The sequence below is a fragment of the Ranitomeya variabilis genome, chromosome 5 (genome assembly GCF_051348905.1).
Source record: "Ranitomeya variabilis isolate aRanVar5 chromosome 5, aRanVar5.hap1, whole genome shotgun sequence".
Taxonomy (NCBI): Eukaryota; Metazoa; Chordata; class Amphibia; order Anura; family Dendrobatidae; genus Ranitomeya; species Ranitomeya variabilis.
In genome coordinates this window covers 528,978,376-529,194,518 of record NC_135236.1, presented here as the reverse complement: position 1 = coordinate 529,194,518, position 216,143 = coordinate 528,978,376, and the positions used below count along the sequence as shown (strand labels likewise).

General features: G+C 44.3%; 1 protein-coding gene across 2 annotated transcripts; it reads right to left on the bottom strand.

Annotated features, from left to right (window-relative positions):
* Window positions 1–1,262: 1,262 nt before the first annotated feature.
* Window positions 1,263–184,675, bottom strand: DPYSL3 (dihydropyrimidinase like 3). 2 transcript variants are annotated; one of them, XM_077265818.1, is made up of 14 exons: window positions 184,255–184,675; window positions 39,037–39,125; window positions 28,414–28,598; window positions 25,469–25,633; window positions 24,696–24,757; window positions 24,326–24,406; window positions 19,121–19,189; window positions 16,083–16,203; window positions 13,951–14,107; window positions 8,980–9,121; window positions 4,580–4,750; window positions 3,870–4,049; window positions 3,010–3,172; window positions 1,263–1,782 (listed from the first exon to the last, which is right to left on the bottom strand). In XM_077265818.1, the coding sequence occupies exons 1-14, from the start codon at window positions 184,573–184,575 to the stop codon at window positions 1,691–1,693; spliced, it is 1,998 nt and encodes a 665-aa protein (XP_077121933.1). In that variant the 5' UTR covers window positions 184,576–184,675; the 3' UTR covers window positions 1,263–1,690. The 2 variants fall into 2 exon arrangements, with proteins under 2 accessions (XP_077121933.1, XP_077121934.1); XM_077265819.1 differs by lacking the exon at window positions 184,255–184,675 and adding an exon at window positions 74,864–75,255.
* Window positions 184,676–216,143: the final 31,468 nt, after the last annotated feature.

The following is a 216,143-nucleotide window of genomic DNA, read 5'->3' as shown; positions in this document are numbered from 1 at the left end:
TGTAAAATTTTGGAGCTGTAGGTGTGAAAGGATTAATTCACGGAAAAAACTGGCGTGGGCTCCTGCGCAATTTTCTCTGCCAGAGAGGGAAAGCCAGTGACTGAGGGAAGATATTAATAGCCCAGAGAGGGACCATGGTTATTGGCACTATTCCGGCACTTAGCCTCTCTCTTCCCATTGCCCTGTAGTGGTGGCATATGGGGTAATAAGGGGTTAATGTCACCTTGCTATTGTAAGGCGACATTAAGCCTGATTAATAATGGAGAGGTGTCAATACGACTATATATAATGTTTTCACGAATATTTGAGCCCATGAATCCATTATATGTCCATTTTGCAAGCCGGCGAGAAAATCTCACCATACGGATGTCACACGGATGCTTAGATGTGAGAAAATCGCATCTTTGCACTGCACATGGATGACATACGGATCAGTGTTCAGGGAACATTTCTGCGATTCTCGTCCGTGTAAAACGGACCGATTCTTTATATGTTGTGTGTGACGCCGGCCTTATAGATAGCAGTTTGGAGGACACAGACTAACAACCATTTCTGCGGGTGTGTAGGGTCTCAGCCCCTATAAAAGTTGTACTTGTAGTATCGATTTTAGCGGTTTAGTTGGTATAAAAACATGATCCTTCATTTGCCTACAAAATGAATCCTCAGTGCACCGTCACACCGCATTAAATTCCATACTAAGCATTGTCGTATCTTGCGGCCACACTCACATAGCGTCATTGATGGATCCTGCTAGCAATGCTGTACTCAGCAGTGGCCGCAAAAAGGAACCAGCAATGACTTTGCATGAGAGCGGCTGCAGTGTCCGTGTGGAGGTGCAGGGCTGCTGACTGACCGTGCTAAACTCCTGTCAGACACTTAAGCTGCGCTCACATAGTGTCATGGCCGGCCTCTGTCTGTGGCCGCCTCACAATACTGTACCACAGACAGGAGGCGGCACTGACGCTACACAAGTGCGCTCTCAATCAAGGTATGGCAGTGCTTAGCAGGCAAATTGAAGAGGAGTAACGGTGGCACGCAAAGAGCACACATAAAATAAATTGTGTTTTGATGCCAACTAAACCACTAAATCTACGTCTACACTACTCTGACTTTTATAGGGGCTGAGACACTGTATAAGTGGTTTAGTTAGTGGTTTAAGGGTGACAAACTCCCTTTAACATCTACTAGACCCCTATTAACCCAATACAGGATTCTTGTAAGAATGAAATGTACAATATGTGATAAAAATAAGACACGCATGATCAGGTGGGACCTCCATTTTATTGCAATTCTTGTATAAAAACAGAAAAGCTTGTTGACAGACAGAAGATCCAGAATTTTCCACAACTAATGAATTTACCCAACATATGTCTGTGTTCAATGCCTCATTAAAAAAAAAAACATCATAAAATAACCACAGAGAATGGAAACTTTCCAGACGCTCTCCGGACACTGCACCTCACTGGACTGCATGCACTGGTTGAAAATTAAGGCTATGCAATTATGGAGAAATAAAACAGCAACACTTTTAAAGCTAGGTAGCAAAAAGCAATTGTAAAACATAAGGCCTGAAGGTTATCAATTCTTCAGCTTGAACTTCGTTTCAATTTTAATTTATCTGTGAACTTCTCTCTTAAATACCAATTGTACCACTGGGTTGTTTCCCACTCTCTTAATGGCTCTTGGTCGTTTAACTGAGAGACGTTATATTGGAGCGTCCACCAGGGGGAGCTACAATTCTCCTGCTGGCAGAGCGGACGCCGCTCTCATCTGACGGGTTTCCTGAGGAGAAATACATGGAATTATTATGTGTTTCATCAGCGTGGGAAGTCCTGTCCTCCGCTTTGTTATGGAGAGCACTGCCCACAGGAACAAATCAAATACAAACGCTTTTACCATGAGTTTTAGCAAATCAGCAGCCATAATAATATTTAATAACATTGTAAACAGCATGTGACGGAGAGAAACCGGCAAGGAAAATAGCCTATAATGAAGGGGTACTTGTATGGCCACAGCGGTATCTGGGCACAGGGGCAGCTCATTTAGGCTATGTGCACACGTTCAAGATTTTCTGCACAATTTTCCTGAACAAAACCGGACTTTTTCTGCTTTTTTGTGCGTTTTTGACGAGTTTTTGTGCTTTTTTTCCCGAAGCTTGCCAATGCATTAAATAGCAGGAAAAACGCGAAAAATCCGCAAAATTAATGAACATGCTGCGATTTCTACCGCAATCCGTTTTTTTCCACGAAAAAGCGCATCATGTGCACAAATATTGCAGAATGCATTAAAAATGATGGGATGCTTAATGTATGCGTTTTTTAAGTGTTTTTCCCGCGGAAAACGGATGAAAAAACGCGAAAAATCCTGAACGTGTGCACATAGCCTTAAAGGGATGTAGCGGCACTATTCTTACAGACACCACATAGCGCCATTTTTGTGGCTTTCACCATCTCTGCTGCTGTCAGTAATAGAAACTCATAGTCAAGCAATGTTTTACCATCATCTTTACCCAAATATAGAACAGAACATTCTTTACATAAAAGAAATTCTTGGCCCTCCTTCAGACGCCTGGGTACAGTCCAGTGTTTCCACAGAGAGGACACATATCCACTATAATCTAAGGATCTGTTCACATGTCACAGATACAGATCCGTTTTTCTGCATCACGGATCAAAAATAGCCAAACGAGTTTCTGGATTTGTGCAAATCCCAGACAGCACATGAATGGCATCGGTGTACAGTGTGTGCGGCCATGATGAACTCAATCCTTTATCGTTTATTCATTGGAAAGTATAGGAGACGCTTTAAATTTATTTGTCCATATGTGAAAAACACCAATGGTAAAAACTGACATACTGACGAATAATCTGATGAAAAACACTCGGACCGCTTTTTGCAAAAGTAAAAGTTCACTGAGGTCTGAATGAGGCCGTAGAAGAGCCCTCGTGTTAAAAAATGCACTGCTTCTATATTAGATAATCTTATTGACAGAGATTTTGTCATACATACCTCCTAGGCTAAATCCAGAGTGGTGCAAGTTTCGGACTGGTGCAGTCTGCCTGGTCGGGGACCCCTTAGCAGAGCCTGCGGGAGTACCAGCTTTAGGGGTTGATGATAAATCAAAGACTGGTCCGTCATACATACCCCGGGGCACAGCATGTAAATCTGCAATCTGTGGAGCAAACAATGAATATATTTGGAATATAATCGATAAGTAAGGCAGCATAGATGTAACATTAAAGGCATTGCCCTTTCTACTCAGGTAGGTGCCAACATTATCATCAGTGCTACATCTGTAAACTAGTTACACGTACGGACATAGGTTTCTCCACCTAATCTGAGAACAGTGCAATTTATGGGCAGAGACCCGCTTCCAGTGATTCATCACTTACTGGGCTGTTTGTAGGAGGTTTAATGAACTCACCGTTTTAGCTGCAGGAAACCCCGCCCCCACTGCTGACTATGCACAGTGCATATAGAAAGCTGCCAATCAGAGATGAGGGCGGGGTTACATAGAGCTCAGCATTCAGAGCACTGCTAAATCTGCAGCAGAGAAAAACAGTGATTTCATGAAAATGACAGCAAGCTGCCCAGTAAGTGACATATAGCTGGAATCAGGGTCTCTTTCTCTACATCATGCTGCTTTCAGATGGGGTAGGAAATCCAGGTGACAGATTCTCTTTACGTCTTTTAAATAAAGGAAAATGTTTTTCGTTTTAAATATGCACCAAGTATTGGTTATGAAACATAATAGAGCTCCTTTTCTACGTTGTATAGTTTTTTACCTGCATTTAGTTGTAGAAGATCATCAGAATGAACCAAGTGTAGAAGAAATAAGTGACACACAGCATTTAGTGTATTAATCTCACCTTAGTCCTGGCTTTGATTCGCTTGTATACAAAATCAGAGTATGGACTGCAGGGGATGAAGTGGCCTGTTCCCTGGGTGACGTGTAAGGTCCCATCCTCCATCATGATCTTGCCTTGGCAGATGACCACCAGTGGTGCTCCTCGTAGCTCCATGCCTTCAAAGATATTGTATTCTGCAGCCTAGAACACAAAGAAAGCGGAAGCTTCATTATTAGCCATCCTGTCCTCTCCTGGGAGACCTGTTAGTGTCCAGTACAGTCATCACAATGCCATTTCACTGTGCCTAGATGCAGATGTGAACTGAGTCAGATATTTTCCTATACTGATCATCTTATGTATTTAGTGGTCTTCAAGAACAGATCAGAAGACGCGTAAAAGTAGTTCTAGAATAGTCTATATGAACCGCAGGTGGAATTTATTATTGTAACCCATGCACAGGCTAACAGAACAGTTTTGTTATTGACGAAGCCCTGTAATTCTTTTCTGGATAATGAGAAGCTGGCTTCTTCCTTTTTATTGTCTGGCTTAGTCATAGTTGGCCTACCATCCCCGCTGCTGCACTGCTCCGAGACACGTCACCATACAATTACATCATTATACTAAATACCTAATATTTTAATGACGGAGTAAATCTCGGCTCATTAACCACTCTGTATTTTAGTAGATGACAATGCTGGAGTTTTACGGTCTCTGGGCTCCATGATACTTACTGAGTGATGACTTTTGGCAGACACAATCTTCACTGCGTCTGGATCCCAGATGACCAAGTCACTGTCTGAGCCCACAGCTATTCTCCCTTTTCTGGGATACATGTTGAAGATCTTGGCAGCGTTGGTACTGGTTACAGCAACAAACTGGTTTTCATCCATTTTCCCTGTAGCCTAAAAACAGGAGGTAATGTTATATAGATTAGTTCACTGTTGGCTCATTCATGTTTATTCAGAAGGAATCTGTCACCAGCACAGACCTTTTCAGAAAGGGATCATGATGCAGCCTTTAAATCTGCTCAATCAGGCAATTAAAGGTATAGTTTTACTAATAAAGGGGTATTCCCATCGCCAAGAATCTATCCCAATATGTTGCATAGTTACATAGTTAGTAAGGTTGAAGGAAGACTGTAAGTCCATCTAGTCCAACCCATAGCCTAACCTAACATGCCCTAACATGTTGATCCAGAGGAAGGCAAAAAAAACCATGTGGCAATGAGTAAGCTCCACATTGGGGAAAAAAATTCCTTCCCGACTCCACATACGGCAGTCAGACTAGTTCACTGGATCAACGCCCTATCAAGGAATCTAGTATATACACCCTGTAACATTATACTTTTCAAGAAAGGCATCCAGTCCCCTCTTAAATTGAAGCAATGAGTCACTCATTACAACATCATACGGCAGAGAGTTCCATAGTCTCGATGCTCTTACAGTAAAGAATCCGCGTCTGTTATTATGCTTAAACCTTCTTTCCTCCAGACATAGAGGATGCCCCCTTGTCCCTGTCACCGGTCTATGATTAAAAAGATCATCAGAAAGGTCTTTGTACTGTCCCCTCATATATTTATACATTAAAATAAGATCACCCCTTAGCCTTCGATTTTCCAAACTAAACAGCCCCAAGTGTAATAACCTATCTTGGTATTGCAGACCCGCCAGTCCTCTAATAACCTTGGTCGCTCTTCTCTGCACCCGCTCTAGTTCAGCTATGTCTTTCTTATATACCGGAGACCAGAACTGTGCACAGTATTCTAAGTGTGGTCGAACTAGTGACTTGTATAGAGGTAAAATTATGTTCTCCTCATGAGCATCTATACCTCTTTTAATGCATCCCATTATTTTATTTGCCTTTGTAGCAGCTGCCTGACACTGGCCACTGAATATGAGTTTGTCATCCACCCATATACCCAGGTCTTTTTCATTGACGGTTTTGCCCAGAGTTTTAGAATTAAGCACATAGTTATACATCTTATTACTTCTACCCAAGTGCTTGACCTTACATTTATCCCCATTAAAGCTCATTTGCCATTTATCAGCCCAAGCTTCTAGTTTACATAAATCATCCTGTAATATAAAATTGTCCTCCTCTGTATTGATTACCCTGCAGAGTTTAGTGTCATCTGCAAATATTGAAATTCTACTCTGAATGCCCCCTACAAGGTCATTAATAAATATGTTAAAAAGAAGAGGGCCCAATACTGACCCCTGAGCCAGCTCTCAACCCACTTACACATATTTTCCCCTATCCCCATTATTCTCATTTTATGTATCAACCTTTTTGTTATGTAGTAGATGGAATAATAATAATATTAGCAAATACCTCCAATTAGAAATGTAGTATAGTTTTTCTAATTCGCTATGCCTTTTTCCTCATTTGCAGGACCTTAGGTATCCATGATTACGACCACTGGCAACTGTCACTATATAAGTGGTCGTAACCATGGATACCTAAGGTCCTGCAATGCTTGCACATAAGGAAAGAGACATAGCAAATCAGAACTACTGTATACTACTTTTCAAATGGAAGGCATTTGCTAATCTTTATGATTATTACACTGACTACATATTGGGATGGGATCCCTTTAAGCATAACCATTACTGGTGGCAAAGAGTTGGTACACCTGTTAAGATGTTTTAGTAGGAGCATATTTTACATATTCTTGGTTACAGAGGTCTGTATTGGTAAGTGCTCTCCTTAAAGGGAAAATGTTGCATCAAGAAATGCTAAGTAACTTCAGATAGGGCTAGTCTACAGGTGCAATAAAATCATGCTTACTAGAGCAGCGGCTACAGGGAGAACAATAAGTTCTATCCTCCCAGCAGCCAACTGCTTCCAGTTATTGGGGCGTTGAAGGGAGCGGTTACGCAGACACTGCTCATTATACTGTGAGTGCGCTGTAATTACTCCACGGCACTCGGACAGCTCGCTGTACACACAAACGATACAGAGCAGGTTGTTCAGAAAAGAGATTTACCTGAATATATAGGGGGAAATCTGCAGATAAATAGCATTGAATCCTCACACAGCTTACTGAGAAGCAGTAGCTACAGGAAGAAAAATACGTTTTATTTTTTCCGCAGCTGCTTGTGATGGCTGTGCAAGTTCTGGGGAGTGATTACAGCCACATTCACTGTGTACTTAACAGTCATTTTAACCGTTCACTGCACAGCCCTGATGACTGGAAGCAGGAGGCTGCAGGGGGATTATAACTTACATTCTTGCTCTGTGGCACTTCTCCAGTAAGCTGGGAACACAAGGTTTAAAGGCTTCTTACCTGTAGATTAACCCATTGTAAGATGGCACATAGCATTTCCGCATGAAACAGGTTCCCTTTAACTACTTGTGATATGTCCAACATCTTAAAACATTGGACCTGTTCGCCAATATGATTGTATAATGTCGTTTTAGAATTTACTTTTCAGCTTCAGCAGTTGCGACAAGATCGTGCAGCTGCAGGAGTAGGGAGCCAGCTGTCAGTGTTCACCAAACTCCCCCTAAAGAAGACAGAGATGGTTTATTGGCGGGCCTCCTGATCACTGTATACACAGCGCAGAACAAGCCCTGTGTATACAGCTAAGGAGCAGTTCCTCCTGCAATCCTGGCGATCATGTGGTCACCAAGTAGGTCAGGAGCCGTTGTGTCTTCAGGCAGCCAAATCAGCTCTGCAGGGTAGGCAGGAGACCTAAATTCCCCCGCTAACGTGCTAGCTGCAGTTAAATGGGAAATAATAATAAAAATGTATTTAAACGTTGAAATGTTCCCCCAAAGGTATTTTATAACCTCATGGGAGCACAATGTGTGAAATAAAAGAGACTAAGGAATAAAAATCAAGCATTTTTTTAAAACGAGAACCACAGATAAACCATAATATGTCCAATATATGAAACTAATTGTAACACATAAATGGAAACACATTTTACAATGTATTTTTGTCAATCTCTTGTGGTTGCAAAAAAAAAAAATCTTTCCGTGGTAAAAAAATATCAATATAAAAATAGCCTAAAAATTAGGTACCACATATCACCAGAAAAATTGGCAAAAATCATTTGAATAACTGAACAAAAAAAACTATAATTCTTAAAATCGCATATAAAAAAAAAAATGTGCCTGGTCTAGGACAGGGAAAACGGTTCAGTCTTAATGCATGATGGGTGAAATATATACCCGTATTTTCCGGCATATAAGACGACTGGGCATATAAGACGACCCCCCAACTTTTCCAGTTAAAATATAAAATCTTCTTAAAAGTCAGGGGTCTTCTTATACGCCGTATGTCGTCTTATAGGGCCGGTGACTAATGTGCTTTTGGGGGGGAGTGGTCCTGATGACGAAGAGGGGGCATCTCACAGGAAAGTGTGAGTGGACTATCCCCCATTACCTCATTGTAGCTGCAGTGTGGGGTGCTGGGGAGCGGCGGCTGCTCCTCTTTGTGCCGCGTGGGTGCTGTGCTGTGGGGTGGTGGCACCTCTTCGTGCAGCGTCGGGGCTTTGTGCTGTGGGGCGGCGTATCTTCGTGCAGAGTCAGTCGGGGCTCCTCCGGCATTTCCTCAAAGCCCAGAGGCCCCGGCAGCTCCATTGCTGCGATGCGGTGGCCTCCGGGAAAATGGCTGCTGGGGGCGGCGCAAGCTCAGATTCAGATCTTGTCTCCCGAGATCTCTGACTCTGACTGACTCTGCACGAAGATACGCCGCCGCTGCCCCACAGCACAGAGCCCCGACGCTGCACAAAGAGGAGCCACCACCCCACAGCACAGCACCCATGCAACACAAAGAGGAGCAGCAGCTGCCGCCGCTCCCCAGCACAGAGACCCCATGCTGCAGCTACAATGAGGTAATGGGGGATACTCCACTCACACTTTCCTGTGAGACGCCCCCTCTTCGTCATCGGGACCATTCCCCCCCACCCACCATATACACATTGGTGTCTGCACTCTGCGTACAAGACGACACCCGGCGTATAAGACGACCCCCGACTTTTAAGAAGATTTTCAGGGGTTAAAAAGTGGTCTTATATGCCAGAAAATACAGTAATTATTAGGTTTTACATAACAGAGATGTCTATAAGCTTATTCAGCATATTAAGATGCGCCTGCCAGACCAGACACTGGCATGGTGTCTTACCACTGCCTTGTCCCAGATGATAGACATTCTTTCTTCAATGCCATTTGTTCCCTCGGGAATAAGAGTAAAGTTGTCCTTCCCAATTGCCTTCTGTGCTGTGCCGAATGTAGTATGGGCACTGCCAGTCACCTGCAGATCACCGCTGAAGAAAGCACAGTTATGTAAGACCACATAAGACAGCCACATAAGACCACTAGGTGGCAGTAATGAGACACGAATAAGACGATTGGATGAGCACAAGCCTAAGAAATGATAAACCATACTCAAAGTCTGCAAGAAAAAAATACACCATAGGGTGTTCTCAGAGGAGTGGCTCGAATTAACTTTTTTTTTTCACAGCAAAATGCATTCAGTCAAAATATCTTTTATTTTACTGCACACTGCTATATAATTGTAAATAAACACTTGTCATGATATATGACAATGGTTACATACGATCTGTAATTACACACATACGCATATAGTGGGTAGGGAAAGTATTCAGACCCCTTTACATTTTTCACACTTTGCTACATTGCAGCCATTTGGTAATTTCTAAAAAGTTTTTATTTTTTACTTTTTATTCTCATTAATGTACACTCTGCATCCCATCTTGGCTGAAAAAAACAGAATTGTAGAAATTTTTTCAAATTTAATAAAAAAGAAAAACTGAACTATCACATGGTCATAAGTATTCAGACTCTTTTGCTCAGACACTCATATCTAAGTCACATGTGGTCCATTTCCTTGTGATCCTCCTTGAGATGATTCTACTCCTTCATTGGAGTCCAGCTGTATTTAATTAAACTAATAGGACTTGATTTGGAAAGGCACACACCTGTCTATATAAGACCTCACAGCTCACAGTGCATGTCAGACCAAATGAGAATCATGAAGCCAAAGGAACTGGCCAAGGAGCTCAGAGACAGAATTGTGGCAAGGCACAGATATGGCCAAGGTTACAACAGAATTTCTGCAGTACTCAAGGTTCCTAAGAGCACAGTGGCCTCCATAATCATTAAATGGAAGAAGTTTGGGGCCACCAGAAGTCTTCCTAGACCTAGCTGTCCAGCCAAACTGAGCAATCATGTGAGAAGAGCCTTGGTGAGAGAGGTAAAGAAGAACCCCAAGATCACTGTGGTTGAGCTCCAGAGATGCAGTAGGGAGATGGGAGAAAGTTCCACAAAGTCAACTATCACTGCAGCCCTCCAATAGTCGGCCTTTATTGCAGAGTGGCACGGCGGAAGCCTCTCCTCAGCGCAAGACATATGCAAGACCACATGGAGTTTGCTAAAAAACACATGAAGGCCTTCCAGCAATGAGAAATAAGATTCTCTGGTCTGATGAGACAAAGATAGACGTTTTTGGTGATAATTCTAAGCGTTGTGTGTGGAGAAAACCAGACACTGCTCATTACCTGCCCAATACAATCCCAACAATGAAACATGGTGGTGGCAGCATCATGCTATGGGGATGTTTTTCAGCTGCAGGGGCAGGACGACTGGCTGTCATTGAAGTAAACTTGAATGCGGCCAAGTACAGAGTATCCTGGATGAAAACCTCTTCCATAGTGCTCTGGACCTCAGACTTGGCCGAAGGTTCACCTTCCAACAAGACAATGACCCTAAGCACACAGCTAAAATAACAAAGGAGTGGCTTCAGAACTGGCCCAGCCAGAGCCCTGACCTAAACCCAATTGAGCATCTCTGGAGAGACATGAAAATGGCTGTCCACCAACATTCACCATCCAACCGGACAGAACTGGAGAGGATCTGCAAGGAAGAATGGCAGAGGATCCCCAAATCCAGGTGTGAAAAAACGTGTTGCATCATTCCCAAGAAGACTCATGGCTGTACTAGCTCAAAAGGGTGCTTCTACTCAATGCTGAGCAAAGGGTCTGAATACTTATGACCATGTGATATTTAAGTTTTTCTTTTTTATTACATTTGCAAAAATTACTACATTTGGTTTTTTGGGGTCAAGATAGGGTGCAGAGTGTACATTAATGAGAAAAAAAAAAAGAACTTTGTTTCATTGCAGCCATTTGGTAAATTCAAAAAACAGTGAAAAATTTAAAGGGGTCTGAATACTTTCCGTACCCACTGTATATACATATACACAGAGGGATTCTCTCTCTCAGGTAGGCATTAGATAGGGTTTACTCAGCTTGCATTTTGCCTGGTCACTCACCAGCAGCACACTGTACTCTGCTCAACATCCAGCAGAATGACATATACAGTGAACACAGGCCCTGGTTCTCGTAAAAAAAAAAAAATATATATATATATATATATATATATATATATATATATATATATATATATATATAGGCAGGTGCATCTAATCAAGTCCTGCAGAGCAAAGATTTAATATATATGGATGCTGCGAATCAATATGTGGGCCCAGGTTTTTTTAGGAATTAATAGTTGAGATGGGCGGAGCTAGTCATTCCCACCCTCCAATCCAGGAGATGCAGCTGGTTTAAAAGGGCAGCCGAGTTGTTCATTCCATGTCTGGGAGTGGGGGTGTTAACACTTCTGGTATTTGGTCTGTGGATGACCTGTGTATTTTGCTTAGGCTCTGCAAGAGGATGATTATTGAACTTTGAATATTAAGCAGCTGAACCGCTCTGTTCTCTCAGACTGCAGTATGAACACTTCGTTTTACTTTCAGCTAGAAGTTTATGGAGATAGTAAACCTTGCTGTTTGAGAGAGATATATATATATATATATATATATATATATATATATATTATATATATATATATATATAATTCACACACACATATACTGTATATATGAGAAATGACACAGGGAAAAAGTATTGAACACATGAAGAAAGAATCATGAAAAGTCATGACACAAGCTGAAATCTATCTGTAATTAGAAAGCAAAGTTGTCTCATGTCCATGCAAACATAATCATGGCATTAACAGAAGAATTTCTAAACTTCTAGAGGTTCCAGTGAGCACTGTTGGGGCGATATTCCAGAAGTAGAAAGAACATAATTTCACCATAAACCGCCCATGACCAAGTGCTCCCCGCAAGATTTCAGACAGAGGAGTGAAAAGAATTATCTGAAGAGCTGTCTACGAGCCAAGGATCACCTGCGGAGAGCTACAGAAAGACCTGGAATCAGCAGGTACAATTCTTTCAAAGAAAACAATAATGCACTCAACCTCCATGGCCTATATGCATGATTACCATGCAAGGCTCCATTACTGAGCAAAAAGCATGTTGAAGCGCATTTAAAGTTTGCTCAACAATATTTAGACAAGCCTGTGAAATACTCGGAGAATAGAGTCAGATGAAGCTGTTATCTCCAACAAAGGCTTTGTGTGAAGTAAAAAATAAATTCCAGTACGCGTGTTCAATACTTTTTCCCTGTGTCATTGCCCATTATTACACATAAATTAAATGTATGGACTCTATGGTTTGATTTCTTTGCCTGTGTGGATTGATTGGGGTTGTTACTAACATCTGGTGAGAATTTCCTGCCAATAGCACCTTTAGAAATAGATTTACTTAGAAAATTGGTGAAGTGTTCAATACTTATGTCACCGGCAGTCAGCAATCATCTACCTATTACTGACCAAACTCAACAACACTGGTTGTAGTATGGGTCATACCGTAGGGCTGAGTGACAGTAAACATGGCACTGGCATAGGACATACTTATGGCATGTGTCAGCTCGTCATGTGCTGATATTTCTTTATCTGAGCCATTTAACTGTAAATGCTATTATTCTCAAGTGAAAGCATTCAGGAGTAGCAATAGCTCAGCCATGAGGAGGTAGACCATATAAACACACTAAAGTACGCCACAACGTGTTAAGATCACCTATTCTCTGATGCATCACTAACTACAGAGTACCGAAAGGACTGTGAAGGTGACACAGGCACAAGGACTATGCGCCGGGAGCTTCATGAGATGGGATGTCATGTTTCAGCCTAAGACCACCATGCACAATGCCAAGGCCAACTTCAGTGCTGTAAAACATGCTAGGCATGTAGGCTCTTTATGATGCTGCGGGAGCCATCCTAACAATTTGTGCCTCCTAGTCCAATCATACTCCCAGCACAGAAAGCTGTGTCCTCTGGCCGTACCTCCTGCTGCTGTCGGATTACGTAACAAAACCCTGCTGACATATTCCCTTTAAGCAGAGGAATTAGGGCCACTGCTGGGGTCATTGAAGGCTTAAAGTGCACTGGCATGTCAGTGTTAGGATCCTGGATTCCTGTTTGTCAGGATCACAGGATCTATGGATCTCAGAATATACTTGCCTAATATTTCACCTGACTCTTATTGTGATTCTTATAGGCATGAGGTTTTTACTAAAGCTGAGGCCATTAAACACCAAAATAATGTGTATTTTATTTTATTTGGATCCAATAGTTACGGCAGCTTGGGCAATGTGCTAATGAATGTGGGTCCATCCCAAATCGATGAATCATGTTTCACTATCTGGTAGTCTGATGGATGAGTTTTGGTGGCTAACCAGAGAACGCTGCCTACTGGAGTGCAAAATGGTTGTTGTAAAATTTGATGGAGGAGGGATAATTGTTGCTTTCTACTATGTGACAGATGGGACAGTTTGGGAAAGGCCATTACCTCTTCCTGCACGAGTGCCAGTGTACACAAAGCGAGGGTCATAAAGACATTGTATAACACCTGTGGAATGAACTAGATTACTGACAGCCAGCCAGGTCATCTAAGATCTGCACCTGACCCCACAGAGGCTTCAGTTTTTGGCTGAACAGGCACAAATTTCCATGTTTCAGTATCTTATGGAAAGTCTTCTCAGATGGGTGGAGGCTGCTATAACTGCAAAAAGATAAGCTAAAAAGCTAGCATAAGTGTGATGGTCAGGTGTCCACATAGGGCACCTTTGGCTATACGGTGCATCTGATTGCATTCTTCTCAATCATGGCATCATTTATAGATATAAGGAAGGGACAACTTATAAACATGCTTCACAAGCTCTTTACTTACCTGGCCAAAAGAGAGTTGATGTAGTCAGGGGTGGTGGGGTCGGGACTCAAAGGTGGTGATGTCACAAAAGCTGCGGCTTTAGCCCAGTTCTTGCTCCAGTAGTGTGTACCATCAATACCCAGACTAGCTGTGATTGGTTCCCCAAAAACAACGTTACCTGGAAAATGACAAATGGACATATTAACGGTGCAGTAAAATTTGCAAGGATCAATACCTTTATCTGGGAGGTCTAAAAAAAAAAAAAAAGTTATAAATCTATCTGTATATATTCTGTGTGTAGAGATTTGCAACACATAGTAAACCATACAGAGCATGTCCATGAGCAATTCTCTTCTGTCCCAGCAGCCCACTCGTCCCCTGGCACTAGTTCCTTGTTATGAGGTCAGCGGACTGACAAGATTGTCCACATTGGTCTTATGGGCATCAGGTCGCTGTGCTGAAATTGCAACAGCGGACTAAAAAGCAGATGACAAAGCTACATAGAAACAGAACAAAGCAAAATCCTGCACAAAGTCACAATGAAACACAAAAGCCTTTACCATTTTCATTGCATAATTTAATTATGGCAGTATTATCAGAGTGCACCAAAGGGAAAAAAATAATGGGATTTCTGTAGCCAAGTCAATATCAGGGCATGGGCTGTGGGGAACCCTTCCATCACCCGTCACTGCTGAACCAGACTAGTCTACAGCTTACAAAGATAAGAGGGACCAGAGACAGTCCAAGCACAGCCTCATCCTGCAATATGTCTGTAAACCCTTACTGACACACTGTTGTCTGGACAGTTTGTGTAGTGGACATAATTGTATGAGTAAAGTTAATCTATGTTGATGATAAAAGGAATCTGTCAGTAGGATCAACCCTCCAAAGTCTAAATGGGTATGTAGGTCATAGGAAGCTGAATAAAGTGGTACATGCAATCCGATGTCTTATTCCAGAGAAATCCATGTTTTTTTATATGTAAATGAACTGTTAAGACTTTACCTGAAAGGGGGCATTACCAGTGTGAGACATGTAATAACTGACAGTCTATTCTCCCGATTCCCATGTCTCACACTGGTAAAGCCCCCTTTAGTTTAAAATAGCACGTATATAGTAGATTTTCATAAAGATCTATGGGCAGAACACAGATCTGAACAGCTCATTTACATATAAGAAAAATGTGGATCTCTCTGGAGTAAGTCATTGGATCATCAATATCAAGGTGTCATTTAATTTGACTTCCTATGACCTACATGTCCATATAGATGGCTTAGGAGGGTTGATCCTACTGACCGATGCTCTTTAATGCTATGCTAACACTATATTTTGCTATTTTTTTTTTAGGTTATATATGCGCCAGTGGGGGAAGTCTGCAATCTTATAGTGTTTAGAATCATTTATGAGTATAATTTGGGTCTCCAAGTTGAGAACACTTGACGGTCTTAAAGTTACAAGAAGGGCAGAGCTTTAGCTAGGTTCCTTGGTGCCACTTAGCAATGGGGAAACATGCTCCAGTAGTCCCTTCCCAACTATGCCATCTGAACAGAGGTTAGACATATGTGACATCAAATTTGAAAATTATTTCACTATGGCAGCTAGTCATTACCCCAAACCCTTCTATTTTCTAGACCTTTTCAAGGAGGTCTAAGGACAATTCCACTGCAGACTGCTTCCTGATCTAAGACATCGACCATATATGTGTTAGGGTTTCCATGAACATTAGATGAAGGTTATCAGACCCTGACAATTTCAGCAAGATCAGATGACCATTTAAGGCGTAAGGTGGTCTCTCGACTCTCCCCCAACAGTCATTGCTGGGGGAGATAAAGATCTGGCAGTTGGAACTCAATACACCGATGCCACACTCCCTAAAGAGAACACGTGAAGGCTTCTGAGTGTTCATGTGAATTTGGGAGTTGGGAAAGATACCAGATAGCAGTTACCCAAGCTGTATGGCCAGCTGTAGTTAAATGTTATCCATAAAGTACACGCTATGTATCTGGTATTGCAGAATTACTGATCATAATACTTGACTCATCAGGTTTCCAGCATTTAAACAGATACTAGATATCTCAAAGAGATTTTACATTATTGACCATCCCTTTGTAGGCACTAGACTTAGTGGGATGTTCACAGCTCTCGTTATTCACCTTTTTTCCTGGCTTGGGAGATGAGGTCTACTGAGCTTTTGCTCATCACTTTGGTCACATATAGTGGACAGTTTGTTTGGCTTGCAATGGTTATGGCACGAAAAACAGCTTCTGCTTCCAGCTGAAAGAACAAAGAGACACGGGACGCTGAACACGAGAAGAGATATCCACATCCACAAACAGCACGGGTACACAGATGCCACGTGATAACCTGCTAAATTCTGGTCACATAGCTGATAGCACCTAACATAGAAGAAATGGAACCGTTCACCTGAAGTCACAATTTATCAAGTAGGTAGACAATTATAGTTGAACGCATGTTTTAATATTTCCTATTATAGATCTTTACAGATCTGTTTCCTAGATACTGTAAGTCATAATAGTTTGATTGGTGGTGGCCCAAACAGTGGGACCTAAACCATGCTAAGACTCGCATGCCCAGTCTCACAGAAAATACTGCAAAGTACTGCTGCGATATCAATAGATGATACAGAAGTAGGAATCTGAACATGCTGTGACCCAGTCAGAACTTACGATAACATCGAGTATAAAAACCATAAAAATTAATTATGGTAAAATAAAATCTCTGAGATGAAGGTCACCCCTTTACCTACTCTTACTCTTAAAACAATAACTCAATATCCCAATTCCAGTATAAGGAACCCTAGGCAATGAGTAAGAGTACTACCTAAGAAATAACTAGGCTTTCTTTAACCTCCTCATAACCAGGCAATTTTTCGTTTTTGCACTTTCAGTGCCTTCATAGACCTTAGCTCTCTTATTCCTTGCCGACTTAGCCACTTGATTACAAGTCTTTTGCAGGTTGAGTTGAAGTTTAAATAACACCATTCATGTTAAAATATAATGTACTGAAATATAAGAAAAAAAAAAATAGTGAAATGGTGAAAGAAATGTAAATCCGACGAAGTTTTTTGGGGGCTTTGCTTTTCTGGAGTTCAGTGTGAAATAAAAATGGACCTGACAACTTGATTTTCCAGGTCAGTACGAATACAGTGATACCAAGCTTGCATTATTTTTACTTTAGTGGCAAAAAAACATCACTTTGTAATAAAAAAAAAGGTTTTGTCACCATTTATATTTATTCATGCACCTTTAGAATTTTTTTTATTTGAAGGAGCTGTGTGATAGCTTTGTTTTTTGGGAAATGGTGAGCTGACTTTTTATAATCGATTTATTTTTTATTTCTCATTGCACCAACAATCGAATTACCTAAATGTAGAAGTCAGTGCTTGACAGTGGCATCTAAATGGTTAAACAAGAGCGATCGGAGCTAGCTCTGGTTGCTGCTGTTACAGGCAGATGCCAGCTCCTGCCATGTAAGGGGTGGGCTTAGTCCTGAGGTATTCACCATACTACCGCACCGACCTAAGATGTGCGATCATGTCCTTCTTCAGGATAATGTTCAAGCCAATAAATCATGTATTTTCCCCATGTCTAGTCTGTACCAATATCAATGTGAATGAATGGGTGCACTCAGTTCCAGCTCCTGAACTTTTATCTCATAAGACCAGTATTACAAATTGCACCCGGTGGGTAAGGGTCCTGAGTGGGCTTTGCACTGGGATCCGGATCTTTCACAAGTTACTCTTTTGGTTTACAAAATGCTTTGGCTTGTTCTACGTATGTTTGGAAGTCATTTTTTGGAATCTGATCCCCATAAATATATAAAATGACAATACATTAGAAGGTTTATTAGAATATTAGGGTAACAGGCTAATTCCACCATATATGATAGGGGATAACAGGAGTTTAGAAGGTCCCTTCACTAAGGCCGACCATGGGCTGTCACTACTGAATTTTCCCCATTAAGTGCAGGCGCTCTAAGTAGGATCATTGATGGACCTGTTTCCAATCAGCGCCGTGTACGTCCTCCATGTTAGCTCTGCCGGACTGTGAGCTTTTATGGCTGAAGCCTGCCGACAGAGCGCATCTCTTATCCATGACATCACAGCTGGGCTTTGAGAATCCCTGGCGAATGCTCTAGTCTAATGGTCCAGTAAGAGCTGGGCCCACTTCCTGCGCTCGCAATACCCAGGGCTATGTGTGCACATCTTTTCCTCATTACATAGGACTTCCTCTCCCACTACTAAAATAATCATTACGCTGTAGAATTGGCTCAGGCTCAAACATTGTCACAGGCGAGAAACATTCCCGAGTCTATCAGTCAAGAGCTGCTTTTTATCTTGTTTGCTTGCATGCTTGCTTTTGCTTACCTTATGCCACTTGTATATATTATTTACCCTTTGTATATATTTCTTCTGCTTATTTACTCTGTCGTGGCGGTTAATGTGCAGTAAGGTTTAGGTTACGCAGCTTACGATGCTCTTGGAAATGTAATCAGCCCAAGGAAATGGTTCATCAGCACCAGATACAAACAGGATGAAGACGCACAGAAATAGAACGTGTTTAGGCTTCACGACTATTAAACGCTGCCCAAAGTGACCACTTAGAGCCATTAATTCCATTACTGTTTGTAGGAGAAATATAGAAAGTCTACTATATAGGTAAACAGCCTATAACTTCCTAGTCCTGGGAGGTAACCGGCAGTGACGTGCAGGAAAAAACAGGGGCCATTTAGCAAAATTAGGAATTACCTGAAGCACCGCAGATCCCACCATTCATTTTTCACAGATCATTTTGAAAATTAAAGCCAACCAGTCCGCATTTGCTTTGCGCCAGTTTTGATAACTCTCGGTCTCTGATCTCTTTAGATAGAGATGTATTCTGGTACCAGTCTCACTTAAGGTTAGACGCAGGGGGTCATCTTGGGAGTATGGTGTACAAACCTTAGACAAAAACTGGCCACTTTAGACCTGGTTTTCTTTAATGCACCCATTGCATTCATGAAGGGAGCCATCTCCCTGCCTCCCAATAGTAACTGACCAACAACAGCCACCCTTCCATCACTGCTCTGACTGGCGTGAGGAGTGCGTGCCACTTAAAAAACAATATTTTTGTGGACCTGTCCTTTGTCACCCTTACATAGGTCAGCATAGTGGTTTAGCAGGGTCACTTACCTCTTCTGGCCGACTCAAAACATGACCCTCCGGTCCAGTAATCCCCATTTCTAACATTCTCTGTTGTTCCTATAAAGGAAACAAGAGTTATTAATATTCTATAGTTTTTTCATTTACTAGTCAGAATGTTATACAGTGGCAGGAAAATGAAACATAACGCCACATGGTGACGTACAAACAGCACTGCAACACTTCTCTCTTTATGGCAATCCTTCACATTCAGACACAGACATGGATCAGTAGAAATAATATATATATATATATATATATATATATATATATATATATATATATATTTATTATATCTATATATAAATAATCGTCTAAGGGGCACTTCCGTCTGTTTGCCTGTCACGGCAGGCCGCGACCAATAAGCGACGGGCAGTCCGGCCGCGAATTCACCCCTTCCTACTCTCTGTCAGTGCCCCCTCCAGTCAGCGCTCACACAGGGTTAATGGCTGCGTTACACCGCGTTATGCCACAGTGTAACGCAGTCCATTAACGCTGCTATTAACCCTGTGTGACCAACTTTTTACTATTGATGCTGCCTATACAGCATCTATAGTAAAAAGATCTAATGTTAAAAATAATAAACAAAATAAAAAAATCATTATATTCTCACCTTCGGTCACCTTTCCCGCTGCTCCTCGCGACGCTCCGGTCCATGCATTGCGGTCTCGCGAGATGATGACGTAGCGGTCTCGCGAGCCCGCTACGTCATCATCTCGCGAGACCGCAATTCACTCTTGGGACCGGAGCGTCGCGAGGAGCATCGGTAAATGCCTGGGCTGGATCCGGGGGCCGACGGAAGGTGAGTATATAACTATTTTTTATTTTAATTCTCTTTTTAACAAGGATATGGTGCCCACATTGCTATATACTACGTGGGCTGTGTTATATACTACGTGGGCTGTGTTATATACTACGTCTCTGTGCTATATACTACGTGGCTGTGGTATATATTATGTGGCTGGGCAATATACTACATCTCTGTGCTCTATACTACGTGGCCTGTGTTATATACTTCATGGGCTGTGTTATATACTACGTCTCTATGCTATATACTACGTGGCTGTGCTATATACTACGTGCCTGTGCAATGTATTACGTGGCTGTGCAATATACTATGTGTGTGTGCTATATACTACAGGGGCTGTGCTATATACTACGGGGCCTGTGTTATATACTACGTGGGCTGTGTTATATACTACGTGGGCTGTATGCTACTTGGCTGTGCTATATTTCTCTGCTGTATCTGTGCATCACGAATCTTGGTATGTGTTAAAAGAGGGGGGCCCACTGAGACTCTTTCGCCCGGGGCCCTCAAAAACCTGGAGCCGGCCCTGGCTACACTGGTTGGTCACGCCCGGCTGTGAACAATCAGCGACAGGCGCAGTCCGGCCGCGAATTGGAGCAGAATTTGAATCACGCTTCGCTAATTGGTTGCGCCCGGCCGGCCGAATCCTGTGTATAAATTGCATTATTCTGAAAACTTCATAAATAAACCACATACATATTCTAGAATACCCGATGCGTTAGAATCGGCCACTATCTAGTATAATATTATATATATATACTTTATATATATTATATACTATTATATTATATATATATATATATATATATATATATATATATATATATAGACTTTTCCCTACAACAGATAACACCACTCTAATACATAGGCACCGTGCCGTAATAGGTACGCAGCCCCATCCATCTTCATAGGTCTACAGTACGTAGCCCAGAAAGTACAGGCTCCTCTTCTGCTCACTATTCCCACTACGCTGGAGTCTAACGCTCAGTTTCTAATCTCTGGAAATGTTCTTTCCTTTCTTCAGGGAGCAGATTTTTAGCCCAATGACTTCATCCTCTCCATTTTGCATTCCTGACCTCTTGCTAACATTTTGTATCAATTAAAAAGGGATATGTGAATGAGAGCCAACAATTGCAGCTCAGAGTTTGGAAGGGATTCTGGTAAAGATTCTATTGACACAGCGGCCAAAACTGACTCCTTTCATCATAGCAATCCCATGTTCTGAAAGCGAGAGTTATGAAATGGTCACCATCCCTAAATATATAGTCTGTTTATGGAAAATGGAGCTCGGTAAACTTATTTCACTGATGGAAGGCAGCAGGATTAGCATGCTTTCCTTATTTAGGAGAGGAATTTCACATATTTTACTTCATTTGTAGATTGAAATCCCCAAATATATGTTGAGTTTATGGTTTTCTTTGATCTAGTTTTGCTGAACATATATTTGTTTCCGTTGCTCCAAACGATCAGTTGCCCTGATGGCACAGCTACCCCAGCTCATTAGTGGTATAGCCTCAGTGCCAGGCCACCGTTACCGCAGCTTTATCTGTGCCAATGTCGGATGACTGCTATAAGGTTAATATTTGATTTTTCAATACTAGTCTGTCAGCAGCACAAAGAGTGAAGATTCTCTGATGTAACAGGGTGGACAAGGAGTCCTGTCCCCCTGAAAAAGACGTTGAGACACGTGTGCTGAAGGTTATTTTTGTGTGTGGTTATAATTCTGCTGTATTTATCCCTATGGCCGTTGTCTATGTCAGGTTCCTGCAGTGTTAACTGCAAGGCTGGCCCCTGGAGGGGAAAAGGCGGCTCAATAGGGGAAACAGTGGAGAGGGTAGTGAGTAGTTAGTGTTGAGTGGTCAAAATGTTTGAGAGGGGGTGAATGGGTGAAGGTAGCGTTGTAGTTCCTCCACTGATAAACCTCAGTATGGAAAGGAACTAGTTAAAGAGGAGGCAGGACATCACAGGCAAGAGGGGACCCCTGCAAGATGAAAGCTTATAAGTCCAAGAAATGTACTGTCCAGCGAGAAGGGGACCTTGGGACAAGGTAGGAGCCCTTCTGTGGATACTGAAATAGGATGAAACGTCTCTGTGAGCAGCCCCAGGGACTGATATAAGGAAGTACCGGGGGTATCAGGGTTATAGCGACACACCAGGACCCGCGTGACCCTACCCCTAGGAAAGTGCAGGCAAATCCAACTTCTCCCCATTCCCCTGCAGTTCCTGCTTCCAAAAACAACATGCAAACTGCAACTCTGGGAATGGAGTGGTGTATTGTATGGAAGATGATGAAGAATGTGATACCTGTTATCCCCTGGTCACCAGTTTGGCTGTACATAAAATGGACATTGTTTGTAAGAACTGGTCTGGCCTCGTGATTGAACGAGACGAAAAGCGGAGTCCACAGCTCTATGGGATGCAGACGTTTTCCAGCACGGAACACCGGTCATGTGGATATTACTGTGTTTTATTACAGATTTACTTGCTTTGTTTTATTAATGATTAGCTTACTCATCAGTTCAGCCTCAGAAATCAATGTTTCCATTCAGTGACAGAAAGCAGAGGAAGACGTGCTGGATGGATCTAATGTATAGATATGGCCAAACAGGAGATTGCTAAAGGTAAAGTAATCGTTCGATTAATCTCATCAGTATCTTAGGGTCTTTAGCGATTGTGCTCCCAGCCTCTAGGCCCACTGTGTGGATGGGAATAGTAGACCCAGGGGAGCTGTCACCTCAGGGGGTCTCACATGCAATCCCAGCTGATAGGATGCTGGAATAATTCTTCATTCTTTGCACTTAAAGCAAATGTTTAAAAAGGGGGGTGTACACTTCTGTCCATTCAGGGGGTTGAGCCCAGAGAGGGGGAAGAAGCCACATGTTTAGACAGGCAGTTGGGAGAGTGCCTTCGAAGGGAGAGAATCGAGGGCGATGTCCTGGAGAACATGGATGAATGGCCTATGGAGTTTGGACATCGGTTGTTGGCTGGAGGAGTATCCATGAACTACGGTCGTGATATACATTGCCTGGAGGAACATAGCCTGTGACTGCACACTATACCGTCTGGAAGATAATGAAAGCTGTGGGCCAACCAAAAGTTGTTAGACAGTGGGTATCGTCTAGTAAGAGGGCAGTGGAACTTCTTATCCCAGGTTGGGAAATTGTGGACTGAGGACATTGCATTTTGGCCATCTACCTGGATTTGTTGTACAACCATGGATGTAAGGAATAAAAGATTGTTGCATCGCTAACCTACCTAGTTGATTATTACAACCCACAACCTCAGATCTTCACACTGCTAATCAGTGCTGAGAGTGTGGTTGGACTAGGTGGCATGAGGTCAGTAGTCCTGTAGTGATAATGTACTGCTGATAAAACACGAATTGTATTGAAAACAGCAAAACACAGTAAATGACACATCCATGAAATCAAGGTATATGCACCTAGATAAAGGTGCTCTCAGCTTGCAGCTTGATGCTGACAGATTCCCTTTAAAAAATCAGATTGGTGGGCGTTGACACCTGACTCCCCCTTCATCAGCTGATATTAGCTCTGAAAGAGACTATGTATCCATTGAGCAGAGCGAAACAGCATAGCTCTACTCCATGTGTAGCGGCTGCTGCTCAGTACAGCAAAGCCACGCTTATTAAACGGAGTAGAAGCTGATCTGCAGTTCTGGCTAATGGCCACTAAGGCTTCTTTCACACTTCAGTTTTTTGGCGTCAGTCACTTCCGACATAATGACGGATCGACGGATCCATCACAATAGTTGAAAAAACGGATGTAACGCATCCGTTTTTTTGACAGATCCGTTACTCGGGGGTTGTATATAGTTTTTGGAGCATGCGCAATTGAAAAAAATTGAAAAAACGGATTGGGGCGACGGATCTGCCGAAATGACGGATCCGTCGCGATCCGCCATTTCAACGCAGACAAAAAACGTTGCAATGACCGTCAATGTCTAGATGACGTCCGCCAAATTTTGACGGATCCGTCGCATGACGGATGGAACGGACGACCATCCGTCACAATCCGTCGCTAATGCAAGTCTATGGGGAAAAAAACGGATCCGTCGAAAAAAAAACGGATCCGTTTTTTGAGGAAAATGGCGGATTTAGACTGACGCCAAACAACTGAAGTGTGAAAGAGGCCTAAGTAGTGTAAGGAGCTGTGATGTTCTGCTCCATACACTGCCTACATCTGGGAGCTACTGATGACAGCAGATCATCAGGAGTGATGATTATCAGAACCCCACTAATCTGATATGAATGACAAATCCTAAGGATAAGTCTTTATTGTCCTATGTAACAAACTGCTATACCTATAAATTCATCTAATATCGCACACATTTTCTCCACTACTGTTAGCACATCGGGTCTTGTCACTTACCTGGGCAATGATGTCTCCATTTTCAGCATGAACCTGAGCAATTGCCCCCATTCCTCCAAGGAAAGTAAAGATCTCATAAAGCTGGAATAAACAAAACCAGAAAGTTAGATTTGAAAACAGAAAAAAAAAAGTTCCATGTTTATCACAAAAGCAGAACTTTTGGCGATTATTTGACAGCTGTGACGCCATTTCATGAATAAACAATATATAGGAGAAACAAGACAGGTCCCTTCATATTGGGTCAAACTTGTACACACATAGTAATTCTCCAGATCACAGCCTCGTTTCCAACAGACACAAACGAAGATAAGATGAACGCTCATATATTTGGATTACAGCCCAGAGAAGAAGGAAATCCAGTAGAATTTACCTCGGTGTTGGACATCTGATACATATCTTTATAGGCCATGTAAACCATGAAAGAGTTAACACCTGGGAATAAAAGAAAGCAAAGATGGAAAGTCAGTGTCAGATTTTTCCTGTGTTATAGCTAGGGACATGTGATAATTACTACACTCCTGTGGAATGGAAGGATCTGGCTGCAGAACCTCAACATGTAAGGAAAACTCTTGTTTGGCATCGCTACCAAGTATCTAGGTAGGAGAGAGATCCCAGACGGAAGGGCCCTGCGCTAGGACGCTAATAAAGCAAAAGTGCAACCTGAAAGTGTGCCTAAAATAACACCTTCATGGCAGAACATATAAGTCATGAGCGCCTCCTCAGATACAGGAAGCCTGGGCATGGCGACAAGGGAAAACACCGCTTCTTCCACCTGCGGCAGCCTGATACTGCAAGTGAGAGTTTTATTCTGAAGGATTGGCACCTGCTTCCATGACAGACCCAACAACAGGGAATAAGTGTCATAATATCAGTGGACTGATGTCTAGACCTCTAATCCAGAGCCAATAGTCCCAGAACATAAATAGAATTCACACACGAAAAAACACATCGAAAGCTTCAGGAATCTCATTCCCTTTGCTGGCCTTACGAAATGATTCTCTTTTGGTGGCAAAACGGCACAGAAAAGATGTGACAAAGAATACTTATGGGTTACACTGATCTCCACCGTGTCACTAACATTAATAACAAAAGACAATGCCTTATCTACAACTAATCACTGGAAGGTAAATGATGTGTCATCACCTTTCTGCTTCACGAGTGATTCCACTTCTTGTCTCACGCTGTCGTTCCAGTGGGTGATGTCTACATGTAGAGAATAGTCGCAGCAGGCCTTGGCATCAGCCCACTCTCTCCACTTCTCAAAGGCTTCAATGACACTGGATTCTGGTTCTGGGATGACATGATCCACTGAAAAAGAAAAAGAAACGCATTAATGGCCGGCATACATTGTTCTTTGGCACCAATTCTTAAAGCCATCCATAAAAGACATAGCTGTCAGCCAAGGGCTTGGCCATTCCCTATTTCACCCAACTCCACCATTATCAAGCACATTCTCTTTGGCAGAGCATACATGCTTATTTCTCTGATGAGAGAGGAATTAGCCATGGTGTCAGCAGCTTCTTTAAGATAACAATTCCTTTTTCTTCCAACAGGAGTATGATCCAGCCCAAATCACCCATAGTGTGGACAGCTGAAAGGGAATTTGTCTGCAAGTTCTTTCTTCCCTAACCATAGGGCATAACACAATGACAGGTCCCCTAATTATACTAAGCTTTAGGTCTCCAATAGGGATGAGCGAACGTGCCAGAAAAATATGTTTGAGTCCCTGCGGCTGCATGTTTCGCGGTGGTTAGACAGCCGCAGCACATGCATAGATAGCCTAACAAACAGGCAACCCCTGCATGGGTTGACGCTGTCGAAGAGCCGCGAGACATGCTGGCGCAGGACTCAAACATATTTTTTGATTACGCCAAAGTCCCTCGGTTAGCACCCAAGCATGCTCTGATAACACCTTATACCAGGACTTTCACTCATCAATAGTCCCTAACTTACTGAAATACAGTGGGGGGAATAAGTATTTGATCCCTAGCTGATTTTGTAACAGTCTATAATTTTAATGGTAGGTTAATTTTAACATTGAGAGATAGAATATCAAAAATAAAGTGCAGAAAATCACATAAATTTAAATAGTTTATACTATTTGCATTTTGCAGTGAGAAATAAGTATTTGATCCGCTACCAATCATTAAGAGTTCTGGCTCCTACAGACCAGTTAGACGTTCCTAATCAACTCGTTACCTGCTGGAATGGGCTACAAAACCATAACAAAGATGCTGGGTGAGAAAGCGACAACTGTTGGTGCAATAGTAAGAAAATGGAAGAAATACAAAATGACTGTCAATCAAAATCGATCTAGGGCACCATGCAAAATCTCACTTCTTCGGGTATTCTTGATCATGAGGAAGGTAAGAGATCAGCCTAAAATTACACAGGGGGAACTTGTTAAGGATCTCAAGGCAGCACTCAAGGACCACTGTCACCAAGAAAACCATTGGTAACACATTACACGGTAAAGGTTTAAAATCCTGCAGTGCCTGCAAGGTCCCCCTGCTCAAGGCGGCACATGTGCAGGCCCGTCTGAAGTTTGCTAATGAACGCCTGGATGATTCTTTGAGTGATTGGGAGAAGGTGCTGTGGTCAGATGAAAGAAAGTTGAGGTCTTTGGCATTAACTTAATTCGCCGTGTTTGGAGGAAGAGAAATGCTGCCGATGACCCAAAGAACACCGTCCCCACTGTCAAGCATGGAGGTGGAAACATTATGTTTTGGGAGTGTTTCTCTGCTAAGGGCACAGGACTACTTCACCACATCAATGGAACAATGGATGGAGCCATGTAATGTAAAATCCTGACTGACAACCTCCTTCCCTCTGCCAGGACATTAAAAATGGGTTGTGGCTGGATCTTCCAGCAAGACAATGACCCAAAAATATACAGCCAAGGCAACAAAGGAGTGACTCAAAAAGAAGCACATTAAGGTCATTGAATGGCCAAGCTGGTCTCCAGATTGTAATCCCATAGAAAACTTATGGAAGGAGTTGAAGCTCCGAGTTGCCAAGTGACAACCTCAAAATCTTAATGATTTAGAGATGATCTGCAAAGAGGAGTGGACCAAAATTCCTCCTGACATGTGCCCAAAACTCATCATTAACTACAAAAAAACCTCTGACTGCTGTGCTTGCCAACAAGGGTTTTGCCACCGAGTCTTGTTTGCCAGAGGGATCAAATACTTATTCCTCACTGCAAAATGCAAATACATTTATAGAATTTTTACAATGTGATTTTCTGGATTTTATTTTTGATAGTCTATATCTCAAAGTTAAAATTACCTACCCTTAAAATTATAAACTGTTCATGTCTTTGTCACTGGGCAAAATTACAAAATCTGCACAGGATCAACTACTTGTTTCCCCCACTGTAGGTACAAACCTGTAAACATGGTGGGTGGGGAGGTGCTAAGTGGACACATCTCCCTGAACTTGCCATTTTCTACAAACATGTTTTCGGCAAATTACTACAGTGCTTTAATGTATAACATAGTTTACTGTAACCAGGTACGGACTGGGGCTGAAATTCAGCCCTGACATTTGAAATCACACAGGCCCATGCTGTCCTCGTCACCAAGCACCAGATGGGATATATTACTAATATTACCCTGGATAGAGGGAAAACAAGATTTACTACAAGACCAATATGTCTCATGATACCCGTTGCCTGCTGGGTAAGTAAAGGAGTCAGCGACTTTGTGCTCCGTCACAACTCTTAACAGTATGGGTGTCCTGATAACACAGATTTTGTTAACAATGCAGCAGCAAGGCAGCCCACAACAAGACAGGCCCTTCTGGCATTTGCCAGAATTGCCAAATGGCCAGTCCGGCCCTGACTGTAACCAAGGAACCTGCTACATCATGCCGCCTGAAGTTGGAGCAGTATGAACATGCTAACAATTTTGCTTTCATGGTGGCAGTAGATAAAGTACGGTAAGTGTCCAGTGCAATTCCAATGGTGGATCTCCTGTAAGTATCTAGACTAAGGGTAAACTTAATAATTAACAGATATTTCAAAAATATATAAAACAAAAAATATATATATTTTTAGTAATAGAAATAAAAACAAAAAAAACACTTACATATCATGGTGGTTCCTCCTGCAATAGCTGCTTTGGTCCCTTGGAAAAAATCATCTACTGTCGTCATCCCTCTGTAGGGCATCTGTAAGTGGGTATGGACATCAATTCCACCAGGAATCACCATCTTCCCATTTGCTTCAATGATTTTTACACCTCCTGGAACAATCAGGTTGTCTCCAATCTGCCTATGAATTAGAAAAGTTAAAAAAGTGAATATAACATTTTTAGATACCAACACTACGGGAAAGATTAGAGACTTGCTCCTACATACACGAGATGCAGGAGCTAATGTCTGAAGACCAAATGATAGTTGACCAATTCCCGAGAGTATGGAGTACGGATTCTGTTTATAGCGGTCTGTATATTTACCTAGCTGACTTACTAACCTCCAACTACAACTTCAGATTCTCACGGCTTATAATGGTCCCAATCATTTCCCCTACCCAATACTTTTTCCCTCTCTTCGTACCACCCTTTACTTTTGTCAACTCTAAAAACAAGGGAAAGCCTTCTAAAAGGTTACTGTGAATGGTTCCAAGGTGTGCAGATTTCCCCTCCAGATGTCCATGCCCTGAGAGTGGCCGGGGACACACTAGTGAGTGTGCAGTAGCGGTACGTGGAGGGGAGTATAGGATTATTTTTTATTAACACATTCTGGGCCCATTAACAATAATGATTAAAGTCAGGAAAACCCCTTTAAAATGTTTAATGTCTTTTTTCTTATTGGTAGAGTTATGCTTTACACTGAAAGATGTAATGTGTTTATCATGTTCATTCAATGACATATTCACATTCTGTCAGTTTCTGACCTTTTGCCATTGAACCTTAATGAACTGCATTCTTTTTAGATGTCGTTGATAAAATCCAACAATGCGGGCTGAAGCCAAGTTTACAATTAAAAAAGTGTTAGCAGCCCACAAACGTGCTTTTTTATTAAAAAAAAAATGTTTTTTTTATTAAATGTAATAAAATTAAGAACAGTGAAAACATTGCACTGTTTTGATATGTCAGGAATACACGACAAAGCTACATTGGTAAAGTCTGCTTTTAGACAACCACTCTACATCCAGAATGAATAAGCTATATAGAAGTTTAAAGAGGGCCTGTCATTAGCTTACAAATAAATTAAATAAGGTAAATACCCTGCAAGAAGTCCCTCTGATTCATCTCCTCTTTTCCATTTTGTGCTGCGCCAGTCGATTGCAGAGATATTCACATTTATTGCCTTGGGTGGCCAATATGTGAAATCTCCGACTGCAGTCCAAATGGCTAAGTTTTGTCTGGTGGCATGTGCTTTCATCCCTCCTTACCAGACGCTGCCAATCACAACTGGAGACTGTTAGATCAGCTGCTGATCTGTGAATGGCTGCATCTGGGAGGGAAAGGTTAAAGCGCATGCCACCATAGAACACTCTGAAGGGACACCCAGTTGGACTGCAAAGCAGAGATTTCACATAGTGCCCTCCAACAGCAACAAATGTAAATACCTCTGTAATGGAGTGACAGAGCACAAAACGGAATAGAGCGGCAGAATCAGGTGAGCTCAGGGATTTTTACAAGGTATTTACCTCAATTTGCTTTTAGGAAGTGACAGATCCTCTTTAAACCCTTCCTGACAAGGTATTTCCATTAGTGTGGATTGAGATTCCGGTCATGCACTTTAATCAATAAAGCAACATTCAGCCAACAAAGGCTAGAAGAATGCTGTGCTTCCGGCAAGCGAGAATGTCGCTATACCACTTTTTGCTGGATAGAATAGCATGTTTGCATCCAGTAAATAGATGGATAATGTATAATTGAAGAAAAAGACAACATTCTAAGAAACGTGCCATTGATCTAGAAGAAGTCCGTTGGCTTAGAAGAATGGGACTCAAACACAATGACGAGAACTGCTCCTGACACTTGCCTAGACTGAATACATTGGGCAAACACAGCTGTGATATATTATATTTGTACTGGGTATTTTTTATCTCAGAATCGGCACCATGTAATATTATATATTCCTTGCGGTGGCAGCTGCAGGAGAAGTCTAAGGCTGACTGCAGCTTTCCTAAGCGGTTTTTAGGGCTGTACATCTGATTGTCAGGATTGTTATAGCGAGTATTTCTTGAATTAGCTTTGTAGTAGAATGAGGAAATATATTTTGCGGTTGTGGGTTAAATTCCATGACTCAATTACTTGTGGAAGAGACCAGAAGAGTCTAGGATGGCATAAACTGCCCCAAACAATAACAAAGGCCAATATTCTATACAGGGGCGGACATTCCCCCCGCCGATTCAGCTACACTGGGGCCCGGAGGTGGAAGGGGGCGCATGCAGGCAGGCAGGTCCGGTGTCACCACCCGGCAAATGTCGGGGTCCACTCACGGTCAGGGACACCGGCTGGCTATGGGGGTGCCGGCGTCAGTGCTGTTTGAAATACTTACCCCCGCAGGTCCTCTCTCTTCCACGTCTTCTGACTTCTGATGTCTCAGGGCAGAGGGCACGATGACGTCACTACTGTGCGTCCTCTGTCCTGGGCACAGCTGAGGAGACCGGCCCAACGGCAGGAGGGAGAGGTATTTGATTTTTTTTAATTTTATTTATGGATCATTATATGGGACCCATTATTATGGATGGAGCAATCTATGGGGCCTATTATTCTGTACTAGATGGTGGCCCGATTCTAACGCATCGGGTATTCTAGAATATGTATGCATAGTGTATAGCACAGCCCACGCAGTTCATTGCGCAGCCCACGCAGTACATTGCGCAGCCCACGCAGTACATTGCGCAGCTCACGCAGTACATTGCGCAGCCCACGCAGTACATTGCGCAGCCCACGCTGTACATTGCGCAGCCCACGCTGTACATTGCGCAGCCCACGCTGTACATTGCGCAGCCCACGTTGTACATTGTGCAGCCCACGTTGTACATTGCGCAGCCCACGTAATATATTGCGCAGCCCACGTTGTACATTGCGCAGCCCACGTTGTACATTGCGCAGCCCACGTTGTACATTGCGCAGCCCACGTTGTACATTGCGCAGCCCACGTTGTATATTGCGCAGCCCACGTATATAGCAATGTGGGCATGATATCCCTGTTAAAAAAAAAAGAATTAAAAAAAAAAATAGTTATATACTCACCTTCCGTTGGCGCCTGGATCCAGGAAGCGGTTACCGATGCTTGGGATCCACCGAAGCTCCGCCGAGCCACTCGCGCCGGCCGCCATCTTCCGTTCCCGGCGATGCATTGCGAAATTACCCAGAAGACTTAGCGGTCTCGCAAGACCGCTAAGTCTTCTGGCTAATTTCGCAATGCATCGCCGGGAACGGAAGATGGCGGCCGGCGCGAGCGGCTCGGCGGACTACAGAGTGTGAGTATAGCAGGTTTTTTGTTTTTTTATTATTTTTAACATTAGATTTTTTTACTATTGATGCCGCATAGACAGCATCAATAGTAAAAAATTGGGGACACACAGGGTTAATAGCAGCGGTTACGGAGTGTGTTTCCCACGGCATAACGCGGTCCGTTACCACCGGCATTAACCCTGTGTGAGCGGTGACCGGAGGGGAGTATGCGGGCGCCGGGCACTGAGTGCGGGGAGTAAGGAGCGGCCATTTTCTTCCAGACTGTGCGCGTCGCTGATTGGTCGTTGGCGTTTTGCCACGACCAATCAGCGACTTGGATTTCCATGACAGACAGAGGCCGCGACCAATGAATATCCGTGACAGACAGACAGAAAGACAGACAAAGACAGAAGTGACCCTTAGACAATTATATAGTAGATGGAGCAATATATGGTGTTCACCATTCTGTATGGAGCATTATACGGGGTCCATTATTCCGTATACCGCAATATATGGGGTCCATTATTGAGTATGGCGCATTATATGGGGCTCATTCTGTATGGAGCACTATATGGCGCTAATAATACTGTATGGAGCATTATATGAGGTCCATTATTCGATATGGTGAAATATATGGGGCTCATTATTATGTATGCAGCTTTATATGGGGTCCATTATTCTGTATGGAGCATTATATGGGGTCCATTATTCTGTATGGAGCATTATATGTGGTCCATTATTATGTATGGAGCATTATATGGAATATTATATGGGGTCCATTATTCTGTATAGAGCATTATATGGGGCCCATTATTCTGTATGGAGAATTATATAAAGGTCCATTCTGTTTGGAGCACTATATGGGGCCCACTGTATTTGGAGCACTATATGGGGCCCAATCTGTATGGAGCACTAAATGGGGACCATTCTGTATGAAGAATTATATGAGGAATTTGGGGCCACTTTTTTCTGTATGGAACATTATATGGGCCCATTATTCTATATGGAACATTATATGAGGCTCTTTATACTGTTTGGAGCAATATATGGGGTCCATTAAACTGATCAGAGGACTATCTGGTACCTGTAATACTGTATGAAGGACTATATAGTGCCCATAATAGTGTATGGAACACTATGTGGTGCCCATAATACTGAATGGAGGACTATACAAGAGGAATTTGACTTTTGTAAAGGGTACACTGCTGAGGACAGTTTCTACTGGTAGGATACAGTTATCAATATCACTTTACCTCTAATACTACAGCTACTGAATCCCTGAAACCTGTGGACCCTCATTCACCTGAATTCCCTCTGCTGTATGGTATTTTAGAATTTACAATAGATATCACTCATGTAATGCAAGAAGTGAGTGAAATCTTTGGCATTGTACTATAACTATTTCTTATCTGTGCATCATGAATCGTGGTATATGTTAAAGGGGCCCACTGAGACTCTTTTGCCCGGGGCCGACAAACACCTGGAGCCAGCCTTGTGTGTCAGTCTGTGCATGTGTGAGTATGTTTCTACATGTGTGTGTATGTATGTATATCTGTGTGTGTACCTATGTATACATGAGCGTGCGTGTGTATGTGTATGTATGTATATATATATATATATATATATATATATATATATGTGAATATATTTATAAAATCAAACAGGCTCATAACTTCATTATTTAGTGAATAAAATAACCCTTCTACTTCCGATCCATAGGATCCAACCACTCCCCCCCCCCCCCCCCCCCAGAGATTCTGAGAACTGGGGTCTGCAGTCTCGTCCTGGATGGAGCAGAGTTGTACATGCCCGGCCTCTGCTCTCTCCATTATCTATAGAGCTGCTGAGCTCCCCAGAGATTCTGAGAACAGGGGTCTGCAGTCTCGTCCTGGATGGAGCAGAGTTGTACATGCCCGGCCTCTGCTCTCTCCATTATCTATAGAGCTGCTGAGCTCCCCAGAGATTCTGAGAACAGGGGTCTGCAGTCTCGTCCTGGATGGAGCAGAGTTGTACATGCCCGGCCTCTGCTCTCTCCATTATCTATAGAGCTGCTGAGCTCCCCAGAGATTCTGAGAACAGGGGTCTGCAGTCTCGTCCTGGATGGAGCAGAGTTGTACATGCCCGGCCTCTGCTCTCTCCATTATCTATAGAGCTGCTGAGTGCTGTGCACGGCTATTTCCATCAGTTCCATAGACAATGAATAGACAGAAGTCAAGCATGCGCCCCTCCATGGCAGCACAAGCCCAATTCATAAATAAATAAAGACATAACACCTTTTGATGGAAGAAAATTGGTCGTGATGTTTATTTTGGGTAACTTAAAACCAAACAGCATAATACCAATAAAATAAAATCAGATAAATTTCCAAATATTCCAATTACCAATAAACCAATCCACCCATGGACGGGGCGATTTTCCCACAAGTAAAAACATCACGACAAGGAAAATAATAAAGGGAGGGAGGGATCTTCTTTTCTTCACAGGTATCTCAGAATGGTTCAAATAAGCCAGAACACGGCTTTAAATACTTAAACAAAAGCCCAGCAACACGCTGTCCACCAACGAAAAACCGTTAAAAGAGCGCCAATTAAACTGGAGAAAACCAGTTTTAACTGCTCACAGAATAAAAAAAGGCATTAACTTGACCCCAATTTCCAACAATTAGATGACCAGCCATGAGGGTTATTCATAGTCTGTGTGGCCATGCGACCCCCCCTTTATTTCTTTAATTAATTGTAAGGGGGGGGCTACCAATCCATTCATGGCTGAGCTGTAGAGTCCTGTGGTCAGTCCCCCAAAAGTCAGGATCACATGATTTCTTTGGGACCAGACATACAATTTAATATAATACATACATGGTTGGGCACAGCGGGACTGAATCCGAAAGGAGATAAATATCTCCATCTCAGTAAAAAAAAATATATATATATGGGGGTCCCATGGCCAGATTGTCGTCATCATAAGTGGCATGCCAGAAGGGAGGGGACCCACACATATTTCTTGCTCCGGGGCCCCAAGCTGTCAGTGTCCGGCCCTGATTCTATACATATCTATCTTGTGCTTCACAGGTTCTAATATCTACTAAACACATATTGTATGTGTGGCTTGGCTTGGATTTGGCATTGTGGTTGAAGAACCTTGATGGGCTTAGGGAAATTGACTTCTATTATACAGTTAGTATACAGATAATTTCTTCTTAATTGTTCTGGATGCATTTGAAAAGAAAAAAAAAAGAAGGCGAAACCGGAGACATTTCAGAAACAAAACAAAGCCCTGGGGCTTCTCTGCAGCGGATGTGAATTTCAGCTCCAGCTTCGGAAAGTAGAGAGATGTGCAGCTGTTGATCTGCTCTTGGCTGTCAGGACCTTGTGATCCTACTCCCATCCTACAGGTCTCGTTACAAATACAAGCTTTTTGTAATAGGGATTTGAAAGAGAAGCATTCCCCAAATTTTACTACAGACAGAACAACGGATGTTCAGTCATGAAGAAGCGATATAACATCAGATTATTTATTCCGGTGTAATCATCTTACTATAAAGCCAGTACGCCCTTCCATGGGCAACCCTCCAACTTCCACTGGCATCGTGATCAGTTCCCCATCCCGTGCCCCTTCCAACAAAAAAAAAAAAAAAGAAGAGTAGTCCATATGTTTTGGTGGATACCAGTCTGGTGAAGCTTAATGCAGATGAAGCATCTACAGTACAAAATGCATACATCCAGATGGTGTACTTAACTTACAAATTCATGTAATAATACCTGTATACTCTGGTGAAAGTTCCCCTTGAGGACTCACTAAAGTTAGCATTTTAGGAGTTCAGTTTAATTTACGGACTATACAGGTATTCTTAAATAGATTTTCAAAGTAAGTACACCAGCTCCCAAGGCTTAAGAGTTACAATTAATAAGGTATTCAGTTTTCAATGTGAAATCTGGCAAGTGAGCCCCTTTAATGACAACTTATAAATATCTTAACCTTTTTGTGGATGAGCACGTTAGCACAGGATTCACTAATAGAACTAGACTGAATTGTTATTGTACTGTAATGTCCAAACAGGGGAACCTGCCAGGCCTTGTGTTTCTATGACCTAAATGGCCATATAGCTACAAGGTCATTCATACCTGTATTCACACTAATGTGAAAACGTGGAATGTAGTACTGTAGAAAAAGCTGCTCCAACACCTCAATATGATAAAATTCCTTCCTTGCTGAGATGGAATAAAACACAGTACACTGATCCTTGCTGGCTTTCTTACGCATTTTAAGCATATACTGCTCTTAGTCATAGAATGTCAATGAATAATCTTCAATTAAGAGTAGTGCATGCTCAAAACACGTAAGAAAGCCGGCAAGGACCAGTGTACTATGTTTTATTCCATCTCAGCAAGGAAGGAATTTTACCATATTGAGGTGCTGGAGCAGCTTTTACTACAAAACTACATTTACAAGCTCGAATTCACCAAGTGTTCCTCTCAACACTCACTCACAAGCTCGAATTCAGCAAGTGTTCCTCTCAACACTCACTCACAAGCTCGAATTCAGCAAGTGTTCCTCTCAACACTCACTCACAAGCTCGAATTCAGCAAGTGTTCCTCTCAACACTCACTCACAAGCTCGAATTCAGCAAGTGTTCCTCTCAACACTCACTCACAAGCTCGAATTCAGCAAGTGTTCCTCTCAACACTCACTCACAAGCTCGAATTCAGCAAGTGTTCCTCTCAACACTCACTCACAAGCTCGAATTCAGCAAGTGTTCCTCTCAACTCTCACTCACAAGCTCGAATTCAGCAAGTGTTCCTCTCAACACTCACTCACAAGCTCGAATTCAGCAAGTGTTCCTCTCAACTCTCACTCACAAGCTAGAATTCAGCAAGTGTTCCTCTCAACTCTCACTCACAAGCTCGAACTCAGCAAGTGTTCCTCTCAACACTCACTCACAAGCTAGAATTCAGCAAGTGTTCCTCTCAACATTCACTCACAAGCTCGAATTCAGCAAGTGTTCCTCTCAACTCTCACTCACAAGCTCGAATTCAGCAAGTGTTCCTCTCAACACTCACTCACAAGCTCTAATTCAGCAAGTGTTCCTCTCAACACTCACTCACAAGCTAGAATTCAGCAAGTGTTCCTCTCAACTCTCACTCACAAGCTAGAATTCAGCAAGTGTTCCTCTCAACTCTCACTCACAAGCTCGAACTCAGCAAGTGTTCCTCTCAACACTCACTCACAAGCTAGAATTCAGCAAGTGTTCCTCTCAACATTCACTCACAAGCTCGAATTCAGCAAGTGTTCCTCTCAACTCTCACTCACAAGCTCGAATTCAGCAAGTGTTCCTCTCAACACTCACTCACAAGCTCTAATTCAGCAAGTGTTCCTCTCAACACTCACTCACAAGCTCGAATTCAGCAAGTGTTCCTCTCAACTCTCACTCACAAGCTCTAATTCAGCAAGTGTTCCTCTCAACATTCACTCACAAGCTCGAATTCAGCAAGTGTTCCTCTCAACTCTCACTCACAAGCTCGAATTCAGCAAGTGTTCCTCTCAGCACTCACTCACAAGCTCGAATTCAGCAAGTGTTCCTCTCAACACTCACTCACAAGCTCGAATTCAGCAAGTGTTCCTCTCAACACTCACTCACAAGCTCTAATTCAGCAAGTGTTCCTCTCAACACTCACTCACAAGCTAGAATTCAGCAAGTGTTCCTCTCAACATTCACTCACAAGCTCGAATTCAGCAAGTGTTCCTCTCAACTCTCACTCACAAGCTCAAATTCAGCAAGTGTTCCTCTCAACACTCACTCACAAGCTCGAATTCAGCAAGTGTTCCTCTCAACACTCACTCACAAGCTCGAATTCAGCAAGTGTTCCTCTCAACTCTCACTCACAAGCTCAAACTCAGCAAGTGTTCCTCTCAACACTCACTCACAAGCTCTAATTCAGCAAGTGTTCCTCTCAACACTCACTCACAAGCTCGAATTCAGCAAGTGTTCCTCTCAACTCTCACTCACAAGCTCAAACTCAGCAAGTGTTCCTCTCAACTCTCACTCACAAGCTCAAACTCAGCAAGTGTTCCTCTCAATACTCTACATCTATACTATCTCAAAGAAATCCAAAAAAGTATTGCCATTACAAAAAAAAGCCAAACAAATCATGACTGCTAACAGCTTATAATAAATAGAAGACACACAGGCATTACCAATGAGAATGGTAAAATCAGAACGTTATTAGTGAACCAACCTCAAAGCAGGACGTGGAAGAGGAACCCCTCTAAATTTACCCTTTCCCATTTTTTCTTATAAACTTTTTAATGTATGTTATTAATATTTTTCAATAAAAACTCTAGTTTTATTTATTGCTCTGTGGTCCATATTTTCTTTTTGGTTGAGCCAATAAACAATGACTGGGAGCTGTGACGGAGAGCTCACACTGGGCCAAGGGTTGGTACAGGAAGCGCTATTTGTTACCACAAACAAGAGCAAGCTAGAGAGTTTTTCTTTCTTTAAAAAAAATAAAAACTGAAACCCCGTTAAAAGACATTGGTCACCAGGATTTTGCCAGACAGTAGCATAACAGAGACAAATTCCATGATTCTAGTGATGTGTCACTTACTAGGCTGCTTGATGCAATTTTGATTAAAAAAACACTTTCATCAGCTGGAGATAATCATTATCATCACTACTTGACTGCATTGTCATCCTTAATATTCATGAGCTCTTTATAACCCCACCCCCAATGCTGATTAGCAGTACACTGCCTACGCACAGTGTACACAGAAGGCTGTCAATCAGTGGTGTGGGCGGGGTTACACAGAGCTCAGCATTCAGAGAACTGCTAGATCTGCAGCACACCAAATAGTGATTGTATCAAAACTGCAGCACGAAGCCCAATAAGTTATACATAGCTGGAATCAGGGACTCAGTCCCTACATCATACTGCTCTCAGAAGAAGGAGAAAAAACCTGGTAACAGATTGCTTTTAAACATTCCGATAGGAATGGTGTTACATTAGGTATTCTGCTGGGAAACAGCTGGAGTCCTCTCAAAGTACTGAATTCATTTTTTACTTTTAGCAGTGTATTTTCCAGGACACAGTCCAGGCATATAACGGTACAGCATACCGTCTATTTTACCATTATAAGAGCGGAATTAGTCTGCCTGGAACTGGTACGGAGCAGCAATAACTTATACATGGTAAAATACATTGTAGGAAATACAAGCAGAGGCCTTCACATCTCCAAAGAGTCCCCGTATACTGCGACGGGGGAGATACACCCAGAGCATGGTTCCTGAAGACTTACTTGATGAGGCCATCTTCCATGTAGATGTCTGCGTAGAAAGACTGGTCATCGTTCACTATCCGGCCTCCTTTGATCAGAAGACGATCACTCTGAAAAATAAAATATTTGGTTTTAGTTAGATCATGAACAGGATATATGGCATTCACTTTGATAAAACATTAGCCGTCAGACTGCACCTTGATGTCCACCTAGAGTAAGACGAATGAGAACAACATACTGGGACAATGCGTAGCCTACAGTTCTGAAACTTACAAAAGATGGGGGGCTCCAACAGTAAAGCTGCCCAAACTGTCAGCAGCTAGCTCCCCACACCTCAGCATGTCCATTTCAATGGGTAGGACAAGTCAATGGCAGAAGAGTCAGGCCAGACAACCAGTGTCGGACTGGGGTGCCAACTGCCCACCAGTAACCAACTCCAGAGCCCCATTTGTCACCGACCTTATCTTCAATCACAAATTTATATAACAAGGAACTGGGTAGATGGTTAAATGAATAAGATGCTGCCTTTCTCCGTACATAGGGATTCAAGTATATTGTGCCAAGTACTGTTTATATAAGAAGGTGGTGGCCCACCAGAGGATTCTCCTGCTCTCCTGTGGGCCAGTCCAAGCCTGCACACAACAAAGGGGCAGCCATTCTGAAGCATAAAAGCAATCCTTAGTCCCCTGGGATCTGCGTATAGGATGGCAGAGCTGTAAGGCACCGATAAACTTTATCTTATCCTACAATCATACTGAAACCCTCAACTAAAATCAAAATGTCATCAGCAACAGAAGCAAAGATCCATGACATTCAGATCCACGTCTCGTTTTAGTAAGCATTTTCTAGCAGGAACTTAAAGAAGAATCCTTTACAAAATATTATAGCTGCTAACCCTTTATGGTGCCAGTGAACAGTAATAGATCTGTAAGGCCCAAGACCATTCAGTGCAATTCAATGAACATTCGAGGAGAATAATGCACTTGTGTTCGAAGACAACGAGCTCCGCATCCAGATTCAGTTCTCGTAAAAGGACTTATTCATCGGAGAGTGAGGAACATCAGTGCAGCTCTACTGCATGTATCTGGCCTATGCTAAGTAACGGGAGGCATGAGACCTATAAAGGATCTCATGGGACATGAAGCAATCAGTGCCCGGGAATCACTGATCAGTGCTTGATGATGTATTAAAAGGGAATCTGTCACCAGGTTATTACCACCTAATCCAACAGCAGTATAATGTAGAGGCAGAGATGCTGATACTAGTGATGGGTCACTTATTGAGTTGGTTGCTGTAGTTTGTATAAAATCACAGTTTTATCAGCAGGAGATTATCACTAGAGGACTCGAAAACCTGCTGCATATGGGCTCTGTATAACCGTGTGTTCCAGACTAAGTGCCCTATTTCCATCCGAGCAACCACAAAGACAAATTCTATTTATGTAGAACATATTGCTAGATTAACAGTAGAAACAGGAGTAGGACGCTACAAATTATTATTATTATTATTATTATTTATTATTATAGCGCCATTTATTCCATGGCACTTTACATGTGAGGAGGGGTATACATAATAAAAATAAGTACAATAATCTTAAACAATACAAGTCATAACTTGTACAGGAGGAGAGCGGACCCTGCCCGCGAGGGCTCACAATCTACAAGACATGGTTATCTAAATTCAAATCATTAAAGGGGTTTTATGCTTGATTTTCAAACTTAAAGGGACATGGTCTTGTGAAAAAATGCCCTTAACCTGCAGATATGGGGTTAATCTGCAATCAAAAATCCTGGTTTTGGCAAACAAACACTGATGTAAAAATACTGAGGTGTGAATAAGCCCTCACTGACATATTTAGCAAGGTTTAGAGAAAAAATGTTCTCTGGAGTGCTCACAAGGTGTTGGTTTTTTTTGTTTTTTTTTATTAAACTGCAGTTTTCTTACTTTAAAAAAAAACTGAGGTAGAAATTTAAATCACAGCACCAAAAAAAACCGCAACTCAGCTGCAACATGTGAACACAGCTTTAGGGAAGTCTATGAGCCTTAGGGAAGTCTATGAGCCTTAGGGAAGTCTATGAGCCTTAGGGAAGTCTATGAGCCATGCCTTTTCACACACTCCATTGTTTGGTGGCTGCCGACATTTTCCTGTGTAGAGGCCTCCCACAGTGACATCTCTGGGCGCTGCTCTCCTGAGATCTTCCTTGAGGACAGTGTTACATGTTGGATTTCTGGGCTGTATACTGACACACTCAATGTGTGACTACAAACCATCCTGCCTGTTACATCACCATTTATACAATGCACATCTGGTACACATTGGGTGCTTCTCAATTACTGCTGTGTTTCCTGAGCAGTATAGAGGGAGAACGACTCCGCAGTAAGGACCCATCTGCCTCATGACTCACAGCTTAGAGGAAATAATCTGCATGTAGCCAGAAGATCACATCATTCCCTGAGCAAAGGGAGATCTGTGTTACACAAGCTGGTGAGTGTGTGTGTGTGTGTGTGTGTGTGTGTGTGTGTGTGTGTGTGTGTGTGTGTGTGTGTGTGTGTGTGTGTATGTATGTATATATATATATACACACACACACACATGTGCATGTATATGTGTATGTATGTGTATATATATATATGTGTGTGTATATATGTATGTGTGTATGTGTATTAGCGTGTGTATGTGTATTAGTAGTGAGTGCTATATATATATATATATATATATATATATATATATATATATATATATATATATATATATATATATATATATATATATATATATATATATATATATATATATACACACACACACACACACACAGTACAAAAACCAAAAGTTTGGACACACCTTCTCATTTAAAGATTCTTCTGTATTTTCATGACTATGAAAATTGTAAATTCACACTGAAGGCATCAAAACTATGAATTAACACATGTGGAATTATATACTTTACAAAAAAAGGTGTGAAACAACTGAAAATATGTTTTATATTCTAGGTTCTTCAAAGTAGCCACCTTTTGCTTTGATGACTGCTTTGCACACTCTTGGCATTCTCTTGATGAGCTTCAAGAGGTAGTCACCGGGAATGGTTTTCACTTCACAGGTGTGCCCTGTCAGGTTAAATAAGTGGGATTTATTGCCTTATAAATGGGGTTGGGACCATCAGTTGTGTTGAGCAGAAGACTGGTGGATACACAGCTGATAGTCCTACTGAATAGACTGTTAGAATTTGTATTATGGCAAGAAAAAAGCAGCCAAGTAAAGAAAAACGAGTGGCCATCATTACTTTAAGAAATGAAGGTCAGTCAGTCTGAAAAATTGGGATAACTTTGAAAGTGTCCCAAAGTGCAGTGGCAAAAACCATCAAGCGCTACAAAGAAACCGGCTCACATGAGGACCTCCCCAGGAAAGGAAGACCAAGAGTCACCTCTGCTTCTGAGGATATGTTTATCCGAGTCAGCAGCCTCAGAAATGGCAGGTTAGCAGCAGCTCAGATTAGAGACCAGGTCAATGTCACACAGAGTTCTAGCAGCAGACACATCTCTACAACAACTGTTAAGAGGAGACTTTGTGCAGCAGGCCTTCATGGTGAAATAGCTGCTAGGAAACCACTGCTAAGGACAGGCACCAAGCAGAAGAGACTTGTTTGGGCTAAAGAACACAAGGAAAAGACATTAGACCAGTGGAAATCTGTGCTTTGGTCGGATGAGTCCAAATTTGAGATCTTTGGTTCCAACCACCGTGTTTTTGTGCGACGCAGAAGGGATTAGCTCTACATGCCTGGTTCCCACCGTGAAGCATGGAGGAGGAGGTGTGATGGTGTGGGGGTGCTTTGCTGGTGACACTGTTGGGGATTTATTCAAAATTGAAGGCATACTGAACCAGCATGATTACCACAGCATCTTGCAGCGGCATGCTATTCCATCCGGTTTGCGTTTAATTGGACCATCATTTATTTTTCAACAGGACAATGACCCCAAACACTCCTCCAGGCTGTGTAAGGGCTATTTGACCAAGAAGAAGAGTGATGGGGTGCTACGCCAGATGACCTGGCCTCCACAGTCACTAGACCTGAACCCAATCAAGATGGTTTGGGGTGAGCTGGACCGCAGAGTGAAGGCAAAAGGGTCAACAAGTGCTAAGCATCTCTGGGAACTCCTTCAAGATTGTTGGAAGACCGTTCCCGGTGACTACTTCTTGAAGCTCATCAAGAGAATGCCAAGAGTGTGCAAAGCAGTCATCAAAGCAAAAGGTGGCTACTTTGAAGAACCTAGAATATAAGACATAATTTCAGTTGTTTCACACTTTTTTGTTAAGTATATAATTCCACAAGTGTTAATTCATAGTTTTGATTCCCTCAGTGTAAATGTACAATTTTCATAGTCATGAAAATACAGAAAAATCTTTAAATGAGGTGTGACCAAACTTTTGGTCAGTACTGTATGTATATGTGTATATTAGTGTGTATGTACGTACATACATATATATATATATATATATATATATATATATATATATATATATATATATATATATATATATATATATATATATATATATATATATATATAGACACACACACACACACACATATACTTTATGTGCAAAATTCGAGCAATTGGAGTCAGAACAACTGTCTTTAGAATAAAAAGATAGTATTTATTAAGTAACAATATCACATATTATGATCACCATTTACAACAGTACAGTAAGACCATATAATCATCTCAGAGTAACTACACAAATTAAGGTCAGGATACAAATCCAAAAATCCACACTAATAAAGAAATCTGACATGAGGCATCAAGTTCTTAAGGTATATAAGCCATATAGTAACAATCAGTATACAGTTATATGAAAAAGGTTGGGCACCCCTATTAATCTTAAGCTTAATGTTTTATAAAAATTGTTTTTTTTGCAACAGCTATTTCAGTTTCATGTATCTAATAACTGTTGGACACAGTAATGTTTCTGCCTTGAAATGAGGTTTATTGTACTAACAGAAAATGTGCAATCTGCATTCAAACAAGATTTGACAGGTGCATAAGTATGGGCACCTCACCAGAAAAGTGACATTAATATTTAGTAGATCCTCCTTTTGCAAAAATAGCCTCTAGCCGCTTCCTGTAGCTTTTAATGAGTTCCTGGATCCTGGATGAAGGTATTTTTGACCATTCCTCTTTACAAAACAATTCCAGTTCAGTAAAGTTTGATGGTCGCCGAGCATGGACAGCCCTCTTCAAATGATCCCACAGATGTTCAATGATATTCAGGTCTGGGGACTGGGATGGCCATTCCAGAACAGTGTAATTGTTCCTCTGCATGAATGCCTGAGTAGATTTGGAGCAGTGTTTTGGATCATTGTCTTGCTGAAAGATCCATCCCCTGCGTTACTTCAACTTTGTCACTGATTCATGAACATTATTGTCAAGAATCTGCTGATACTGAGAGGAATCCATGCGTCCCTCAACTTTAACAAGATTCCTGGTGCCGGCATTGGCCACACAGCCCCAAAGCATGATGGAACCTCCACCAAATTTTACTGTGGGTAGCAAGTGTTTTTCTTGGAATGCTGTGTTTTTTTGCCGCCATGCATAACGCCTTTTTGTATGACCAAACAACTCAAACTTGGTTTCATCAGTCCAGAGGACCTTCTTCCACAAAGATATTGGCTTCTCCAAATGTGCTTTTGCATACCTCAGCCGACTCTGTTTGTGGCGTGCTTGCAGAAACGGCTTCTTTCGCATCACTCTCCCATACAGCTTCTCCTTGTGCAAAGTGCGTTGTATAGTTGACCGATGCACAGTGACACCATCTGCAGCAAGTTGATGCTGCAGCTCTGTGGAGGTGGTCTGAGGATTGTCCTTGACTGATCTCACCATTCTTCTTCTCTGCCTTTCTGATGTTTTTCTTGGCCTGCCACTTCTGGCCTTAACAAGAACTGTACCTGTGTTCTTCCATTTCCTTACTATGTTCCTCACAGTGGAAATTGACAGGCTAAATCTGTTAGACAGCTTTTTGTATCCTTCCCCTGAACAACTATGTTGAATAATCTTTGTTTTCAGATCATTTGACAGTTGTTTTGAGGAGCCCATGATGCCACTCTTCAGAGGAGATTCAAACAGGAGAACAACTTGCAAGTGGCCACTTTAAGTAGCTTTTCTCATGATTGCATACACCTGGCTATGAAGTTCAAAGCTCAATGAGGTTACAAAACCAAAAAAAGTGCTTTAGTAAGTCAGTAGAAAGTAGGTAGGAGTATTTAAAACAAGAAAATGATAAATGTTTGAATGCAGATTGCACATTTTCTGTTAGTACAATAAACCTCATTTCAAGGCAGAAACATTACTGTGTCCAACAGTTATTAGATATATGAAACTGAAATAGCTGTTGCAAAAAAACTATTTTTAAAAAACATTAAGCTTAAGATTAATAGGGGTGCCCAAACATTTTCATATAACTGTATGTCCCAAAAGACACCTAATCACATTAATAAATACAAGATTGATCCTCACCCATTGTGGTCGTAGTGTGGAAATGGACTGCCAGCCCCTACGCGCGTTTCACATAGGCTTCTTCGGGGGGCCTGTACTGTTGTAAATGGTGATCATAATATGTGATTTTGTTACTTAATAAATACTATCTTTTTATTCTAAAGACGGTTGTTCTGACTCCAATTGTCTGAATTTTGCATGTATTTGGGAGTTTCTGTCATGGCTTGCAGACTTTTCTAAATGATTATGTTGCTCTGATCTATACAATTATACATATATACTTTATATACACTGTTGGGTGCCTTTATGGTGGAAAGACATGGAATGGGAGAATGGGGGACATTATATAATTATATAGGACAGACCAAAGCAAATTTGGTTGGATGAAAACAGAACTTTGGCTGAAGGATGTGCATCAAAAAGTCTCCTAACCTTAAATGCACCCATCGATTATATTTTAAATTCATATATGAATAGTAAAAGTAAGCAGCTTTGTAATATATTAGAGAAATCCACTTCTTTAGTCTCCTGGACTGAAAATGTATTCTGATAGTTCTCAATTCACAGGTTTTCACCGATAATAGATTTTCCCATTACTAAGAAAGAAGATGGCAGTTGGTGCTCATAAAACTCTATGGAGAACAGTACCTGTCATTTCAAATCTTTATCTTCCTCCACCTTCCTTCTCCATAGAATTTTCAAAGCACCAACTATTCTTTCCTATCTCAGCAGTGTGAAAATCTGTTTTCACTAAATACCGACTTTTCCCATGAATTGAAATGAAAAAAAAAAAAAAAAAAAAACCAGGGCAGAAGGAGAATGAAGCAGATTTCTCTGATAAGATACAATACAAAATTGCAAATTTTCATGTACTGGTGACTTACGAAATAAAAATTAAAACAAAAGTTATTCTTTAAAGAGAATCTGTCAGTAGGATCAGCCCTCCTAAGCCGTCTATATGGGCATGCAGGTCATTTTAATATGTAAATGAGCTGTTAGGGACACAGATCTCCCCGAAAATCTGCCTCCAGAGCTTATTTTATATGAAAGGGGGTGTTCCCAGGGCGAGACATGTAATGACTGACAGTCTGCTCTACTGAGCAACATGTCTCACACTGGTAACGCCTCCTTTCAAGGCGCAGATCACAGATATCATGGTCTCATTTTATTCAGCCTCCTATGACCTACATGTCCACAAATATCGCTTAGGAGAGGAGATCCTACTGACACATGCTCTTTAAATTAGAAACGTAAAGCAAAGACAAATGACTGTCTTGTTGAAACGTTAGGCAAAATTTGAATGTAACTTTTGGGATTAGCTGACGTGCTTTCCATGTCAGCATGACAGTATGAATATATTATTTTACAACACTAAGTGTTCATAGCATACATGAGAATACACTTAGAAAAGAAGTAAATGGAATTAAGAGTGTAGCATCAAGTACATATGGGAAAAATGTGCAGCGGAGGCCGAGCCCATGTCAGAGATATGATGACATAGTCTGCAGTGGTATGTGCGACATGGAGACATTGCCCGTTATATAATTTACATTTTTCTTCTTGATGACTTCCATTCCAAGCTATAGCATAAGAACAAGAATTTGAGAGATAGATACCCAAGTACAGACTACTCCACCTATTCCAGGGAGAGGGCACAGAGACCTAAACCAACACTCATCCAGCTGCATTCCTTTCTTTTGGTCACACAGTCCAACAGCCGTTCGTAGACTTGTAGGTTCTTTGATCACCTCATATCTGTAGCTTTACACCCACACCATGGCATGGAAAGGTCTAGTTCAGAGCATGTGTGCTTTGACATCAGTCTGTGGGGATGGAGGCGAGAGATGGGTCTCTGATAAGTGTGTTAATGACACGCATGCCGTGTCCTTTAGCTCCATAAACAAGGATGTCTTTGATTTCCCTCACATGTCCTGACACCATACAAAGCTGGTCATGCTACAAAAAAAACTTGGAAAACATAGCTTGTTCCAAGCAACAGACCAATCCTTTGTGCTCCAAATCGACTGAATTTCTTATTTCAAGTGGGCAGAGAGAAGCAAGGGATTAGAGGAGATTAGAGGCAACAAAATATATGACTTTCAGAAGATTAGTAATCCATATGAAAGACAGTTCTTTAAAGATTAGGTGTTTGACTTGGCTGACTTCTTACTAAGCGAAGAGACTCCTCCAGAACATCTCTGCATGTAGAGTATTGGACCTGATCCATCATCAGGGACACTTCGAATGATAATATAATGCATTTTGCTATAAATAAGTATCTTAGAGGGACAGCTCTACCACATCGGGAGCACTTTACAAAGAAAAATGATTGGACCACACAAAATGTGTAATGTGCCAATGGAATCAAATACCCCACTGGTTTTCACGTATGATACTTACTGTATACAACAAGGATATACTTACCTTATAGCTTTGGGGCAGGGCACATTTTTTGGCAAGTGCAGGTTGATGTCCATGCTTGGCTGACCACGGTACATGCATATACGAAGATATATGAACACAATACCCATTGTATTATATATCATGAAGCCAACCATGAAAACACCACACTCTTGGACTGATACTCGATCTACCTTGTGACCCTTTCTTCCGATGGCAGGATACAGATCTTACAGCAATAGGGTCTACAAATATAAATTTGATTTAATTGCTCTACTCTGTTTATTTCACTTTGCATTTTGTTAATTAATAAAAATAAATTATTAACACTTACGCTTTTGAAAGCACTCTTACATTCCAGCATTTTGCTACAACTGCCTTAAACTTTTACACTGTACTCTACATAACCTGCACTAGCGGTCCATACACAATATATATGCCACAAATGAATCCCAGGTCTGTCCCCTGAGGTCCATAAATACATACACAAGATATATATTTATTATACATATACACACATATATATTATACTAGATGGTGGCCCGATTCTAACGCATCGGGTATTCTAGAATCTCCATGTCCACGTAGTATATTGCCCAGTCACGTAGTATTTTGCCCAGTCACGTAGTATAATGCTCCATACAGTTATGGCCCCATAGATGCTCCATATAATGCTCCATGCAGTTCATTATGGCCCCATAGATGCCCCATATAATGCTCCATGCAGTTATGTCCCCATAGATGCCCCATATAATGCTCCATGCAGTTATGGCCCCATAGATGCTCCATATAATGCTCCATGCAGTTATGGCCCCATAGATGCTCCATATAATGCTCCATGCAGTTCATTATGGCCCCATAGATGCCCCATATAATGCTCCATGCAGTTATGTCCCCATAGATGCCCCATATAATGCTCCATGCAGTTATGGCCCCATAGATGCTCCATATAATGCTCCATGCAGTTATGGCCCCATAGATGCCCCATATAATGCTCCATGCAGTTATGGCCCCATAGATGCTCCATATAATGCTCCATGCAGTTATGGCCCCATAGATGCCCCATATAATGCTCCATGCAGTTATGGCCCCATATATGCTCCATATAATGCTCCATGCAGTTATGTCCCCATAGATGCCCCATATAATGCTCCATGCAGTTATGGCCCCATAGAAATCCCATATAATGCTCCATGCAGTTCATTATGTCCCCATAGATGCCCCATATAATGCTCCATGCAGTTCTTTATGGCCCAATAGACGCTCCATACAGCATTGTGCCACATGTAATGCTGCTGCTGCAATAAAAAAAAAAAATCACATACTCACCTCTCGTCGCTGCTCCTCAGCGTCCCGTCTCTCCGCACAGACTGTTCAGGCAGAGGGCGGCGCGCACACTAATACGTCATCGCGCCCTCTGACCTGCACAGTCACTGCAAGAGGACGGGAAGACGGAGCGGCGCCCGGCGGATGGAACGCGAACAGGTGACTATGAAATACTCACCTGCTCCTGACGCTGTCCCTGCCTGTCCCATGGTACCGCAGCTTCTTCGCGTCTGCGCGAGAAGGACCTGCCATGAAGTAACGGTCACATGACCGTGACGTCATGCCAGGTCCATCTCGCGCAGGCGCGCAGGGCCTGTGATGAAGTCGTGGTCACATGACCGTGACGTCATGGAAGGTCCTTCTCGCTCAGGCGCGCAGGGCCTGTGATGACGTCGCGGTCATATGACCGTGACGTCATGGCAGGTCCTTCACGCATACCATCCTTGCCACCGGAAGGTGAGTATATAATGATTTTTAATTTTTTTTATTATTTTTAACATTAGATTTTTTTTACTATTGACGCTGCATAGGCTGCATCAATAGTAAAAAACTTGGTCACACAGGGTTAATAGCGGCGGTTACGGAGTGCGTTACCCACGGCATAACGCGGTCCGTTACCGCCGGCATTAACCCTGTGTGAGCGGTGACCGGAGGGGAGCATGCGGGTGCCGGGCACTGAGTGCGGGGAGTAAGGAGCGGCCATTTTCTTCCGGACTGTGCGTGTCGCTGATTGGTCGTGGCAATGGTCGTGGGCGTTTTGCCACGACCAATGAGCGACTTGGATTCCATGACAGACAGAGGCCGCGACCAATGAATATCCGTGACAGAAAGAAAGACAGAAGGACAGACAGATGGAAGTGACCCTTAGACAATTATATACTGTATATATATATATATATATATATATATATATATATATATATATATATATATATACACACACACACTGTGTATATGAACACATGGTAAATGAATCCCAGGTGACCTGCACTAGTAGTCCATACACACAGGGCTCGGCTCGTCTCTGGCAGTTATGCAAGGAGTCTCTTAGGAGGCGGCATTTTGTAACCCTCCAGGTGTAGGATTGGGCCTATTCGCCGAATTGATTGTGAAAGCGACAACTGGCTCAGGTGACAGGTATATCATTGTCTCCTGGCTTTCTTCATTTCTTTCTGACATGAATACAATTGAAGAAATGATGGTGGTGCCGGTAGTTCCAGGGTCGAGACGACATGCAGCAATGTCGTGAGGCTACCTGATCATGTTGGTGACATCACTGGTGTGATGGAAAGTGTTCAGCAGCGGAGCTGAAGAAACAAAGAATTGTCATTGTAGTTGGGGGAGGAGGGGGTGGTTGTGTGAGGGAAAAGTATGGTGGGCATATTATAGGGGGGTGGGGGAGAAGAATAGAGAGGGGCAGGTGGTATGGAGGCGGTGGCTTGAAAATGGAGCAAAGTATGAAAAGAGGGAGATAATGGGGGGGGGGGTACAGTGTGATGTGACAGTGTGAAAATCGGGCACAGAAGAGGTGGCAACATGGGAGAGACAGGAACAATAAAGAACCGGCGCTATATAGAGGAGACATTATAGATAGATTATAGATGGATATAGTGTCAGCCAAGAGTACAACTTAGGCAGATATTCTTATATAGGGGGTATTATCATGACGCTGCTATATTTAAGAGCACCATGGCGAGATGTGCTACAGAAAGATAGAGAAGTGAGTAGTCTGCAAAAGCGAGCTGTGGGTGTGAAAATTCATCATGGTGTCTGGACCAAATGAAGGAAAAAAGAGATGAGAGCGAGAACAATCAGAAGATGTCACCTTTGAGGTACCTCAAAGGTAACTGGCTGCATCAAATCACTACCATGGTTTGTGTATGTTATACAATCTGATGATGGCTGAACAATTGCCAGCATTTTCTTACCATTTACTGTCACTGATCACTGTACTAAGCTCGATGCTGTATTCATGTACTGACGATGATTCTGGTGCTCTATTCATGTGCGAATGATGGAACTGGTTCTGTATTCATATAGTGATGGTAGTTCTGCTGATGTATTCACGTACTGCTGAAAAGTTATAATAATCTATCCATCCATTGTAATACATACAGTAGATAAGGTGCTTAGCTGGAGAACAGTGACAGGGTCACTGGCACGATATGTGAGGGGAGATATGTGTCACGAAGGTTGCTTTCCTCCGTGATCTAGAAACCCATAAGTTTCTTTCCAGAATGATATGTGCTAAAGGAGTTATGGGCGGGTTTTTAGGCAAGTAGGTAAGAGATGGTCGGGAAGCCTACTCACCATATCTCCACCTCAAGTGTAGCTGGGGAAATAAATGTCCAGCCATTTCTTTTTCTTTGGTCTGTGTTGTGTAGAAGCAAGCAAGCCTCTAGGCTGAAGCTCCTGTGAGAGCTGCTATATGTGATGGCCCAGAAGTGCTGGGCAGGACTGCTTATGAACTTTTTATTTCCTTTTGAGCCAGAAAGGCTGTTTTTCTGTTACCATTTTGGGGTTTATGATACAATAGACCACCCAGAAACATTAACCCATGTGTGCCTGTGTCTACCTCGAGGAGCAGCTAAGCGAGCAGACCTTCCACAACAGTACAGACTAATGAACAAATTAAAAGCAAATGTATCTTATATCTACTGTAAGATCCTGGTGTAGGCAGCTTCTTTCCAGAAGCAATTATGGTATGTTTAGTTCCAGAGGTCCCATAATGTCCCCTTCTTAGATTAGCTGCAGCCAAAGGTCACGGAAAGCAAAGCTCCTGGGAGAATTGCCTGTGTCAGCTGGAATCAAGTCCCTTTTGATTTCACTCTCGCTTATGTAATTCTTCATTTTCCTAGATTAAGCCACTGTGCTGCAGATCTCCCTATGACAGATGAAAGCTTAAGGGGTCTTCCAGCACAGGAGAAAACTGCCAGCTGAGAAGGACAATTATTTTTACAAACAAAATCATCAAATTGACTAATGGCTTCCACTTTGCTGGTCATAGGTCACAAAATAGAAGGTTTTGTTTAAGTTACCTGCCTACCCTACAGAAATTAAGAACTTCTAAAGAGGATTTCCAAGTTAATTACAAAGCTGCGGACAGAGCAATAAAGGTAAAATGAATAATTAATTTCTACTAATTTCATTCTCTCTCTTCCAGCACCACACCATTGATTCTCCCTCTGGTCATTTACCTTGAAAGCAACAATCACACTGCAGCCAATCACTGGCTTCAGTGTTGTATGGCACAAAAGGCCACTTAGGTCAGTGATTGTTTGCAGAGGTCAAGACTGGAGGAGAGGATCAGAAACGTGTCCCCCGGGGATGAATGGGGGAGCATTGCAGGGCCAGCAGTGGGACCAGGACTGATCAGTAAGTTAGCATCTAGCCCATGGATAGGTGATAATCAGACATCCCCTTTAAATCTATGTGAATGCAGTGGATTGGGAACGCTTTACCAGAAAAAATCAACTCTGACTGCTATAAAGAAATATCAAGAAATTATTTTGTAATTTGGCACTTTTTTCAAAATATTTCCTAAACATTCCTTCCTATATTATGTAGTAGCACAGCATTTTTTCTCTTTTTTTTTCTCGGTGTAGTATTTTGACAGTTCCAAGCTATTGATATTGCTTTTACCTGTGGAACTGGTTTTAGGTTCCCACATAATATTAGATTACAGTAGGTTAGGTCACTTGCTCTATATAAAAATTGTCAGCAGTAATTCTCATTTTATCTTTTACCACAATTCCCTTACAAAAGATAGAGGAATTTAGGGCCCATTGTTTGTCTTTGCTCACAAGTATTGTTGTCTTCTTTTATCTCTTCCTGACAGCTTGAGGAAGGGGATTTTGGTGACTGAAATGCTGTCCTCTAGGACTATATGGAAACATAACTCTTATGTATTGAGTTCACCTATTGATAGGATTCCTGTCATTCAGCACAATTATATGAAATCAGATCAAAAGTGGACAGTTTTTTTGCTCTTATTTTATTCCCGATGTTACCCGGAATATTCCACTGTTTTTCTTTTTTATATAACCCCATAAGGTTCCAGATATATGGGCAAAATCAGGTTTCCCCATCAGATAATTATGATTTGACAACTTTTCTTTGGTTGATACAGTAAATGTTACCTGGTTGGTTTACAGGGGGACATGCATGAGTCGGGTATCAGCAGGGTGCAAATGGATGTCATTTACAAACGTCTTCACACGTGCAAGAGGAACAAGGGAACTATAAGCACCAATAGTGCACAATTATATCAGCTGCCATTTTTTCCTAGTAAAATCCAAAGTGGCAGCAAATTGATTCTTATGGACAAGATCTGTTAACTTTTGTTTTTATTATACTCAGAGCAAGAAGATAAGGAATGACTGAACAAATAACGTGGATACAAGGCAAATAGAAAGGACATTCTTGGCCTGTTTGACTTATGAAGTAGCTCACAATTATGACGCTTAAAATCCGCTTAGAACATTGCTTCATGTCTAGGCAAAAATGGAATACTGTACATAACTGAAAGGGTATTCTGATCATAGACATTTACAGTCACCCCACCTTTCAGGACAACTGTGTCAGATCACATGTACAATATGTATATGACATTAACGCCTATTGTTAAATTACCTTTTTAATTGTTAAAAAGGCAAGACAGAAAGTTCAATGAGGAGGGTGCAGCTGTGCAGGGGGAAAGAATGGGTAATAAGTTGGAGGATAGTGTAGATAGTGACCTGGGATGGGAGAAGGGAAATTACTGTGCAAGAGGGGAAGATAGTTTAGATAGTGAACTGGGGGAGGGCAATAACTGTGCAAGAGGGGATGATAGTGTAGATAGTGACCTGGGGAGGACAATAACTGTACAAGAGTGGACGATAGTGTAGATAGTGACCTGTGGAGGACAATAACTGTACAAGAGGGGACGATAGTGTAGATAGTGACCTGTGGAGGGCAATAACTGTGCAAGAGGGGATGATAGTGTAGATAGTGACCTGGGGAGGACAATAACTGTACAAGAGTGGACGATAGTGTAGATAGTGACCTGTGGAGGACAATAACTGTACAAGAGGGGACGATAGTGTAGATAGTGACCTGTGGAGGGCAATAACTGTGCAAGAGGGGACAATAGTGTAGATAGTGACCTGGGGAGGACAATATCTCTACAAGAGGGGAAGCTAGTGTAGATAGTGACCTGTGGAGGACAATAACTGTACAAGAGGGGAAGATAGTGTAGATAGTGACCTGGGGAGGGCAATAACTGTACAAGAGGGGACGATAGTGTATATAGTGACCTGTGGAGGACAATAACTGTACAAGAGGGGAAGATAGTGTAGATAGTGACCTGGGGAGGGCAATAACTGTGCAAGAGGGGACAATAGTGTAGATAGTGACCTGGGGAGGACAATAACTGTACAAGAGGGGAAGATAGTGTAGATAGTGACCTGGGGAGGGCAATAACTGTGCAAGAGGGGACGATAGTGAACTGGGGAGGACAATAACTGTACAAGAGGGGAAGATAGTTTAGATAGTGACCTGGGGAGGGCAATAACTGTACAAGAAGGGAAGATAGTGTAGAGAGTGACCCGGGGAGGGCAATAACTGTACAAGAGGAGAAGATAGTGTAGATAGTGACCTGTGGAGGACAATAACTGTACAATAGGAGAAGATAGTGTAGATAGTGACCTGGGGAGGGCAATAACTGTGCAAGAGGGGACGATAGTGTAGATAGTGACCTGGGGAGGACAATAACTGTACAAGAGGGGATGATAGTGTAGATAGTGACCTGTGGAGGACAGTAACTGTACAAGAGGGGAAGATAGTGTAGATAGTGACCTGGGGAGGGCAATAACTGTGCAAGAGGGGAAGATAGTGTAGATAGTGACCTGGGGGAGGGTGATTACTGTAGAGGGGGAGAAGATAGTGACTTCGGAGAGGTTGATTATTACTGTACAGGAGGAAAAGATAGTGCAGACAGTGACCTGGAGAGGGCAAGCACAGGAGAGGAAAATAGTGTTTATTGTGATCTGGGTTTGGAGTAGGGAAATTACTTATCAGGAGGGGAAGATAGTGTAGATAGTGACCTGGGGGAAGGCAATTATTATACAAGAGGGGAAGATAGTGTGGATAGTGAGTGACCTGGCTCCGGCGTCAGTGAAGCTGGCAACTACTCACAGCTTAAGTGCACACGCGTGGGGAGCCGCTCATCACGGGGAATGTGAGGCTTGCCGATCGACAATACGCAAGCGTGGCTCCCCCATACACACTGCACAAACGCAGGATTTCAAGTGATGCCAGAGCAAACCCATGATCATAATTCAAATTGTGTGGTCGGCGACAACCCTGACTGAAAGAAATGAAGCACACCTCTATGACTAAACGAGCAGCTAAGATATAAATATCGTATATAAAGTATTTTTTGTTAAGGATTACAGCGGCGGTTTTAATAAAAAAAAACCATGTTAGTGATGCACATTGCACACTGGGGAGACTTAAGATGCTACAAATGATGTGACAGGTTCCCTTTAAGCTTCAGAAAGGTGAATTTCCAATGACCAACAGATCATCTCACTGACACATTGGGAAACTTTTATAACCATTCTGAATAAGATCTGTGCCCAATATATAAACTAATAGAGCATACGAGCATGAAATAGGAGGAACCATTTTGGCTAAATACAGCTGAAAGAGGAACAATAAATGACAAACTGATAGCAATTAGAGAATTAAAGCAAGAGGTTAGTTACGAAGCATTAAATAATTATAGAAAAAAAATTATATAAAAAGCAAATCAAGAAAGCAAAGATTAGAGGGAGGGTTTACGGTCCATTGGAGACATAGTTGACATACAGACAAGGACCGTAATTTCATTTGCTCAGGCATGCACTTTGTTTGATTATATACGCGCACACCCTTTCCACTACATGCAGCTGCAAAGCTACGCACATAGTGTCATACACACTTTCAATGACGATGACTGGCAGGACAAATTACTGAACAAGTTGAATACATGCACTCAGAATAGGGGCCTGGTCTCGGAGTACTATACATTCCTTCGTCCTTTGCTACAATATGATACCGTAGGGGTGGGAATTACAAAATGGCAGGTGGATGATGTCTCCTTTACGCCATCTCTTCTCTTGCGGGCATTACAGAAAGCACTTAAATATATACCTTCTGTCTCTTATTGGGAAATGGCATTACAGATCCTACACAAGACCTATGTTTCACCAAAACGTAGTTATCTGATGGGGAATCTGGCGAGCCCGGCCTGTTCTAGATGTGGGGAACCTGAAGCGGACCACTATCATTGCTTCTGGGCTTGTCCACAAATTCAATTGTTCTGGCAGCGTATACATACCTTTGTGTTGACGCACACTTTATATAACATCACACTTACTCCAGCCTGGGCTCTCTTTGGTCATATTACAGATAATGATGTCCATGTACCATACCATGGTAAAAAATTCCTTTTTATTATCTCAGCTGCAGCTCGTAAAACAATTCTACAAAACTGGTTGGCGCCTAAAGTGCCCACATTGCGACTTTTCCTAGAGAAACTTGCTTTTCTGTTTAGAATGGACTGGATAGACGCTTCCCTTCAGAAAGAGAGACGGACTCAGACATTCTTTGACACATGGGAACCATTTATAGCGATTCTTCCGGCTCACACTAAGCAAGGAATCAGAGATTGTTTTGAGATGACTACTTGGTTCTTGGAACAGACAATAGCAGGTCGTCCGCCTTTGTGAGGATGATTCGCGGATTGGGGCATGCAAACCTGAGGATGTAGAGGTGGAAGCCGTGTGCTCTCCCCCCTTCCCCCTCCACCCCTCCCCCCACTCCCTTTTTCCCCAGATGTTCTCCTCCCCCCCCTCCCCTCCCCCCCAAGAACAGACCTTTCAAAATTAGTCATTTTGCTTATTTGTTATGTTTATGCAAATTATTTTATTTACTCACACCGTATTGCTCGAGATGTGACGTAGCATTGACTGATATGAGAATGTGCAAGTTATATCTTGTTTCAGTTTTTCCTTGACCCCCCCCCCCCCCTTTTTTGTCTACTTTTATATTTGTATTGTTAAAAAAGTTTAATAAAAACATTATTGAAAAAAAAAAAAAAGAAAGCAAAGATTAAAAAAAAGAGAAGCGAATTGCCAAAGAAAGTACAAAAGAATCCAAAAATATTTTTCAACTACATAGACAGTAAGAAACTCAAAAATGATAGGATAGTGTTGGCCCCCTCAAAAATATTCTGACAGAAATGATGGAGGAGGATGAGGGAACGGTCAATCTACTAAACATCTTCTCTACAGTATTTATCCCATGGCAGATGACATGATCAGGAATGCCATAATTCCCTATTAAATATCACCTGCTTTACCCAGCAAGAAGTATGGCGTCACTATAAAATCACTAATAGACAAGTCATCGGGCCGGGAACGCATACACCCCCAGTACTCCAGGATTTAAGTACCATGATAAACACAGCATTACTCCTAATATTCAAGGATTCCATAATAACATGTCTGTAACACTGGACTGGCGCATAGCAAACTTGGACCCAATATTCAAAAATAAGTCAAATTCTGCATCTGAAAACTATAAACTTGTAAATTTAAACTCTAAAAGGGTGGGCAAAATCTTTGAGGGTTTTCTGAAAGATAATATCCTTGAGTTTCGCAATAAAAATAACCTCACAACCAAGAATCAACAAGGGTTTATTATTATTATTATTATTATTTAATTACAATGCATTGTGTATATAGCACTATCATATTCTGTAGCGCTTTACATACATAATCATCGCTGTCACCAATGGGACCCACACAATCTAAATTCCCCTTCGGTATGCCTTTGGAATGTGGGAGGAAACCGGAGAACCCGGAGGAAAGCCACGCAAAAACGTGGAGAACATACAAACTCCTTGGTGGGATTTGAACCCAGGATCCCAGTGTTGCAAAGCAAAAGTGCCAACTACTAAGCCAACGTGCTGTGCTTAATGAGGGATCAGCTTCTATGAGGCGGTGAGTTCAAGACTGGACCAAGTCAAGATGTTGGATGTGGCAAATGTAGACTTCTCAAATGCATTTAATACAGTGCCACAAAAAAAATCGGTACATAGAATTAGAACAATTGAACTAGAGGAAAATATGTGTAATTGGCTTGACAACTGGCTCAGAGATAGGAAACAAAGGGTGGGTTATTAATGGAACACACTTGGAGTGGGTCACAATTAACAGTGGGGTACCATAAGGGTCAGTAATGGGACCTCTTCTCTTTAACATTTATTTATGACCTTGTAAAGGGCATACAGAGTAGAGTTTCAATATTTGCAAATAATACTACATTCTGTAAGGTAATCATAACAGAGAAGGATAATTTGATATTACACAGGGATTTATGTAAGCAGGAGGCTTGGGCTGAGAAATCTCAATTGTGACAAATGCCAGGCAGCGGCTGCCAAGGCAAATTAAATAATGGTATACATTAAAAGAGGTGTAAATGCTCATGATGAAATTTTCCTCTCTCCTTTTCTGCTTTCATTGTCAGAGCCCTGCAAACATGTGCCAATGAAAGCAGAGAAAGATGAAAATTGTCTACAGCGCGCGCTCGAGTCTGGGCTGTGATGTTCAGTGAAACACCACCCACAACCCAGTCCATCAGGGGAAGTGGCCACAGTCACGACTCAGTGATGCAACCTCAACCTCCTGAGTCCAGAAGTTAACAGTGGCGGCTGAAGCCGGGCGGTCACGTGATTGTCACTGAGCGAGAAGAGATAGCGCCGCTCACAGGCAAATATGAAAAAAGAATGTGTTTGAAAAATACCTATTTCAGCGGCTTAAATCGATGTGCACAATAAAGATTGTAGTTCTCCTCCTCTTTAACAAAAAAAGTGCAAATTAAAAGAAGAATTTGGTGCAATTCAAAAACATTACAAAGTAGACAAAAATCCAATAATGATTTGGGCCCTATATGTATATACAACGAGGATATAATAGAAAAACAACTTTTCATAGCAAAATAAAGACCATTACAAAACCAAAAAAATGTCCGACCGTGTCCTATTTGACAACATGGCACTGTTGTACAACCTAAACACATCTGTGACAATGTAAGGGCCCTGAGTAACTCGCTAACAGGAAAGAAACAAGAAAACTCTAATGTGAAGTAATATAAAAAATCCCATTTTCTCCAGATAAACCATGCTAAATGTTATAAGCATCTCGGTGTCATCTGAAAGGAAATCTGTCAGCAGGTTTTGGCTACCCCATCTGAGTGCAGCATGATGTAGGACAAGGAACCCTGATTCCAGCCATGTATCACTTAGATTACTGGGTGCCACGGATGTGAGACAATCAGAGTTCTTAGATGCATCATGAAGCAGAGCTGAGAAAGCTGACCCAGCTCACACCAGGCTTCCTATGTACATAGTCTATTGACTGTGAGCTGCTTATCACAGGAGGGGACAGCTTCGGACATCTTGACAGAATGCACATAGTCCGAGCAATAATGTCTTAGTGAGAAAACCTTTACTGTAAGTAAACAGCACACAGCCTGATAAGTGACACATCCCTGAAAACTGCATTTTAGCCTCTACATCATGCTGTCCTTAGATTACATAGCAAAAACATGCCAACAGATTCCCTTTAAAAACTCCTATATATTTGTGTAAATATTTTTTTTAGGTTTTCAATAAAGTTAAAATATTGCTAGTATTCCAAAACTGGACCTGTTTTTAATGCCATTATCTTACAAATACAATTGTCTGAAAACAAGTATAGTAATAGAATATCAGCCTAAAAATAAATCATAATAAATCAGTACCAGCATTAGTTACAAATAAAACATGAGGTACAAACTGGTAATCTGGAAATTTCACAATCCAGCCTTGAAAAGGAGCTAGAAAAAGGCTGGTTCTTTGGAGAATGTTAGCCCCCCCGCGTAAACCCGAAAGAAATATAGCGGGGGTCTCATGGCCTCATGGACCCTGTCATTTAATATGGCTTTCTGTCAGAAGAAAGGTCAAGTAAAGGTCAAGTCAGTCATCTCTGAAAGTGTGACACTGGTTTTATCCAGTTTTTTCTGGTATGTTTGGCAGCTATTGAAACGGTTTTCTATTGGCTGTAAGCAGCTTTGCCGCTCTTTTTTTGAATATATAAACACCTGTTTTGTGGTATCTGGTCATTCTGTCAGCGGAAGAAGATAAAGAAGACACATACCCCAGGATGGAGAATCTCCTGCAACAGCTCCTGACTAGAGCCGGCGGCGAGGATGGAGCGGACTGGCTGAGGCAGTGCCTGGCTATGAAACCTATCTTAGCGCCTGCTGATGCTGTCCCTCATCCTCCAGAAGATACCCTTCGGTCGCCGTGTCAAGCCTCTCCGGTCCTGCCGACACCCACCGCTTCAGGGAGGCGCAGGAGGCAAAGGACCCCATACTCTCCTTCGGCGTCGCCACCTGCTTCCAGCCGCAGTGTCCAAGAAGGAAGAAGGAAGTCGTGGCGCCGCCCTCCTCAGAATTCTCGCAGCCCAGCGCGAGACTTCCACCACGAGCGTCATGACAGAGCGCCGACCGCCTCATCTGAAGCGGCCGGGATGTCTTCAACACACAGCAGCCGTAAAAGCGCTGCGGTGTCATTGGATTCTACAACAGCGGTGGCTTCTGCTGCTGAGGTCCAGACCACCGGTTCGGGAGGATCCCCTGTCATCACACTCAGAAGAGGATGAAGAAACGCCGCTTACAGCAGCTTCCCATATGAGCTTGCCCAACATGGAGGGCTCGAGCTCCAGCTGCTGTATGGAGCAGAGAAATGACCAGCATTCATCGAGGGGTGAGACTTTCAATGTTTCTTTGTCTGTCCCACACTCACATTAAAAAGACATCATAAAGAAAGTGTTAGCTGAAACTTTAAAAGAAGCTATTCCCCCCCCTAGCTGTCACATCAGCTGTACACATCAGCTGTACACAGTGCTGCAATCTCTGACAATTCATCAGCTAACACCGCCCCTGTTAACTCTTTTAAGCTCTGACATGCGAGCTGTCTCCCTTAGGATTCCATTTAAGCCCTTCTGTTAAAGAGCTTATTTGGAATAATCATTTTATCCATCTTTAAATCTTTCAATAACTGGGTGCAAGCTTTTTCTGTTTTTGCTGCAGTTTTGGGTGAAAAATCTCCCCATTTCTGCAGCAAGATATTTCAGCACTTGGACATAATCCTGGAAGCTGGAATTATGATGAAGCTTTCAGGCACAAATTATCCGTTCACCCCTTCTAGTTCAAGTAAATGCGGTGTTTGTTTCGCTTTCAACGATTCCTTTTGTAAGTGGAACAACAACTGTAGATTCCGCCATGAATGCTCGTTCTGTGGTAACTCACACCCTATGTCTAAATGTTTTAAGTAACAAGCAGCTCAACAGTCCTCACGTAAGGAGCCTAATTCAAAAAGCACAGATGCCAGTGATTCTGGCAAACATGTCAGTATGGCTAAGCAAATATCCCAACCAGGAGACCAGTGAGCTGCTTTTTAATGGTTTTTCTGAATGATTATTTATCCCACAATTTAAAGGGGCGGGTTGTTTTGTTGTTCCTAATTTACCCTCTTTAAAGGCTCACCCTGAGGTAGCTAGGGATAAAATTATTAATGAAATTCAATTAAGCAGAGTTTCAGGCCCTTTTTTAACCCCGCTGTTTGTTAATTTCCATATATCACCATTGGGTATTATGCCAAAAAAAAAAAAAAAAAAATAGATGAGGGCTCTTTCCGGCTAATTCACCACTTATCCTCAAGAAATTTGGTTTTAATGCTTTAATGTCCAAGTCAGATATTAAGTCTGCTTTTAGACTCCTTCCTGTTCACCCGTGCGGATTTAATTCTTTAGATTTTTATTTTGATGACTGCTTCTTTTTTTTTTTTTTTTTTTTTAAGTGCCTGCCAATGGGCTTTTCTTTGTCATGTTCGTATTTTGAAAGTTTTTCTTCCTTTCTTCATTGGGTTTTACAAACTAATAGTAAGGATGCAGGTATCCTCCATTATTTAGACGATTTTTTGTTTATCGGTCCTTATGGTTCCTCAATATGCGAAGATCCCCTCAATAAATTTATCCAAATGTGTGAGCACTTTGGTGTTCCTATTGCTCACAAAAAAAAAAAAAAAAAAAAACAGTCAGTCTGCCTAGATCCCTCGAGTTTCTGGGAATCACTCTTGATTATCAAAAAATGGAATCTGACTTCCTGATAAGAAAATTTTTAAACTGCGCATTGCGTTATCAAATTTTTTAGCCAAGAGCAAGGTCACTCTTAAGGAAATTCAATCATTGTTAGGTCTATTGAATTTTGCGGTTCGCGTCATTCCTATAGGTCGGGCTTTTGGCAGAAGTTTATAGGATGCCACTAAAGGTGTATCTTCACCTCATTCGCATGTTAGTATCCATTCTGACCTAAAGGAAGATGCTAGAATTTGGCTCTCCTTTTTGTCAGAGCATAATGGCAGATTTTTTGTCTCTGGCGATTCTTTTCCCTTTCTTTTCACAGCGGATAGCCAGTGTGGCTTCAGTATTTTATTTGACTCTCATTGGATGTCCATCCAGTGGCCAATAAGTTGGGTGTCTAAGAAACTATCTTCAAACGTAATGTGTTGGAACTTTTATTTTCTATTTTTGCAGGAATATTTATTTGGGGATCACTAATGCAGAATTCCAGGATTTTACTCCTTTCCACTAACCAGGCAGTAGTTTTATTTTTTTTATTTTATTTTTTTATTTTTTTTTTTTATTTTTTTCTATCAACACGTTATCTTCTAAAAATACTTTTGCTGACAGAATTTTGAGACAATTGGTCTTACAATGCCTGAAAGCAAAGTTGGGAAAGAGCAAATTTCTTTTCATAGCTGACTCTTTACAAAATCGTCAGTGGTCGAATTTTTTCCTGCAGGTTCCCAACGTGGATTCGGAAGGACCCTCTTACCCCTTTCAATTTGGGACATGGTTGCACTCTGATACAGTATTTTATCAAAAAATCGTTATCTAATAGATCATAGGCTGACTATTCGGCTGCATGGCTGAAATGGAACAATTTTTGCAACCTACATTATTTTGACCCAACAGTTTCTAATCCGGTAGCAGCACTAAAGTTTGCTGAATCTATAGTAGAAAACGGTTTGTCTTACTCTGCAATAGCGAAATGCCTAGCAGGAGTTTCATTTTTCCTTTAAACTTTCTGGCAGTATTGCTTTAACTAATCTTTTCCCAGTAAGCAGTTTTTAAAAGGCTTTAGGAAAACCAATTTTATACCTGACTCGAGACCACCTATTTCCCTGTCTTTATTGAAAGAATTGTGCTCCTGTCTCATCCACGTTTATGTAAATTTTGAGGAAGCCTTATTATTTAGCTCTATTTTTTCTCTGTCCTTTTTTGGAGCACTTCGCGTTGGTGAGGTGGTTTCTGTTAAGAAATCGGAGCCTTCGGGACTCATGATTTTGGATGTCCAGATTCATGAGTCGTTTTTTAATTTTATTTATAATAAAATTAAAGACAGATCAATTAGGCAGGGGATCTAGGTTGAACATTAAAGCAATCCATGTCTCAATCATTTGCCCTGTTGATAACATGGCAAATTGGATTAAGGTCAGACCTATGGGACAGGGCCCATTATTCATTCATAGTGATTTTTCTCCGGTTACAGTCTTTCAATTTAATTTTGTCCTAAAGAAATGTTTAAGCTTTTTGGGTAAAAAACACCTTAAAATCACATCTCATTCGTTTAGAATCGGAGCAGCTGCGGAGGCCTCTAGGGCCGGGCTTTCCGATTCAGGGATAAAGGAATTGGGAAGATGGAACTCCAAAAGGTTCAAATTATATGTACGACATGATCTGTATGACTATTAATTATTGTTTTTCTTTCAGGTCCGCTAGTCATTTGGATAGTCGGACATTCTTTTATCTTCTGGGCCAGGAAGAGGGCCAGCCAACGATCTCATACTAAATATTTATCCTTTAATCCTTCTGATATTCAGGTCTGGTGGCATGGAGTTCGCGGCTTGAAATGGCATTGCCTGGTTGCTGAAGTGAAGAAATGGCTAATTAAATTTCCTTCCCCTGATTTAATTATATTTCATGTAGCTGGGAATGATCTTGGAAAAATCAGGACTCTTGACTTATTATCGGCCATGCGATCCGATTTTATTTATCTTAAACAAATTCTGCCTGATTCAAACTTTGTTTTTTCAAGATTATTCCCAGACTTTTGTGGCACAACAATTAATTTTCTTTTTTAGATAAAATCCGGAGAAGGGTCAATAAATCCATGGAAAAATTTTTTCTTTTAATTTCAGGGTTTTCATTCCGGCATTTGGATTTGGAGGGTTTTTTACTGGGCCTTTATAGGCCTGATTTGGTTCATTTATCTGATATTGGCCTTGATATTTTTAATTTGGACCTACAAACTATCATTGAAAAATGGCTGTGTGGTTTGGGGGGGGGCCATGTCTCGCTGAGTCATGGCCTTGTGGGAAAATCACCCATGTCTGGGTGGATTGGTTTATTGGAAAAGTTTGGTACTTTGGTTTTATAATTTAAGGAGTTTATTTATTGGTGATTAATTAATTTATGTAACCCTAAATAAACTACACGGCCATTTTTATCCACAATTAAAGCGTTTTGTGTTTTTATTGTATGAATGGGTTCTATGGGGCCATGTTAGCCCCCCCGCGTAAACCCGAAAGAAATATAGCGGGGGTCTCATGGCCTCATGGACCCTGTCATTTAATATGGCTTTCTGTCAGAAGAAAGGTCAAGTAAAGGTCAAGTCAGTCATCTCTGAAAGTGTGACACTGGTTTTATCCAGTTTTTTCTGGTATGTTTGGCAGCTATTGAAACGGTTTTCTATTGGCTGTTAGCAGCTTTGCCGCTCTTTTTTTGAATATATAAACACCTGTTTTGTGGTATCTGGTCATTCTGTCAGCGGAAGAAGATAAAGAAGACCCCACCCTCCCTCCCCTGAATTCTTGTAAATTTACTGTCGTGTAGTTTAATTGTGGGAAAATCACCCATGTCTGGGTGGATTGGTTTATTGGAAAAGTTTGGTACTTTGGTTTTATAATTTAAGGAGTTTATTTATTGGTGATTAATTAATTTATGTAACCCTAAATAAACTACACGGCCATTTTTATCCACAATTAAAGCGTTTTGTGTTTTTATTGTATGAATGGGTTCTATGGGGCCATGGTAGATTTCACCAGTAACTGGTGAGCAGAATAGAGAACACATACATTGGAGCATCTTTATCAAGTTAAAAAAAAAATTATATATATACATATATATCAGTGAATGAGCTCTGCTGAATAGAGCCCACACGCACTGCATGAAGGTCACATGACTGCAACATCAGATTCCAGAGTCAGGAAGTCAGTGAACGTGTGACGTGACATCACAGGAAGTCAGACAACATGTGACATGACATCACAGGAAGTCAGACAACATGTGACATGACATCACAGGAAGTCAGACAATTCTCAGCCAGAGATGATTTCACCAGCAGCGCAAAAGGATTATGGAAAGCAAGGTATGTACAAAAGAGCTAATTTATAACGGTTAATTCATATGAAAGGGACTTCTAAAAGTAGTGACCAATCCCTTTAATTCAGACATCGGAGTGTGATTGGGATTATCAGAGCTGCTGGGGGTCTCCCGACGCAAACTCAGCAGCCTCCTATATGCCTATGAAGATGTCTAAATTCAGAGTAAAGTGGAGCCAAAGCAATCTTGGGATTTGGGGCAAACAATACCCACTTTCAAACATTATAGTGCTGTTTTTACACATTTGAGAAAATAAAGAGGACCACCCCGTTGTTCAGTTCAGTAACTGTCCAGTTGCCTTATATCCAGTACAGATCCACCAAATATTATTTTAATAGATTATACTTTCAGCTCCTTTTAAGACTTATAAAATTCCCATTTATAAGAAGTGAGTCACAAAAACTTAATTACTAACTTATGAAAGCAAAGCAGCGTGCTGAGCCCCACCCTACAGTGTGCTCTCAACGACGTCTTTGTGCCACAAGACATGGACTGTTGTCTTGAGATCAATGGTCTTGGTGACATGACACAACCATGTCATCAACTAGGGTACAACTGGCCATTACATTGCCCCATGTGGTTAATTATATTTAGAAATTATCCCCCCACAAGATGAATATTCATGAATTATTATACAAAAGACTCAAGTTTGTGGTCTTTTATTACCATAGACTTAATACGTGTAATGCACAAAAGGGGACTTAAGAACTCTGTGGGGGATAAAAGACCTGTCTCGTCAGACTACATGATAATGCTACACCACCCAACCCCCTATTGTAATGAGCCAAGGGCAAGCTGATCAGCAGCCCTGCCCCCATCTTATAGACCGTTCCCTTCCATTCTCACACAGGTCTATTCTTAAAGACAATACACCTGCCTAGTAACAACTGCCACCGCTGAAGTTACAGACAGGACTGGAAAAACAAGGGGGCAAAAGAAAAGCAAATAATGGAAACTATCTGCTAAATATATGGAACATTTTCAGGACTAGGAGATGTCCATGTTGGTAATATTAAGGAATCAGAATGGGAGATTAGGACTGTGTTCACACATGGCAGTCTAATTGTGCTTCTCCGGCAGGTTCTTCAAAATCACACCAAGAAATTAACCTTTCAAAACAATGCTACAAAACCATGATGTGTGAACACTGTGATGACCACCTTGTCACATCACTGGAGATACACCCTTGCAGCAAGTCATTTGTTTCATGACTCTGGTTGTGTTCAATCTCTATAGATCTGGTGTCGGGCATTCTACCAACGTCAAGAACAAATTAATCCAGTCTAAGATTGCGTATGCAAACAACTACCAACTAGGGTAGTAGTAGGGTTCTGGTACCTGAACAGTACCCGAGCTTCCACCAGAACCCGAAACCCCATTGAAAATTATGGATACCCGAACTGTTAAGAAACGGAAAAAAAAAATTCTCCTCCGCGCCACCACGAACTTATCCCGAACACTGATCCGGACTTCAGCAGAAAGTCAATATTTGGCGTTCAGGCCTGAAGAGGGACTGTCCAGTATGAACTCCAAACATTTCTGTTCTTTACACAGGTCAACTGCGGTTATTCTTGGCAGCACATGACCTGATTACACAGGATGAGGTGCTGCAGAGAACAATGATCATTTGTGCAAACCAAAACATAACTCCACCCGTTAAAATAGCCTTTTGCTCATACGTTGAGTGATCAGCAGCCACATTATCACTAAACAAGTGTTCCTAGGGACACAAGTTCACAGTAATGGGGCAGAGGGGCCGGGCTAATATTAGACCTCAGCTCCACGATGACAATGTTGGCCATATGCTACATGTGGTAAGCAGGGACAATCAATTAGTTTCGCACTATTTCTCTCCCCCAGAAAAAGAAAAGAAGCTCTTTTTTGTTGTTTGTCGTGGATACTCGATGTCACTTGTACATATATGACCCAAGAAAACATATCTGTAATGCATGTCACACGTGATAATCATGGATAAGCCCGCCTCGGCACATTGACTGGCAGCTGTCTCTGCTATTAACCTGCAGACTGAGCCCATATCGATCGGTTAATAGCATTGGGGGACATGACAAGTTCCCGTTAAGCTTCTCCTTTCACTGACTGGACAGCACACGGATGACATGTGAGCGCTGTACAATTTTTTTTTTTTCACGTCAATTTTTTTTTTTGCATACGAGACAAACTGATGAAAATCTGGTCTAACACACTGATGAAAATTTTTCAGGAGTTCAGAAAAGTCTGAATGAGGCTAACCGGGTGTCTTCGGCATGTCCGAATAATATGTTCGAGTCCCCGCGGCTGCATGTCTAGTGGCTGTTAGACAGCTGCAGCACATGCAGGGATTCACTAACAGACAGGCAATCCCGCGTGTGTTGTGGCTGTCTAACAGCCGCGAGACATGCAGCCGCGGGGACTCAAACATATTTTTCGATAACGCCTTATCTGAGCATGCTTGCTCATCACTACTTAGGACCACTCAGCAAATAATAGTAACCTTTTGAACTATTTTTTAGATGTAAGGGGCAAGGACAGTATAAATACATGAAGATCTTTTCATGCCGACTGTAAAATCTCACAAATGATCACAATGTACGATAACCCTACTACAAAGGTACAAAGGGGGAAACTTACTAGAAAATACAGTGGGGAAAATAAGTATTTGATACACTGCCGATTTTGCAAGTTTTCCCACCTACAAAGAATTGAGAGGTTTGTAATTTTTAATTGTAGGTACACTTCAATTATGGGAGACAAAAGCTGAAAAGAAAATCCAGAAAGTCACATTGCATGATTTTTACATAATTAATTAGCATTTTATTGCATGAAATAATTATTTGATTCAATAGAAAAAAAGCTGTTTAATATTTGGTACAAAAACCTTTGTTTGCAATTACAGAGGTCAGACGTTTCCTGTAGTTCTTGAACAAGTTTGCACACACTGCAGCAGGGATTTTGGCCCACTCCTCCATACAGATCATCTTCAGATTTTTCAGGTTTTGGGGCTGTCGCTAGGCAACATTCAGTTTCAGTTCCCTCCAAAGATTTTCTATTGCGTTCAGGTCTGGAGACTGGGTAGGCTACTCCAGGACCTTGAAATGCTTCTTATGGAGCCACTCCTTAAGTGCCCTGGCTGTGTGTTTTGGGTCATTGTCATGCTGGAAGACCTAGCCACGACCCATCTTCAATGCTCTTAGTGAGGGAAGCAAGTTGTTGGCCAAAATCTCACGATACATGACCCCAACCTTCCTACCTTCAATACGGTGCAGTCGTCCTGTCCCCTTTGGAGAAAAACACCCTCAAAGTATGATGTTTCCCCCACCATACTTCATGGTTGGAAGTGTTCTTGGGGTTGTACTCATACTTCTTCTTCCAAACATGGCAAGTGGGGTTTATACCAAAAAGTTCTATTTTATTCTCATCTGATCACATGACCTTCTCCCATGCCTCCTCTGGATCATCCAGATGGCCAATGGCAAGCTTCAAACGGGCCTGGACATGTGCTGGCGTGAGCAGTGGGACCTTGTTTGCCCTGCAGGATTTTAATCCATGACAGAGTAGTGTGTTACTAATGGTAATGTTTGAGACTGTGGTCCCAGCTTTCTTCAGGTCATTGACCAGGTCCTCCCATTTAGTCATTCCTGACCTTTCTCAGAATCATTGAGACCACAAGGTGAGATCTTGCATGGAGCCCCAGACTGAGGAAGATTTACAGTCATCTTGTGTTTCCTCCATTTTCTAATAATTTTGACAACAATTGTTGCCTTCTCACCAAGCTGCTTGTCTATTGTCCTATAGCCCATCCCAGCCTTGTGCAGGTCTACAATTTTGTCCCGGTGGCCTTAGACAGCTCTTTGGTCTTGACCATGGTGGAGAGGTTACAGTGTGATTGAGTGTGTGTACAGGTGTCTTTTATACAGGTAACGAGTTCAAGCAGGTGCAATTAATATAGATAAGGAGTGCAGAGTAGGAGGGCTTCTTAATGAAAAACTAACAGGTCTGTGAGAGCCAGAATTCTGGCTGATTGGTAGGTGATCAAATACTTATTTCATGCAATAAAATTCAATGTAATTATTTAAAAATCATAAAATGTGATATTCTGGAATCTGGAATTTTTTTTTAGATTCTGTCTCTCACAGTTGAAGTGTACCTACGATAAAAATTACATCCCTCTCCATTCTTTGGGAAATGGTAAAGGGATAAGGGTAAAACCGACAAGCTCCAGTGTTCCCTACAGAAAACGAGTGAGATTAATAAATCTCCCCAGAACGTTTCACCATAAGATCTGCAGAGCAGTTTTCCGTCGTGCCGTGCATATGGTGTACGATATGTAATATTTCCTGGAGATACATTAGATAAACACTGATAGAGAAGAAATCCGCCTAAGAGGCACAGACAAGTAACAGGTGGCCGAGTGCTGTCTCGCCGTGCATCTTCTAGGGTGTGGTCCTTATTACCAGCCGGATTCCCTCAGCAGCGAGGCTTTTTTAGTGAAATTAACGGAATAGTCAGCTCTCCCTGGAGTCCAGCCTAAGGGACGGGGCGTGGTATTGTTCTATGCCAACAAGTAATGCGTTTTACATAGGGAAATGTGAATGAAGAACCTGAATGTGTCCATAGATGCAACAAAGACCAGCAGGAGGCTGGATTCACACACAGCGATAGTACAAAATAACCCATTTTTCAGGGCGTTACATCCAGCCAACACTATTATATAGAGATGTCAATGAAATTGCACAGTGAAGTATAAAAGACGCTACACACTAACAGGGAATGCTCTAATAGGGAAGGTTTATACGGCTGTGAAAGACGGCTGGCGCAGATTCCAGCTACTGGGTACCCAAGTTTACAGCCGTACAGTATGGTAAATGTATCACGGTGGGATAAATCAGCACTCCTTCTCCCAGGTATCACCCACCCAACGTCGTGTTCATGAATCGGCCCCAGCGGCTTCAGACGGAGTTCCTATCTGTTACAATGGATTGAAGACTTAAATGCTGCTATCAATCAGTAGCTGGGAATGCAGGTCCATGGACTCTAATGCCCCTCTATTGGCTCCCCTAAAAATGGCGCTTTTAGGAAATACTTTGCTTGCTTTTTCTGCATAACAATTTTGAATATTTTTTTAATGACTTTTCTTTGTGCCATTCCTCTTAGACATTTATGAATAAATTGACAGCAGGGTGTCACCTGCTGGGCTGTGGCCCACTCCACACACTGTGTCACTGACCGTTCAGTGCTGCCAGTACCAGACTGAGCAGTGACAAGGAGTGATGCCACAGAGTAATGGGAAAAGATGCTCCGGGACTGCTACCTCAAAGGGACTGATTATTGTCAGAAGTGGTGATAGGTTAATACTAAAAGGGGTTGTCCAGTACTCGGAGAAACGCCTCTTAATCCTTATGTTTACCCCCAGTAAAATAATAAGTTATACTGATCTCCGGTGTCGGCAATGGCTCTTCTGGGGCTATCATTACATTGTTATGCTTAGGTATCTATGGTTACGACCACTAACAGCTAACTGTCACTATATGAATGGTCGTAACCATGGAAATCTAAGCTATCGCAATGCCCTGCACATGGGGTAAGCAATATAGCGAATCAGGAGATCTACATTACATTTATAATTGGAGGTATTTGCTAATATTATTATTATTACACCTACTACGTATTGGGAAAGGATCTTGGAGATGGGAATACCCCTTAAGGCTACATTTAGACTTAGAACATATCTTTGCGATATTGCTGTTCATAGGAATGCACTGAGTAGCTTTGAAATCTCTTCAAAATTGGAATTCAGTGATACATTTTTAAAATGCTAGCTGCCTTTTTCCTCTATAAAAGCTCACTTGGAAACTGCGTAAAAAATAAAAATCACTCATTAGAGGGTACCTGCACCATTTTAATATATATGACTAATATGGAAAAACCTGCAGATCAAAGGTGGACCCCTACAGATCACTGAAAACACTTGTTGGGTGTGCTGTGTGGGAAGCAGCAGAGTTTTGCAGGCTTTATATTAAAGGGAATCTGTCACCTCATATTTCGTATATAAACTGCGGCCACCGCCATCAGGGGCTTATCTACAGTATTCTGTAATACATTCTGTAATGCTGTAGATAAGCCCCCGATGTACCCTGAAAGATGAGAAAAACAGGTTAGATTATACTCACCCATCGGCGGTCCGGCGCCTCCCATCTTCATACGATGACGTCCTCTTCTTTCCTTCCTGCCGCGGCTCCTGCGCAGGCGTACTATATCTGCCCTGTTGAGGGCAGAGCAAAGTACTGCAGGCGCCAGGAAAGGTCAGAGGCCTGGCACCTGCGCACTGCAGTACTTGGCCCTCAACAGGGCAGATAAAGTACGCCTGCGCAGGACCCGCGGCAGGAAGGAAAGAAGAGGACGTCATCGTATGAAGATGGGAGGCGCTGGACCAGGACCACGACGCCCATCGGACCGGTGAGTATAATCTAATCTTATCTTTCAGGTTACATCGGGGGGCTTATCTACAGCATTACAGAATGCTGTAGATAAGCCCCTGATGGCGGTGGCCACAGTTTATATACAAAATATGAGGTGACAGATTCCCTTTAAATAACACTATAACATTCTGGCTCTGTATTCTATGTACTGTACTTCTGGTGGGTGCAGAACCTGCTAACAGCTGATTGGTGTGGGTGCCTGGCGTCACACCTCCTCCAAACAGGTCAATAAACTCTTACCAAATGGTCATTAATACACACTATATTTACGAAGCCCCCTGATCAACTTCATTTTTCTACACGACCTGCAGCAGCATACTTGCAATTGCTGCATGTGGGGGAGAGATACAGTGGCAGTATTCATCCCCCCCATGTTTTACAATTGGGGTACATTTCATTATAAAATTAGTGTTTTGGATCCCAATTTCATCAGTGTTTGGTGCGTATGTCCATTTTTACCGTCAGTGTTTCATTAGTGATTATCTCGTATGAAAAAAATAAATGACAAACTTCTCCTATTCTTACAAAGTCAACCAGGTGATGAGATCGGTGCTGTCAGTGACTTGTGGACTTGAATGGGTCATTTTTATCTGTGATTCGGATCATATCTCCGGGTTTTTTGCAGACACACAGAGAACGCGGACATGTGAACAGCTCCTTAGATAATAATGGGTACGTGTTTGTGAGAAACATGGACAGAACACGTATGTGAAAAAGGGATATCTGAATGAGGCCTGAATACTGCGTTCTTTTTCCATTGGGGTTTTCTTTGTGCCAAAAACCTGTTGAGTTTTACTGTCCAAACAAAGTGGATGTGATTTCATGAAAACGATGCTTTGAAAACGCGCATTTGTTGGTGTTTTTTTTCTCCATAGACTTCCATTTCTTGAAATCCCATCCACTATGCTGCAACATTGGACGCTGCGGGTTGCACAAGTACGCAGCGTCCATCCCTCAGGGTTTACTGACCGTGGACACATACCCTTACTCTGTGTGAACACTGCCGAGGACAATCTGGATTCCCTGTATATGTACTCTATTACAAATATTAAAAACCAGACACGTGCTCCATGGTTGCCGCGCCTCCTAATTCCCCTCCCAGCAAATGGAGGGTAAAGGCTCCATACTCCAAATCTGGCTCATCCAGACACTACATAGCTGTTGCCTAGCAACACTGACATTTGCAGGGATGACACGTTCATACATTAAACCCCTCTAAATAAGCAGACATTGTTTCTCCCCACATCTGACTCTAGGTTGTGCCAGGAATGCCACCTGTGTGCCAAGCATCTCTGGAATGATGCAAAATCTGCAAGGTATTCCCAAAGCTGCAGGGTATGAATGCCACCCTACTTTTCTAAGGGTGATGTTGTACACAAAGACCCTATGCTTATTGCCGTGCGCCCCCACCCCTCATACTGCTATTGTTGTAGGAGGGTGCGTCCATTTCTAGGACAAGATGGATGCTGCTGAGGTTCTCCTGAGCACCCCCACCCCCCCATTGTACTGATTCTGCACTCTACAAAAATGCAATGGCTTGTCAAATGACTGCAGAGACCGAGATGTCTTCTGGATGACTGCACCTGCCTGCTCTGTGGACCTACACATGCCCAGCGAGCCAGCCAGGCGGAGTGCCAGCAGTCACATCTCTTCAGTAGGGCATTCCATAGAAATCCTTTGTCGTTACTGCACCTTCAGCGTCAGATCACTGATTCATCTTCTGCATGGCCACCAGAGGGTTAATACAAACATTGCATCCTTGTCACAAAACATAATCAAGAATGTCACCCAGACACAGCGATAATCAGTGCCAGCCCATCGCCCTTTTGTCTGGCTGGTAAAGATGGAGTAGCTGCTACCTATCCCACTCCCAGTGCATCCCCCACCCATCACCCCACCAAAGGTCTAATTAAATTCAGCACAGACAAAGCCCAGCTGCACATCGCCCATCTGACAATGAAGGGCAGGCCTGCCGCTGATCAGGAGGAGGCCAATGACTGGCTGCAGAGCATCGCACCTGCGACAAATGGCCAAAGAAACCTGGACACCTAGGTCACCCATATACGCCCAACCCTAGGTCACCCACATACGCCGTGGACATGGACGCCCAACCCTAGGTCACCCATATATGATCCCATTCTTTGCAGGGTTCTTTTTCTCATCCTGCTTAAATGGAAAGATATTATAGGATGGGAATCAGGAATAAATCAGGTTACAGCTGTATATGGGAGCTGCTGATCACACCATAGATAAGGGCATGAAGTCCATTCCCATGTACATATGGGTGGTGCAGCAAGGACCACCCCTCTCCAGGACCCCTCTCCAGGATGTCATCTACTGCTCAGAAACCCCTACTATACTATGGATTGTCTCCAACCTGCACCCTGATAGAGATGGAACCACCTGCAAGGGTGCCAGATTAGAGGCTGATCCTAATACCCTGAGGTCACCTTCTTAGGCTAATCCTGGGCAGGACACGGGGGCCATCCCTGCCACCAGACCCCCAACCCTTGGTGTATGGGGAGCAGCCCTCCACAGTGCCATGACAGCTAAGCAGAGACAAGGGATGCGTGCACTCACTGTTATCCTAGGAATGTTCTTCTTGCCTTGGTAGGACATGATGCTCTCCTCTGCAGCCTGCTCCCTTTGTGTCTGTCTTACAGCAGATCAGGTGAGGGGAGCTTGTCTTATTTTTCCTTAGCTGCCTTAGACAATAGTAAATCCCTTTTTGCAGTGCCAGCTGGGACTCTGAGAAGAGAGAGCGAGCAGATCCGGGCTCCTCCCTCGCTAGTACTTGCTAGGCACTGGCCTCACCCACTTCTGGGCTCTGCATCTGCACTGCGCCTGGACGAGCAGCAGGGGGCGCTGGATGCACTGCAGATCTCCGCACCGAATCACAAAACTAGAACCGATCCCTGCCTGCAGCCGTAATGTCAGTGTGCGGGGATCACAAGAGATCATCAGATGACTGTGCACACATCTCCTGACCCCAGCCATCTCCCTGTGACATGTCATCAGACTACATCCTGCCCAGCTGTCATCAGCAGGCACACACTGCTAGTATAGGGCATGTGCACACGTGGCGTTCACTGGGAGAGGTGACAATCACTGCAGAAACGCTGGCAGGGCTCAAAAGGCAAGTCGTGCCATTATTCCTGCCTGTGTGATCTGTCTACAGTCCATGTTTAGCATGTTCTTCCCATGTCTGCGGGGGTCTCCTACCACAGTTCTGATAGGGAATAGAGATTATGCCCCCAAACTGTGAGTGCATGAGGTGTAAGGAAAAACACAGCACGTGTTTGGCAAGAAGAAATGTGAACATGGCATTAAAATGGGTGAAAACTAGGGTTGAGCGAAACGGATCTTTCATTTTCATAAGTCGCCGACTTTTGGCAAAGTCGGCGTCTCATGAAACCGAGCCGATCCCTGTGTGGGGTCTGCCATGCGGTACGCGACTTTTCGCGCCAAAGTCGCGTTTCAATGACGCTAAAAGCGCCATTTCTCAGCCAATGAAGGTGGACGCAGAGTGTGGGCAGCGTGATGACATAGATCACAGTCCCCACCATCTTAGAGAAGGGCATTGCAGTGATTGGCTTGCTGTCTGCGGCGTCACAGGGGCTATAAAGGGGCGTTCCCGCCGACCGCCATCTTACTGCTGCTGATCTGAGCGTAGGGAGAGGTGCCGCTTCTTCAGAAGCAGGGATAGTGATAGGCAGGGTACATAAAGCCACAAACCGCTTGTGCTGTAGCGATTTCCACTGTCCAATACCACCTTTTGTTTGCAGGACAGTGGAAGCTACATTTTTTTTCCTCAGCGCTGTAGCTCATTGGGCTGCCCTAGAAGGCTCCCTGATAGCTGCGTTGCTTTGTGTGTACGCCGCTGTGCAAACCAACTGCTTTTTTCAAAGCACAAATCCTATATTTCCTTCCTTTCTGCACAGCTATCTTGTGTGTTTGTCCACACTTTTGTGTGCAGCAGTCCTTTTCAGCTGCCTGCCATACTTTTCTGAGATAACTGCAGGGAGATAAATATTGGCAAGTCTGCCTCCGTGCCATTGCTGTGTGTGGCATCTCACTCTCATTGTGTGGCACCGAAAAAACCACTGTGTGATACTTGGCCATTTTTTTTTTTTTTTTGGCTAAATTCTCCCTTTTCAAAAAAAAATAGTTAGTGGGAGATAAATATTGGCAAGTCTGCCTCCGTGCCATTGCTGTGGGTGGCATCTCACTCATTGTGTGGCACCGAAAAAACCACTGTGTGATACTTGGCCATTTTTTTTTTTTTTTTGGCTAAATTCTCCCTTTTCAAAAAAAAAATAGTTAGTGGGAGATAAATATTGGCAAGTCTGCCTCCGTGCCATTGCTGTGGGTGGCATCTCACTCTCATTGTGTGGCACCGAAAAAACCACTGTGTGATACTTGGCCATTTTTTTTTTTTTGGCTAAATTCTCCCTTTTCAAAAAAAAAAAATAGTTAGTGGGAGATAAATCTTGGCAAGTCTGCCTCCGTGCCATTGCTGTGTGTGGCATCTGTCTCTCATTGTGTCCCACCGAAAAGCAGTGTGTAATACTGGGCCTTTTTTTTGGGGGGGGTAAATTCTCCCTTTTCAAAAAAAAATAGTTAGTGGGAGATAAATCTTGGCAAGTCTGCCTCCGTGCCATTGCTGTGGGTGGCATCTCACTCTCATTGTGTGGCAACGAAAAAAACACTGTGTGATACTTGGCCTTTTTTTTTTTTTTTGGCTACATTCTCCCTTTTAAAAAAAAAAATTAGTGGGAGATAAATATTGGCAAGTCTGCTTGAGTGCTGCTCCTGTGTGTGCCATCTGTCTCAAATTATTGGGGCACAAAAAACCGAGTGTGTAACATTGGGCCTGATTTTCCTTTCAGTGTCAGGCACCTATAAAGGTATATATAAATTCTACAGAAGTTTGAGTTCACCTTATAAGTTGTTTTACAGTAACAAATAGCGTTACTTTGGTTACGTTTTGCAAACAATGAGGAAGTCTAGTGGAAGAGGTCGTGGCCGTGGGCGGTCATTGTCAGTTGGTAATGATGGTAGTGGTGGTGGAGCATCAGTTGGTCGTGGTAAAAGCAGTACAGCACCTAAGTCTCGAGTTGTTGAGCCAAAAACGTCGTCTGCCTACACAAGGCCTCGAACGCTCTCTTTTCTGGGAGTAGGAAAACCACTTTTGAAGCCGGAGCAGGAGGAACAAGTATTGGCTTTCATTGCTCACTCTGCCTCTAGCTCTTTCGCCTCCTCCTCGGAAAGTGCCAAATGTCAGAGCAGTGCATCATCAGTGGATGCTCCCGGTCAGGAACAAGTCGCTTCCTTGTGTCCTTCACCCAGAACAACAGTGAAGGATGCGTCAGTCGACACAACAGGTTACTCCATGGAGCTCTTTACACATACCGTTCCCGGGTTAGACAGTGAAACAGTTAACAGGCCATGCCCATTAGAAGTTGAATCGGACATGGAGTGCACAGATGCACAGCCACAGCCAGATTACTATGCTGTTCCTTTGACTCAGACAAGAACATTGCCCTCGCAGTGTACTAAGGCAGAATCAAACCCAGCGGAGACTATGGTGCCCCATCACGAACGCTATACCACCGGCTTACACGATGACACAGACGAAGTTGAACACAACATAGAAGAGGAGGTCATAGATGACCCAGTTGTTGACCCCGATTGGCAGCCATTGGGGGAACAGGGTGCAGGCGGCAGTAGTTCAGAAGCGGAGGAGGAGGAGCCGCAGCAGGCATCAACATCACAACAGGTTCCATCTACCGGGCCCGTATCTGGCCAAAAACGCGTGGCAAAACCAAAACCTGTTGGAGGACAGCGTGGCCATCCGGTTAAAGAAGCTCAGTCTGCAATGCCTGAAAAGTTATCCGATAGTAGAAAGAGTGCAGTCTGGCATTTTTTTAAACAACATCCAAATGATCAGCGCAAAGTCATCTGTCAAAAATGTTCAACTACCTTAAGCAGAGGTCAGAATCTTAAAAGTCTAAATACAAGTTGCATGCATAGACATTTATCCACCATGCATTTGCAAGCCTGGAATAACTACCAAATGTCCCTAAAGGTTGCAGCACCCTCGGCCAATGAAGCTAGTCAGCAACGCTACATCCCTTCCCTCACTGTAAACCCACCATTTCCCGCACCACCGGCAGTATCTGTGCAGCTTTCGTCGCCAGGCCAAAGCAGTCAGGGAATCACCAGGTTTGCTGTAGGAAACACTGCATGTAGGGCACCGGCAAGAATACCATCTCCAACCCTCTCTGTCTGCCATGTCCACCGGCACCACCGCTAGTTCCACGATCTCCAGCTCTCCAGTCCAGCTCACCCTACATGAGACTCTTGTTAGGAAAAGGAAGTACTCATCCTCGCATCCGTGTACCCTGGGTTTGAACGCCCATATTGCTAGACTAATCTCATTAGAGATGATGCCCTACCGGTTAGTTGAAAGCGAAGCTTTCAAAGCGCTGATGGACTATGCTGTACCACGCTACGACCTACCCAGTCGGCACTTCTTTTCTAGAGAAGCCATCCCAGCCCTCCAACAGCATGTTAAAGACCGCATCGTCCATGCACTCAGGCAGTCTGTGACTACAAAGGTGCACCTGACAACAGATGCATGGACCAGTAGGCATGGCCAGGGACGTTACGTGTCCATCACGGCACACTGGGTGAATGTGGTGGATGCAGGGTCCACAGGGGACAGCAATATTGGGACAGTTTTGCCTAGTCCACGGTCAAGGAAAGAGTTGGCTGTAGGCGTTAGCCCCCCCTCCTCCTCTTCCTCCTCCTCATGCAGAAGCGAGAGCTCGTCCACACACCGCAGTCGCACATCCACTCCATCCGCAGCTGCCACTGTTGCACACCAGGTGTGCCATTATGGGACAGCTAGTGGCAAGCGTCAGCAGGCTGTATTGGCAATGAAGTGTTTGGGCGACAACAGACACACCGCGGAAGTTCTGTCCGAGTTCTTGCTGAATGAAACTCAGTCATGGTTGGGCACTGTACATCTTGAGGCAGGCAAGGTTGTGAGTGATAACGGAAGGAATTTCATGGCTGCCATAGCCCTTTCCCAACTGAAACACATTCCTTGCCTGGCTCACACCTTAAACCTGGTGGTGCAGTGCTTCCTGAAAAGTTATCCGGGGTTACCAGACCTGCTCCTCAAAGTGCGCAGACTTTGCTCGCATATCCGCCGTTCGCCCGTACACTCCAGCCGTATGCAGAACTATCAGCGGTCTTTGAACCTTCCCCAGCATCGCCTAATCATCGACATTTCAACAAGGTGGAACTCCACACTGCACATGCTTCAGAGACTGTGCGAACAGAGGCGTGCTGTTATGTTTTTGTGGGAGGATACACATACACGGGCAGGCAGTTGGATGGCAGACATGGAGTTGTCAGGTGTGCAGTGGTCTAAGCTACAAGACCTGTGTCAAGTCCTTCAGTGTTTTGAGGAATGCACACGGCTGGTTAGTGCAGACAGCGCCATAATAAGCATGAGCATCCCCCTAATGCGTCTGCTGATGCAAAGTTTGACGCACATAAAGGAGCAGGCGTCTGCAGCCGAGGAAGAGGAAAGCCTTGATGACAGTCAGCCATTGTCTGGTCAGGGCCGTGTAGAGGACGCGGTAGTGGGCGAAGAGGAGGAGGAGGACGAGGAAGATGATGGGGATGAGTACTTTTTGAATGAGGAAGCTTCTCCTGGGCCAACAGAAATTAGTGGCGTTGCAAGGCCGGGTTCTGTTTTTTTAAGGGAGACAAGTGACGTAGATTTGCCTGTAACAGCCCCTCCAACCAGCACAACCGCAGATTTGACAACTGGAACTTTGGCACACATGGCGGATTATGCCTTACGTACCCTCAAAAGGGACACACGCATTATTAAAATGATGAGCGATGACGATTACTGGTTGGCCTGCATCCTTGACCCTCGCTATAAAGGCAAATTGCAAAATATTATGCCACATGAGAACCTCGAACAAATATTAGCAACCAAACAAGCTACTCTTGTAGACCGTTTGATTCAGGCATTCCCAGCACACAGCGCCAGTGATGGTTCTCAGTCTCACACAAGCTGCAGGGGGCTACATGGCAGAGGTGTTAGAGGTGCACAGATCAGAAGTGGCGTTGGACAGAGGGGTTTTCTGACCAGGTTGTGGAGTAATTTCGCAATGACCGCAGACAGGACAGGTACTGCAGCATCTATTCAAAGTGACAGGAGACAACATTTGTCCAGTATGGTTACTAACTATTTTTCTTCCCTTATCGATGTTCTCCCTCAACCGTCATTCCCATTTGATTACTGGGCATCAAAATTAGACACCTGGCCTGAATTGGCAGAATATGCATTGCAGGAGCTTGCTTGCCCAGCAGCTAGTGTGCTATCAGAAAGAGTATTCAGTGCTGCTGGTTCAATATTAACCGAAAAAAGGACTCGTCTGGCTACCCAAAATGTGGATGATCTCACCTTCATTAAAATGAACCACTCCTGGATTTCAAATTATTTTGCCCCACCTTTCCCGGCTGACACCTAGCTTTCCTATAAAAAGGTCTTGCTTGTGGACTGGTCTTACTGAGTGTTCCTATCTCTTAATTTGCAGCAGCTGTTTGTCCAGCATACGACATGTTTACACCTCCCCCAATGGGAAAAATCCCCCCACGGGGCCGTTTTATCGCCACTTGGCGCAAGCACCCGTTACAGTGCTGTTTGTCTGAAGAGGTGGGTGTGCCCGCTTTTGGTCGACGGCACTGCCACTGGGTCCCTCATAGTACAATGTAGTGTCTCTGGCGGTGGTGGTGCGCACCCAACGTCAGACACACCGTTGTAACATGAGGGGCCCTGGGGCGGTACCACCGGCCACAAGAGAGTCCCCCCCCCCCCAGCTCAAACTGTGCTCTACCACGTGCAAAATTATCTCGCACAGCTCCACCAATGTTTAGTCTATGCACTGACATCATTCAATGCCTGGCACTGACAAACAATACCAATTTGTTTGCATCTATGATGCTAGTTAAAGTAGTCTGGGGCAGTGTCCTATATTGACACCAGTAAATACTAATTTACTGCCAAATTACTTTGTCATAAACTCTGCAGATGAGCCCACCCCTGTACCTAAGCATGCCACCCTTTTTTTACTTATCGTTGTTTTGCGAGACATTATTATTATTTTTTTTTTGGAGTACTAACTGTGTCAGACACTCCTTGCAATCCTCCTCCACTGAACACAATGCTGCCTGCCTGTGTATCCATGTAACCGATGTAAAACTGCCATGCCTGCCTATTGTTTGTTATTTTAGGCCTTTGATAGCCTGTCTGCGGCCCCTACTTGCATTACTCCTCCACTGACCACAATGCTGCCTGGCCTGCCTGTGTATCCATGTAACCGATTTAAAACTGTCATGCCTGACTATTGTTTGTTATTTAAGGCCTTTGCTAGCCTGTCTGCGGCCCCTACTTGCAATACTCCTCCACTGATCACAATGCTGCCTGCCTGTGTATCCATGTAACCGATTTAAAACTGCCATGCCTGCCTATTGTTTGTTATTTTAGGCCTTTGATAGCCTGTCTGCGGCCCCTACTTGCATTACTCCTCCACTGACCACAATGCTGTCTGGCCTGCCTGTGTATCCATGTAACCGATGTAAAACTGCCATGCCTGCCTATTGTTTGTTATTTTAGGCCTTTGATAGCCTGTTTGCGGCCCCTACTTGCATTACTCCTCCACTGACCACAATGCTGTCTGGCCTGCCTGTGTATCCATGTAACCGATTTAAAACTGCCATGCCTGCCTATTGTTTGTTATTTTAGGCCTTTGATAGCCTGTCTGCGGCCGCTACTTGCAATACTCCTCCACTGACCACACCAATGCTGCCCGTGTACCCCTGGAACCTATTTAAGAGTTCATAGAGCCTAGTTATATATTTTATTTACTATTAATAAGGCCATGATGGACTACGCTGTACCACGCTACAAGCTAACCAGTTGACACTTCTTTTGCGAGAAAAGCCATCCCAACCCTCGACCAGCATGTAAAAGACCGCATTGTCCATGCACTCTGGCAATCTGTCAGTCCAAAGGTACACCTGACAACAGACACATGGACCTGTAGGCATGGCCACGGAAGGTTATGTGTCCTTTGTGGCGCAATGGGTTAATGTATTGGATGCATGGTCCACACAGGGGACAGCCTGGTAAGTCTGTCTGCAGTCCCTAATTCAAGTTGTCCTCAAATGAATAAATCTGAGCTTCAACCTTCTGGCTCTCATTAAGTGCTGTTTTTTTGAAAATTGGTGGTTAGGGCCTACTAACGGTGTCTGCCCCTCCCTGGTGTTTGCCCTCAACTGAATACAGCTGAGCTTCAACCTTCTGGCTTTCGGCCTATAAAATTAGATATTAAACTGCATTTGGCCTTCAACTTTGGTTACGGCCTACTAACGGTGTCTGCCCCTCCCTGGTGTTGTCCTCAACTGAATAAAGCTGAGCTTCAACCTTCTGGCTCTCATTAAGTGCATTTAAAAAAAAAATAAAATAGGTGTTTAGGGCCTACTAACGGTGTCTGCCCCTGCCTGGTGTTGTCCTCAACTGAATACAGCTGAGCTTCAACCTTCTGGCTCTCATTAAGTGCATTTAAAAAAAAATAAAAAATAGGTGTTTAGGGCCTACTAACGGTGTCTGCCCCTCCCTGGTGTTTGCCCTCAACTGAATACAGCTGAGCTTCAACCTTCCGGCTTTCGGCCTATAAAATTAGATATTAAACTGCATTTGGCCTTCAACTTTGGTTACGGCCTACTAACGGTGTCTGCCCCTCCCTGGTGTTTGCCCTCAACTGAATAAAGCTGAGCTTCAACCTTCTGGCTTTGGGCCTATGGTAGCAGATATTAAACTGCATTTGGCCTACTAGTGTGGTTGGGCCCTTAAAACAGTGTCTGCTGCTCTTGGGTTTGCTACTCCACTGAACAAAGCAATGCTGCCTGTTTAGTCCTGTTACCAATTTTGAACTGCATTTAGCCTAATTTATTCTTTGGCCCTATATCTGTTTCCTCCTCCCCCTGCCCATTGCCCAGCCACTGCTAGATGAGTCTGCTGGTACATTGACCTAGACCACTACATTCCCCTTGCACTCTACACAGCCAGAATCTGACCCTGCTGAAAGTAAGGTTCCCCTTCCTGCATGCTATACCACCTTACACAGGGACAAAGAGGAAGGTGCAGATGAAAGTGCAGGTTCCTTCATCAGGTGGGGGGGCATACTCGTTGGCGACGTCACTGGAACAGGGCCCCTCAGAGTACGCAAAAGTGTCACTGCTGGTGGGAGGCGCCCCCGCCATGCAAACACACCGCTGTACTTTGAGGGGCCCTGTGCCAGTGCCAATGCGAACGAGTGGGCCACCCCTGCTTGCTCAGGATCACAGCACTTGCAAAGTTGAAATACTTACCTCTCCCTGCTCCACCGCCGTGACGTAGTCCACGATTCCTGGGCCCACTAAAACCTTGAACCAGCCCTACCCCCCACAACTTTTGCCAAATGACCCCCAAGTTCAAATGAACAACTATTATTATAAAGTTAATTAAGATTGACAAGCTTCAGAAACAAGAATGGATGTTTCTGCCATTAAAATGGGCACTGTAGGTGTTTTCCTGGCCTCCACTCACTGCCGACTATGCTTCCCCATTGACTTGCATTGGGTTTCGTGTTTCGGTCGATCCCCGACTTTTAGCGATAGTCGGCCGACTGCACTCGACTCGACTCTGGACAAAGTCGGGTTTCACAAAACCCGACTCGACCTTAAAAAAATGAAAGTCGCTCAACCCTAGTGAAAACTAGGGATGAGCGACCACGAAAATGCTCATTGCTGGAAAGAGCAATTCCTAATACTTGCATGCTCCTTTCTAGTAACGAGTATAATGGGAGTCAATGGGAAAGCCGAGTTTTTTTTCCGGCAGACCCTACAAAGAGGTGGGGGGGGGGGGGAAATGTTCAAATGGATGGAAAAATCCTGAATGGAAGGAGTATAGAATGGGTAAGACCCAAGTACTTGCTGAACTTTAGGGTATGTGCACACGTTGCGGATTTGGCTCTGTGGATCTGCAACAGTTTTCCATGCGTTGTACAGTACCATGTAAACCTATGGAAAACCAACTCTGCCGTGCCCATGCTGCAGGAAAATTCAGCGCAGAAACGCTGTGGTTTATTTTCTGCAGCATGTCAATTTTTTGTGCGGAGCAGTTTACACCTGCTCCATAATAGGAATCCGCAGGTGTAAAAACGCAGGTGATCCGCACAAAACTCACAGTGAATCCGCAGGTAAAACGCAGGTGAAATCCGCACAGGATCCGCAGAAAACCCCCAGTGAATCTGCAGGTAAAACGCAAGTGAAATCCACACAAAATCCGCAGGTAAAACGCAGGTCATTTTACCTGCGGATTCTGCGGAAAAATCCGCAATGGAATCCACATCATGTGCACATACCCCAAAGGGTATGTGCACACATTGCGGATTTGGCTGCGGATTCGCAGCAGTTTTCCATGCGGTGTACAGTACCATGTAAACCTATGGAAAACCAAATCCGCAGTGCACATGCTGCGGAAAATTCCGCGCAGAAACGCAGCGGTTTATTTTCCGCAGCATGTCAATTCTTTGTGCGGATTCCACAACGTTTTACACCTATTCCAAAATAGGAATCCGCAGGTTTAAAACCGCAGGCGAAATCCGCACAAAAACTGCAAAAAATCCGAGCGGAAAAATCCGCAATGGAATCTGCAATGTGTGCACATATCCGAATAGGTCCTATATCTGTCCCACTCCCCAACCCAGGGAAGTGGGGAGTAATAGTGTATGTATACACAAACCAGACTAATAAGGAAGGCGTACAGGGATAAATGAAAATCCCAAACATAAAAATCTGCACTCACAGACAACAGAGAGGAACACAGGGGAGAAAAGAAAGGAAAACCAAATAGGAGAGGATGAGGATTTTGCACACAGCCAAAACACCAAAAATCACAGATCTATACACTACAAACGCCTCTACCAACAACCGACACCTCCACTCCACACCAGGCAGTTTAAGACTAAGGGTATGTGCACACGCTGCGGATTTTGCTGAGGATCCGCAGTGTTTTCGCAGCTGTGGATCCGCAGCAGTTTCCCATGCGTTTACAGTACAATGTAAACCTATGGGAAACTAAATCCACAGTGCACGGAAACGCAGCGGTTTACATTCCGCAGCAGGTCAATTCTTTCTGCGGATTCCGCTGCGGGTTTACACCTGCTCCAATAGAAAACTGCAGGTGTAAACCCGCAGCGGAATCCGCAATAGAAACCGCGATAAATCCGCAGGAAAAACCGCAGCGGTTTTGCCCTGCAATTTTCCCAAATCTGCTGCAGAAAAATCCGCAGTCCTCCACAATACGTGTGCACATACCCTTACACTGGCAATCCAGATTGCCAGTGGCGAGTATATATAGGTGGGGAGTACCCAACACTGAGCAGCTGAGACCATCCAAGCAGGAAAGCTTCAGAGACTCAAATATGAACGGTTTTGTGACGTCTTTAAAGCGAGAAGGAGTGGACCCTCTGGACCGCGACAATGTTCTCCAAGGGCTCCCAGGACCTCTCCTCGGGACCAAACCCCTTCTAATCAACCAGAAACAAAGTTTTACCTCTCAGTCTTTTCACGGCAAGAATGTCTTTTACCTCAAAGACGTGTAAAACTTTGTTTCTGGTTGATTGGAAGGGGTTTGGTCCCGAGGAGAGGTCCTGGGAGCCCTTGGAGAACATTCAGGCTCCTCGAATTCTGGCTAGATTTTGGTCCAACCTTAAAAAGAGGGGGCATAAAGACGGGGGTACTGTCACGCCGCTGCCGCCGCTCGCCGCCTCTTCCCATACTTACTTGTCCTCGGCGGCGCGGCGCGGCTGTTCCTCTGCAGCGTCCTCCTCTCAGCGTCCACTCTCCCCCTCTGCTGGTCGGCTAGTGCGCATGCGCGCCAGGTTCAATTCTGCGCGTGTGCACTTCTAGCTTCTCTCCTGCGCCTCCTGCTCTGTCCTCTCTATCACCTTGGAGGACTTTCACCCGGAGGTAATGCGCAGCACACATATATATATATCCGCCTCTTCCTCTCTCCTGTGCCTTTGGTCATTTGTGCTTCATATTGCCCTAGGCTCTCCCTTCGTTCCTGTGCTCAGTGCTTGTCTCTTGATCTTTTGTTTCTCTCCTTCCGTCCAGTGCCCTGTTCGTTCCTGTGTTCCAGTCCGTTTCCTGCCTGTCTGCCAGCCCTTCCGTCCGTCCAGTGCCCTGTTCGTTCCTGTGTTCCAGTCCAGTTCCTGCCTGTCTGCACGTCCGCAGTACCCTGTTCGTCCTGTTTGTTCCTGCTTCGTACCCGCCAGCCCTTCCGCCCGTCCAGTGCCCTGTTCGTTCCAGTGTTTCCAGTCCAGTCCTTGCCAGTCTCCACGCCCTCAGTATCCTTCTGTATCCTGTATTCCTGTGGTATCCCTGTCCGTCTCTGTGTCCTAGCCTCCCCTGGGTTATCTTTCCTTGCCCCTGCTCCTTCCCTAGCCGCTGTCACTTCCGTCAGCTAGGAATATCTTCCTTTTATCTTGGTCCCCCAGCCCCCGTGGCAATACTACCTCACGGGCCTGTCCCTAACTCTCCCTGTATAGGGGGAGGTCCATCAGGTCAACTCGTCCGTGAGGGGTTCGTTGTCGCGGTCCAGAGGGTCCACTCCTTCTCGCTTTAAAGACGTCACAGTAGGAAGCCGCGGCATGACTTTGGATCTCCACTATACCGAGGAGGCCTGGCAAGGCGGGGTGAAGGCTGAGGGGCAGATGCCAAAATAGGAGCAGAGGTGGCACCCTGGAGAGACAGGAGACGAGCATCCACAGAGGCCATGAAACTCAAAATATGGGACTGAGTGTCCCGTTGTTGGCAGAGCTCCTGCTGAAGAGCAGCCAACTGAGAGGCATTGCCAGGATCTGAGGACTGTAAAGCTGCTAGGCGAGACTCCATATTCTTTAGAAAAGACATGATCCTGGTCTGATTCTCCCGCAAAAAAAGTAACTCTTTCTGAGTGGCCGAGACACCAGCGGGGTCCATGGCCTTTGGTACTGTGACGTCATGCCGCGGCTTCCTACTGTGACGTCTTTAAAGCGAGAAGGAGTGGACCCTCTGGACCGCGACAACGAACCCCTCACGGACGAGTTGACCTGATGGACCTCCCCCTATACAGGGAGAGTTAGGGACAGGCCCGTGAGGGAGTATTGCCACGGGGGCTGGGGGGCCAAGATAAAAGGAAGATATTCCTAGCTGACGGAAGTGACAGCGGCTAGGGAAGGAGCAGGGGCAAGGAAAGATAACCCAGGAAAGGCTAGGACACAGAGACGGACAGGGATACCACAGGAATACAGGATACAGAAGGATACTGAGGGCGTGGAGACTGGCAAGGACTGGACTGGAAACACTGGAACGAACAGGGCACTGGACGGGCGGAAGGGCTGGCGGGTACGAAGCAGGAACACAGGAACAAACAGGACGAACAGGGTACTGCAGACGTGAAGACAGGCAGGAACTGGACTGGAACACAGGAACGAACAGGGCACTGGACGGAAGGAGAGAAACAAAAGAGGTTTAACCCCTGCATTGCTAATAGAAACCTGCACCATTTAAGATGAAGGAGAAGTGCTTCTAACCAGTGCATCAGACACTGCCGTAAACCCGTGACAACGCCAACATTGTGATGGGTTCGGCCGACAATCTAATGTGTATGGGCGTGTCGGCCGACTGATGGTTGGAAAAGATGTTCAGCACATGTGTCCGATTTTGGACTACCCATCGCATTATTTTACCGGAGATACGCTGCCGGTTGACACCACTTTTCTCCTAAAGAACACAAGAACGCACATGCGAACAAGCGCTCTGGTGTATGGGGGAGTCAGATAAGATGGCTGTCAAGTCAAATGGACGATCCTGTGCAAGAACAAGTCAGCTAAGATGGCTGTTGACCTGAATGGGCACTGTGTATAGGAGAGTTTGCTAAGATGGTTGTATGCCGAACTATCGGCCAAAGCTGTATAATGTGGCCAACTTAAGATTCACCTGATTTATTAAGAGGGATGTAATAAATCAGATGTATGGCATAGTTTACTCCACTTTCTGGCATATATTGCTGTCAATATGCCAGGCTGCCTCCTTCACAAAGCTCTGCTTCACTTTTTGAGAAATTTAAAGGCAGGTGCCACCAGTTTTCTTGTAGTTTGTGTTTTTGTGAAATCAAGCTTAAAATAGTAATTAAAATGTATTAATGCAATGTTTGCACTGTTTGCAAACATTTCTGTATGAAAAATATTATATATTTTCTTACAAATATATATAATTTCCACTAGGGGGAGCATTTTCCATTTTAGACCTCAAGCAGCTATAGTAAAACTTACCAGCTTTACTGTTAGCAGCAAAATTGGGGCAGTAACTGCCGACATCACCATTTCCCTCCCCTTTTGGGTGGTCTAGTATTCCTGGGGCAGAATGAAGAGTAGCATCACAGGGCAGCGCCATTTTGTGAGAGACTGCCCTGTGATCTGCTATCACCAGCAGTTACTGTCTCTCTCTCTCTCTCTCCCCCATTAGTCTCTCTCACCCAGATTACATGATTCTCTCACCCCCCTCCACAAAGCCTGGCCATTCACTGCAGACCTGCAGCTCCTTAGCTTATCTTAGGAAGGGATTAATCACAGCTCCTGCCCAGCAGCTGACAGCTCCTGCTCCAATAATGCTAATGGTACACTGCTCCTTTTTAATGTCTCTGCTATTCTGCCTGTGCTTTTTTCCTGCATTTTACTCCCGTCAGCCGTCAATCTAGGATCTGTTCTGCTGGAAGCAGTACTGCTTATGTTAGCAGATCCGAGGGCTCCATGAATATGGCAGCAGAACACTCCCACTACTGTGAATTAATATAAAAAATACAAAGAAAAGCTCACGTGGTAGTACGAGTGAAGTAAAAGGAAGCGACTTAAAAGTGTTTATTACCCGCGAGAAAGGACCAATAATAAAATGCCGTGGACAGTCGGAAAAAAAGTCAACCAAAAACCTAAAAAGAGCACCACAAGCTGACCATATAGTCCACTATAAAATAACTTTATTATATCAATATATAATTACAATAAATAGCACAGTAACGGGAAAACGTACAGGATCATATAAAAAAGCCAAATATCAAATAAAATCCAAAAGGACGTGTATCCAGGAGAATATTAAGTATAAATTTATACTAAAAAACACAATATAAATCACAGCGGATAATATATGCAAAAATCACTATTTTTGGTGCCACTGAGATAAAGCAGAATCCACAAGTATTACCGAGAATAATCAATATGTGATAACAATACTAAACAATCCAAAACACAAAATGTATATGTGCTAAAGTGAAAAGATGCAACTTCACAAAAAAATCATTATCAAGCAAGTGCTAGAAAAAAAAAATATAGTAATACCGTGAGGTATGAATGAAGAACGAGTGAGGATTCACTGTGAAAATTAAGAAAAGTAGTAAGCAGTGCACAATCCTTAATGTATAAAAAAATGGTGAAGCCGTGAAGGGAAAGTAAAGGGCAATCAGGGAATCACTGTAAACTTTGTTGGGAGAATTATCTACAGTGCATAATCACTTACTGTGAGATAGTGAGGCCCTGGCTCCTGAATGGCGTCCTCCCCAACGCACGTTTCGGCGCTTTGCCTTCGTCAGGGGGTGGCGTCATAAGGATCAAATGGGGTATTTAAATAGGAAAAGACCAATTGCGCCGAAACTCGGTATACATGTGGTATACAAGTGGCAGATGCCATCATTTGCTACCTTTTTTTTTTATTTCATTTTTTTAAATAAATGCATTAATAAATATTCCCCTGAGTTTTCAGCAATTTTATTATTTTTTAAGTCACCTCTTGTTGCAATATATGATGTGTTGTTTTTTTTTCTGACATTTTTCAAATGCTATTGAGAAGTATATTGGAGCAAAGCCAGGAAAACCACCATAGCCCTGCATATTTCTGTGGAGCTGTGGTAAACTCCACAGCTTATGTGTGGCATCGGACTAAAGTATTCAAGTAAAATGTGGCATACAATTAGGCTTAGACCTTATGTGGATATGGATTTTATCACAGCTGTACAATGATCATCGATCATCACGGTGGCTCAGTAGCAGTGTTTCTGCAGCGTTGGGGTCCTGGGCTCGAATCCCACCAAGAACATCATCTGTAAGGAGTTTGTATGTTCTCCCCGTATTTGTGTGGGTTTACTCCGGGTTCCACCCATACTCCAGAGACATACTGATGAGGAATTTAGACTGTGACCTCCCCAAAAAATGGGTTTGATGTCAGTCTCACACGTCCAGATAATTCCGGTACCGGAAAAATCGGTACCGAAGTTATCCGTGTCCGTGTGCTCACGTGGCACATCAGTGTGGCACACGTGCGGCAGCCGTGTGCCGCCCGTGTGCCGACTGGGTACCACACAGACCGTGCAGGAGACAGCGCTACAGTAAGCGCTGTCCCCTGCTTTGGGTGCTGAAGCCGCCATTCATTTCTTCTCTCCAGCAGCGTTCGCTGGAGAGAAGGAATGAAAAATCATTGTTTTTTAATTTTTTTTGCGGTTGAAATAAAGTTCCCGGTAACCAACCCCCTCCCACCCCCTCCCAACCCCTGTGCGCCCGCCCGCCCGCTGGCATTAAAATACTCACCCAGCTCCCTCGATGCTTCCTCTCAGCGTCGCAGCTTGTCCTGTATGAGCGGTCACGTGGTGCCGCTCATTACAGTGATGAATATGCGGCTCCACCTCCCATAGGGAGGGCGGGCGCACAGGGGTTGGGAGGGAGTGGGAGGGGGTTGGTTACCGGGAACTTTATTTCAACTGCAAAAAAAATTAAAAAAACAATGATTTTTCATTCCTTCTCTCCAGCGCACGCTGCTGGAGAGAAGAAATGAATGGCGGCTTCAGCACCACGCTGGGGGGACAGCGCTTACTGTAGCGCTGTCTCCTGCACGGCACACGGATGGCACACGGACAGCATCCATGTGCGGTACGTGTTTTACACGGACCCATTGACTTTAATAGGTCCGTGTGATCCGTGCGCTCTCACGAACACTGACATGTCTCCGTGTTTTTCACACGGACACACGGTCCATGAAAACACGCTGACATGTGCAGAGACACATTGATTTTAATGTGTCTACGTGAGTCAGTGTCTCCGGTACGTGAGGAAACTGTCACCACACGTACCGGAGCCACTGACGTGTGAAACCGGCCTGACTCTGATGCCATGCATGTGTCTCTTATCCGAGGGTCAGTTAGTAGGTGAAGCTTTTGAAAAACCTTGATCATTTTTTTTATATATAAGGTATATACAGAAAAGGTGGATGACGCATTGTAAAAGCTGACACACTATCAAAAAAATGGACACTGCACACTGGAAAAAATGAGATAAAAAATAGCACGTCTAAATGAGGCCTTATTATCTTTTATCACTTCTATAGGCTGCATTCAGACATTTTCCTAATTTTTCTGTTCATCAGTGTTTGGTCAGTTACTGTTTTTACCATCAGAAGTTTTTCACATGAAAATAAAATATGACTAAGGCTATGTGCATACGTTGCGGATTTTGCTGCGGATCCGCAGCGGATCTGCAGCTGCGGGTCCGCAGCAGCTTTCCATGCGTTTACAGTACAATGTAAACCTATGGAAAACGCAATCCGCAGTGCCCATGCTGCGGAAAAAAAAGGGCAGAAATGCTGCATATACATTCCGCAGCATGTCAATTCTTTGTGCGGATTCCACAGCGGTTTACACCTGCTCCTCTATAGGAATCCGCAGGTGGAATCCGCACAAAATCCGCGGTAAATCCGCAGGTAAAATGCAGTGCCTTTTACCTGTGGATTTCTCAAATCCGCTGGGAAAAATCCGCAGAGCTCAAAACTACGTGTGCACATACCCTAAGGATTGCACAGATATCATCCATGTGCTGTCTGTTCATTTTTGTGAACCTTTGACTTGTATGGGTAATTTTGATCCATGAGTCAGATCTAGAAGGGACATGTGTATGTGATTTTTTTTTTTGCAGACACACGACAGACAAAAACTGATATGTGAATAGCTCTGTATACTTTGTACGTCTTCTACCCTTAAAAATCCCGAATAGAACAAGTAATTGATTCACAGACGTCTAAATGAGGTCTAACGCAAACCTGCTAATTCACATATCTGTATTTGTTCTCTATTCTAGACCACGAGAGCACGATATTGTCTATTGTCCATACCCTCACCCTATAATGGAGCATGATATTGTCTATTGTCCATACCCTCACCCTATAATGGAGCACAATATTGTCTATTGTTCATACCCTCACCCTATAATGGAGCACAATATTGTCTATTATTCATACCCTCACCCTATAATTGTCAACTGTTCAGTTCACATGAACGCTTTAATAAACCTAAAAAAAATGGAAAAAAACAAAACGCAATAAGGTCTTATCTGGGAAGAAAAAGAGGATAACACTGCATGATTATGCTCACCTGGTAGGGTTCTGTGCACACAACAAACACTAATTAGGCTTAGGCTGCTGCAGACCCACAAGGAGAAATCAGCTTAATACACAAACCTACTCTTAGTAAAAATGCGATAAAATGTAAAACTAGCATCCAATATAAGATGTCGATTTCTGACTCAAAATAATTACACCCGTGAAGAAAATCATTTTGTTTGGATCCACTTGAGATCTGTATTATGGATATGAGGAAACCATAAATGTGCCCCTGCTGTATACTGTGTAATGGCTGTGTCTGACTATACAGGGATGTGGTATCCCAGTACCCGTTCTACTGCTGCTGAAAGAGGCAGTTGTCGTGTGGCAGTAGATTTTGGCACTGTGAGTTAAGAGATGTAATACATTGCATTGTATACCAACGATTCATAAAAGTGCTTTGCTGCCATCTACTGGCCAATGTGTGTATATGAAGGTTAAGTGATTATTCTTCTCACAACAAGCTGCCATAGAAACAGCTGGGAGGAGCCTCCCAGCTTAGGGCTTTCACACTTCCTGAGGTAACAGCCAGCTCAGGGTTCACAAACTTCCTGACGTAACTTCCAGTTTTGGGTTGTTCAAGCTACCTGAGGAAGCAAACACTGCTCCCAGCATAGTTTCCATGCCAGTCCACACTGGGGGGACATTTTTCTCCTTATAATCTCCACTAAGGAGTGAAGTCTTCCAGTCAGGAGAGATAACACAGTACATGTGCTCTCCTGCATGCTGGTTATCCTGTTTGCTTTTAGCCAGGACCAGACCCATGTGGCTGCCACACCAACGACTTTGCTTAACCTACCCCCTGCGATAGGGAACGGTAGGCTAAAAAACAGGAGTACTTCCACACTTTAGTCTGTTTCCACAGAGAGCCAATCTGTGAAGGTCCCTCCATCAGTGTAATATTTCTTGGACTGCGCATAGCACTTCCTCTAATAGCAAGTGAAGAGAACTCTGCTCCAGCCACCCTGAGAGGCCATAACCTCGCTTGTCTCATGAGGAGAGAACCATTACTTTCATATGCACAATATTCTGTGAACTTTGCCTTTAAGGCCATGTTCACACTTTGCGGTTTTTACCGCGGAACCGCCGCGATTTTGATGCTGCGGGTCCGCAGCAGTTTCCATTGCGTTTACATTTACATGTAAACCCTATGGAAACCGCAAACCGCTGTGCACATGCTGCGGGAAAAACCGCGCAGAAACGCAGCGGTTTACAACCCGCAGCATGTCACTTCTTTGTGCAGAATCGCTGCGATTCTGCACCCATAGGAATGCATTGATCCGCTAACTTCCCGCATGGGGCTGTGCCCACGTTGCGGGAAGTAAGCGGATAATGTGCGGGTGGTACCCGGGGTGGAGGAGAGGAGACTCTCCTCCAGGCCCTGGGAACCATATTTGTGTGTAAAAAAAAGAATTAAAATAAAAAATCATGTTATATTCACCTCTCAGCGCTGCACGCGGCCGGCCGGTCAGAGTTGCTGTGCGAACAGGACCTGCGTTGACGTCGCGGTCACATGACCATGACGTCGCGGTCACATGACCGTGACGTCATGAAGGGTCCTTCTCGAACATCATCTTTGGAACCGGACCGCCGGGTGCAGCGCCGAGGAGATCGGGACGTCAGAGGGTGAGTATATAAACTTTTTTTTTTATTTTAACATTACTATTGATGCTGCATATTGCTGCATATGCAGCATCAATAGTATAGGCGGAAACCGCGGAACAAACCGCGATAAATCTGCAGGGATAACTGCAGCGGTTTGCCCTGCAGATTTATCAAATCCGCTGCGGGAGAACCCGCAGAGGTCACCCGCAAAGTGTGAACATGGCCTAAGAGGGAGACTGTACCCCGTTACCTTTTTCAGTAAAATTATGTTTACAAGTTCAACTGCACGTCTGGCTGCTTGAGATTGCACAAACAACACAGGCGCTCCAAAACCTGCACGCAGACAACACCACTACAGGAGTGCCCCAGGGGGTCCTATATCATTCACAAGTGCCACCTCCCGCTATTGACAAGTGGACACGAGGGAAGTGTTGAGGGGTCCAGTGACCCACTTCAGCCACCGTGACATCTGCTGCCAGTGGGTCTACATGCCTCAGCTGGCCCTTCTGCAACATCTGGCACCTCTCCAGTGGCCAACCACAATTTCTGCCATCTACTGTGTAATGATTGTGCCTTACCCTGCAGGGACATGGTTTGATCATACCATAGCTCCTGGGCAGCGGAGGAAATGAAAGACAGTATACAGACAGGCCAGCATGGGATCATAGCTGCTGCATTTTTGTGAGGTAAAACATTTCCCTGTCTGTTTAAACCACATTTTATTTCACAGAAAGAATCAGCTGAATTCCCGGGCTCCCCTATCTGTATACTCTTTTCCTTCCTTCCCTGCCCAGGAGATGCAGACCTCCCAACCGTCCCGGATCCAGCGAGGAAGCTCCAATTTTGAGAGTCTGCCCCACAGTCACGGCCGGGATCTTACTTTTCCCGCACTGCATTTACTGTGATGCATTCACCGACTGGTTGCTAAGAGACGTCGGGAAACTTCCTCTGCATTTTTTCATTGTATAACATCCCAATGGCTGCTCTGTGTGCACAGAACCTGTGATGAGGTTACATGAGGGGAGGAGTCAGGGGTCACATGATCGGGACATCTGTGCATTCAGGACTCTACTGTGTTGCCATGGTGCTGGATGAGGGTAAGTTTATGTGTGGGGTCAGGAGGGGTTTACAGAGTGGATGTAGCAGATCTGTGTGTGTACGAGGTGTACGGAGCGGAGCCCTGTGTGTGCGAGGTGTACAGAGCGGAGCCGTGTATGATGTGTACAGAGCGGAGCCCTGTGTGTACGAGGTGTACGGAGCGGATGTGTGTGTGTATGGAGCAGAGCTGTGTGTACGAAGCGGAGCCGCGTGTGTATGAGGTGTACGGAGTGGAGCCGTGTGTGTACGGAGCGGAGCCCTGTGTGTATGAGGTTACGGAGGGGAGCTGTGTGTGTGTACGAAGTGTGCAGAGAGGAGCCGCGTGTGTACGAGATGTATGGAGCGGAGCCGCGTGTGTACGAGGTATACAGAGCGGAGCCGCATGTGTACCAGGTGTACGGAGCAGAGCCGGGTGTGTACGAGGTGGACGGAGCGGAGCCGCATGTGTTCGAGGTGTACGGAGCGGAGCCGCATGTGTACGAGGTGTACGGAGTGGAGTCGCGTGTGCATAACTCCCAACCGTCCCGGATCCAGTGGGACAGTCCCAATTTTGAGACTCTGTCCCGGCTGGGATCCTCCTTTTCCTGCATGGCCTCAGACCAAATGTTCCCCCGCCTTAAACTGCTTGTGTGATCGCTAGCTGTGTCGGATCAGAGCAGATATTGCTCCTCGCTCTGACACTGACTGGCACAAGAGACACGGAGAGGTCTTTATCAGTGGTGTTCCGGAGCTGCAGCAACGTGAGCAGTCAGCGGCGCGGCACAGCTGGATGATATCATTCAGCACCGAGGGAGCGCGGTGAGGTGTGTGTAGGTGTGTGCATTTTGTGGGGTCATTATGCTGTACGCAGCATGTGTGGCCATTATACAGTATGGAGGACTGTGTGGCCATTATACAGTATTGAGCATCATGTGTGGCCATTATACAGTATGGAGCACTATGCGGGGCCATTATACAGGATGGAGCACTGTGTGGCCATTATACAGTATGGAGCATCATGTGTGGCCATTATAAGTATGGAGCACTGTGTGGCCATTATACAGTATTGATGATCATGTGTGGCCATTGTACAGTATGGAGCACTGTGTGGCCATTATACAGTATTGATGATCATGTGTGGCCACTGTACAGTATGGAGCATCATGTGTGGCCATTATACAGTATGGAGCACTGTGTGGCCATTATACAGTATTGAGCATCATGTGTGGCCATTATACAGTATGGAGCACTATGTGGGGCCATTATACAGTATTGAGCATCATGTGAGGCCATTATACAGTATGGAGCACTATGTGAAGCCATTATACAGTATGGAGCACTGTGTGGCCATTATACACTATGGAGCATCATGTGTGGCCATTATACACTATGGAGCACTGTGTGGCCATTATACAGTATTCAGTATCATGTGTGGCCATTATACAGTATGGAGCATCATGTGTGGCCATTATACAGTATGGAGCATCATGTGTGGCCATTATACAGTATGGAGCACTGTGTGGCCATATTTTTTTGTTTATAATTATTGTTTATGAAACAGTGTGATTAGCAGTGCTATATGGGTGTGGTTGGGGCATGGATATGGCTGTGACTAGTTGTGAAATGGGTGTGGTCAGAGGTGTGGCCTAAAATTTGTCCCTCTTTACCTTCTTCAAAAGTTGTGAGGTATGGAGATGTGCTATGATCAGACCATGTTCCTGCACAGTCAGACACGGCCATTACACAGCAGGGGCACATTTATAAGATTATTTCAGCACAGGAATATTATATTTAACGCATCCAATTGTGGAATCGATTATTATTCCAAGATCAATTAAATAAAATGTAATTTGTTCGTGAGACAAGTATTTTAAGGTTTGCTCACATATAGGTGTACAGGGGTGACACAAAGCACTACCACCATTGTATTGACACCATTTCAGCTGCACAATGCACCCAAGGTGTGAAAGAAATAAACAGTCATAGACACTTTGGCAGCTTTCAGACACAAAGGTTGTAAGAAATGATGGTGCGCACCACATTTGTGAATTCATATGCACATTTCAACTGATTTGTGCTTACCTCACTATTTATTAACAGTGCAAGAAAACCGGTGGGATTATGCCAGGGGGCTCCTTCAGACTAACAGAATTTTATTTGCAGCAGACATTTGTGTAAATTGCAATGAGATCCAATCACGTGTCAAAGGCGGGTAGCTTTTGCTCTGCTCACCTGAGTATAGCTTGTTTTATTTATTTACATTATTTTCACTGGAATCAGGGTCTCTGCCCATATATTATGCTGCTCCCAGATTAGGTAGCAAAAAACTGGTGACCAATTCCCTTTTAACAATTTTTGGAGTTTACATCCACCTACAATGACTTCTACAACATTCAATCTTTCCAAGTAAGGAGATCCGACCTGTTGATCTTACTAGATGAGATCCGTACTGTTTATTTGTATATATGGTTCTTATTCTACTTTAATGAGACATTTTCCATCTTTTTCCCACAGTTTTTACTTTATGCCTTATACTTTACATGCCTTATGGTTCCAATTATTACTTTTTAAAAAATAAAATAAGCAAATACGGATAAATGTTTCCGAATGTGGTTCTAGACAGAAAACAAGCCATGTTTTTGGCTCATTAAGGCAACTGTTCTGCCAACTGGCCTTTTGAATGGGAACTTTATATCTTGGGGTAATGAAGTCTCAAGCATTTTAGTGTACACAAGAGCATAAAATTAATTATTCTTGCTATGTCTGAGTAAGGTACAGGAAGATGGATAGAAGGGTGCCACAAATATGTGAATGTTTACAATGACCTCCTGCAAGCATAACAATGCCCACAAGCTCTTCAGATGCCACACACGTAAGCCAAGCTTGAAGACTACCAGCTTGACTTTCAGCTTTTTCATCTATGTGGAACTAGCACAATAAATGGTGCTGATCTTTCATCACAATGTTTAGATAAATTAGGGCTAATCCTGGTGGCTATCACAAGCATCTGTTGCAGAGTAGCTACCTTGGCGCTCATCCAACATCAACCTTTTTTTTTGTTAATTGTTCCTTCAAATATGTTAAACCTCCAAGATCTGCCCCCTATATGTGGTTCCCCATGTCTAGACATTGTCAGACTAGCCACTGGAACCACAGATAACATCTGCCAAAGGAAGAACAAGATGTGCTACTCTCCAAGCCATTGAATGTTTCAACATTGAATTGTCATGAAGTTTCCCATATCTCCCATCCATCTACATATAATTCCAGCACATGCTGGAATGTTTTAACAGGGATGTGCAATCTTTTCTAGTCCGAGCTATATTGTCAGACCAAACCAAAATCACAGGCCAAAAAAAAGCATAAAGGGATATTGCCATCTGACAAATGTATGGGATATCAAAAGTAGAAGCCATAAATGTCTGATTGATGTCGGTCACACTTCAAGGACTCCAACCTACAGTGAGAACTACACAGAGAGCCGGGTCTTGGCCAAGCACACACAATTAATCAATCATAGTTATGACAGAAATGTACATCAGCCTTTGGATGGAGCACAGCAGTGGAAAGATGGGACAAATTCATCAAGACGTACACTCCTCCTAATGAAATAGGTCCATCTTTTGCCAGTCAATAAGATGGGCATACAAAACAACAATCTTTATGAATCGGGTCCTGACTGTTTTTTTCTGCCATTTTTTTTTAACTAAGATTCTCTATATACTGCAAGAAAATGCCATAAGGATGCACATTCCACAACTACAGTTGTGTTATCTGAGCATAAAACCCTCTGGGGCTGCAGTCTAGCCTAGATAGGGTTAACTGTAGCGGCTTGCCCAATTTAGGAAGGAAGTGTCAAGTTCAGTTACAGAAAGTATGGTGAAGTGACAGCAGTGGTCATAGGCAATAGGCTGATAGGGACAATGCGAGCCTGTTACTTGGGGCAGTGGATTGCCACAGAACCCAGCAAATCAGTCTGTTGGCCAGGGAACCTCAAGATGGACTTTGGGGTCCTTGGTACACTAACCCTGCAGAGGAATATGGACTCAAACTTTCAGAGGTGGATGGTGATGAAATCGGGGTGCACTGCTAGTGGTGGAGAGGAATTCCAAGTGCTAGAGAAATTAGCAAGAGGGATGCTCTACTTATACCGAGAATCAGGGCTAATGTTATGTCCTGTACCTGTGGAAAATACTGCAATCTGTTGGGCCGTATACTATATGCTTGATTGTCAAGACTGCAAGTTGTCAAGTAAGAGTTTGATTGTTTGTATGAATTCCGTGTCCCCTGGATTGTTAGCTGCAGAGGCTCTGGAAGCTGAAAGCCTGGAGCCAGTGGAGCCCTATGGGCCACAAGTAAGTGTGATGCACACCACACACAGCAGCATACCGGGATTGGGACACGTTTTGTCTGTCTGGTGCCAGAGCGTGCAGAAGCAGCAGCTCGCCCACGACTACCTCACTCAGGCACCTTACATGGATAACCCCTTCAATGTTATTTTTTACACAGAAAAAAATAATGAAAAGAATGTAAATGAAGATTAGAACACTTGTGACCCCCAAAAAGGGTAAAAATAAAGTCTTAAAAAACTGAATATACTTCAAAACTTAAGGGAGAGTTTTTAGTATTTGAAATCATGCACACCGTTTGCAAAGCCAAAAAGGCAATTTCTTTTTTTTTTTTTTTTTTATAAACCAAATTTTTCTATTTTACCTTAAAGGGAATTATGTAGGGGGGCAATGTCTAGCTACTACCTTCTAATCTTTAGAAGAATTCTCCAGATGAAATATGGGCTGTAACATACCAGTAACATCAACGAGTTAGTTAGGCCCATTTGTGTTGCCCACAACAAAAAAATTTGAGAAAGATTGATTGTATTTTTATCATAAAAACATAGCCTTCGTACCTCAGTGCACACAGCATATCTCATTTTCAGCTATATGATTTGTTTGATAAAGTAGGCATCAACTAAAAATGTCTTAATCTGAATGACAACCAATTCTAGGGTTCAGCTACTCTCACATGTGGTGTAACCATAAGCGTTACATTTGCAACTGGGCCGCAGAAAACAGGACCCACAGGCCTTCTTCCACATCAGGTCCATCAGGGTCTAGCTCAACAGATTGTGTGGTGGAGTCCTGAAGATGAGGGAACCCAAGAAAGGTAACTGCCTGATTTAGGAATCTGGCCTGAGGTCTGATCTGATTTAGGGGGTTTATTCTAGAGGGAGAAATTTAGGCATGAGGCTCTCTTTAGTTTTGTCCTTAGGCTTCTTTCACACTTCAGTTGTTTGGCGTCAGTCAGCTCCGACATCGTGACGGATCGACAGATCCGTCAAAATTGTTGAGAAAACGGTTCTAACGGATCCGTTTTTTTGATGGATCCGTTACTTGGGGGTTGTCTGGGAAAAGTATCTACTTTTTGGAACATGCGCAATTGAAAAAGCGGATTTGGGCGACGCATCCGCCGAAATGACGGTCGCGACGGATCCGTCGCCCATAGGCGGCCATTCTATGGAATGGCGGACACAACGGATCCGTCACGAACCGCCATTTCGGCGCAGACAAAAAACGTTATAATGTCCGTCTATGTGTAGATGACTTCCGCCCAATTTCGACGGATCCGTCGCATGGCGGATGGAACGGACGACCATCCGCCACAATCCGTCACTAATGCATGTCTATGGGAAAATAGCGGATCCGCCCAAAAAAAATGGCGGATCCGCTATTTGACGAAAATGGCGGTTTCAAACTGACGCCAAACAACTGAAGTGTGAAAGAAGCCTTACTTGTCAGTACCAGGTGTGGTCATGAAAATAATATTTTCATTGGATGTTAACATGTTCATCTTTCTAAATTATGTCTGCGCAGCCAAATCATCTGGACTCTTGTGAGTAGATACGGGATACTTCAGAAACTTGGGCAATTTGTTATGTTATTTAAGGCTTGATGCTACAGCAGTTCCATTCATCACAAATTTATGCAGCAAGGAAAATCCCACCCAAACTCCAGACAATTGCTTGGATTATAACGACAGCTTTCGTTTCTGTAAACTGTCTACATTAATTACCCAGAGGCAACATATAAATTAAAATATGGGATCTAGGTAGAAAGTATGAACACACGCAGTAAATTTGACTACTGAAGAGAAGTTTCTATACCATATATATATATATGTAGTGTCCCAGTACCTCTTATCTGTTGCAAAATATAGTTATTGGGTGGTTGCCAAAAACCTAGGTCCTGTTATGCGGTTTATTCGATAAATTGTCCTTTACTGTCATCTACTATACAAAGTGTAAAAGTGCAAGAGTTTTGGTCCCATGACACGCAGCCTTGCTTCCTGCCGAAGCTTATAGAAGCTGCTGAGGGAGAAGTCGGTGAGAGGTTCCTCTCCTTCCTGTGAGGAGCGATGGAGAAAAAAACAGCCTTAGGGACGTGAGGAGAGGTTGACTTCCTAGGCTGCTCTGCCTTCAGCCTAGGTCATGCTTCCCTCAATCTTCAATCGGCCAGGAAACTGCCACAGCCTATGCCAGGAGGGCATCTTAAATTTCAATCTTCATAGAGACAGAAGCGATAGAGCTGTACAAGGGCTCTTCTGCTACACTCCACGCCTTTAATGGTTCTGCCAGCATGAGTGCCTCACGTTCTACTGCATCCTCTACTGTACGCCCTGCTACAGGGAACCGTATCAGGACTTAATTGTGAGTAAGCTGTGAACATTATTTCCACAGTGAACCAAACTGTGTAGGCCCATCCTTGGTAGTAAAATAACTGAAGGACTGTGTGAATTAAGATAGGAAAGCTACTTTCACACATCAGGTTTTCGCCGTCAGGCACAATCCGTCGAATATTTAAAAAAAACGGATCCATCACAGATTGTGAAAAACTGATGTGACGGAGCGGTTTTTTCGATGGATCCGACTAGCTGATCCAGCTAATTGGATCCCAATAAAATTGGAGCATGCTCAGTTAAAAAAAACCGGAATCCGTCGCCGGATTCCATCATTTGACGGATCTGGCGCCATAGGGTTCCATTGTAGCAAACAACGGATGGCGATGGATCCGTCGCTGTCCATTTTTTCGACGGACACAAAAAACGTTACTATGTCCGTTTTTTTCTGGCCGCCGGAAAACTAATTTTCAACGGATCGGCAAAAAACGGAAGAAACGTGAGACAATCTGTCGCAATCTGTCCCTAATACAAGTCTATGAGAAAACAAATTTTGCTGGATCTGTTTTTTTTTCAAAATTCGCAGGATTGAGCCTGACGGCAAAAAACTGATGTGTGAAAGTAGCCTAACTCGGTATATAACCGGCAGTCAGCCAATCACTTTATTTAAGCTATTCACTGGGAAGATTCCATCTTAAACGTCACAGTGACCATCTCTCTTGCTACCTAAATATCTCCAGCTTGTATGAAGGACTGTGATACCATCACTATGGACTATGTATTTTGAAGTGAATACAGTAAAGACTCCCTTTTGATTATGTTAATACCCTTGTTAGCATTCATCCTTGAAATTGCGCACACACACACACACACACACACACACTAAGAGGCTGTAAGGGCTCAGTGTGAGGGACATAGGGCTAGCATGCCACAACACCGCCTGTGACATTCCTAATTTCTTTATTATTAGCCGACCCTGGCACCTATACCATCCAGTTCCCCCCCTGGGCACTGCATACAGTTAAGTCCATATATATTTGGACAGAGGCAACATTTTTCTAATTTTGGTTATAGACATTATCACAATGAATTTTAAACAAAACAATTCAAATACAGTTGAAGTTCAGACTTTTAGCTTTCATTTGAGGGTATCCACATTAAAACTGGATGAAGGGTTTAGGAGTTTCAGCTCCTTCACATGTGCCACCCTGTTTTTAAAGGGACCAAAAGTAATTGGACAATTGACTCCAAGGCTATTTCATGGACAGGTGTGGGCAATCCCATTGTTATGTCATTCTCAATTAAGCAGATAAAAGGCCTGGAGTTGATTTGAGGTGTGGTGCTTGCATTTGGAGGGTTTTGCTGTGAAGTAAACATGCGGTCAAAGGAGCTCTCCATGCAGGTGAAACAAGCCATCCTTAGGCTGTGTGCACACATTCAGGATTTTTCACGTGTTTTTTCGCTATAAAAACGCGGAAAAAACGCATGCGGATTTCCTGCAGAAAAATTCCGGTTTTGTTCAGGAAAATTCTGCAGAAAATCCTGACGTGTGCACATAGCCTTAAGCTGCGAAAACAGAAAAAACTCATCCGAGAAATTGCTACAATATTAGGAGTCCTATACAACAACAGTCGCACACAAGGAAAGGATTTTCAGATTTTTGCTTAAGCTGAAAAGCGTGGTTTTCTTTATTACAAACACCAAAATGAAGATATCACCGCAGTGTTTCAAGGTAGGTAACGTTTCGACCCTCAGGGTCTTTCTCAAACCTTACTTAAAGTAGTAGAAACAGGGTGAAGGGCACAAATCCCTGGAGGGGTGTGGGAGTCCCGTTAGGGGCTATAGCAAAGGAAATGCTGGTGTCTGCGGCCACAGCTGTGCTGTGTCAGACAGGGAGCACAGGATGGATCCCTGCAACTCCGCTCCACTGCCATTTTCTCAATCTGGCCAGGGGCTCCCCCGAGCCTTGGGACTGGATAAACAGGCCAGATTGCTTTCAGTGTCAGCTGCCCTGCAGGGGCCCCCCTCCTCCTCCGGGCCCCGATGAAGCCGCACTGGCTGCACATTCGGTATGTCCACCCCTGCACCAAATTCATTAAGAGGTGTGCGCCGCTTAAATGAATTTTGTGCATCTTTTACATACAGTGCGCCAGACTAGGAAATGTACTCCTGTCTGTGACTGTCATAGTTTACAACACTCTTGTGGAGTAAATTTTGATGAATTTCTCAGACTATGCTTAAACACCTTGCCTACTGCTAAGCTTTGCCCACTTTCCAAAAAGTTGGAGGTGCTCATGTAAAAATGTCAAAAGTTGCATAAGTTTTGCTCAAGTTTGAAGTGCACAAAAATCTTGCAATACTTTGGCAAATCAACTCCTACAACGTTTGTCTTTATTCAACCTTATGAGATCTGCTTATTTCTAAGGTTACCTACGCCTGCCCTAGAGTAAACCGAGACCTCACAATTGACCAGTGTGAAAGGCAAAGAGATTGGATGGTGAATCTCATTAGTGGCATGGACTTGTGTATAATGACAATGTCTGTACAGCACTGATGTATATATTTGGTCAAATTTTAATTCTTTGTTTTTGCTACACAGCATTATAGCCCAACCTGCTGGTGCAAAAAAAATTATACTTCAATTGTGTGTTGCCTTCTTGCAATTGGAATGTATCTGGGGTTTCGATGCATAGTATGACTCCACATACTGTGGTTCATATGTCTTCTTCCCTCCTGATGGATACATTGTAATAATATAAGGCTGATAACATTATGGTCATCCTCGGACGCTGATGTACAGACACACATGGGGGAACTGCCAGAAACACTGACTGCCCTTAAAAGCTTTGCATACTTTTCCTCTGAAATGCACTCCAGGGTTTTGCTTGTGAACACAATAGGAAGGGGTGACAGATGTAGCGCCTGGAGCCAAGAAAACACTTGCATTATTTCCATGGGCTGCTTAAAATTCAACCTACAGATCTGCTGCCTATCACAGAAAACACATTAACAGATACGCTTTCTAATCGGCTACTGACGATGAGACAACAGTGTCCGGGTGATTACATTACATATACATGATGCTGTTTAAATATTAATCCCATAACTACTGCTCTGAAACCATATCCAGTGAAAGCCTATTTGCTACTGAATGTGGAAATTCTTTATATCCCTAGAAAGGGAGAACAAGGGATATTTCTACAGTAGCAGGATCTGCAGTACACCGATCTCTATGGATGTAGCACCTCTCACACTACATCATAACCAAAAATCAGGTTACTCCTAAATCAAGGTCCTGCCTAATAAGCAAGAGTTTTAGAATGTGCTGTCAGCTTAAAGCGAACCTGTCAGCAGGATTGTGCTCAGTAACCTACAATGTCAGGTCCGATCCATTATACTGATTACAATAATACCTTGGTTGATGAAATCCGTCTTGTGGTTGTTGTTTAATCTTTATTTTCAGTTTTGAGTTAATGATATGCTCGTGCTCCAGGGCGGCCTGTGGTGGGGTCTTCATGTGGTGCTCTGCTTTGGTATTCATGTGTATGGCTTCTGACAGATCAGTGATCCCTTAGTGATCTGCCCCCTATTTTACAAACTGAATATAATATGGTTTGAAAAAAAAGAAAAATTCCCATTCAGCAGGCAGGCGGCGGCGCCTGCGCTGTAGCATGATACGGGGGATTTTATGTATATTTTTGTTTTATTTACACATCTAGTTTTGTTTAAGACATTTTTTTTCAAACAAAATGGCGCCACCGGCCGCACCAGCACAGTAGCTACTGTGCACACGCCGCTGTCGGTGCCATTTTGACAGAGAAAAAGAAATTAGGATTCGTCAAGATTGTGCCGGCGGCACCTGCACAGTTGCATCTATTGGAACGCGATAACTGCTACTGCGCAAGTGGCGCCGCCAGCGTCATTTTGGAAAAAAAAATTAGCTTCATCAAGATGGCGCCGGCAGTGCCAGTGCAGTAGCATCTATCGGAACACGTTTCAGAAAAGAAATTAAAATATTTTTTTAAAACAAAACTACAATGGGTATGGAAAGTATTCAGACCCCTTTACATTTTTCACTCTTTGTTTCATTGCAGCTATTTGGTAAATTCAAAAAAACTCAGTTTTTTGTTCTCATTAATGTACACTCTGCACCCCATCTTGACTGAAAAAAAACACAAATGTAAAAATGTTTGCAAATTTATTATAAAAGAAAAGCTGAAATATTCCATGGTCATAAGTATTCAGACCTTTTGCTCAGACACTCATATTTAAGTCACATGCTGTCCATTTCCTTGTGATGCTCCTTGAGATGGTTCTACTCCTTCATTGGAGTCCAGCTGTATTTAATTAAACTGATAGGACTTGATTTGGAAAGTCACACACCTGTCTATATTAGACCTCACAGCTCACAGTGCATGTCAGACTAAATGAGAATCATGAGGTCAAAGGAACTGGCCAAGGAGCTCAGAGACAGAATTGAGGCAAAGCACAGATCTGGCCAAGGTTACAAAAGAATTTCTGCAGTACTCAAGGTCCCTAAGAGCACAGTGGCCTCCATAATCCTTAAATGGAGAAAGTTTAGGACCACCAGAAGTCTTCCTAGGCCTGGCTGTCCAGCCAAACTGAGCAATGGCAATCGTGGGAGAAGAGCCTTGGTGAGAGAGGTAAAGAAGAACCCCAGGATCATTGTGGCTGAGCTCCACAGATGCAGTAGGGAGATGAGAGAAAGTTCCGCAAAGTCAACTATCACTGCAGCCCTCCACCAATCGGGCCTTTATGGCAGAGTGGCCCAACGGAAGCCTCTGCTCAGTGCAAGACATATGAAAGCCCACATAGAGTTTGCTAAAAAAAAAAACACATGAAGGACTCCCAGACTATGAGAAATAAGATTCTTTGATTTGATGAGATGAAGATAGAACTTTTTGGTGATAATACTAAGCAGTATGTGTGGAGAAAACCAGGCACTGCTCATCACCTGCCCAATACAATCCCAACAGTGCAACATGGTGGTGGCAGCATCATACTATGGGGATGTTTTTCAGTTGCAGGGACAGGACGACTGGATACAATTGAAGGAAACATGAATGCGACCAAGTACAGAGATAACCTCTTCCAGAGTGCTCTGGACCTCAGGCATGGCGGAAAGTTCACCTTCCAACAAGTCAATGACCCTAAGCACACAGTTAAAATAACAAAGGAGTGGCTTCAGAACAACTCTGTGGCCATTCTTGACTGGCCCAGCCAGAGCCCTGACCTAAACCCAATGGAACATCTCTGGAGAGACCTGAAAATGGCTCTCCACCAACGATCACCATCTAATCTGACGGAACTGGAGAGGATCTGCAAGGAAGAATGGCAGAGGATCCCCAAATCCAGGTGTGAAAAACTTGTTGCATCATTCCCAAGAAGACTCATGGCTGTACTAGCTCAAAAGGGTGCTTCTACTCAATACTGAGCAAAGGGTCTGCATACTTATGACCATGTGATATTTCAGTTTTTCTTTTTTAATAAATTTGCAAAAAATGTCTACATTTCTTTTTTTTTCAGTCAAGATGGGGTGCAGAGTGTACATTAATGAGAAGAAAATGAACTTTTTTGAATTTACCAAATGGCTGCAATGAATCAAAGAGTGAAAAATTTAAAGGGGTCTGAATACTTTCCGTACCCACTGTATATGTGTAAATAAAACAAAAATATGTGTAGTATCCTCAGTATCATGCTACAACGCATGATATGTAATATAATAATAATAGTTCTTCTGATTCGCCAAGTCACTTTCCCCATGTGCAGGGCATTGCAGTAGCTTGCAAACACGATACGTGTCCATTATTAAGCAACTCCGATGTTGATGGGTCTGTAGCCCTAATTGGGGTAGACCGTGACATGCTGATTTAGGTGATAAATTATACTATATGTAAGAAGGGAATGTTTCCCAAACATTAATCTTACTTTCAGAGTTTATTCCTGTAAATGTTCTTGGCAGGTATATAAAATCTCCAAATGGGGAGCCAAACAACACACACGAACATAGAAACATAGAAAATAGAAAGGCCAGCTCACCCATTAAATGTCCAAGTCCGGAGCACGGAAAGACTGCAGTGCAGCAGGAATAGCAATTGATCAAGGAAAAGGTATATCCAGCTCCACTTGTATCGTAAAATTAGTAGTTTATTGAAAATACTTTAAAATAGTAGACAGCATGTATGCCTCCAGTCCCCAAGAGGGGGTTAAATTGTAGGGGCAGACGCGTTTCGAACCTTAGGGTTCTTAGTCTTTGCATTACCATATGTATCTCAAGTTAACCTTATATACAACATCCTGTTGGGGTCAGGTGCTCTAAAGCAATTAAAGGGAACCTGTCACCTCGTTTTTTCGGTATGAGATAAAAATACTGTTAAATAGGGCCTGAGCTGTGCATTACAATAGTGTAGTTTGTGGACCCCGATTCCCCACCTATGCTGCCGAAATACGTTACCAAAGTAGTCGTTTTCGCCTGTCAATCAGGCTGGTCAGGTCGGATGGGCGTGGTGTCTTCCCCCAGATCTTGCGTAGTTTTCCGTTGGTGGCGTAGTGGTGTGCGCATGTCCAAGGTCCCGAATCCTGCACAGGGGTGTGAAAATAGCAGCGATGTCCGTTATTCCATTGGTGGTCGGTGGGCGCGGCCATCTTGCTTTGGCCGCGCGTGCGCAGAAGCGGCGCTCTGCTGGCCGCGGCTTCAGGAAAATGGCCGCGGGATGCCGCGCGTGCGCAGATGGCTATCGCGGCGGCCATTTTCGTGAAGCCGAGATGCGAACTCTGCTTCACGAAAATGGCCGCCGCGATAGCCATCTGCGCACGCGCGGATGCCCGCGGCCATTTTCCTGAAGCCGCGGCCAGCAGAGCGCCGCTTCTGCGCACGCGCGGCCAAAGCAAGATGGCCGCGCCCACCGACCACCAATGGAATAACGGACATCGCTGCTATTTTCACACCCCTGTGCAGGATTCGGGACCTTGGACATGCGCACACCACTACGCCACCAACGGAAAACTACGCAAGATCTGGGGGAAGACACCACGCCCATCCGACCTGACCAGCCTGATTGACAGGCGAAAACGACTACTTTGGTAACGTATTTCGGCAGCATAGGTGGGGAATCGGGGTCCACAAACTACACTATTGTAATGCACAGCTCAGGCCCTATTTAACAGTATTTTTATCTCATACCGAAAAAACGGGGTGACAGGTTCCCTTTAAGCAAATAAATCATTCATCAACTGACATGTAAAATACAAACAAAATATCACATAAATGTAAAAATAAAGCACATTATGGACTCAATATATATAGGAAATAGGGAAAAATAGGGGAGAAATAGTTAGTTACAGACATTTCTATATATAGTGATATGTAAGATCCTGTTTTATATTCATTCCCAGAGGGGCTCTAGTTCTAAAGTTGTAAATCCACCAAGATTCTCTATTTAATCATTTTCTGTGGTGGTCCCCACACAACCATAGAGTGGCGTTACATACTGTATGCTCCTCAACTATGGGGCAAGGTTGATATTGATATATTGATGCAATAGTGTTATAAGGAAGATATGCAGCGCCCCAGAGTCCTGGTCGTTGCAGCAATGTAGTTCTTCTACCAGGGGAGTGATATTACGTCTGAAGGCAATAAAGGAGATCTCTTTACCAGGTATCACAAACCACACAACACACTTCACACTCCAGGCCGCCAGGGGGAGCTATGCTCCTATCTATTAGGGCACTCCTCACAGTTGGGTAAAACTGGTGGTTTGGATAGGAAGTTAGTCAGAGTCAGGAGTCAGAAGTAGAGAGAAGCTGGCTGGAGTGAGCTCCAGTCAGATCCAGACTGGTCTGAGGAGGACGAGGGTCCACGGAGCTGCACCTGCCCCACGTGCATCCAAAGAAAGAGACATTGAAGGGATTTGCGTTGCATTGAGAAACGAAGTCATAGCAAAGAGGAGAGGAAACCAGGAGTTCTGCCCTGTGCCCTCCTTCTAAGGCGCAGTAATCCGGTAGCCAGAACACCGAGGGAGTAAGGATCTCTACGCTTTACTTCAGAGACTGGCAGGACAGTTAATTCCACGTTAGCTGCCCGACCTTATACCAGGAGGCACGGTGGCAACTTGTGGGGGCCGGGGCGTGGTAGAGTCCCTGTAAAAAGCCTCAGGCCACCAGTCATAAGGGTTTGTCCTATCCTATCCATCAGGGAGACAGAGAGAAAGAGACTTAACATCCAGAATAGTTGTGAGGACCTTACTGAGAAGCTCAGCAGGGAGGTACTACAACACCCAGGCACTAGAGGAAGGCTATTGAATTCCACCTGGATAAGCAGACTCTGGATTTGCCTTCAGACCGGCCGGACTCTGCCTGCCCTGTGGTCTGTACCCTGGACTGTGGACACTGAAGCCTCCAGTAAAGGTAAAGAGACTGCAACCTGGCATCCTCGTTATTCACTGCGCCTCACACCATCCACCATCTACACACTGGGAAGCCCTGGGGATACACTTCACCTGTGGGAAGCTATACCATCTGGCTGCCATAACATCACCCCAGCGGACCCCTAAGCAGCGTCGGTCACACTGACCGAATACCACAGGTGGCGTCACGAACATTATCCCTTTAAAGACCTTTCCCCCAATTATCAACTGATGGCCCTAGGGCCACGGACCGGGTCAGCCACTGTGACATCCACGCCGAGAACCGAAGGACCCGGTACCGAGTACCCCACTGCCCTACTGGGGGCGATCCAGATACATATACAGATTTCCCTAGGACCGCAGTAACATCACTGTATGCTGTGTCCGGTCTATGGTTGTTGCAATAAGTAACACCATACCCATTTTTTCATTAACATTATGGGTGGACACCAGTTATCTACGTTATGAGGCAGGAGGTTATGAGAGTTACCATAACTGGGAATAGGTGCAATATATATGGTGTAATGAATTTTCATCTGTATACCTTTTTCCTTTTCTCCCTTCTTTCGGGTTTTCCCAGTTAAAGCCATATTTTTATCAACTTTCATGACTGTGACAACTTTACATCTTCCCACTCTCTTTTATTCTAGATACTACTTAACTCTGCTGTGTTGAGTATATATTAATTGTCCTTTCCCTTATCCCAGGGCCTAATAGGGCGTATTAGGGAGAGTCGAAAGTGAGCGGGGGTGCCATCAGCGCAGGTTAAAGGGTGCCAACCTCCGCAATAAGGTAGGGAAATAATAGTAATATATCAGGGCTATTACACATATCCTACCGTATACCAGACAGCAGTTATTCCTTGGCCTTTTGTTTGTTTGTTTCACTTTTTTGACTATTATATACAATTAAAAGTGAAGCTTTACTTTGTACCTATTTCTAAATAGTGCTTTGGTCGGTGAACTATTTTTTCTGGCAAATACATGTTCACCAAATGCTAAAACTGTCTAAGTGCTGAAAAAAAAATCAACAGTTTCTAAAAAAATAAGTCGCCATTTTTCGAGACCCGTAGTATCTCCATTTTTCAGGATCTGGGGCTGGGTGGAGGCTTAATTTTTTGTGAGCTGAGATGATGTTTTTATAGATACCATGTTGGTGCAGATATGATCTTTTGATCGCCTGTTATTGCATTTTATTGCATTGTTGCGGAGACCAAAAAAACGTAATTCTGACGTTTTGATTTTTTCTTGTTAGGCCGTTTACCGATCGGATTAATTATTTTTATATTTTGATAGGGAGATTCTGAACACAGCAATACCAAATGTGTATTTATTATTATTATTATTATTATTATTATTGTTTCATTTTGAACAAGGCTAAAGGGGGGTGATTTGATCTTTTATATTTTTTTATATATATTTTTTAAAACTTTTTTTTAACTTTTCACTTGCCTCAATAGTCACTTGAAGCTGTGATCTTCTGATCACTTGTGCTACAGATAACAGGGCATAAAGGGGTTAAAAATAAATAAAAATGTGTACATTTAAATAAAATATATATCTATATATCACCCTGAATAAATAAACCCTCATACAGTATTGTTGACGTAAAACATAAATAAAGATATAGTTGTCAGAAAATGACGCCATAAGAACAAAAGGCTTCATTTACAAAAACAAATTTTCTACTCCAAAAGTAGTAAAACACAAACAAGTATACAAGTTTGGCATTGCCATATGTATGCTTCAATGTGAATGCTGCAATTTATAATGCAACGTGTAATGCCAGAATTGCTGTTTTTTGCCCATTTTTCCCTAGAAAGTTAGAAACATTTGTGTATAATTTTAGATATACGGTACTTCCTAAAGTGCCTAAAAAGTATGGCTATTGGAATGGGGCGAAGAGAAAGACAAAAATTAAAAATCAGAAAAAAATTAAATGCATGAACATACTCGCTGGGTCGCAATAACTATTGCTTTCAGTGCCGCATGCTCAGTCCTAAGCGTTACAAATATTTCATGAACAGAAACCCTCCTTAATGGTTTAGGTTTTCAGATATGGTAAGTGGTATGTGAAAACCACAGACTGCAGACACAGCTTGGGCTCTCCCGTGATCACTATTCGCATTCAGTCATCCCTGGAATACGAGTCCGGATATGAAGTCCTTGCCTCATCAGCTTGGAACAGGATTTCACATTGCATTTTGGATGTTTTCTGTCTCCAGGAAAGCAGCTTGTGATGTGTTTCTTTTCGCTGATTGTTTTTTGCTATGCACCCATAGTGACAGCTACAGAACATACCGGTACTTTTTCATGGCTATGGGCTACCTCACCTCTGATAAAGACAATGATATATCTGGTCATCATGTGGCGTGAATGTCAAACTAGTGCTAGTCTGTCCTGACAAGTCATCAACTTCTTTCTGTTTCGTTCAAAACCCATTCTTTATGCAATGTGACACACCATTTTTAGCCAAAGCAGAATGGGTCCATAAAAGAGGATAGGTATAAGCCCTTTAACTAAAAGTCCCATACTGTAGGGCGTAATTGCTGCAGACAAAGACTAAGCCAAGTAGAAATTGTGAACTGAGTCATCTAGTCTTGGTATACGAAATTCTGACGGGATATGCTGTCTTTGTGAACCTTTGATTTGTGCAGAGAACGGTTCCATGACAGCTTCCAGGCAACTTTCCCTTCAGATCTTGTAAACATACGACCTAATGTAGGGACTGGGAGGACTAGCCAGCATTATGGAGGAAAAAATTACCTGGGGTGTTTCTTTAATGGATATTGGAGTTAGTGGTTTCAGTAAGTCAGTGATTTCCTAACATAAACTGAAAGGCAACATAACGACAGGGGCAATAGAAACATAACAGGAAACTTTCGAACAAAAGTTTGCTGAGAAATCCTGCGCAAATGCAAAGCAGATGAAAATGAACAGTGAAACACTCTCCATGTATAAACACTGCACTGACAGGTATAATGCTATAAATGTACAGATGACTTGCTTTTTAGATGGATCTATAAACAACATTTACAGTATGCAGGAGTGTCCTGGTTTTGTTTTTTCTTTATTTTTTGCATCCTTTTCTTAACATACCATCTTGGCCGGGCCGGGCCAGCGACAGCACCCACTCGCCTAATTTTTTTTTGTTTTAATAGTTGGAGCAATATATGGGGCCCATCAAATACTGAAGCATCATATGGGGCCCATTATATACTGGAGCATTATATGGGGTCCAGCATATACTTGAGCATTATATGGAACCCAACATATTCTGTATGGAACATTATATGGGGCCCATTCTGTATGGAGAATTGTATGGGGCCCAGCATATATGGGAGCATTTTATGGGGCCCAGCATATACTGGAGCATTATAGTATATACTGCATGAAATATTATATGTGGCCCATTCTGTTTGGAGCATTATATGGGTCCTATTATGTATGGAGCAATATATGGGGCTCATTACACTGTATGGAGCATTATATGGGGCTCATTATTCTATATGGAGCAATATAAGGGGTTCATTATACTGTGTGGAACATTATATGGGGTCCATTATTCTCTATGGATAAATATATATACTGAATGAACCAATATATGGGGATCATTATATTGTATGGAGCAATATATGTGTCTCATTATACTGTATGGAGCATTATATGGGGCTCATTATTCTCTATGGAGCACTATATGGTGTCCATAATACTGTATGGAGCAATATATGGGGCTCATTATTCTGTATGGAGCAATATGTGGTGCCCATAATACTGTATGAAGCAATTTATGGGGCTCATTATTCTGTTTGGAGCACTATGTGGTGCTCATAATACTGTATCGAGGACTATACTGTTCGGTTTCTGAGCTATTGTAGACTTTACAATAGATATCACTCATGTAATATAAGAAGTAAGTGAAATCTTTGGCATTGTACTATACCTATATCTCTCTGCCATATCTGTGCATCATGAATTGTGGTATGTGTTAAAGGGGCCCACTCAGACAGACTCTTTCGCCCGAGGCCCACAATAACCTGGAGCAAGCCCTGCGTATTGTAAACCAACAATTTATCAGATCATCAAGAATTTCAAAGGGACAGATTAAATTGCAGTGAAGTAGGCCTCAGTGTGCCAAAGAAACTCCAGCAAGTGCCAGGTCCGTTTCCTAAAGAGAATTCAGCTACCGGATCGATTCAACATCAGTGCAGAGCTTGCTCAGGCAAGGGAGCAAGCAGGTGTCAATGCATTGTGGGGGTTCCTGCTCTCAGGTAGCCACATGAATACGCACAGGCACAGGGTATTTGTATCAAAACAGAATAACGTTCATTGTCCTTCATGAACTTTACAGCTCCAAAACGGAAACATCTTTCTTCAGCACATATGTATAAATAAAACCAGTCCTTTCTTCAGCATATATGAATTAACAAAAACAGTCCTTTTCTCTGGGTAGGGCACAATGAAACAAAACAGTCTCATCAACTTGGTGTAACAGAAACATCTCAGGCTATAAGCATTCACCAGCTCCATCCTTCCCCAGCCTCAGCACACTACGCTGCTAAACTAATTCAGCTATCCATTATTATGTCTCTAAGACCCGGAACTGGAGTATGGGAGTGACCTTTCTCACTCAGGCTCTTTTGGTTGCTCCTAAATCACGGACCCAAAATCCAGTGAAATAAAGACCCTCTCAGTAACCAAAAACCAGTGAAATAAAAACCCTCTCAGTAACCTAAAACTACTGGTATAGACTTCCTGGGACTTATGTTACCAAGGCCATCCACCTCAGTGACACGTACCTGGCATTCAGTACCTTACCTCCGGTTTTCTTACATAACCCCTTTCCCCCTGCCCAAAGCTGGGGGCTGAGCACCATCTGCCAATAACCAGTGTACCCTTGACAGAGGATTCACATTTTCATGTAGCTTACTGGGTGTGTAATCTACTACTGAGTAATTTTCTCACATGAGGAAAATTTTCTACTCATATAGACTATCGAGTGTTCTTCCCCATCAATATTCTGGGATATGATAGCTTCTAGTCCGACATCTGACGCGTCTGTCTCGACTATGAACACTTTGGAGAAATTCGGACTTACCAACACTGGTTGACTACACAGGGTAAGTTTAAACTCCTGAAATTTCCTCTTAGCCTCTGGAGACCACTTAATCAGAAATCATTTAGGGCCCTTTAGGATATTTGTTAGAGGTGCTGCTAATATAGCAAAATTAGGGACAAACCTCCTGTAATACCATTCCCAGGAATGCCCTAACCTGTTTTTTTTGTGAGGTGGCATCGCCAACTCTGTATCACCTCCTATCAGACTACCACCCAGTTCAGGAATCATATAGGGCTTTAAATTGACCTGAGGGTAAGGCTTACTGAGCAACTCATGTGTGATGACACAAGTGAGACCTGGTAACTCCGAGAACATGTCCCTAAACTGCTGTACCAAATCCCAGCTGTGCTTTTTTGGGAAGGCAACAAATTTTCTTCCTCTTTGATACCCGCAATGTTGCCTTCTGACATCAAGCAAGGGGTTTCAAGTGGTTCCCTATCCTTCCAGAGTTATAGTAGTTTGCCAATATATATTGGGAAAGGCTTCCTTTTCCCTGGTCGGCGTATTTTATAGTTGACCACTCCCACCTTTTCCACCACCTCATAGGGTCCCTGCCATTTGGCAAGGAAACTGGTTTCCACTGTGGGCACTAACACAAGTACCATATCCCCAGACTTAAATTGTCTCAGTCGAGCCAACTAATTAAATCTCTTGGATTGTGACTCTGGTGCCTTGAGGAGGTCTTGTTTTTCCTGGCCACTGACTTTGGTACCGCTATACAACAGATCATTATTCAGAGCAAAATACGGAAGACGATTATCTGCTCCTGGCTCCTAGGGAACCTCATTCAACACTGTTACATTTTCCAGAGCACCTTTCAATGTTAAGTCCCTGAGCTGGGCAGTTCCAAAATTGTCCTGGGATTCCTCCAAGTCAGGGACATAGGCTTCAGGGGTTGTTTCCTCATCCTTCTCTATAGTCAGAATAGTGAAAAGAAATGCTGTGACCTTGTTACCATAGCCAACTACTGGCGGCATAACGGACTACATGATCTCTAGCCTGTAAGTACCAGAACAAAGGAAAATATAGTCCGATAACAATAGAATGCATTACGTTCTCAACAATTCTGTCTTTGTGGGACATGAAACCACAGTCTATGCATCTATCCAACTGGGCCATGGGCTAGTTCTTGGTGTCTGTATGGATACACCTCACCAGCACGCTCTGAGGGCAGTCTCACACGTCCAGATAATTCCGGTACCGGAAACAATCGGTACCGGAATTATCCGTGTCCGTGTGCCCCTACGTTTCTGGTGTACATCAGTGTGGCACACTTGTGGCACACGTGTGCCGCCCGTGTGCCCACTGGGTACCACACGCACCGTGCTGGGTACCACACGTACCAGCATCTGGTGCTGAATCCGCGATTCATATCTTCCCTGCAGCAGCGTTTGCTGCATAGAAGATATGAATAATAGTGTTTAAAAGAAAGATCTATCTGTCCGCCGCCCTCCCACCCCCTGTGCGCCCCCCCCGCTGTTCTGAAAATACTCACCCGCTTCCCTCGTTGGCTGTCGCTGCTTCCTGTCCTGGCCGCACCTTCTACTGTATGCGGTCACATGGGGCCACTCATTTACAGTCATGAATAGGCGGCTCCACCCCTATGGGAGGTGGAGCCACATATTCATGACTCTAATCGGCGGCCCCACGTGACTGCATACAGTAGAAGGTGCGGCCAGGACAGAAAGCAGCGACAGCCAACGAGGGAGGCGGGTGAGTATTTTCAGAACAGCGGGGGGCGCACAGGGGGTGGGAGGGCGGCGGACAGATAGATCTTTCTTTTAAACACTATTATTCATATTTTCTATGCAGCAAATGCTGCTGCAGGGAAGATATGAATGGCGGCTTCAGCACCATGTGGGGGGGACAGCGCTTACTGTAGCGCTGTCTCCTGCACGCCACAGGGACTGCACACGGAGACCGTCCGTGTGCGGTACGTGTTTTACACGGTCCCATTGACTTTAATGGGTCCGTGTAATACGTGCGCTCCCACGAACACTGACATGTCTCTGTGTTTGGCACACGGAGACACGGTCCGCAAAAAATCAAAGACATCTGCACAGATGCATTGATTTTAATGGGTCTACGTGTGTCAGTGTCTCCGGTACGTGAGGAAACTGTCACCTCACGTACCGGAGCCACTGACGTGTGAAACCGGCCTTACTAGAGAAGATCACATACAGAAGTGTGGCAGTTACTAGGGTCACCAAACTCCCTTAGTCCAGCAGTTTAGTCTCAGTAACGAAACTCACCGCCACCTGGAAAAGCTGAGGTCCCTCACCAGGATGAGATATGGCACTGAACACAGGGTGTGCACAAAATGAGAAGTGTTTGTCTACAGAGCAGTTCATTGATGACAATGGCCTGCTAAATGACCCTGGGCATGACACCTCCATCTGGGACCTGGGAGGCTTGTCTCTTTGGTAGTGCCAGAGGTGCACATGTTGCGTCCTGACTGCAAGAATCTCCTCCTTCAGCTTGCTGTACCCCTTGGCATCCTGCAGAGCAGGTTTGTAGTATGCTTTCTGCAGTTCCCCAGTAAAGTATAGGGCTAGAACCTCTACTCATTGTTCTGGGCTCAGTTTTTCCCTGTCTGTCACCCTACCAAAAAAAATCTGGAAAGACTTGATGTTTTCTTTCAAAGTAATTTTCGGCAAGCCCTCGTGTACTGTTCGCATTCGGCCGCAAGAGCTCCATTGTGCGGAACCCGTGCCCCTGAGCTCCCGAGACGATCGCATCCAGAGTCAGGGGTCCACAGCTGCCAGCACTTACTTTCAACTGAATGTGCATCCGAGAAAGCACATTAAAATAAATTGTATAGCCGCGCAGAGACCAACTTACTGTACCTACGATACTAGATATAGGCCAATCGGAGGCAGCAGCTGACATAGTTGTGCCCGTCATGCGAATGATGTCACTGTCATGCGCCGCCCAGGCTGGGGAGGAGGAAAAGCACAATTCGCCGAGGGAGTGAGGTCAGATGAGAAGATTTAAAAAAAAAAAAGTGTATGTGAAAAACTGCATGTTGGGGGACATTATTGGGTGAATAGGACCAGGAGGGGGGAAGTTGCTACAAAAAGTAGGATGGGGACATTACTACAAAATGGGGACCAGGATGGGGACATTACTACAAGATGGAGACATTACTACAAAATGGGGACCAAGATGGGGACATTTCTACAAGATGGGACAAGGATGGATACGTTACTAAAAGAAGAGGAACAGTATGGGGGACATTACTACAAGAAGGGACAAAGATGGAGACATTACTACAAGAAGGGGAGAAGGATTGGAACATTACTACAAGATGGGGACCAGGTGTGTACATTAATACAAGATGGGAAAATTGCTACAAGTTGGTACAAGAAGGGACCAGGATGGGGGCATTACTACAAGGGGAGAAGGATGGGGACATTACAACAAGATGGGGACGAGGGTGGGGATGTGAGGGGGTGGTTGAAAATTCTCACTCTACACCCCTTCTAAATCAGTTTTAGTAGATATCATTACCCGTGTGAACATAAAAGATGCTATTGGTGTTTTAGCCACTAGATGGCAACGGTTTGCGGATTCATAGGACTGTCACCTGTATGTCAGTTGGCACACAGGGGGAAAACCAGTTTGAGCTGCCCCCAGCGACAGTTGGAAAAACTGAAGGATGACAGAGAGTTGCTGGCGACCATCTTGGCGTGCAGTTAGTAAGAGATAGATGTCACAAGAGCACAGAAGCAAAGAATCACGTTGGCGAGATGACTACAGTGGGATACAGAGTTAAATTCCACCCAAAGCATCGGCTGTGACGTGAATGGCCTTCTGCTAGCCTGTTAGCCAAAAACTGCGCTCCAGGTGACAAGCCCAGGCTCCACTCCACGGTCTCCCAGCTAAATGGCCGTTTGGATGATTAGACTGCCACTTCTGTGTTTACATTACTACAATATGGGATAAGGATGGAGACAATACTACAAGAAGGGGGTGAAGATAGGGACATTACTACAATAAGGGGAGAAGGATGGGAACATTACTACATGATGGGACCAGGATGGGAACATTATTATAAGAAGGGGAGAAGGATGGGGACATTAATACAAGATTGAGACCCGGGCGGAGGAAATTACTACAAGATAAGACAAGGGTGGGAACATTACCACAAGATGGGGACCAGGATATTGACATTACAAAAAGAGGACTAGGATGGGGGACATTATTAGAAGATGTGACTTGGATGGGGGAATTACTACAAGAGGGGGGGCGTTATTACAAGATGTGACAAGGATGGGGACAGTACTACAACAATAAGACTAAGATGGGACATTACTAATAGAAGGAGACTGGGATTTGGACATTACAAGATGGAGATCAGGATGGGGATACTACAACAAAATTGGTACCGGAATGAGGAACTTTACTACAAGATGGGGACCAGTATGGGAGCATTACTACAAGATGGGGGCCATTATTATAATAGGATGGAAAACATTATTACAGGATGGGAAACATTATTACAGAACGGGGGGACATTATTACAGGACTGGTTCCAGAATTACTATGTTTGGCTAATTGTTAAACAATATTACTATATGCCGCTGATGGGGGGACCAAAAAGGAAGACATTTCTTATGAAGGAAAAAGAAATTCAAAATAAAAATATTTTGCCACAAAAAATGTTTTATGTAAAAAAGAAAACTCGTAACAGATCCGATAAAAACTATTAAATAAACAAGCCCTAAATGGTGCAAAATGATCAAAGAGTCATATAGAACAAAAATGGTTACACTGAAATCATCTTGCCTGCAAAGAACGTTGCCCGTCACATTTTAACACTGTGTGGCTCATTTACCCAGCTGTGTTTGAGACCTCTCGTCTAGATTATACAGCCATACAGTTGCATACGACTTCCATGTAAATAATGTATATGCATGGTATATGTACAGTATCTTCTTATGGAGTTCCCTAGTATTGGAAAGTATGATTAAGTTTTTACAATACAGAAAATCAAGTTACCTGATGTATCATATGCAATCTTACAACAAAACGACACTTCTGTGTGTTCTTTTTAGGCCGGAGTCACAGTACCGTACAATCGCATAGCACTCGGACCAATGTTAATCTATGGGGCAGCTCCTATCATCAGTTTATTTCTCGGCCGTATTATACGTGCAAAAGAAATCGCAGCATGCTGCAATTTGCACCGTATATCGGCCGAGAATCGCCAATGAAAATCTATGGGTGCGAGAAAAACTCGCACACCATACGGACCATCAGTGACTTGCGAGAAATATGCACTAGTGTCCTTTAGAATTTAGAAACACCGGCAATTCAGTGCAGAGTACAGTAAAATCACACTGACAGGTTAAAATAGAATAGATAAAATAAATGTCTACACATAGTATAGGTACTGTATATACAGTATATACACTGCTCAAAAAAATAAAGGGAACGGTTAAACAACAGAATATAAGTCCAAGTAAATCAAACTTCTGTGAAATCAAACTGTCCACTTAGGAGGCCACACTGTTGTGCAAATGGAATAGACAACAGATGGAAATTATTGGGAATTATCAAGACACACTCAATAAAGGAGTGGTTCTGCAGGTGGGGACCACAGACCACATCTCAGTACCAATGCTTTCTGGCTGATGTTTTGGTCACTTTTGAATGTTGGTTGTGCTTTCACACTCATGGTAGCATGAGACGGACTCTACAACCCACAGAAGTGGCTCAGGTAGTGCAGCTCATCCAGGATGGCACATCAATGCGAGCTGTGGCAAGAAGGTTTGCTGTGTCTGTCAGCGTAGTGTCCAGAGGCTTGAGGCACTACCAGGAGACAGGCCAGTACATCAGGAGACGTGGAGGGGGCCGTAGGAGGGCAACAACCCAGAAGCAGGACCGCTACCTCAGACTTTATGCAAGGGGGAACAGGAGGAGCACTGCCAGAGCCCTGCAAAATGACCTCCATCAGGCCACAAATGTGCATGTGTCTGCACAAATGGTTAGAAACCAACTCCATGAGGATGGTCTGAGTGCCCGACGTCCACAGATGGGGGTTTGCTCACAGCCCAACACCATGCAGGATGATTGGCATTTGCCACAGAATACACCAGGATTGGCAAATTCACCACTGGCTCTCTGTGCTCTTCACAGATGAAAGCAGGATCGCACTGAGCACATGTGACAGAGTCTGGAGACTCCGTGGAGAGTGATCTGCTGGCTGCATCATCCTTCAGGATAACCGGTTTGGCAGTGGGTCAGTAATGGAGGGTCGCACAGCCCTAGATATATGCTCGCCAGAGGTAGCCTGACTGCCATTAGTTACCGAGATGAGATCCTCAGACCCCTTGTGAGATCATATGCTGGTGCGGTTGGCTCTGGGTTCCTCCTAATGCAGGACAAAGCCAGACCTCATGTGGTTGGAGTGTGTCAGCACTGGCGGCATGAATTCAAATGAACTCTTCAGCCTGGGAAAATGCCAGCTGATTTTCCCACGCTCAAGAGTTCATATGAGTTCATGCCGCCAGGGGCACCGCTTTGGTGACGGCACCGCTAGTCACCAAAGCTCCGTTCCCTGCCTTTCATTCATTCCCCAGTCATTTACAGCCGGGAGCGGCCGGATTAGCAGTGCTCGCGGTTGTAAAATGTAAATGCCCCCAGATATGGATTACTGCATGGGACTTGACTGTACGGCGGACAGGTACGGGATATTGTTGCTTTTTTATTTTGGAATTTTTTACAGGTGAACGAGTGCTTCGCTTGGATTGAGAGTACAATAATGATGTTAAAACCAGCGTGTTTCATTATTTCATTAAAATACTTTATTCTTAAATAATGTGTATGTATTTTTAGCCCTTTCAGACTATTGGATTAATAATGGATAGGTGTCTTATTGACACCTCTCCATTACTAACCAGGCTTAATGTCACCTTACAATAACAAGGTGACATTAACCCCTTATTACCCTATATGCCAATGCTACAGGGCAGTGGGAAGAGAGAAGATAAGTACCAGGATTACAGAGGCGCCTTTTCTGGGGTAGCTGGGGGCAGATGTTTTTAGCCAGGGGGGGGGGGAATAACCATGGTCCCTCTCTAGGCTATTAATATCTGCCCTCAGTCACTGGCTTTCCCTCTCTGGCGGAAAAAATTGTGTGGGAGCCCACGCCAGTTTTTTTCTTGAATTAATTGTTTAACACCTACAGCTCCCAAATTTTACACACACACACACACACACACACACACACACACACACACACACACACACACACACACACACACACACACACTACTAACATTATTAGGGATGGCTATATAAAAATATAACAGATATGCAATGGTTTACTGTATGTAAACCATGTCTCATATCCTGTTGGGGTTTGGTAATTATTTAGCAAAAGCCACCAATTGAATTACCGGCTATTCTGCTTTGTATGAAATACAAAGATATATATATATATATATATATATATATATATATATATATATATATATATATATACTGTATATATATAATGTTTTCACGAATATTTGAGCCCATGAATCCATTATATGTCCATTTTGCCAGCCGGCGAGAAAATCTCGCCATACGGATGCCATACGGATGTCACACGGATGCTTAGATGCGAGAAAATCGCATCCTCGCACTGCACATGGATGTCATACGGATCACTGTTCAGGGAACATTTCTGCGACTCCAGCCTTACCTTGAGAATTTACATGGCGTATATATCGGACAAGCAATCCAAATATGATGAGAAAGTGTAATACATACGGTAGTTTATGATCGAGGAGGATTGCATTGTTATACAAGGTAGAAGGGAAATATCCCTTATCATTTTCTTAGGAAATGTTTCTCTTTTGCAGGTTTCACGGTTTGTCTTGATTAAAAATGTAAGAAGTGAAATGGAAGAAAACCCTCTGAACATGGACACTGACTGACCCCCTTACAAAAGCCAAAGGCCTGATGTGTTATCTAATTGGAGAAAAATTATGTTGCCATTGGTCCTTTAAGAAAAAAAGCAACTTGAATGAAACATGTATCCTCTTTTATTACACACTAGATGGTGGCCCGATTCTAACGCATCGGGTATTCTAGAATATGTATGTCCACGTAGTATATTGCCCAGCCACGTAGTATATTGGCTAGCCACGTAGTATATTGCCCAGTCACGTAGTATATTGCCCAGTCACGCAATATATTGCCCGCGACGTAGTATATTGCCCAACCACGTAGTATATTGCCCAGTCACGTAGTATATTGCCCAGTCACGTAGTATATTGCCCAGTCACGTAGTATATTGCCCAGCGACATAGTATATTGCCCAGCGACATAGTATATTGCCCAGCCACGTAGTATATTGCCCAGCTACGTAGTATATTGCCCAGTCACGTAGTATATTGCCCAGTCACGTAGTATATTTCCCAGCGACGTAGTATATTGCCCAGCGACGTAGTATATTGCCTAGCCACGTAGTATATTGCCCAGCCACGTAGTATATTGCCCAGCCACGTAGTATATTGGCCAGCCACGTAGTATATTGCCCAGTCACGTAGTATATTGCCCAGTCACGTAGTATATTGCCCAGTCATGTAGCATATTGCTCAGTGACGTAGTATATTGCCCACCGATGTAGTATATTGCCCAGCCACGTAGTATATTGCCCAGCCACGTAGTATATTGCCCAGCCACGTAGTATATTGCCCAGTGACGTAGTATATTGCCCAGTGACGTAGTGTATTGGCCAGCCTCGTAGTATATTGCCCAGTCACGTAGTATATTGCCCAGTCACATAGTATATTGCCCAGTCATGTAGCATATTGCCCAGTGACGTAGTATATTGCCCACCGATGTAGTATATTGCCCAGCCACGTAGTATATTGCCCTATCACATAGTATAATGATTTTTTATTTTTTTAATTATTTTTAACATTAGATCTTTTTTACTATTGATGCTGCATAGGCAGACAGAGGCCGCGACCAATGAATATCCGTGACAGACAGAAGGACAGACAGAAGGACAGACAGAAAGACGGACGTGACCCTTAGACAATTATATGGTAGATAATTGGAAGTGATACACTCATTGTGCTTTAATGTAATGTGTGCGGTGGGTACGAGGACACCACACTAGCTCCATTTGTGGGTAAGTCTGGAGTATAAAAGTAGGCCATGCCTAGAGGTCAGGTATATAATGATTTAATGTGTGCTACAGATCCGTGCTGTGAAACACAGCGTACCTATCAATGCTAGTTAGAGCAGCGAGAGGTTCTCCTGAGGCCAAAGTCGGGCCTGTAAAAGAAGTGGAGCACCCGAGATACCCAGGGGTGGATATGGACAATGGTAGATGATCAGACCGAGTTTAAGAACGCAGCAGTCGTTCGACGCATCTAGTTTCGCCACCTTGCACCCCTTATCCCTAATCATGCCTATGCCTAGCCATATTTTAGTGTTGCCATATCTATTTTAATCATGAAATAAAGGATTTGATTTTATGGATTGAAGCTTGACTCACTTCCTTCACAAGTGGATGCCCTGACACCTGATCCGCAAGCGCGGAGAGCCACTCGACACTGAGCTAGCTCGAGATTTTAGAGCAGATTCCCATGACGTTTGTGCACCCTGGAACACCAGTCAAAGTGCCCGGGAATTGACAATATAATGATAGTCCCCCCCCGCAAGTCAAAAAAGAGTACAGGGGGGGTCTCATGGCTGCACAGATCTTTGGAGATATGGCCTATGGCCCCTTTTGGTTCTAAGGGTTAATTTTACGGTCATATCAGTTGGCCTGGGTGAGCTATTTTTGGAAGAACCAGTTCCAGCTGGTGTCTTTGGCGCCTTTTTAACGGCTTTTCATTGGAGTATTTGGTTGTTGGGCAGATTATTTAAACTATATAAAGACCCTCTTTTCATGGACAGCTGTCAGTCCGCCGTTGCGGTGAAGAAGAGAAGATCCTCTGGGATGGAAGCCTTGGTGCAGCAGCTGATCGCCAGAGCCAGCTCAGAGGGCGGGGTAGATTGGCTGAAGAGCTGCCTGGCTATAGAACCTGAACCGGTAGCTTCTGATGCCGTCTCCCCCCCTCCTTTACCGGCGTCTGATGAAGAGTCTTCGTTTCAAGCCGCTCCTGCTCCACCGTCCTTCAGCGGAGTTCCAGGTCCTGCAGTGCCGCCGTCTCCAGCGTCACGGTCCTCAGTCCAGCCACGCCGGCGTGCTCAAGCTCCGGCCAGGAGATCTTCCCGCGCTAGGAAGACGAGATCGCGCAGTCCAGCGCGAGATCTACAGCCGCGTCAGAGACCAGCGACAGCTACGTCACCTAGGAGCGTCGGCATATCGGGGGTGAGGTGCAGCCGTAAAAGCGCTGCTGGAACCCCTCTGTCAGGCGCTCCGCCAGGGATGGCTTCACCTTCTAGCAAGATTCCTGCTCCTGCGTCTGATCTTCTAGCAACACAAGCTGACGTCTGCTGCCAGCCTTCTCCAGCTGGAATGCAGCGGCGCTCGCCCAGCATGGAGGGCTGGAGCGCTGGCTGCCAACCTGATCCCAGCATTCAAGACAACGGTAGCGGTGAGAACATTTGTGTGCCCCTGTCTGTCTCACACCTTCAGATTAAGGACATGATCAGGGATGTGATGTCGGAAACGCTGGGTGAGGTTTTTAAGTCCTCTTCTCATTCAGCTATCAATCTTAGCAATTCACATGTCACGTTTCCCTCTTCATGTCCTCAAAATTATTTTAAAGAAGCTCTCACTTGTGAGCTTTCTCCTTTAGGGTTTCATTTAACCCCTGCAGTTAAAGAAATTATTTGGAGCAATCAATATATTGATTTATTCTCGCTCCTTCCTCGCAGAGAACAGCCTAGTAAACTTGAAAGGCGTGATGATAAATCTGATGTTGATGACCCTAAACGTGGTCATATTAAATCTTTTAATAATTGGTTACAAGCCTTTTCCATCTACTCGGCTGTTCTCGGCGAGAAATCTCCAGGGTTATGTAGTAAATTGTTTCAACATATCGACATAGTTTTAGAGGCATACCGCAACTTTGGCGGTTTTGCCTGGTTAAACTATGATGAATCCTTTAGACAAAAGTTAGCGGTTCATCCTGGCCTCTCTTGGGGTATAAAGGATGTCGGATTATGGATCAATTTGATGCTGCCTCAGAGACAGGCATCTTTGAAACAAGCTTCATCAGTCGTCCCTAAGAAAGGTGTCTGCTTTGCTTTCAACGACTCCGGCTGTAAGTGGAGCAATAATTGTCGTTTTCGGCATGAGTGTTCGTTTTGTGGAAACGCACACTCTATGTCAAGATGTTTTAAAAAACAATCCGCGCAGCAGGCACTTTCAAGGGACTCTATTTCAAAGGGCTCAGACACCAGTGAAGCTGGAAAGTCTGGTTTATTGGCTAAACAAATACCCAGACTTTCAGAGCAGTAGATTGATTTTTGACGGTTTTTTGAACGGTTTTTTTGTCCCGCCTTTTCAAGGGATCGGATGCAATATTGTAAGAAACCTTCCTTCCCTGGCGGTTAATCCGGATGTAGCCAGGGATAAAATTTTTAGCGAATTAAAACTGGGTAGGGTTGCAGGTCCGTTTACCTCCCCTCCTTTTACAAATTTCCGAATTTCCCCATTAGGTTTAGTTCCCAAAAAAGATTCAGGGTCCTTCCGTTTAATTCATCACTTATCTTACCCTCCTGGCTCATCTTTAAATGATGAATTGGATAAAGGTGTTTGCTCTGTTAGCTATTCGTCATTTGATTCTGCCATTGAAATGCTTAGGTCTGTCGGCGTTAACGCACTCATGTCTAAATCAGACATTAAGTCAGCGTTTCGTCTACTTCCTATAGATCCCAGGGGTTTCAATTCTTTAGGGTTTTGTTTTGAAAATCTTTTCTTTTTTGACAAGTGCCTTCCCATGGGTTTTTCTTTATCTTGTTTTTATTTTGAGACTTTTTCGTCATTTTTGCATTGGGTTCTGGAATCCAATTCCCCCAATGTCAAAATTTTGCATTATTTGGATGATTTCCTTTTTGTAGGTCCCCCTGATTCCACTCTTGCCTTGGACACGCTTAATAGATTTTTGAGAATGTGTGATTATTTTGGGGTCCCTATTGCCCACGAAAAGACTGTTTTTCCTTGTACTTCCATTGAATTTCTTGGAATAACTTTAGACTCCGTCAAGATGGAATCCAGACTCCCGATCGATAAAATTGCCAAACTAACTGACGCTCTTAATAATTGTCTGTGCAAGAAAAGCTGACTTTAAAAGAACTCCAGTCTTTACTGGGTTTACTTAATTTTGCACTCCGCATAATTCCTTTTGGGAGAGTTTTTTCTAGGCGGTTATATGATGCGACTGCAGGTGTAACATCTCCTTCTTTTCATATTAGAATTTCTTCGGAGATTAAGGAGGATGTTAAAGTTTGGCTTAAATTCCTTTCTGAATTCAACGGACATTCTTCTTGGCAATCCGCTTTTGTCTCGGCTGATTCCATCCCCTTTTCTTTTGCAGCTGACCCCACCTTTGGCGGTGGTGTTTTCTTGTCATCCCACTGGTGCACCGTTCGGTGGCCACTCCAGTGGACGGAAGGTCATATTACAAACATTGAGATGGTTTTTGAACTTTTTGTAATTTTTTTAGGGCTTTATCTATGGGGCCCTTTAATTAAGAATTCTAGGATTGTCATTTTGTCCTTAAACCAAGGAGTCATTTTCTCTATTAATACCCTGTCTTCAAAAAATAAATGGGCTTCGGCTATCCTTAGGCAGTTAGTTTTTATTTGCTTGAAATGCAATATTTGGATTAAGGCTAACCGGGGTTTAAGCAAATGGTCAGTTCCTGCGGGTTTCCTGGCTAGGCATGAGCAGTCACTTTTTCGTTCACAGGTACCCGTCGCAGACTTGGAACCAACTCCCTACCCTCAGTCGATTTGGGATTTAATCTTGGTTTGATTCCTCAATGTATTAAGAACTCGCTTTCTGACAGATCATGGGCTGATTACTCGGCCGCATGGCATAGATGGGTGAATTTTTGTATACTGAACAACCTAGATTATAACACATCTAGCGCTTTTTCGGGCCTCAGGTTTGCTGAATCTCTGGCCAAGCTAGGCCTTTCTCATGCAGCGATAGCCAAGTCCCTTGCGGGGGTGTCGTTTTTTCTCAAATTAAGGGGTGGCCCCCCTTTAACCAGTTTTTTCCCTTTAAAACAATTTCTGAAAGGTCTGAAGAGATCTAATTTTAGGGCAGACTCTAGACGCCCGATCTCTTTTTCGTTTTTACAGGATTTATGTTTAGTTCTTTCAAAGGTGTGTATTTCTGTTGAGGAGAGCCTGCTGTTTCATACAATTTTCACCCTGACATTTTTTGGAGCATTAAGGGTTGGTGAAGTGGTGTCAGCTAGGAAAGCAGAGCCTTCTGGCTTGCTATTTGCTGACGTCAGTATTCATGGTTCTTATTTGGTATTATTTATTAGAAAATCAAAAACTGACCAATTGGGCAGGGGGTCTAGGCTGAGAGTCAACTCTTTTTCTGTGCCAGCAATCTGCCCAGTTTCTAGTTTAAAGCGCTGGCTCCTGATAAGGCCTAAGAGCGAAGGCTCTTTATTTATTCATATGGACAGATCTCCAGTCACAATATTTCAATTTAATGCCGTTTTGAAAAAATGCTTATGTTTTTTGAATTGTCAACATTTACGGATTACTTCCCACTCATTTCGTATAGGTGCTGCTACTGAGGCATCCCGAGCGGGTTTGGATGATGCTTTGATTCAGAAATTGGGTAGATGGGATTCTAGAAGATTCAAATTGTATGTTCGCCACGAGCTATATGACTACTAATTCTTCATTTACCTTTCAGGTCCTATCATAGTCTGGATTGTGGGACACTCGTTCATATTTTGGGCAGAGAAGAGAGCCAGGCAGAGAGTGTATTCTGAGAATCTTTCTTTTAATTCTACTGACGTTCAAATTTATTGGCATAGTGTTCGGGGCATGATTTGGTCCAATTTTTGTTTTCAGTTTAAGAAATGTATTAGAATTTTCCCTTTCCCTGACCTGGTCATTTTTCATCTTGCTGGTAATGACCTTGGTAAAATAAGAACTCTTGATTTATTAGCCCTCATGAGATCGGACATTTGCAACCTTAGACAGTCATTCCCATCTGTTGGTTTCATTTTTTCTGAGATAGTACCTAGATCTTTGTGGTCTGACAGTAAGCTAGCATTTTTGGATAAAATTCGCAAAAGAGTGAATAGGAATATGAGTAAATTTTTGCCTTTAATTGGTGGTTTTTCCTTCAGACACGAGGAGCTGGAGGGTTTTTTACCTGAATTATTTAGGAATGATTTGATCCATTTATCGGACATCGGGTTAGACATTTTTAATTTGAATTTGCAGACGATGGTAGAAAAGTGGCTGTGTGGTTTGGGGGGGGCCTCGCCTCTCTGAGGCTTGGCTTTTGGGAAAATCGCCCATTTGTTTGGGCGGATTGGATTTGGTGTATTGGAAACTGGATATTTATATGAGTTTATTTAATTAAAGTTATGTGTTTTATTGGTTAACCCTAAATAAACATCACGGCCATTTTTCTTCCACTAATTCTATGTGTCATGTTTTTATTCATTTATAAGTAATAGATCTTGTGTTGCCATGATAGTCCCCCCCCGCAAGTCAAAAAAGAGTACAGGGGGGGTCTCATGGCTGCACAGATCTTTGGAGATATGGCCTATGGCCCCTTTTGGTTCTAAGGGTTAATTTTACGGTCATATCAGTTGGCCTGGGTGAGCTATTTTTGGAAGAACCAGTTCCAGCTGGTGTCTTTGGCGCCTTTTTAACGGCTTTTCATTGGAGTATTTGGTTGTTGGGCAGATTATTTAAACTATATAAAGACCCTCTTTTCATGGACAGCTGTCAGTCCGCCGTTGCGGTGAAGAAGAGAAGATCCCACCCACCCTCCCTCTTTTATGTCCTTGTCGTGGTGTTTTATTGGCGGGAAAATCGCCCATTTGTTTGGGCGGATTGGATTTGGTGTATTGGAAACTGGATATTTATATGAGTTTATTTAATTAAAGTTATGTGTTTTATTGGTTAACCCTAAATAAACATCACGGCCATTTTTCTTCCACTAATTCTATGTGTCATGTTTTTATTCATTTATAAGTAATAGATCTTGTGTTGCCATGAGCCTGTGACTGAAAGAAAATGAAGCGCCACTATGACTGAAAGAGAATTTACTATATAACTATACAAAGTGCATTTAAGATGATTATGGCGCCATTTTTCTTGAAAACAACGTGATAGTGATTCACTTTTTATCACTAGCAATACACTGGGGACAGTTTAGTTGCTAAAAATGATGTGACAGGTTCCCTTTAACTCCTTAAGGACCAGGGGTATTTCCGTTTTTGCGTCTGTTTTGTGCTCCCCTTCATCGCAGCGCATAACTTTTTTATTTTCCTGTCAATATGGCCATGTGAGGGCTTGTTTTTTATGGGATGAGTTGTACTTTTGAACGACATCATTGGTTTTACCAAATAGTGTACTGGAAAATGGGAAAAAAAAATTCAAAGTGTGGTGAAATTGCAAAAAGGGTGTAATTCTACAAATGTTTTTTTTTATTTTTTTTTTACCATGTTCACTAAATGCTAAAACTGACCGGCCATTATGATTCTCCAAGTCATACAAGTTTGTAGATGTCAAACATGAATGGATTATTTTTTATTTACCGTATTTTCCGCTTTGTAAGATGCACTTTTTTTCCCCAAAATTTTGGGGGAAAATGGAGGGTGCGTCTTACAATGTGGACATACCTTATCGGTGCTGCCGCTGCGGGTGTCCGATGCTTGCCGCCACACTATCCCCGATGCTGCCGTGTGCTGCTGCTGCCGCCCCCGCGCTGTGTCCCCTGTGCTGCTGCCGCGCTGTGTCCCCTGTGCTGCTGCCGCCGCGCTGTGTCCCCTGTGCTGCTGCCGTTGTGCTGTGTCCTCTGTGCTGCTGCCGCCGCGCTGTGTCCCCTGTGCTGCTGCTGCCACGCTGTGTCCCCTGTGCTGCTGCCGCCGCGCTGTGTCACAGGTGCTTGCTGCCGCTTTCAGTCCCGTGCTGCGTGGGGGGGCTCTGCAGTTCCATCCATGCCTTCCTGTGCAGTGGATTCTTTCGAGTGCTGAAATCTCATCTCCCGATATCTTGTTGCCGAGATCTTCATCCGCGCATGCGCCACCTCCCGGCGGCCATTTTCCCGGAAGGAATCCACCGCACAGGAAAGCATGGATGGAACTGCAGAGCTCCCCCATGCAGCACGGGACAGATAGCAGCGGCAGCATTGGACAGACCATGGCGTTAAGCATCGGGGACACAGCACAGCAGCATCACCCGGTAAAAGAGCGCGGCAGCAAGCATCAGGGATACAGTGCGGCAGCAGCACCCAGTAAAACAGTGTGGCAGCAAGCATCAGGGACACAGCATGGTGGCAGCACCCAGCAGCAAGGGACAGAGTGCGATGGCAAGCTTCGGGGACACAGCATGGCGGCAGCACACGGCAGCATGGGACAGAGTGCAACGGCAACACCCACCTCCTGCAGCAGCAACGCTGAGACCCCGCTTCACCACAGCCACCACCCCGGTAAGCAATAAGATGCATGGATTATAAAAAGCACCACCATTATATTAAAAATGTTTTTTTCCGAATTTTTCTCCTCAAAATTTGGGGTGCGTCTTATAATCCAGAGCCTCTTATAAAGCGAAAAATACGGTAAGTGGTGAAAAATATCAAAAATTTGTTCAAAAAAAAGGTTGCCATTTTCCGAAACCTGTGGCGTCTTCATTTTTCCTGATCTGGGGCTGGGTGAGAGCTTATTTTTTGCATGCCGAGCTGACATTTTTTTTTATTACCATTTTGGTATAGATACAATTTTTTGATCGCCCGTTATTGCATTTTAATGCAATGTTGTGGTGACCAAAAACTTAATTCTGGCATTTAGATTTTTTTTGTGTTACGCTGTTTACTGATCAGTTTAATTCATTTTTTATATTGATCGGGCGATTCTGAATGCGGCGATACCAAATAAGCCATAATCATCAACATTAACAGAAATAAACACTTGAAATAGGTCACTATGTTTATAATGACTCTATATAATATATGAGTTTCACTTTTTGTATCGAAGAACTGAAATAAATTAACTATTTGATGATATTATAATTTTGTGAGAAGCACCTGTATATACAGGGTGGTCCAAAAGCAGGTGGATAGAAAATAATATTTATTATTATCATTATTTATTTTGAATTTTTATTCTATTAAACCAGAGAGTTATGTGACACAAAATAGTTAATAAATAACATTTCCCACATGTCTACTTTACACCAGCACAATTTTGGAAACAAAATTTTTATAAGGGTTAAAAGTTGACCAGCGATTTCTCATTTTTACAATAAAATTTACAAAACCATTTTTTTAGGGACCATCTCACATTTAAAGTCAGCTTGAGGGGTCTATATGGCTGAAAATACCCAAAAGTGACACCATTCTAAAAACTGCACCCCTCAAGGTGCTCAAAACCACATTCAAGAAGTTTATTAACCCTTCAGGTGTTTCACAGCAGCAGAAGTAACATGGAAGAAAAAAAATGAACATTTAACTTTTTAGTCAAAAAAATGATCTTTTAGCAACAATTTTTTTATTTTCCCAAGGGTAAAAGGAGAAAGTGGACCCCAAAAGATGTCCAATTTGTCCTGAGTACGCTGATACCCCATATTTGGGGGGGAACCACTGTTTGGGCACACGTCGGAGCTCGGAAGGGAAGTAGTGATGTTTTGGAATGCGGTCTGCGGGCGTCATGTTGCATTTGCAAAGATCCTGATGTACCTAAACAGTAGAAACCCCTCACAAGTGACCCCATTTTGTAAACTAGACCCCCCCCAAGAAACTTATCTAGATGTGTGATGAGAACTTTGAACCCCAAAAACCATGTTTGATAAATCTCCCCTTCATAACCAAATTACACATACTGTCCACCTACTTTTGGACCACCCTGTATATATATTCAGTGGGTATGGAAAGTATTCAGACCCCTTTAAATTTTTCACTCTTTGTTTCATTGCAGGCATTTGGTAAATTCAAAAAAGTTAATTTTTTTCTCATTAATGTACATTCTGGACCCCATCTTGACTGAAAAAATAACAGAAATTTTTGCATTTTAATAAAAAAGAAAAACTGAAATATTACATGGTCATAAGTATTCAGACCCTTTGCTCATACACTCATATTTAAGTCACATGCTGTCCATTTCCTTGTGATGCTCCTTGAGATGGTTCTACTCTTTCATTGGAGCCCAGCTGTGTTTAATTAAACTGATAGGACTTGATTTGGAAAGGCACACACCTGTCTATATAAGACCACACAGCTCACAGTGCATGTCAGACCAAATGAGAATCATGAGGTCAAAGGAACTGGCAAAGGAGCTCAGGGACAGAATTGTGGCAAGGCAAAGATCTGACCAAGGTTACAAAAGAATTTCTGCAGTACTCAAGGTTCCTAAGAGCACAGTGGCCTCCATAATCCTTAAATGGAAGAAGTTTGGGACCACCAGAAGTCTTCCTAGACCTGGCCGTCCAGCCAAACTGAGCAATCGTGGGAGAAGAGCCTTGGTGAGAGAGGTAAAGAAGAACCCCTGTAGAAGATCACTGTGGCAGAGCTCCAGAGATGCAGTAGGGAGAAGGAAGAAAGTTCCACAAAGTCAACTATCACTGCAGCTCTCCACCAGTCAGGCCTTTATGGCAGAGTGGCCCGACGGAAGCCTCTCCTCAGTGCAAGACATATGAAAGGCCGCATAGAGTTTGCTAAAAAAAAACATGAAGGGCTCCCAGACTATGAGAAATAAAATTCTCTGGTCTGATGAGACAAAGAAAGACCTTTTTGGTGATAATTATAAGCGGTATATGTGGAGAAAACCAGGCACTGCTCATCACCTGCCCAATTCAATCCCAACAGTGAAACATGTTGTTGGCAGCATAATGCTATGGTGATGTTTTTCAGCTGCAGGGACAGGACAACTGGTTGTCATTGAAGGAAACATCAATGCGGACAAGTGCAGAGATACCCTATATGAAAACCTCTTCCAGAGTGCTCTGGACCTCAGACTTGGCGGAAAGTTCACCTACCAACAAGTCAATGACCCTAAGCACACAGTTAAAATAACAAAGGAGTGGCTTCACTCTCTGACCATTCTTGACTGACCCAGCCAGAGCCCTGACCTAAACCCATTTGGGCATCTCTTGAGAGACCTGAAAATGGCTGTCCACCAACGTTCACCATCCAACCTGACGGAACTGGAGAGGATCTGCAAGGAAGAATGGCAGAGGATCCTCAAATCCAGGTGTGAAAAACTTGTTGAATCAGTCCCAAGAAGACTCATGGCTGTACTAGCTCAGAAGGGTACTTCTACTCTGTACTGAAGAAAGGGTCTGAATACGTATGACCATGTGATATTTCAGTTTTTCTTTTTTAATAAATTTGCAAAAATGTCTACATTTCTGTTTTTTTTTCAGTCACGATGGGGTGCAGAGTATACATTAATGAGAAAAAAATGAACTTTTTTGAATTTACCAAATGGCTTCAATGAAACAAAGAGTGAAAAATTTATAGGGGTCTGAATACTTTCGGCACCCACGGAAAGTGGGGACGGGGTAGATGAATTGACAGTTCTCTGGACAACATGTACCTTGTGATATCCAAATGCTTAAAGGGAACCTATCACCCCGTTTTTTAAAGATTAGATAAAAATAGTGTGAAATAGGGGCAGAGCTGGGCTTTACATTAGTTCCTTTTTGGTGCCTTTACACCCCCGTTAGGCTGCCGAAATACCTTTGTGAAGTGGCCGTTTTGTCCTGTCACTCAAGTTGGTCAGGTCGGATGGGCGTGGTCACAGCGCTGTTTCTCCCCCAGATCAGGCTCATCATTACGTTGGTGGCGTAGTGGTGTGCGCATGTCCAAGGTCCCGAATCCTGCACAGGGGTGTGAAAATAGCAGCGATGTCCGTTATTCCATTGGTGGTCGGTGGGCGCGGCCATCTTGCTTTGGCCGCGCGTGCGCAGAAGCGGCGCTCTGCTGGCCGCGGCTTCAGGAAAATGGCCGCGGGCATCCGCGCGTGCGCAGATGGCTATCGCGGCGGCCATTTTCGTGAAGCCGAGATGCGAACTCTGCTTCACGAAAATGGTCGCCGCGATAGCCATCTGCGCACGCGCGGATGCCCGCGGCCATTTTCCTGAAGCCGCGGCCAGCAGAGCGCCGCTTCTGCGCACGCGTGGCCAAAGCAAGATGGCCGCGCCCACCGACCACCAATGAAATAACGGACATCGCTGCTATTTTCACACCCCTGTGCAGGATTCGGGACCTTGGACATGCGCACACCACTACGCCACCAACGTAATGATGAGCCTGATCTGGGGGAGAAACAGCGCTGTGACCACGCCTATCCGACCTGACCAACTTGAGTGACAGGACAAAACGGCCACTTCACAAAGGTATTTCGGCAGCCTAATGGGGGTGTAAAGGCACCAAAAAGGAACTAATGTAAAGCCCAGCTCTGCCCCTATTTCACACTATTTTTATCTAATCTTTAAAAAACGGGGTGATAGGTTCCCTTTAAACTCATTCCTCAGTTGGTACAGCAGTGAAGTGGAATGACAAATTAACGGGAGGGCCATTTTAGGCAGACAATATATTAGGAGCTAGCACTGTTATCTATTAGTGATGTCCAGGAGAACTTCTTATTGATGCCGTGCTGGGAATCTTGTCCATTTGATTTCTGAGCAAGTGTCTAATTATGAAGACATGAACTCGCATTAATGCCCATAAATCTCCATGGTAGCAGCTGGAGTTAGAAGATTTTTCCTTAAATGTTGAGACTGTAACTCAAGTTTTCCATGAAAAGTGTTTCTTCCAGAGTTAGAGAAAATACCATGGATGTCAACAAACACATATGTTATTTAAGAGAATTAGCAGATTAAAAGATTAATACTTAGGAAGAGCAGCTTGCCCAGGAAGAAGTGCCCAATTTTGGAAAAGCAGGACCTATTTTCACTTGCTAGCGCCAGACAACATTTTGTATCCTTAAGCAAGTGATGTTATCTCCTTATGATGACAACAAGAAGGGCATTGTAAGCTCTGATGGACCAGAGAAGATGAATTATTTACAGCACAATACAACAGCTCTCCTACACTTGGGTCTCATCTTCAGTTTTTGCCTCAATGACTGTATTCTTAATTTATACATGCAGCCATGGGCATTCCCTTTGGAGAAACCTGCTGGAAAGCAGTCACTTAAGAATATTTACATAGAACACAAAAGCATTAAACCGATCCCCTACAGAGCGGACAGATGTCATTTTCATTAATCTTCTGCAAACAGTGACACATGGGATGTGAGGGGACAGTTCTCAAGCCTTCTTTCCAGGGCCTGTGATGGTTATCTGGATATTATTAAATGTATTGACTTAGGCTGGGAAATCCTAGCCTGCTGTACACTACAACCATCTACCACTTTTAACATCTGAAATTGTCCTTTTAAAGGGAATTTGATGATTCATGCTGCCTAAACCACAGGCATCATGAATCAGATACTAGCTGTGCCTCTCGAAAGATTATTCCGAAGCAGTTTCCTGGTGGCTTCTTCCTATTCCGCTCTCCTAGACTGCCAGGTCTGTCCCCTATGTATGTATATAGGTAGAGAGCTGTCAGTCGCGGGAACCGGGGAGAGGAGGAGTTGCTGATGACCGACCTTTGCACTATCTTTGCAAGGCACTTACACCCTCAGTTCATCAAAATGTTTTTGTCAGAAATCTGGCATAAAACACTTTGACAAGTGGACAGCTCAAGGTTGTACAAAAATGTTGCGACTTTTTGGGCTGGAACAGGGGTGGAAAGGGGGCATCACACCACAGCTCGCCTAATTCCTGAAGGGCTTTGCCGTACTTTACGCTACCAATCTTACTCCAGTTCTTGAGTAAGATTTGTGGCGAGGTGTATGGAGGCACATGACAATTTTCAGACACGCCTGATTCATTAGTAGGCTTGCGGCTCTTAATGAATCTGACGTGACTCACGCTCACTCATCAAGACCACCCTGAACAATGGCAGACTTGATGAACTGGGGGTGTAGCATGTTTTCTCCGAAACATTGCAGCATTTCAAAATAAAAAATACATGGCTGAGAGAATACAGCCAGTGTCTGAATCAGTTAAGTTCCCTTTAAGATTAAGATTTTTGATAGGAGGTAATTTTCAGTGCTGCTTGTTTTTACATGCACTTTGCATTTATATCTATTTAAGAACTTGAGACACCCACTTTAAGCATTTGCCTTTGTAGTATTAAAGGGAATCTGTCAATAAGTTTTTGCTATCCCATCTGAGAGCAGCATTGCATGATGTTGGGGCAGAGACCCTGATTTCAGTGATGTGTCAGTTACTGATCAGTTTGCTGCAGTTTCGATTACCAAGTTGCTATACAGGTATTCATTGACAAATGTCTGCAAGAATTTAAATGATTTTTCCATACTAAAAAATTCAATGAGTCTTGGAAAACATATTGATGTGCTATATGCCATATGCTGTTCATGTATTCTTATAGCCGATAACTAAACTGCAATAATTTTAGAATTCAGTCAGTATGGCCAACACTACGGGGCACTCACTGTAAAACAATATAGTGTATATCGAATCAAAAATTAAAGGAGCTTTCCAGTGATGAACCAAAATTTGCCTAAAGGCCACGTCTCTGCGCTGACTCCAGCAGGAGAAAAAGGGAGAGAGGCTGGAGAGCGTTAAGTCCAGGCCGAGCCCCTGCACTCCAGAGCTCATTTGCATGGATTACGTGACAGCGGAGAAAGCGACTTATAATGTAAAGGTATGGAAGTAATCATAATGACAACTAAAATTTTGCAAAATTTGTACAGAAAATTCAATCGTACAAAAAATCACTGTGGAGGGACAGGAGTACATTTACACCACTTTTTAAAAAGTCGCAATTAGTGAATCGGCCGCAAGTATCTGGAAAATAAATATCACACACACAATAATAAATCTGAAAAAAATAAAATAAAAATAAAAAAATAAACACATATAATATAGACATTAAAAAAAAAGATATTTAAAAGAAAATATGGAGCAAATTAACAACAGGGTAAAAACTTCAAAAACTAGACAAAGAATAGGTGCAAATGCAATAAAAATAATCAAGCTCCAAAATTCTACTGTTCTGTTCCCCTTAATTGGTGCAAAGATTTCTTTAGACAGCAAGAGAATGGTGCCACATAGTGGCCAATAAATGAAAAAATGCTGTAACATGGAACATAATTTTAAGAGCGCAGCCACATAGCAGAACTAGCAGGGTAATGTAGCTTTTGAGCCTTGATGTACTGCGATATCCAGCATCCGACTCCATCGTATCATTTTACATGACATGTGGTGGTGGTTATGAATATGATGCATAATCATAAAATGAAGCATTGTGTCAAGGAGACCTCAGTGACCTTTCAATATGGAAACATAGTTTAGGAGTGAGATCTTTAGCCAACACATGAATGTGAAGTTCGGTTCTAGGGTGCATGTATCTTTCACAATGTAGTATATGTTGCAGAATTGTCAGCTACATTGGGTACCCGAAGTTTGGCACTACTCTATATGCAGTACAGTATATGTGCGAAAGTTGGAAGGGGAGCAATCAATTCCTATCACAATGCTAAGCAGCACAAAGTGTAGCTAACATTAGACTATCATCTGGGTAAGCCCACCCTACCACAAGGAATCTTCTTTGCCCCGGGGAAGAACTTCTGTCCCTTTATAAATAGTATGTAGGACTCAGGCACTGAAACTTTTCCAAGACTCAGATAGTTGCATCCAGTATACTTTCATAAATTCCAGAGGAGATTGAACAAATAATATTCGTTCAACTTTTCAACCATTTCAAGGTTCTTTGAGGAACGTCGACATCTGGTGCTTGGATGCGGAACTAGTCACACTATTCGGGACTTGAGTGTGACTACTTCCAAACACAAGCATCAGATGCCGACTTTCCCCAAATAGAGAGTCTTGACCAAGTAAGAGCGTTGGATGAATATTATCCCTTAAAAATATACTGGAAACATCTATCAGAGTCTTACAATTGTTTCAGATCCTTAGTTCTACCTACTAACATTAGACTAAAGCACTGGGAGGAATTCCCAACGCCCTTCTCCGTGGTTCTTAGTGTGAATGAATCAGTAGAGCAGCTGTGTTGTTTTGTTTTCCATACACGACGGAGTGTCTTACGAATAGCTAGTAATTCCCATCTAAGATCGGTATACATATCCCACGAAGGACGAAGAATTAGCAATGACAAACCACACTACTGTCTGATCGGGTGTGATTCACCAAAAGCCTGACCTAGATGCCAGCTAACCAGATCATTCGTTCTTATACATATTGCATGATTCATTCCCCTTATGCAGATTTTTGCAGCCACATTTCTAGAATGCGGATGCAATCCCAAAGTCTTTGTAAAATTCAGTGGTTATCATTACATAATTAGCTGGCGATTATTTTTCAATGAACTAAAAATGACTGAATAAATGATTCAAGTTGAATCCACATAAGGGCAAGTTTCCATAGTTTGTCCGTTATATATTTGTCATGTCTTCCTGTATTTGCTTTCCGTTGCCAATGACTTTGACCATTCTTGCTCTTTTCTAACAGAGCCTCACATGGCAGGTGTGTTTTCTATTGTACAGTTGTGCTCAAAAGTTTGCATACCCCGGTAGAATTTTTGCTTTCTTGGCCTTTTTTCAGAGAATATGAATGATAACACCAAAACTTTTTCTCAACTCATGGTTAGTTGTTGGGTGAAGTCATTTATTGTTAAACTACTGTGTTTTCTCTTTTTAAATCATAATGACAACCCAAAACATCCAAATGACCCTGATCAAAAGTTCACAAACCTCATTTCTCAATACCGTGTATTGCCCCCTCTAACATCAATGACAGCTTGAAGTTCTTTATTTTCTCAGACGGTAAAGATGCCCACTTTTCTTGGCAAATAGCCTCTAGTTCCTGTAAATTTCTGGGCTGTCTAGCATGAACTGCGCGCTTGAGATCTTCCCAGAGTGACTCAATGATATCGAGGTCAGGAGACTGAGATGGCCACTCCAGAACTCCAAGAAAGCAAAATTTCTGCCAAAGTAGGTAAAATTTTTAGCACAACTGTAAGCTGATGCAGTGTTTTGAACCAATGTTTGCATGAGAAGTATAATTTTATCCTGTCAACTTTTCCTTTTTTGTGTTTGGCTGATTCACAAGCTATTGCTATAGGTAGCATGCATTCATATTCAGATTTTTTTTCATATAAAAAATTTCCAGTCCATGTAAATGAGTTTGCAGAAACCCAATTCACATACATAGGATGCACCACAATCTGCGTAAAAGAATCTATCAATGTACACTAAATCGTCATATTTATTCATTGCAGTATATATTTGTTGCTGTGCTGCTGAGCTCACATATTGATGACAATGACACCATTTTTGACAATGGCACTTCTTTTAGAAGAAAGGATTCTTTCAGAATCTTAGATTAATAACTTACAGAGTAACTACACCTTTGGTATTATTTCATTATCATCAAGGCTTTGCAAAAGTTATGAATTTTTGTAATATATTTCATTAATTTCTGTTGCTTGCTTCTCTACAAATGACTACGCAGAAATGCAGTTTCAATGCCCTGTTCATGCTTCTTTAGAAACACCTTTCAACTGCTGCTCAGCAAGATTTATTCAAATACTCAAAGTATATAAATTCTTCTGCCTGAGAAAAAAGTGGAAAGTAGAGCAACTCAGATAAGGAAAATCCATATATTGTCTATGTATCGTGTAGGGATCTTCGCTGAGCAGTAGTTGAAAGCAGCTTCTAAAGGAACATGAACTGTGAATTGAAACAGCACAGCAGCAAAGTGTTTGAGAGAGGATGAAGCAAAATATGATAATAAAGTGTAATCTTTTAAGTGCCTGGAGGATAATTACATAAAATAATTGTTGCATTTCTGGAAGTCTGAAAAATCATCTTCACTGGTTTTATTCTTTTACGGTTTTTGCTCAATCTAGAGCTGTTATCGATTTGCACTCCTTTTAGAACTATTAGAGACTACATATAACATTGTATACACTTGACAGTAAGTGCAACAAGAAATCTCTCTATATTGCTTTATATTTTTCTACCTACGCAAAGGTTACAATCCTAAACTATTTGGCTTGGAAAATCTCTAAGATCTAAAACTTTTGCAATTAAACACTCCATGTTTGAAAATAATGTTAATTAACGGGAAAAATAATACAGATAATAGGTCTGCGTCGGTAGTTAGTATATCACTCATTGAAAAGACACATCTGGAAGAGGAACAATGTACAATCTGTTCACTATTCAGGGGATCTTCAAATGTCCTCCTAAATATCACAACGATTGACCAATGTATCATATAAGAAGTCAAAGATGAATAAAGGAAACAAAATGACTACGGGTCATGAGAATTTGCCCAGATAAAGCCCCACTTTCTATACGATTCTCCTCTGCAAAGCTCATGATTCAGATGATTTGCTTCCCAATGCACAATGAATGGAAATAATTTAGGGCTATCCCCTGACCAGTAATTTTTTTTCTACTGTTTTCTACCCCAAGGGGACTCCGTGTGGTCCAGATCTGTCAAATAGCCAATGGATATGCTAATCTCCATCTACATGTCGGGGAGGATTATTTGCATTTGAATGGTGTGGACTTGTGATACAAGTTCTGGAGCAATTCCTTCTTATATACTTTTATAGATTGATGTAATCCAGACATGGAAACCTGCTTTGTTATTATATACTACAATTTTTCTTTCATGTCTAAATGATGACAACTGACTCAAATGGAGGAATGGAATTAATAATACATGAAATGTAAAACAGATGAGAAGGAAACTTTAAGAAAGTGTGAGAAGCGACCTGACATATTCCATACATTCCACTATGCTGCCAAATAATGGCTGAAATCTGATTCTCCAGATCTTACTACTACACCTCAGTTCTCCTTTATTTTCACTTTCTTTGATGCAGTGGCATCATGTACACAGCATCTGGCCTGATCGTACCTTCTCTAGCTATGCCCACAGATAGGCACAAGCATGAGACAGACTGGCACAATTACTCCCAGGGCCGGACTGGCCATAGGGCACTTCTGGCAAATGCCAGAAGGGCCGGTGCCAGTGGTGGGCCGCTCAATCCGCCGCCCCCGCCGTCGCATTCAACTATACCGGCGTATAGACGCCGGTACAGTTGAATGCAATGATGGAGGAGAGAGCGTCTACAGACGCTCCTCTACTCCCATCATTCCCCGCTCTGCCTCTGACACTGCGGGTGCGCGATGATGTCATATCATCGCGCACCTGCTGTGTCCCAGGCAGACTGCAGCTGCTGATACAGGAGCAGGAACCAGGAAGCAACGCTGGGCACGAGGAGAGGTGAGGAGAGTTTTTTTTTTTTTCTGGACTGTGGGGCCATTCTCGGAGGAGGGGAGGGGAGGAAGAGAAGAGATGTGGGCTGTATATAGTTCTCTGTGGGCTGTGCTCTGTGCTGTATACTGCTGTGGGCTGTATATAGCTCTCTGTGGGCTGTGCTCTGTGCTGTATACTACTGTGGGCTGTATATAGCTCTCTGTGGGCTGTGCTCTGTGCTGTATACTGTGGGCTGTATATAGCTCTCTGTGGGCTGTGCTCTGTGCTGTATACTACTGTGGGCTGTATATAGCTCTCTGTGGGCTGTGCTCTGTGCTGTATACTGTGGGCTGTATATAGCTCTCTGTGGGCTGTGCTCTGTGCTGTATACTACTGTGGGCTGTATATAGCTCTCTGTGGGCTGTGCTCTGTGCTGTATACTGTGGGCTGTATATAGCTCTCTGTGGGCTGTGCTCTGTGCTGTATACTACTGTGGGCTGTATATAGCTCTCTGTGGGCTGTGCTCTGTGCTGTATACTGTGGGCTGTATATAGCTCTCTGTGGGCTGTGCTCTGTGCTGTATACTACTGTGGGCTGTATATAGCTCTCTGTGGGCTGTGCTCTGTGCTGTATACTACTGTGTGCTCTGTGCTATATATAGTACTCTGTGGGCTGTGCTCTGTGCTGTATACTACTGTGTGCTATATATAGTTCTCTGGGCTGTGCTCTGTGCTGTATACTACTGTGGGCTGTATATAGTACTCTGTGGGCTGTGCTGTATACTACTGTGGGCTGTATATAGTACTCTGTGGGCTGTGCTCTGTGCTGTATACTACTGTGGGCTGTATATAGTTATCTGTGGGCTGTGCTCTGTGCTGTATGCTACTGTGGGCTGTATATAGTTATCTGTGGGCTGTGCTCTGTGCTGTATGCTACTGTGGGCTGTATATAGTTCTCTGTGGGCTGTGCTCTGTGCTGTATATAGTTCTCTGTGGGCTGTGCTCTGTGCTGTATACTACTGTGGGCTGTATATAGTTATCTGTGGGCTGTGCTCTGTGCTGTATGCTACTGTGGGCTGTATATAGTTATCTGTGGGCTGTGCTCTGTGCTGTATGCTACTGTGGGCTGTATATAGTTCTCTGTGGGCTGTGCTCTGTGCTGTATATAGTTCTCTGTGGGCTGTGCTCTGTGCTGTATACTGCTGTGGGCTGTATATAGTTCTCTGTGGGCTGTGCTCTGTGCTGTATACTACTGTGGGCTGTATATAGTTCTCTGTGGGCTGTGCTCTGTGCTGTATACTACTGTGTGCTGTATATAGTTCTCTGTGGGCTGTGCTGTATATAGTACTCTGTGGGCTGTGCTGTATATAGTACTCTGTGGGCTGTGCTGTATATAGTACTCTCTGGGCTGTGCTGTATATAGTACTCTCTGGGCTGTGCTGTATATAGTACTCTCTGGGCTGTGCTGTATATAGTACTCTGGGCTGTGCTTTATATAGTTCTCTGTGGGCTGTGCTTTATATAGTTCTCTGTGGGCTGTGCTGTATATAGTTCTCTGTGGGCTGTGCTGTATATAGTTCTCTGTGGGCTGTGCTGTATATATTACTTTGTGGGCTGTGCTGTATATATTACTTTGTGGGCTGTGCTGTATATATTACTCTGTGGGCTGTGCTGTATACTACTGTGTGGACTGTGCTGTATACTTCTACGTGGGCTGTGCTGTATACTACTGTGTGGTCTGTGCTGTATACTACTGTGTGGTCTGTGCTGAATACTGCTGTGTGGGCTGTGTTATCTACTACGCGAGCTGTGCTATAGTATGCAGGCTGTGCTGTATACTATGCGGTTTGTGCTATATAATATGCGGGCTTTGCTATATACTATGGGGAGTATATTATATTCTATGGGGGAGGCCATGTTATGTACTATGTGGCTGTGTTATATACTATTGTGGGGGTATATTATATTCTATGGGGGAGGCTGCGTTATATACTATGGGGGGCTGCATTATATTCTATGGGGGGCTACATTATATATTATGGGGAGGTGGGCTGTATTATATTCTATGGGGGTTACATACTCTGGGGTGGCTGCATTATACTCTGTGGGGTGGCTGCATTATACTCTGGGGTGGCTGCATTATACTCTGGGGTGGCTGCATTATACTCTGGGGTGGCTGCATTATACTATATGTGGGCTGCATTATACTGTATCGAGGACTATGGGGAATACGTTATACTATATGAAGAACTATGGGGTGCATTATACTATGGGAAGTGAATTGTACTACATGGATGACTGTGGCGGTGCATTATACTATATGGAGCACTATGAGGATTGTATTATGCTATATGGAGGACTATGAGGATTGTATTATGCTATATGCAGGACTATGAGGAGTGTATTATACTATGTGGAGGACTGAGCAGTGTATTTTAATATATGGAGGACTATAGGGAGTGTATTATACTATATGGAGGACTATGGAGCACATTATAATATATGGAGGACTATGGGGTGTATTTTACTAAACAAGTAAAATGCTGCATATTCGGATTGTTTTTGCTGGAACAAAAAGCCTTGTTGTCAGCAGCACATTGCCAGTGTAAACTGTAGATGTGCTGCTGAAAACATGATGCTGTATGGTGATCTGTTAGTGATCTATTAGTGATCGTTCTGTCTCATCATTATTCCTCAGCTGGTGGAAAGAGGCCGGGAAACAAGCGTTGAACAACTTCAGTATTGTCGATCAAACTCGTTTAGCGGCCTGAACTCAGCGCACGTAAATACAACAGAAAGGCTTCTGTGTGATGTGCAATATGTTAGCATTTGGGGACCCATTTTAAACTTTGCCTAGGGCCCCACTTTGCCTAAAACCGGCCCTGCCTACAAGTGTACAAAGATATTATACAGTCACCATGTGACAAGTGGGCCTGTGTAACTTCAAATGCCAGGGCTGAATTTTAGTCCCAGTCCGGCCCTGATTACTCCTGTGTTTCTGACTGATCTGCCAGCTGAACTGAGAATATAGTTTTCTAGCTGAAGAGCCCAGCGTTGCCCGGGCACAGTAACTAACTGTGGCTAGTTATAGCACCTCACTTCTCTCATTTTCCCATCACGCCTTTCATTTTCCCCCTCACATCTCTCATTGTCCCCCTCACATCTCTCATTTTCCCCATCACATCTCTCATTTTCCCCCTCACTCCTCTCATTTTCCCCCCTAACACCTGTCATTTTGACCTCACACCTGTCATTTTCCCCAGTATGTACCTGTATGTCATCTCCCCTGTATATAGTATATACCTGTATGTTATCTCCTGTATATAGTATGTACCTGTATGTTATCTCCTCTGTATATAGTTCCCATCCCAGTCCTGGTATGATTGATTGGCCCCATCCCGTTCCTGGTATGACTGATTGACCCCATCCCGCTCCTGGTATGATCGATTGGCCCCACCAGTTCCTGATATGACTGAGTGGCCCCATCCCGTTCCTAGTATGATTGACTGGCCCCATCCCGTTCCTGGTATGATTCAGAGGAAAAGTTTATTAGAAACATGTCACCACTTCTGTTTTTTTCTCCCACTCGTTGTTTTGACTTATAAATACTGAGGTAAATTATGTCCTCTCCCTTGTATATAGAATGTACCTGTATGTCATCTCCTCCTGTATATAGTATATACCTGTATATCATCTCCTCCTGTATATAGTATATATCTGTGTGTCATCTCCTCCTGTATATAGTATATGTAGCTCCCCCACCGCCGCAGGGCCGAGGGGTACCCGGTACCGGGCCTCTGGGTCTCTGCTCTGGGGTTGTCACGGTGGCTAGGCCCCGGTCCGTGACCCTGCCGTGGGGCGCACAGTAAATAGGTATGGATAGATGTGAATGGTGCAGTTGTGGGGTGCAGGTCGCGGTAAATAACGAGGACACCAGGTTGCCGTCTCTTTACCTCTTTACTGAAGATCTCTGGGTCCTCAGTCCAGAATACGGTTCACCAGGCTGCGCAAGTCCGGCCGGTCCAATGGCACCTCCAGAGTTCTCTTCACAGGTGGAAATCTGTGCCTTCCTGCTTGCGCTATGTGTTGTGGTCCTTCCCTGCTGTGCTTACAGAAAGTCCCCACAACTGTTGTGTCTGTTTCTTAAGTTCCCTCACAACTCGATTAGATGATGTTCTGCTAATCCTCCGTCCCTCCCTGATGTTCTGGTTGGAACGGCACCCGTTTGACGGGTAGGCTCGGAGCTCTTCCGGGACCCTAGAGTCGCCCCTCTCCACAAGTTGCCCCCCAAGACTGCATAGGTGATTTGTGTGAGACAGCCCGCCTTAGACTGACTGTCCTGCCGCTGTTTAGAGTATTGCTTGAAGCTGTATGTTATAATACTCTCTCGGCGTTCCGGCCACCGGTTGTGCGCCTCAGTAGGATGTTGCCTCGGTCTTACAGCACGACTCCTACTGGTATTCTCCTATTGCTTTGATCTCGTTTCTCACTCAGCACAATCTATCTCGCTTCTGATCCTTCCCTGGGCACCGCCGCTATGCTGAGCAGGCACGGTCCCGTTACGTTCTTTCAAGTTGCCAAGCCTCTGTCAGGATCCCACCCCTGACAGAGACCCTACTGTATCTTCCCCTACAACACCCTCTGCCACAAGGTGTTGCCTGGTTCCAACCCAGTCAGCTTTCTGATCTAACTTCCTGCCTGACCCCCAGTTTACCCACAATGGTGGGGAGTGGCCTAGTGAATAGCACCCTTAGCTCCCCCTGGAGGCCCGACTGTGAAATGTATTGGTGTCTGTGATACCTGGTCAGATGAACTCCTTCAGTGCCATCAGACGTACCATAGCTCCCCTTAGTGGCGGAGCCACAGTACTGCAACGACCAGGACTCTGGGGCGCTGCACTCCCCCCTGGTTAAACACAGTACTCCGGGACTGGGAAGAAAACAACAATACAGGTTAGCAAAAAGACATACAATTTTGTTGAGTGCAATAATAGTAAGCATATTTAAACAGAGCTTCCCTTTATGGGAGGTGAGGACGCTTGAACGTTACAAACATGGTTAACATTATAAATTACAGGCTATAAATAACTCCTGTTACCCAACCGGGTATTTTACTAAGTGCAAAATTTGTTGAACAATAATTTAACATTGCCCTTAAGGATGTACACTCGAAATCCTTTAAAGACCTTCTTATAATCACATTATAAGGCAATTTAACTTTTACATTCTCCTTCTTTAAATCTGCAGGACCGCCTGTCCTAACGGCACCAGACCTACTGCCTCTCCTTTCTTACAGGACCGCTCCTTTCAGCCCGAGCCTTCTGTCTTTTCAACTACTATACACAGTATAGAACATAACATTACCTTCAATTTAAGAGCGCTGAGCCATCTCTATATGGCTCCTATGAGGACTCAGGGTTTACCTTCTATCCTCATCTTCTATCAACATTATCAAACATTTTCTACAGAACATCAAACCTTCTCATTATTTTCTCACTGCCATGTATGCTGGGCACTACGGCTACCCCCACGGGCCCACTGCATCCTTCTCCTAGCCTTCACTTTCTTTTCGGGAAACATCATCAGCATTTCTTTACAATTAACTAGTTAGATACATATAACTTTCTCTCACAAACATTATCATCACTTTTCCTCTATCAAAACATTATTGCTATCTTTCGGTCTTAAAGCAATACGATTCTCCCAAGTGCAACACATGAACATCCCCTTTAAGAGGGGACCAAGTCTCTATGAGGTAGCATATCTTCTCAAGCTACCAGTCCTTACTCAGCAAAGGTTCCAGTGTGGTATCTTCACAAAGAGTCCTTTTTGAAGTAAAACCAGTAGGAAGCACCTTTAATAAGGTGCAAACTATGTACAAAAAGTTTGTATCATGCACTGTTCATGATTGCGGCAGTTCTTTTCAACAGGAAACAAAAATGGAAAAACAACCAAAAAGAACAATAGGGACCCTGGGTCAACAAGGGGATCCCTTTAAAAGTTAACCCTGGACGGGTTTTAGCAGCAAAAAATAATCAGGAAACAAACAAACAGTTAAGAACTATGTACACTGTCATGATCTCTGCAGGCAGAGATCATAGCAAGCCTATAGAGGGACAAGCTCTCGGAAGATGGAACTATACTGACCATGAACTAAGCCTGCCGCGCAACTAGAAATAGCCAGGTAGCATTTCCTATTTATCGCTAGATGCCCAGCTCTGGCCTAAGACCTAAATAGCTAGCAGAGGGAAATATAAGACCTGGCTCACCTCTAGAGAAATATTCCCAAGAAGACAGTAGCCCCCCACATATAATGACGGTGAGTTCAGATGAAACAACAAACGCAGCAGGAAAATAGTCTTAGCAAATTTGAGGTCCGCTTACTAGATAGCAGAAGACAGATAGTATACTTTCATGGTCAGCAGAAAAACACTAACAAAACACCATCCAGAGATTACCTTAAACTCTGGCATTAACTCATAACGCCAGAGTAGCAATCCCTGATCCACGAGAGCTTTCCAGACACAGTAACAAAACTTCAGCTGTGAACTGGAACAAATAGGCAAAACAAAACATGGACAAAAGTCCAACTTATCTAGTAGTTGTCAGAAGCAGGAACAAGCACTGAGAGGCATCAGATAACATTGTTGACCGGCAAGAAACCACCAGAGAAATGAGCTTAAATAGCGACACCCACTACTGATGGAATCAGGTGAAACAGGAAAGAGGATGACAAGTCCAATTCCACAAGCGGCCACCGGGGGAGCCCAGAATCCAAATTCACAACAGTACCCCCCCCTCAAGGAGGGGGCACCGAACCCTCACCAGATCCACCAGGGCGACCAGGATGAGCCCTATGGAAGGCACGAACAAGATCAGAAGCATGAACATCAGATGCATTGACCCAAGAATTATCCTCCTGGCCGTAACCCTTCCAGTTGACCAGATACTGGAGTTTCCGTCTGGAAACACGAGAGTCCAAAATTTTCTCCACAACGTACTCCAACTCACCCTCAACCAACACCGGAGCAGGAGGCTCAACTGAAGGTACAACAGGTACCTCATACCTGCGCAATAACGACCGATGAAAAACGTTATGAATGGAAAAGGACGCAGGGAGGTCCAAACGGAAAGAAACAGGATTAAGGATCTCCAATATTCTATAAGGGCCGATGAACCGAGGTTTAAACTTAGGAGAAGAGACCCTCATAGGGACAAAACGAGAAGACAACCACACCAAATCTCCAACACAAAGCCGAGAACCAACACGACGATGACGGTTGGCAAAACGCTGAGTCTTCTCCTGGGACAACTTCAAATTGTCCATAACCTGCCCCCAGATGTGATGCAATCTCTCCACCACCGCATCCACTCCAGGACAATCCGAGGATTCCACCTGACCGGAGGAAAATCGAGGATGAAACCCCGAATTACAGAAAAACGGGGACACCAAGGTGGAAGAACTGGCCCGATTATTGAGGGCGAACTCTGCCAATGGCAAAAAAGCAACCCAATCATCCTGGTCAGCAGAGACAAAACACCTCAGATATGTCTCAAGGGTCTGATTAGTCCGCTCGGTCTGGCCATTAGTCTGAGGGTGAAAAGCAGATGAAAAAGACAAATCTATGCCCATCCTAGCACAGAATGCCCGCCAAAATCTAGACACAAATTGGGTACCTCTGTCAGAAACAATATTCTCAGGAATACCGTGCAATCGGACAACATTCTGAAAAAACAGAGGAACCAACTCAGAAGAAGAAGGCAACTTGGGCAGAGGAACCAAATGGACCATTTTAGAGAAACGGTCACAGACCACCCAGATGACAGACATCTTCTGGGAAACAGGCAGATCTGAAATAAAATCCATCGAGATGTGTGTCCAAGGCCTCTTAGGAATAGGCAAGGGCAACAGCAGTCCGCTAGCCCGAGAACTACAAGACTTGGCCCGAGCACAAACGTCACATGACTGCACAAAGACTCGCACATCTCGTGACAGAGAAGGCCACCAGAAGGATCTTGCCACCAAATCCCTGGTACCAAAAATTCCGGGATGACCTGCCAATGCAGAAGAATGTACCTCAGAGATGACTCTGCTGGTCCAATCATCCGGAACAAACAGTCTATCAGGCGGACAACGATCCGGTCTATCCGCCTGAAACTCTTGCAAGGACCGCCGCAGATCAGGAGAAACGGCCGACAAAATTACTCCCTCCCTAAGGATACCTGTGGGTTCAGAATTACCAGGAGAGTCCGGGTCAAAACTCCTAGAAAGGGCATCTGCCTTAACATTCTTAGAACCCGGTAGGTATGACACCACAAAATTAAAGCGAGAAAAAAATAAAGACCAGCGCGCCTGTCTAGGATTCAGGCGTCTGGCAGTCTCAAGATAAATCAAATTTTTGTGGTCAGTCAATACCACCACCTGATGCCTAGCCCCCTCGAGCCAATGGCGCCACTCCTCAAACGCCCACTTCATGGCCAAAAGCTCCCGATTCCCAACATCATAATTCCGCTCTGCGGGCGAAAATTTGCGAGAAAAGAAAGCACAAGGCCTAATGACGGAGCAGTCGGAACCTTTCTGCGACAACACTGCCCCAGCTCCGATCTCCGAAGCGTCAACCTCAACCTGAAAAGGCAGATTCACATCAGGCTGACGCAACACAGGGGCAGAGGCAAAACGGCGCTTAAGCTCCTGAAAGGCCTCTACAGCATGAGGGGACCAATTAGCAACATCAGCGCCTTGTCTGGTCAAATCAGTCAGTGGTTTAACGACATCCGAAAAACCAGCAATAAATCGGCGGTAAAAGTTGGCAAAGCCCAAAAATCTCTGAAGACCCTTAAGAGAGGAGGGCTGAGTCCAGTCACAAATAGCTTGCACCTTGACGGGATCCATCTCAATGGAAGAGGGAGAAAAAATATACCCCAAAAAGGAAATTTTCTGGACTCCAAAAACGCACTTAGACCCCTTCACACATAAAGAATTAGACCGCAGAACCTGAAAAACTCTCCTGACCTGCTGGACATGAGAGTCCCAGTCATCAGAAAAAATCAGAATATCATCCAGATATATTATCATAAATTTATCCAGAAAATCGCGGAAAATATCATGCATAAAAGACTGGAAAACTGAAGGGGCATTAGAAAGACCAAAAGGCATGACCAAATACTCAAAGTGGCCCTCGGGCGTATTAAATGCGGTCTTCCACTCATCCCCCTGCCTGATCCGCACCAAATTATACGCCCCACGAAGATCAATTTTAGAGAACCACTTAGCACCCTCTATACGAGCAAACAAATCAGTAAGCAATGGCAATGGGTATTGATACTTAACAGTGATCTTATTCAGAAGCCGATAATCAATACATGGTCTCAAAGAGCCGTCTTTTTTTGAGACAAAGAAAAACCCAGCTCCCAAGGGAGAAGAAGATGGACGAATATGTCCCTTTTCCAAAGACTCCTTTATATATTCCCGCATAGCAGCATGTTCCGGCACAGACAAATTAAACAAACGACCCTTTGGATATTTACAACCCGGTATCAAATCTATGGCACAATCGCACTCACGGTGCGGAGGTAACGACCCAAGCTTGGGTTCGTCAAAGACGTCTTGATAATCAGAAAGGAACTCAGGGACTTCAGAGGGAATGGACGACGAAATAGAAACCAAAGGTACGTCCCCATGAATACCCTTACATCCCCAGCTCAACACAGACATTGCTCTCCAGTCCAAGACTGGGTTGTGAGACTGCAACCATGGCAATCCCAGTACCACATCGTCATGTAAATTATACAGTACCAGGAAACGAATAATCTCCTGGTGATCCGGATTGATACGCATGGTTACTTGTGTCCAGTATTGTGGTTTATTATTAGCCAATGGGGTGGAGTCAATCCCCTTCAGAGGAATAAGAGTCTCCAAAGGCTCTAAATCAAAACCACAACGATTGGCAAAGGACCAATCCATAAGACTCAGAGCGGCGCCAGAGTCAACATAGGCGTCCGTGGCAATGGATGACAAAGAGCAAATCAGGGTTACAGACAAAATAAACTTAGACTGAATGGTGCCAATGGAAACAGACTTATCAAGCTTCTTTGTACGCCTAGAACATGCCGATATAACATGAGTAGAATCCCCACAATAGAAACACAATCCATTCTTCCGTCTAAAATTCTGTCGCTCGCTCCTGGACAGAATTCTATCACACTGCATACTTTCTGGCGTCCTTTCCATAGACACCGCCAGATGGTGCACCGGTTTGCGCTCCCGCAGACGCCTATCAATCTGAATAGCCATTGTCATGGACTCATTCAGACCTGCAGGCAAAGGGAACCCCACCATAACATCCTTAACGGCATCAGAGAGACCTTCTCTGAAAGTTGCCGCCAAGGCGCACTCATTCCACTGAGTAAGCACAGACCATTTACGGAATTTTTGGCAGAAAACTTCAGCTTCGTCTTGCCCCTGAGATAGTGCCATCAAAGTTTTTTCTGCCTGAAGTTCCAAATGAGGTTCCTCATAAAGCAAGCCCAAGGCCAGAAAAAACGCATCCACATCGCGTAACGCAGGATCCCCTGCTGGCAATGAGAAGGCCCAATCTTGAGGGTCACCCCTGAGCAAGGAAATCACAATCCTAACCTGCTGAGCAGGGTCTCCAGCTAAACGAGACTTCAGGGACAAATAAAGCTTACAATTATTTCGGAAATTCTGGAAGCTAGCTCTATTCCCTGTGAAGAACTCCGGCAAAGGAATTCTCGGCTCAGATACCGGAGCATGTACCACAAAATCTTGTAAATTTTGTACTTTCGTGATGAGATTATTCAAACCCGCAGTTACACTCTGGAGATCCATTATTGTCAGGTGCACACAGAGCATACAGAGATTAGGAGGAGGGAGAGAAAAAAGACTGCAGCAAGGCAGACTGGAGGAAAAAAAAAAAAAAAAAAAATTCCAGCAGACTTCTTATCACTCTCCTTTCTCAACCTGGGTCTTTAACACTTTATTGGCCGGTCAAACTGTCATGATCTCTGCAGGCAGAGATCATAGCAAGCCTATAGAGGGACAAGCTCTCGGAAGATGGAACTATACTGACCATGAACTAAGCCTGCCGCGCAACTAGAAATAGCCAGGTAGCATTTCCTATTTATCGCTAGATGCCCAGCTCTGGCCTAAGACCTAAATAGCTAGCAGAGGGAAATATAAGACCTGGCTCACCTCTAGAGAAATATTCCCAAGAAGACAGTAGCCCCCCACATATAATGACGGTGAGTTCAGATGAAACAACAAACGCAGCAGGAAAATAGTCTTAGCAAATTTGAGGTCCGCTTACTAGATAGCAGAAGACAGATAGTATACTTTCATGGTCAGCAGAAAAACACTAACAAAACACCATCCAGAGATTACCTTAAACTCTGGCATTAACTCATAACGCCAGAGTAGCAATCCCTGATCCACGAGAGCTTTCCAGACACAGTAACAAAACTTCAGCTGTGAACTGGAACAAATAGGCAAAACAAAACATGGACAAAAGTCCAACTTATCTAGTAGTTGTCAGAAGCAGGAACAAGCACTGAGAGGCATCAGATAACATTGTTGACCGGCAAGAAACCACCAGAGAAATGAGCTTAAATAGCGACACCCACTACTGATGGAATCAGGTGAAACAGGAAAGAGGATGACAAGTCCAATTCCACAAGCGGCCACCGGGGGAGCCCAGAATCCAAATTCACAACAGTACACATTTTAAGAGTAGTATTATCTTACTCGTTTGGTGCAGAAGGTGGTTTCCTCCCGGGCCTCACCAGACCAACGGGTCGTGTTGCTGGTTCAAGGAGCGGGTCCCGCCCAAACAACGACAGGATCCCTCGCCGGGATGTTCTTTTCACCGATGAACCAGCACGCCCCCAAGGTACATGGTGGGTCCGGGCTCCCTGCCGTTCCGCAGGGACAGGTTCCTTGGCTTCTGCAGCAGGAGGTTCATCCTCTGATGCTCCGGCAGCGGCCTGGAGTGCGACGCACCGCTGGACGCCCCTGGCTATCCAGCCGGCCTCACCGGTTTCCCTCCTCCACCTGGTGTAAGTTACAGCGTCACCCGGCTCCAGGTCGCGAGCGAACCTTCCTCCGCAGGGCTCCACCTCCTCCCGGTCTACGCGGACTTGTAGCGGCTCCCCAATCTCCTGTATAATCCCTCTTCTATGTCGGGGGTTGAAGGAGACCACTACACCCCAATGGGACGATGGGACCTCTGCGACTTTGGCCAGCTCGACCTGGATTGCCGGTTGTGGTCGGTCTCGCCATGCAGCCACCAAGCGGCGTGCTATCTGGCGGGCCTCGGCTGCCGCTACACACTCCTCAGACGGTGGCAAGAGGGGTCGGCCCATCGGTAGCTCCGTAAGGGTCAGTCCCCGCAACGTTGGCGCATCTGGGGCTGTGTCAGGTGGCGCAGCCTCATGCTGGATCGGGTCAGTCCCACGCGGTGTTCCCGGTGTCGCCATCTTTTCTCCTTCTCCAGTGTCCTCTTCCCGCGGTCTCTTTCGTGGGCGGCCCCGTCTCCATGGTCTCCACCCTCCAAACAGGATCAGGAGGCGGACCTCGGCTGTTGACGGACACGTCCTCAGGACACAGAAATATTTAGACTGGGCGGGCATGATTTTTCCGCGCTCTTCGGCTGGTCTACGCCTACTCCACGCCCCTCTTCTCTTCCTGCGCTCTCCTCAGCGCTGTAATGGCGGCGGATTTTGGCGGCAAATGGCGCAGCACAGTCCTTGCAATAAAGTACAGTCCAAGCACAGTAAATCACAGTTCCAAGGCACACATGACCTGATTCTTCAGGCTTAAGTACATCCTGTTCGTGACGCCAAGTTTGTAGCGCCCCCACCGCCGCAGGGCCGAGGGGTACCCGGTACCGGGCCTCTGGGTCTCTGCTCTGGGGTTGTCACGGTGGCTAGGCCCCGGTCCGTGACCCTGCCGTGGGGCGCACAGTAAATAGGTATGGATAGATGTGAATGGTGCAGTTGTGGGGTGCAGGTCGCGGTAAATAACGAGGACACCAGGTTGCCGTCTCTTTACCTCTTTACTGAAGATCTCTGGGTCCTCAGTCCATAATACGGTTCACCAGGCTGCGCAAGTCCGGCCGGTCCAATGGCACCTCCAGAGTTCTCTTCACAGGTGGAAATCTGTGCCTTCCTGCTTGCGCTATGTGTTGTGGTCCTTCCCTGCTGTGCTTACAGAAAGTCCCCACAACTGTTGTGTCTGTTTCTTAAGTTCCCTCACAACTCGATTAGATGATGTTCTGCTAATCCTCCGTCCCTCCCTGATGTTCTGGTTGGAACGGCACCCGTTTGACGGGTAGGCTCGGAGCTCTTCCGGGACCCTAGAGTCGCCCCTCTCCACAAGTTGCCCCCCAAGACTGCATAGGTGATTTGTGTGAGACAGCCCGCCTTAGACTGACTGTCCTGCCGCTGTTTAGAGTATTGCTTGAAGCTGTATGTTATAATACTCTCTCGGCGTTCCGGCCACCGGTTGTGCTCCTCAGTAGGATGTTGCCTCGGTCTTACAGCACGACTCCTACTGGTATTCTCCTATTGCTTTGATCTCGTTTCTCACTCAGCACAATCTATCTCGCTTCTGATCCTTCCCTGGGCACCGCCGCTATGCTGAGCAGGCACGGTCCCGTTACGTTCTTTCAAGTTGCCAAGCCTCTGTCAGGATCCCACCCCTGACAGAGACCCTACTGTATCTTCCCCTACAACACCCTCTGCCACAAGGTGTTGCCTGGTTCCAACCCAGTCAGCTTTCTGACCTAACTTCCTGCCTGACCCCCAGTTTACCCACAATGGTGGGGAGTGGCCTAGTGAATAGCACCCTTAGCTCCCCCTGGAGGCCCGACTGTGAAATGTATTGGTGTCTGTGATACCTGGTCAGATGAACTCCTTCAGTGCCATCAGACGTACCATAGCTCCCCTTAGTGGCGGAGCCACAGTACTGCAACGAACAGGACTCTGGGGCGCTGCATATATACCTATATATCATCTGCTCCTGTATATAGTATATACCTGTGTGTCATCTCCTCCTGTATTAGACCTCATTCACACATTATTTGGTCAGTATTTTTACCTCAGTATTTGTAAGCTAAAACTTGGAGGAAAAGAATCAGAGGAAAAGTATATTAGAAACACATCACCACTTCTGTATTTTTCTCCCACTCGTGGTTTTAGCTTACAAATACTGACGTAAAATACTGACCAAATACTGGATGTGTGAATGTGGCCTTTTACACAGCCTCCACCTCCAGCGCTTCACTCTCCTCTATACACAGCCTCATACTGCAGCAGCACCTCACTTCTCTCATTTTCCCCCTGACATCTCTCATATTGCCCCTCACATCTCTATCCATGAAGCTCCTCTATTTCCATTGGTCATGCCTCACAGAAGCAACTCCATTCTAGACACGACGGAGCTAGATGTGGCCTGTGCCTGCTATGTGGAGTGGGCGTGGCTCGATACATACACACATACACACACACACATACATCCCAACTTTATACAGTGTGTCCGTTAAGTTATGGTGCACTTTTGACCAGTCTCAGGATCTATTTATAGTTTACACTTTGGCGCCCTTTCTCTGGTCCAATCATATCAGTCCTGTTCATGAGGAGGAATAACAAGAACCAAACAACACAAACTCATTTAAGCTGTTGCTGAGCCCCCAGTCAGATTAACCCCTGATAAACTGAACTCTGATTAAGGCTGCCATCATACTAGCAGTATTTGGTCAGTATTTTACATCAGTATTTGTAAGCCAAAACCAGGATTGGTGATAAATGCAGAAGTGGTGCATATATTTCTATTATACTTTTCCTCTATTTGTTCCACTCACTCCTGGTTTTGGCTTACAAATACTGATGTAAAATACTGACCAAATACTGCTAGTGTGACGGCAGCCTAATACACTGCCAGGTCTGTGACATCATGCAACCACAAGCTTATGCCAGCTGTGTGGTTTTCCATGCCAGTCGAGATGTGGACGGTACAGAGAAAAGTTCAGTGTGTTCTGTGGCTCGCTAAATTCGAATCCGTGACCAAAGTGCTACGTGAATATATAATGAAGCGCCACCACATAGACATAACATTACTCGGTGAGATAAGCAGTTGAAGGGACCGGCAGTTTGGCGTAGAAACCCCGTTCTGGTAGGCCATCAGTCAGTGACGAGTCCGTAGAGGCTATACGGGATAGCTACCTAAGGAGCCCTAAAAAATCTGTGCGTGTGTGCTCAACAATTACACCTAAGTAAAACTACAGTTCATAAGGTGTTAAAGAAACGTCTCTGTTTTATGGGATACAAATTGCGGCATGCTATTACACCGGCGGATAGACTCAAACGATGTGCGTTTGCTACAAATATGTATCATGAGATTGACAATGATGCAAGATTTTTGTAGAAGACTGTTTTTAGGCTAGCTTCACACTAGTGTTCGGCAGGGCTGCGGACGAAAGTCTTCTTCTTCTGTGAAGCCCCGCCCACTGCCGCACCTCTTCCTTCAGCTCCGCCTACGTCTGCATGCGTCCTGCGTACCCTATCTTTAGCATTGGGTACGCAAGCCATGCGGATGTATGCGGATGCCTCCGCATGCGTCGTTTTGAAGCTGAGCCGACAACAACAAAATGCAACATGTTGCGTTTGATGAAGGTCAGCGCAGCGTCAAGATGACGCATGCGGAGGCATCCGCATACATCCGTATGGCCTGTGTACCCAATGTTAAAGATAGGGTACCCAGGACGCATGCAGACGTAGGCAGAGCTGAAGAAAGAGGTGCGGCAGTGGGCGGGGCTTCACAGAGGAAGAAGGCTTTCATCCGCAGCCCTGCCGAATGCTAGTGTGAAACTATCCTTAGTGATGAGGCGACCTTCCATATCTGCGGACATGTTCATCGCCATAATGTCCAAATATGGGCTGTTGAACATCCTCATGCCTACGTTGAGTACGAACGTAACAGCCCTATAGTGAAAGTGTGGTGCGGCCTGATGCATGATAAGGTGATAGGTACATTTTTTTTTCGCGGAGCGGTCTGTGATAGCAAACACGTATCTTGACATGTTGGAATTGTATGCAGTGCCACAATTTCCAGAAGGTGTCGTCTTTCAACAGGGTGGCGCTGATCCACACTACACCACAATTGTTCAGGAGTTTCTGGATAGAACATTCCCCCGGCGATGGATAGGCAGGGGTTCTGTCAAGCCATGACCACCACGATCCCTGGATCTGACACCCTTAGACTTTTACTTTCGGGGTTATGTGAAGCAACATGAGCACATTGAACGGATCAACGACATTAATCACTTAAAACAGAAAATCACTGACGTTATTCACTGTTACACCAGACGTCCTTAACCATGTGTGGCAAGAACTTTACTATTGTTTGGACGTGTGTAGGGCAGCAAAAGGAGCCCACATCGAACTGCACTGAATAGGTATGAAACTGGGAGAGTTTTTCTTTTATTTGGAGCAGATTTCACATTTCTATCGTTTTTTGTTGCTTTCCAGTGACTGGTCAAAAGTACACCATGACTTTACGAACACACTGTATATTAGATTGGGGTTGTCCATCTCTGGGGACAACTTAAATGGGAGCTGTTGTTAGATAAGCCCTTCCACTATGTTTGTTTTTATTTATTAAATGAGTGTATATGTGTATGTAGTGTAGAGTGAGTGTATTAAGATACTCACCTCCTGCTGCTCTCTCCGGTGTCCAGCGCCGTTCTGCTCTACTTCACAGTGACATCACCGCAATTGTTACTAGCTGGATGACTCTATGTGTGAGCCAGAAGTCTCTCTTACAATGGAAGCCCATAGAGCCTCTTTCTGACACTACATAGGCTTACATTGTAAAAGCCACTTCCGGGTCACGCAGAGCGAAGTGTGACCCGGAGAGTCCATTCAAAGTGGTGACATCACTCACAAGAGAAGAAGAACGGCGCTGGACATCGGAGAAACTGGTGGTATTGTTATTATTTGTTTTTAGAGTACCAATGATTCCATGGTGCAATACATAAGAAGGAGCTACATTCAGTATACAAATATAAAATAGTATGAACAAAATAACAATGATAGACTGTTACAGAAAGGATAAGGCACTGCTCTTGTGGGTTTACAGCAGGGGTGGGGAATCTTTTTTCTGCAAAGGGCCATTTGGATATTTATACCATCCTTCAGGGGCCGTACAAACTCCACCCACAAAGTACATTCTGACTCTGGCACTGGTTTCAGGACGTAATCTTTCATTGCATGCCCTTCAATGTTTAGTAGTGAACATTGCATGTGTGTGCTATCAGAGCAAGAAGAAATTAATGAGCTGGTGGCAATCAAAATACAGCTCCTTGCCCAAGAATGCGGTCCCTTAGAATCTGCCTGATAAAAGGTTATTGAGGGCCATAAATCGCCCCTCTCTTACAGTCTACAGGATAATGGAGAAGGAGACACTAGGTTAAGGGATTGCGGCAGCTCCGATGGTGGTGAGGTGGCAGTGAGGTTATTGCTGGCTGTAAGCTTTCATGAACAGATGGGTTTTCAAGTTCCGTCTGAAAGTTCTGAGGGTGGTGCATAATCAGATGTGTTGAGGCACAAAATTCCAGAGGATGGTGGATATTCGGGAGAAGTCTTGGAGACGATCATAAGGAACGCATCAGTGTGACGAAGAGAAGAAGGTCTTAAGAGGACCAAGGGTTGCGTGTTGAAAGTTATCGGGAGATTGGTTCGAAGGAGACAGATTATGTCTGGCTTTGTAGGTCAGCGTTACTAGTTTGTACTGGATACGTTGGGAAATTGTGAGCGTTTGTGAGAGTTAATGATGGACTGGAGAGGGAACACACTTTCCTTGATGAAGCTGCACTTGCAGCGATACGCATGGGGTCTATCCTCACACCCCTGGCACTGGGGGCAACTATTGAACATGGTATACTCTTTGCTATGTTCACGGGAGATCTTTTATACCATTATTAGTCTGAGACTCCATCACAACTAGTGACTTTGCACATGTCTTTATATTAACCCCTTTCAGATATCGGACGGAATAGTACGTCCAATGGCAGAACCCCCGTCACGTGATCGGGGTTCAGCGGTGTGTCGGCATAACAACCAGAGGTCTCCTGCAGACCTCTATGGTTATTGATGCCAGATAGTTGTGAGAGCCACCCTGTGGTCGGCGCTCATAGTAATGCTGTAATTCAGCTACATAGGGGCGATCTGAGCATCGACACTATGTAGCAGAGCCGCTCAGGCTATGCCAGCTTCTAGCATCCTATGGAGGCTATTGAAGCATGGCAAAAGTAGAAAAAAAAACGTTTTTAAAAATATTAAAACATATATAAAAGTTCAAATCACCCCTCTTTCGTCCCATTCAAAATAAAAAATAAAAAAAAATCAATAAAAGATGGCTGACCAATATCACCCAAAATTTGAAACCGATTATGGGTAGCTGTAGAAGTGGAGGGAAAAGTGTCCTGGGGTTGTTGAGCTTCCTGAATGTTCGTTGGAAGACTAGGAGGACTCATGTTGTTATATGCTGTATTGGAAGCTACTGTTCCAGGAGACGGAGATGGAGTTGAATGTATGGTAAGATTTTCCAAAATAGAGCTAGAACCGAGGATACTGCCCTCTACTTGATCAATTGTTTCAAATATTGATTCATTGATGGGTCATCCACTCTCCCAACACTTTATAGAATGTCATAAAGGATCGGTACATTAGATGAAAGTGTCAGGCATAGTGACAGTGCAACGTCATTGGAGAGGGGGTGATTATATCAAAGCTATGTCTAGAGCTGAGACAAAATGGATCTTAATCTTGGACACTATAGTACCCAGAGGTCTAAATATCGGTACAGAACTTTTTGGATTTCAATGAGCGGCCTATATTAAGAGAGACTATATAAGGACCATCAATACGGAGCAGGGGTCATCCCTGAGGAAGGAGACAGTTGTCTCCGAAACGCGTTGGCTGATTGACCCTCACTGTATTCCGTATTCACACTCGGGTTTCGGCAATGGTCACGTGACTAGTGACGTCACACAGGTCCTGCGCACGATCCGGACTTACCGCTCTCACTTCACGAGGCGTCTGGTATCACAGGATCCCATTCCCACCCGGAGGTGAGTGTCGGGTGGCTGCTACCGGCCGGAGCAGCCACCAGTTTGGACTTTTATTGCTTTTATTGCTTTTATTTGGACCCCTTTGGATCGTCGGTGACAACTCTGCTTCGTTTACATTCATCAAATACCCGTCTTCAGAGGTAGGAAAATTTGTGAGCTTTTTATTCTGATCTACCAGTGGTATTAAGAAGGGAGGCAAGGGTGAAAATCCCGAGAGACTAAAAAAGGATTTATCTCTCACTTGTTACTCCATTCTATCCACAATACCTGATTTGCTATTATCAAGTGCGTACCTGTATGTACTTAGGTGCATACTATTATTGTGTTTTAAAAAAAAATCAAACCTACACATATTTGGTATCACCGTGTTCAAAATCACCCAATCTATAAAAAAAAAGAATTAACCTGATCGGCGCAGCAAGAAAAGAATGCCAAAATTATGTTTTTTGGTCGTGGTGACATTGCATTAAAATGTAATAACGGGCAGTCAAAAGAACGTATCTGCACCGAAATAGTATCATTAAAAACGTCAGCTTGGCCCGCAAAAAATAAGTCCTCACCCAACCGGAGATCACAAAAATTGGAGACGCTACGGGTATCGGAAAATTGCGCAATTTGGGGTTTTTTTTAGCTAAGTTTGGAAACTTTTATTTAAAAAAAAAGAACCTAGACATGTTTGGTGCCTATGAACTTGTAATGACCTGGAGAATCATAATGGCAGGTCAGTTTTCGCATTTAGTGAACCTAGCAAAAAAAGTCAAACAAAAAATAAGTGTGGAATTGCACTTTTTTGGGAATTTCACCACACTTGGAATTTTTTTCCTGTTTTCTAGTACAAGACATGGTAAAACGAATGGTGTCGTTCAAAAGTACAACTCGTCCCGCAAAGAAAAAAAAAAAGGCCTCACATGGCCATATTGATGGAGAAATAAAAAAGTTATGGCTTTGGGAAGGAGGGGAGCGAAAAACGAAAACGCAAAACCGAAAAAAGCTCTGGGGGTTAAGCTCTGTGGCTTGAGATTTATCCTGTTTACACCACTCTTTTGCCCAGACATCATGTGTTGCTCTTTTTTCTTACTCTTTCCTACAGAGATGCATGCATAAACTGGAGCTTTTATATTTTCACCATTCTCATGCACTTGCCTGGCCAGGTCATCTGACACCTTGATTATATGTATAAATATTATGGGAACGCCTAAATACTATATTTGTAAATCAAGCATTGATAACTATAGATTGATCTGACAGATTACTTTTGCTACCCTCTGGCTGTGTCCATTATTTGTATACATGCTGCTCTCATAACAGTGAGCGTCTTGGTCATATTATTATATCAGTGTCTATTATCTGTATTTATGCTGCTCTCATTGTATTACGGTATATATTCTGCTCCCAGCTTATTATGGGTCCTAGGGTGTTGTTATTTGGCATAATTTCATGTGGTTTTTAAATCTTTTTAATGTTGTTTGTTAATTGGTGTTAATAAAACCGTGCTTTATTTTCGTTAAATTTGACGCTAGGTGTGCGCATATTATATGCATTGATCTTTTTTTTCCACCTGTCTTGTCCTGGAGAGGTGCGAGAGTGTTAGCAGCAAGGCCACAGAGGAGAGTATCGCAGCAGTTGAGGCGGTAGGTGAGTATATCAATACACTCACACTACATTTCATGTACATATATACACATTTAATTTAAAAAAATATAGATGGGAGGGCTTCTTTATCCTGCAGATATAATGCAGGTTAATAGCATTATGATGGTGCCCGACTACTGTACTAAAAGTGTGGAGCTTTTCTTCCTTAAGGAGAAGCCAGCTTTCAGTCATTCACAGCACAAAGAGCAGCGGCTGTAGGCATGCCCCGCCACTGACTGACTGTCATCCCTGCAGTACATCAGTGCATGGCTGCAAGACTGAAAGCCAGCAATCGGGCTCTTTCCTAACACTACTAACCTGTAGATTAACCCTACATTTATTTCAAAGAGAATTTGTCACCTGGTTTTTGCAACTTAATCTGAGAACAACACAATGTAGTACAAGACCCTAACTCCAGTAATGTGTCATTTATTAGGCTAAATGCTGTAGTTTTGATAGAAACACTTTTTATCATCAGAAGATTGCCACGTAGTCCTCCATAATCATGAGCTCTGTATAACCCTGTCCACACCCCTGATTGGCAGCTTTCTGTCTATGCACAGCGTACACAGAGAGCTGCCCAATCAGTGGTGTTCATGAGGTTATACAGAAATAAGCATTCAAACCACTGGTAGATCCGCAGCAGATACAACAGTGTTTTTAGCAAGCAGCTTAATAAGTGGTACAGTAAAAGAAAAAAGGAAGGCACTCACCGTTACCAAAAGTGGAAGTCTTTATTTCATGGATAAAAAAGCATAGGCTCGGGAGTAATGCAGAGAGTGCGGACAACAGCCGTTTCGCGCTCCTGCGCTTCAACGGGTCCTAATGATTTGATTAGGACCCGTTGAAGTGCAGGAGCATGAAATGGCCGTTGTCCGCATTCTCTGCTTTACTCCCGGGCATGTTAGGTTAGGTTATGGGTTGAACTAGATAGATGGACTTAAAGTCTTCCTTCAACCTTAATAACTAATAGAAAAATAATTGAAGCAAAAAATGTGGACATGACGCACTGTTATGGGGGTCTGCTACTGACACTGTTATAGGGGTAATGTCCCCCAATTCTGTGCGAAAATAGAAGTGGAATGGCACTAGGCGTCTTCTCCATACACCAAATACAAGTTCAAAATATGCCAAAGTCTCAGATTTCCAGATTGTTGGAATATGGACACATGTGATTCAATTTAGAACCTCTATGGCAAGCTAAAGATAATAGCGTTGGGGTGGTGCACAACATTAATAGCAATAGGCATCCAAAACATGAGAAACAGAAGTGGCACTCACCCAAAATGCTGTACAAAAGAATGTCCTTTATTCAGAGCATATACTCGCAGACATAAAATGGAGAGGCAGCTGGTGAGGAGAGGAGTGCAAGAGGAGGCAAGAGGACGACGGCCGTTTCGCGCCTGCGCGCTTCCACGGGTCCAGGTGCGTGAGTTAAGAACGTCATGTCCTATATAGGAAACTAAACGTCTTCATGTGAACAGGTGAGATCATTAAAAACACATTTGGACGTACACACCAAATTATGCCGATAAGCAAAATAAACATATTGGGAACATACATCCCTTACCAGAAGAGACCGAATTGCCTATATAGAAGAAATATCAAGATAATCCCATTCGTATCGGCCACATTTGTCACACAGTCCGTCAATTGATAACTTGTAAATCACGATATGTGGTTTATTTAATTTCATGCCCATGTTATTTCTTCTATATAGGCAAAACTATCCGCCCATTGTTTCATAGATTCAGAGAACATTACAATTCGGTCTCTTCTGGTAAGGGCTGTCCTCGCTTCATAAAACACATGCGTGATGCACATAACGCAAATCCAAACGTACTACGATTTGCGGGTTTGGAAATTGTAAAAAATCCACAAAATGGAGGTGATCGCGGAAAAATATTATTGCAATGTGAAGCGAGGTGGATAATTGAATCGAATGCACAGGGCGCTATCGGATTAAATGACAAATTGGATATGTCTGTTTTTCTCTAAAAGCCGCAGATTTTGTACTTTTTATATGTAAATATATATGTATGTTCCCAATATGTTTATTTTGCTTATCGGCATAATTTGGTGTGTACGTCCAAATGTGTTTTTAATGATCTCACCTGTTCACATCAAGACGTTTAGTTTCCTATATAGGACATGACGTTCTTAACTCACGCACCTGGACCCGTGGAAGCGCGCAGGCGCGAAACGGCCGTCGTCCTCTTGCCTCCTCTTGCACCCCTCTCCTCACCAGCCGCCTCTCCATTTTATGTCTGCGAGTATATGCTCTGAATAAAGGACATTCTTTTGTACAGCATTTTGGGTGAGTGCCACTTCTGTTTCTCATGTTTTGGATCCCCCAATTCTGTACTAACATTCACCATCCTGGTATATGTCACCATTCTAGTATATATGTCCTCCCATCCTGATATATATGTCCCCATTCAGGTATATATGATCACCATCCTGGTATACATGGCCCCCATTGCCATCCTGGTATACATGGACCTCTCATCCCCATCCTGGTGCACATGGCCTCCTCATCCCCATCCTGGTATACATGGACCCCTCATCCCCATCCTTGTACACATGGCCTTCTCATCCCCATCCTGGTATACATTGACCCCTCATCCCCATCCTTGTACACATGGCCTTCTCATCCCCATCCTGGTATACATGGCCCCCTCATCCCCATCCTTGTACACATGGCCTTCTCATCCCCATCCTGGTATACATGGACCCCTCATCCCCATCCTGGTGCACATGGCCTCCTCATCCCCATCCTGGTATACATGGACCCCTCATCCCCATCCTTGTACACATGGCCTTCTCATCCTCATCCTGGTATACATGGCCCCCTCATCCCCATCCTGGAACACATGACCCCCTCATCCCCATACTGGCATACATAGTCCCCCCATCCCCATCCTGTTATACATGCCCCCCTCATCCCCATCCTGTTATACATGGTCCCCACATGCCCATCCTGGTATACATGGTCCACTCATCCCTATCCTGGTATAAATGGCCCCTTCATCCATTCAATATGGAATACATGGCCCTCATGCCCATACTAGTATACCAGGCCAGCATCCCCATCCTGGTATTCATGACCCCCAATCATGATATATATGGCCACCATCATACTGCACACATTAAAAAAAACAATTCTACTTACCTTCCCTCTGCTCCCTTGAAGTGGCATCCTGTGCTGATATCAGCAGCGCTGATTCCTGCGTGTAAACAGATCATGACGTCATTATCATGCACCCCACAAGCTGATGTCAGCTGCCAAAATAGTCACTGCTCCTCACGTCCTGGACTAGGAGTAGAGAGCAGTGAATATTCATGCTCCTTAATAACGAACTATAGGAGTAGAGAGCAGTGAATATTCATCTTCCTTAATAACGGACTATAGGAGTAGAGAGCAGTGAATATTCATCTTCTTTAATAATGGGCACACTGTTAGCTGCAGCCGCCAGCGTCCTGCAGCTGCTGGGCAATTACGTGTGCCCGCTATGAAAGAGAACGAATATTCACTGCTCTCTGCACCTATAGTCCCAGGCGTGGGGAGCAGTGACTATTCATTCTCTTTTATAGCGGACACACGTGATAGTCCAGCAGCCGAAGGGGCCGACGGCTGCGGCTAACAGTGTGTCCATTACTAACGGAGATGAATATTCACTGTTCTCTACTCCTTTAGTCCCTTCCACCTTTCAGGGCTGGCATCGGTGCATAGACATGGCAGGGACTATGGGCGTGGGGAGCGTGAATATTAATTTTCTTTAACAGTGGGCACACTTTGGCTGCAGTTTGCTCCTGCCTCCTGTGACCCACTCCTCCACCGCTCTCACCCCTCATCCACAGAAACAGCCAGACTAAGGTACATTCGGACTATAATCATCCTCTACTTTCCTCCAACATTTTGGAGGAAAAAATGTGTATTATAGTCCAAAAAATAAGGTTATTATTATTATTCATTTTTATAGCACCTTTTATTCCATGGTGCTTTACATGTGAAAAGTAATTGTAAAGTTTGATGCTATCATCTGTATTTCAAGATTAGGCTGCCTTCACACGTCCGTATAAATCACGTATGTAAAAAAAACTGTACTGTGGTTATGTGTCGTGTGCACTGTGATTGCCTGTTTGGTGTAATGGGTGTGCTTTGCGTCTGTCTGACGTGAGCTGTGCTTGTGTAACATGGGATCTGTGCTTCTGATGTGTGTGATGTGGTTGTCTGATTTGTGTGACATGCGCGTTGTGCTTGTAGGATTTGAGCACTGTACTTGTGTGACATGTGTGCTTTACTTCCCTGATGTGTCTGATGTGTGTCTCTGTGCTTGCACAATGTGTGTGCTTTGCTTTTCTGACATGTGTGCTGTACTTTTGTCTAAGATGTGTGTTGTGCTTGTGTAACGTGTTCTCTGTGTTTGGTGTGCGTTTTGTGCTTGTATGATATGGACTGGACATGTGTGCTGGGCCTATTTAATGAGCCTGACATGTGCTGTACTTGTGTATTGTCCTGTGTGTTTGTGTGATGTGTGCGCTTTGCTTGTGTATTGTGCTCTGTGTTTGTGTGCGCTGTGCTTGTGTATTGTGCTCTGTGTTTGTGTGATGTGTGCGCCGTGCTTGTGTATTGTGCTCTGTGTTTGTGTGATGTGTGCGCTGTGCTTGTGTATTGTGCTCTGTGTTTGTGTGATGTGTGTGCCGTGTTTGTGTATTGTGCTCTGTGTTTGTGTGATGTGTGCGCTTGCTTGTGTATTGTGCTCTGTGTTTTCGTGATGTGTGCGCCGTGCTTGTGTATTGTGCTCTGTGTTTGTGTGATGTGTGTGCTGTGCTTGTGTACTATCCTGTGTGTGTGATGTGTGTGTTGTGCTTGTCTATTGTGAGGTGTGTTTGTGTGATGTGTGCGCTGTGCTTGTGCATTGTGCTGTGTGTTTGTGTGATGTGTGCGCTGTGCTTGTGTATTGTGCTGTGTGTTTGTGTGATGTGCGCTGTGCTTGTGTACTGTGCTCTGTGTTTGTGTGATGTGTGGTGTGCTTGTGTATTATGCTTTGTGTTTGTGTGATGTGTGCGCTGTACTTGTGTATTTTGTGCTGTGTTTGTGTGATGTGTGTGGTGTGCTTGTGTATTGTGCTTTGTGTTTTGTCTGATGTGTGCGCTCTACTTGTGTATTTTGTTCTGTGTTTGTGTGATGTGTGCGCTGTGCTTGTGTATTGTGCTCTGTGTTTGTGTGATGTGTGCGCTGTGCTTGTGTATTTTGCTGTGTGTTTGTGTGATGCTTGTGCTGTGCTTGTGTATCGTGCTGGGTGTTTGTGTGATGTGCGCGTTGTGCTTGTGTATTGTTCTGTGTTTTTGTGATGTGTGTGCTGTGCTTGTGTATTGTGATGTATGTGCTGTGCTTGTGTATTGTGCTGTGTTTGTGTGATGTGTGTGCTGTGCTTGTGCATTGTGCTGTGTGTTTGTGTGATGTGTGTGCTGTGCTTGTGTATTGTGCTGTGTGTTTGTGTAATGTGTGCGCTGTGCTTGTGTATTGTGTTGTGTGTTTGTGTGATGTGTGCACTGTGCTTGTGTATTGTGCTGTGTGCTTGTGGGATGTGTGTGCTGTGCTTGTGTATTGTGCTTTGTGTTTGTGTGATGTGTGCGCTGTGCTTGTGCATTGTGCTCTGTGTTTGTGAGATGTGTGTTCTGTGCTTGTGTATTGTGAGGTGTGTTTCTGTGATGTGTGCGCTGTGGTTGTGTATTGTGCTCTGTTTGTGTGATGTGAGCGCTGTGCTTGTGTATTGTGCTCTGTGTTTGGGTGATGTGTGCGCTGTGCTTGTGTATTTTGCTGTGTGTTTGTGAGATGCGTGCGCTGTGCTTGCATATTGTGCTGTGTGTTTCTGTGATGTGTGCGCTGTGCTTGTGCATTGTGCTCTGTGTTTGTGTGATGTGGGTGCTGTGCTTGTGTATTGTGCTTTGTGTTTGTGTGATGTGTGTGCTGTGCTTGTGTATTGTGCTTTGTGTTTGTGTGATGTGTGCGCTGTTCTTGTGCATTGTGCTCTGTTTGTGAGATCTGTGTTCTGTGCTTGTGTATTGTGATTTGTGTTTGTGTGATGTGTGCACTGTGCTTGTGCATTGTGCTTTGTGTTTCTGTGATGTGTGCGCTGTGCTTGTCTATTGTGAGGTGTGTTTCTGTGATGTGTGCGCTGTGCTTGTGTATTGTGCTGTGTGTTTGTGTGATGTGTGCGCTGTGCTTGTGTATTGTGCTGTGTGTTTGTGTGATGTGTGTGCTGTGCTTGTGTATTGTGCTTTGTGTTTGTGTGATGTGTGCGCTGTGCTTGTGCATTGTGCTCTGTGTTTGTGAGATGTGTGTTCTGTGCTTGTGTATTGTGAGGTGTGTTTCTGTGATGTGTGCGCTGTGGTTGTGTATTGTGCTCTGTTTGTGTGATGTGAGCGCTGTGCTTGTGTATTGTGCTCTGTGTTTGGGTGATGTGTGCGCTGTGCTTGTGTATTTTGCTGTGTGTTTGTGAGATCTGTGTTCTGTGCTTGTGTATTGTGATTTGTGTTTGTGTGATGTGTGCGCTGTGCTTGTGCATTGTGCTCTGTGTTTGTGTGATGTGGGTGCTGTGCTTGTGTATTGTGCTTTGTGTTTGTGTGATGTGTGTGCTGTGCTTGTGTATTGTGCTTTGTGTTTGTGTGATGTGTGCGCTGTTCTTGTGCATTGTGCTCTGTGTTTGTGAGATCTGTGTTCTGTGCTTGTGTATTGTGATTTGTGTTTGTGTGATGTGTGCACTGTGCTTGTGCATTGTGCTTTGTGTTTCTGTGATGTGTGCGCTGTGCTTGTCTATTGTGAGGTGTGTTTCTGTGATGTGTGCGCTGTGCTTGTGTATTGTGCTGTGTGTTTGTGTGATGTGTGCGCTGTGCTTGTGTATTGTGCTGTGTGTTTGTGTGATGTGTGTGCTGTGCTTGTGTATTGTGCTTTGTGTTTGTGTGATGTGTGCGCTGTGCTTGTGCATTGTGCTCTGTGTTTGTGAGATGTGTGTTCTGTGCTTGTGTATTGTGAGGTGTGTTTCTGTGATGTGTGCGCTGTGGTTGTGTATTGTGCTCTGTTTGTGTGATGTGAGCGCTGTGCTTGTGTATTGTGCTCTGTGTTTGGGTGATGTGTGCGCTGTGCTTGTGTATTTTGCTGTGTGTTTGTGAGATGCGTGCGCTGTGCTTGCATATTGTGCTGTGTGTTTCTGTGATGTGTGCGCTGTGCTTGTGCATTGTGCTCTGTGTTTGTGTGATGTGTGTGCTGTGCTTGTGTATTGTGCTTTGTGTTTGTGTGATGTGTGTGCTGTGCTTGTGCATTGTGCTGTGTTTGTGTGATGTGTGTGCTGTGCTTGTGTATTGTGCTTTGTGTTTGTGTGATGTGTGCACTGTGCTTGTGCATTGTGCTCTGTGTTTGTGAGATCTGTGTTCTGTGCTTGTGTATTGTGATTTGTGTTTGTGTGATGTGTGCACTGTGCTTGTGCATTGTGCTTTGTGTTTCTGTGATGTGTGTGCTGTGCTTGTCTATTGTGAGGTGTGTTTCTGTGATGTGTGCGCTGTGGTTGTGTATTGTGCTCTGTTTGTGTGATGTGTGCGATGTGCTTGTGTATTGTGCTCTGTTTGTGAGATGCGTGCGCTGTGCTTGCATATTGTGCTGTGTGTTTCTGTGATGTGTGCGCTGTGCTTGTGCATTGTGCTCTGTTTGTGTGATGTGTGTGCTGTGCTTATGTATTGTGCTTTGTGTTTGTGTGATGTGTGTGCTGTGCTTGTGCATTGTGTTGTGTTTGTGTGATGTGTGTGCTCTGCTTGTGTATTGTGCTTTGTGTTTGTGTGATGTGTGCGCTGTTCTTGTGCATTGTGCTCTGTGTTTGTGAGATCTGTGTTCTGTGCTTGTGTATTGTGATTTGTGTTTGTGTGATGTGTGCACTGTGCTTGTGCATTGTGCTTTGTGTTTCTGTGATGTGTGCGCTGTGCTTGTCTATTGTGAGGTGTGTTTCTGTGATGTGTGCGCTGTGCTTGTGTATTGTGCTGTGTGTTTGTGTGATGTGTGCGCTGTGCTTGTGTATTGTGCTGTGTGTTTGTGTGATGTGTGTGCTGTGCTTGTGTATTGTGCTTTGTGTTTGTGTGATGTGTGCGCTGTGCTTGTGCATTGTGCTCTGTGTTTGTGAGATGTGTGTTCTGTGCTTGTGTATTGTGAGGTGTGTTTCTGTGATGTGTGCGCTGTGGTTGTGTATTGTGCTCTGTTTGTGTGATGTGAGCGCTGTGCTTGTGTATTGTGCTCTGTGTTTGGGTGATGTGTGCGCTGTGCTTGTGTATTTTGCTGTGTGTTTGTGAGATGCGTGCGCTGTGCTTGCATATTGTGCTGTGTGTTTCTGTGATGTGTGCGCTGTGCTTGTGCATTGTGCTCTGTGTTTGTGTGATGTGTGTGCTGTGCTTGTGTATTGTGCTTTGTGTTTGTGTGATGTGTGTGCTGTGCTTGTGCATTGTGCTGTGTTTGTGTGATGTGTGTGCTGTGCTTGTGTATTGTGCTTTGTGTTTGTGTGATGTGTGCGCTGTGCTTGTGCATTGTGCTCTGTGTTTGTGAGATCTGTGTTCTGTGCTTGTGTATTGTAATTTGTGTTTGTGTGATGTGTGCACTGTGCTTGTGCATTGTGCTTTGTGTTTCTGTGATGTGTGCGCTGTGCTTGTCTATTGTGAGGTGTGTTTCTGTGATGTGTGCGCTGTGGTTGTGTATTGTGCTCTGTTTGTGTGATGTGTGCGATGTGCTTGTGTATTGTGCTCTGTTTGTGTGATGTGTGCGCTGTGCTTGTGTACTGTGCTCTGTGTTTGTGTGATGTGTGTGCTGTGCTTGTGCATTGTGCTGTGTTTTTGTGATGTGTGCGCTGTGCTTGTGTATTGTGCTCTGTGTTTGTGTGATGTGTGCGCTGTGCTTGTGTACTGTGCTCTGTGTTTGTGTGATGTGTGTGCTGTGCTTGTGCATTGTTCTCTGTGTTTGTGTGATGTGTGCACTGTGCTTGTGTATTGTGCTCTGTGTTTGTGTGATGTGTGCCCTGTGCTTGTGTATTGTGCTGTGTTTGTGTGATGTGTCTGCTGTGCTTGTGTATTGTGATGTGTGCTTGTGTATTGTGCTTCTGTGCTTGTGTAATGTGCTTTGTTTGTGTGATGTGTGTGCTGTGCTTGTGTATTGTTCTGGGTGTTTGTGTGATATGTGCGCTATGCTTGTGTATTGTGCTGTCTGTGTCATACATGATGATTCTCTGACCAAGAGATGGGGTTCTGAGCACAGGACGCCTTATATTAAGAATGATCTATCCCTGCATTAGCAGAGCTCCTGGGTGTAAAATGATTTAACCCCTTCAGATGGATTTACATCGTGGGACGTGACCTGAACAACGGAAGGTATGGGATATTGTTGTTTTTTTATTTTTCCTTTTTTTACAGAACAAGGGTCTTCAGGTGGATTAAGACTCTAATAAAATATTACAACACCCTGTGTCTTTATTTCATTAAAGTACTTTGTAATAATGTGTGTGTGTTTTATTAACCATTTCGTACTATTGGATTAATAATGGATAGGTGTCATAATTGACGCCTCTCCATTATTAACCTGGCTTAATGTCACCTTACAATAGCAAGGTGACATTAACCCTTCATTACCCCATATCCCACTGCTACACGGGAGTGGGAAGAGAGTGGTTGTGCACATGTAATCCCTATAAAACTTAGCTTTTATTAATCTATTAAATATAAATATAAAACCCTGACCCAAAGCAAACCTCAGTTTGTTAAAATATACAATAAATACCACATATAGGATCACCTATTAAGATACTGTACTGCAACCTACTGTTCTCGCCTGCCTTGCTGTGGAGGTTGGCACCCTAAGAAGCGATTTTCTGGCGCCCCCACTCAACGCAGGCTGTCCCTCTCTCCCCTACAATGTCCCTCTTGATATAGGTGGGAAAACAATATAGTGGAGAACAGTGGTGAAATAATAGGATTAATCAAATACAAAATGCAGACAGTAAATGGGCCAAACAGGTGCCTCCAAATGCTATATAGATGATACAACACACAGCTAAACGCTAATCAAGTAGTGACATTCAGTCCATCAATAACTATATCTGTCCCATGTCGGTAATGGACATACCAATGTCACATATATAATACCACAGGGACCAGCCCAAAAGGATCCGAATATGTTGATACACAATATAAAATATAGAATGACTTAGCGTGTGTTGGTATTGCCCCGACGCGTTTCCCCGTTAGCACGGTTCATCAGGAGGGGATAATGTGGTCATCAGTGCCACCGGATGCCATATAGATGCTATCTATATGGCATCCGGTGGCACTGATGACCACATTATCCCCTCCTGATGAACCGTGCTAACGGGGAAACGCGTCGGGGCAATACCAACACACGCTAAGTCATTCTATATTTTATATTGTGTATCAACATATTCGGATCCTTTTGGGCTGGTCCCTGTGGTATTATATATGTGACATTGGTATGTCCATTACCGACATGGGACAGATATAGTTATTGATGGACTGAATGTCACTACTTGATTAGCGTTTAGCTGTGTGTTGTATCATCTATATAGCATTTGGAGGCACCTGTTTGGCCCATTTACTGTCTGCATTTTGTATTTGATTAATCCTATTATTTCACCACTGTTCTCCACTATATTGTTTTCCCACCTATATCAAGAGGGACATTGTAGGGGAGAGAGGGACAGCCTGCGTTGAGTGGGGGCGCCAGAAAATCGCTTCTTAGGGTGCCAACCTCCACAGCAAGGCAGGCGAGAACAGTAGGTTGCAGTACAGTATCTTAATAGGTGATCCTATATGTGGTATTTATTGTATATTTTAACAAACTGAGGTTTGCTTTGGGTCAGGGTTTTATATTTATATTTAATAGATTAATAAAAGCTAAGTTTTATAGGGATTACATGTGCACAACTGATTTTGATTAGTCCTTATTCATTTCCTAATTTTCTCGATATGGGAAGAGAGTGGCCAAGTGCCAGAATAGGCGCATCTTCAAGATGTGCCTTTTCTGGGGTGGCTGGGGGCAGATGTTTGTAGCCAGGGGGGCCAATAACCATGGACCCTCTCTAGGCTATTAATATCTGCCCTCAGTCACTGGCTTTACCACTCTGGCAGAGAAAATTGCGCGGGAGCCCACGCCAATTTTTCCCGCGATTTAACCCTTTAATTTAATAGCTAGAGGGCGCATATTTTGCACATACACACTACTAACATTAGTAGTGTGGAATATGCAAAAAAAGCGATATGAGATGGTTTACTGTATGTACACCATGTCTTATATCATGTCGGGTTTGGGAAGGAGATAGCAAAAGCCGGCAATTGAATTACCGGCTTTTAAGCTATCTCGCGCTGAATTAAATATAAATACAGTATATATATATATATATATATATATATATGTCTCAATTACATATATATATATATACTGTATATATGTTTTAATGAACATTTGAGCCCATAAATCCATTAGATGTCGGTTTTGCAAGCCCGCGAGAAAATCTCGCAGTACGGATGCCATACGGATTACATACGGAGGATGCCATGCGCAAAATACGCTGCCACACCCTGCTTACGGATGACATACGGACCACTATTTTGGGAACATTTCTGCGTATTACGGCCGTAAAATATGGACCGTATTTTCATACGCTGAGTGTGACGCCGGCCTAAGGCTGCCATCACACTAGCAGTGTTTGGTCAGTATTTTACATCAGTATTTGTAAGCCAAAACCAGAAGTGGAACAATCAGAGGAAAAGTATAATAGAAACATATGCACCACTTCTGCATTTATCACCCACTCCTGGTCTTGGCTTACAAATACTGATGTAAAATACTGACCAAATACTGCTAGTGTGACGGCAGCCTTAGGAGTTAAGGACTACTCTACTTACATTTTACAGATATGATTATTTTTTAGCTTGTTAGTAAACCCACCAGGAACACCCAAAGAATGAAGTCTGCAGGGTGCGCTCCTACTGCTATTATATCACTGCTACAAGGCTTTAACCTTAACCCCTTCAAACCCGGGTGATTTTCCTTTTTTTTTCATTTGTATTTTTTGCTCCCCTTCTGGCAAGTGCCATAACTTTTTTTATTGTTCCGTTCACATAACTGTATGAGGGATTTTTTTTGCGGGATGAGTTGTACTTTTGAATGACATCATTCATTTTACCATATAGTGCACTGGAAAACAAGAAAAAAATTCTAAGTGTGTCGAAATTGCAAAAAAAAGTGAAATTCCACAATGTTAACTTTAGTTTTTTATTTACCATGCTCACTGGTAAAACTGTCTTGGCAATGTGATTCTTCAGCACGAGAACACAGGTACCAAACGTACGGTTTTTCTAAAAAACCTTTTTTGCTTTTGTTGCCAATCTTCTGAGACCCAAAATGTTTTCATTTTTTTGGAATATGGGCTGTACGAGGGCTTACTTTTTGTTCCCCGGGCTAACATTTTCACTGATACCATTTTGGGGCAGATATGATGTTTGGATCACATCTTATTGAATTTCATTGAAATGTTGCGGCACTAAAAAAAACATAATTCTGGCATTTTGATGTTTTACTCCATTTACCGATCTGAATAATTGACTTCATATTTTTATAGATCGGACTTTTACAAATCCAATAATACCAAATATGTGTATTTTTTTTATATTTTTTAATTGTTTTAATTCTATTATCAGCGTAGCTCCTGCTGTAGATGCTGGGGACACTGGGCAAATGCCCAATTTTCATTATCGCCTGCCCTGCCTCCCACTTTCTACTTGCCCAGCCCTCCTGCAATCTAGAATCTACCCGTCGTTCAGGCTCTTAGGAGGGGCAAGGACCCTGAATTCTTGGCTGTAGGGATCGGAGAATTTGCTGCTGTCTGCCATGCGCTGCGCACGACTATGCATCCCTAATGCCATGATTGGAAAACCATGAGAGGAGATGTCTATTCTAACAGATAAATGGATTTTATGACAGTTTGATGTCCCCAAAAAGTTTTTTTAAGTACCAGATACTGATTTTTCCTAGACACAGGGAATATAAATGCCAGTTGCTGTGATTGTTCTACAAATGTTGACTGTTCTAATTTATAATCTAATGATTATATGATTTCTAACTGATTTATAGTAACACTGCACACTGGCAATGAAAATTGACTACAATTCTAGATGGCTGCTATAGTGGCATGAAGAGTGCAGTCCCGATGCCTCCTCGCTGCCCATTCCATTGCAGTGGCCATTTTAGAAGTAGGAGGAAAGGAACGCCAATCTGAAGGAGAACTTAGTGAGAGGCAATTAGGGGCACCAGGTAAGGTGACTAAACATGAGAAATTTCAGTCCTAAGGTGGAGTGTCACTTTAAAGGGGTAACAACCCTTTAAAGCAAATCTGTCAGCAGGATTTTGCTAAGTAAACTACAGGCATTGTCTTTTTGCAAGTGTTAAACTGATAAAAATGATACCTGGGGTGAAGAAATCCGTCTTGTGGTTCTTGTGTAATCAGTGTTAGAAATTTGCAGGTAATGAGATGCCCGTTATCCGGGGTGGAACGGTAGGCAGAGTCTTATCTTCCTGCTCTAAGCCAGAGAAACCAAGAAGAGACCTACCCACAGGCCAACCCGAAGCACAAATAGTCTGTCTCTCTCTTCCTATGATGAGGAACATGTTTGTTCTTCTTTCCTTTGTTTCTCTGGCTTAGAGCAGGAAGATAAGACTCTGCCTACAGTCCTGCCCTGAAGCATGGGCATCTCATTAACTGAAAACTTCTAAGGGTACTGTCACACATTGAAATTTCGATCGCTACGACGGCACGATTCGTGACGTCGCAGCGTCGTACTATTATCGCTCCAGCGTCGTAGACTGCTGTCACACGTTGCAATCACGGCGCTGGAGCGATGCCGAAGTCCCCGGGTAACCAGGGTAAACATCGGGTTGCTAAGCGCAGGGCCGCGCTTAGTAACCCGATGTTTACCCTGGTTACCAGCGTAAACGTAAAAAAAACAAACAGTACATACTCACATGCCGGTGTCTGTCCCTCGGCGCTCTGCTTCTCTGCACTGTGTAAGCACCATAGCCGGAAAGCACAGCAGTGACGTCACCGCTGTGCTCGCTTTCCGGCTCTGGTGCTTACACAGTGCAGAGAAGCTTTCGCCGAGGGACAGACACCGGAATGTGAGTATGTACTGTTTGTTTTTTTTACGTTTACGCTGGTAACCACAGTAAACATCGGGTTACTAAGCGCGGCCCTGCGCTTAGTTACCCGATGTTTACCCTGGTTACCAGCGAACACATCGCTGGATCGCTGTCACACACAACGATCCAGCGATGACAGCGGGTGATCAAGCGACGAAAGAAAGTTCCAAACGATCTGCTACGACGTACGATTCTCAGCAGGGTGTCTGATCGCAGTAGCGTGTCAGACACAGCGATATCGTAACGATATCGCTAGAACGTCACGAATCGTACCGTCGTAGCGATCGAAATTTCAATGTGTGACAGTACCCTTACACTGATTACACAAGAACCACAAGATGGATTTCTTCACCCAAAGGAATCATTTTAATCAGTATAACGGCGCCAACCTGACAGCGTCTGTAGTTTACTTAGCAAAATCCTGCTGTCAGGTTTGCATTAAATAATCTCCTATGTCATGTCATACTAGTTATGGAAACAATGCTTAGAACAATGCTCATAGCAGAGAACTAAATTTACTGATGCCATTCTTCAGTTTTACATTGGAAAAAAGGAAAATGCAAAGGCCCTAATAAGGAAATACTTGACACGACTTCTAATTTTATTGTTCCACTGGCCAAATGCCATTGGATTCTCATTCTATTAGAAACTCTTCATTGCATTTAATGTGGAAACAGAGAATAGAACAAATGAGATATGATGAAAAGCTGGAACTGGGGGCATGGAAAACACACTGGTGTCTACAGCAAGACCACTGAGAATCATGGCTCTGGTCCTTTACATATGATCTGTTGTGCAAACCTGCTTCTGTATCCTAAGCCACTGAATTAGGTAATATGATTTGAAGAACTCCCAGCCAAAACTGTATTCCCTAACTCCTTATCTATACATATAGTGTAGTAAGGATGGGTTTAAATACCTACCAATCATCTCTTCAATCAAGGGACTACTATTCTCACTTGCCAGCTCATACTGCGTCTTCTATGTGGACCAGAAACCTCTTTATCAATGTAAGCCTATGAGATCCTTGTAAGTCTGTAAGGCTTATATTAGGAAAGTGCACACATAAAAGGCCGTGAGAGCCATCACAGCTGAATAGTGGTCACGTGGTTCAGAAGAGGATAGGACGTCAATGGGAACTGGAGAAGATGGTAAGTATCTAAGCACATCCACACTAAACTAAATACATATTGATAAGAGATTAGGGAACAAAATTTCAGCTCCATACACTTTTTACTTCCACAGCCAAGGGATTTGCTATCTGTGTCTGACCCCTGTAGAATTGATATTGTAGATGTATCTCAAGGTTAGGTCATCATTGTCGAAGTCCTACAACACCCATTAAATGTTTTTTTGAGGTGATAGCAATGAGCCCCCAATATCCACATTTTTTGCCCAATCAAGAGACACTTCCCATGCTTCTCCATTCTCTTCCTAAGCACATGTGACTAAGCTTTAGAGCAAATAGGACATAAAACATGACCCTCATTATAAAGACCCAATTTACGGTCTACAAAGGTCATTGACAAGAAAGTGAAGAAGCATTTGGTCATATCCTTCAAATCTGTAAGTGCTCCCTAGGTCTCTACCCACCTTCCACCACCCCGAGGGGAGTGCTTCCCTCATTTAAACAGTTTTATCCGGCATGGCAGCCCATGAGGTGACTGCGCTGCAGAGTTTGCATTATCTTATATAAGAGTTCCATCTTCAGAATGATTTGCCTCTATAATTTAGGTTTGTGGCTAGAGAAGCCATGTCCTGAGGAATTCTGTTCTCCAACCACAGAATAATATAACTATGAATATAGACAGCATTTTATGGCTGAAGTCCAGACCTGTTATCAGAGTAAATTCAACTTTGATAGGAATTTGCTGAATTTAAAAGGGCTGTCTGGGATTTAACAATATGAGATCGGTGGGGGTCTCTCACCGATCTCCTGAAATCTGCTCCATCTGGATGTAAACAACGTGTGGGGCTGAACACAGTGGCCCCCTACATTGCTTAGTGTCTGCTACTGAGTACATAAAGTCCACCAGACCCCGAGCTGCTCTCAGTTCCAGTACTTAGAGGGGAGACCTGAACTGGGGACTCTCCCCATTGCATCCATAGGGGCATAGAGCATATATACAGGTACAGTTAGTCCTCGGGTTACAACGGTCTCGAGTTACATCGTTTCGTGGTTACAACGCTTTATACAAAGCCTCGTTCCGACTTACACGGTTTGCGTCGTAAGTCGAACTACATGCAATAGAGTCCAGTACTGTACACTGTACCCGGTTACACGAGGAAAACGAGTCTCCTGCACGCCATAACACCCTAATTATGTAGGGTACTGTGTTAGGATAGGTGTTTGGATAGGCTAAGTGTTTGCAGTACTGTACTGTTATTATGGTACAGTACTGTATGAATGTATGGTCCGACTTACATCGAAATTCGGTTTACGACGCCGTGTAAGAACGGATCAACGACGTAAGTCGAGGACTACCTGTACTGTCTTCACGAGACAACACCTTTAAGTGCACAGGAAGAATATCAGAATTTAGGAAACTTACTCCAAAATACTATACAACAGAGTGCACCATAATTAGCTATAATAATTCAGACCTACAGATTTTATATGGAATAAATGATTGTTCCAGTAACGAGGTGACATTTCTACTCATAATAATTATATCACAGCATGCTGGGGGTTGTAATTCTTCTACGACTAGGGAGCCAAAGGTTGAAGAACACTGGATTACGGAACTGATGTTGGAGAAAACATATGATCATCTGCTGTTAGATACTATTACTTATTCATGAGCTCATCAGGCCAATAATGACCCGTTCGTCAAACTGAGAAAGGGTAATAAGAAAGGGTAAAGAACAGTCTGAAAATATTAGCGTTATATATGGACGATTAGCCATTGTCGATGGATCTTATGGTGTCCAACAAGTCACATGGGCAAACAGTTTCTCTGCTGCTTCTCATGGCTGCACATGGAGGTGACACCACACCATACCAGAAAGCCGCCTGGTCTACATGTTCTCCTTTGGACATCAGGTATACACGGGGATGATACAGCAGTGCATGGATGCATATGACTAGGCGTTGGTTAATAGGCCATATATCAGCAGATGTGCTCCCATAGAAACATGCCACAATTTATTTTATTAAATATATGAGAATGGAGTCCTGAGATATGAGGCCTCAAATTCTAGGACCACCTTTCCATCTAAGCTTTAAAGATTAATTGTAAATTCATAAACCATTTGACATGTCATAGTGCTGTTAGATGTTGTGATCCATGGGGGTCTGGGTGATGAGACCCCATCAGTCACTGAAGCAGGAGGCAGAACTAATCAGGGTGCTATACCTGTTCAGAGCTCAGAGATACAGAATTACAGTTGTAGGAACCCATAGACTTCTATAATTTGATACAATACTAACTTGTCTGAGATGAGCAGATATCAACACAGTTAAGGGGCACATAACCTCACTGCGTGAATCTGTCCCATTGTTTACAGAGAATCAGTTATAAAAAAGCAAACCTATTCCCCTACAGCCATACTGTTAATCTGTAGGTAAATACTATAGTCTAATTGGAATAGTGGCTGCAGGGAGAAAATGAAAATTACATTCTACCTTCAGCTGCTCGCTTACAGTCATCAGGGTGGTGCCGGTCTATGAACAGTCAGCGCACATTACACAGTGACTGCGCTGTATTCTCTTGCTGGCAGTCACCAAGTGCTGACTGCTCACCGCACGGTGCCGCCCCGATGACTGGAAGCAAGCATGTTATATTGTATGTTTAAAGGGACGCTGTCCGCATAAAATGACTGTCCAAACCAAGTACAGGCGCTGGGGGCATAATAGTGGGGCCAATCTTTTCTATACACCTTCCAAACTACTTGGTTTCCATCTATCTCCACCATTTTCTGGCCCTATGAAGCCAGAGATGTCAATCAAAGAAGAGGGGGGGTGGAAAAAGAGGGAAAACAAGCAGGTGGGGAGGTGTATGGAAATGACTGGCCCCGCCGGGAAGCTGTGGGGCTTATTCTGAACACTCGTTCTGTGTTGACAGAGTCCCTTTAACACTGGCATAAAAAATGCTAGTATTGATGAATCGTCCTCATTCTCTTTAAGGTTCATCTATGTTTCCTTAATTTTTTGACACGTCACACAGGTTGTCATTGGTGGAGTTTGGGCTATGAGAATGATAATGTAGAGGGTGGGGGTTGGGAATCTATTGAGCAAGGCTTCTTTCCATCAGCGTCTCTGGTTTTCATTTCAGAGGTCACAAGGGGCCATAAACCAGCACTACAGTCAATGAATGAAGCTGATGAGAATAACGGGATAAGGGCTGAGTGACATGTCAGAAGATGCAGTAAATGATAGTGGCACTGCAGCCATACACTAGCAGATGGCTTTCATTCATACATTGGTAGGACACGTGACACCACACTATCCCCGTCATGGGCTCTTTAAAAGGGTCAAATGAAAACATAAGAACATGTGGCCAGGGACCATTGGGATCAAAGTGACCGCTGCACCTGGTTAATGGCAGCACCTCTTTGTAACTCATGATTGGCATGCATTGGAGGAACAGAACTGGAAGCCTTAATCTGGGCATCCCCAGCAAATGGGCACATAGTAATAATGGTATGTGGCATGATGTCGGTTTCAATGGGGTCCTCAGCTAGTGGCATACGATAATAGAGGTATACTCACAATGGTATGTGGCAGGATATGGGCATCAATGGGGTCGACAGCTAATAGGCATACAATAATAGTGATATAATAGTAGTATGTGGCATGTTCTGGGCATCAAATGTGTCCCCAGCAAATGTGCATACAGAAATTTAGGTATGAAAGTGGTATGTGTCATGATCTGGGCAGGAATGGGGTCTCAGTGGGCACAGTAATAACGGACTATGGCTTGATGTGGGCATGAATGGGGTCTCCAGCCAGTGGGCACAGTAATAGCGGACTATGGCATGATCTGGGCATGAGTGGGGTCTCCAGCCAGTGGGCACAGTAATAGCGGACTATGGCATGATCTGGGCATGAGTGGGGTCCCCAGCTAGCCCAGTGGGCACAGTAATAGCAGACTATGGCATGATCTGGGCATGAGTGGGGTCCCCAGCTAGCCCAGTGGGCACAGTAATAGCAGACTATGGCATGATCTGGGCATGAGTGGGGTCCCCAGCTAGCCCAGTGGGCACCGTAATAGCGGACTATGGCATGATCTGGGCATGAATGGGGTCTCCAGCCAGTGGGCACAGTAATAGCGGACTATGGCATGATCTGGGCATGAGTGGGGTCCCCAGCCAGTGGGCACAGTAATAGCAGACTATGGCATGATCTGGGCATGAGTGGGGTCCCCAGCTAGCCCAGTGGGCACAGTAATAGCGGACTATGGCATGATCTGGGCATGAATGGGGTCTCCAGCCAGTGGGCACAGTAATAGCGGACTATGGCATGATCTGGGCATGAGTGGGGTCCCCAGCTAGCCCAGTGGGCACAGTAATAGCGGACTATGGCATGATCTGGGCATGAATGGGGTCTCCAGCCAGTGGGCACAGTAATAGCGGACTATGGCATGATCTGGGCATGAGTGGGGTCCCCAGCTAGCCCAGTGGGCACAGTAATAGCAGACTATGGCATGATTTGGGCATGAATGGGGTCTCCAGCCAGCGGGCACAGTAATAGCGGACTATGGCATGATTTGGGCATGAGTGGGGTCTCCAGCCAGTGGGCACAGTAATAGCGGACTATGGCATGGCATTAGAAGCCCTAGCCAGGTATGCAGGGCAGCAGACACAGTAACTGCAGCACAGAGGAATACTCAGACCTAGAAAGTTTCTCTCCATCCCCGGACATGGGACCCTGCGCTGACGGCTCATACACACCGGGCTGGCACGGACCCTGAGGCTGGCACGGACCCTGTGCCCGGGATAGCAGATCTCCCGGCAGACACTGCCTGACACAGCGAGTCTGCACCTACCTTGTTCTCGGGGAGGTTCTGCAGCAGCTCCTTCCCTGCACAAGTCTTAATCTGCACTCCGTGGTTCTCCACCTCCTTGTTGCCGGGGGTCTTCTCCGGAGTCGGGCTGTTTGCCCCTTGGGGGGTAGAGTTGCTCTTTCTACCCCCTCTCTGCCCGACAGTGAGAGAGTCAAAGTCTATGGTCTTACTCTCATAGGCACCCTCCACATTCCAGAACAAGCCGCTGTACTTCACCCGGGGGACCTGGTCTGCCGTGCCCGGGCGGGCGAGGTACACCGGCAGGTCGTCTTCCTTGTCCCATCCCCGGTTGCCTGATGCCATGGCTGAGAGAGCGGAGCTGCAGGCGAGCACAGTCCTGGGCGCAGGGGCGGCAGGAGGACGGCGCGGCCAGAGGGGGCGCTAATGAGCCTGCCGTGCGCCCACTGACACGAATACATACAGAGTCGGCTGCGAGGTCACAGCCACTGGCAACAATGAATCGCGAGTGGCCGTGACAGGAATAGCCGGTGCCTCCTCTAGATAGAAACACTCATATACGGTTCCACTCGTGATTGCAAAACTGCATTAACCCCTTATGGACGCAGACAATTTTCATGTTTGCACTTTTTTATTTTCATCCCCTCCTTTCCAGAGCAATAACCTTGTCGTTTGCATAAGGGGCGCGGAGTTCTAGACCAACCATAAAATGTACTAAAAGTGAAAAATGGTGAGGGAATTAAAGCAATTCTGCCATTGTTTGGGGGGGTTTAGTTTTTACCCAGTTCACCGTGTGGTAAAAATGACCCAAGAACATGATTTTTCTGGTCAGTCTGATTTCGGCAAGAGACAAATCTTTTGTAATTTTCTGCTATTTTAGGGACTTAGAAAAATTCTGGACTTGGAAAATAAAATTGTGTCATCTTTCAAGACTTTTTTATTTTTTGATTTTTTAGTATTTTCAGCTGTAGCTTTTCATGCTACCATTTTGGGTTACACATGAAGTTTTGATAGCTTTATAGTACATTTTGGGGGACCGTTATAAAAAATGGCATTTTTTATATTTCTTTTTTTAAGGAGCTTACCATAGGGGTTAAATGATTCAATATTTTCATAAATCGGACGTTGGCAGATGAGGCGACATCAAATATACTAATTTTTTTACTTTTCTAAATTAATTCTAAATAGGGAAAAGCTGAGTGATTCTAATTTTTGTTTTATTTCTTTTTTATCTATATTTTTACACTAGTGTTTTAGTCCCTGTAGGATACATGAACCTGCTGTTATTTGACTGCTTGTACTATAATGCAATACTTCAAGCACCACTACGGCATTTTTTTAATTTCACCGCTAGAGTGGTGTCACTAGTTCATGCTCCCCGGACCCTAGTATTGCACTTTCTAGCCGCCGTCTTCAGCTCTTTCCAGTCCCCCACCACCATCTTGTGACAACGTTTTCTAAATAACCAAAAGTCTGAGGTAACAGTCGCAAGCTCTCAGTGTAAGTCTATGAGGGCCTCTTTCTGGCCCCATTCTGGCTCTCATAGTCTTACATTGAGGTGTGTCCTCCAGCTCGCCCAACAAACACTGGAGCGATTCGGCAGGCCACAACCTGTAGAAGATGACCAGAGTAGTTCCAATAACAGATGAAGATGGCGAGTAGTAAGTATAGTACTAGGGGCAGGGAACTTACATTATTGACACCACTCCAGTGGTAAAATAAAAAAAATAAAAAAACCCTGGAGTGGTGCTTTCAGCTTTATATTCTTTCACAGTATATATAGTGAAAATCACAGCATCCTATGAAGCCCAAATGGCTGAGCTTCATAGAAGTACCAAGCTGGCAGCAATGGGGGCCTTCGGCAGGCTCCCAGCTGCCATGGCAAACCATCAGCAACCCAACATCCCGTCATAAGGAAGGTGAAAGGGGGTGATGGCCACCCAAATGGGCATGCCACCTGGATGGCACAACTTAAATGATCGCAACTACCATAGAAATAGGTGTTGCAGCTGTAAAAGGAACTAATTAGTCAGTGGTAAACCTTTAGGGGGCACTGTAAAATGTGGGGGTATTTCTGTTAGAAGACGCACAGGAACATTTTTTTAACACATCAAATGTGGAACTTATTATTATTTCAAGACATTACTTTAAATGTACTTTGGTGGGACAACCCCTTTAAATTCCTGTTGGGGTATGTGTTTTAGGCCACATTAACAAATTTGTGTGTCATGGTGCATCTTTCATAGACTCAGGTTTCCTGACTCAAATTTAACAGCTCCATCATATGCCCAAAAGTCTCTCAAAGAACTCCAGAGGCATAGTGGTGTACACCAACCTGGTATCGACTAGGCAGCGGACCTGCTGGCCTTCTAATTCGGCTTCAATAATGGGGCTACTTGCATAAAGGCCATGTTCATTGCACATGGGATTTGACGTTTGGTGAGCTGACGCAGGATACCCGACTACTGCGGTGGGAGAGCGTTTAATGCCAACTCGGATCTCCTCTGTACAGGACACTCTCTGGTGATATGGCCATATCATCGGCAGCGCCAGCATTGAGGCCCCTGGAAGGTCGCGGTTTTGATGTGTCATGACTCAGAAGATCCTGCATCCTGTCTCGCCCTGCAGTAGGATCCCAGGGTTGAGGTGCTACTATCGGTGTGTATGGAGTGACTGAGTCCTGACCTGAGCTATTTCTAGACGGAGCTCCTGCATTTGCTCCCACAGCGCTGTCATCAAGGTCTGGACTACTTCTCTCAGGGCTGCTGCCTCTTTCAATCCTGTCTGAGCTTCTGTGATTTGCACACTGTTCCCTGACTTCTTGATCACTGGATTTGACTCCTCTTCCCATTTTAGAACGTCCAGGTAGCTGTCATCGAACATGAAAGCCGAACTACCCAAAGTCATGAAAATACAGAAAAATCTTTAAATGAGAAGGTGTGTCCAAACTTTTAGTCTGTACTGTATGTTGGGGATAACCACTGTTTGGATGCACAGCAGGGCTCGAAAGGGAAGGAGCGCCATTTCACTTTTTGAATGTAAGCTTTGCTGGAATTATTAGCGGACGCCCTGTCGGGTTTGGAAACCCCTGATGTGCCTAAAAAGTGGAAACCGCCAACAAGTGACACCATTTTGGAAACTAGACCCCACAGGGAACTTATTTAGATGTGTGGTGAGCATCTTGAACCCCCAAGTGCTTCACAGAAGTTTATAATATTGAGCTCTGAAAATAAAAAAAATACAATTTTCCCCAAAAAAAGATTTAGCCCCTAATTTTGCATTTTCACAAGGGTAGCAGGAGAAATTGCAATGTACAATTTGTTGTGCAATTTCTCCTGAGTATGCCGATATCCAGTATGTGGAGAAAAACTACTGTTTAGATGCACAGCAGGGCTTGGAATGGGAGGAGTGCCATTTCAATTTTTAAATACAAAATATGCTGGAATAATTAGCAGATCCTATGTCATGTTTGGAGTGCTCTTCAAGTGCCTAAACAGTAAAACCCACAAGTGACACCATTTTGCAAACTAGACAACTCAGGGAACTTATCAAAATGTGTGTTGAGCACCTTAAACCCCCAGATGCTTCACAGAAGTTTATAATGTAGAGCTGTGAAACGAAAAGAAATCTAATTTTTCCCACGAAAATGTTGTTTTAGTCCCAAATGTTTTATTTTCACAAGATAACAGGAGAAAATGGACCCCAAAATTTGTTGTTGGAATTTCTCCTGAGTATGCAGATACCTCATATGTGGGGGAAAAACTACTGTTTGGGAGCACGGCAAGGCTCAGAAAGGAAGGAGTGATGTTTGGGAATGCAGACTCTGATGGAATGGTCTGTGAGTGTCATGTCACATTTGAAGAGCCCATGATGTGCCTAAACAGTGTAACCCCCCCCACAAGCGACCTCATTTTGGAAACTAGACCCCTCAAGAAATATATCTAGATGTGTGGTGAGCACTTTGAAACCCCAGGTGCTTCACAGAAGTATATACCGTAGAGCCGTGAAAATGCAAAAATCACATTTTTCCTACAAAAATGTTATTTTAGCCCCCAAATTTTTTATTTTTATAAGGGCAACAAGAGAAAATGGAACCCCAAATATGTTGTGAGTACGCCCAAAATGTGGTTGAGAATTACTTTTGAGGCACAGTGCAAAGCTCAGAAGGGAAGAAGTGCCATATTAGGTTCAGATTTTGCTGGACTGGCTTGAGGGCGCCATGACATATTGGCAGAGCTCCTAAGGTTCCTGAACAGCAAAACACCCAATAAGAGACACTATTTTACAAACTACACCTCTAAATGAATTCACCTAGGGGTGCATTGATCATATTGACACCACAGAATTTTATACCATTGGTTACAATTACATTTTTACCACCAAAATTTTTTTTTAGCCCCAGATTTTACACTTTTACACTGGGAAGTGGGTAAAAATGACACCCAAATTTGTCACACAATTTCTTCTAAATGTAAAAATACCTTATATATGGCTGTACACTACTGCTTATCCATACAGCGAGACTCGGGAGGAACGGAGAGCTATTTGCCTCCTGGAGCGCAGATTTGCCTAGAATAGTTTGCTGACTCCATATATAGAGCTCTTAAGTGCAAGAAGAGCAGAATTCCTCTTCAAGAAACCCCATTTTGGAAATGATATCCCTTTGGGAATATATCTACAGATGTAGTGACGATTTTGACTCCATGGGTGTTTTCCAGAAACAAGCAGCAGTGGATGTTGCTGAGTGAAAATTGCGAAGTGCCGCTGTTGTGACCAGTACTTTGCAGTGACAGTACGTTGTAGTCACCAGTACCTTATTCTCAGCTCATGCGTCTGGAGACACGCACCCGTACAGAAATCACAAAGATGTGTACTAACTTATACTCCAGTTCATTTTTTTCAGTTTTTTTTTCATTATTAAACAATAACATTTATATTATAAAATGAGCAATGTCTTGTCTTTTTTTCTTTTTTCATTTTGTGGTCACAACTGGTAAACGATTTAGAGTGCCAGTCAGCATTAGACTATGACAGACTACCAGAATAAATCATTGCTGAATATAGATTATGTGTAGCCATCAGCACAACTGCAGCGTGATCCCTTGTTCTGGATACAGCGCCCACTTTACACCTGCTTTACCACTGTGCCCAAACCATAAGAGCCCACTTAAGTTAAATATAATGTCAGGAAAACGAAAGGAATGGCCAATCACAAAAATAAATATGCAAAAATATTTCACAGACATGATGAACTGCAGACATAAACATATATCTTGGATCATAATTATTCCTTTATTCTTGGCAACAGAAGAAAACAATGTGTTTGGCCAAAATGCTGATAGAGTCTTGAGCAGATTGAGGCTGTCTGTATGGCAGGCATGATGTGGATAATGAATGTAAAGCAGCATAACAAATCATATGCACATTCTCCATTTTCAATTATCATATGCTTATGAGTCTTTACTTTTGTAAAAATAAGAAAAACAAGGATGAAGACAGAGGCATTATATCATATCTATTAGCTTCATAGCAGAAAATTGCTGATTACCTCTGAATCTCTATATGTGCCATGCGAAACCTTAAGGGGGATATGCGAGACTATACAAAAAAATACAAAAAAAGGCATGTAGTTGCTAAGAGAGGCTACTACCTGCCTTTTTGACCGCTCCTGCCAGAGATTCAGCTACTACCCATCAACAGAGCTACAGTTTCTCTTCCTGTTGACAGGACGCTACTACATTGACAGCCGGCTTCCTGACTGTCAATCAGCATGACACCAGTAGTCCCGCTCTGACAACAGGAAGAATAACTGATGCTCTGTTGAGGGTGAGTAACTGAATCTCTGGCAGGAGCGGTCAATGGCGGGCACAGTGAACAACAGACAGAAAGTTGCCTTTTCTTTTAAAGTCCCAGATATGCCTTTTAGATGGAACCTGTTATGTAAAAAAACGCTATTTACCTGCCGATATGGGATAAATATACAGATTAATAGTGTTCTAAAGCCATGTGTCCACTATACTGAAATGCCTGTTACCAGAGAAATGAACTTTATTCCCCTTGGCAGCCTCAGGCTCCCAGCTATCGAGGCACATCTGGTGTGAATTCAGTCAATGCTCAGTACATAGTAATATATGACCGTAACCATGCCCCAACACTGACTATTAGCCAGCGCAACAGTGCACCAGCACAGAGCAGGCTGTCAGCCATAGTATGATGCATGGTTACAGCTACTGCTTCAAGACAGCTTCAAGACACCTCCTGTATGGAGAAACTAGTTGCATGCATTGCTTAGGTATGATTTTGAGCCATTCTTTTACACAAACACTCTTCAAATCCTGAAGGTTCCATGGGCTCCTTCAGTGAACTCAGAGCTTTAGTTCCTTACATACATTTTCTATTGGATTGAAGTCAGGTGATTGGCTTGGCCATTCTGGCAGCTTTATTTTCTTTTTTTGAAAAAAAAAAAAAAAAAAAAGAGGGTTTCCTTGGCTGTGTGTTTGGAATAATTGTCTTGCTGAAATATCCACCCTTGTTTCCATAATTGTTTTTTGAATTTTTTATTTATCATGCTCACTATATGCTAAAACTGACCTTCCAATATGATTCTCCAGGTCAGTACGAGTACTCAGAAACCAAACATGTATAGGTTCTTTTTTATTGAAGTGGTGAAAAAAAATCAGAAATTTGTCAGAAAAAATAATGTTTCCATGTCACATAGCGTCTCCATTTTTTTGGATATGAGGCTGGGTAGGGGCTTATTTTTTGTGCACCGAGCTGACATTTTCATTGATACTATTTTTGGGTAGCTGCGATGTTTTACCTTTTATTGCAATGTTGCATCGACCAAAAAAACATAATTATGGTGTTTTGATTTTTTTTCTCTATACGCTGTTTACCTATCCGATTAATTTACTTTATATTTTGATAGATTGGACATTTCTAAACACAGCAATAGCAAATACCATATACAGTATACTCGTGTATAAGCCAAGATTTTCAGGACTATTTTTTGTGCTGAAAACGCCCCCCTTGGCTTATACACGAGTCAATTGTCCAGAGCTGGGGAGGGGGAGCAGCAGAGCAGTGGCAGGAGCCGGTGGCTGTGGCACAGTGACAGCTGCAGCCGCCGGCTAACAGGAGACATTATACTCCCCCTCTGTCACTGCATCACCGTCCCTGCATCTCCGTTGTCACGGTGCCGGCGGCTCTCCTCTCCTGTGCTGAGCGGTCATTAAAGTAATGAATATGGACGCGTCTCCACTCCCATAGGCGTGGAGTGCATATTTATTACCTTAATGAGAGGTACCATGTGACCGCTGAGCAGAGGAGAGCCTGTGTGACAATGGAGATGCAGGGACGGAGATGCAGGCGCGAGGAGGGTGAGTATGACAGGAGGCGGGGAAGCAATGTGAGCCAAGCAAACAACCAGGGGAAGGGGGGAACTGAGCCATGGGGATGGGGAAGTTGAGCCATGTGGACCGAGGGACTGAGCAATGTAGACCGGGGGAGCTGAGCAATACCAGGACAGGACAGGGGGAGCCACATACCAGGATGGGGGAGCCACACATAGCAGGACAGGGATGAGAGGGACAATGCATACCCGGCTTATACTCGAGTCAATAAGCTTACCCAGTTTTCCGTGGCAAAAGTAGGATCATCGGCATATACTTGAGTACATACAGTATGTATATTTTTTAAATTGTTTTATTCTCAATGGAGATCAACCCCTTAACGACCGCCGATACGCCTTTTAACGGCGGCAGTTAAGGGTACTTAAACCACAGCGCCGTTAATTAACGGCACTGTGGAAAAAGTGAATAGTGCCCCCCAGAGTCAGATTTTCTCTGGGGTCTCGGTTACCGGGGGTAGCCGAGACCCCAGAGAACATGATTCGGGCTTTTTTTTACCAACCCCCGGGTTGCGATCGCCGGTAATTAACCGTTTACCGGCGGTCGCAAAAAAAAACCCAAAACGCGATTTCCCATTTAATTTCTCTGTCCTCCGATGTGATCGCAGAGGACAGAGAAATGGAGTCCCCGATCGCCCCCCGATACTCACCTGTCTCCCCCGGTGCTCCTCGTGGCTCCCGATGGGCGCCGCCATATTGTTCCGGCCAAAAAATGGTGGGCGCATGTGCAGTGCGCCCGCCGGCCGTCACCCGGAAAGATCTTTGGGGTCTCGGCTGCCAGGGGTAGCCGAGACCCCAAAGAACATGATCGGGGTCGGTTTTTACCGACCCCTGTTTTGCGATCGCCGGTAATTAACTGTTTACCGGCAACCGCAAAAAAAAAAAAAAAAAAGCGATGTGTAATTCTCTGTCCTCTGATGTGATCACACATCAGAGGACAGAGAAATAGGGGGATTCGGGGACCCTGTTATACTTACTGGTATCCCTGGGTCCTCCTGTGTCCTCTCCTGGCCGCTGGCCTCTTCCTCCGGAAAGAAAATGGCGGGCGCATGCGCAGTGCGCCCGCCATGATCTGCCGGCCGGCAGCTAGAGGAGTTGGGGCTAAAATTAGGGTTAGGGTTAGGGTTGGGGCTAAAGTTAGGGTTAGGGTTGGGGCTAAATTTAGGGTTAGGGTTGGGGCTAAAGTTAGGGTTAGGCTTAGGGTTGGGGCTAAATTTAGGGTTAGGGTTAGGGTTGGGTAAATTTAGGGTTAGGGTTAGGGTTGGGGCTAAATTTAGGGTTAGGGTTGGGGTAAATTTAGGGTTAGGGTTGGGGCTAAATTTAGGGTTAGGGTTGGGGCTAAAGTTAGGGCTAGGGTTAGGGTTGGGGCTAAAGTTAGGGCTAGGGTTAGGATTGGGGCTAAATTTAGGGTTAGGGTTAGGGTTGGGGTTAAAGTTAGGGTTAGGGTTGGGGCTAAAGTTAGGGCTAGGGTTGGGGCTAAAATTAGGACTAGGGTTCCGGCTAAAGTTACGGTTAGAGTTGGGATTAGGGTTAGGGTTTGGATTAGGATTGGCATTAGGGTTACATTTGGGATTAGGGTTAGGTTTGGGATTAGGGTTAAGATTAGGGTTGGGATTAGGGTTAGGGGTGTATTGGGATTAGGGTTAGGTTTGAGGTTAGGGTTGAGATTAGGATTAGGGGTGTGTTGGATTTAGGGTTCTGATTAGGGTTATGGTTGTTTTGGGGTTAGGGTTGTGATTATCGTTAGGGTTGTGATTAGGATTATGGATCGGGTTGGAATTAGGGTTAGGGGTGTGTTGGGGTTAGGGATGTAGTTAGAATTGGGGGGTTTCCACTGTTTAGGTACATCAGGGGGTCTCTAAACGCCACAGCCAATTTTGCGCTCAAAAAGTCAAATGGTGCTCTGTTGTGAATTTGGTTTCTGGGCTCCCCCGGTGGTCACTGGTGGTACTGAACTTGTGTGCTTCATCGCCTCTGTTCACCTGTTTCCATCAGGATGTGGGAGTTGTCTATTTAGCCTTGCTCCTCAGTCATTTCTATGCCGGCCAACAATGTTACCAGAAGCCTTTCTGTTGCATGTTCCTGCTCCTAGACTACTATCAGCTAAGTTGGACTTGTAGTCCTAAGTTTGTTTTGCATTTTTGTTCCAGTTCTCTGTGTTTGAATATTTCTGAGGCTGGAAGCTCTTGTGAGCTGAAATTGCCACTCTGGTGTCATGAGTTGATATTAGAGTCTTAAAGTAATTTCAGGATGGTGTTTTGAAAGGGTTTTCAGCTGACTGTGTAGTTCCCTTTTCTGTCTTCCTACTATCTAGTAAGCGGACCTCAATTTGCTAAACCTATCTTCATACTTCGTATGTCAATTTCCTCTAAAATCACCGACATTATATGTGGGGGCTACTGTCTGCCTTTTGGGGAAAATTTCTCTAGAGGTAAGCCAGGTCTGTATTTTCCTCTGCTAGGGTCAGTCAGTTCTCCGGCTGGCGCTGGGCGTCTAGGGATAAAACGTAGGCACGCTACCCGGCCACTGTTAGTTGTGCGGTAGGTTTAGCTCACAGTCAGCTCGAGTTCCCATCTTCCAAGAGCTAGTCCTTTTGTATGCTTTACTACGGTCTCTTGCCATTGAGAACCATGACAGTGCTCCCTCCCTTCTGAGCTCTGCCGTGCGCCCAAACAGTGGTTTACCCCCACATATGGGGCATCAGCGTACTTGGGATAAATTGGAAAACAACTTTTGGGGTCCAATTTCTCCTGTTACCCTTGTGAAAATAAAAACTTGGGGGCTAAAAAATCTTTTTTGTGGATAAAATTTTTATTTTTATTTTCACGACTCTGCATTCTAAACTTCTGTGAAGCATTTGGGCATTCAAAGTTCTCACCACACATCTAGATAAGTTCCTTGGGGGGTCTAGTTTCCAAAATGGGGTCACTTGTGGGGGGTTTCTACTGTTTAGGTACATCAGGGGCTCTGCAAACGCAACATAACGCCCGCAGACCATTCTATCAAAGTCTGCATTTCAAAACGGCGCTCCTTCCCTTCCGAGCTCTGCCATGCGCCCAAACAGTGGTTTACCCCCACATATGGGGTATCAGCCTACTCAGCATAAATTTCACAATAAATTTTGGGGTCCAATTTCTCCTGTTACCCTTGTGAAAGTAAAAATTTGGGGGTGAATAGATAATTTTTGTGGAAAATTTATGATTTTTTTTATTTTCATGGCTCTACATTATAAACTTCTGTGAAGCAGTTGGGGGTTCATAGTGCTCACCACACATCTCGATAAGCTCTTTGGGGGGTCTAGTATGTAGTAAAATGGGGTCACTTTTGGAGGGTTTCTACTGTTTAGGTACATCAGGAGCTCTGCAAATGCAACATGACGCCTGCAGACCATCCCATCAAAGTCTGCATTCCAAGCGGCGCTCCTTCCCTTCCGAGCCCCGATGGGTGCCCAAACAGGGCCCCCCCCTCATATGGGGTATCAGCGTACTCAGGACAAACTGGTCAACAGATTTTGGGGTCCAATGTCTCCTGTTACCCTTGAGAAAATAAAAAATTGCAGGCTAAAAAAATCATTTTTGAGGAAAAAAAAAAGGATTTTTTATTTTCCCGGCTCTACGTTATAAATTTCTGTGAAGCACTTGGGGGTTTAAAGTGCTCACCACACATCTAGTTAAGTTCCTTAAGGGGTCTAGTTTCTAGCTTCTAAAATGGGGTCACTTTTGGGGGGTTTCTACTGTTTAGGCAGATCAGGGGCTCTCCAAACGCGACATGGTGTCCGATCTCAATTCCAGCCAATTCTACACTGAAAAAGTAAAACGGCACTCCTTCACTTCCAAGCTCTGCGGTGCGCCCAAACAGTGGTTTACCCCCACATATGGGTTATCGACGTACTCAGAAGAAATTGCACAACAACTTTTGTGGTCTAATTTCTCCTGTTACCCTCGTGAAAATAAAAATTTGGGGGCAAAAAGATTATTTTTGTAGAAAAAATGTGATTTTTTTTTTCACGGCTCTACGTTATAAACTTCTGTGAAGCACCTGGGGGTTTAAAGTGCTCACCACACATCTAGTTAAGTTCCTTAAGGGGTCTAGTTTCCAAAATGGAGTCACTTGTGGGGGGTTTCCACTGTTTAGGCACATCAGGGGCTCTCCAAACAGGACATGGCGTCTGATCTCAATTCCAGCCAATTCTACATTGAAAAAGTAAAACGGCACTCCTTCTCTTCCAAGCTCTGCGGTGCGCCCAAATAGTGGTTTACCCCCACATATGGGGTATCGATGTACTCAGGAGAAATTGCGCAACAACTTTTGTTGTCTAATTTCTCCTGTTACCCTTGTGAAAATAAGAATTTGTGGGCGAAAAGATCATTTTTGTGTAAACAAATGCGATTTTTTATTTTCACGGCTCTACTTTATAAACTTCTGTGAAGCACTTGGGGGCTCAAAGTGCTCATCACACATCTAGTTAAGTGCCTTAAGGGGTCTAGTTTCCAAAATGGTGTCACTTGTCGGGGGTTTCCACTGTTTAGGCACATTAGGGGCTCTCCAATGCGAACTCTGCTTCAGGAAAATGGCCACCGCGATCTCCATCTGCGCCCGTGCGGCATCCCGCGGCCATTTTCCTGAAGCCCCGGGCAGCAGAGCGCTCGATCTGCGCACGCGCGGCCACAGGAAGATGGCCGCCCCCACCGATCACCAGGGGAATAGCGCAGATCGCGCTCTTTCCCCTCCCCTGTGCAGTGGATTCTGGACTTGGGCATGCGCACGCCACTACGCCACCAACGGAAAACTAAGCAAGATCTGGGGGAAGACACCACGCCCATCTGACCAGACCAGCCTGATTGACAGGCGAAAACGTCTACTTTGGTAACGTATTTCGGCAGCATAGGTGGGGAATCGGGGTCCACAAAATACACTATTGAAATGCACAACTCAGGCCCTATTTAACAGTATTTTTATCTCATACGGAAAAAACGGGGTGACAGGTTCCCTTTAAGTACCAAATTGGCTCTGTCACTAAGGGGTTAAGGTGTGATTTGAACTTTTGTGTTTTTATTTATTTACATTTTTACAAAAATGTATTTTACTTTTTACTGGCTTCAATAGTCCCTTAGGAGACTAGAAGCTGCGATCATCCGATTGACTGTGCTACACAAAGCAGAGCTTCAGCACTATGTGGAGCAGAAATCATAGGAGATTTACACTGACAGGCAGATCTGCAGAAGATCCCCGGCTGTCATGCCAATCCATCAGTGATCATGTAACAGGAGCACCAATGGATGCCTCGCTTCCGGCAAGCAAGTGTTAAATGCAGCTGTCAAAGATTGACAACTGCATTTAACTTGTTAACAGCCGCGAGTGGATCTGAGATCCACCCGTGGCTGTTATATGCACATGGCAGGTGATCAGATCAACTGTAATGTGCAGGCTCAATTCCACAGCCCAGATCAAAGGCAGGGACACAACCTTGGACGTACCTATACAGGTCGTGAAGGGGTTAAGTTTGTTTTCATATGAAAAAGTTAATTGTTATATTTGCTAATAATGAAAAGCTTCCTCAATTGTAGACATTTTTTTCAAAAATATAAGGTTAGTCCGTGATTTTGTCCAAGCTTTTAAATTTGTCACTATGTGTGTATTTGCAATAAAACAAGCAAAATCAAAATTAAAAATACATAACTGCAGAAATACTTTTCTATTTTGTATATTTTGATTGTATCCACTAGATATTCTATATTATAGTAGATGTAGATCACTCTAATGGAGGAAACATGTTTCTGTAGAAAGGTACAGTAACATGCGCTGCTGTCAGTTGAGAGGTAGTCAGAATTCCTATACAGTTGGAAGGGCAATTTAACCTACCTTTCCACTAACAGCATTGCTCAATGGGACCCTGTTCTAAGATAGATAGGGGTCTCATCTATCTACTATACAATTATGGCATATCCTGTAAGGTGGCAATAACCCTTAAAAATTAAATGATTTAAGATTATTTTAGAAAAAAGATGTTTCAAGACTTAAAATACTGAAATAAGTGATTGTCAAAACCAAAATTTAGAGCCTGTATTGGGCATATAGCTGAAATAGTATTGCGAGGAGCTCCCTGCCTGTCAGATACTCTCTTGCCTGTAAATGAACACACTGCATCGATATTGATTTGGACTTAGAGCTGAAGCTAAACCTATAACTACCGTTAATCTAAGAGATTATATTGTTTTCACCCTAAAACACCCCTTTTGATGGTATGAATTTTGCCAATGGAATCCTCTGGTCACTACTACCCCAATTAGTACCCATTGTCTGCTAACACCATGCAGACTAATATCAGCAGAGCTAGAAGATTGGAAGGCAGAATGGTACTTATACAAATCCACATATAGGACTGGCAGAGTTTATGCAATATTTGATTGATATTATGTTTGCATCTTGCTGGATATGAGCAGGGCCGGCTCCAGGTTTTTGTGGGCCCCGGGCAAAGAGTCTCAGTGGGCCACATACCTCGATTCATGATGCACAGATACGGCAGAGAAATATAGGTATCATAAAATGCCAAAGATTTCACTTATTTCTTACATTACATGAGTGATATCTATTGTAAATTTAAAAATAGCTCAGAACCTGGCAAATCCTTGCCACACACAGTGCATGAGGTAGAGGAATCAAAAGTCTGCAGTCACACAGAGTGACTGAAAACTTTTCATTTTAGATCGGACAGTACAGTCCTCCATACAGTATTATGGACACCACATAGTACTCCATATAGTCTTATGGGCACTATATATTGCTTCATACAGTATAATGGGCACCACTTAGTCTTTAATACAGTATTATGGGCACCACATAGTCCTCCATACAATATTATGGGCAACACATAGTTCTCCTTACTGTATTATGGGCACTACATACTCTTCTATACAGTATTATGGGCCTCATATACTGCTCCATACAGTATAATAGGTACCACATAGTGCTGCATACAGTATAATGGGCCCCATATATTGCTCCACACAATATTATGGGTCCCATATATTGCCGAATACAGTATTATGCGCCCCATATATTGGTCCACACAGTATAACGGGTCTCATATACTGTATTGCTTAATACAGTTTAGTGGGCCTATGTATTGCTTCAAACAGTATAATGGGCCAAATATAATGCTGAATAATGGGCCCCATATATTACTCCATACAGAATAATGGGCCCCACATATTGATCTTTACAGTACTATGGGCCCCATATAATGCTTCATACAGTATAATGGTCCGTACAGTATATTGGCATCATATAATGCGCCATACAGATTAATGAGCCCCATATATTGCACTATACAGAATAATGGGCCCCATATAATGTTCCATACAGTATAATGGGCTCATATATTGCTCCATACAGACTAATGGGCCCCATATATTGCTCCATACAGTATAATGGGTCCCATATAATGCTCCATACAGTATAATGGACACCGTATAATGCTCCATACGGTATAATGACCCCATATAATGCTCAATAATGTATATAATGGCCCCATATATTTCTCCAACAGTATAATGGACCCCATATATTGCTCCATACAGTATAATGGCCCCATATATCGCTCCATACAGTATGTAATGGCCCAATATAATGTTCCATACAGTATAATGGCCCCATATATTGCTCCATACAGTATTTAATAGCCACATATATTGTTCCATACAGTATAATGTCCCCATCTATTGCTCCAAACAGTCTAATGGCCCCATATATTGCTTTATAAGCTATATAATGGCCCCATATAATGTTCCATACAGTATAATGGCCCCATATAATTTTTCATATAGTATAATAGCCCCATATATTGCTCCATACAGTATATAATAGCCACATATATTGCTCCATACAGTGTATAATGGCCATACAGTATATACTGCTCCATACAGTATAATGGGCCCAACATAGTGCTTCATGTAGTATATATTGGCCCCATATAATGTTACATACAGCATAATGGCCCCATATAGTGCTGCATACAGTATAATGGGCCCCATATAGTGCTGCATACAGTATAATGGGCCCCATATATTGCTCCATACAATATTATAGGTCCCATAATTTGCCGAATACAGTATTATGGGCCCCATATATTGGTCCACACAGTATAACGGGTCTCATATATTGCTTAATACAGTTTAGTGGGCCCATGTATTGCTTCAAACAGTATAATGGGCCAAATATAATGCTCAATACAGAATAAGATTAATGGGCCCCATATATTACTCCATACAGAATAATGGGCCCCACATATTGATCTTTACAGTACTATGGGCCCCATATAATGCTTCATACAGTATAATGGTCCGTACAGTATATTGGCATCATATAATGCTCCATACAGATTAATGAGCCCCATATATTGCACTATAGAGAATAATGGGCCCCATATAATGTTCCATACAGTATAATGGGCTCATACAGTATATTGCTCCATACAGACTAATGGGCCCCATATATTGCTCCATACAGTATAATGGGTCCCATATAATGCTCCATACAGTATAATGGACACCGTATAATGCTCCATACGAAATAATGACCCCATATAATACTCAATAATGTATATAATGGCCCCATATATTTCTCCAGACAGTATAATGGACCCCATATATTGCTCCATACAGTATAATGGCCCCATATATCGCTCCATACAGTATGTAATGCCCCAGTATAATGTTCCATACAGTATAATGGCCCCATATATTGCTCCATACAGTATATAATGGCCCAATATAATGTTCCATAAAGTATAGTGACCCCATATATTGCTCTATACAGTATTTAATAGCCACATATATTGTTCCATACAGTATAATGTCCCCATCTATTGCTCCAAACAGTCTAATGGCCTCATATATTGCTTTATACACTATATAATGGCCCCATATAATGTTCCATACAGTATAATGGCCCCATATAATGTTTCATATAGTATAATAGCCCCATATATTGCTCCATACAGTATATAATAGCCACATATATTGCTCCATACAGTGTATAATGGCCATACAGTATATACTGCTCCATACAGTATAATGGGCCCAACATAGTGCTTCATGTAGTATATAATGGCCCCATATAATGTTACATACAGCACAATGGCCCCATATAGTGCTCCATACAGTATAATAGGCCCCATATAATGTTCCATACAGTATAATAGCTTCATACATAAAAAAAATAAATAAAGAATCAAATACTCAGTATTTTTGATAATCAGCCAAGATAAATCTGACAGCTAAGGGCTGCAGCCCCTACTTGGCATGGCTGTGATGCAGCCAGAAGTGCCCACACTGGAAAAGCTTGATGATTGGCTGTGCTGCATCCTTTTAACAAGATTTGTTTCGGGCTGCAAATTCGAACAATAACATGGACTTCCGTGAGAAGTCGTTGTTCAGGGGCCATGCACGCACACAAGGTGTCCGGTACAGATCCCAAACTTTACTGTTAGAGTTTGTCCATCACTAATGCTGACCAATCATAAGCAGCCAGTGACAATCACAAGGAAAGAAGAAAATACCCCCAAGTTTCTCACTGTGTGAGATGTGATGATACAGCTCTGATCTCCTTGGTCTAACCACCTGCATGAGCCAGTGTGGGGGGAAGCACAGTGCAGCTGAGTTTAGTTATGTCACATTACAAACCCTTCTAACAGCTCTCCCGATTACGAAGTTTGTCATTAATAATAATTTGTCTGTTGTGGTGAGGCAATTGATTTGTCCCCTTCTGTTTTGCACAAGAGAGGCAACTGAGTCAATAGCTGATGTGAGTGTAGCATTGTAGAAAATGGTGGCTTTTTCTGTGTTGTGCAGTGTAGATATGGTGGACATTGATAGACAAAAGTCATAGAGGGTGAATATCTAGGCTTGAATGATTCAGCAGGGTATGCTAACTGCTGAATTTGGGGGGGAGGCGGATGAAGAGGACAGGGATGAGAATGTAATTAGATGGTAGTCAGAAAGGGGAACAGGTAAGGTCATACAATGGTCAGTGATTGTGATCCCATAGGGTCTAAGATCATCTGGACAAACTAACGCTATAATATTTACATATGGATGCTGGGTAAGTTGTTACTGTGAAGGTGTGAATACAAAAGTAACTTAAAAAGTAACTTATAAAGAAAGACCATATAATATAGCATTTGCAGAATACTGTTAATGTGTTACAGTATGTCCATTATACCTTCACTCCAATGTTATTTATGTATTTCTGAAAAAATGCTATGTGAAGGTTGAAACTGATACATATATGCCAAACAATGCACCTTGAGAATGTAACAGTAGAGATGCTGAGCTGGCAGGCAAAGAACAACAAACAACCATCCTCAGCGTCTAAATAACTCTATAATTAAGTTGTAGAAATCTGAAAACCAGCAGAAGCGAACATGCAATGTCTATATATTAGGTAGGTATCAAATGAGTTGGGTTTCCCATAAAACTACCTTCTGACAACACAGAATTCCAACTCTGAAAGTGCATCGTAGCCAAAAACTGCAGCAGCACTGAATCGCTGATGTCTTTTAGGCTGCGTTCAAAAGAGGTTTTGTAAGGCTCCCCTGAAGAGTCACTTAATTTTTCAGGGAGACACGTTTCACCTGCAGGACAGTGCACTGTAACAGCTCCTTGGTTTTGGGTTTAACACAGTTATAAGACCACCATGGTTCAGCATTTACTAGTACAGTGCCCACTGTTAACTTAATTGACATTTCTCCCCGCTCTAAAAAGGCAGTTGCAGAAAGTTGCTCTCCATATTTGTAGAAGCCCATAACCTGGAAACACGCATCCAGGTTGCAGAAGCACACTTATACATTGAGAGCACTGAGTAAGGAGCGATTTTCCTTGTATATTGACTATGAATTTTCTACACTATTGCTAGCCCCCAGACATACGGTATATTGTTTCTGATTTTAACACAAGGCATTTATGTAACACTGGGTCTATACATTTGAGACTGATACTGTATATGTGCACTCCTATTTACGTTATGCCATGTATATGTTTGAACATTACATGTCTAGTCTGTATCTGATATTATACCTTTGGCTACTGATTTTAAGATTTTTGTATTGTAATGTGTAACTTTTTGATACTTAAAGAGAATTTGTCAGCAAGTTTTTTCCGTGTAATCTGAGGACAGGATGAGGTAGAGCTTAAAATGCAGAATTCAATGATGTGTCACATGTCTGGCTGTGTGGTGTTGTTTACATAGATAGACTGAAGGGTTAATCACTTATCATTGCTGTGACTAGCTGGTGTGCACTTCCAAGTCCAACTCTGCCCCTTCCTGTGATAAGCAGCTCACTGTCTAAAGTTATGTACACAGAGAGCCTGGTGTGGGCGAGGTTAGATTTCATAGCTCTGTTGCATTGCTAAATCTAAAAACTTTGAATGTGTCAGAATTGCTGAATACAGTAAACTAAGTGATATATCGTAGGATTCAGGGTCTCTTTGCCTACATCCTGCTGCTCTCAGATGAGGTAGAAAACACCTGCTGACTAGTGTTGAGCATTCCGATACCGCAAGTATCGGGTATCGGCCGATACTAGCGGTATCGGAATTCCGATACCGGGATTCCGATACTTGGCGCGTATCGGATACCGGAATCGGAAGTTCAATGATTCAAAATTCAGAAATTCAGCCAATGAGAAAGATTCCAAGTGTGGGCACATCCTGTTTAGCATGGAGGGCATGAAACTACTGGCAAGGCTGTGATTGGCTGCTGAAATGATGTCATGATGCAGTTTAAAAGTCGCTGGCGCCATTTTGCGATCACTCTGCTGTGAATTCAGTTAGTGACAGGACGCTGTTTGCTGACTGAGGGACAGTTTAGAGATAGCGATTTGCTTCTTTGTGCTTTCCAAAGGCTAATTTAGCAACCGCTGTGTTCACCTACTATTCACCTTCCTTTTGCCTTGTAGCGCTGTTTTCACAGCGATCTGCAAGGTCTCTCTGTGTGTGTGTGTGTGTGAGTGCAGCCCACTCTCTAGTCTGAGTGCAGCCACATAGGCCATCCATAGCTGGTTGTATTCAGTTCAGGGAGGGTGGTTCATTGCCTCATACTGTCCTTTTTTTTTTTTTTTTTGAAGTAGTGCAGGCTGCTGCACATTTTTTCCAAAAATTCCTATTAGTGTCTTTCCACCCGTCTCCAGCTAATTTGTGGAAAAACACTACATAGGATAAAGTAGAGGAGGGTTTTTGGGCCTTGCAGCGCCGTTTACGGCTGTCTGCACGGTCTCCGTGTGACTGCAGCTCGCCCTGTAGTCTGTGAGCAGCCGTAGCCTGGTTGTCTGCAGCTCAGGGTTTTTCACTGCGTCATACCGCCAAATCAATTTTCTTTTTTTTCAAAGTAGTGTAGTCTGCTGCTAATTTATTTTAAAAAATCCTATTAGTGTCTTTCCACCCGTCTCCAGCTAATTTGTGGAAAAACACTACATAGGATAAAGTAGAGGAGGGTTTTTGGGCCTTGCAGCGCCGTTTACGGCTGTCTGCACGGTCTCCGTGTGACTGCAGCTCGCCCTGTAGTCTGTGAGCAGCCGTAGCCTGGTTGTCTGCAGCTCAGGGTTTTTCACTGCGTCATACCGCCAAATCAATTTTCTTTTTTTTCAAAGTAGTGTAGTCTGCTGCTAATTTATTTTAAAAAATCCTATTAGTGTCTTTCCACCCGTCTCCAGCTAATTTGTGGAAAAACACTACATAGGATAAAGTAGAGGAGGGTTTTTGGGCCTTGCAGCGCCGTTTACGGCTGTCTGCACGGTCTCCGTGTGATTGCAGCTCTATCCGTTGTCAGTTCAGCCCCCAAAAAATAAATAAATAATAAAGTTCACCAAACACACCAGTTACACACCACTTTACATTTGTGTAGGCCACATTAGCTCATATTCAAGTCTAGTCCACACTTTAGAAAATTAGTGTGTCTTATACCTGTTAGGAGGAGTTGCTCAGGAATAAGCACACAAAGCCGTTAGTACTTTTCTGCTTATCTTTATCAGTCAACCAAGATGAAGAAGGCAGTGAGTAAGGCACGTGGGCGTGGGCGTGGGCGCGGAGCAGGGAGGGGACGTGGGGATTCTGTGCCTGCTGCGGGCACCGGTGAGTCATCAGCACCCACTTTCACAAGGGAACAGTCGTTCATGCGCAGCTTTGTCGCCGAGCGCCGTACACCGCTGCTGCGTGAAGACCAAATTGAAGCCGTTGTGGGATGGATGGCAGCTAATGCATCAACTTCCATTAGTGCCACATCCTCTCAGACACAGAGCACTGGAGAGCAGCCATCTGTCTCTTCACCACCTGCAAAATTGCCCAGGCAGACAGAGATCCCAGGACAGGAGCAGTCTCTACTTCTGTTCTCTGAATCATCTCTTGGCTTGGAAACAGGGGGCCAGCCAAGCAGCATTGGAGAAATGGAAGAAGAGGCAGGGTGCAGTGATGCCCAACAGCTTTTTCTGTCTTCCTCTGAAGAGGCGGGTGGGCCAGTGGCTCCGGTCACCACCTCGCAGGCCGCATCAGCTGATGATGACACTCAGGTGCCACTTACTGGTGCGTGCTCTGCTGCTGAGACTACCCAGGAGGAGCAGTTGGGGGCAGAGGGTAGTGTAGATGATGAGGTCCTTGACCCATCTTGGCGTCAGGGACAGGAAGGTGGTGGGAGCAGCTCTGAGGAAGAGATTCCCCGTACGGCCCAAAGAGGGAGAGGGAGGGGGAAGACTGCGGATCCTGCAGCCTCCGCTTTGGCACCCGTAAGGAGCATGTTTCTTCCAAAAGTCAAAAGGGGGGCTCCCAAGACTTGCAGTGCCTGGTCCTTTTTTGACACAGTTGCAGATGACATTTGCTATGTCAGATGCAAGGTGTGTCATCAAAAAATCAAAAGAGGTCAAAAAGTCGCCAACCTCAATACCTCCAACATGTGGAAACATGTGCGCAACAGGCACCCGGCGGAGTTAGACAAACACACTGAAGAGCTAGGCCAACCAACAGCGGCAGCTACCACCTCTTCAGCTCGTGTTGCCTCTTCCTCTAGCTCACACGCAGCTGGTTCGGCTTCCTCCCAGGATCGCCGTGGAAGAACCTCTGGCCCTGTTGTCCAGAGACCCGCTGTCATTCCACCCGCAGCACCACTTTCCCAGTCAACCACACACTCCCAGCCCAGTCTACAGCCATCGGTAGTACAGGCATGGGAGAAAAGGCGGCCTTTCTCGTCAAACCACCCACGAGCACAGGCTCTGACTGCAGGCATTGCCAAACTTCTGTCACTGGAAATGCTGTCATTCAGGCTGGTGGAGACTGACAGCTTCCGTGACTTGATGTCATTGGCAGTCCCACAGTACAGTGTGCCCAGCCGCTTTTACTTCAGCAGGCAAGCCGTCCCTGCCCTGCACAAGCATGTGGAGGGACACATAAAACACGCGCTACTGAACGCCGTCAGTAGCAAGGTCCACCTCACCACCGATGCGTGGACCAGTCAACATGGACAGGGGCGATACCTTTCCCTCACTGCCCATTGGGTTAATGTCGTTGAGCCGGGTACAGACCGTGCGAGTGGCGCAGGACGTGTCCTGCCCACTCCAAGGATTGCAGGAATCCATTCTGTACGCATTGACTCCTCCTCTTACACCAGTTCCTCAGAATCATCGCTGCAGGAGCCGTCACAGTCCACCTCCACATGGACCCGTGATGAACGTGTACCTGTTACGACTGACATGAGCACAGCCGTGGCCAAACGTCAACAGGCCGTCTTGAAATTAATTTTTTTGGGGAATCGTAGCCACACAGCGCAGGAGCTCTGGAATGCCATCAAGCAGGAGAGCGATGTGTGGTTTGAGCCAGCGAATCTCCAGCCAGGCATGGTAGTGTGTGATAATGGCCGAAATCTGGTGGCAGCCCTGGGCCTCGGCAACCTCACTCACATCCCATGTCTGGCACATGTGCTCAATTTGGTCGTGCAGAGTTTTTTGAGGGACTATCCGGATCTTGATGCACTGCTGCACAAGGTCCGCCTAGAGTGTGCTCACTTGCGGCGTTCCAGCACGGCAAAAGCGCGCATTGCGGCTCTGCAGCGCCGACACCGCCTGCCGGAACATCGCATCATATGTGACCTACCTACCAGGTGGAATTCCACGTTACATATGTTGGAGCGGTTGTGTGAGCAGCAGCAAGCTGTAATGGAGTACCAGCTGTATCAGGCGCAAAAAAGTCGCAGTCAGCGCCGTACAGACTTCACAACCACAGAGTGGGCCACTATGAAGGATGTCTGCCAGGTTTTGCGTCCCTTTGATTATTCCACGCGGATGGCGAGTGCAGATGATGCACTAGTCAGCATGACTGTCCCCCTTATCTGCCTGCTTGAAAAATCACTGCAAGCGCTAAGGGATGATGTTGTGGAAGAGGTGGAGGATGAGGATTCACCACTTCCATCATCTTCTGGACAGTCAGCGCCACGTGGTTCCTCACAAACGCGTAGGCAGGGGACAGTTTGTGAGGAGGATGAGGAGGAGTCAATGGAGGAGGAAGACATCCGTCCAGAGGAGGGAGTTCCCGAATTGTCCAGTACTCAGTGTGTACAGCGAGGGTGGGGTGATGACGAGCGGGCAGAGATCACGCCTCCAGCTGGGGACAGCGTTTCTTGGGCAGTTGGCAGTCTGCAGCACATGGTGGATTACATGCTGCAGTGCCTGAGAAACGACCGCCGCATCGACCACATTCTCAACATGTCTGATTATTGGGTGTTCACCCTCCTCGATCCTCGCTACCGGGACAACGTAGAAAGCCTCATCACACCGTTGAACCGGGAGCGAAAAATGCGGGAGTACCAAGACACACTGGTCAGTTCCATCATCTTCTCCATTCCAACTGAGAGAAGTGCTGCTAGTGCATTCCAAAGCAGCTCAGTGCGTCCAGGCAGTGGTGGAGGCTCTGCACAAAGAGGGAGCAGAAGCAGTGCCTCTGCCCAAGGCAAGACCAGTATGGCCGAACTGTGGCACAGTTTTCTGTGCCCGCCACAAAAGTCTACACCATCACAGACGGCTCCAGTCAGCAGGAGGCAACGGTTCCGTCAGATGGTGACAGACTACATGTCTTGCCCTCTTGCTGTACTCCCAGACGGCTCTTCCCCTTTCAAGTTTTGGGTCTCAAAGCTGGATACATGGCCAGAGCTAAGCCAGTATGCATTGGAGGTGCTGTCTTGCCCTGCGGCCAGTGTATTATCGGAACGTGTCTTTAGTGCTGCAGGTGGTGTACTAACTGACCGTCGCATGCGACTATCCTCCGATAACGTTGACCGGCTTACTTTCCTGAAAATGAACAAGGCCTGGATCTCGCAGGAATTTGCCACTCCTCCTCCTGATTAAATAATTAGGTCACTGTATACGTTATCCAGGTCTCCTGTTGTGTTCATCTTTCTACCACCTGAACTTAAATTCCTGGGCTCCAACACCGCCAGTTGAGGCTCAGATGTGCCGTCTGCACAGTCAAAACATACGACCCAGTGTTATTGGGTTTCAGTAACGTCAGCTGATCCCCAGCTGTGTAGCCGGCAATGTGTCATGCGACCGCCACGCTGACACAACAACTGAAATGTAAGGGAATCTGTCCCCCCCCCCCAAGGCGTTTGTTACTGAAAGAGCCACCTTGTGCAGCAGTAATGCTGCACAAGGAAAAAGGTAGCTATTTTGGTTTTGCTCCTTGCACACGCAAAACTTAACACTTATAAAATGTGTCCACTGATACCGTAAAACCGTCCCGGAGGTGGGACTTTCCTTCGTAATATGACGCAGCACAGCCGTCATTCCTACCCCCCCGGCGCCGCGCCCCGGCTCCTCAGCGTTGTTTGATTCCGTCCCGGAGCCTGCGCTGTTATGTTATCCCGTGGCCAGGCACACTTAGCGCTGCCCGTCTTCTGGCATCATTTGGTGTCAGGCTGGCTGCGCCTGTGCGGCCACGCTGGCCGAGAGCCCGCCTCGCAGTGTCTTCTGATTTAATCCCACTGGGGGCCTGGGATCTATGGACATGCGCAGTGCATATCTGAACCTCCACCTCTCACTCATCTCCCTATGGCTTCTTCAGACTGTTCGGTGTCAGCTGGTCCCTAATAGCATGCCACGGCCGTGACACCGCACAGTCTGAAAAAGAAGCCGTAGGGAGGGGAGTGAGAGGCGAGGATATGCACTGCGCATGGCCATGGATCCCAGGCCCCCAGTGGGATTACATCAGAAGACACTGCGAGTCGGGCTCTCGGCCAGCGCGGCCGCACAGGCGCAGCCAGCCTGACACCAAATGATGTCAGAAGATGGGCAGCGCTAAGTGTGCCTGGCCACGGGATAACATAACAGCGCAGGCTCCGGGACGGAATCAAACAACGCTGAGGAGCCGGGGCACGGCGGCGGGGGGGTAGTAATGATGGCTGTGCTGCGTCATATTACGAAGGAAAGTCCCACCTCCGGGACGGTTTCACGGCTTCAGGGGACACATTTTAAAAGTGTTTAGTTCTGTGTTTGCAAGGAGCATGATGAAAAGAGCCACCTTTTCCTTTTGCATCTTTTGTGCTGCACAAGCTGGCTCTTTCAGCTACAAACGCCTTGGGGGGGGGGTTAAAGGTTCCCTTTCGACTTTCTCAGGCTTCGGCCTACATTGTGTTCCTCTGCTTTTCCACCTGCCCCTGGGCTCCAACACCGCTAGTTGCCGTCCAGAAGTGCTGTACGCACAGTCAACAGTCGCTCCTCTGTTATTGGGGTTCAGTAACGTCAGCTGTTCCCCTGCTGTGTGTGTGGCAATCCCTCCTACCTCCTCCAACCTCCTCCAACCTCCTCCTCCTCCACCTGTCCCTGGGCTCCAACACCGCCAGTTGCCGTCCAGAAGTGCTGTACGCACAGTCAACAGTCCCTCCTCTGTTATTGGGGTTCAGTAACGTCAGCTGTTCCCCTGCTGTGTGTGTGGCAATCCCTCCTACCTCCTCCAACCTCCTCCAACCTCCTCCTCCTCCACCTGTCCCTGGGCTCCAACACCGCCAGTTGCCGTCCAGAAGTGCTGTACGCACAGTCAACAGTCCCTCCTCTGTTATTGGGGTTCAGTAACGTCAGCTGTTCCCCTGCTGTGTGTGTGGCAATCCCTCCTACCTCCTCCAACCTCCTCCTCCTCCACCTGTCCCTGGGCTCCAACACCGCCAGTTGCCGTCCAGAAGTGCTGTACGCACAGTCAACAGTCCCTCCTCTGTTATTGGGGTTCAGTAACGTCAGCTGTTCCCCTGCTGTGTGTGTGGCAATCCCTCCTACCTCCTCCTACCTCCTCCAACCTCCTCCTCCTCCACCTGTCCCTGGGCTCCAACACCGCCAGTTGCCGTCCAGAAGTGCTGTACGCACAGTCAACAGTCCCTCCTCTGTTATTGGGGTTCAGTAACGTCAGCTGTTCCCCTGCTGTGTGTGTGGCAATCCCTCCTACCTCCTCCAACCTCCTCCAACCTCCTCCTCCTCCACCTGTCCCTGGGCTCCAACACCGCCAGTTGCCGTCCAGAAGTGCTGTACGCACAGTCAACAGTCCCTCCTCTGTTATTGGGGTTCAGTAACGTCAGCTGTTCCCCTGCTGTGTGTGTGGCAATCCCTCCTACCTCCTCCAACCTCCTCCTCCTCCACCTGTCCCTGGGCTCCAACACCGCCAGTTGCCGTCCAGAAGTGCTGTACGCACAGTCAACAGTCCCTCCTCTGTTATTGGGGTTCAGTAACGTCAGCTGTTCCCCTGCTGTGTGTGTGGCAATCCCTCCTACCTCCTCCTACCTCCTCCAACCTCCTCCTCCTCCACCTGTCCCTGGGCTCCAACACCGCCAGTTGCCGTCCAGAAGTGCTGTACGCACAGTCAACAGTCCCTCCTCTGTTATTGGGGTTCAGTAACGTCAGCTGTTCCCCTGCTGTGTGTGTGGCAATCCCTCCTACCTCCTCCTACCTCCTCCAACCTCCTCCTCCTCCACCTGTCCCTGGGACCCAACACCGCCAGTTGCCGTCCAGAAGTGCTGTACGCACAGTCAACAGTCCCTCCTCTGTTATTGGGGTTCAGTAACGTCAGCTGTTCCCCTGCTGTGTGTGTGGCAATCCCTCCTACCTCCTCCAACCTCCTCCAACCTCCTCCTCCTCCACCTGTCCCTGGGCTCCAACACCGCCAGTTGCCGTCCAGAAGTGCTGTACGCACAGTCAACAGTCCCTCCTCTGTTATTGGGGTTCAGTAACGTCAGCTGTTCCCCTGCTGTGTGTGTGGCAATCCCTCCTACCTCCTCCAACCTCCTCCAACCTCCTCCTCCTCCACCTGTCCCTGGGCTCCAACACCGCTAGTTGCCGTCCAGAAGTGCTGTACGCACAGAGCCAAACACCTCGCCAATGTGTTAGTGGGGTTCAGCACCGCCAGCTGTTCCCCTGCTGTGTATACGGCAACGTGTACTGCGACCGCCACGCAGACACAACAAGTTAAATGTAAGGGAACCTGCCCCCCCCCCCCCCAGGCGTTTGTTACTGAAGGAGCCACCTTGTGCAGCAGTAATGATGCAAAGGGAAAAAGTGCCTCTTTTCGTGATGCTCCTTGCACATGCTGAACCAAACACTTATGAAATGTGTCCCCACACAGCGTTAAACCGTCCGGTAGGTGGAACTTTCCTTTGTCGTGTGACGCAGCACAGCCATCATTTTTACCCCCTTGGCGCCGTGCGCCCCCTCCTCAGCGTTGTTTGAATCTGTCCCGGAGCCTGCGCTGTTAGGTTAGCCCTTGGCCATGCACACATGTTGCGCTGCCCGTCTTCTGACCTCATTTGGTGTCAGGCTGGCTGCGCCTGTGCGGGTGCGCTGGCCGAGATCCCGCCTCGCAGTGTCGTCTAATGTAATCCCACCGCGGGCCTGTGATCCGTGCCCGTGCGCAGTGCATATCCTCTCCTCTCACTCCCCTCCCTACGGCTTCTTCAGACTGTGCGATGTCAGCTGGTCCCTAATAGCATGCCACGGCCGTGACACCGCACAGTCTGAAAAAGCCGTAGGGAGGGGAGTGAGAGGAGAGGATATGCACTGCGCACGGGCACGGATCACAGGCCCGCGGTGGGATTACATTAGACGACACTGCGAGGCGGGATCTCGGCCAGCGCACCCGCACAGGCGCAGCCAGCCTGACACCAAATGAGGTCAGAAGACGGGCAGCGCAACATGTGTGCATGGCCAAGGGCTAACCTAACAGCGCAGGCTCCGGGACAGATTCAAACAACGCTGAGGAGGCGGCGCACGGCGCCAAGGGGGTAAAAATGATGGCTGTGCTGCGTCACACGACAAAGGAAAGTTCCACCTACCGGACGGTTTAACGCTGTGAGGAGACACATTTCATAAATGTTAGGTTCCGCATGTACAAGGACCATAATTAAAAGAGCTAAGTTTACCTTTTCCAGCATTAGTGCTGTACACAATGGCTCTTTCAGCTACAAACGCCTGGGGGGGGGTTAAAGGTTTCCTTTCAACTTGCTCGAGTGCAGGCTTCGGCCTACACTCCGCTCCCCCTGCTCCTCCTGCTGACCCTGGGCTCTAACACCGCCAGTTTTTGCCCAGATGTGCTAGCTGCACAGAGAAAAACACCAGCCAATGTGTCAGTGGGGTTCAGCACCGCCAGCTGTTCCCCTGCTGTGTAGCCGGCAACGTGTCCTGCGACCGCCACGCAGACACAAGAACTGAAATTGAAGGGAACCTGTCCCCCCTCCCCCAGGTGTTTCTATGTTTTACAGCTACCTTGAACAGCAGTAATGCTGCATGTGTTCAAGGTGGCTCAGAAACGTATTCTCCTCGCACATGTGGAACTGAAAACACGTCTGAAATGTGTCCTCTGTGTGACCATTTAACCGTCCCGGTGGTGTGACTTTCCTTTGTAATGACACGCTGCAACCCCCTTGGTAGCGCTGCCCGTCTTCTGGCATCATTGTTTGGCTGGCTGCGCCTCTGCGGCCGCCCTGACCCACACAACGCCCCTCGGTGTCTTATTTATTGGGACTGCGAGGGTGCGATTCATGGGCAGGATCAGTGCATCAGTTCGCCTGTCCCTCCTCTCCTTCCGCCTTCTTCGGACTGTGCGGCTTCATGGCCGTGGCATGCGATAAGGGATCAGATGACGCCGCACAGTCTGAAGCGGGTGTAAGGACCCGAGTGTGAGAGGCGAACATATGTGCTGCGCCAGGCCCTGAATCCCAGCCCCGCAGTGTTTTAACAATGTTAAGACACTGCGGGGCTGGGATTCAGGGGCATCGCGAACCGCACCGGCCGACATTACATGATGCCAGAAGATGGGCAGCGCTAACGGCACTAGGCCAGGGGATAACACGACAGCGCAGACTCCTGTACAGCAAATAACAACGCTCGGGAGGCTGCACCCAGCACCAAGGTGGGATTCTTGACACCTGTGCTGCGTCTCATTACAAAGGGAACTCTCGCCTCCATTACACAGTTTGACTGTATAAAGGGCTAAATGTTATACGTGTTCCATTCAGCGTGTGCAAGGAGAAAAATTACAAGAGCAACCTTTGACTTGCGCAGCACTGCTGCTGCATAAGCTGTGGCTCTTCTACTTTGTAACCCCTGAGGGGGGATTAAAGGTGACTTTTGAAATCGGTTCAATTAGGCTTCGGCCTACACTCTGCTCCACCTGCAGAGCCCGGGCTCCAACAACGCTAGTTGCTGTCCGGAAGTGCTGGCTGCACAGAGCCAAACACCTCGCCAATGTGTCAGTGGGGTCCAGCACCGCCAGCTGTTCCCCTGCTGTGTAGCCGGCAACGTGTCCTGCAAAAGCCACGCAGACACAACACACCCAAAGCTGCCGCCTGTGCAGGCTTCGGCCTACACTCCCCTCCCCCTGCTCCTCCTCCTCCTGCTCCTCCTCCTGCTGTCCCTGGGCTCTAACACACCGCCAGTTGGGGCCCAGATGTGCTAGCTGCACAGAGAAAAACACCAGCCAATGTGTCAGTGGGGTCCAGCACCGCCAGCTGTTCCCCTGCTGTGCAGCCGGCAACGTGTCCTGCAAAAGCCACGCAGACACAAGAACTGAAATTGAAGGGAACCTGTCCCCCCTCCCCCAGGCGTTTTTACGTTATCCAGCCACCTTGTACAGCGGTAATGCTGCATGTGTGCAAGGTGGCTCAGAAACGTATTCTCCTCGCACATGTGGAACTGAAAACACGTCTGAAATGTGTCCTCTGTGTGACCATTTAACCGTCCCGGTGGTGTGACTTTCCTTTGTAATGACACGCTGCAACCCCCTTGGTAGCGCTGCCCGTCTTCTGGCATCATTGTTTGGCTGGCTGCGCCTCTGCGGCCGCCCTGACCCACACAACGCCCCTCGGTGTCTTATTTATTGGGACTGCGAGGGTGCGATTCATGGGCAGGATCAGTGCATCAGTTCGCCTGTCCCTCCTCTCCTTCCGCCTTCTTCGGACTGTGCGGCTTCATGGCCGTGGCATGCGATAAGGGATCAGATGACGCCGCACAGTCTGAAGCGGGTGTAAGGACCCGAGTGTGAGAGGCGAACATATGTGCTGCGCCAGGCCCTGAATCCCAGCCCCGCAGTGTTTTAACAATGTTAAGACACTGCGGGGCTGGGATTCAGGGGCATCGCGAACCGCACCGGCCGACATTACATGATGCCAGAAGATGGGCAGCGCTAACGGCGCTAGGCCAGGGGATAACACGACAGCGCAGACTCCTGTACAGCAAATAACAACGCTCGGGAGGCTGCACCCAGCACCAAGGTGGGATTCTTGACACCTGTGCTGCGTCTCATTACAAAGGGAACTCTCGCCTCCATTACACAGTTTGACTGTATAAAGGGCTAAATGTTATACGTGTTCCATTCAGCGTGTGCAAGGAGAAAAATTACAAGAGCAACCTTTGACTTGCGCAGCACTGCTGCTGCATAAGCTGTGGCTCTTCTACTTTGTAACCCCTGAGGGGGGGTTAAAGGTGACTTTTGAAATCGGTTCAATTAGGCTTCGGCCTACACTCTGCTCCACCTGCAGAGCCCGGGCTCCAACAACGCTAGTTGCTGTCCGGAAGTGCTGGCTGCACAGAGCCAAACACCTCGCCAATGTGTCAGTGGGGTCCAGCACCGCCAGCTGTTCCCCTGCTGTGTAGCCGGCAACGTGTCCTGCAAAAGCCACGCAGACACAACACACCCAAAGCTGCCGCCTGTGCAGGCTTCGGCCTACACTCCCCTCCCCCTGCTCCTCCTCCTCCTGCTCCTCCTCCTGCTGTCCCTGGGCTCTAACACACCGCCAGTTGGGGCCCAGATGTGCTAGCTGCACAGAGAAAAACACCAGCCAATGTGTCAGTGGGGTCCAGCACCGCCAGCTGTTCCCCTGCTGTGCAGCCGGCAACGTGTCCTGCAAAAGCCACGCAGACACAAGAACTGAAATTGAAGGGAACCTGTCCCCCCTCCCCCAGGCGTTTTTACGTTATCCAGCCACCTTGTACAGCGGTAATGCTGCATGTGTGCAAGGTGGCTCAGAAACGTATTCTCCTCGCACATGTGGAACTGAAAACACGTCTGAAATGTGTCCTCTGTGTGACCATTTAACCGTCCCGGTGGTGTGACTTTCCTTTGTAATGACACGCTGCAACCCCCTTGGTAGCGCTGCCCGTCTTCTGGCATCATTGTTTGGCTGGCTGCGCCTCTGCGGCCGCCCTGACCCACACAACGCCCCTCGGTGTCTTATTTATTGGGACTGCGAGGGTGCGATTCATGGGCAGGATCAGTGCATCAGTTCGCCTGTCCCTCCTCTCCTTCCGCCTTCTTCGGACTGTGCGGCTTCATGGCCGTGGCATGCGATAAGGGATCAGATGACGCCGCACAGTCTGAAGCGGGTGTAAGGACCCGAGTGTGAGAGGCGAACATATGTGCTGCGCCAGGCCCTGAATCCCAGCCCCGCAGTGTTTTAACAATGTTAAGACACTGCGGGGCTGGGATTCAGGGGCATCGCGAACCGCACCGGCCGACATTACATGATGCCAGAAGATGGGCAGCGCTAACGGCGCTAGGCCAGGGGATAACACGACAGCGCAGACTCCTGTACAGCAAATAACAACGCTCGGGAGGCTGCACCCAGCACCAAGGTGGGATTCTTGACACCTGTGCTGCGTCTCATTACAAAGGGAACTCTCGCCTCCATTACACAGTTTGACTGTATAAAGGGCTAAATGTTATACGTGTTCCATTCAGCGTGTGCAAGGAGAAAAATTACAAGAGCAACCTTTGACTTGCGCAGCACTGCTGCTGCATAAGCTGTGGCTCTTCTACTTTGTAACCCCTGAGGGGGGGTTAAAGGTGACTTTTGAAATCGGTTCAATTAGGCTTCGGCCTACACTCTGCTCCACCTGCAGAGCCCGGGCTCCAACAACGCTAGTTGCTGTCCGGAAGTGCTGGCTGCACAGAGCCAAACACCTCGCCAATGTGTCAGTGGGGTCCAGCACCGCCAGCTG

Bases quoted from the DNA above. Each gene is read 5' to 3' on its own strand.
- DPYSL3 (XM_077265818.1), bottom strand. From the start codon at position 184,575: ATGGCATCAGGCAACCGGGGATGGGACAAGGAAGACGACCTGCCGGTG. The intron at 19,190-24,325 runs GTAAGTGACAAG...TTTCCTTTATAG, and splicing joins ATGGAGACATCATTGCCCAG to GAACAACAGAGAATGTTAGA. The intron at 4,751-8,979 runs GTAAGACACCAT...TCCTGTTTTTAG, and splicing joins TCATCTGGGACAAGGCAGTG to GCTACAGGGAAAATGGATGA.